Source organism: Nyctibius grandis, chromosome Z, assembly GCF_013368605.1.
Source record: "Nyctibius grandis isolate bNycGra1 chromosome Z, bNycGra1.pri, whole genome shotgun sequence".
Classification (NCBI taxonomy): Eukaryota; Metazoa; Chordata; class Aves; order Nyctibiiformes; family Nyctibiidae; genus Nyctibius; species Nyctibius grandis.
In genome coordinates this window covers 70,490,669-70,779,026 of record NC_090695.1, presented here as the reverse complement: position 1 = coordinate 70,779,026, position 288,358 = coordinate 70,490,669, and the positions used below count along the sequence as shown (strand labels likewise).

Sequence of the window (288,358 nt, the reverse complement as noted above, 5' to 3'; positions counted from 1 at the left end):
GTATCAGCCCCTGCAGATCAGGCTCACACAACCCACTGCAAGCTGGAGTGGCAAAAAAGCAGCTTCATTATCCTAGTTTACATGTAAGAAACCAAAGATCCGGGAAAATAAGGAAAATTACATGAGGGATCTTTGGCAGAGAGTGGATCTGAAATGGGATCAACCAAATTTGGCTAGCATTGGGATGCAACTGTCCACACCTCCCTGTTATTACTGAACAAAAGCAACTACCTTTTTATGACAGTGGACAACTGTCATCTGTACTGGACTGTAGGGCAGCCGCAGGTCTGGACACGAGCTGCCACAATCCAACATGCAGTCAAAGTTTTCCTTCTGCTAATCGGAAATTTAAAACTTCTGGGTAATGCCTCCCAAACTCCTCAGCACAGGGTTATAATGGAAATTTCCCCCAGTTTTCACTACACAATTATTATTGTAGCTCCACAACGTGGAGCTAAATGACCTAAAAGCATGTTAATGCTGCCCTAGGCCACATTAAAGTCATACAACAGCATTTTCCCTGAGTGGGTGTATTCAGCTCATTTAATAAAGATCATGAGTGACTGCACCCCTTTTTTGGCTATGACACAACTCAAGGATAGAGAAGTTTAATAGCATATTAGTCATCTGCCCAGAGGTGAAGTATTTCATAATGAACTGAAAAGCCAGAAAATTGTGTATATGTGTGTGTTTTAATATTACTCTGTTCCTACTAATGAAATTTATGCAAAACATGACAAAAACTGATGAGTATACATCCATAACGTGACTGAAAGACATTGCAGGTTGCGTTAGAGTGAGCTGTTAAATTATTTATTACATGTCAAGTTTGGGTTTTTTTCTTATCATTTCTTTCCTGGTATTTTGAAATTATTCCTGCCGGTTACTATGAAACTATTAGCGTAAAGGTCAAGAAAAACATCACAGGTTTTTGTTTCTGCTGTACCATGTGCCTTGCCCAATGAAGAAGGCAAAAGCAGGGTTATACAAAGAATATCCCAAAGCATCTGTAGGCAGCAAACTTTGATTTTTTTTCATCTTTTAAAAAACGTCATGCAAGATAGAAGTGCGTACAAGTGAGGGGGAAGAAAGGAAGGACATGGTGATTCAGAGGACTGGCAGTGGAATAAAGAATACATGGAAAATGAGGTTTGCTTGCAGGCGTAAGGATGAGTGATGGCATGGCTTAACTGCCTGCTCACCTTTTGAGCCCTGTCTGATACACCCGCTGCCCTGTGGTTTGCCCCACATAAGCCCAACCCTGCCTCTCAGGTCTTGGGCTTGGCTGTGGGTGATGTGGGGGCACCATGACCACTGCTGACTCTGCATTTGGCTGTCCACCTTGCCCACGGACCACCAAGATGACATTGTTGGTGAGTACCAGAAAGCTGGTTTTCCCACTATCTTGGACTTAGCATAGCTGTCTACACTTCTGTGCTGTTAACCTGATGCTGAGGAGAAATGGGAACATGCCTTTTACACCCAGCTGGGACTTGAAATCCGCTCAGGGTCCAGCAAGCCAAGAGGGGCCAGCAGATCCGCAGTCCTGGTGTCTTCATCTGAGAGGAATTCCTCCCTTCCTACCTAAGCATATGTGGCACCACTGCTCCTCAAAAACCTCCAGAAGAACTGGTCTCAAGAGCCCCGTGTGCCTTGTGAGGCCCTAATTTTTCCTGTGGAAACAGCTGCTCATTTTGGGTTTTGCTTGGGGCCCGAGAGACAAGAGATGTCTCCCTTCAGCTGGAATGCGTCCCCTGCCAAAGGATTACTCACAGCACCCAGGTGCCGGCCAGGAGCGAATGGCAGGGTGCTGCCTCGCAGGTCTAGCACTCCTCGTGCAAGTACGGATCTGTGAAAGCCAGCATGTTCTCTGCCGCTGTGAACAGCAATCCCCAAGTTGAGTTGCCAAGCATGCTGGAGACCAAAAATGTCCACCGCTTCACCTAGCCTTCAGCTGAAGGCGTCCGATGCACAGCCAGGGACAAGCTCACAGGATGTCTCTTGTGGCCATCAGTTCCCTGTGACCAGGGAGAGAGAAAAAGGGGGAAAAGAACAAAAGAATCTTCCATTTTTGGCTAAAGTTTTTTAAAACACATTGTGAGTGCCTTGGGCACTAGACAGTAAATTGATGTCTTTAGATTTCATTTGTCTGGATTTCTACTGAATAGTTTTTAATAGGATTTTTAGGTGTATTGTTGCCTGAGAACCTAGTGACTATTGAGCATTTTAAAACCTACAGTGGTTATGAAGTTTTCCTCCAACCATCTTCATGGCAAACTTTGTTCTTCTTGGCAGTGCGCAAATAAGAAGAGGGTAAGACCTAGCCTGGAATAGCCTCTTGTCTGTATTAGTGCATAATGCTTTGTGATGAGCAGCTGCAAATTGTTTTAAGGAAAGAACAGTAAACGCTACAGATCCAAACGAATGTGCAATTATGTACTGCATGCAGCTTTGGACATGCTAAGAACAACGATGTGCTTAGATGCATTACTGGACTGAGATATGATGGTACAAATTATCTCACTACTACAAAATTTGAGATTAATAAATCAGCTCAAGTCATATGTTTGCTGTCTTAAGCACAATACTACCATAATTAATTAAAATGGGTCATATACAAACAAAAAAATACCCTCGCTCTCAGTCACCTCCACAGTATACTTATACATTTTTTAATTGTCCAGAATGCACATTTTGGAAGAACTAGGCTTGGTAAACCCCAAAAAAACCTTTTTAGTTGATTCTGAGATTTTTCAAAACCAGCTCTCCCCATCTTTGTGTGCTTTTGAGTCATGCTTAATGCTAATAATCTTGTAAGGCTGAATGCAAACTTTTTGCTTTTTTCGGGTTTTCAGGTTTACAAAAAAACCTCTTTGCAAAGATGATAGTCTTGGTCCTGGAAATATCTCATGCATGAAATTTCAGATTACTTGAAGTTTTGCTGTCCTTAGAGAGGGCAAAGCAAATTCACTCATGAAGGAGAAAAGAGAATTCTTTGCCTTGTGGAAAATCACCTTTCTGAATGCAGACCTGGACAGAGGTATGCTATAAATTGCTCTTTCCAAAACCAGTGGAAAAATCTGCGACAGTATAAGAAGAAATTATTTCCTTTTCATGTTAGCATGATATTTATGGAATTCTAACCCACCTGTTGCTGTTTTAGACAAGTATATACAGTAAGTTTTACCTAATTGAGGTTTGCTATTCTGATTTTTAATTATTGTTTTGTAGAAACAGTCTCAAAGACAAATCTGTGCAGCATCAAAGCACCGTGCTACAAAGGGCTTGATCCTGTTATGTACTGACTAACATCAGAGATAAATCTTACTGACTTCAAGCAGGATTGATACTAGTCTGTGCTTCTCTAACTACTGCTTACTAATAAAGCAATGTTTATAAATTACGCACTCCTACGTACGTAAACCACTTTCACTTCATGTTATTGATTCTTTTGCAAATCTCTCAGTTGAAGCCAACAGGGAAGCTGGTTGGCAAGATACTAGTAGGAAGCTCAGAGATAAAAGCACAAGCCTCTAAATGTTTTTCTTCAGAACTTAAAGAGTTATTTTCCTTATGTTCCCTAAAACAAACGTGTGGTTCCTAGGGCTTACACTTTGCATGTCAAAACTCAGCTTTCTGTAATATTCCTCCTGATTTATGGTTTTAGGACTGATTCAAATAAACCCTATTTTTCTTTTCAAGCAGACATACAAGTATGTTGTTCCCAATTTTTTCAATCTTGTATTTTTTAATTTGTATTGTGTTGTTTTTGTTCTGTCCCAAAACAGGTCATAATCACGAGGCAGTAAAAATGCCCTCTTTCCTTTTTAAAAAGATTATTTCAATGCCTAAGAAAAAATGTAATCATTGAGAAAGAACTCATCTGTTAGCATAGAAATCTTCAAAAGCCACATGAGATAACTATCATACGTGATAAAAATAATTTATTAAAGAAAGCATATTTCAATTTCAAGCTTCCATAGAATTTCACTGAAAAATTAAATAAGATGGTGATACAGTGGGATACATAAACGCCATTAGGTGTATAGGTCACGTTATATTCACGCACACAGGGTAATGAGAAAGTGTGAACAGGCTCCCCAAGAAAGGCCAAAGATTTTGCAGGAACTTTTGCATCTTACCCCCCCAACAATTTACAAACAGGGGGAAAGAAAAGGACCTAAGCAACCTGTGTAACCCAGATCTGAGACAGTCTCAGACATTATGTACCATCACTTCTTTTATAAAGGATCCCATAGTAACTTGTTACTTCTGAAATTTCTGTTAATATTGCTTAAAATTTAGGTTAAATTTAGTGTCATGTTTTTCAAGCATTACTTAGCTCTCATGAGTCATTCTTACTCATCCAAGCAACCTGTTTTTAGTGTAAAGGGGTGGTAGACTCATACACTGCAATTGTACCTCTTTTGATTTTTTTTTTAAATAAAATGACTAGATCGCTCACCATGTACCTACTTGTTAAGTGAGAGGGAATATGCCTTAAAATGTTATATATTAGAGCGGGAATATGAAGTTCAATCACAGTATTGCATAGCGTTATGGACAATTGTGGGAGATCCGACATACCATTCAGTGATTGCTCAGCAGACCACCTTTACTCCCACACAGGAACACTCTCTTTCCTCACAACAAAGGATGTATAATAATAAATGCTGTACTTCCTATGATATGGGAAAAGGGGAAAATAAGGGAGACCTAGTGTGCAAATTAAAAAACGTGCTAAGTGTGTCAGGAAAGAAGAGGTTGCAATTATTTTTGCAAAGCCTTTGACCTCCCCTATAAGTGCATTCACACATCTGCATTGCTGTGTGTAAGTCTGAATAATCTATGCAGACAAAGAAAGTAATAAATAAAGAAAAAAACCCAACAAAAATACCATCTAAACAAAGTTCTTCCATGATCCAGTGTCCTGAATTCATGATAAGAAGGGGGAAGGACAGAATCATCTGCTTCAGGTATATCAAATTTATAAGGACACTGGCATATGTGGAAGAAGCAAAAGATGATCTGCTCTGGCACTTCACAGAAAAAAAATCCAACAAATTCACACCACAACCAATTACTGGGCAAACAACACAGGCTCCATCCTACAGCTCTTCGGAACAGAAAATGTGGACCAGAATCAGGAAAGAGCCTGGGAGCAGAACTAGACTTCCAAAGACAGGCAGGAACAATCTAATCTTGGATACCACTCCTCCAAACCTGACAGCCTGTGGTGGCTCTGAGGCATGTCGAGCTGCAACTTTACATGCATGGCTGCAGGCAACGTGTACAAGCTGGGAACGGTCATTTCTGTACTAGACACCAGTAAGGAGGGTCTGACGAAGCCCCAGCCTTCCCCTGAAGAGCAGCCTACGTCACTCCGCTCACATTGTGGTTCCCTTTGCAACTCCAAACTCTATGCATCTGTTTGAAGATTTATATGCTACGTTTTTTTCTTTGCAAAGTGCCTCCGAGCACTACGTAAGACCAGAGAACTAATGGGAAGGAAAAGAAATAAAATTAATCTTTCAAAGCTTCAGACACTACTAGATGAGAGGATTCCAAATTGACAAAAAGTGGTTTTGCATCCCACAATGTCCATAGGTCTGTCTCACTTCAAGGAAAAGACACTTATTTTTCGTAGTCATCAACATGTTATTGAGATTTATAGGCCAACCTTCACTTTTGCTATTTTATGTATACTTATATATAAATATATATGTTGGCATGTGCATATTTCTGTGTTTGGTATATACACAGAAGCACAGAAACAAATAGGCTCCCTCTCTTCCCTTTCCCTCTTCACACAAATGCTGATATAATAGCTTGTAAAGAAGTTTCTTACCATAAGTCTATTTTTAGTGCTTTTATTTAAATTAGTATCTAGAAATAAGGTGGACAGCCAGTACCACATATGCATACTGAGAAACCTTTTCAGGGACCTCTGGCCTAAAATCAGTTCAGTTCCCTCTAAAAATGGCCAAATACAGAGGAGCAGAGACTGCAGTGACAAATACACTGAAAGCAAGATAATTTGTATGAAATTTTTATTAGTGTGGAACAGGCTCTCAGCATTACTTCAGCATTGAGTTAGCATGCTAGTTTCTTAGTTTTTACATGCTCATTGAGCATGCCCAGGGAATGTGTGAAACTTTTTGTGTTAGGGAAATCTTTAAGCCTGGTTTTGTTACGTTTGTACTTGAGGGGCTGTGTTCATCAGGTAAAACCTTATGTAATGTTAAGTAGGCAATTCTAGAGTTCAGACTGTGGCTGCACAAATGTTCCTGTCCCAGCTTTACGGTGTTTCCCTGCCATGTCTGAACTTTGCATAACGTCAATATATAATTCATACATATATATATATATACATGCATGCATGCATGCGTGCATGTGCTTGTATAAAGGAGAGGGAACATTCACATCCTCACGATTCCCTGCTCAAGGTGAAATTCAGCCTAAGAGCAATGGTTAGCACACTTGCTCTACTTATTTCCAAAACATTAATATCTTTTTTTGATGACTTACATGAGTCTCAGATGATCACATATTTTTACTGCACTTCTGTACACCGTAATCAACATGCAAAGTGAAAATCATGTGAATTATTGAGGCACTGCACATGTGCAAGTCCTAGTTTTAAGCACTGGATACCTCTGTCAGTTCACATCCTCCCAGTTTCCAGCGTGGACAGGATGTGCAATGATGCCTGGTTTCAAAATGAGCTCTTCAGACCAGTGCCCATTCTATTAAAAGCAACAGGAGTTTTGCCTTTGACAGTGTAACATGCTTCAGATTTATCTCTGACATTAAAAAGAACATGAAAAGTGCAGCTATTTTCTTGTCTCACTGAGCAATTAATATAATCAAGTGGACTGTTTCAAGTCATACCAAAAAAATAATGATTCTATTGCTCTTCAACTGATTTCTTGCCTACCAGTATTTAGGGAAAAGCTTTAATTTTCTACAACATAGCTCATCAAAAACCAAATAAACATTCTGGTATAATTCTGAAATTAAGCCATGAATAGAACAGTGGTTGCACCTTTTGTCTACTCTGACATATTTTATAAGCACTGTAAAAGCAAATATTGTAGCTGTATACAGCTTTTGCACATGCTAATATTTACAGTTGGAAACTGTCATATTTATCTTATTATAGTTTCTCTGAATTATGAGTACAGCATGAAATTTGTAAGAGTGAAAAAGGAAGAAGAGTATAGGCAAAAAGAATCAGCAGTTAATTTATATCAAGTCTAAACAACTAAACTGTGATATTATTGCAATAGTTGACTTTTGTCTACTTCATAGTCTTTTGCTGTTAACACTTGAGTTATCCCTACTCTTTTGGAAGTATCGAGTACCTCCTCTGTCCAAACAACAAGTCCCTCCCAGGCAACAGAATAAAACTCTTTTCACCCACATGTCAAGTGCACAGGTAACCTTGGAGTTAAAGAGGATCGTTGTAACAGTAGTGAGAACATTGTTGGTCTCTCTCCCTGCTCAGTTTGTTCCCCTCCTCAGGGAAACAGGAATCTCGTCAGACTGACCTAATCTATTCATATTACAGAAGAGTTTTCATACAGTAAACATAGCTTTTAGGGTGAGTAAGGAACAGTGTATGCTAAATATTCTGGTACAAATTTTGTAAAAGTACAGTCAAAGTAAATTCAGGCCGCTGAAAGGATGTCCGGATGTCCTCCAGGAATAAGTACAGTGAAGTGAGGGTATAGGAAGACAATTTTTTACAACATTTTTCTTTTCCATCCTATAGTGCACAATAACTAACACAGCAAGTGCATCTAAATGGTGCAATTCAGTAACTCATGTAATCCCCACCCTTTTTTTTTTGAGAGTATGTTCTTTGAAGTGCAAATTGCACTTAGGAAGAGGACATAAAACACCAGGCAGTCCAGTAGTATAATTAAAGGTAATCATATAGAGATTACAGTCCTATGAATCTGTACATCTGTGGACAATCCTCAGTCACCTAAGGATTTACTAATTTCAAGTGGGACTTTTGAATAAGTGAAAACCCATAAGCAAACATTTTCAAAGATCAGGACCTAGAACTACATTCTGTTTATAAGAACTGAAAGGCAGATCCTTTCTTGCTTGTTATACCACAAAAGGGATTTTACTACAAAGTACTTCATAAGATTTAAAGAACACAGAAGCTGGAATACAGATGACATTATTTTTAAAAATTAGATTGCAGTATAAATCACATATAATTCATTTATAAATACTGTATTTCATTCATGCTAATTCACCCATTCATTTTAATACATAAACATGTATGAAATTTGTTTTTTTGGGTTTTGGAAAAAAGAAAATACCAGAATTATGCCCCCTCTTACACATACACTTCATATCTAAATAACATGTCATTTTCTTGTCCTTAATATATTAGATCTGACCCCATGTATGAGTACAAGTTGGGGACAGACCTGTTGGAGAGCAGCGGAGGGGAAAGGGACCTGGGGGTCCTAGTGGACAGCAGGATGACCATGAGCCAGCAACGTGCCCTTGTGGCCAAGAAGGCCAATGGCATCCTGGGGTGGATTAGAAGGGGTGTGGTTAGCAGGTCGAGAGAGGTTCTCCTCCCCCTCTACTCTGCCCTGGTGAGGCCACATCTGGAATATTGTGTCCAGTTCTGGGCCCCTCAGTTCAAGAAGGACAGGGAACTGCTAGAGAGAGTCCAGCGCAGAGCCACGAAGATGATTAAGGGAGTGGAACATCTCCCTTATGAGGAGAGGCTGAGGGAGCTGGGTCTCTTTAGCTTGGAGAAGAGGAGACTGAGGGGTGACCTCATTAGTGTTTATAAATATGTAAAGGGCAAGTGCCATGAGGATGGAGCCAGGCTCTTCTCAGTGACATCCCTTGACAGGACAAGGGGCAATGGGTGCAAGCTGGAACACAGGAGGTTCCACATAAATATGAGGAAAAACTTCTTTACAGTGAGGGTGACCGAACACTGGAACAGGCTGCCCAGAGAGGTTGTGGAGTCTCCTTCTCTGGAGACATTCAAAACCTGCCTGGACGCGTTCCTGTGTGATATGATCTAGGTAATCCTGCTCCGGCAGGAAGATTGGACTAGATGATCTTTCGAGGTCACTTCCAATCCCTAACATTCTGTGATTCTGTGATTCTGTGACCATAAGTAATTTACTACTACAGTCCTGCAAACCAAGCTATGAAATGAGCAATCTTTCCAAACTTTGACACAGGAGGAACTGAAATTGCTGGATATATGGGAGAAAGACATATGCACCTGCTGAAAGAGCAAAGGAATAGATAGGAGATCTCACATGTTTGTACTCAGCATAAATTTTATTTAACATGGCAATTGAAAGGTGGATCTAAGTATCAACCGGAATGCATAATATCCCAATTGTCTAGTGAAGTCTGCCCACATTATTCTCTTAATACTCTGTTTCAGGAAAGAAATCACTCTAAAACCAGTGCTTTAAAAATCACAACTAATGGTACATGAGTCACATTGCTTGGCAGCTTTCAAGTTGTTCTGATTGTTAATGTAATGTAGCTACCTTAGTATGAGGATTTCAGGTCTCGGAAACTCATATCCCTTATCACATGCATTTCTCTAAGCCTGTGAGTAGTCCAATGGGAGCAAATATGATAACTCCCATGCAAAATGTGTGGTTGGATCTGAGGCCAAGAATTACATGTATAAGAGAGGAAAGAGAGGAAATTCCACAATAATGACTGAAGCACAGTCAGAAGGGAAGAGGTGCCAAGGCAACAGCCGCTTCCTGAACCACACACCTGAGCTGCACCATCTAAAGTTATCATGTTTGGTCCCAAGTCCATTACACATAGGATCAAGGGCTGAAGAAAAACACCTCCAAGAAGACAGTGCCAAATTTGCTCCATCACAGGAAGCCAAGGCTATGTTTGCACCCCCAAAAATTAATGCATTGCTTGCATGTTCATAAGATTTCAAAATCATCAAGTGTGTCTCCTTGCTAAAAATTGCAGTGCCAGAAGCCATATGATTGACTCAAAGCAAGAAGCATTTCAAGTGAATCATACATCCAGGCAAGCCCAGACAGGACACTGTTAAGTATCAATTGGCCATCATAATGGTTATCTCTCTTTAGGAACTTCAGTGTCAACAAAAGCCCTGGCAAACACAGACCAATCTCACATGCTGGGCCCAGACCTGTACTCTTTCCTGTGGTAAAATTCCCACAGGTAGCAATGGAAATTTTACCGTAAGATCTGCACAGTTCTGCTCTTCATGTGAAGGTCAGAGCTGAGTCTTCTGTAGAGAACAAATAGCTACGCACATCTTCATACTGCTCTGTGTTGTGTCCTAGCTAGAGAGCCTCCAACAGAGTATCTGGGGAACAGGGCATGAAGAAAGAGGAAAAATGTGGTCTCTCTCTCCCCTGACGCAGTTTATGCATCACCTTATCGACCCTCCTTCCTTGTCACCCCTCTACACCCATGGCCACGTTACTCAACAGAAGTTTTGTCCAATGCTCAACATTTATTTTCTGCCATTCTTAAATGCCAAGTGGGTAATTTACAAAAACGCATCAGGAAAAATGCACTGCTCAGCTCTCAGTGTTCTAGGTGACGGTTCTATGGCCAACCCGGTGGCGATGAGCTCTCTGATATACAATAAGCCAAAACTGATGGACAGCTTGGGCCAGTGCTCCTATTGCGAAGTGTCAGCAATTCAGGCTTATGGGAATATATCAGATGGCTGCCCCTTTCCAGTCATTAACTAAAGCTCTATCCAATTCTCCAATGAGTCCGGCTCTTCCATTAAATTCAGCCATAGGCTCCCTTAAAACATAAGTCAGCTGATGATGAGGTGGTTTCAGGAGCACTAGTAATAAAACTTAACTGGTAACCATGGTGTGGAAAGCCTCTAACGTTAGCTGAAGCTGAGGAGGAGGCATGTTTTTCTGTAGTTCCCACCACTGGATTTCTAACATCATGTTAAATCCAGAAAGCTAGGTAGCCTCCACCTGCAGGATTGTCATACTACTTCAACCAGAACTGAGATATTTCTCTTCTAACTCTGTTTGACTGCCCACTTGGAGGCAGTTGGCCCTACTGAAGGCAGGTATATACAGTGGGACAATGCTTTGCACGTTTGCTATAAACTGCGTAGCATGAGTTATAAGACTTACCCATAGAAACTTCAGAGATCGTCAGGTGGAATATAAAAGCAAAATCTTGCTTTCAAGTAATCATTAAAAGCCTTGTGGCTTTTCTTCCTAAGAGGAGGCATCTCTCTGTTACTTCATTGGCCCAACTATCCTGCTTTTATTGTCAACTGAAAATATTGTTTTGTTCTCCTCCTAAAAATTACCACACGATTGTCTTGGTGCCAAAACCCTCCCATTCTCCACCCCACAGACAGTTGCAGCAGATAGGTGTAGCAATGGCAAAATCCTGCTTTGCTTCTATGAAATTATGTGGATAATGGGATTGTTTTCCATGAAGCTCTTTGGGACATTCATTGCAGAATCTGCTGTCCAAAATCAACAGAAGGAATCCAGACTGTTAATGAAAGTTGTCCGATGTAATCAGTGCATAACCTCTATTTTAATATTTATTAACACTTAAACTCAGTCATAAAATAAAAATAAAATGTATGTTAGCATTTTAAATTAATAAATAATCATAAGTAAAATAAAAGATTGTCCATGACATGAAAGTGGAGTTTTAGGATGAAAAGCCATTGCACCACAAGTATGAACAAAGCCAAGCCCAGTCACAGTGGATCATCAAACTATCAGAAGAACTCTTTTGCTGTGATCATGCGATGACAATGTTTCATCTTGGGCTTCAGTGATTAGCCAATATGCTGGCTTTTGTAGAGTTACTTCAATTAGGAAGATTATATGAATAATTAGGCTGATAATATAAATAATTTTCCATTTTCTGGATGTTTATTTAACAAAAATATAGATATATACAAAGTCATTTCTCCTGGGATTGAACAGAAATTAGCAACAGCAGTAAATTTCAGTCAACAGTGTGCTTAGAAGGCTCTGTATTTGAGAGGACCCTGCATTTGAGAGGAACCTACTCTCAATTGCTTCCTTTGCTGGCTTAGTTAACAAACAATTCCCACCTCCCTGTGTTTTCGCAACTAGTATCAGTTAAATCACTGAAACTACACAACTTGTCCCTGCTGTAACTTTCCAACCACCACTACTCAAGGCTGCATTTAATTACTTCTTCCACTCAGCCTGGCAGAAAGGATGACAAACATAGCTGTTGGCCCAAACCAAGTCTCCAGCTGTCTCTAGTTCACCTTCTGATGGCTGGCAGGCATTGACGCTCTCCAAAGTAACAATTCCATCCCTACAACTGCCTTTTCTTCTACTGAACCTGGCAAAACATCACTAGGTCTAACACTAGAAGTGTAGACATTCAAAACAGGTTCAGGCAGTTACATTTTATAGACTGGGATGAAAAGAAACAATCAGGAGGTATGATATAATTACAGGGTAATAAAACTATGAACATTGTTAATACATTAATTTAATATTTGGCTTTCTCATCTGGGTGTACAAATCCACAGATGTCCAATTGTTTCCATTTTAGGTTGGAAAAATTTTTTTGACTGATGCCCATCAGCAGACATAATTTTTTCATCCGTGACACAGAATAAAAGGTATCAGAAATATTACCAAGAGAAACTCACCTCCCGACGGAGTAAGCAAGAAGTATAAAATAAAAACTCCCATCATATTATAAAAATTTATTTTGCCTGGGTGTCAGAAAAACTACTGGAGGAAAAAAGTTTATATAAAAGTAGGGAGGGCAAAATGTTACTGCTACCATAAAAATTGTTCCCAACATCCAACTTTCTGACTCCTTTCTGAACATCTGTTCTGAAATTCTGAAACCTTTGGAAAACACATTGTTTTGGAAGAGGCCCATAAAAGCATGATTGTCCTGGCTAAAACCTTCTCATGCAGAAAGCAAGGTCTCCTCAGACTACAGAGGGAAGATCATTCTAGCCGTAATTTCCAGAGGTGCAAGAAAGTCACCTAATGACAGTGTGGCTAGTGATTTGCTTTCATCCCTCCTGAAAAGGGCTTGCAGGAAGGGACACTGTGACACAGATCTGTAACTCACGGCAGGAAGGGTTGTGTGGGAGGGAACAGAGCTGAAGGGACATCAGCGGGAAGGATGCAGGACTTGTTCCAGGGAAGGACAGCAGATAAGGGCAAGAAGGAGACCGCAGGAAGCAAGGGTGGTTACACAATTTGGAGAGGCATCAGATGATTGTTCACCAAATTCAGAGCTGGACCAAACCTCGCTGCCAATAGAAAACTCGCAGAGGTTTGCCAGTTGCTGTTTCAATAAAGTGAGAAAACTTAATCCTCTGAGAATACCAGCCATTTTTATATCCAGAATGAGCCTGTGAAACTTGTTTTGATTTGCTTAATTTAAGCTACCTCTCCAAAGCAGCAGCTCTGAGACTCCTTGGGAGCTGGACAGGCTATTGTTCTTCCTTTACTTTTTTTTTTGTACTTCAAAAAGTACAAGAAAAAAATACCTTGTATGAAGAAACACACACCAATAGCATTTAAATGGTTGATTTTGGGTGTCAAAGAGAGATCTTATGTGTCTTTTTCTTGTTACAACAAATGCAAAACTGCCATAAAGCACTCCACCCCTTATTTAAAGTGAGAGTTTCTGAATATGAAAATCACCAGACCAAAAGCTGTTTATGCCGCCTACAGAAGACTGAGATGTTCCAAGTGTGCTCTACATCACTTATCAACAACAATATGCCTGCAATTAACTCATGGTTCTGCTGAAGAACATGCTGAACAAAGCCTCTTGCAGTTTTTTTGGGAAAAAATAAACAAACAAAAAGCCTTCTGCAAAATGATATTAAAACAATTGCATACATACACAGTACTGTAGGGATTTCTGCATATGTCTGTTACAAATAATTTTGAATCACTGATAGGCAGAAGCCTCTGAATGACTGCAAGTAAGATAAAAACAAGTAAGATTTAAAAAGCAGCTAGCCATTAGAGCAAGGACGTTTAGGAATTACCCTGTGAGGTTTAGGGAGGTAATCCCATTTTGTCCAAGTGGGATGGAATGAATGTGCCCTGCTGTGGATCTCACTGTGTCCTCCCATATTCATGTTGCTTTCTGCATAATTGCTGGTGGCGTACAAGTTGAGAACAAAGCACTGTATTTTCAAGATGATCAAATGCCCCTTTGCAGATTATCACTTTGAAAACTCATTATTTAAGAATGGGTCTGATCAGAGGACACATCCTAAATCCCTTCAATGCAGACATCAATCTTTTCACAAGCCATTTTACCTCAGATTTCCTTTGAAGAGGACGCAGTGCTTACTTACTTTTCTAACAACAGTATAATATCAGCTATGGGCAATATTTGAAAAGAATATAAAAAACTGGAAAAAATGAAACAGTTGAAAACGTGCAATTTCTTAGGTAATGGCTATAAAATTCTACCTTGTCAGCTTGCACTTCCAAGTGTTACTATGAACAGGATAACAGTGCCCTTTGCTAAAATGAATTCTCTGAAAAAGATTGTCACAGTTACTTATAAGGATCACAATACTTTTGTACCATTCCACCTTAAAAGAAAAAGTAAACTAATTTTAAAAAACGCTACAGAGAATTCAAGTGAACAACATATTTTTATAGAAATTTCTCTCTGTATATATGTAAAAAATATATATACACATAGATATATAAATTTATATATATATAAAATAAACCCCAGCCTTACCTACAGTGAAAATCTTGCAGCCATATAAGAATGAAGTGAGGTGAAGCCCTTACTCATAATGAGAATCAGATCATAAGAGGAAAGAAGGTGAAATCTGGAAGCTAGTTCCTACTCGAAAAACCACGACTGTGAGGAAGGCTGTAAGTTTCTCTATGAATCAGCCAAACATCTGATCTCTGGGGATAATTAACTGCCTGAAAATAAATGCATCTGGAATCTTTTTGTGGAATAGGAGGTAGGAAAAAAATAGAAGCAATATAAATGACAAAGCTCAGAAGCTGTTTGTAGATAACTGCTGTAAATAATTTCACAATTTCTTGGTAAAAATCAGTGACTATTGAACATAAAGCAAAGAAACTAAAAATTTTAGCAGCAGCCAGTACTTTTTGATCTATACAAGTAAAGGAAAAAGAAATTTCAGAATTACTGGAATGGTAGTATCACATTTTTTATAACAGAAGTGCTGCAAATTAAAATGTTTATATGCTTTTTTAGCACGGGCATAATGACCAGCTGGAGTGCAGGCTTCCTGCAATACACAGATAGCACGGATGTTTCTTTACACACTGACAAACAACAGGAAATACAAATCAAAGCCAAGACACCGTTTCCAACTTGCACAAATGCAGCAAAAATGTAAGCCCAATCAAATTCCCCTAGGCAAATTTGGTGGTCTTGCTCTCCATGCGCTCTGTAAATACAGTATAAATAATGATAACTGTGACACTTCTGTGCAAAAGCAATAGGAAATATGGTCTGAATGAGATGTTTACTTCCCCCACTATGTATACTGTAATACGTGTTTCTGTATTATAACTTTATCTTCTATAGAGAATTTAAAATTGCTTTAATTAACTCAAAATACGATAAATGCTTAGAGATGTTTAGATATTTTAACATCTTTCTAATACACATTACAGGCAGAGGTTAAAAATACTCACAGAAGGAAATAGCCCTTTTATTCCAAGTTGTTTGATTACTTCTAAATAAATTTAAGGGCCAGAGCTGCACCATCCCAATGATGCACTTTCCTCTAAAAACAAAAGCTTGCAGAACTGCGCTGTTATATTTGCCCACTCCAGTCTACAATGTGGATATTCAAATGCAACTCTTAAACTGGGAGGACATTTGCATCCTTTAGAAAAACTAGATTCCTGGCTGTGAAGTGGCTATTCTTTGACTTTGGAACATTCAATGCTGTCTTAAGACACAAAATCAACTGATGCCTGCAATTGCCACATTATTATTTTGCCTTTAATCAGCAAGTCTCTTTGAAAAGTGTTAAAGAAATACAAAAAAAGGATTACAAGGTACTGAATTGTAAACAGTACTTTACATGATTCTGTACAAAGAAAATGAAAATCAGTTCTGACCTGCTGAGAATGTGAATGCTGTGCTCTGGGGTTTGCTCTGGCTGCTAATAGATTTTAAGGGAAAGGCAGTGCCAAACACCGAGCAGCTACATGTCCTTATCATAGAAACATATTACAGCAGACAGCAATCACACAGAAACAGAGCATAAACTAAGCTGTCACAGCTTCCGAAAAACATTACAACAGACGAACCCAAGAAGAAAGAATGCAAAAAAGTACTATGCAGAGGGTAAAAGTACACATGGAGAAAATCAGGCTCTTCCAAGAGGAGATCATGAACCTTTGTCCGGGTGGTAACATAAGAACATTTGTTTCTCATCTCCTCCACCTTCCATCTCCTACTGGTTTCAGCCCCGGTGAATGCATGGATGGATGTAAAGCCCTAGTTATGTGCACAGCATTACATAAAGACTTTCTTTGGGGTGCAAGTGAGCTTTAAATCATTTTCAATTCCCAGCTGTAGGACATTGATAGAAGAAGCTCTGCAGGAGGACGTTTTGGTACGGCACCCCTGAGGACTGGAAGTTTCTCTGAAGTACACTGAGCGCAGAGCAATTATGGGGTGCCACAACAGGTTGCTACGATGCAGGGGTCCCTGCAGCACCACCAGGACAGAGGTTTGAGGTTATCATGTCCTGCAGGACAAGGAGGGTTAAGTTTCACAACCTAGTACCTCCACAGCATCACGGAAGGAGGAGAGGGTGGCACAGAGCTCTGCAGTGGGAAAAATTATTTCGACAGGAACAGGATGAAAGCTAGTGCCAAGGTTTTAGTGCACCAAAAAAGTGTTGAAATTTAACTCAAGAAAACAAACTTGAGGGAAACATGCTGAGCTTGCAGGCAGGCTAAAATAAATTTCTTTGGCACTTTTCCCTTGTGTAGCATAGCTGGAGACTTGTCCCTCTTCAGGAGCAGCTGGCGTTGGGCAGTGGTGCAGGGTGGTAAAGGCATTACGGATTTTTCCTTGTCTGGAGACAGGGCAGTTGCGGCTACTTTCCTGGCCTGCTTATGGGCAGTGCCACCTCCTGAATGCGGACTTGCCCTTGAGGCATAATCTAGTCCTCTTCTCATTAATGAAAAAGTGACTTTCTTTCATCTCTTTTTTAGATTTTTCTTAGATCAAGTAGATGCTTGTTCTCTCCTACTGTAGTACTTCAATCTACAGCTAAGTTTCATTGATGTCTCTGACATTTTGATTACTAGCCTATTAGCTAGATTAAAGGCCCAATAGAGCTGTCTGCTAACAGATGAAATAAAACCTTCCAATCAAGATCTCCAACTGCAGGACTTCAGTATGAACATGCAAAGACCCAGACTCAACTGGATGCAAATGATCTCTGAGTATAACATATTCACCTTCACATACAGAGTCCCCAGGTAAAGCTGTCAGTTAGAGGGGGCAATCCTTAAGAGATGGGAGTGGGGAATAAGGGTTCCCTGCTACAAACTTAAAATTAAGGCAGTGCCTCAGAGCAGGGCTGCCAACCATAGACCTTTCCATTCAAACGCACAGAGCGGAAATGGTGGGTACTGGGGAACATCTTTCTGTGTTTCAGTCCCTCAGAAGCACACAACTTGAGAGGAGCCTCCCTTGGCCCCTGCTGCAAACTCTGAGTAGCCCACCCATTCCTCAGGTACCCCTCATGCATCACTGCCAACTCAGTACTCTGCTGACTGTCACAGGTCCCGCATCAGTGATGATGTTTGCTCTAACGACACCCTACTTCAATTACAGCTAGATTGTGTTTTTATTCCTCATCAAAATGATCATATGTAGGTGGATTTTGAAAGGCCTTGGGTTCCTCTCTGCTTTGAACAAACTCTACTGCCGTACACCAGTGCTCAGAGGCGCTCCCAGAACTGATCATGAAGCCAAAGCCAGTGCAGAGTGATGGGGCCCTCTACAGATGCCCCTGGCAGAACAGCTGGGTTTTATTAGTGCTCTTTCAATAACTCCTTGCACATCTCCCCGCTCCCTTTTTGACTGTTTATATCTTCTGTGGGCTGGGATTCCTTTCTACAATGTCTGCATATACCCTGGGAGAACCAACAGGGGCTTCCACGTATTTCTGCAAAAGAGAGTAATATACATTTTTCTGCTGTATTCTTTTAGAACTAACTTACCATTTTTGTCTCCTAATTTACATACCATCATATCTGTTTGCTTATATAGATGAAAACATCACTGACATCAGGAAGTCTGCATGTGGATCATAACTTCATCTAATTTATGAATTTTCTCTCTTATGGTCCCTTCAGTACTTAGTAACATTATTATTTCCTTTTCTCCCTTTAAAAGGTTTTCATTGATAACGAGACAAAAATGCTGTCATTTCAATGGCAGGGAAAAACAGACATCTGTTCCATTGGGCCTTTTCTTTTAATTTCCCTTAAAATTGCACAGCCGTTGCTGCCTCATATTACCTCAGCTTTTTTTTTTTCCCCATAAGGGCCAGCTATTACTAAATGATGGCAAGGAGCCAAGTTTGAATATGCTTTATATTAATTTTTATTCCTCTCATCTGATTAGCAGCCGTTCTGGAAAGAAACCACAGAGCAATTTTTGCACATGCTGGAATTTTCAGAAGTGTATTTACTGTATGTAATGACTTTTGGAGATTTCTGACTTAACTGAAGAGAGAATTATCTCTTTACATCCAGGGGCACTGGAAATATTGCCTCTCTGATGATCTGCTGTTTAAAAAGAAGTACATGTTATATGTATATCTATATATACACACACAAACCCACAGATGAGATAGATTCCACTCCAAAAGACTCATGGTTCAACCCAAAGAACATCATGGCACATACCCATCATTCTGGAGGTTCTCCCATGTACCTGAAGCTACACCTCATGTAAAGAGACAAGACAGAGCACAGAGGTGACATTAGGTGTTTCATAGGGTCATAGTCTCAGGGATTCCTTATGCCACCAAGACTCCCCAGTCTGTTCTTTCTGAGTCATATGTACCAAAATCAGCCATGTGTAGCTCCCCAGCTGTGAAGGAGCAGCACAAATCCTGATTTGGACCTGGTGAATACATATGAGCTGTCTCCTCAAGAGTGCTCCAAGGCCACTCTCAGGGCCAGATCCACCACCTAGGCAGACAGCAAATCTGTCAGTGCAGCCCCAAATCCAGCCAAGAACTGCTTTTCTTGAGTCCGTCTGGTGTGTGACAGATAGGCTTGTACTGTCAGGAGGTCATCAGGTTCACTTAGGTAGGCTGTCCACAAGTTGCCTTCAAAGCTGCTATGTGGAGAGGAAGATGTGAAAGACTTGCTTGTCTCCAGGCCCCTCGCAATCACCTGAGAGTACCACAATGGCAAAAACTCGTCTTCAGCAGCTGAATCTCTCTGGTAGCAAATATTGTGGGTATTCCTCGTTCTCAGCCAGAACAGTCAGACAACTCTATGTGGAAAAAGCCTGGCAAGCCAGAAATAGACCCCTGCCATCCCTTAAATATCGCTATCAACACCCATTAGCAAACAACATTCAGTAGATGCTGGGGCTCTCTATAAGATTACTTCTGTTATTCTAGGCTTTCTCTTTAATACTTTCAGGCTGTCACATAACTTCTTCATAGTAAAATAAGACTCTTCTGCTCTTCCTACCGTATCCCAGTACAACTCCAATGATAACTAAATGCTAGCTAGAGACAGAGATGTTTTTGATGTGACTCACTTTTCAATGGAATGGAGTTAACAAACCCATTGCCTTTCCACAACTGATATGATCTGACGGGGCAGTTATTGTCTGGCAACATGTAACATATCAACTGCTCCAGTGCAATTGTCTGTGTCCTTTGATAGTCTCAGAAGAGAGAAATTACATAAAAGGAAAAAACAACCCCCTCTCAACTGTGATTACTAGGAATAGATGAGTTTGTCCAAGATGAGAGAGCCAGCATGATTACCAGTCTGAAATCTAATTCTAAAGAACTGATGTGCTTCAAGCCTTTTCCTTCTGTCTCAGGCCATGTTACTCATTGCTGACAAGTCACAGACCCAGTTACTGAAAGGTTTTCAGTATGGTGACTCATATCCATGAAAATTCCTGGCATACAACATCTAATGAGTAAATCCTCAAATGAGCTTGGTCATGGTGTCGCCGAGGGGGAGAGCTGAGAGTCCTGCGGAAGGGTGTGTAAGAGACAAGAAGGTCATGGGTAGCAGCATGTGGACATGGGAAAGAAGGTGAGATTTTACTTAATTCCTTCCCCAGGACATAGGAAAAGCTATGACTTTTCTTGATTTTGCTAGCTAGACCAGCTGTGCAAGTAAAAGCAGTCTAGTGGGAAGCCAGAATCCTGTTGGAGAGTGGGTAGGAAAACCAGCACCTTTACAAAAGACGGGGAGTCTGCAGAAGTGGTCCAAGTATGATAAGCAGCAGACTTATATGGTGTTATGGGATGGGATGATATCATGATATCTTCAGGGGAGAGGTGTCACAATATGGATGCAACAGCTAGATGGCTGTTGACTGCAGGAAGGGGAATCTGGAGTTCCAGGTGATTAAAGGACGGCTTCAAAAAACATACGCCGTACACATATTTGTGAGGCAGGTTGATCAGGAAGGGACCAAGCTGGGAATTTTTCAAGATGCTGCTTTTTTTCATCAAAAAATGACAGTTCATTGGAAACAAATATTTGCAAGGAAAAGGGCAAGTCTGAGCACTGTCTGTTCACACAATTTTCACTCAGCTTTCCAAAACATTTGGTTTAAAAGTTTGTAACTAAAAGTATTTTCTTTAACTTGGAGAAAAACCTATATTGTAAGTAAATCTAAATGGAATTTCTTTAAATTTAAAAATTTTTTATGTGTAAGTAAGTGGTCAAAACCTGTATGAAGATTTTCAGTGCTATCAAAACATCTCGAATGATACAAACCATTATTGGTTTTCAATGTTTATTAGTAAAATAAATCTGTATGTTTAATTTTTGGGAGGAATTATATGCTGTTTAGCTCACCAGCTGTACTCTTGATGCTCTGGTTAGAAAATGTTATGGGGGAGAGGTAGGTCTGTCTATTAAAGGACAGAGACATAAGTATAACTTTTGTATCATTGCAAGTGAAACTATCAGGTTGGAGATCTAGAAGAGAAGCCAGACCCAAGTCATTTAATTTCATCATTACATGTCCACCTCACCTCACAGGCAATATGCATTTAGACACCTCCCCAGCAAAAAAGAAATAAAAATTAAATTAAAATTAAATAAAAATCCAAATGGGATTAAGTGGAGCTTGAAGTGGCCCAATGCAGGCAATTAGGGCTTGGTAAATAAATAGAAATATGGAGCACAATTTTTACCAAGGGAATGGAGGAAGAAGGAGGAGAAAAATCCTAACTTTAAGAAGCATTATCTGAGTCATCATGCGATTAAACTCTGTGGGCTGAGCTTGGGTCTGTTCCACCTGCTTTGCACCAGTTCCAGTGGTACTATACAGTTCAAAACCTACCTCAGCTGCCCATCAAATGATGCCTTTGGCATAAGGAAATCCCCAGGAGTCATTCTTTAAACATTCCCTCCTGGGCCTTTGTGTAAGGGGCAGGGCTAGTGAAAGGGAATGTGGTTTGCGACATCCACAGGGTCCCACTAGTCTTTTGCTTCTGGGGTGGTCCCTTGGGGCCATAGCCAGTGGGCATTAAATTCACTAGCCCATGGCTATTTTAATTTACACTAGCGACTGTTATCAGGTAGCACCAAAATATGGCACATAAATATTACGAACCAGAGACCAACCACAGGAAGAAAGCAAACTGCACTTTGTGCCTGCAGGTAAGATAAGTTCACTGTTCATGAATGCAAAACTAATAGACTGATTCTTTTAAAACAAGTCTCTTCCTTAGATTGCAAGGAGATATACACAAGGAGCTGAGTTTCAACTGAATCCACTTAACTCATGCCGTTGTTATGTAAGTGCAACACTCAGGGAGGGGATGTGAAAGACCAGAGGAGACAGAAAACAAAAAGGAGAAGGCTGATTCAACAGAACCTTTCTTAAAAATAAAGTGATGCTATGCAAAAGCTGGGATGGGTCTTGTTTCTGTAAAAAGTTTGCAACTGCATGAATGATCAATGAAAGGAAAGGAAATAAGGAGGGCAGTTCTGTCTAGCCGGCTTGAGGACTTTCTTGCAAATCCAGATTAACATCCTCTCAAAAGCCTTGAAAGATATGTCAAAAGCTGCACACTAGCGTACAGCATTGTGAAGGTACCTCAAAAACCTGAAGTCCATAGGACATCTTAGAAAGATTGCCAGTAAGCCAGAATGCTCCCTTAAGCCCAAATTTTGCCTAAAGAAAGACCTTCCATTGCCCTTCTCTGCTCACCAACACATACAGCGCAAAACAGTGCAAAAATTCCCAAAGTCCATGGTCCACTGACAGCAAGTACTGAACTGTGCCTTTTAGAAGGAAAACAAAGGACCTTGCTCCACTAGGAGCACAAGGAGTTATTATCCAAATAATAACTGAGAAAGATTATCTGAAAAAAAATGGAGAAATTCTGTAATGAAAGCTGTATTCTAGTCTACATCTTTTGCTAGTAGTGTAACACATAGGTGCCTGCAACTTAATGATCATGACTGCAGTTGGTCAATTTCATAGAATCATTGAATCATAGAATGATTTGGGTTGGAAGGCACCTTAAAGATCATCTAGTTCCAACCTCCCTGCCACAGGCAGAGACACCTTTCCACTAAACCAGGTTGCTCAAAGCCCCATCCAATCTGGCCTTGAACACTGCCAGGTAGGGGGCATCCACAGCTTCTCTGGGCAACCTGTTCCAGTGTCTCACCACCCTTACAGTAAAGAATTTCTTCCTAATATCCAATCTAAATTTACACTATTTCAGTTTAAAACTGCTCCCCCTAGTCCTATCACTACTTGCCCTTGTAAAAAGTCCCTCTCCCGCTTTCCTGTAGGCCCCCTTCACGTACTGGAAGGCTGCTAGAAGGTCTCCCCGGACCCTTCTCTTCTCCAGGCTCAACAGCCCCAACTCTCAAAGCCTGTCTTCATAGGAGAGGTGCTCCAGCCCTCTGATCATCTTCGTGGCCCTCCTCTGGACTCACTCCAACAGCTCCATGTCCTTCTTATGTTGAGGGCCCCAGAGCTAAACGCAGCTGAATTTTGCCCATTTCTCACCAGATATCCCTATTAATTGAGAATTCCTCATTCTAAAATGCTAGACACCACATAAACTGTTTGACATACATCAGTAATCACTCTGAAACTGCATGCTTTTTTCAACTGCTCAATTTATCCTGTCAGTGGCACGAATATCTGCACCAGTTGGCTTAGACAAGGAAATACTAAAAACCTTAACATATTGGAAGGATAAATGTGTGTGCATGTGTATACATACTTTTATGTATATATTCATACATGCACAGACACATACCTGGGAAGATTTCACTGAAGTGTAGTGAGTTTTTAAGATAACTTGGCACTACTGAAAGATTCATGTAAACGAACCTGGAAACTGGTTGTCAAATAATGCAAACCAAGGCAAAGAATACCATATACTATATTAAATACTTTGAGCTTACTGAGTTGCTTGCTTGGACTTGCAGGAGAAACCTGAAAACTGAGATATATACTTGGTATGAAATAGCACTTAGGAGTATGTGCTTTGCCTTCTACTCCAGCATATTTTATAATTTATGTTAATTATGACTTTCAATGATGGGTAATCTTCAAAGAGGTATAGAAAGATCTCTGAGAGAGAGGTTCAATGCAAGGAATAGACTGGGTGCAGTCACAAATCAAGGGGTGGAGTGAGGAAACAACCTTGGATCTGTGGGACAAACACTCAGCAGCATGAGGGGGCTAAACATGGCAGTGAGTCAGAGATAAGGCAGATTTTTCTCCTAGGGGGAAGGGAGGGGAAGATCAAGGACTCCAGTGCAGGGAGGAAATCTGGAAAGAAGAGTTTGTCTGACATGGAGAAGAAGAAAGATTTAGGACATCTACGGGTGGCAGAGCAGGGACATAAAGCCATTGTTGAAACAACTGAAAATTCAGATTTTGTAACCTGCAAGTCTAAGTCATTCTCTGGGAGCTTGTATCCCTCACTGTTGACTGTAGGTAGCGTCTTAGACAACACCTACTTCAAAGTTTCAGTTAGGACCCCAAGGACAACTTGAAAAAACTGAGTTTGCAGCAAATCAGCATATAAAACATAATCAGAAAAAATATTAAAATCTTTCTGTTCTTCATTGGTACAATGTGTCCTAGGCCTGACCACTAGGAAGAGAAAAATGCCATTACAAGTCACTACACAAAGACCGGACATTTTATAACCTTAAACTCTCCATAAGTAGTATAAGCACTGTCCTCTCCTAGTCTCCAACAAACAGATGAGAGTGAACTGCAGAAGTAATGATGATCTTGTAATCAAAAAGAAAAGCCATTGGTTGTTCATGTTCATCTATAGTTTGGTTAAAGAGCAGAACACTGAACCCTATTAAAGGACAGATTTCAACTGGCTGTATGTAGGAATACAAGAGACTGCAAAGCAAACTCCTGTCTGAACATGTATCAGTCTTCCGAAATTATCACGGTGTGTGACAACTATGGCACAGCCCTGTTGTGTTAGCTGATGAAGTTGCATTGCAACAGAAGGAGGACAGAGAAATAAATAGGAGGCCCTGCATATCTTTTGCTCTTAGAAAAGCTGCTTATAGCCTGAGCCTGTGGGAGCTCTTGTTAGTTATCACCTCCTCACCTCCTGTTTCTCCTGCTAAATGTATGAATACTAAGGCAGACAGATGTGAACCAGAAACACTAGGTAAATTCCCTTCTCACACTTTGGAATGGCAATCTGAGATAACCCCATCCCACTTTGCGGAACCTAACTCAGAGCTGAATTTTATTGAGTACTTGTGTTTGAATATTCTTCATCTGTTAAAATGAGATATATTACTGTTTTTAATTCATATATTCAAGCACTATTAGATGACTCATTTGATGAACAATAACATCAAATCACCTGATGTTTAGTTCTTCCTGACTTTCAATGCTCTTGTTATTTTCCATCAATACCAGAAAATCTTCTGTCATGTGGAAATGCTGTCTTTCTATATCCAGGAAATTTGGAGTTCACTGCTGTGATTTGTCTTATTTAGTATAATCAAGAACCCACTCCCGCAAGTTCCTAAGCAAAGGAGTCCTGGGGGTTTTCCATGGGAAAGACAACACACCCATGAGGCTTCCCCGCGAAGAACACTGGACAGCCATCGTGCCTGCTTTGAACTGGCACCACCCCTCGGTTGATTCCTGAGGTATCTCAAATTAATTACTGATGATTTGGAGGAGTTAGGGCAACCTCTGAAATCATAACCTTTGAACTGATACATTCCAAAGTGCAGAAAATAGTACAGTTGTGCAACAGTCTGGATTATCATATAATACAATGCATTTAGAGGTAACCACTTTCTGTTAAATACAACCCTGCAAAAAGGAAGATTCTCCACTTCACTTCTAAAGAACAGGCACAGAAAAAAACAGATTGCACATTAATAGCCCTTGAAGTTCCTTCATACTCTCATTTACCTCATGGAAATGTATTAATTCTGTTATGACTAAAATAAAATGACTGCCAAGGACTAGGGAATCGAAGTCAAATGCATAGATCCATAGCTTTCCTTGAGCAGGTTAGGTAGCATTTGGGAACAGGGATCTTTACTATGATAAGGAACACTACTACTACATTTACTTGGCATGGACATGCAGCAAAACAGCATCGAAAATATTTCTGTCTGGTCATGAAAAATCAGCTTTGTACAAAAGAAGAAATAATTCAGCTGAAGAAATAGAAGAATGGAGATAGCGCTCAGTGAAAGTGACCACTTCAACCCATTTGAACTTAAGAAATAACTTCTGAGCTGTTGTGTTTTCTTGGTACAAATATTCAAGAAAAGCAAATATTAAACTCCAGTGCTGGAATACTAACTATGAGTAAAATACAAGCCTGAGCAGGGTCCAGCATTTCATTTATGCAATATTTTCACTTCCACATACGCCTTCAACAAGCGGGGTAACATATTACATAGGCCTGCTCTGTACAAGGCCAAACTTCAAAGAAAATGCTGAATTCTGTAGTCCATAGGAATATTGTTACCTCAAGGTCCGACCCCCTCCTTTTGCAATTTGCACAACAGCACTTCACCGTGTAAGTCCTTGAGTCAGCAAGGAGAAATAATATCACAGCAAGACGGTGCCCGTTCTGCTTGCAGGCTGCTTGTATGGAAAAAAAATTTTTTGCCTTTATTTTAATAATGAGCACAAATGTTCTGTAAACCAAATCAGCAAATCCTCAGGGAGAGATAATAGTCTGCATAGCGCAAGCAGCTTGCTTCAGGTGTTGCACCGACTAGTTTCTGTTTTTTAAGTCTTAGCATAGCATGGGAAGAATACAAACTGCTCTCAAGCAATGGATATCTGACTTGGTACTAGGTGCAAGGTACCTATTTTTATGGGAAGAGAACAGTCACAAGATGGCTTTATTTTCGTCAAGTTATTCACACTATTACACATGGATAAGAAGCACTAAACAACAAAATCACAAGTATCACAGAATCACAGAATGTTAGGGATTGGAAGGGACCTCGAAAGATCATCTAGTCCAATCCCCCTGCCGGAGCAGGATTACCTAGATCATATCACACAGGAACGCGTCCAGGCAGGTTTTGAATGTCTCCAGAGAAGGAGACTCCACAACCTCTCTGGGCAGCCTGTTCCAGTGTTCAGTCACCCTCACCGTAAAGACGTTTTTCCTCATATTTATGTGGAACCTCCTGTGTTCCAGCTTGCACCCATTGCCCCTTGTCCTGTCAAGGGATGTCACTGAGAAGAGCCTGGCTCCATCCTCATGACACTTGCCCTTTACATATTTATAAACATTAATGAGGTCACCCCTCACTCTCCTCTTCTCCAAGCTAAAGAGACCCAGCTCCCTCAGCCTCTCCTCATAAGGGAGATGTTCCACTCCCTTAATCATCTTCGTGGCTCTGTGCTGGACTCTCTCTAGCAGTTCCCTGTCCTTCTTGAACTGAGGGGCCCAGAACTGGACACAATATTCCAGATGCGGCCTCACCGGGGCAGAGTAGAGGGGGAGGAGAACCTCTCTTGACCTGCTAACCACACCCCTTCTAATCCACCCCAGGATGCCATTGGCCTTCTTGGCCACAAGGGCACACTGCTGGCTCATGGACATCCTGCTGTCCACTAGGACCCCCAGCTCCCTTTCCCCTCCGCTGCTCTCCAACAGGTCTGTCCCCAACTTGTACTCGTACATGGGGTTGTTCTTGCCCAGATGCAGGACTCTACACTTGCCCTTGTTATATTTCATTAAGTTTCTCCCCGCCCAACTCTCCAGCCTGTCTTACTTGTATTTTTTGGAAAGCATATCGCACAACACACAGATTAAAGCTTCATATGTGGGCCTAAGTTTAAACATAATGGAGATACTGTTAAGGTAGGTTTACAACATTAGTTTCAGTGAGATTCATCATATGCTTAAAGTGAAGGGGATACAACAATCTGTGGGTTCTCTGTGACAAACTAGTAATATTTCACTCCAGAGAGTAATTCCTAGGCAATGGTTCCCTGTGTTGGTGAAGCCCTGAATCCAGTGAAGCCAGCAGCAGTTTTGCCCTTGACTTTGGCGAGGTCTTAGTTTCTTGCATGTGCTCAAAATTTAGAGCACAAATATAAAAGCATACACTGGTTTTCACAATAAAAGTATATTTGCACCTCACATGAATTGTTTTCACAAATTCTATGAACTTATCCTTTTTATACATATTTCACATGCATTTCAGTAGAAATTTCTCCCTCCTAATCTGTTAGAAATTGTTTTTTCTTACATTCTTGTTTTTTTTTTCCTTTGAGGCAGCAAAAAAAAATATCAAAATGTTTGTTTCTGTGATTGTTGAACTAGGACAATTAGTTAAGACTTTATATAAAACTGATATCTAATATACACAAATTTCACAATGCCTAAGACAAGTAAAAATCTGTTTGTGGTTTAAAGCGGAATCTGTTTTAAAAGCAAATGTTCTCTCAGATCATTTACAATTCAAATATTGCCACAAATGCATAAAAAACAATGAAGTCAATAATCTAGAAACTGTAGATAAAAATTTAGACTGGGTGTCTAGGTGGTTAAATATCCAAGCTGAGAGAAGTAAATAATTAACTAGAAGCGGTTCTATTATTTTTAGAAGTTAGAAAGGGATATTTCTAACAAAAAAGGGGGGAAATCCAAACCCAGGAACAGAAATGCTCATAAAAAAGGACTGATAAAAAAAGAAAAAGACATCATTCAGATAGGTCTAAGGCTGCTACAGCATACTTGTATATTCAGGGATGACAAAGAGATTTTTATATTCATGCTAAGAAATAACATTTTATTTTTACTTCGAGTGGAAAAGAATATATGTGTAAGAAGTAAGACAAAATATAGACTGCCATCTAGAAAAGAGCACTGCCTATTCCAAAAAGTTCGTGCCTGTGGTGTGGCTCATTTGACATAATCATAGTACAGCTATTTTTCATACACAACGTTATCAACATTAGCAGGCTGAGAGCTGAAAGAACTGAACATCATTCTAAAATTAGGCCCTAATCCAGCAAAGCACTTAAATATGTGCATAACTGTAGGGATAATAGCAGTCCAATTTGCCGCAGCAGCAATATGCAGAGTTATGGACACGGTTAAGGGCTTTGCTGGACACGTTTCTGTCACATACTGAAAAACTTAACATAGGCAAAGAAAATTACTATGCTGTTTATTTCTTTACACAATCTTCCTATGCAGGAACCCTTTGTCAAGAAAAAAAAGTAACTTACTTATAAATAGAAAACAAATCGACCCCTATTTAAAAAGTCAGAAGGGACCCTTTTTAAACCCCAAAGCACTGTGACTTGGCAGGGGAACAGGAGACTACTACCTTTCTGCTCTCTCCCAGCCAAGCACTAAGTTTGCACCCTGTCCTGAAAACTCTGCTCCTTTTTGAGGTAGTCAGTCCTCAGTGAGCTCTTGCTGCTGCACTGCCAAGGCTGCTTACCTGCCAGGAAGACCTAAAGTCTCAGATCGCTACAGCAGTGGCACTTAGTGCATAACACAGCTCTTCATTTGGCTGGGAGGATCTGAAAAGAGTTAGTCTGATTTCATCAAGGACAGGGTTAGCTATCAGATACTTCTATAGTTACTGCCAGCTTGGGTCACACATCAACCAGTGATCCATCATGGACACTCTTCCAGTCCAGAGAATGCTCCCAGGCCTTCCTCACCTGACTCTTCCCAGCATGTTAAGATAGGTCACAAATATGAATCAAAGTACAGTGATGGGATTTTGCTTTCAAAAAAAATCACTAACCAGAGCATGTTATTTTGATCTCAACAAAGAAGTATAACGAAAACATAAAGGTACACCGTGTGGGTAAAAATGTGTTTTAGAGCACACACACATATTGCTCTTGGCGCTAAGCATAATGTCTAAAATTAAGACAAATGTTTACAATTTAAATATGAGTTTAATTTACACTATTTATTTTCTTTTGGATGTAACCTTTGACAGCAAAATCATATCAGTCACTTAAGTTCTCATCATTTTAATGTTAATGTGTATTTAGTTTTCACTTGCCAACAATGAACAGGAGTTCTAAAATACTTGCATTTCACTGCTATGAAAACATATATTAATATTACAGTCATAAATGAAAACCTACATGGCTATTTCACACATGTTCCTTTTCTCTCTCTCTCTTTCCCAACAGAGCCCCCCAGTTCTGCTAAATATTGTCAGATGACAAATTTTGGTTACAAAAACAATGCTAAAGATATCCATTAATAAACAAAGTTTATGTTTAAAAGCACAACTACAACTCAAATGAAGACAACCAATCAGAAAAAGCAACCACTCTACAAAACCTGGGCATTGTATCTCTTTGGCACTGTACCAAAGAGAGTTTTGAGCTTCGATAAATGATTTATACTGTATATGAAACAAAAGTAAAGCATAAGGACACAGAACAAAATATAAGTGTAATGAAGTCTAATTTTAAGGCTTTACTGCCTTGATCTTGCAAACCTTAATTTACCAATGCAGTTCTGCAAGATTTTTAACTCTTCGCATATACACACGTTTCACAGAAGCCAGAGAAATTTCTGCCAGGAGGGCGACTCAAGATAATCACAGACTGCAGAACTTGTTTATATGTTAGCATTTACATCCTGTATATATACGGCATTGAGCTGCTGTTATTCTCTTCATTATAGTTTTGTAACTAACACAACCTGTTACTAAATCTCCAAACTTTGCATTTTAAGGAGATGTAGAATTTCTGTTTTGTAGAGAAGTAGAGAAGGAAAAAGGAGAAGTAGGCAGTTTTTCTTAACACATATCTTGATCTCCTTTATCATGATGGCCCAGTGCCAGCATCTAACAGATCATACACCAGGACAAAGGGAAGTTAATTACTGTGTGTAAACCTTGTTCTTTTTATGACTCATTTGTTCTCAGTGAGGTCTTCCCTATGCCAACTGTTAAAACAGTACAGTCATTGCATTTTTTACAATTAATACAAATTCCGGAGCTCTGCTGCCGTCAAAAATGACAACACCCATCCAATGTTAAAATTTGAATACTTTTTTCCAGTTGTCAGAAGATACAGTTATATTACGTTCAATGCTTGATCCTGCAGTCTCTATTCATACAAGTGTTTTATCTGGTTAATTATTTTGACACAGATACCCTTGAGTCAAAACTGTTGCAATGTAATTGCTTTCTTCAGGGTGACAGAGAGCAGGGGTTCCCAAGCACGGCCTGCACAACTTTTGCAAGCACCTTGGAAAGGTACTTTATAAATCTTTGCCATCCCAAATCACACAGCAGATACATTTTGCTGCCTGCTCCCTAGCGCAATGTCCCATTCCCTATCTGGCCCTTCCTGAAAACAGTTTCGAAATGTCTGCTTTAGGCTCGTCCCCATAATACGAGGAAGACATTCTGAACATCGTAAACCCTTCATGCAAAAGCTACACAGTGAAACGAGTCAACACATAAAGAACAGAAAGGAACCATTGTGCTCTCACTGTATCCAGTGGCAACTTCCCAAATTGCCCTCCCCAAAAAACAAACCCAAGGACAACTGCACCTACAGAAAACCTGTATACCCTAGGATGGTTGGGCTCTTGTTAAAAATAAACAGACTTGCAGTTTTCCAGCAGTGAGAGTTCCTGATTTCATTTTGCCATGGCACTATCTGCTATGGGTCTCTCCGAGGAGATATCACACAGATATCATTTGTCAGAGACTCTCTGGTGCTTCTGATAGAGGAGACGTGACATCCACTGCCAAACCTCTTTGTTTTCTTTTTGTAACACCAATGTTCTGTTTACCTCTCTTTTTTTTTTTTTTCTGATCTCATGTAATTTGCACTGAAAACATTTAATGGTAAAGAGTTTGAAGACATGGAGGAACAATCATGAAAGTAACTGGAAATCATTCTCACAACTGTTTATTTAGTATAAGATGACCAGCTTGTATACCTTTACATATCACATTATCTTACTCCTGTCCTTAAGTTATTATTAAGTGCTTCAAAGACTATAATTTACGTAATTTCCATGCTGCATTTTGTCTGTGATGAAAGACCACAAGGAAGGGAGCAAAGACAATGAGTTTATGAGATCCCATATTTGTAAGATTTTATGCTATTACTGTACAATGGTAATATTTGTAAGAATTTCTACTACTTTTGGCAGCCTAGACCACAGCCTGTAAAGATCTGCAGGTGTAACTTGTTATTTTATATATTAAGTAGCTATATATGAAGAATAAGCGATCATCGAAATAATATACAAATAAGTAAAATATTTTTCTAGAGAAGGTCAGGACATTGTAACTGTCCCAGAAATTAAAGGGACCAAAAGTTTCGTACACAAGCCTCGAATCAGACCAAGAAGAAAACAAACAAAAAATGGTAATGGAGCTATCCTTAGGGCTTAGAAAACACACTTTACCTTCAAGGAAACCCTCTGTGATGCAGCGCAAGTCACTCATCAAGAAAACACTGAGTTGCCAAGGTTGCCGTTCCACATTTTAGAAGGCTATTTGCAACCCAGTTCATTTCACTCACTGGCACAGAGCACACTCCCCACAAGTTACCGAGGGCGGTCACCTGATGAAAAGCTTTAAACCAGATTTATCTCCAAGAAACCATACTGTGGAATCTCACCCTAATGTGCAGTGCTAATGCAGCCTTTTAAGAAATGTTGCTGGACAAAAATTTACAAACATTTCCTTTGATTTTCATTTACAACGATCTCAAATAGGGTTCATGAACATGGATGATGATCTCATGATCGTTCACGATGAAGGAAAACCATTCCTCCGATTTTCCAAACAGGAAGGATGGATGCAAAGAGAGATTAAAAGCATTGCACCAATTTTCAGTGCAGTCTGTGGTAAAACTAAAACACTGAGAAAACCATGAGGAAGTTGAGTATTGGACGAGGGCCAAAGGGCTGAACAGGTCTGACTCCCCCAACAAATTACATTTGAATCAGTGGGACAAATTAAACCAAATGGGACAGAAGAACAGAGGAATCAGAAATACTAGGTTCCCACAGTTTTCATAATAGGCAGACAAGGACAGGAGAAAAAAACCTATTTGTGCCTTTCAGGGCTAGATCTTAATCCTTTAAAGACTCAGTCTTGAGGCACAAACCCACAAGAAAACAGGATTCTTGATTTCTGCCGTTCACGGCCTGATTTTTCTGTGGCCGCTGTACATTTTGGTAGGAAACTCCCAAAAATCTTTATGCTTTGAAAGGACTTGTTCTACAGCTGAACTTGTCAGATACAGTTCTTCCCACATCACAAGCAGCAATGGTGATGTCACACTCTGAGAATCACTGTATTTAGCGTTGAGCACTCACCTTGCTGAGCATGTATTATATCTCTGCTGGTCCTGACTCCCCAGATCTCACATGCCCTATCGAAAATAACTTTTCAGGACCACGATTTTGCTTGGACCGGAACATTGCTGCAGAAACAACCATGTGCCAAATGGTCTTTTATTGTTGAGACCAAAGAGAAAATGACCCAAATATAAAAAAAATGCTACAATACCTGTAATAATAAATATGGACTTTTTCAAAATAAGAAAAAAAAATGTAGAATGAAAGAAAGCAAAAATACCCCAATACAATATGGAAGTTGACTGAAAAATATTAACGCTTCTTCAAAAGTTAGAAGTGCAATTGGCCCACTAATCCCAAGCGAATGGGCACAGCCAGCCTCTTCCAGAGGGCAATTCAGATACCTTATAAGGAGTTTCTTACAAGAAGTCAGTCACCCTCACTGACTACATGCAAATATTCTTCACACAGCAGTCCACAGATGAAAACTTATCTGCAAGTCATGGACATGTAACACACCGAGAGTGGAAATAAAGAGGTTCATAAAGACATCACACGCAAAAGGCAAGCAGTTCTTCCATGGGAGGAGACAGATCCCAATTGCACATCAGCCCTTGTATGGATAATACAAATCTATTTCCACCCTAGTTGCTGAGAGACATCATCCCTCGCTGAATAACTAATTCCCTAATTCCAATCCTGCATTAACCCAAAGAGGCTTTAATCCATGCAGGGCTCAGTTTTAAGCCATGTCTTTAACTGCTCTTTTCAGATCTAGCACTGGCACAACCAGCACACACTTGTGAGGCAACATGTCCTTCGCTGAGGGCAATACCTCCTGAACACAGCCCACCTGCACCCACAGTGGGGCATCTGACTAAGGGATGATTAACAGCCTTAAAAAGTGATAGGCTTCCACTTGAATGTAACAGAGGTTTAAGGCAAACACTTAAGGGCAGTGACAGTATCAAAGTAACCAACTGTATTAATGCATATTAACTTATACATTTCACAACCCTAAATCACAGGAGATAACACTTTGCCCAGGAAACGCCAAATGCTGACTAAATGAGGTGTAAAGGGGTGGGAAATTAATTTCAACTCATTACCTCGAGGGGAGAAGACAAATGATCAGTATGCAAAGTGAAACTATGCCTTTCTGGCTTTGCACCACTTCCTTTGGCAGCATTCTTGCTCCTTTCATACATCTTGATATGGTGTAACTGATTCAGATTAATTCCAACTCAGCTTTCCTAGGACATTCAGTGCGTTTCTATCTGTTGCACGTCTTAGTCAGTTGCCAGGCCTCTCTTTCCAGATCCCGTTTGAACCCCACAATCATCGAATAAGAAAAAGTGTCAAGACTGTGAGAAACGGAGCCATGCAAATTATCCCACGGTAAAAAAGGCAAGTAAATTGGATGACTTTTTCGTGATATGGTCATCCTTTTGGTTGGGTCTGAGGACACCAACGTGCTATAGGTATAAAGACTGTGACTGAGGAAGTGAAGTGTAATTTCTCTGTTATTTCCCTATTGTTGGATATACCATTTAGAACCTTGATTTTTGCAGAAAAATCTCTGGTATCTCAGGTTTTGCTTGACCCCTTTCTCATCTGCTCTGAAGCAGTTAAAATGTCATAATTTTACCGTAAGTTGCTGCACTTGAAGTATTTGCTTCTCAGGTGACTATATGTTTTCCATCTGGCAACACCAAGAATAAATCTATCCTTTTACCTTTGCTTGCAAAGTCAGATGTATAGCTTTCTTTGTAAAGGTGTAAATAATAAAGGTATAAGTAATAAAGTAGCAGAAGTATTTACAGTCAGAAGTCTTTTCATGTCCTTTACATGAGATGACAGTTTTATATTTTTGTATACAGCTATTTTTAATAATATTTTAATTTATAAAATCAGTTTAGAGGGATGAACAACTCAGCCTCCTTTTAGACAGGAAAAGCTGTAGAGAGGCTGTCAGGACAGTTTAAAAGATAAGGTTTTGAGCGTGTACCAAAAAAAAAAGTTCAAAATGGAAGAGCTCAGAATGATGTCTTGTTCAGTGCTGGTATCATATTTCCTCGTTTCACTCCTCTTGCCTCCTAGACTGAGGTTCAACAACCTTATCGCAGCCATGTCATTCAACTCCCTTCCTTCATCCACCCCTGGCCTGGTAATGGTACCACACATCACCTGCTGAGCTTGGGAACACTGAGTTCAAAGCCACACTCACTAATTAGTGATTTGTAGTCAGAATCTTCAATCTACTTCTCACTGAAGGGATTCTTGGTGGCACAAACAAGTTGAATATCATACTGTTGGAGCCCCTGCCTGCACTTTTCTCCTGAGGCAAAGGCCAAAATGGTAGCAAATTTTACTTTAAGAAAATTTGTTCCTGTTGTGTTGGTTTTGGGAAGACAGACCAGCTCCTGGAAACACCTTGCTCATATCACTCTGCATTTGGAATATACAAAGTAGCATGCAATCATATGAGGCACACCAGCAGATCTCAGAGCCCTTCAAAGAGCTGAAAAGCAGAAAAGGCTTTTCTTAAGCAGAAAATGCTCTTCAGCTTTAAGGAGGGTAGATCTACCTCTCGGAGATACTGCAACCCACAAAAATTTGCTTCTTAATAGAAATTAAATATTAAAAAATGGCTTCTTCTCCTTGCCCAGTTAGGATATTACCTTTAAAAACTACATATTTTGCTAATTTATTTCCAAAAATATTCCATTTATAGCTTGCAAAATGAGAAACTTTATAAAGGAGTTATAAATACTGGAAATTACATAAAACCTTCACAGGATGCAAAAGAGCTTTTATAGCTACTGTAGTAAGTCTGTAAAGTATTCAAAGACTGTGGGGGTGATCCCACTATAAGAACTGTGATAAACTACATATCTTGTAAGCTGAAGCTTCTCTCTTTGGGAAAAAAGTATGCAACAGTTTCATTTAAGACCGTGGTTTTGTAAAGAAATAAATTTGCCTTTAGGATTTCTCCTACCACATGAAAACCACTGTAGCCACATGTGGCAAAGTGCTGATCTAGTATAAAGTGATTTTGCTGGTTCAAATTAGTTCAGAAAATTTTGAAGCTTTAATTTTGTATGAAAGGTTGCAGTCAAGATCAAGCGTGGTCAATCTGCACAATTCTAATTTTATATATGGTCAAGTATCATCAATCATGCATAAAGCTGATATACTCACTGTATTGAGTAGCAATCCCACAGAAATGCGGTTTTGTGCCCAAGAATATTTGGATCAACTCTAGAATGATAATGGGTCTACATGCAAAGACCTTGTAACAGGGAGAAAGGCTCATGAGTACTTCCAAAGGCACTGGGCTTGTTTTTGTTTGATTGTGTTTCAACTGGACCTAATGACACATTGACATGAAAGCATCTCTGCTTCCTTACACAGTAGGTTCAGAATTTGTCATTCTTAAGATTACACTTAGATGTAGGTGTAAAAAAATACAACAGTGAGGTGTGCCTGTCAGAACCAGGATATGAGTCATTTCAGCCGACATGTGCAACATTTTCTTCCTACGTAGTAATTATACAAAAGAGAGGAAAAAAAGAAAGGGTAACAGAAAAGCGTGGAAATATATTCCCTTAAGGTTGGGTTTTCCCTTTGTCCATAAACACTTAGACTAACCTCCCTCATCAATTAATTAGAAGAATCACAAAAAGGATTAGAGAGAAGAATCACAGTAAATCAATCACCAGTGAGAGGACAATTTGTTGACTAAGAATTACGTGTCTCCAAAGACCATGGCTCAAAAGTTCTCCCTGTGGATGGCAGGACTCATTCTGCTCAATTTCAAACCTATCTGAACAGATCTATCTGTGGTTCGTACTGGTCTGGTCAGCCAAAATGCAAGCGTGAAAGAGAAACAAAGCTGAGGAATATGTGTATTGCACGTTTTGGGAACTACCAGCATTAATAATGCCACCTCCTTGAAAGACACTCAGATGCCAGGCACCAGAAGGTAAGGGCAACATTTCAGTGATTTTTTTTTTTCAACTGGAGCACTGATGGGCATTCTGCGCAACTCTAAAATATTTACATTGATATTATATGTATTTGCATGTGGGCACTACTGTTGTCTTTATGTGAGTATGTCTGGTGATGGAAAGTTTCTGGGCAGCGCTAGTAAACATTCAGAGATTACAACCATGTTAGGACAAATTGGTTTTTACTTGAGAAAAAAATTAATATACATCACGTTATCACTTTCAGATCCTCTGTGACATAAGAAAACACAATTTCTAATTATCCATTCATTTATCCACTCTTTCAAGCCGTTTGTGGTGGATGTTTCTAAAACACAGTACTCTAGGCCAGTCCACTCTTACTTTACCCTCATGTAAAATCCTGGGTTACTGGCCAATGGGTCCTTATAAACTTTGAATAAGTCAACTAAACAGCAGAGATTTAAAAAAATAACAACAGGCTAATGTGAAAATTGATATTGTTTGAACAGACAGCAAATACTCTTGGTCCTGAATATTTTTTTAATGGATGATAGCAAATTCCTCCTCTTCCCCGTCCATGCCAACTACAGGATGTAAGATCTATCTCCTTTACCTCTTAAACTGGGTTTACATTCAGAGGCCAGGATGCCATCCAGAAAACATCAGATTTGTAAACACATTCAGAATGGTTAAATATATTTTTTCACCCATCATTTCACCCCCTCCCTTTAGTTTAAAGCACACACTAGAAATATTTCTTTTTTTTAGGTAGGATATTAGCTTTTGTGATATGGTCCAATTATACAGTCAGCTTGTAATGTCACTTCTAACACAAGGCTCCTCAGATTTAGAAAACTTTCTTCAGGGATATTCCATACTATGGATGAAATGTGATTCTGGTTACAAATTAAGATAGGTGCTTTTAAGGCACTGTTTGCTGCTGTTGGCCACCTAGGATAAATCCTACTGAATTTAACAATATAAATGACTCACTTGTGCAAATAAATGCCTGTGTGTGTTGTGACGTGTACTTCATGCTCCATTTGCTGATGATGTCTTTGTATATGCACCAGCAGGGACTTTCACAATTTTACTGTTGGCTTTGGAAATTACTCTGGCATTTATCTTTGAAATAATACCAATTTGCAGATTTAAACAAACTATGTATCCTCTGAATCCTTTTTCTAAAAAGAATTAAGTGCTTTACATTAAGCATGAACATTGTTCCATGTCAGCTGGAGTATTCACACGTATGAAGTTAACACTTTCAGAAGCCTTTCCATGGTCAAGGCCTGCTTAATAAAAGAGGAAAAACTGCCTTGTTTTTAAATGAAACTTTAAAATAAACCAACATTAAGAGTCCAGGAGAAACTACCTGGAACACCTGAAGAATGAAAATTTTACCCAAAAAAGTGCCTTTTTTCTGCAACACATACGGTAGAAAAGTTTTCAATACAGCAGTTGATTCCTTTTCTGGAGAAAAAAAAATATGAAAAGAAAAACCGCACAACTGTTCATGTGTGGCATTTTTATAAATTTTTACCTTTAAATTTGGAACAGACTCTTTAGTACACGTAAAGGAAACACATATTGCAGTATGCCACATATTCTGAAAAGCATAACTTCACACTTGTCTTTAGAAAACCTACTAACACTCTAAATATATGAAAGACTGCATTTTTTTCTACAAAAATAACACAAAAGTAATAATATGAAAGAACACAAACATTTTAGAAACTTGCAAAACTGGTTTAAAACTTCAGTAAGTAAAATAGCAAAATCTCTCTCTGCTAATGCAATGCTTTTACTTCAGCTAAGTTACACCCCAATTTATCAGTTTAGCAAATGGTATTTTTCAAAATACTCCAGGCAACTTGAAAAATATTCTTATTCAACATTTTAGATGCAAGTAACCTAATTACAGTAAGTGGTACTACCATAGACCTCTGCTTTACCTTTGAATTTCAGGACAGTATCACCTTCCTCTTTTAAGCTTGAGTTTGTACAATTGCTCATACAGTGTCTGCACAATAGATCTAAGAGCATAATGCCAGCTTTTCTTTGCTTGTTTTAACGGATACACCTATGTGCCACCTGATCTCTTCCTTCAGGCTTTAGTGCTTCTGGCTTCAGTGAAACGGCAGATAGGTTGGGTCACTGTCATTATGCTCCAGATAGCAATAACCAGAAAACCAGTAAGGGTGTAATAAAAGATATATTTAGTGATTCTGTATGACCTATAGTCACCTCCAGTCTCAAGAAAACTTTTCTTATGACAGTCATGTACATAATAACAGCAAGTCAATGCAATAAGGCTTAAGCCAGTTGGAACAGGGGCACCTTGTTACTCTTCATGTCGTTAAAAACACCCTGCAGATGTCTTGTTTGGACCTTAATAAACTTAGTCGTACAGAATGGGCAGATATTGGAAGTAGGTGACAGCCTGCTGAATCGGTCACAATTAATTTTACAAAAGATGTAGAAATCACAGCAGATGTCTGCAATGGAAAGCCATGAGTAGCTGTTCAAAGCAGGCTTAAAACTGGAACTGAGCAATATATGTCAACTACAGCATTCAGATTTTAAAAACAGATAAATAGACTGATCTAGCCAGCATCTATCAGTAGATGATTTTTAGGACTTTTTTTTTTTTTTTGCAGTCCAGGTACTCAACCCTAGGGTAACTCACTGCAGTAACTGCTATTCCAGCGTGTGTGTCAATCATTCTGCAGCTGAAGCTGGGAGAAAACCCCCCTCATCTCCTACAGCTCCACCAAGAATGTGATACTTTCCAAATTTCCTCCAAAGGCAGAATCTTAAAATATTAATAGTAAGAAAAATCTACCTTGAGGACATCACTGCCTCTAAAGTGCTTTTCTCCTGCTGCAGGGTGAAAGGAGAAGCATCCGTACCATAAAGATTATTGCCCATCTAGCATGGAGGGACTTATCAAAGGGAAATGAATAAAATACAAAAGAAAGAAAAGCAGGAGGAGTTGACATCTGCCTTGCAGCAATAGAATTAAAGCCAGATGGGACTTTAATCAGAAGTATCTTGAGAGAGTGTACCAGCAAATTCAGAGAGCAGACTACACCAGGAACTTGCTTCTTCCACTGCTAAAGCAAGAAAATGTTAGTCAGATTACTTGTAGGCAATAGATAGCTTAATCCAGGGCTTGCTGCTAAGAATAAGAAGAAACAAAGCAGAGCCTCATATAACAGTATAAACAGCTAAAAGTTTCAAAAATATCCAAGTTACTATCACATTTGCGCAACAGGCACTACAAACTACAGTTTATTAATTGATTTTAACTCTGTTCCACCGAGCAAACTCAGGCGTAGCCCGTGATCAGACTGGAAGCACTGGGAGGAACCAGAAGAGAAGGGCACCCCAGCACCCATTTAGGATGAGGAGTCTCACTGGTCAGCGGTGTCTTCACAGATGTGTTTTAATAGAAGCATATCACTCACTGATCAGTCTCAGCAGCTCCACAGCTGTCCAAATGCTTTTTATCAGATTGCTAAAATGAGCAGCAATGTTTTGAAAATACTTGGCCACTCAAGTCACTTTCTGAAATACACTTATATGGTACAATATTACTTTTATTCTCTTAGCCATTTAGAACAGAACACTGTGTTTTGTGAGGGCAGAGGAATGACAAATGTTAGTAATCTAGTATCCCAAATAGTTTGACTTTTTCTCTTCAACATGCTTTCAGTAAGAAGGTTCACAAAAGCAAGCCATTAGAATGCCCCTTCTGTACAGAAAAGTGCACTTCTGATGGCCCAGAAACACTTGCCAACTCAGCCAGGGTTCCCACATGATAGGTGACTTTCCATGCTTTTGTTCCAAGTGGACAAGACCCATTTAAGAGGTAGATTTTGAGAAAACCACTGGACTTTTTCCTCAAAAAAAAGTGAGCATTTCTCAGAGGAATCCTCTTTTCAGAAGTGTTGGTGGTCCAAATGTCTGGTCTAGGCTTTCCAAGGAAAAAAAAAAAAAGAAATTTTTGGCCAACTACATCTGCATGCTCAAAATAGTTAAAAACTCCCTGAGTATGGATTAATCATTAGTTAATGTTTTGGAGCAAATATTTCTCTTCAGAAGGACTGAAAAAGCACTGACAGCCCTTTATTCCCTGTGTTGTTCCTCTGAAGGTTTAAGTCCTCCGTTTGACTACAAAGTTTTCTCAGAGTCCAGTTATCTATGACCACACTTTCCCCAGATTTTCTAAGCAGAGAATTTCTTCATTCGTATCCCTCAAGTCCAGAGCAGCTCTGTGTAGAGGTCTAACAAGTTGAGGCACTTAAATTAAATTACAAAATCAATATCACTATTAAAATATCATATTTGACCAACAATTTATCTGACAGCAAAGCACAAAACATGACCAAAAGACTTGGGAAAAGGTCTTTGTACACAAGTACTCTCAAGCGTAATCACAAAGACCTCTATAAACCCAGTTCTGCTTTATGTATCCTTTATAAATCCAATTCTGCTTTACACATGATGCTTAGCAATTAAAGCGATTTTTCACAACATTCATTTGCTGTTTTTTAAGGTTCTTTTCTGTGTTCAGAGAGCTACAAAGGAATTTTGTTGTAAACAGAACAAATCCCACATCTAACTCAAACTAAGGATTAAATAAAAAAAACTTGATGTCAAACAACTCATCAAATTTAACATGATTTTCAGGGAAATCTAGGTGATTTAGACACACTACCCTTAATTTAAAAACACACTGAATGACTTCATTATTTCCAGTGCAAAAGTGTGTCTAAGCAGCTTTGAAAATCTCTCTGTCTAGTGTAATCTGAAAATCACTACTGAGCCATTTTTTTAGGTGCTGCATAAAGGAATTTATTGCTGAGAATTATAATAGAGAGTAAAAGCTAAACCGAACAGCAAAGGCAACCTTACTATCGATACATTAATCTCCATTTCCAGTGTAGGGCTTGTATCATTTCTATAGGACACACAAATGATATGGCACTGACTGTGTATAATTCAAAACATTTATTGAATTTCTAGCCACAAGTAAAAGAAACGAGTAACGCAGGAACCACTGATCTCAGTTCATACTGGCATAAAGTTGACTTGCTTGTCATCCTTGGGTTTGGTAAATAAAGAGAGACCAAAATGTGTCCAAGAGATACTGCATGTATAGATGGGTTTATGTAAGGTATTTCTTTGATTTTAAATTCATCCAGTCAGACCCCGTAAAACATTAAGCATCTCCTGTTGGCCCTAAGCCTTCTTTTGTCCTGCAAAAATTGTTAAGGACTGAAGGTGTGCAACATCCAGCCAAAAAGCAGCTATTATCTTTCAGCATTGGACACCATTTCATGGACTGTGTTATGAAAGCATTTCCCAGGTGTACGTAATATGCTGTGAATAACCGAGAGACGGTGATGAGGACCGCATCTCTGCAGAGTATATTTTCATTTCAACCGGTGGTTAAACTTTATGCATTTCTACAAAGACCCATGAATGCCAGCTCATAACAAAAATATTTGGAAATAACAGACCAACTTTATTAAATTGTGGGCCTGATCCTAATTTTGAAATCCATTGGATTTCATTAAACTTGACAGCAAAGTAACTGCAAATAAAGGCTGCTATATCAAAGCGCCCCAAGACAAAGCCTTTGGTGGGATAACATGCACAAAGCTGAATCAAGCACTCCATAACAAGCCATCCAAGCTGAACCAGGTCTTTCAGAGAAAGAAACGAATCTGGAGATTAAAATAGCATCAAGAGTAAGTCCTTTCTTGTATCACTTGTATTAGTAAGAAAATGCATTACTGCTGCACGTGTGGGAATAAAATAATCCACTTTCTTCAAGTAATTTAAATCACTTAGAAGTGGTATCTACAATACATAAAATATATAGATCCTATTTCTATAGTCTTTATGAGAATATTCCTTATCGTGCACTGACAGCTCTGGAGACTCTATGAATAAGTAGTTGCAGGGGAGAGATACGTAGGACTTAATCTGCTTATCCAATGCAGAAATCTTTCAGACACTACTGATAACATCCTTAAGAATATTTCCTATGGGATATCATATTAACAATGACTTTAAATCTCAGATAAACTTGCCTCTAGAGAAAGCAGGAAGGAAACAGAAAACCACATACTGAAAGTCCCTCTGATAACAAGTTATCAAATATGTGGTGTTTATTATTATGAAGGGCAAACACACCAACAGATGTGCAGATAAATTTTTTCCAGAAGATTCTAAGCGTAAACTTGGTATGTTAAAATAATCATGTCTAAGCAAGCCTTTTCTCATAGCTACCATAAATGAAAGAGTGATTATGTCCTTCAACAGTATTTAAACAACTTGGAACCATATTTGTTACCCTAAAAAGCAAGAAAATATGGGTTATAAAGTAAAAATGGCAGCAAGTTAGGGTAAGGCAAGATCTACAACATTCTTTCTGTAATAAGAAAGCGTGTGCTGTAACCCATATATAATACAAGACTAAGAAGATAAATATATGTATCACTCACTTTATATAATACAGAAGTGAGGACTTAAGTAAGGTAGAAGAGAGAATCTGGTTTATAGAAGAATCATGTTTTATAGAAGATGAGAATCGAACTGAGAGTGGGGACAACTGATACTTGAATAAGTTGCAAATATGTATTTAAAATATTCCACAGGAAAATCTGTCCCCCTGGAAGCATGGAAGACTTTCTTTATTACCTCTAACTGTGTCTGATAGTTCATTATCACCAGAAGAAAGAGACAGTGAACTTTTTTATTAGTTACCTTCAGAAAGGGCTAACTAGAAAGAGAAAAAAATCGTGAGACAACCCCATTCCTCCATACAGAGGAGCGTGAGAGCAGAGCTACACTGTTAAGAGCACGAAGCATGCACAGTGCCACCAACTGAAGTCACCCTAGAGGGCCTGGCTGTGTGTGCTGTTTGGAAGTGTGAGTAACAGCTTGCCTACATGGGGAACCTATTACACAATAAAGTGTGGTGCACTCTGCACATTCTGAATTGTTTCCCTACCAATTTACCCTGGAACAGGTCTCCGCATGGTTTAGCTCAGCCCACCATTACGGTGGGCTTATGTTAGGAAATCGATGAGTGCCCTTGTGGGCAGCTAGTAGGGAAAAACTATTCCGTAGAAGAAGGTCAAAACTAGACCCATGATCCCATTTACTCTAATTTGCAATCTCCGAAGAAAAGACTGAAGAAACTGGCTGCCTTTCTCACATGCAATGTATCGGCTGCTAAATGCAAGAGTCCTCTTCAGCTCCAGACTGCCCCGCTTCACTCCTTTCTCTTGCTTCTTGGCTTTGCACTCCAAAACTTCTTCAAACTTCTTTATATGCCTTTACGATTGCATAAAGAGAAAAGCTTTAATGGTTTTTCTCCCTAGTTGTGAAGGAAACAGTTTCTGATCTTTGTCCATCTGCTCAGAGGTAAGCAGACAACAGGCACGGTGCAAAAAAGCTGGAGTGAGAGGAACCACAGGAATGCCCACTGTGGTCTTTCAGGATCACTCTTAATGAGAATGATTACAGACAAACAATCCATTTCACCACTTCTTTCCCACTTCCATCACTGACTGTCTTCAAATTGCGGGAATGCCTAGAAAACACAGGGAGAGGACCCAGAGGAGCATTGCTCAGGTCTGTAAATCTCCAAAACTACAAAAATCTAATTTTCTTGTTACATTCTGCTTTTTATAGGAAGCTGCAAGCCTAGAAATACATCTAGAAATAAATAATCAGAACTCAACAGCAGACATCAGCAATTTATTGCAACCCCTGATCTTGCTCACAAACGCTTTCACCATCTGCTTATCACAGGAAGTTGTTGATACTTTACAGTAAATTGTAAATTAAGTCATTCTTTTTATTTATTTTCTCTAAACTGCAACTCATTACACCTTAAGTGTTATTGAAAAAGTAAACTATGTTTACTTTTCATTTTGATGTCTAATAATGGGAGATCATGGGACACTTTGAAGATAAAACTGTGAACAAATCAACATGTGGTTAGAAATTTCCAGTGCGCTTTAAAACAAGACAGGGAAGCCAGGCAGAAGGAGGCATACCTGGGTGTTTAGTCATTCCAATCAAAACCAACCAACCAACCAAAAAAAAAGATCATAGGGACCATGGATGAAGAAGAAAAGGTTATTTATAGAATCATAGAATCATTTTGGTTGGAAAGGACCTTTAAGATCATTGAGTCCAAAAGTCAACCTCGCACTGCCAAGCCCACCACTAAACCATGTCCCTAAGCACTATGTCTACTTGTCTTTTAAATCCCTCCAGGGATGGTGACTCCACCACTTCCCTGGGCACCCTGTTCCACTGCTTGACAACCCTTCCAGTGAAGTTTTTCCCAATATCCAATCTAAACCTCCCCTGGTGCAACTTGAGGCCATTTCCTCTTGTCCTATCCCCTGTTACTTGGGAGAAGAGACCAACACTTGCCTCACTACAACCTCCTTTCAGGTAGTTGTAGAGATCAGTATCAGAGCTAGTGGTTGTTTAAAAAGACAAGAAAATGAAGTAAGACAGAAAAAACAGGTTATTTGGAAACCGACAACATGTCACACAAGCCATGAGAAGTTACTAGGATAAAGTTAAGTGCATGTTTGTATATTAATATTGGCTTTCATTCTTTCAGATAATACTTCTGGCTCCTTTTCTTTGAAATAATTTCATCTACATTGTACAGGCTTTCTTATTAAGCAAACTCATGTGCTGTTTCACACCCGCTTTTCTCTATTTATTAATACAAAAGAAACCCTGAGTTTGATTTGTCATCAGAACTACGTTACATTTAAACAATGTTCATGATGGATCAATGTACCTCTAATTGTCCCTGAACACCTACTAAAGCAAGAATGGCAAATAAAGCTACAATACTTCTCAAAATAAAAACTTCACTACTTTAGTTCTGCTTACCTAAGAGAAATTTGAGACTTGGCATGGACTCCTTTCACCTGTATTTAAATTAAAGCAGGTCAGTGGCAGAAATATATAGGATGCAGTCAGACTCCATTGTTTTCTAGAAGGTTCACACAGATTTACTACAACTGGAATAAACCACGAGCATTTTAACAAAGGGTCCTTTTGTTCCTAAAGGTATGACTCGTTGTGGAAGGATTAAACCACCAGATGCCTTCTCCTTCCAAGATTTAAAAAAAAAAAACCAACCCAACACAATTCATAAAGGAAAAAGGTATATTCAATACAACTATCTTGCATTTATAGATAGCATATTCCAATGATCTCTCCAAATGATCTGTCAAGTCCAGCTACTCAGTTCTCATAGCCACTGTGAAACAAAGATAAAACAAAATATTTTCTAGCTTACAAAACATGCCTAAGTGTCCACAACTCACTCATACTGAGCTTGACTACTATTGAATTAGTTTCTTTGTTGTATTGTTACAATGTCACCCACTTTTGTGTCAGACCTGGGCTACCATTTGAAACAGGTCCTGAAAGCAAGGTGGCTGGTGTTTACGCACCAGACCTTCACCCACCGTGTACCTTTGTAAATGGACTCCACAGTGTCACTGTTTAAGGCTGGGCTGGCTATTAAACCGGTGGCAGATGCTCTCTGTTAACCCTCCCAGCCTCAGAAGGGGATGGAAAAGAGAAAAGGGAGAGAGACTTGTAGGTTGGAAAGTTAAAACAGTTTTAATAAACAAGAACAATAAAAGAGAGTATAATAATAATAATAATGGAAATAATTAAATATATACAAATACACACAAAACCAAGGTTGAGCTCCCCCGAAGTCAGTCACATCCCCACCGGCACTGCAGGGCAGGCTCCAGGAAGGCCCAGGCTGGGCCCAGCGACAGACGGGAACTGGATTCAGGGATGCACGGATCGGGATCGGGGGCAGCAGGGAAATGGACAGAGTCTTCTTCAGACACTGGCCATAGCAGAAGAGAGCATGACCCCCGTGATGCCCCCGCTTGATACTGAGAATGACGTGTGTGGGATGGAATACCTTCGTTGGTCAATTTTGGGTCACCTGCCCTGTCCGCTCCTCCCTGCAGGTGCGACCCCCCTTTGGCTCTTCACTCATAATCAGTGAGGAATTTAGCAGTGACCTTGGTTTCTCTAGGAATAAGTACAGCAAGAGCCTTTCTGCATAACATCCCTACCGGTGCCTCAGTGATAACTACAAACTTCGAGCGTTATCAGTCCTGGAAGCAGACACTGTCTGCACAACATGCAGTGAGTTTCAGAAAGTGCAGTTACTTAGAAGAGACTTAGCTGAAAGTAAAAATCACTGAAAGAAAAATTGGTCTGGTTTAGGCCAAACCAGAACACACAGTAAACATATTTTTTTATTTCTTCCACACTGCAGTTGAGAATCCAAAGCTGTATAATGACAGACAGACTACAGACAAAAGTATGTCCAAAAAGAGTATTTCAGAATAAAGCGATACCTCAATCAGTTGAAACAGATCACAGATTTCATAAGGTCTGTTGATCAAGAAAGTGGATACACTTTTACCTAAGTACCAGTGATGCAGGGGCAATCCTGCTATGGCAGGCAGTTCTGCTCTCCTTACACCGCTACAACACTTTAAAAACAAAACCAAAACCATTCAAAGAATAAGAGGTGCAATGTGGCACACTAATAATTATTTCTACCACCAAACTCGAGAGTGGTTACGATCCTACAGATGTAATCACTCCATTCAGTGATACAAATTCTATGAATGTTTATTTTGGCACTCACCTGTGGAAGCTACATTGATAACGAAAAATCGAATTACTTGCTCCCACAATGGGTGTGGACATCATGAGATCAGTAGATGCCTGTTAAAACAGATTGCAAAACACTATTGTCTGTATTTTAGAGTCATGTTGAAGACTATGAGAAAGTGGTAGAAATTTTCATCAATTTTACTGTAAAGTTTAAATCTGGTAGGTTTCATTATGATTGAAATTCTGCTTGACAGGTGTTACCACTACAGAAAAGTAGCCAATTTCAAAAAGTTATGAAGGCAGCGTTTTCAGGAGGGCTCAGGTAGTCTGCAGCTATCCTACATAAAATTATACAGCAGCCTGTCATAGGAAGCAAGCTAACCAGTCAGCTCAATAATATAATTAGTCCATGACATTAGGTCTCATAACCTATATTATTCCATTTACCATCGTTATGGGACAGAGTCCAGTTGGAGGTCTGTGTCTAGCGGAGTCCCGCAAGGGTCGGTACTGGGACCAGTTCTATTCAATATATTCATTAATGACTTGGATGAGGGATTAGAGTGCGTTGTCAGCAAGTTCACTGATGACACAAAACTGGGAGGAGTGGCTGACACAACGGAAGGCTGCGCAGCCATTCAGAGGGACCTGGACAGGCTGGAGAGTTGGGCGGGGAGAAACTTAATGAAATATAACAAGGGCAAGTGTAAAGTCCTGCATCTGGGCAAGAACAACCCCATGTACCAGTACAAGTTGGGGGCAGACCTGTTGGAGAGCAGTGTAGGGGAAAGGGACCTGGGGGTCCTAGTGGACAACAGGATGACCATGAGCCAGCAGTGTGCCCTTGTGGCCAAGAAGGCCAATGGCATCCTGGGGTGGATTAGAAGGGGTGTGGTCAGCAGGTCAAGAGAGGTTCTCCTCCCCCTCTACTCTGCCCTGGTGAGGCCGCATCTGGAATATTGTGTCCAGTTCTGGGCCCCTCAGTTCAAGAAGGACAGGGAACTGCTAGAGAGAGTCCAGCGCAGAGCCACGAAGATGATTAAGGGAGTGGAACATCTCCCTTATGAGGAGAGGCTGAGGGAGCTGGGTCTCTTTAGCTTGGAGAAGAGGAGAGTGAGGGGTGACCTCATTAATGTTTATAAATATGTAAAGGGCAAGTGTCAAGAGCATGGAGCCAGGCTCTTCTCAGTGACATCCCTTGACAGGACAAGGGGCAATGGGTGCAAGCTGGAACACAGGAGGTTCCACTTAAATATGAGGAAAAACTTCTTTACGGTGAGGGTGACTGAACACTGGAACAGGCTGCCCAGAGAGGTTGTGGAGTCTCCTTCTCTGGAGACATTCAAAACCTGCCTGGACGCGTTCCTGTGTGATATGGTCTAGGCAATCCTGCTCCGGCAGGGGGATTGGACTAGATGATCTTTCGAGGTCCCTTCCAATCCCTAACATTCTGTGATTCTGTGATTCTGTTATGTTCAGCTAATTGATTCCATCTCTCAGGGTAATTGTCAAAAGTGCTGTGCCCCACGGACGTAGCTCTATGCCTGACGGGTTCTGAAACTTATTCATTCAGTGCCACGTGGAGGATCTTTGCGACTCAGTTTAATGCACTGTTTCAGCATCTCCACAGTCTCCAAAGGAGACCAAGAATGGTTGTGTTGGACAGGGTCACATCCCTCAAAACGTTTGCATACCAGCGGCAGTAGTAGCACAAAACGCAGCAGACTGCAAATCCTGCTCTCCAAAAGCTGCGTAGATATTCATGCAGTGGCCTGCACTGCACTCCATGCTGCAACAGTGACTTTGCCAGCAGCATCCAGTTAGGAAGCTTATCTCAGGTCTGTCTGTAGAAGCTGCAGTGACCACAGCATAAACACACCCACCAGTCTTTCTACAAATTCCACTTTCACTGAACTAGTTGACAAGCTCAATTTGAAGCAAACCAAACTGCACGCTGAAGTGTACGACAACTGTGCTTGTTATAAGCTAGCAGCTCTCTTAAGGATGCTGGTTGCAGCTGCTTTCTGCATGCATATGCACGCAATGTTCAGGTCCTGTGTTTTTCTTCTAGACTTTTAAAAACAGAGACATAGTTTATTAAGGCAATATCCTCAAAACTTCTGTTGACAGTTTTCCAAACATCTGCTTCCTTTAAGACTACAGAATAATTTAAACAGATACAGCACCCATATTGCCTTATAAATGGAGCCCTCCTTTCCCAGCAAAGTTATATCATTAAAATAAAAAACCTTCCTTCATATATAATGGTGAAAGCTACCCCACTAGAATAAAAAAAAATCTTATTCTGGTCTTTCTTATTACCTTATTCTACAGATTTCTTAAAGGCTCTAATCCAGAAAATACATGTGCATATGGCTAGCTACATGTATGTGTGCAGTCCATTTAAATTAAATGTCTGCTTAGACAATACAATTTTGAAATACAGGATCCACAAAAAGAACCCTACAGTAGCGTGAATAGACACTGCAGCACTAGTTCTGTTCTTGACGATCCAGATACAAGATATTGTTAAGGCATTGAATTAAAAAAAAAATCAGTTTATATGAACTAGATCCTTTCCTGTCTACCTCTATCATTAGCAATTTATTACAGTTGTACTGTCTAATCTCACACCATCCTATAATTCAAAATCCATTCTGTACCAGACAATTCTGTGTAAAGTTACAAAGAGACTCTGGACTGATATTCTGTGCCTTTTTTTGCATAAAGTCTCTCATTTAAAGTCCCATACTAGAATTTAAATCTATAACTGAACCGCTGTAGAGTAATAAAGTCCACAGTCTTGGCAAAAGCCTAGCTTTCTGAACAGACAGAATAAATGCATAGAAATAAATGTATCAGAACTAGCAAAGGTCTACTGCCCCAGATGCCAAACAAAGATTTCAGGACAAGAATCACAAGCATATATAGAGGGAGAACAAAGAAGAGGGAAATAATCTGTTTTCTATTTCATGAAAATAAATGAAAAAAGCTGAACTTGCTTTCTAATTTCTTTTTTTTTTTAAGCATCATGTTTTTGATACCATACTCCTATTGAAGTTATTAAAGACTAGAGAGTGAAAACAAGAAGATAAAATAACTCTCCTGACTCAGTGCCTTTGTAGGGCTTTCAGAAAGTATCTCCTCATTTGGGTGCGAGTTCTCCGACTCTCTGAGCAGCAACAGGGTCTCATCCAATGTTTGTTCTGTTATTCACACCAAATTTTAATAAATATGCTATGAGGAAGTCTATGAGCAAACACAAGCAACTAATGAAGCTGATCCAACATCACCACGGCTTAAGTCTGTGAGGTTACTGCAGGGTTAAATACAGTTGTAGGGCTGATTCTGGTAGCTCAGACTGCCGTGTCTGCACAACAAACTGCTAAGTGAACTTCCTCAGCCTCTGCAAGAAGTCTCATGTTTGCCTGCACAGACCTTAAACTATTTCCAGCCATGGGCTTCTCCCCTTTCTGTACAAACACAGAATACTTTAAATTGGCAGGGACGTTTAGAGACATTTGTTATGACACCCTGCTCAAAGCAGGGCCACCTGAGTTCAGGTTGTTCATGGCCAGGAAGCATGAACCAATCCAAGGAACTCCCCAGCACCAATAATAAAATTTGAACCCCCCAAAGCCAATTGTCCAAATTAAAACCCAGTCTATGAGACCTGAAGCTTCATTTCAGTCAGCAGCACTCCCAAGTTTTTATTCAGCTCTGTCTTATTTCAATGCCCTTATTAAAAAATATATGTGATAAGGTAGGAACCAATCACTTATAAATTCACAGCTATAAGAAGAAAACTTTGAAGGAGGTAAATAAAAGAAAGGGAAATTCTAGCTCAAGCATGCAATCCAAACTGCCTTGTCTTGTCTTTTCTTTTAATACTGGTTGGCTACAGTAATAATACAACAGGCCAAGAGTACTCTAAATTAGATGAGACAATCTGAGCTCTCAAACACCACTGACACCCCAGAGAGAAAGTAAAAGGATAATTCTAAAGCAGTGCAAATGAGGTAAAGTGATCTGATACAACACTACATACCTGAAGAAAAAGATTCTGCTGTATCTTAAAGTGTGAGCATTTTATTCCTTGTAGCAAGAGCTTTGCCTCCATGATCCTTTGCAATGCTGCTAAATCAAACAACAAAAATGGTATCTATGTACTTCATACATATTTTATATATACTTTACATATGGCCTTATATAATTTACAGATATATGGAGATGCTGTTGAGAATAATCCTGTTCACTCATGGACACCAAATTTCGACACTGATGAAAAGGATCTGCTTTAGATGTCACAGTGCAGGGATCTCAGACTATTTTGCTTTTACTTATTCTTACAGACAAGCCTGCCAATAGTTTGAAGCCGTTTTCTCAACCAGACAAGTTCTTTATCCTTTTCATGGTTTTTTTGGTCAATGCTCAGAATATTGAAGATAATTGTTTCAAAAAAAAAAAAATTACTTCCATTTTAAAAAAACTATCCAGGAATCTCTAGTACAAGCATATAGAAAGTTTTCTCCCTTTAATTTCTGTCTGACAGAGTCCGCCTAAGAACTCATGTCTGGGGATTGAACAGCTCATTATTGACTATAGGCCTGGGACCTCACAGAGCTGCTGTGTTTTCTTCATCTAGGGCCAAAAGAAGATGCCTCAGCTCTTTGGAAACGAGTCGTTCTTATCAACAGCAATAAAAAATCTTAGGGGAAAAGGGGAGCTTAACATTAATTGAAATGATGAATTGACTAGTAAACGGTCATGAATTACTTCCAGAAAGCCTAATCTGTATTCAGTCAAATTCAAATGGTTCTTTTGTACTGGCTTCACATGATGACAACCCGAGCACAGTAAAATACCCCTCTCCTACTCCTCTCCCCAGCGCCTAGAGGTATTGTGTATTGAAGACTCTTTCTAACTATTTTTGACTGATTTGCCTCTTACAGGGTGTTGTTCTCCAAAAAGTGTGTTTTAACTATTCCTCAGATGTACCTGATTAGAAACTTTATGTATCTATCTCAACATGTTTTGTCAGATACAATACCGGTATTAGACAGATACAATTTAGACTGAGTTTTCAAAAACAGCCTTATAAACTGAATGTGCAAATGTATAGTAAATTTATAAGGTAAACAACAAATTTAGCACATTCCATTTGCATACTAAATGAGGATTTTGTTTATTATAGTAGCTGCTCTTCAAAGGTCCCTCTCTGTACGAATTTAGTTCGGTCATAGAAAGTAAATAGCAATTTCTAAATGCATTATCATTGAATGCTTGCAGTTTGCACAACCTTTCCATGCCACTGTAAAACACCTCTGCTTCACTAGGAATGGCTAATACCCGACTAGACGGAGAAAATCCTCATCAAAAGATGAGAGTTAACTTGAAGTCTTAAAGGAAGGATTCCAAGGAAACAGATCTAAGCATAAAAACAAATAGGTAGAAATATACAAGACACATTGAAAGTTTAGGGATGAAAAAATTACCACTCCAATCTATGAGAGATTGCTAGAGAAGGAAAATTAACTAATGCTTAATTACCCTTCATGTTCTTAATTTAAATCACACATCCTTTTCTCCTCAGACTGAAAAAGGAGAGCTCTAGAAGCAAACAATAGTTATTCAAACATGGCAGAAAGGCAAAAAAATTCCTCTCCAATACTGCAAAGCATCTCACCTGCTTCTGTGCAACCCACAAAACACAAAGGTAAATGCAACCCTGTGTGTTACTTCTCACGGATGTCCCCTCTCGTTGCTGCTTTGAGGACAGAGTTGAGAAGGAAGCGATAAAATACCAGCTGATCAAACCCTGGGGGTCCCCAGAAGGAAGCACCCCTGCATCCATGCACAACCATTTGACAGATCCAATAGCCATGCCATCATTCTGCTCCCTTCTTTCTACAACATGTGGATTCCATATAAGACAAGCTGCCATTGCATAACTCCATCATCCCAGCAGATCAGTAGCAGCTGTGGTGTAAAGCCTGGCTCCCTTCATTCCTTTCAGACCTTGCTGCTTCCTGTAACACCATCTGCATAAAGCCCCCAAGGAGAGTCAGCCATGAGATGTAAAGAAAGGTGGAGAGCTTTTAGCCTGTCAGACACTGCGTAGGTATGGAGGGAAAAGGGAGACCAACAAAGCATGGTTACTATGCTCAGACCTTTAAAAGCAGACAAAGCCTCACATAAGCAGAGATGGTGATTTTGCTCTGTAAGTGCTTTGGAAACAGGAGAATCTTGCACACTATCCTTCTAGGAAGTCTTTTCCTGACTAAACACAAACAAGGCTTCCCAAATCAGTGGTGCTGACAGGCTGATGAAGCCCATGAAGTTAAACCAAGCGATTTGGCTCAAAATCTAGCATTGCCTTTTTTGCTCAAATCAGAGGAATTCCATAGATGTCTTCCATATTACAGTTTGCATGACACCAGTAGGGGCCTCCTAAAACTGCCTCTGTGTGTGTAACCCACATGGCAATGTGGCTTGAGTAAGGGATGTGTCTTCTAAACCTCAGTTTCACTTCCATACCATATAAAAAATCACTGACCTATCAGTCTCATTCAGTTGTTCTTATCCTGTTGCTCGCCTTCCGTGGTCGTGGAGCGCAGATACAAGTTCACAGCAGCTGTGAAAATTGCTCTATTCACAGCAGGGTCAAACACGACTCACCCCACCTCAAAACTTCTGCCCCTTAAGAGAACAAGACTGGGATCTCTGTTTTAATGCAGAAAAATAGAAAAGACCTTTTCATGACACTATATGTCCTCACTTGAATTAACTGTGTTCTCTGACCCTAAGCTTCCTCATCGGTAAAATGAGGCCATAATACCTACCTACTTAATGACACTTATTGAGCACTTTGTGAGTGCAAAGTACTAAGGCCAGTCAGTAATACAGGTGAAAGAGAAATGCTTGTGATTCCTACCTTCACTCTCTGGGCACTGGAACTTATAGCAACTTAATTTTTCAAATTGCAGAAAACTTATATTGGAAATTCACAAAGACATGGGTAATAGATGGAGCTGTTTGATAATGTCCAGTACTTCACTGTAATAACTATTCATGTCAAGCCCACATGAACAGATACTTACAAGCGTACATATACATATACATGCATCTTTCTTTCATGATATACTGTGCTGTAACATATATATATTCTACATGCAACATACCAAGAATTTATCAAACTATGGTCTGAAAAAATGAGTAAGCACAGAGCTGGGGCTCTTCTAATAAAGTAAGCCTGTGGAAATGGTAACCCACAAGTTCCTCACTGAAGTGTGTGAGGAAGCTAATATATATTCTGGTCTTGCTTTGTGGGAGAATTTCTTTTTTTAGTGGTCAGCCTCATACACACTGTTATTACATTTGATATATCTGCAGTCTCATAATGCTTCTACAGGAGTACAATGAAATATGTATTTATGAGGGTTTTAAACTCTTATTGAAGAACTAGCTGGTAGTTGTGAAGGAAAAACACCTGCCACTCTTGATATGAATAACAGCACAGCTTGTTTTGGCCTCACCAAAGTCCTTCACCTTTTAATGTAAAGCAGGGTAAAACCAATGAGTGCTAAAGACTGCAGCCCTTAGGAGAGGCAAAACACCTAGCGGAGGGCATTAATCAATATGCATATTACCAGAGTAGTATCTATAGGATTTCATCCTGACTTGAAATGACACGGGGTCTCCAGCTCTGCTCTGAACACAGAAGCAGGGGTGAAAAGAGCAGACAAGCAGCCACCCTGCCTGCTGGCCTTGCCCCCAGACGACTAACACTGCCATTTCTCCCCCTAAGCCCAACTGGAAAATGGCTATTTTTTGACCTCACAGAGGTCAAAAGTGCCAGACCAGGTGCTTCTCTCCTCCTTTGGGTCCGCCAGCAATGCCTGCCAGCTACGCTAGAGAGAGATTGCTACCCACTAAGAAAGTGCATGTCCCTCTTTGGCCATGTCTACAGAGGCAGAGCTGGCAGCTGTTCCATCCAGTGGTCTTGCTCACACTGGGGAAAGCACTGATACCTGTTCAGGGCAGCTCAGTGACGCGCTTGAGGGACCAGACAGGTCCATACAAACCGTAGCCTGGTCTGGAATCTGTCCTCTGCTTCAAGCAAGAAGTCATTCAAAGCAAACACAGCATTCATCGGTGCTTGTGCAAAGACTCTAAATTCCAGAATCCACAGGTTGCTAACTAAGCTTGGAGAGCTTTTTTGAGGAATTTATTTCCTACTTTCATTTTAGCAGCTTCTGTTGTTTTAGCCACATGGCTTTCTAGGTCTTGTGATATTTTAAAGCACTAGAAATTTTCTCAGTATCAGGTATCCATTAAAAAAGAAAGGAAAAACTTCACTGCATTTCTTCTGCTGTGCAAAATTTAGCAGTCTCACTATTAATGGTGCTCAGCTATTGACATGAGAACTGACTTACATTTAAAGAGGGGGGTGGAAAGCAGCAGCAAACTCTCTGTGTTTAGTAAGTTCAATGTGAAGCTGTTCAGCTGCATTTTGTATTTAAAAGAAATAAGCAGAATTTACTGAGCCGAGAGAGAACAGTAGAAGTGCTGTTCCACCCTAAACCTATGTGAAATGGTACGTGCAACGTAATGAATTGCTTACATATTAAAGAGACACTGTGGAAAATTGGTTCAATTAGCTGTTCCTCAGGTAAGAGGCTCTTCGGTTTTATTAAAAAGCAACCTTTAAGAAATCACGTGCCACTCCGCAGGCTGGCAGCAGGTTCATTTCAAGTTTTCATTGTTTTAATATTGTTACTGTGATAATTAACCAACTGGAACACTGGTCATTGAGAGGTAGTTGGTATGTGCTAGTCATGCCTTTGTCTTACAGGTGAATGAATTAATTTCACAAAGAATGTCTATTTTACCCAGAAAGGAAGGACAAAAGAGTATCAAAAAGCCACAGCCAAACAAGTATTTTGCCAAAACAGACCATAGGGAGTTGAGCTCTTTCATGCTCTCTGCGTCTTTTTGTGCATTGTAGATTTCCTGATGAAGGTCGGGAGTTTGAATGTTACTCCCTTTCTCTTGAACTCACTTCTCCTTTTTGGTACGTCTGCAGCCTCAGTGGTCTGTGTGAAGGTGGTGAAGAAGGGAGGTGGGATGGGGCAAAGGAAAAGGGCAGGTAAGCTGGTAGACAGGATGCTTCATGCTGTTTCTTATCACTCAAAAAGACCTACTATTGCCTCAAATTGGACAAGCATTTCCACAGAACTCAGGGTTTCAGGTATAGATTTGAGACTTTGTGCATCTTATTAATATCCTGTCTGTACTATGCTTTTTATCGCTTACTGGTCTTCCCAATAAATAGGGAAAAAAAATGAGATCTAAGAAAAAAGTTAATTTCCATAAACCAAGAATTCTAAACGTACAATCTCCTACCCCTTTTTGCTAACCTAAAAATCCTAAGTAATTTTTCCTTTCCCCTTCCAAATCATGGGGTTAGTTTAAAAAAGCTCATACAAGATTAAAGAAACACTGTCTTTTCATTCTGAAGAAAAGTTCTCAGCAATTTTTAGTTCCCAGACATCAGTGCTTTAAAAATCCTTCAATACAGGCACACATTTGGCTAGAAAAATAACAGAATTTTCCCACTAAAAGAAGAAGAAAGATGCTCTTAAAAAAACTAAATGAAAACTCTAAGCTGATAGAAATTTTTGATTCTCTGATAAAACTAATCAAATGTTCCAGACAAACAGACAATTTTAATAAAAAATGTCATTTAATCACATACTGAATTTTCTATCAAATTTTAAGGGGAAGTCAGTCCCTGACCAGAAGGGATAAAACTGGGAGAGATAGCAGTGTCATGGAGCTGCTAAACTTTTTATAAGCTTTCTGTACCATTCTGGGGTGCCTTCTTTTTTTCAAGGGACTGCATAAAATAAGGTCAGAGTAAAAGTTCACTTTTTGTAATATGTTGGTAAAATAACTATTTACAAACTGCCAGAAAAGTGAGTGGAGAAATGTTTCCCACCTCCTCTATGGTTGACTTGCATATGGGACAATAACTAGAATTTATGAATTCTGAGTGAAATCCTTACCTGTACTCTTACATTGTGATGTTGAAGTGAAGGGCCAGAACTGTGTAAAACTCACAGTTTTGCCTGAGAAGACAACATAGTGATGGCTGACCGTGTGAGTGGCTTCCCCTGGACCATCTCAGATCTTGATGCACAGGAGATGGCATGCTGCAGAGGATCCAGGCAACCAAGGGAGAGAGCTGTAATTTAAGATACCATCCCCCTCCCTGTTGTCCTCACTGCCCAGAAGTTTCCAAACTCTACCAGGGAACTTTTCTGTCTTTGAAGGAGGTCAGCATACAGGGAACGCAGCTATCTGAGCTGAGCTGAGCTGTCCCCCTCTCCTGGGCTGCTCTGCTCTGTTGCTGACGAGTGAGGACAGAATCTTCTTTTTGGAGTTCCTTGCCCAGCTGCACCCCTGACTTGTTACACGACTCCAGCTGGCTCACTGAGCACTGTTTCCTACCTGCAAAACACAGGTAATGGGTGACATTTCAAAGAACTGTTTGCTTCGATGGTTATGTCCTTGAGTAAAAACAATAAAAACAGTTTTATGGGTGCGAAAAAGTTGCATTAATACACACTCACCAAACCTGGAGACTGGAATTTAAGTTTTAGAGCTTCAACATTCAACAGAAACAGGCAGAAGGAACTACGTGCAGTATTTCAAGCCACACAATGTGAATCAAGACACAAGCTTCTGTCAGTGGATTTGTAGGTGCTTCTAAAAATAAAGTGGTTTGGACAGTTACAGTTTTAAACATTAGGTGGACATATATGGCATTCAGTTTACTGACATTTGTTGAAATCAAATGCAGATTTTCAGCACAAAAATACAATTATCCTTTTAGTATATTCCTTTTGTTCTTTCTCACTTCATCTACAGTTGTAAGTAGTCTGAAAGCTTGCAGGTTTTGACAGATGGGGAGAAAGACATACAGAACTGAGCGTAGTTTTAGTTTGGGGTTTCATTAAAGATACATCTTAAAAACATTTGAAAGGTGAGAAAGCTGTGCTCTCACAAGCTTCTGAAACAAATCCAGAACAAAAAAAAAGCACTCCTGCTCAATAGAAATGTCAGAATACCTATTTAAAAAAAAATTTAGTTGATGTCTGCAAAGCACTTTATAATCCCTAACACCTTATCATATCCTGTGAATCAACAAGCATGTGTAGCTCCAGTTTTACTAAAAGGTAAGAATTAGGCTTTACTGGACTAGACAGTAATATCACAGTATGCATGGACAACATAAAGTGTAAAATTAATGCACACACTACTTTGTAAACCCATGGAATCTGCAGTCAGCTCCTGGTATATCCTGGTTCACTAAGTATAAACAAAACTGCAGGAAATGATAAGATCAGCTTGATACACCCCATTTTTCAGCCTTGCGTGGTTGTCATTGCTTTTCCATTCTGAATAATCCTATTGATATCTAAAAGGTATGACTACAATTTAATCATTAAAATAATCACAATGCCACTCCTGCTAGGGGCCTGACTCCACAATAAGCTGAGTATACCCAAGTGTTTTTGCAGAAACTAACTACCCTTCAGGTTAGAAGACTGTTTGACATCAGTAAGCACTGCACAACAGTGCTCAGTAGTCAGAAGGGAGCTGGCAAGAAGATGGTCTGGTTTGGTGATCCCTTTCTCCAGCTGTCCTCTTCAGTTGTTCCTACTCTTAATTATTAAAAAAAAAAAAAAATTTACCGAAGGACACCACAGTTGCAGCCCTACGTCTACGACCAGGGTATTTATAGAATACTCCGCTAATGTTACTTCTAAAGCAAGCAGTTGCTGTGTTTCTCTCAAAGTTACACTGCATTAATCGTGATTGGAAGCAGAGGAAGCCTGCTCAACACATGTGAATCTTGCCCACGCCATGGAAAACACCTGAGCAACAGCTCCCACAGCCAGAAATGTCGGCAGTAGCCTCAAACCAGACTGAACTGAGTTGTAATGCAGTGACACAGGTAAAAAGGGATTTTGCATGTGCTGGGAGGTATATCCGAGCCTTACTTGGTCATGGAGTAGATCGGCGAGGGGCTGCTTGTGTAGCATATACTGCTTCCCTCCCTCATCAAGCAGAAGGTGATTAAAACTGGCAGAGCTTTACAGTTGGTAAAAAACCTACGGCCAGTTGTTTTGCAAGGCAAAAAGCAGGGTACTAATGGCTATCCTGAGTCAGCAAACTTTCTTCTGGAAGACTGTAGAGCCATCTCTTACAGAGGGCATTAAGGAAAAGCAGTCCACACGTGGCATAACTGAAAATCCTCTTACCAAGGCACCTGAAGATTTTATCTCATTAGCTGCTCTGTCAGTTTTGTGGGTTTACAATTGCCTTCTTTTAATTTCAAAAGAATGTTTTAAATTGCTGTGAGAACACTGTACAAAAGAGCATAGCCCTATGCAATTAACTGAGCAAAGAAGGAAATATTGAAAATTACTATATACAAAGATTTGATGAGAGTACAAAACAGAACTGGAGTAAAGAAAAATATACTTGCCTAATCACTGCTGTGTAATAGCATTTATTGGAAGTAAGTGTAGTTAAATTTAGAAATTAGCATGATTTTTAATTAGCAGTATCCTTCTCTATGGTGTATGCCTGTATACTTCTTGGAACAAAAGCTCAGAGCTGACTGTCTCATATGGAAATGATACTTTGAAGATCACACTTTAAATATTCTTTTAGCTTTTCTGTATTGCAGCTTCTAGCCCAAATTTTCCAATTCAGACCGCATGTAAAACACCAACGGAGAGAAATCATGAGTAACAGGATACAAAATCCACCTATCTCCCTGCTCCGCTCCACCGGCGTTCACTACCTTTATTCTCAAGCAGCCCAATGGATTACGTAAACAATTGCATCTAACTTTTTTTTTTTTTTTACTTTTAATCTCACATTTTGCTGCTTCTTTTCAGCCATGACAAGGAATTAGGTCCAAAAATTTGGCGGTATTTCCCAACTATATCGGCAGGTCTGATGAGCAACGTTTTTTCCACACATACAAAAACTAAAACATTTGAGTTAAAAAAAAAATCATTAAAATAATTAAGCCTTTACTGCCATAAGCACTGTAGAAAGCAGAAGTGCTGTTGATATCCTGCGTAGGCTGCAATATTTTGCTGGTTGCCCTAAAATAAACTGAAAGTGGCAAGAGCTAATGAACACTCAGCATTGGAGAGATTGCATTTGAGATGCATGTATTTGAAACTGTATATATAGTTATATATAATATAATATATATAGTTATATGTACGTTATATATTATATATGTTATATATAAAAACTTATGTGTTATACGTTATAGTTATATATAATAGTGTATATATATGTTATATATTATACATACGGTTTTATATAACAGTATATATAGAGTATACATATTATTGTGCGCGTGCATGGGTATACCGCCGATATGAACCGTCTGTAAGCGCACACCAGGAAACCTGCGCTCCCGGCTGTCAGCTGCTGTCGCGACAGGCTGCAACACCCGGCCCCAGCGCAGCTCGAGCGGCTGTTGCGTGGCGTCGGCGCACGCCCGCGGTCCCCAGTGACCCCCCAGGCAGGGCCGCTCCTTGCTGGACACCCCCGGGGGACCTGCCGGCAGGTTTGGGAGCGAGGGACAGGTCTGCGGGAGGAAACAGGCTCCCGGTCAGCAGCCGGCTGCCGGGCGGCTCTCGGGGAAGGTGCTTTCAAGGCGAGTCTCCCCCGCGGAGCCCGCTTTGGCCCTGCGGAAGGCTTGGCACCGCGCAGGAGACACACCACCCGGGACGCAGTGCGGCTGCAGAGAAGGGGGCAAACACACCGACAGGACGGACCGAGCGGGGCAGGCGCGGAGGAGAGCGGGGAGAGACCAAGGGGAGGGGGCTCAGAAGGGCCCGGCCGGCCCCTCGCCGCTGGGGCAGAGCCCCCGGCCCAGCACCGCCCGGGCTGCCCGCCGCGCCCCCGCCCCTTCCCGCCTGACGGCTGCGCTTGCCCGCCCCCCCAGCAGGGCGAGGCGTGTCCCGCCGCGGGCGCGGGCAGCGAGCGGGGCCGGTGGCGGCGGCAGATGTGTGGCGGCGGAGACGGCCGCCCGCCGCGCCGCAGGTCGCCCGGCTTCTCCCGCCCGCCGCTGCAGGTACGGACGGGGCCACGCTGCGGGGCCGGGGCGGCCTTTGGGGTGCCCTGAGCGGGCCGCGGTCTGCGCGGAGCCCGCGGCCGTGCCGGGCGGGCCCTGCCTCGCTTTCCGCGGCGAAAGGCGACCCGTGGCGGGCAGCCCTGCCGTCGGGCAGCCCTGTCGGCGAGCGCTTTGGTTTGGAGGGCGAGGAGCGCGGTGTCTCCCGGAGGAGGACCGGTCCCGGCCGGCCGGTGGCCGCCGAGACCCGAGCGCCCCTTGTCAACACCTGTGGCCGGAGGCGAGGCGAACGGGCGTTTCCCTGTCCCGCAGCCTCTTAGGCGGGCGTGGGGAGCCGGCGGGAAGGTCGCCGGCTCGATAACCAGCTTCTCCGGCGGGGTGGAGGTGCGTGGGGAGGGACGCGGGTCTGCCCGGGCCCGCCGGCGGCACTCGGCTCCCTCCCGCCGGGGTCGCCGGCTGCGGGGGCGGTTCCTCTTGTCGGGCGGAGAGTCACCGCACTGAAAGTCACTTTCCTGATAAGGAGTAACTGCGCTAACGTGGAACGGGTGTCGGGTTAGCCGGAGTGTGCGTAAGGAGTGAACGGTAAGGACTGAAGAATAAACTTCTCTTACCCAAGTAATGGGGAAAAGGATGAAGCCATAGCCAGACCCTGCCATGGTTCTCGGGTGTCGTTTAAGGTAAATGTTTTCATAGGCCATCTAGTGCATTTTACAGCTAGCTACTCGTAAAACGTCCTGTTTCATCTCATAGTTACTTAATGTTTAGCCCTGTGGAGATCGCTGAAGTATCTCTTCCTATAGGTACTGTCAAACATACTGCTTTTTACTCGCACGAGGGCTCCTCCATCATATTTAACCGGATCCTTTCATTCTTATGTCTGAAGTTACAGCCGTAATACAAGAAGTTTCTGAAGGCTGTGCTCTTAATAAGCAAAAACTTACAAACACTACAAAATTTTGCGCTTCCCTGCTGTTCTTTCTCTGTGTATGCACTTCTTTTTGTCTATGAGTTACTTTAATAATATTGTTCCAATGTGCTTTTTTTTTTTGCAAGGAAGTAATTATTCTGTGCTAGTATGTTTGAGACATTTCTGATACAGTCTGCTACTGACATCTTCATCAGATGAGATCTCTCATTCAGCAAAACGGTGGTGAACACTGTGGACCTGCAGCCAGTAGTTTGCTGGAATCTGATTTTCATTTTTTATGTTAAGAAGGAACCCCTGAAGGCTATTGCAGTGTAACCTCATAGTCCAACTTCCCTTTGGCAATACCTCAGTTTAAGTCTAATTAGCTTAGTTTTTCAGAAAACTTCTTAAAATAAAACAGCAGCGCTAAGATGGAATTAAGTGTTTGCCCTGCATGTGTACTCAGGGACACATAGTTTTAAGAGGGGATTTATTTACAGCTTATTTCAAGATAGGACTTGTACTAGTGATGAATAAAATACCTTCACAATACATTTCTAAAAAGAAAAGATTTCCGTAACTTCTAACGCCGAGGAGCATCTGAGCCCGTGTTCTGTACGATTAGGTACAAAAAGGAGGAAAAAAATCATACTTCTACACCATCTGATTAGCCAAAGCCTATTCTGAAGAGGCATAATCTTTTAATTCTTCGGTATTTGACATCTTGACTATAAACCACGTATCATGGTTGTGTGTATGGATTTTTTTTAATGCTTCCTGCATCTGGTCTGGGGAGGAGTAAAGAAAAGTTAGATAGGCAGTTATAATTAGCCCAGTTGATGATTGAATCCTTGATTTAAATAAAACTTTGCTTCACAGGGAATGAGTTTTACACCTTTAAAGTCAAGAGTGGATTTTTGCGATCGAGTGAAACAAGGTAAGTGTTGTTTTCAAGACAGTAGTCCACTCCTTGTAGGCAATAGCGTAACAGTATGTAGAAATGGAGAAATCTTTAAGTATCTTTGTAGCTGTAAATGTTGGATACAACTTTTAAGTTAAAAGGAAGTGCGTTAGCACAGTGATCAACCTCAGATTTTGGACTTTGTGCAAGTAGTTGCAGCAGGGGTTTTGTGCTTTTTTTTTGTTTTTTTTTTTTTTTTTTTACCTTTGGAAATCAAACAGGCTGCTTTAAATATTTGCAGCACACTCTGCAGTTACAGAAGAGTTTCTAGCCTGGGAATAGAATCAGGATTTTTGCTTTAAGGTGGTGTGTGTCAGTGTATTGGGATGTTTGGCCGCACAGCAAAGAACTAGCCAGCGTTGTCCTGAGCTGCAGGAAGCAGCCCTGTCCCTGCTGAGTTTTGAGCAGTCTCTTGTCTTGAAGTTTCTCTTTCTTTGTGTTTGAGCAAAATTATTCCAAGAAATGAAGCAAGCTGTCCTCGTTTTGGAGGTTTCTTACAACTCTAGTATCTCATATACGGGACGTTCATTCTAGTATGTGCAATTTTATTTTTTTATTTCTTAAGGCAAGAGTATTGCATGAAGGACTGGTGAACAGAAAGGGCTGGAAGAAATGAAAGAAATAATATTTATGAAAAAAAAAGAAATCCTTGTGTAAATCCTAATTGTTGTCTTAGTTAGAGGTTCCTTTTCTTGTGTTATTTCCATTTATCTCAGCAATCCACATGGCTATCGTTGTGTCTTCTCCGGAAGCCACTAGTTAAACAGTACTGCTTCTTCTCAAAAATCAATAGGGAGGACAGTCAAGTTCTGGCCAGAACAACAAGGCACTGCATCCCCTCCCATGGTGTAAGAAGTAACGTGTCTGGGGGGTGGAAGTGTTACAGGATGGGCAGAATTAAGTAATCTAAGCAAAGTTTTATTCTTGGCAAATCAAAACCCACAATAAAAGTACAGTTCAGTGAAGAATAATACTGTGTGTTTGGTTGTTCTTTGAGGGGGTTGAGGGGAAAAAGGCAAAGGAATCTGCCTTTATAATATAGGTGAATTTAACGTGGGGCTCAGCTCAGAATAGCTCTGGCTGTCTCTTCTGTGACTTGGTCTTCCTTCACTTGTGAGTGGTGCTGCACAGTTGGCAGATGAACAGATGCTGTGAGAACTTTCCATCAGAGGAAAGGTTAGTGGTAGGAGGAATGTCTTTATGGGAAGGAGCTAGGAAAAGCTTGAGAATAGGGCAGATGAGTGAGTTCTTAAGATTTGCCATTTGGTTTTAAGAGAGCCATGATGCTAAAAGATAGGATAGTGCTGTCCTACGGTACAGTCACTAATTCTTCCTTCTCTGGATTTTGTCTTTTGCTTCCTGTTTTCGGTACTAGTAGATGTGTTGATACAAGTTTTAAAATAATGTAAGTAAATCAGATGCCATTCTCTTTTAGAAGAAATTACATCTCTCATCTCTCTGTTGTGACAAAAAAAAAAAAAAAAGAAAAAGAAAAAAAAGAAAATTTACGACTTGTAAAACCAAGAACTCCTGTTAAGAAATATCAGCATTGGTGGCACAGGCGAACTCATTTTCTTCCTGCCCTGGATTTGTATACATGCATTGTAAGCCTGTATGTGTCTTGGCAAGCTTGACATTGCTACAAATTGACTTTTTTTTTTTTCCTCCTATTAGAGTCCCACCTTCATTTGGTGAAATAATTAATCTCTACTTTTTTTTATATCCCTCACTTGATTTATTTAATCAGGTCCTGGATTTATTTAATTTTATCCATAGTGCACCAAAGACCATTTTTTAAATTTCTTCCTAAATGTGCATTTAGTACAAGCATTGTGTGTGATTTCTGAGTGTCTTATAACAAACTAATTAAATTTCACAAGACCTGCAAATCTTGGGTAGATACTAGGGCAAATACAGTCAGATGCCTGCTAGTTCTGGGTATCCTAGCTGGGTTTGAAATCCTTTAGGAGACTGTTTCTGCAGCAAAGCAGAGAGCTTCTCCTCACATCTGTTGGTCTGTCTCAGTGTATTTCATCCTGGCTATTCAGAAAACAAAGTGCTAACAATTAGTAGGCGTTTGGGAAAACTTTGAAAGAAGACAAGTCCCAGCTTCGCATGGGAGATGTAGACTTGAGAAGTAATTCAGTTTGCCATGAGGGCTTTCAATGTCTGTACAGCAAGATCATTCTTTTCCTTTCTCCCACCCTTGTACTTAATTCATATATACCCTGCAACTTCTGCAATACGCAGAGCAAAGTCTGTCCTTTCATGTACCATGCTTACTGATTTCCCGCAACAGTCTTTTGAAAGGACTGTACAAGTTAGAAAACTTTTGAAAAGGTATTATATGAGCATATAGCTAGCAGCTATCGTTAATACAAGTGCAGATTTCTTTCTGAAAGTGAATTAAAAAGCTAAGTTCATATTTGGCAGTAAATAATTATCTGTTGAGGTCGGATCTGGTAAAGTGCTATGCATCAGTCATTTCCACAGACTTGGTTATTATCAAAATGAGCCCCGACATTCAGAGAAATTGAGCCCATACTTGATGCAGTAAAATACAAGAAGCAGTTGTTCTTACAAATAGTATTCACAAATTTTCAAGTTAACCAGGAGATGAAAATCACAGAGGGTAAAGTATGTAAAGACAGCTTTTTAAAATGGAGCAAATGAGCAGCGAACTATTACTCTCTGAATGCATTTTAAAGCTTCTTTGCATAAGCCAACAAACATACGTTAGCACTTAAAATTAGTAAAAAACAGTAAAAAAGAAAAAAAATCAAGCCCATAAGACTGAAGGCTAACGTCAATATTTATACTATTTTAAATAGATGCAACATTGATGGTTACTAGTAAGATGCCTTTTTTCTTGAATGCATGACTACAACACAAAAGGTGTGTTTAGAAATCTGCTGATGGAGATCTTAGGACCACCAAATCCTGGTTTAATTAACTAGTATGATTTAAAAAAAAAAAGCTATTTCTTCCTGTGACTGTGTACATGTATATAACCCAGTTCAACACATGATACAATTCAAGAGAAAATTTCAATCCCTTCTAGGGGTTTTTTAAAAATATAAAATATATGCCTAAAATGACTCTTTTCTAGGTTTCATTCTTTTATATTAGAATTTAAAAATTCAGATAATGGTAACTCCCTTACTTTCTGAAGAACCGAACAAGGACTAAGTCAATGTATTTTTTATAGATTTACTCAAGTAGACCTAAAAAGGTAAGGTAGCTCCATATAGGCAATGGAATGCCACGGGATTATTTTCAAAATCCACTTAGAGGTTAATGTTCCCTGGCAGTAGCTACGTAGACTTTCTCCAATGGGATACTGTTTTAGGAGAATCTTTCTGTTACTGGGTGCAACAAATAAAGCAATTCATTAACTGCACAGGCTTTATGCTAAAACATTATTCTGGCACAATTAGTCATGCTTATATATCTGGAAACCACACAGAGCATAAAAATCTTGTCATGTTTCTGAACAGGAAAGGAAAAAACAAACCAAACAGTTTTATTCCATTACTTTGTTGGTCTTGACATCACTCGCCTCTCAGAGACCAATTGTGCGGGTCTTCTCCAGCAATGACTGACTGCCCAAGGAATTCTCCAGCAGAAACGATCGTTCCCTCTGGAAATTCTTCTATAGTGATGCCTGTTGCATCATAGATAGGATTCAGTGTATATATCCACCAGCCACACTACTGGTGTTCCCCAGAAACAGCCTTCTTCAGAGGCTGCTGGGTTTAACCAGTTGTACAGAGGGATTGGTTCTTTAACCTGTTCTGCGTGAAGAAGAGTAATTCCTATGTGCTATCCAAACAATTTTTATTTGCTAATCATGGTAAACCTTTCCTTTTCCCTATGATTCTGCTTCAGAATTGCCAAGTTATTAAAATATATGTTCCCTTTAAAAACTCCTCATTAAAGAAACAGAAAATACAAGAAAATGCACAATTCCCGCAACAATTTCTGTGTCCCCAGCATATCACCACTGATTCACCTAAACTTCTAATAACCACTCCTATCTTTACTGGCAGTGTCTGAAATGTAGGTTGTGGGATGAATAGGGAGAAAGGCACTGCTGCAGCAGACATTGGACGGCTTTCTATTCAGTGAACTGAAAAGGTCCGAGCTCAAAATTGAAAAACAAAACTTCCATGGATTGGCCTGGAGCAGGATTAAACAAACTTCAAAATCAGAAATCCAGATCAACCCAAGATAATTTGCAAATTTCTTTCCAATAAAGACGTTTTTGACACAGTAGGGAGCTTTACTTAATTGGTGTTTCTTAGACTTACTTGGGAACACACTGCCCACAACAAGCCATTTTAAGAACATTTTAAATTGCAAGAACACATTTGCAAGACACCTGCCCCTGTAAGAAGTTACCCAGGAATAGTAATTAACACCTTTCTTTAAAGTGCAAAAGATTTTTTTTTTTTTCAGAATTTCAGATAGATAGGGTCAGGAACAGTAAAACAAAACAGCAAAGAACACGGAATAATTGCTTTAATAACTAGATTAATTAAAAAGTTGGTTGCGAAATCACTAATGAATAATGATGTGTTTTCAAATCTCTCACTCATTATAAGACAGATAGATGTCTGCACCATCTTTGCATTAATTTGTAACAGGGTGCAGTTCTGGAAGTCCCAGTCTGTGAACTAGAAGAGATGATAACAATCATTTATATGTTTGGTAATACAAATATGTTTCATTAATTTCATGGCTAATATGCAAAGGTAACTTAGTGCATGTTGTATACCTGCCTGAAGACTACATTGCAGTAACTCTCCTGACAACTTCAGTGCTTTCCTACATTCAGGAATCAGCTTCTGGTTTCTGTACTGGGTGGAAAAAGCAGGCTGAGTAATTTGGACAACTGACAGCCTGTAAGCTGCAGAACAAATTTATACCTCATGTTGATGTACCCGATTTATATTTCCAGATCTAGTGGTTCATTTGTTAAACTGGGAAGGAGCAGAAAGTAAATAACTAATGCCACTATATACATCCAGCTCTCTTATAAATGCATTACAGCACAGTCCAAGTGAAACCCACAAGGTAGAAATAACAAAAGGCTTAGACATTCTTAACAAATCACTGTGTTCTGCTTCTTGGCTCTATTTGTTAGGTATCATAACCTATTGATGAGAGAGTGGTTTCGTTACACATTTGATTTATTATTCAGATCCAGCTGAGCCCTTAGTTCAGCAGTGATACATCATGTTGCAGTTAAATGTAATTTTACACACCAAAGTCATTGTTAAATATCTTACCATATCCCACGGCCACATCCTACACCATCACATATGAAGTGGGGTTTTCCTATTTAGGACAGCAGTAGTAACAAAGTTGTTGGATGAACAAGACAATGTGGACAATGTGGGTTACACTTCCATGTTGCTGCAGCACATTTGTATTTTTCCATTGTGCCGTGTGAACTGCTTCATCTTAGTCTATTTGAACAAATAAAGGAATTAGCCAAGGCTGTTTCTTTGCCAATAGAGAATATACAAGCATGTAGTTGGCTGACATTTTCACAAAACAGCATCTGTCCTTTATATCAAACTTTGTTCTGGGCTGAAAGGAAAGATGATTATCTTGCCAAGTAATGGGTAGAGAAGCTATCCATTAGATCACCTTCACTGTGCAAGTATATATACTAGCAGTATACAAGATACTCCTGAAAAAAGATCACAACCGTTTTCATTCTTAAAATACTATTAAAACGAGTCTTCCAGGGACAAAGCTAAATTTAATATGAGCTTATTGAATGCCTTGTTCCTATTTAAAGACTGTAGAATTTCCCATCATCACTGACCTCAATTCTAGCAATTTATTTAAGATATGTTTTATTGCATCTGGCTACACATTAGCTAACTGACTTAATCAGTTCTCATTGGAGAAAGAGAAATATTCAGAGAATCTGAGCTACTTCATGTTTCTTTTCTTTTGTGGCAACCTATTATTTCTCATGACGTACTAATGCCTCACGGAGTGTGCTGGAAGGACAGAATTTGTATGGCGAGTGGAATACTCTTTCCTGATTCTGGTTTCAGTCACATTCTGACTTCCAAACATAAGCATTAGTCTGTCGCTGCTTCCACCCAGTCAGTGGCAAAATCCCATTTACCCAGAAGGCTGAGTTGTCAGCTGCTAAGTAATTTGGATGTTTGGAGTTTTCACATGCAGTAAGGAGGAGAGATGTTCACGTAACACTGATTAGGAATTCAAATGTAGGGTTGAGAAATCTAAGGACCGTGTATTCCAAAATTCTTCCTACTGTATCAACTTTTTAATCCTAAAGACAGGTAAGAAGTTTAACATAATTGTGATAAACATCTTTAGCAGATTTACTGATGGCGATCATCACTGTGTTTAATCTTAAAAAATTACTGACTTAATTTTTTAGAAAAATATTTTCATGCATAGTTTCCTGCTTAGTCATGTGAATTACTTTACTGGTATCTCCTATAAGTTTGTAGTTCAATTTTGGATAACAGGTACGATGACTTTCTAGCTAAACAAAATTAAATATCTGAAAGTGTAGTATCACTTTTAAAAGTTGACATAATGCATGGACTTTATAGATAAGTTGACAAGTTATTTGAGGAGCTGTGGCCACCACCTGCAGTGGAGTTTAAAGCCCATGGCTTTAGTCCAAGTATGTTTTAATGCAAGGGCTTACATTAAAATCACAGGGATTTCTTTTATAAATAAGGACTACAGGTGTATTGGTGTGTCTGTAGCGTCGGATATTTTGGCTGGTTTTATATGACACTATCCAGTTCTAGCTGATGCCATTGAAATTGTTTTTCTTTCCACCTAACTCATAAGCAATGTAGTTCAAAGTTGTTCTTCATGTTGCAGACTTCACCATTGGAACATGCCAAGTGTATTGCTTAATTGAAATATTGATAAAATGTATTTTATTTATATCTACATAAATATGAATGTAAGTGAATGAAGTTAAGCTGAAGTTACACTGTCTTTAAACAAACTCACAGGTCAGTATTCAGACACTTGAGTAAGCGTCAGCTTACTTGTTATCAGGTGAAGTCAGGGGTACTGCCCAGTCAGAGTTCAGTGCTGCCTAGTCAAATGCTCAGACAAATCTATCCAACTCACACACACCTCATTTCCTTGCTTCTGGGACCACCTTTAAGATGGCTGATTCTCCCAGAGGCTTAGGATTCAGCAAAATCGCATGGAGAAACCAGGCCTCCATGGGATGCTTCAATCTGGGATCTTCTAAATAATCTCTCATTTTGAAACTACACATTTTTCAGTATCTAGAGAAAGACAGCTAACAACATTTCTCAAAAGACATAGTTATACTATGTATCTCTGTTATTCCCACAGCCACCCACAAAACGTTATTTTTAAGGAGAGAAATTATAATTTTAAAAAGATTAGTTCAGCTCTTGAAATAATGTCCATTGCAAAGACCACAGGAGCTTAGGGTAATTTTTTTAAAAGTAATTTTGAATTTTTTTTAGCTTCAGCTAAAAAATTTATCAGAGGGATGGATATATTCATGGGGGGGGATGAGAAACAGTCATACCTTAGCCAACTTCCACATGGAGATGTAAAGGTCTACAAAAATTTGCACAATCAATTTTTTTTTCTTTATTTCATAGATGCAAAATCAAGACATAAGTTAAAAAGAAAGGAAAAAAAAAAAGCATATGTAGACCTAATAGGCTCAATTTAAAACCCACAGAAATTAACTGGAATCTTTTCAGCAGGCTTTGTAATCTCGTGTCTTTTGAGACCGTGCAAGAAAATGATGTGGATTAGGCTTTGGAGTAATCTCATAGGTGTTGGGAGCAGGGGAGAGAAAACAGGAATTTTCTAATTTAGACTGAAGAATACCCGTGGAAAACTTAGTATGGAAGAATCATGCAATTGCAGGAAGAGGACAATTCTATTCAGTGAAATCCAATTAGAGCTAATAATGTTTTTTGCTGCATGAAGTGAATAAATATTTCTGGATGAATAGTTTGTAAAATTCTCTATGGCCACGTAATTTGGTGTGATGGAGGAATATGTATGGATCTTTTTAAAGAAATATGACAACATTCAAGTTCTTCCTCAATGAGTATTTTGATCACCTCTGTTTTTCTGTTTCCAGCTGCTGCTTTTTTTTTATTGATGCACTCCCAGCTGAAAACTTTTCATGTGAACTGTGATTGAAGGATCTGCTGGAAAGTGGTTGCCTTCTCATTCCATTCATCTTCTTCCTGGTGCAGAATGTTTCCAGATTTTCAGAAAGCTACCAAACATTTTTTGGGAACCCAGTTCACAGGAGAGCTGTCACGTCTTTGGCCTTGGTCTTCCTACAATTTGGAGCATCTCCTGATTGTTCACCAGTCCTGAGCATGACGACTCAGCAGTGTTGTGTGTGCGTATCTTGGGATGGTCTCCTTGAAATAAAGTATTTATTTCCTTCAAAAATGTGCTTATTCTGCACTTAATGGGAAAAAATACTTTAGCCAATGCAATAAATGAAAATTAATTAAAATGCAATTAAGTCAATTTACGACAGACTCTTATCTTTAGAAATTTCAGGCTATTATTCTGAGGAAATTAGGCATAGTCTCTCTATAATTAGTGAGAAAATATACTGAAATGGATAATGCATGTCAGAGGCTGCCAAAATACTTGTTTTTAAAACAAAGATCTTTCAGGGAATGTCCCAGACTCCCAGTATTATGGAGCTTCAGAATTTGTGTGCAGACCTTTACATTACCAGGCCTGCATAATTAGAGGGATTTAACTGTGCCCATAAGGCTGCCTGCTTTCTCCTGATGCTTTCCCTCAAACACACACTGCTAATGCTGGTGCAGCTACTGGTACTGATAGTGGAAGCCCTATATATTGAAGCTCCAGGCAGCTGCCAGCACTTTAAATATTGGTTGTCTAAACCTGCTCAGAGCAGCTCTATACACAATAAGCAGGTGATGCTGGGGGTTGGAAGGCATCTTTGCATTCTTTACTGCAAGGTTCCCAGTGAATCAATACCAACAATGGTTACGTCTCCCTTCCTTTTTCTCCTCCCAAAAGCTTAGCCTGCAATATTCATATGGAGTTTTTCCTTTGTTTCAAGATCCTTTTACACCTAATGGCTTTGCTTCTGTGCGGTGCTGATTCTTCATCTGATTCAACCACTTTTGCTGTCTCTCTTCCCTGCTCCCCTGTTGCAGCATGTTTGAAAACTGTGAAGAGCAGTCTAAGAGTAGGAGAGTCTTTAATGCATCAAATGAAGTCAGCCTGTAGCCTGTCTGCTTTCTCATAGTCTGATCTAGCCATACTGAAGAGAAGTTGTGTACTGCTACTGAACTTTTTAAGAGAGAGAACAGATGAAGTTGGCAAGTTGTTAAAAATGCACTGTCTGCATCCCCCCATCCCACCTCTGTTTTTATCAGTTACAGTTACACTTTCTACTAATCAGAAAATGGTTCTTTCAACAACTGGTTTGCTTTGTGCTTTTGGTAGCATTTCATGTATCGCCCGGTAGTTAACTTGTTTGTCTTGTTAGCTAGTAGGGTCTGTGGAGAAATCTACAAAATTTACAAAAACCCATTAATTATGTTAAATTATTTACAGCTTCCTTTATTCTTTCACAATAAACTTTGTCTAAAATGAGCTGTGGCAGCAATGGCACTTTATCAGCAGATTGTCAGAATTGCCCTGTCCTGCAAGCTGCTCATGTTAGTTCTGCAAGTTTTACACAGCTCTGCTTTCAGTTTCAGTGGTGGATTTTTCAAATGGGATGTTAACTTCCAGAGGCAACCTGTTACTGCTGCACAAGCACAGCCTTGCCGGTAGTTTGAACTGATTAGATTTTGGTTTATCACAGCATGCCAAATCCAGACTCTTTGGGTTAGTGGCACAGCTAGGATATGCAGCTTTGAAATAATACCTCCCTTGGCCTAAGTCCCGACTAAGCTGCAGTTCATACACTGCCCTCCAAAAACAACAGGCTTTGTTAGGACAGAAGTGATTGTATGAGACATCAGATTGGCAGGTCAGAGAACATCAATGTGAACACACCCTGATCTGGTCTGCTGACACTGCTGTTTAGTTTAGTTCTTGTTTATTATATGTCATGTCAGAGTATAAAAACCCTCTACTGATGTGAGTACACTTACACACAAACATTCTGCAGAATCAGATCCCAAATATAGGCAGTTTTCAATTCAAAAAGGTCTTGGAAAAGTTGTTAGCTTAAGCAAACGCAGAGATATTGCAAAAGATTTAACATAACATTACTCATTTATAAGAGATCTATAAGGTAAAGATAAAGAAAAGTTGTATATGAACATACCTGCTTCAAAGATTTATAACCTAAATTCTAAAGGCAGGAAGATTATCAAACACAAAATAGGCAAGTAAACATATTTTTTTTTTGTATATCCACAGTTTTTATGAAATAAGCATTTTGAACTTAGAAATTACTTCCCATTTTGAAGAATTAAAACTTTTTCCCATCCTGAGGTACAGTAACCTGAACAGAAGATTCTAATGGAATTCACTGATAGTATTTCCAAATGGTAGATTTAAGCGCTTTTCCTTAAACTGGATTTTAAAATAATTCCAAGGGGACTCTTTAAAATGTAGTGTCATTCACATGTCTTCAGCTCTGCACTGTATTCTTACAAGAGAATAACTGGTGGAAAAACAGTCTTTCAATTGTGCAAGACAACGACAGCTTGTATGCTAATTGTAATGTTAATTAAAGACAGAAGTGTTAACAAGGTGTCCTGGTTTGGCCTAAACCAGGCCAATTTTCCTTTCAGTGATTTTTACTTTCAGCTAAGTCTCTTCTAAGTAACTGCACTTTCTGAAACTCACTGCATGTTGTGCAGACAGTGTCTGCTTCCAGGACTGGAGGAAAGCGAGTGTCACTCCAGTCTTCAAAAAGGGCAAGAAGGAGGACCCGGGTAACTATAGACCGGTCAGCCTCACCTCCATCCCCGGAAAGGTGATGGAACAACTTGTCCTTGGTGCTGTCTCTAGGCACATCAAGGATAGGGGGATCATTAGGGGCACTCAGCATGGCTTCACCAAGGGGAAGTCATGCTTAACCAACTTGATAGCCTTTTATGAGGATGTTACCCGGTGGATAGATGATGGTAAAGCTGTGGATGTGGTCTATCTCGATTTCAGTAAAGCGTTTGACACGGTCTCCCACAGCATCCTCGCAGCTAAACTGAGGAAGTGTGGTCTGGATGATCGGGTGGTGAGGTGGATTGTGAACTGGCTGAAGGAAAGAAGCCAGAGAGTGGTGGTCAATGGGACAGAGTCCAGTTGGAGGCCTGTGTCTAGCGGAGTCCCGCAAGGGTCGGTTCTGGGACCAGTTCTATTCAATATATTCATTAATGACTTGGATGAGGGAATAGAGTGCACTGTCAGGAAGTTCGCTGATGACACAAAACTGGGAGGAGTGGCTGACACACGGGAAGGCTGTGCTGCCATCCAGAGAGACCTACACAGGCTGGAGAGTTGGGCGGGGAGAAATTTAATGAAATATAACAAGGGCAAGTGTAGAGTCCTGCATCTGGGCAAGAACAACCCCATGTACCAGTACAAGTTGGGGGCAGACCTGTTGGAGACCAGCGTAGGGGAAAGGGACCTGGGGGTCCTAGTGGACAACAGGATGACCATGAGCCAGCAGTGTGCCCTTGTGGCCAAGAAGGCCAATGGCATCCTGGGGTGGATTAGAAGGGGTGTGGTCAGCAGGTCGAGAGAGGTTCTCCTCCCCCTCTACTCTGCCCTGGTGAGGCCGCATCTGGAATATTGTGTCCAGTTCTGGGCCCCTCAGTTCAAGAAGGACAGGGAACTGCTAGAGAGAGTCCAGCGCAGAGCCACGAAGATGATTAAGGGAGTGGAACATCTCCCTTATGAGGAGAGGCTGAGGGAGCTGGGTCTCTTTAGCTTAGAGAAGAGGAGACTGCGGGGTGACCTCATTAATGTTTATAAATATGTAAAAGGCAAGTGTCATGAGGATGGAGCCAGGCTCTTCTCAGTGACATCCCTTGACAGGACAAGGGGCAATGGGTGCAAGCTGGAACACAGGAGGTTCCACTTAAATATGAGGAAAAACTTCTTTACGGTGAGGGTGACCGAACACTGGAACAGGCTGCCCAGAGAGGTTGTGGAGTCTCCTTCTCTGGAGGCATTCAAAACCCGCCTGGACGCGTTCCTGTGTGATATGATCTAGGCAATCCTGCTCCGGCAGGGGGTTGGACTAGATGGTCTTTCGAGGTCCCTTCCAATCCCTAACATTCTGTGATTCTGTGACTGATAACGCTCGAAGTTTGTGGTTATCGCTGAGGCGCCAGTAGGGATGTTAGGCAGAAAGGCTCTTGCTTATACTTATTCCTAGAGGAACCAAGGTCACTGCTAGATTCCTCACTGCTTATGAGTGAAGAGCTATAGAAGAAGTCACACCTGCAGGGAAGAGCGGACAGGGCAGGTGACCCAAAATTGACCAGTGAAGGTATTCCATCCCATACACGTCATTCTCAGTATAAAGGGGGGGATCATGGAGGGTCTCGCTTCTTCTGCTTGAGGCTTGGGCTGCTTCTGCTGCTTGAGCCTTCGGCCCTTTCTTCTCCCTTCTCACCCTTCTGCTATGGCCAGTGTCCAAGGAGGACTCTGTCCGTTTTCCTGCTGTCCCCGATCCTGATCCGTGCATCCCTGAATCCGGTTCCCGTCCGTTGCTGGGCCCAGCCTGGGCCTTCCCGGAGCCTGCCCTGCAGTGCCGGTGGGGATGTGACCAACATCGGGGGAGCTCGATCTTGGTTTTGTATATATTTGATTATTCCAATATTATTATTATACTCTTTTTCATTATTATAGTTTATTAAAACTGTTTTAACTTTCCAACCCGTAAGTCTCTCTCCCTTTTCCCTTTCCCTTCAGGGGGTGGGTGGAGGGGGAGGGTTAACAGAGAGTGTCTGCCACAGGTTTAATAGCCGGCCCAGCTTTAAACCGTGACACAAGGACAACAAAAGGTGCTCTCTTGTGATATTTTGAAATGTGATAAAGTGCTTAGTTCCATAATGGTGTCTATTCTATTTATGTAATATGGAACAGTGTGCCTTCCTGTCTTCACTCCTCTTTTTGGACAGTTCTGGGTTTTATATTGTTAAGTGACTGATCGTTGGCAGCACAGTAACACCCGAAAGAGGCTACATTGTGCAACCACAGTTTTGAAAGGGTTTACCTGAGCACAGCTTCTTCAAACATTACTTACAAAATGTTATGCTACCAGGGTGCCTGGTGACCACGAATGCACTCATCTTTTGTTAAAGATGTGGTAGCCAATGTAAATAAATAATTTTTCCTTTGCTCTTCTCCTCATCTCCAAAAACCCAGTAGTAATCTGAAAAAAAAAAGGCAACAAACCCAATGCTGATATAACATTAAGGCATCAGGTCTGAATACAGAGTTTGGAAATGAAATTAAAGGTACAGTTGACAATTCCCACAGTTGACAACATCATCTGTTCAGTAACACATATGTTTGGTGTTGTGAATGACTGACCTAATCAATGTGTTCTAGATACAGTTACCAAATATCCTTAAGCTTGTTAGGCTCTTATGTTTCAGTCTTGCCGTTTTGGCTATTCTACAGCACCAGGTACATGGTAATGGAAATATATTCAAATATCTTCCCCCCTGCTGCCCCTTTTTCATTTAAATTAGAAAATCAAACCAACCAAGCCAACCACCAAACAGCAGAATTGTGGCACTGTGGGAAAAGGAACTTGCATGAGACTGTCTCTGGTTTTGTAACAACTACAACTTTCCTCCTGAAAATCTGTCTCCTTGGCAAATCTTCTACTCAGAAAAACCCTCCTGCAAATATTTGTGCAAATGGAAATAGATTACAAGAAGGTGGCGGTTTGATTTCTAAGTATGAGTGAAGCTACTGATATATTTTTATAACACCAAAAGTTTGTGGTTTAAATCTCTTCCTTTGACATCACTTTTTTGTTCAGATGAATCTAGGACAAAGAGACTGACCAAATCCAGAAAATGAGTATTTAAAATAAAAAGTCACTTGAGAATATACTTCTACTATGGTATGTAGGATACACCTCTACATCGACCATCCTTCCTCTTGGATTTTGTTGATGCATTGGTAAGGAAAGTCCTGAATACAATATTGCTTTATGAAAAATAGTTAAGCAAACAGTCTCTGCTCTGCAACTATTATAGGCACAGAATTAAAACCCAGGCCATTTGTCAGGACTTTTTTTTTAGATCTCGTAACCTAAGGGGTAAAAACCAACTCACATTAGAGTTACTGCACACTGTACTGTGAGATTGATATTCAGATGTTTTACATAACAGTGTGAAGCTTCTACCTAAATTTTGGGTTTCTGTTTCAGATTGAACAAATCACAGTAAAAGACGATACAATTCCCACAGATGCCTTTCCAAGAAGTTCCTTTATGCAGAGCTGGAGGGGAGGCAAGATGTTGGCATAGCTGTTGACCTAAAAACCTGCTATGCCAACATATTGTCATCTTTCCTGTCTGTTTGCGGCAGAGACAAGTTCTACATTGTAATGGTCATTTGAAACAGCTTTAGTCCTTGTAGAGAGCTGGAAATGCCATTTCTCTGGCCCCCCCTTTTGAGTCAATGTGGCAAGTGTTTATTAGTTGTATAACTACTGAAGTAGGGACAGAATTTGAAAGTGCTTTTTTTTTGTTACTCGAACGACAGCTTAACTTGCTCTGAAAAAGTTAGTGTAGAGATGCAGTGAGAACGGGGCTGGGGAGGCAGCCAGGGGACAGGACAAGGATTGAATGTTTCAGTGCCTTACCTACGTGTTTGCAGAGAGATTATGAGTTGTCAGTTAGCAGCCTGCATAGCAGTAATTCCGTTTACATATTTTTTCCCTAATTCTGATTATATACTCCTTCCCTACGTACTTTTAGTATTTGTACTTTCTCTTAAGAGCTGTCTAGTAAAGGGTTTTGAGCAATGAGAATACAGTGGTAGTCAAAAACTGAATGAACACCCACTAAAGAAATGTTGTAGCTGCATTTCACTGATCTGTTTCCAGTACTTAAATAATAATAAAAAAACAGTAAAACTTGATCTTGAAGAAGGTCTTATGATTGCTGTACAGGGAACCTCAAGAAAAACGTAAATTACATGAATGATGAAATTGCTACATGTACTTGTTCTACATAACATGTTACTTCACAAAATTAGAGTTTTGCTTAGAGAATCTAAAATTAGACTCTTGATCAGGAGTAGCAGTGCTACTTAAAAAAAACATAATGAAGCAGAACTTGGTTCCAGATTGTATACATTTGCAGCAGTGCTTTTACACTCACAACTCTTCCTGTCACTTAAGTACTGAGTTTGACATGTATATGAAAAAAAAAAAAAGAAAAATCTGTTATGACTAGGTTGTGTCATTGCGAAACCTAACTTTGGGTTAGTATCTGCACCCACCATAACAAAGGATTACAAGTTAAATGTTTCTATTACTTTCAGCTATCTAGTGTTCAATGTTATGTAATCTCTACACTTAAGCTATATATCTACAGTGGGAGGTCATGCAGGTGATCTATGAACTTCTCATTTTAGTATTCTACTGCACTCGTGATCACACACATAGAGCAGTGCACTAAATATAGTTGTAGAAAATTCCATCATTCTTGCAAACATGCAGAATTCTCCTCTCCTGATCCACGCTGAAATTAATCTGGTATATAAATAACAAGGTCTGAAGTCCAAAACACATAACATTACTTTTGTTCTCAAGGCAGGATGCAGACACAACTAAAAATTCAGCTCCCCTCCTGCCCCAAGCCTACCGTGGGTCCACAGAGCAGGTGGCATCTTTCTTGTGGCAAGATAACTTCTTGCTCTCTAACAAGCAGCATCCCATTATTTGTATGCCTAGCCTGTTGTTACCGGACCTTTTATCAGTGCTACTGTTCTAATAATAAAACAAATCCTACTTGGTTTTCTGAAAGGAAAAAATGGTGGGAGGCTAGCTAACCTGTTAGAATGAATTAAACAAAAATAGAGAAACATGTTTGATATAGGAAAACAATGATAATGATCTGGTCTTCATTTTAGTGGCAATCAAGTCTTCAAGTAAGTGCTGTAGAACCAGTGTTGTGTCCAGCACCTCACAAGCAGAGATGACAAAACACTTGTTTCTGCAAAGGAACAACTCTTCTTTCTCAAACTTTAAAAAAGAACTCAAGCCTCTCTATTACTGACTTTTAAATACTGTGTTTTGGCTGGAGCTTAGTGAAATCTGCCAGAGTATCATTGTTCATTACTTGCAAGGGAACAAGTTTAAAGCACATGTACACAATATTCCAGTCCTAAGCAATACTGAATGCTAGCAATGGAAGTGGTTCCGCATTTCTCTTTCTTTGCCTCAGGATCGTCTTACCTCTGAAAATAACAAAATGGATCATACTTTGTACTTAGTGATGCAAGTTTTACTTGCTTATCCAATATCACAAACCTGCTGTCTGCATGTTGTTTTACTTTTTACAGAAATTCTTTCAAATTCAGGTAAAATATACCCTTTTGAAGACTGCATTGTCCTGAATGTAGAAGAGGTTATTTAACAGACAGTGTACACTTCAAACTTCATAAAATTGCACTCCTGCTGTCTTCAATAGATTCAATAGAATTTAGGCTTGGTATTTTATCATCAAAACCAAAAATTCTGATCTTTTTGGTAGGTTTGCTAATGTTTAAAAGCTTAAGCTTTTTAAATTTAAAACACAAATTCATTTTTCCAGCATTCATCAAAAATAAATGCTTCTCTGTTTAGAAAACACTTTTTCTATGCTTTCCACAACAGCTATGGCTTAGAAGAGTAGCATACTAACCCAGCACAGTGCCATTGACTCTTGTCTTAAGCTAGAGTATGAGTATCTGTCCGGTAATTGCAGATTTGCAGGAAATGTGCTTCCTTGCTGATGAGTTTCTAGGTAATACCTTTTACTTTGTTCCTAATAAGCAGTGGCTATAGAATGCAATACAAGTACCAGAAAAGCCCAGTTTTTGAGTAGCCACCTAAATAACAGTCTGTGGGTCTTGCAAAATAAAAGTTTCTGTCTAAAGGGTAGTTTGCAAGTCCTGAGGCAGTTTTGGTCACAATTCTTAAGTGTGACATATAAGCAAAATATTTTTCCTTTCCCTCCTCTCCTCTAAACTTGCAAGATTTTCCAAAGCTATTTGTATTTTTTTCAACATGTTCACTAAACATGTGACACTGCAATGATTTCTTTATTTTCTGTCTCAATTTAGGTGCAGATAGAAGTCTTTAAAACTCATAGCACTGTTTAAGAAAGTAGTTGCTTTTTTCCCTTCCTTCATGTTTATTAAGAAGTTATTTTATGTTTGCATACTAGTATTTCATAGATGTTTCATGGCAGCTCTTTTATTTTGAGCTCTGTTTATGATTGTGTTGCTGAATTGTATAGTCTGTATTATGATAGAGCAATGAGCCTCAGAATAGACTTACAGTGTGGGCAGGCAACCTTCTTTCTTCCCAAAACTGCTCCAGAGTCTTAAGTCTGTTGTGTGTCACCTCATGAACCAACTAAATTAGAACAGGTCTCAAAAAAACCCAATCAAAGCCAAAACCCCAGAAAACTGCAACTCCAAACTTAAAAGGAAAAAATGAATGAAATTCCACTTGAGGCTCCTCAAGTGTTTAGTAACAGGACAAAGAAAGACAGGCAAGCTTTTTCTTTTCAAATTTGGAGTCACATTTTTTTTAAAAAAACACTCCATAAATCAAATACTCTTTTTCTGACCCTCCTCGCAAATAAATGTCACTGTCATAATGCAAACATGTTACTCCTACCTCGTAACTTCAAGATACTAAAAAAGACGATTCCAGGTAAAACAACCCACACAAGACATACTTGGATCTGTACTGACATGCAGACTATAGTTTTCTTATGCTCTTCACTCTGAAAAATAAGGTGTTTCAACAGCAGATCACGAAGAAGTTTTGGTGTGGGTATTGACTGAACTGACTAAAGCCTTAACCAGTTAACTAGACAGAATGCAGCAGCATTCATTACAAAACCCAGCATGTTATAGGATGCTTTTGATGATAATCTGACATTATATAATATTATAAATTCCCAGAGTTTATCAGAAGATGCAACTGTTCAGATATTTATTTTGGTGTGTTAGGCATTTCCTTTTGTCTGCTGCTTTAACTGGATTTTACTCAAGTAAGAAGGGCTTGGAAATCAAAACTTGCATCTTGTGAAGCATTCAGAATATTTTGAGGTGTGCTGGACTGGGCCAAGAAGTTAAAATTTCTTAAACATTCTGAAAAGTTTTGTCTTGGCATTTCTGAAAAAGTGTATTTCAGCTGCACTGAAACTTTGTTTCAGCTCCAACTTTACACAGTGCAGTGTTCTAGTAATATACCTGTAAAGCTTAAACGATACTGAGCCTTGTCTTCAACAAACTACAGAGAAATCAGCATATTCTGTGAAGAGAGAAGAATTACGGCAAAATATTATTTCTGTAGGAATCAACTGTGCTGTAGAAGTAGTATGTCTACTATAGTTACTGTAAATCATATTTACTGTATCATAATAAACATATTCTCAATAAGTGCACTTCAAGTAAAGGATAACTGGTTTACTTGTTTTTACGTGTATAGACTTAAAATTTATGTTAAAGGTGGTCTGGTATGTTCAGAGGAATGATAAATGGTGCAGAAAAGAGCTGAACAAGAACAAAGAAAATGATCCATATCTTTCTTGCCAAATACAAGACTGGGCAGAATTATAAGGAAGGGGAAGGCAAGGGCCTGGGGTGAGATTCTGACCTTGCTGCTGTCAGCATAACTACTGTTCCGTCCTTGTTTAGGATGAAGATACAGCCGTGGAATTAAGTTCGCTGTTAATGGGGTCTGTTTTATAACTTCTCTTTTATGAATGACAATCCTTAAAAATGCTCAGGTACTGTGCTTCACTTATCATCCTAACAGATATTCCTTGTTACTAGTGCTTATATACTCTGCGCCCTCTTTGACACAGCAGTAGAGGGAACTTGGAGGCCCCTTTGCGTTGCCAGAGAAGGAGAGAAATCATCCCAGAGGGAGCTGGGGAATGCAACACACAAGCACTCCACCAGGCAGACCAGTGGGTGACCTTCATTAGTCAGCAAGATTCAACCGCAGTTGGCAAGCTTGGCTCCTGTGATCATGGAAATACACTGTAAATATAGCACAAAGGTTGTCCAAAATAGGAAAATAGCATTGGGGGAAAAAAAAGGAAAAGGTAATTGAAAACTAGTAATACAAAGTATCTTCAGAAATAAGTGGAAGAGGAAGCAAAGAGTCTTTGTATCTCCAGTGATCCCATTATCCTCTGGACTGGGTTTGGCACTTAGAATCTCTGTCTAGATTTCACATGATTACATATTGTGTATAGCACTGATTTTATTCTCCCCTGCTACTTGATAATTGCTACCACAATTGAGACATGCAGAGAGACAAGAAAAAGCACAGAACAAAGGTTTCTGTTCTTTCATACTTCTGTGATAATGGCACAAATAAAAACTAACTGCTTGTTTCAGTCTGTTGGCTTGTCTGAAGAGTTGCTGTCAAAATTGTTCTGGAAGACAAAGGCCTATCCTCATCCACATCAACTGCAAAACTTCTTTTCCAGAGGGAGATGGAAATGTGCCATGTTCTGTCATGGCACACACAGACCTACCGCATAAGTCAAAACAAGAAATGCTCCTTGAACAATACACTGTATTGAAAGCTGTTTGTCAACCATTGTTTGCTTCTTACCTTGCAGATTTTTTCAGTAAAAGACAAAGATTTTGCTCGCCTGCCATAATGTGTGCAACTGGAAGTATAGAAGATGACAAGGTGAAGTTACACCTCAATTAGATAAATCAATTTGAATTTAGGTTGGCTGTTGGTGACAGTTTCTTAAAATGTTCTTTCATAACTAAGTCATTTCTTAGATTGTTTTCAAGAGCATACGTATGCTAATACTTGAAGAATGCTTGGTTTCTGATAGCTCCCTTGACAAATGTTCCCTAGCATTAAGTATTTTGGAGGTACTTAGAAGCAGTTTCATTTATGGTTTCTGCCAGCTCTGTAGAGCATGTCTGATCTTTAGTCATTCAGGGATAAATTCCATTATTTCTGGTAGTTGGTTTTTATACTATTAATTGATTATTATGATTAGTTACCTATTTAAGTTGTGGGAGATCAGTTTTTATATTCACTGCTGCATTTGTGTTCTTTTATTGCTGAAAAGTTTTCCAGTGCTGAAATGCATGCCTAACTGGAGAGTGAGGAAAAGGAAAGTGGACATAATTGAGTAGGAAATGGAATTAAACTGTCTACCTATTGCCATTCAAGGAGGAAAAAGTAGGCTTACTTGGGAAAGACAAGACGACGTTAATAATGGTACTGAAAAAGTAGTCCTGTTTGCTTAAGAACAAGAAGGAACTGGAGGAAAGTTGTCATGTACAGAACGAAAACTACTTCAAAGCTCTTTGCTGCTTTTCCATCACCTGATGAAACTTGCTTATATCTGCTGCTGACCTGTGTGCATGTGTGTATGCAGAAAGGTTTATTGATTGATTCATAGGTAGGTAAGTACATGTGCATGTCCACAGTAGCAATTCTGAAATATCTTGGTAAGGGTCTACTTAATGTATTTTAAAATTAACACAGCACCAATTCATTCTTTAACTTTCCCACCTCAAAATTAGTCTTTCTTGAACCACAATAAACACAAAAAAGCAAAAACACAAACATCTCTTTCATTCCCTTACACAACACAAAAAGGAGTAGCTACAATTACTGTGAATAAGGTCAACATTTCTTACACCCCTGTTTTACAGTCAGGAAACTGGTAAATAAATTCATATGATTCATAAGAAATTATCATTAACAGCATAAAAAGTTACTCATGTCTATCTCTAAATGCCTATTTTTCTTCTCGAAGTGTGCATGTGGACTAATTTTAATGAAGGCAGTACCTCTTCAGGTAATGTACTGGGTTTACTGAAGTAACCATCAGCTGGATGGTTGCTAATCTGGGCTCCTGGCTACTCATTTATGCAGATATCCCATTTTCAGGCATAGTGTACATAATGCAGCAAATTGATGCGATCATTACTCTACCAGTTGCTAAACTATTATCCAACAATATCCCAACAAACACTATGCACACTCCACTGCTACCGTCTTCTGCTGAGTTTATAGAATAGGATGCAAGAATTCATCTGTATATATATATTTAACAGTGCTTGGATGAGCATATTCTCATAATGAGGTCATAAAACAGGTGAAAAGGGAGTAGAAAAGCTCATCCAGAATTTGGGTGGCATGAAAGGTCTCCAGTGCAGTGTTACTTCTGAGCAGGGGTGACTTTGCAAAAGCTTCATCTGGGAGAGCTCTGCAGCTGCTTTATCCAAATATCCAGACCTGCTGTAATGATGTTACAAGATTGCATCCTTTTTTAATACTACTGTTTTTCACTTTAGATGGGGTAAAGAGAGGTTGAAGAAGGATGCAAACAGTAAAGACATAATATCCATAACTTCAGTACTGTTAGGGAAGCTTATTTGAGTAACTGTAGTTTCATGTGTACTGCTTACCGTGATCATGTCTCTTGAGTTCCTGGCATATAGCTCTTCAGGGCAGCATATTTCCCTCTAGCATTTCCATTCCAAAACCGGGACAACCTTATTTCCAAAAGCAGAAGTCTTCACAGGGTAACCAGCACCCTCTTGTGTTCATGGTGCGCAGAGGCCAAATCTTGTGCCGGTAATTCTGGATAACTCTGGAATCTCGTTCACCACTCAGTGCACCTTCCACTGCCCCAAATCTGATGTGACAGCAGGAGCCTAAAGGCTCACACGTGTTCTTCCAATAACTGGCAATTGCCCAGACAGGAAAGCAGTAATTAGCACAGCTATATATACCTCATGTTAATTTGCACTAACACCATCAGAAATCTTTGATCTGAACAACTTTTGCCCCAGTATTTCTTTGGAGCTACCACGACCTTTCCAGGAAGCATGCGAGTTTCTCAAAAAAGTTTTCATCGTGTCTTCAACTGAAGGCAGAAAGCCCTCAATTGGCGCTTCAAACCTCCAACACTTTGTAAATTGCACAAGAAATAGTGCAATAGCAATGAAATGACCTAAGTAGATCCAAAGCGGAACAAATACACAGTTTGGCTAGGGTACAGCACTGGTATCTGGATAAAAGCACAACTGATGCAACTACCAGTTATTTCAAAAATGAAGAGAACTGCCAGCCCCTAAACTGTTCATACGTTAAAGATTTTTTTTCTGTTCAGATTACTTCATACAGAAAATCAGAATTGCATACAGTTTGTAAACAGTTCTTTGTAGAAACTACTCAACAGCTGTAGAGTTTAATAGAGAACGGCATATTTTTGCAGCTTTCGAAATCCTCCTACAGAATTATGTAGCATACACTGTTCTTCTTGCACAGCAGTGATTCTTCAAGCACCCTCCAGTGTGATCACTATTTTCTGTTTAATTCTGTGGGTTTCTCGATGAATGAAGAAGCCAGTCCAAGTATTTTGCACATGAATATAACCATATTTTATCATGTTTGTATTAATGCTTATCTACGTAGATTTTTGTCATCTTTGCTAGCTGAGTCTTGAATAACTTTTCCACATAAGGATATTAGTAAAACTATTTGAATCCAATTTAAATTCACAAGTTATAAAAAGATGTGTAAGAGTTTGTAGTAGGTGAGTTGAATACGTATAAAATATATACTGAAAAATATAAGAAGCAACAATAGTGCTGAATGCACTCATGAAGATATATTTAAAGAAAAAAAAATTACTTCTGGCCACAATAACTAATTCAGCACCAGGGAAAAGACTTCAATGAAATTTCTGGGTCTGGCACTGTGAAAAGTACCACCAAAAGTACTTAAAGCATCTCAAAAAACCCAGCTTTGTCTCCTGAACCACAGCGTTCCTTATGTATATAATGAGGGTGAAATATTACATACTACAACCTGCTAGATCTGCTCAAGTCGGGGTGTGACATATTCCAAATTTCTTTCAGCTAATGTGTATCAGGGATACAGCAATGTATGGGTATGAAGGGATGAGCAGCTGGCAGCCTGCTCTTGCAGCCTAGGCGGGCCACAGCGCACCCAGCTTAGGTGGTCTGTCTTCACATCCACTAGCCTCCATTGGTGCATTATGGAGCACTACCTCTACCGCTAGTGTTTATAACATACCGCCAGGAGAAAAAAAAGTCCCGCTTTTTTTTGGTGTCATACCTAATGCTACAAATAAATGAGCTAATCCATCTTTGATTATGCACTAGAAGAAGACTTAGAATTGCCATCTTTTGCCTACAAAAAGTACCTGGAGTAATGTAACACCCAGGCTGTATTGGTCTGTTGTTCTGGTGAGTTTAGTAATACTTTTTTTAAAAAAATCTGCTGAAATGCAGAAAAATATCCCCCCCTGCTAGACTTTGTAAAGACGACTGTTAATTTCATGAATACAAAGGAGAGGTGAGGTTATAATAAAATTACAGCTTGTACAGCATCCTCCATGGATATGGTACACAAAAAGTTATAATCTCTCATTTGCCTTTATGCTTTTAATTATACTCTTACTTTTAGTTGCATTTGATTTAATACATTAGCCCATTGTGATTAGTCTCATTTCAGTGATCTCTATTGGCAAGGATGTGCCAAGGTCTGAAGTGTTACCTGTTTTATGGATAAATGCAAACAGGCAACAACTGCCAATGTTGTCTTCCAAATTCACAACCAGAATTCAATTATACTTTAAACAACTATGCAGATTAAAGGAGGCTTAATCTTGGCCTGGAAGATACTGAAGCAGACCTTTTAATGCTTAGTTATTGCATTTCTCAATTGACTCTTTGGGGTGGTTTCTTTAATTCCTTATAGATGTTATGAAAAGGCCATAAAAAGAAAAGAAGTGGCAAACCTGTAACGAAGAGTTCTAAAATCGTTACAAATATTCCAAAACTCACTGACTATTCTGAAGGTAAAAAAAAGAAAGCTGAACAAATGCATAACTGCTATACAGATCTTTTTGGGAAAAGCAGATAAATTTCTAGCTGATACAACACAGAAGAGCATACCTGAAAATCGTGTGCCACTAATTCACTCTAAATACTCTGGAAATTCAGTCAGGGAAATGTACTTTGACGAGATCAGTGCAAACAGCCGTGCCAGAATTCCAGCTGCAGAAAGGGAAAATGAGCACAACTAGTGTGACCTCTGTTGTAAGTAAGACTGTGGTGAAGAATGGTAGGGTATAATGTATTTTCATAGAACCATAGAATCAATGGGTTGGAAGGGACGTTTAAAGGTCATCTAGTCCAACCCCCTCTGCAAAGAGCAGGGACATCTTCAATTAGGTCAGACTGTCCCTGAAACACACCCCTGCAGCGGGGTATTTACAAGCCCTCCCACCACAGTGGTGATGTGCTGTGCCTTGGTTCTACCCTGGCAGACCACAAGGTTTGACATGCACCTCACCTACGTGTCCCTCTGCATGCTCTCAGCCCCTTGGTAGGTGCACAGAGCATGAAGTCCCTGTCCAAGAGGGACAGCAGCAGCTGGGCTGTTACAAGCAAATGCTGGGGAGACTGTGCAAGGTGGCTGCTGATATGGTGAGTGCTATGGCCTTGATGCATGTTTTGCAGCAAGGGATGCAGAGCTTCCACCCGCCCCAGCAGCAGCAGGGGCATGTAGGCACCTGGCAAAAAAGGCACTGGGTTTCACTCTCCTGCTGCAGAGGAGCCTCAGCTTCTGGAAACACCAGATGCTGCTGCAGGTGGGAATGAAAGTGGATGGGGGTGAGGGAGGAGCAGGATGATTCTGGTCCTATTCACTCTCTTCCCTTTGATCTTTGATTTGTCAAAGTCTGTCCTATAGGGAGGGCCCAAAGTGGACACAGTACCCAAGTAAGGTCTGACACACACTGAGCAGAGGGGGACAATCCCTCCTCTTGTTCTCTGGACCGAGCCCTATTCACACCACCCTGGGTGCTGCTGGCCCTCATTGCTGCCTGGGCACAAGGCTGTTCCCAGCTCGGCTCACTGCCCATGGCCCCGTCCATGGGTAGTGCCATCACAGCCATGTTGCGGCCTGCCAGGGAGAGGCAGAACAGTTACCCAGAGCCTGGGTAACTGCTCACATCCATGTTCCCCACCTCTCAGGCTGGATCCTGTGTCTGCAGTGGGGAGTTATTTCTCAACATTGAAATTAGTAGCCGAAAGAACGAGAAACACGGTTTATGGAGAAGCGAACACCTGCCTTCATTCCACAGCTGATCTCACAGTCGAGACTAGAGCTTCATTCTCTCCTTCTTGTGAGAAGATGACCTTACACATTTTTGCCTCAGTTTTGCATCAGCACAATCCTTCCTATGTGACACACTTCACTGTAGTGTTTGTGGACCTGATATGCCTGTCCTTTTTTTCATTTCCATGACAGTATCTGTCCCTGACTCTGGGAGGAGTAAGAGCAAAGAAGGTGGTCTGTCCAGAACTGCATCTGTTGGACACTCTGTATCTGCCTCTATTTTGTGGTCACTGCACTCAACCCAGCGCTAGAAAGCAAAAGCATGTGCAGTGAAGTGACTTCTCAGACGTAATAAAACCAGAAGCAAAACCCACCACATTCTGTTTCCAGCCCCACCAGAAATGCCCTTGAGCTAAGTGCATTGGCTCTCAGAGCCTGTGCTTAATGTGCATGTGGAGAGCAGATGGTTAATGTCTGCTGTGAATATTATTTTGTGAATTTTGTCATCAAGCTTCAGGGAAGTCTTCCAGTTGGAAAACACTGCCATAGTATCTTGAGTACTCAAGTCTTTGGCTTTTCACAGATATGTTACAAATATTTGAAATTAAATGAAATTCAATTTAATCATAAGAAGATAAGTTTAGTAGAATAGGTGTAATGGTGGAAGGGGTGCTGTGTTCTGCCTTAGAGTCTGTGAAGTTAGCTATAGGATTGTTAAATTTTAACAGGTAACCATGGAAACCCCACTAGGTAAGTTACTGGACTTCTTGTTTTGTTAGGAGACCGACATGGATGCTAGTGAAATACAATGAACACCTGTAATGCTACTTGGAAATCCCCTTACCCTTCCTATCTTGATTCGGCCAGTAAAGCTAAACTATGATTATAATAAAATTAAAATATTGATGTGATCATGTGATGGAGAGCTAACCAATGATTATAGTAAGATTGGAATATTGATGTGATTGTATGATAGGTGAAACCAATCAATGTAGAGGTTATGTAACAATGACTTGACTGAAAAAGTGTATAAAAAACGCTTAAATTTTGATGCTAAGGTGGACATGCAAGGTGGAGCTATCCCCCGTGTCACCAGCGCTGCAATAAAGGTGTGCCTGCTTCTTAATACTACATTGGTGTTAAGAGGTTTTATTCCCGATTTCGGTGACAGACGCAGTAACACATTAAGGAAAAAGGATCAACAGCCCCAGCCTGTGGTGATCCTCTGTCCATCTCCATACCTGTGCAGCTGTCTATGGGCACTGGTGACTCCTCAAATGAGGGATTTAGAGGGCAAGCAATCATCTCCTTTCCAAATATGTCCATACAGTTAATAAGGAACTCCACCAGCACTTTCACCTGCACACGTAAAACCACTGATTTCAATCCAAGGGGCAGAAAATGCATCAAACAGCCTTTCTGACTCCTGACTCATTCTTATGTGCAGAAAGCTGCAGCCATGTCACTGGAAAAGCTTCTCCACAAGCATTCAAGAGAGAAGACAGCAAGGAACTTCTCAACAGGAATGCTCTAATTGGCCCAGATTGGTGTAGCTGGTTGATAAATTCAGTGTATCTTGTCTTTTACCTCCATCAGCACCTCCAGCGGGAGCTGATTCTCTTTGCTCAGAATATCTGGTCCAATGCAGATGGCAAGACTGCTGGAGTCCATCCTGCTTGTTGATGAGGTTTGCTTGATGTGGTGCAGCAGAGGCAGCAACAACATGAGGATGAGGAGATGGGCTCTAGGCAATTTTTCAGCCACCCTAAGGGAACATGTACCTAAGGTAACACCACTTCAGTGGCTACTACTTCCTTAAAAGCGTGTATTTCATTAAACTTGTAGAAATTACATGTCTTCTAAAGAGAGGAAACCATATGCTTTTTCCATGATTTAGCAGCACTAACATTCAAAAATCACTAATGGCAGCTCAGTAGTGGGTTAACTAAGATCTGCATTGATGTGCTAGCATTACTGAAGCCTATGTCGTTGAAGGGTCAATATGTTGTCAAGAGAAATCACTGCAGGCTTTCCTAAGGCAGATGAAAGCCTGCAGTTGTGTTGTGTAGCTGTCAAGATACTCTAAGACAGCTTTCAAATCTGCTTTTCAGGAAGGAAGCATGGTGGTGTTTGCGAGCTCCTGGTTTCACTCAAGCCCCCTCAAAGAAAGACTTGTTGTCCATGCCCAATTGACAGCAGAGGGACTACCCTCACTAAGACACTGCAACTGCTGGCCACTTCTTAAGAGAATCACTTTGTGGAGCAATCTCAAGTGCCTTAAGGAAGTGTTCTGACTAAATAAATGCTTTTCTGCACCTCTTTCCTCCTAAATCCCACTCCACAGCAGGAACAAACAGCTGTCAGAACCAACAGGATTTTACAGGAAACTGTCAATTTGCAGGGAAGTCCCAGGCCCCTACCAGTGCCTCCACACCAGTGGCACTACCTGCAAAGCTTAGTCCTTCAGTTCTTCCAATCTCTCCTCCCCGCTCAGCTTCTCCAGGGGTCACATCCAGTCCTGATAGAGGTCAGCCAGCAAGAGTTTCAAGGGGATGTTTCAGAATAAGTCCTGCAGTGCCAAGAGCTTCAGATAAAGCTTTGAATGCTCCCTCTGATATCACAGGGAACATCCCAGTGACCCTGGCTTGGAAAAGGAAGGTTGGTTTCTGACAGAGCAGGCAGCTGCCAGGATATGGGCCAAGCAAACTTGTACTAGCCTGCTAACAGGACTCCCTGCTCTTCTTTGTCCTCTGCTCCCCCCTAAATCTCAGTATGCCTCCTGGAGGAGAACACTCAAGAAGAGCATGACGTGAGTTTCCCATGGCATGCCAGAAACCAGGGGCAGAACAAGAGGAACAGAAAAGGAGACAAAGAAAAACACCAAACTTGGAATTGTAAGTCTGAGAAACAGAGTTGGGCTACACTGTGGCTTTAGCGTGAGCTCCCAGCTAGGTCAAAGCCAGTCACTGAAGTGGGACCTGCATCACAGCAGGGAGCTCTTGCAGCCCAAAATCAAAAGAATTCACCTTTGCAATCACTGCCAGCAGGTGCACAGTTTGGCTTTCCTGTTCAACATCCCCTCTAGGGTCTAGGGCCTCCTTCAGCTCCCGGTGTGCTTTCTTGCTGGCAGGTGGTCTGAATATCCCCTCAGCTGATGGTCCTTTCACATCCAATATATCCAGGAGTTCCTGCAGGGAACACGGGACAGGGTGGGAGAATGGGGACTTTGATGAAGATAGGCCCTGTGGCATGTAAACTTCTCAGAGACAGAAGCAAGTTTGGATGGGATCTGCTTTAACTGGCATGGGATCTAGGTGTTGCTCCAGGGAGATCAGCTTGGGAGATGCATCATCTTCCGCCAGCACAGAAGTAATTTTGTGCCAGTGAACTCGCCTCACTGCCATGAAGATATTCTTGCTTCCTTCCTATTGGGAAACAAGGCACAGGTCAAGCCTTCATCTCCAAATCTTTCCCTGTGCCTTCCCATTCAACCTAGCCAGAATGTGTCCCCTGAAGAGACTGCTTAAAAGGGGAAAAAAGCCCATCTTTTGGGAAAATTCTCCATGGGGAAACTGTCCGAGAACCTTGTTAGCCCAAAGACAGTGTTTAGATACGGTTGGTGCTAGCCCATTGCTGAGGACTTTTTTTCTGGAAACACAGAAATCCCTAGAGGTTTCCAGTGCTGGGAAGAGTTCCTTGAAGGTTTTCTGTGAAACCACAAACTATTCACACAAAAGACCAGATCTGCTTCTCTTATTCACAGCTCTGGGTTTTCTCCCCTAGAGGTTTCTTCCAACAGAAGCGGTCTGGGCCAGACCAACCCCTAGACATGTCCTGCCATGTTTAGGCTGCAACCTAACCAGCAGGCCATAGCTGTCAGAAGGGTGTGCTGGGAGAAAAACACCCAAATCACCCACGTCCTGAAGTCCATGGTATCTTTCCTAGGAATGCTGCCTCTCAGGAGAAGCCTGAGGGATGGGTACTCCCTTGCTAGGCTTGCTTGCCTGGATCAGCTGGGACAATGTGCCATCTTCTCCACAGCCACCAGAGGCTGGACAAAGGATGCCCTTCAGCAGCCAGATCCTAACTGCCCTGGCACATCTGCAGCAGTAGAGGTCTGTCAGAGAGCAAAAGGACAGGGCAGCACCTTCCTTCACTTTGTGGTTTCACCTGCTGCAAATGAAAACAAAAACCTGTTTAAAATAAAACCGGTGAGTGCTCTCCTACCCTCCCCTGTGTGCCATGCAGCCCTACGCAGTGCAGCAGGAAAAACAGGGAGCAAACAGTTGAAACTGCAGCTCAGACTCAACGGCGTCTCTGGCTCCTGACAGGGAGTGTGCCATGACACACTGTCCCAGATCTTGCCCTGCCCTGCTGACGCTCTTCTCTGGGGTGTTGACAGCAGCAGAAGCTGTGTGTGCTCAGAGAAACAAGTTCAGCCACTGCTGCCAAGAAGGTTTCCTTGCTCTTGCATGAAATGTCCTCGCTTGGGGTTCCAGACCTCTGTTGCAACACTCCTGGGAGAAGCAAAAGGGCTGGGGTATCTTTAGCCAAACAACAGTCTTAGATATGCCAAAAGCAGCTTCCTCCTTTTACGAAATTAACATTATTACAGTGTTAAGGATGCCAGGAAGGTAATTGGGGTAAGAAACCTTTGTGGGCTTTGTCATACACAGCGTAACTATGGCCATGGCTGTAAATATTGTCTACAGCTCTGTTATCGCATAACTGTGCAGTTAACTTGGGGACAAGGATAAGGTTGCTGTGCAGGTCTGGGGAGTTTTTACAGAGGCACAAGGCCCTGGCTATTAAAAACCAAACTGATTGTTTGGCTATGATTTCCTGAGAGGCACGTAAGGTCTGTAAAAAAATATCACGAATGTAAAGGCTGGAAGTGTGCAACAGGCTAGGAACAGATCTATAACATAAACAAGCACCAGTGATCAAAAATCATGCCCATGATCAAAAATCCAGGAACAGAGGAGGGTTATATTGTCTATGACATGAAACATATGCAGGAAACCGGGACATTTCCCAAACTACAGTTTTAAACAGAGATAGACCTGGATGACCCTTCAGGTAAAGAAGGGGCAGAAAAGAAAACAGAAAGAAAATGGAAGTTTAAAGGGGACCCATCATGCACTTTATTCAGTTGTTTATTGACACAGAGCCCTGGGCTATGCCTTACTAGCGCACAATGCCAAAGGCTTTGATGGCTACTTTATTGCTAGTCAGTTTCTGAAAGAAAAAATGGACGTGCAGTTAATCACCCAAGGTGGTAAACTCATGTGTATACATGTACCCACCTTGCATATATATTTCATAAAGTCTTTAAATTTTTTACTCACAAAACCAAGCAGTCTCCTTCATGCTTTGGGTATTGAGAGCTGCAAAGGTTATTTACTCCATTTTCTCAAAACTGCTGAAAAGGACCACCGAAAGAGAATGTATTTTTACACACTTGTGGGCACATGAGTGTGTCGCTGTGACAAAATGAACTGGGGAGCTTGCAGAGTGCTTAGCCAGGACCAAACTGCCTACACTGTTCGTCCCCAGAGATGTGCTTTTTGGCAGCAACGTAAATGCCGTTGTCTGTATTACAAAGCAGCCTCCAATGGAACGCTATATTGCTGTCATTTTAGTAGCCTCTATCCCTTCATCAACAGAACAAAACAATACCCTCTTGGGTGCCCCAAGGGTTTTTTTGAGAATTTTGACACAAGCTACAGAATATACCTCCAACACCCACACCATGCATCACAGGGACGCCTTGAAAACCAGGGAGACCACTGCCAGCCTGGGCCCTGTAATAATCCACTTACATGGGTGCATCAGAACCTTTCCCAGATCTTTCTTTTGTTCTAGACACCCTGGTGTGGTCTCCCTTTTCAAGCAGAGGCACAGATTCTTTAATTTTACACACACCCCTATATAGGGGTTTGCATCCACCTGTTGGGCTCTGATCCCTGTGCAGAAGTTATGACTGTTGTTCTTTATAAATGCTGACGGCACATCAATGCAGCAAAAAGTGTTCCATGCTGTAAAATATCTCCACCTCTTGGTTTTGAGTGCCCTGTTAAAACACTCTGTGACAGAGGCTTTTACTTCATTATTTGCCAAAAAAATGGTGAAGATTATACTGCTTTAACAGCTTATTTAAAGGTTGGTTTAAAAATTACTTTATTGGCTTGGTCTGTAATTTCTGAGGCTAGTGCTCCCTAATAAAAATTGTTGTAAAAGCCCTGGCTATTTCAGAACCTGTTTTGCCTTGCAGACCAATGGCCCAGGCATGCCTGGATAATATGTCACCATTAAGTTGTATCGCTGTTGTGTTTGGAAGACTACTGCGTGTCCACCAAGTCTGCCTGCCACTGTGCATCCACCTCTGCCACAATCACCTTAATTCTTTTAAAGTGCTTCTTGCTGCCTTGTGTAAGCTGTAAGAGTTCTGGTTTGCAAGCCAGGCTTCTCTTCAAATCAGCAATTCACCTTTTAGCAGCTTCCAAGAGGGCATTTATACCCCCACATCTTCCCACCTCCTCAGGAGCATCATAAATGTCTTTTAACAGAAGTGGTGGTGTAGACACGTCTACTGACATGCCACTACTAGAATCATAGAATCATAGAATTGTTTTGGTTGGAAAGGACCTTTAAGATCATCAAGTGCAACCATTAACCTAACACTGCCAAGCCCACCACTAAACCATGTCCCTAAGCACCATATCTACACGTCTTTTAAAAACCTTCAGGGATGGTGGCTCCACCACTTCCCTGGGCAGCCTGTTCCAATGCTTGACAACCCTTTCGGTGAAGAAATTTTTCCTGATATTCAATCTAAACCTCCCCTGGCACACCTTGAGGCCATTTGCTCTTGTCTTGTTGCTTGTTACCTGGGAGAAGAGACTGACACCCACCTCGCTACAAGACACGTGTACAAAATATAACACTGGACTATAACACAAACACAGAGAAAGTTTATTAACAGAGTGTGAGGGGAGTTGGTTGCCAGTCAGAATTCTCCAGGGGTTTTCCTTTTTTGCCATTGAACACCACTGTCACTTCCATACCCATTCTTTTTCTTTGGCTGCTGCAGGCTTGGACAGGAACACCAGCAGGTCACAGCACACTTCTGACTTCTCCATGCTCAGACTGCCAGACGGAGTTTTTTGAAATGTTTAACAGGGTCATCGACCTTATAGACCTTATAGGAAGCACGTATAGCACCAGCCTGTAGCCTGTCATGGTCTTACAGGTTGCTGTAAGATCCACCAGAACCACCAGGAAAGGGAGCTCCCCACCACCATCTGCCCTCTCTATGCCACACCTTGAAATGTAGTTTGTGGTTCACAGACCACCAGCTGGTACTTTGGGTTGTCTTGGGCTTTTTTGGGAGTCCTGTAGGGTCCTAGCAGCCAATCACAGTGGGCCAGAAGAGGGGAAGGACTTCTGGGACAAAGTCTGGCACTGCATGGTCCTTCTGTTGCTCCCAGTAATGCCTGCAGGGGAGAAAGCATTCCCACCCCATGCAAAAAAGGCAGGTTCTCCAACCTCCCATCCAGTCAATCACTGCATACAAAACAGTATTTGCCATTTACTAGGGAGGAATTAAAAGGGCAATACTTGAACGCTTAATCAGTATTTATGTTTTCATTTCAGATCTGGTTACTGCTGCCACTGCAGACAGACCACGTGGAAGGGCTCCAGGCAGGTCCTGCACCACTTCTGCACAATCTTGCCAAAATCATGGGTACAGCCACTGGCTGCAAGAGGAAGGGCACAAATGAGCATGTCCTCCAACTGGCTATCCAGGGCTGTCAGGCTATTTCCCAGGTACAGACACTGTGTGAGAAGCACCGAGTTCCCCTGGACATGCATGGCCTCATCTTTTAGCTCCTCAACAATTAGTCACCGCCCACCAGCTGTGGCAGAGCAGGGTCCTCAAGCCCCCACTTGCCACGGCATGGGGGCAGCTTGTTGCTTACTCAAGAGTAAACAAAGTGAGACTTAAGGCTGAGCAGCCTTAAATCTCCCATGGCTGCAGGACCACTTCTTCATTTGTGTGTGATTGCTGTGCTCAAACATCATCGCAGCAAGGGCTGTCTGCTCCCCAAGGGAAGGAGAGCTGGGAGCCAAGGTGGATGCTCACACAGGCAGTGCCCTCACTAATGGGGCACAGCTGGGTGCTGGTAACAGGGTCCATCACCAGTCACAGAGAAGGCAAGTGATGAACCAGGTCCAGAATCCATCTGGGGAGTGCAGGCAGAGGAGATGGGACTGGAGACAAGCTACAACTTCCAGACGAGGGGTCCGTACAGGAGACAAGATGCTTAGACCATAGGTCTGAGCTGTCTCCAGGAGACAGGACTGGGGACTGAAGGCCCATGCCTAAGCTGAAATGGGGCTCACACAGATGAGTTGAGGGATTGGGGGTGGGGGTTGTGTGTGTGGAGGCCCCAGGTAAGGCTGCTCATGTCCCTGAGTCGATTTTTGTGCAGCTTCCCTTCCCAGGAAGGGGTGTTGTCACAGCTTGCAGAGATCTAGGTTTAAAGGTGACTTACTGGGGGCTGTAAGATCACAGCTCCTCTAGCCAGGCAAAGTATAGCTGTGTGCTCCAACTTACTTTATATAAAAAAAAATCCAATCCCCAAACTGAATAATCCAGCCTCCCATTCATCACGGTTCAACTAACACACTCATTTAGACGAGAGACAGCTGCTTGCTGATAATTTTATTCCATTACAACACTGCCACCCGTTGTTCATCTGCAGATTTTATTTTGCTCAGCTCCAGGCTGTGGTGGATCCACCACCAGCACAAAGGCTTAAAGCCCCCACTACTTATGTTAAACTGGAACATTACAAGGAATAGCAACTCAGTGGATGCTACATCATGTACTTCCACACCAGTTACAAACAGGTAGAAAGCCTGAAAACATCCACAGAGATGTTGTATCAGTGTTGAATGGTATGTTAACTGTTTTCTCTCGTAACTCAAAGAATGAGGTACTGAAAGAAAGGGGAAAAAAAAACAAACCCCAAACCCAACAAAAAGCCCAGAACCCAAGCAGCAGCAATACCCACCCCAGCAGAAAATGTCATGGGATTTTTCCAGGGAGTGTGAAATGTACTGTGTCCATGCAATGCTATCTCCAAACTCTGAGACTTCTCCTGATGTGAATCTCTATTGTCTTCTCAGTACTTGCCCATCTTCTACCCCAGAGGCTGCCACCCAAAGGCATACATTTTCCTGATGCTGGTTAATGAAGAGCAGCCCCTGTTCTCCCTCCACTAGGAACAAGAAATCTGTGAATTTTGTGGAAACCTCCTGGAGAAGACTTGGCTGCAGATGAGCAATGTAAGTTAATCATCTTTGAGCTTCTGACTAGGTGGTTTCTGGGAAGAGGTTCAGCATGCCCTAGAAGAATGTGGACCAGAAGAAGGTGAACCACACTCTCTGCTAGCAGGTACAACACGAGGGAAGCCCACAGAAAACAGGGAGAAGAAACAAACATCACAATCCATCTGGGCCACTTTGTCCTGCTGCTTGCCTTTCAACTAGCTCATTTGGTTGGCATTAAGACTTGTGACAGAGATGGGTTTTCTGCATGGGTTCCTTGACTTCTAGCACTGTATTTCACAGAATCACAGAATCACAGAATGTTAGGGATTGGAAGGGACCTCGAAAGATCATCTAGTCCGATCCCCCTGCCGGAGCAGGATTGCCTAGACCATATCACACAGGAACGCGTCCAGGCGGGTTTTGAATGTCTCCAGAGAAGGAGACTCCACAACCTCTCTGGGCAGCCTGTTCCAGTGTTCAGTCACCCTCACCGTAAAGAAGTTTTTCCTCAAATTTAAGTGGAACCTCCTGTGTTCCAGCTTGCACCCATTGCCCCTTGTCCTGTCAAGGGATGTCACTGAGAAGAGCCTGGCTCCATCCTCTTGACACTTGCCCTTTACATATTTATAAACATTGATGAGGTCACCCCTCAGTCTCCTCTTCTCTAAGCTAAAGAGACCCAGCTCCCTCAGCCTCTCCTCATAAGGGAGATGTTCCACTCCCTTAATCATCTTCGTGGCTCTGCGCTGGACTCTCTCTAGCAGTTCCCTGTCCTTCTTGAACTGAGGGGCCCAGAACTGGACACAATATTCCAGATGCGGCCTCACCAGGGCAGAGTAGAGGGGGAGGAGAACCTCTCTCGACCTACTAACCACACCCCTTCTAATCCACCCCAGGATGCCATTGGCCTTCTTGGCCACAAGGGCAGATTGCTGGCTCATGGTCATCCTGCTGTCCACTAGGACCCCCAGGTCCCTTTCCCCTACGCTGGTCTCCAACAGGTCTGCCCCCAACTTGTACTGGTACATGGGGTTGTTCTTGCCCAGATGCAGGACTCTACCCTTGCCCTTGTTATATTTCATTAAATTTCTCCCCGCCCAACTCTCCAGCCTGTCCAGATCTCTCTGAATGGCTGCGCAGCCTTCCGTTGTGTCAGCCACTCCTCCCAGTTTGGTGTCATCAGCGAACTTGGTGACAGTGCACTCTAATCCCTCATCCAAGTCATTAATGAATATATTGAATAGAACTGGTCCCAGTACCGACCCTTGCGGGACTCCGCTAGACACAGACCTCCAACTGGACTCTGTCCCATTGACCACCACTCTCTGGCTTCTTTCCTTCAGCAAGTTCACAATCCACCTCACTATCCGATCATCCAGACCACACTTCCCCAGTTTAGCTGCGAGGATGCTGTGGGAGACCGTGTCAAACGCTTTACTGAAATCGAGATAGACCACATCCACAGCTTTACCATCATCTATCCACCGGGTAACATCCTCATAAAAGGCTATCAAGTTGGTTAAGCATGACTTCCCCTTGGTGACGCCATGCTGAGTGCCCCTAATGATCCCCCTATCCTTGATGTGCCTAGAGACAGCACCAAGAACAAGTTGCTCCATCACCTTTCCGGGAATGGAGGTGAGGCTGACCGGTCTATAGTTACCCGGGTCCTCCTTCTTGCCCTTTTTGAAGACTGGAGTGACATTCGCTTTCCTCCAGTCCTCAGGCACCTCTCCCGTTGCCCATGACTTAGCAAAGATGATGGAGAGTGGCCTAGCAATGACTTCCGCCAGCTCCCTCAGCACCCGCGGGTGCATCCCATCAGGGCCCATGGATTTATGGACATCCAGGTTGCTTAATTGGTCCCTGACCAAGCCCTCATCAACCAAGACAGATTCCTCCTCTATCCTGACTTCTTCTGGGGCCTCAGGGGTCCGGGGCTCCTCAGTACAGCCTCCAACAGTATAGACAGAGGCAAAGAAGGCATTCAGTAACTCCGCCTTCTTTTTATCCTCTGTCTCCAGGACCCCCACCTCATTCATCAGTGGGCCTACATTGCCTCTAGTGTTGGCTTTACCTGCAATGTATTTGAAGAAGCCCTTTCTGTTGTCCTTGACCTCTCTTGCAAGGTTTAATTCCAAGGAGGCCTTAGCTTTCCTAGTTGCCTCCCTACATCCTCTGACAACAGACTTATATTCCTCCCAAGTGGCCAGCCCCTCCTTCCATGATCTGTACACCCTCTTCTTCCACTTGAGTTTGCCCAGCAGTTCCCTGTTCAACCATGCAGGTCTCCTGCTACCCTTTCTTGACTTCCTACCTGTTGGGATGCTCTGATCTTGAGCACGGAAGAAGCAGTCCTTGAATGCTAACCAACTATCTTGGGCCCCCTTACCTTCTAGTACCCTGTCCCATGGGATTTCCCCTAGCAATTGCTTGAAAAGGCCAAAGTTGGCCCTCCTGAAGTTCAGGGTTGTGATTCTGCTAGCTATTCTGTTCCTGCCACATGAGATCCTGAACTCTACCATCTCATGGTCACTACAACCAAGGCTGCCCTCAACCTTCACCTCTTCAACCAGACCCTCCTTGTTAGTGAGGATAAGATCCAGCAGCGCTCCTCTCCTAGTTGGCTCATCCACCATTTGCATCAGAAAGTTATCATCAACGCACTGGAGGAACCTCCTGGACTGAGGATGGCTGGCTGAGTAGGCCTCCCAGCAAATATCAGGGTAGTTGAAATCCCCCACAACAACCAGGCCCTGTAATTGCGAGACTGCTCTCAGCTGCCTGTAGAAGGCCTCATCACCCTCCTCATCCTGATCCGGTGGCCTGTAATAGACACCCACAACAGTATCACCCCTGCCAGCCTGCCCCTTAATTCGCACCCACAAACTCTCAACTCGCTCCTGATCCGCCCCTGGACAGAACTCAATACATTCTAGCTGCTCACTCACATAAAGAGCAACTCCACCACCTCTCCTTAGCGGCCTGTCTTTCCTGAACAGGACATAGCCATCCATGACCACATTCCAGTCATGCGAGGCGTCCCACCAAGTCTCTGTAACTGCCACTAGATCATAGCCCCCCGACCGAACACGGATTTCTAACTCCTCCTGTTTATTCCCCATGCTGCGTGCATTGGTGTACAGGCATTTCAGGGAGCGAGCTGGGCACACCGATTTCACCCCAGGGGGATGGGAGGCCTCCTGGTCTACCTCAACACTAGAGCGTTGCCCCAGTGGTGCAAGCCCAGCTACTACCCCATCCCCCTTCGAATCTAGTTTAAAGCTCTCCGAATGAGCCCTGCTAATTCCTGTCCCAGAACCCTTTTGCCCCTACGACATAAACCTTTCCCATGTATCACTGTCACACCTGTTGTCCTATAAAACCAGCCATTATCAAAGAACCCAAAGCCCTGCCTGTAGCACCAGTCTCGTAGCCAGGCGTTAATAGAGAGAATCCTACTGTTCCATCCCACTTCATCACCTGAAAATGGAAGGAGGGAGGAGAAAACAACTTGTGCTCCAGACTCTTTCACCAACCGTCCTAGGGCCTTGTAGTCTTTCTTCATCCCCCTCAGACTACGGGATGCAGCTTTTTTTTTATTTCCTTCAGGCAGATTTAGAGATCAGTAATAAATAACACCACCTTGAATTAACACTTTTTTACTATGTTTTTTTCATGATGTCTCTTTGCGTTTCAGTCCTTGTGTGCACAGTAGTTGAGAAGAGGTGTAATGCATTTAGCCAGACCTAGGTGCCTGGGACCTGCCAAAAGCCCCAGATGCTGATGATGAGCCCAGGCCCACAGCAGCGATCCCCTGGGCAGTTGCCCCAGCAGAGGCTGCTGGTCAACCCACTGTGCAGAAAGAAAAGACCTGCCGGCCAGTCTGTCAGGAGTAGTTTTCTCTTCACATCTCTTTCCAGGGGGAAGGTCAAATCAAAAAGAAAATTATGATCTTGAAATGGAATTGCCAGCAGGCAAGCAGATTTACCATGCTTGAGTCCTAATGGGCTGACACTTGAGGCAGCTGGGGTTTTTTTTACTTCGTACTCAGTAAACACATTATTTTTGAACCATAGGATTGAGTCCAAATTTTCTTACAGCCCTCTCTGCTGTCTGAACCCTAGATGAACCCTCGAAAGTTGTGGTGCTTGTTTTGGACACTCAGCTAAGTGGGGTGTAGGGCCCACCTTGGAAGTGTTAGCATGTTCCCTGGCCCCCTCACTGGTGTCGACTAAGACAGCCTTGCTTTCTGTTCTCACAGGTGCCCCAATCCAGCCACAGGGCTCTTAGATTTTCTCCAGACTCTAGAGACAGCAGAGGCACAGGATAGTCAAAGAAGGGTTTATTCCTGAATAATCTTTCCACGACAGGTCAGAACCATGGCAATAGTCATTTGGTCTCTCCACAAGCTGCTCTGGGAGGCTGCCTGCCTTTCTGCTGTCTGCAAAACTGTCCTCCTGTTTCATCCAGCAATCTGTTGAGGAACGTGTCCTTGATGTTGATCTCGTCATTGACCTTGTACTCTGGATCAAAGCCCACTGACAACTGGGTAGGAGCTGCTCTGCCCCCTCTCTCTTTCTTTTTGGTGGGTAAAAAAAGTGATACCTGCAGAATCCAGACCCTTTGCAAAGAAGATGTGAAGCTGAGACTGCTATGAGGACACGTTATGTTCCTGTTGAGATGCATGGTCCTCAGCTGTGTGGTAGGATCCAGCTCTCCCACTTGGGCAAAGAGAACCTGTCCTGGTGCATGAGGCTATTGCTCCCCAGGGCATTTCCCTGTGTTGAACTGCATGGTTCAGTTTGAACCATTGTCCAGGTCATTAACCAAGGTGTTAAACGGTATTAACACCAGTGTTGCCCCTGGGATACTTCACTGACAACTGTCCTTCAGCTGTCCATCTCCCACAGCACCTATGGGTGCATCCTGCAGGGGCTGTGGGGGCTGGGACCATCAGGGTCTGCCCCCAGGGTGACAGGGCAGAGCCTCACAGACAGAACCCATCCCACCCCCCAGAGAGGGAGCAGGGCAGGCCAGGGGGCAACAGGCACCTCCCCCAGGTTGGGGATGGGCAAAGGCCAGGCTGGCACATCAGCCCACAGGGCCCAAGGCTGAGCAGGACAAGGCTGTAGGGAGCTGGAGACCCTCACCCTATGGCATCAGTGGGGCAGAGGCCGAGGGCCCCAGGCAGGGCTGAATTGGCATCCTGGGCAATGGGCAGGGAATGGCCCTTGAGACCCATGGTTGCCCTCAAGGACATTACAACCTCCTGTTTGAAGGACACTGGAGACCCTCCAGAGATATAGGCACTCCCCTGCTTCTAAAACACCGTGACAGTGTGTGTCCAAATCCCTCAAAAGGAAAGGTGAAATGAAGAGATCTTTTAAATGAAAAATGGTGTCATCACATGCCATTGATTTTAGGAGTGAAAAATATGCAAATGCCAGCTCCATCCTGATTGTTACAGCACAGGTTTCCCTCCTCACCTTCTTTTTTCAGTCTGTGCAACAGAAATAACTGTAATGTTGTGTAAGTGGTCATGAGCATAATCAAAGTGCTAAAAGCCCTCGGGCTGTTGCACACACTCTTGCAGAGAGTATTCTCATAATGACAGCATTGTGCAAGTGAACCATAAATCCCAGTTTCCTTAAGTTAGGTTTTAGATTTATAATTTTGTTCTTTATTTAAACTGTATATATAATCTTGAGCACTATGATCAGGCAAAACAAGAACTATAAAATCAACACACAAGCTGAATCATTCTTGATTTTAGTCCAGTATTTTATGTTTCAGTCCAATTTTGTGTAAATAAACTGTCAGTAAAAATGTTAACGTGTTGAGATGATCCACACGGGATGCAGTTCATTGAGATAACAGTGGTACCTGGGGGTGGACTCAGTGCTGAGGGGACCACCGAAGAGACAGCCTACGTGCTCCATGCCTCAAATCACCCAGCACCTCTGTATAAGTCTTTTTTATTGTAGGGGTGAGGGGGGGAACCAAACTCAGATGCTACAAAAATTATTTAATGATTCTACAAGGAATCAAGAGTAAGTGCCTCTACAGTGTCTCTGGGCAATACCATAAAGACATCCAGAAGCACAGCTAGCAATTTGCAAAACCTAACACACGCCTCCACCCCTGTGAATGCACTATCACACCTCTCCCCCGCAGGCCAGCACCCACCCACCAGCACAAAAATTGCAGTCACAGCTGGTCGCCACCTCTGCCTGGAAAATCCCACTGCTCCATCCCTCCCCGCTTCATATCCCTTTCTCTTTGCAAAGTCCTCCCTGAACAGCACTCCCACCATTTGCACCATGGATCCTGCCCTACTTTAACATTCCCCTCCTGCCCCCCCTGCAACATACACAGCCCCCCAGATCAGTACTACCTCGCCCATGCACAGTATCCCCCAGCCCTGCGACCCCATCTGCTCCAGCAGCCTTCACACTGTCAAAATGTTTCCAGCTGCTGTTTATTTTCTCTTTCTCTGGGCTAGGAAGAGCTCATCCCTGTTCTGGGAAATAATAATAATAGTAATAATAATAACACCAACAATAATAATAACAACAACGACCAACAACAACTACAACAACAATAGTAATAATAATATAGTAGTAATGATAATAAAATGAACAGTGGCATGTCCCTTTTTGCAGTCAGTTTTTCTGTACTTGTTTCAGTCAGGCTTGCTCATGTGCTCGTACTCTTCAGGAGTAAAGCAAGTGCCTTACAGAAATCTCTTTTTTCTCACAAGTCTCTCCGTTTCTCATCTAACTTTGTGCCGTCTTCAGCACAAAGTAGGAAGCCTGTTTGGAGGAGTGCTTCTCCCCCATGTCTGCCTTGGTCCATGCAGCCCCTCATCTCCCTGCTGGTAGAAATAAGAGCTGACTCTGGCACGGACACCCAAAGATGAATTGTGACCCAGGGAGAGGCAAGAAGTTCCTTCAGTGGTCACTCTTTTATGGGAATAAAACGCAAAGCAGCAAAGATCATCCAGGCCACAGTGGTTGCCCCCCCTGCATTGCCTCCCCAGCCCAGTCCCTGCAGCTGGATGAACCCTGCCCTCTCCCAAGGGAGAACCTGAGGTCCAAAGTGTCTGCGCTCGTCCCAGTCCATCTGGGCACCCGTGGGGCAGGGAGCAGCCATCGGCCGAGCCAGCACCAGAAGACATGAACCTCAGTTTCCAGGCCTGTCCTGACCTGGCTGACAGCCTAGCTAAAGCATGCTGTGATGTAGGTGGTTGTAGTAATTTTGGAGTAACCCTCAGCCTCTCCCTCTGAGTGCTGAGGATTCCCATGCGTGAAATTAAAACTTCTTCCAAAACACTGTGATCAGAACAGTGACTTTATTAACAGAGATAAACAAAGGATTAAAACGTGTTATGAGTTTGCTGAAACATACAGTGTACCTGTGGAGGACAGACATATTTATATACATCAGTTCATCGTAGAAACGCGAGCAATTTGGTCTAGGTGATGAGGATATCCCCTGGTAGTTTGCAATGGATCCAAACAGCTTTCTCTCCGTGGTGGCTCCGGTAAAGCAACCGGTTTCCCCCCAGCCCCGCCCCAGCCAGGCTAGTGCCGGACCCCTGAACACCACCGGCATCTCATGCGGGACTTTCTACAGCACAGGATGAGTACAGCTGGACTCAGCCTGAAACCAGAGGTGCAGGTGAAACCCCACTGCTGGCTGCGCACCGCTCCCTCTGGGCTGTGCCGAGTTGGGCCCTCTCAGCTGTGGAGCAAGAAAAAGGGGGTCAAGGTGCTTTGAACACATCTGCCCCCCCAAACCCTCACAACCACCCAGTGTATCCCCTTGCCCCAGCCCCTCCGGCCGGCAGCGGGTGGGTGTTCCCCTCCTGGGGAAGGAGCCAGGCACCTCGAGGCACGGCACGGGGCCAGCCCCGCTCCCGGCCACGGCTCGGCACGACACTGCAGCTGCCGGTACCGGCACCTCTACTCGGCAAGGCACGGGCTGGGTTTTTCCTGGACGGACGAAATCAAAGGGGGAAGGAGGGGAGGGAGGGGAAGGGGCGGGGGAGGAGAGAAATAAGACAGCTCCACGGATGTCGGATGTCACGGACGGCGTTCCACAGGCGACGCGGGGGCTTCTCGCTGCGTTCCTCGGACGGACGAGCCGCGGGAAGCCGCCGCCGGCGCCCCGGGCCGGCACGTCGGGGCGGGGAGACGTCGGTGCCTGCGCTGCCGGCGGCTTGTCCCGGCGCGCCCCCGCTTACAGGCACTTGAGGAGGAAGGAATTGCACGAAGTCCTCCGGGGGCAGTCGCAGAGCTTCCCGATGCGGGCCCCCTTCCTTACGGCGCACTGCTCCCCGGCGTCGCACTGCGGACAGCGGCGGGCGGTGAGGGGAGCACTGCCGTTGGCCCCGTCCCGTCCCGCCCCGTCCCGCCCCGCCGGGGCACTCACCATGGGCACCTGCCCGAACTTCTTCTCGTAGTGCGGGACCCGCTTGCTCTTCAGCTTCTCCAGCACCTCCTGCAGCGCCTCGATCTGCCGAGAGACCCCACAGCCCCCGTCAGGCCGCGCCCGCCCGGGCGGCGCCCCCCGCCCCGGTCCCAGCTCCCCCCCCCACCCCGCCCCACCAGCTCCTTCTCTCGGGAGGCGCCGCCGCCGCCGGGGGTGCCCAGGTCGCGGTCGCGGCGCGGCGGGGACGGCCCCTGCGCGCGGGCCGCCAGCAGCAGCGCGGCCGCCACGGCGCAGAGCGCCAGCGCCCGGCAGCTCTCCATGGTGCTGCCGCCCGGCCGCCGCCGCCGCCGCCGCCGCCTTTATAGTGCCGCGCCCGCTCCGCCGTGCGTCAGCGCCCCCCGCCGCCGCGCCGCGCCCCGGCTCCGCACGGCTCGGCAGGGCCCGGCGCCCCCCCCACCTCCCACAGCAGCTGTCCCCCGGCACGGCTCGCCCTCTGTCCAGCCAGGCTCGGCACACACAGCGGAGCCACCTCTGAGAGGGATGGAGGAGAAAGCGGCCCGCTCGCCCACCCGCCGGCCCGTACACCCTGTGTCTTGCCCACGGCGAAGGGCCGGATCGCTCCCGTGTTGTGTGAGAAGAGTGGGAGGCTCTTCCCTCATCTGTGAGGGTCGGGAAGGAGAGGGGAGAGGAAGGCCCATGGACACCCAGAGAAGTGAGTAGAGGTTGGGCCATCAGGGAGACCAGGCTTGGAAGTCAACGCAGGGATCTGGGAGAAGGGGGAGTTAGTAACCCATGGGCTAAGGAGAAGCACGGTGTGATGGTGCGATGGGAGGAAGAGCCAGGATGGCAGGATTAACCTGAAGGAGCCGGGGAAGGGGGGAGGAAGATAAAGATGGTGAGCAACCAGCTGATGAGGATGAGATACTTGAATGAGAACAGGTGGGACTGCCAACATGGTGGGAAGGCTCAGGGCCACGGAGAGCAAGGTAAGAAGCAGCATCAAAAGGCCCAGGATAAATAATTGCTGGTACTTGGAGCAGAACTATGAAAAGATGCTTGAGGCCAAATATCATTACTGGACAGGTGCTCTGCATCATCCATCCTGTGTGTGAAATGAGGCCACCTCCTTTTGGGGAGAGAAAAAGCACAGTCACCAAAAGGACACCTAGCATCAGTGCACTCATGTCCGTTCAGACCTTCCTACTGATGCTTGGCTCTGCAAGCTCAGTGGCCTCGGGTTCATCAACACCGTGGCTGAACAGCTCCCTGGCAGGCCCAAACCTGCCCAAGCCTCATGGTCATAGCAGGGCCACGAGGAAAACAGGAGCACCTTCCCCCACTAAGAAAAGCAGTGGTGTGCCAAGGAGAGCATGCAAGAAGAGAGGCAGATCTCAGCCCTCTCCAGGCTCACGCCTCTGGGCCAAGGCTGAGGCAAAATGGGGGAGCTGAGCAGCAGCTTTGCTGGCATGAGACATTTGGCCCTCTGGCATGATGGTTGTGGGGACAAGCAGGCAGCGAGCAGGGTCTGCCTGCAAGGAGGCTCCACTCCCAGCTCCCAGCTCTGCAATGGCATGGGGATGTTCCTGTCCTCCAGCCAGAGGCAGCAGGAGCTGCGCTGGGTCTCCCTAGATGGAGAACGGATCATCTGGAGAAGGAGGAATTTAGAAAGCCTCGTTAACAAAACTCTCCTAGCTGGTTGTTTGTAGAGGAGCTAGGAACAGTCTGAAAAGGCAAAGCAATGTGAGCAAAAAAAAAAAGTTGTTTAAAGAAAATTAAACCAGCCGAGGGATATATTTTTCCAAACAAGAAGGCAGTGTTTAAAGGGACCAAGAGGAGTGTGGCTCAACAAGTAATTTTCAACAGCACCATTTTGTCTGAGGCAATAAAAAGGCTCTGATCTCTGACTGTCATGTTGCTTGCCTTCAGAGCTGCGTGTTCACCTCTTGCTGCTACCTCCTCCCACACGCTCCTATTGATCATCACATCCAGCAAAGGTCTCATTTGTAATTGCTGTCTGGAGTAGAAATCCTCTGTGTGTTTGCACGAATCCTCCAGTCTCCATTTGCCACAGGGAAGGCTAAGATGTAAGGCACCAGGCTGGTGGTGAACCGCTCACAGCGAGTCCTACATCCCAGGTTGGAGCAAAAATGCAGCTACGTGGAGTACTGGGAATGATGGGCTTGGCAAAGCAAAGTTTCTTAGAGCAGAGAAATAACACAGGCTAAGAAAAACACCAACACCTCATATGGAGAGGCAGATATATGGCCTATTCAGCTTTGAAAGCAGCGTCTGTGAAGCCTGACCAAAAATTCAAGCCATATTTTATAGTATGAGGATTACTCATGCAGTGTTGAAAACACCACAGAGATGCTCAGGAAATATCACTGTTTTCTTTTCAACTTGCACTTACAGCAAAAACCTGAATTTGTTTGCTCCCCCAGTAAAATTATTGTTGAACATGGAGGCAATTACAAATTTCTATTTCCAAAAGTTGTTGTATCTGTCTGGCTACAGACACACACAGAACTGTACGTTTCTGTGCCTGTGACTGTCTGTATCACACTGTCTCTGCAAACATCACTGTGCCCTGCTCCCTATTCCGCTGTTCTTGTAGAATTTGTCTCCAGCACTAGGGGGTAAAAAAAGTCCCTAGAACACAGGATGGCTGAATATTAAATAAGAGTGCCAGAAGCTACCAAGGAGCAGAACAGGGTCAAGGTGTAAAAATGCAAAATCACTGTTTACAGCTACAAAAAGGCAGGTACTTTTTGACAGCATCAGTAGTCATTGATAAGACAACCGGCTATGAAATTAGGGGAGTCTGTCGCACTACAGAGCTCAGCTCCAGGTAATATACATGAAATGCTGTCAGACCTCAGAGTTGGATAGCTCTGTTGTAGCTATGCATTAATTCAATCTTCTCAAAGTTAACTTACTTTCTTCATATGATTGTCGCTGCAGATGAGGTACAAACAGGAGACAGACAATGTGCATTAACATCTGTATATCATATGGATAATTTCTGAAGTTGTACATGTTATATGCTTTTCATAATCACAGTCTTCCATCATGATCAATTAATTGAACGTAATTCTAAAAGCGGGAAAATAATGGAGGTTTCTGTTGACGCTGGTGTCAAAATAATGGAGTACCCATTGAGCAGTTCTGATGCATTTATGTATTCTAGTTTTGGCTTGACGTAGACACAGAGCTGGATGGATTTTATGACTACTAGACCATAGAGATTAGTGTGAAGCATTTGTTCAAGTGCTCTACTGAATCAGAGCCATGAAAGTGGACATCTGGCTTCAAGTGGATGCTTTAAGGCTTTGCTGAAAAGCAGTGGGCTTTTATAAGTGCTTTGTTGAATTGCCTTAATTTATAAACCTCAGTTTGAAAAAAAAAGTTAATATAATATACAATCATTGGTTTCCTGAATCAAGACATTTCTTTGGCTGAAATCTGGAACAGCGAGGAAAAATCTAAGATAAATTAGGGTTCTGCCACATTTGAAGCAATAATAGAGTCCAGAGGCATGCTTGAAAGATAACATCTGTTTCAGCAGGAGATACCAATTCATCTTGATGAGTAACAGATTGGAAAAATGCCTTCTACATAAAAGCTGGGTTCTCACAAGAACAGCACATACACAAATGCCAACACTGAGGCTACCAACTCCCCACTAAACTAACCCCTGAATGGGTGGAACAGGTGTGGGAACAGGCACCCAGTGGCTTCTCAGAAATTACATTTATAGCCTCTCCATTTCTGCAGGCAGAGCTATTGCAGAGGCTGTGCACTAGTCACATCTCCTTTCAGCCTTGGAAGCAGGCATGCAAGCCTCACAATGATTGCATACCAGAGGCTCTGCCCTTGGCGTTTGTTATATGAACGGCCACCAGTTTTGGTTGGTGACCACATTGTAGCTCCCAGTGGTTCCCAGCACCTTCCTAGTTGCCATGAGAATAAAAAGGAAAATGGCAATGGGTAGGTTGTCATGATCCATCCTGAACCCACCATCTCAGCCCAGGTAATTTGAGAAGCACCCTTGGTTACTATCCCTAGGGAGCCCCTAGGGAGATAACGAGCAGCTTAGCCCACCTCATTCACAGCTTTCCACTCCCTTCTACAGAGGCAGCTGAAAACACCCTCAAGGTCCCAGTGTCGGCCCTTTTAAACTCCTTGTACTCAAATGTTGACCTCTGTCAAATAGGCTGTGTCCAGCTATCAGAGACCTGGAAATAGGTAACTTCTTGGCCTTGCCACTGCTCTGAGGCAGCATACAGCTGAGACAAGCGATCCCCAAGGCGAGACCAGATGGGAGCAGAAAGGTCCCCTGGAAGCCTAGAGCACTGACTTTGAGGTCCTGGTCTACTACATCTTGTGCGCTTGATATGGCAGAGCCATTTCCCTTGTTCTTCAACTTCCATCTGAAAAATCAGTGTCATCCTAAGTATCATCCTTTCCAGTAAGTAAAGAGATTAATGGTTGTGAGCTGCTCCAATACTACAGTGAATAGGTGACACATACCAGAGACGGGTAGGACAAAACTCAGAATGGTCACCCACAGCTCTTACATTGCTTCTGCCGTCAGGAATCTTACGCCTTTGCGGTGGCGGCTGCATTTTTTCAGGTTTATTTAACATTTCCTTTCATTAAACATCCAAAAGAGATCCTACTGGTACAGCAATGGCAATGGGAAGTGAGAATGACTATGTAATGTAGTCCATGTTAAATAAACCTAAATAAAAGGTAGCTGCCACTGCAGTGGTGTGAGATTCCTGACAGCAGAGGCAATGTTAAGAGCTGTGGGTGACTATTTTGAGACAGCATAAATATATCTACCAACATCACCAGATGTGGTACAAGCATGGGGTCCAACTCCTCACTCCTGGTGGGTCCACAGAGAACAAGGTTTTGCAGCAAACCTCTGGGTGGCATGAAGCCACCTCTGCCATCAGAGTGCCCTCACACACAACGTGCATTGCGTACAGTCAGTGCCTACGTAGGAAGCACGGCGCGTTAAACCTGCAAAAGCTTTTCCAGAATAGTCTGCTATGCAGTGGGGGAGTGATAATTGCTAGCGACTCCTTGAATCGTTCATCTGCACTGAAGGTCCTGCTCTGTCACCTCCCCTAACCAGAACATGCTGACAGGACGCTAAGTCCGTGCTGATGGCTTTAATTTGTTTAACAAGTTTCCAAATATAAGTACTATTAAGGCAGAACATTCTTACTTATTCAGAGACATGTTTTGACTTGGCTTGCACACATATTTAGAGGAAGAAATTTTGATAACTAAATAACTGTCCTTTCAGGTGTAACAAGTGATAGGCAGTTATTACCAGAGGCATGAATCCTCCCAAACATATCTACTTCCATTATCTGCATCCCAGGATTATCTTGTTACTGTCTCCAACTCAGAATGGTTTCATTACCAGTCTCATTGAAAGAATATATTAAAAGCAAAAATATTACTCCAAAATGACCAGTACTCCTTAGAGCTTTGGGAGTAACAGTCTGGGGAAAGTGAACCCCATAATTTAGAGCAGAAAGACAACAGGTGCCTGAACTGATTACTCAGCTGTAGTAGGAGAAAATACGGAGTGTTTCTTTTTATTGGAAATCATTTAACAGCAATCATTTCAGGGTCTGAAACCTTTGTTCTCCCTGGCTGTATTTTATATACCCATATTTAAAAGCAGGGTATTTTTGAAGGCATTTCAGAAGTCCAGCAACCATAAATGTCACTGTACTTACATGATAAAGAAATCCTGGGGCCATGCCCAACATGTTTACAAATTTGCATAGGGAGACAAGAACCAGAATCAGTGTACAAAGAACAGCTCTGTGACTAGCTGCCATTTACCACAGTATTTTAAACTCCTGCTCTCTGCCCAATATATTTTTAATACACTAAGAACATGCATGTGAGCACAACACTGAGATTACACATGTGCAGACCTATCAAAGTAATCTTTCTTGTGGCGCACAACAGATCAGGTTTTGGATAGCTTTCTTAGTAAAATGAGAGAGAAAACTGGTCTTTTAATGCAACATAGAGGCGTACCAGAGATCCCACAGCTCAACATATGCTGGGCCGTCTGTATTCTACATTGAAAATCCCCATTCCAAAGAATTATTTCATTTTCACCTCTGCATCTGCTTGGGACACAAATGAGAGGCCTAGCCACCAGCAGACCTTCCTTCCGCCTCCTGGGTCCAAGGGGAACTCCTCTGCCACACAAGTCAAGGAAGACTACAGTTAGGATGTTATCCAAGATGATTACTCCTGTTAGCAATCCTTCTTCTCCCCACAGGCCAGCACAGGATAGGACCTTCATCCATGTACATCAACTCTTCTTGGATTTCATTATCAGTCAAGAATACTTCTGCCAGTGGTTATCTGGGAACCTGCAGGGCAAAGCTTGATAAAATCACCTTCCTAGTCCCAGCTAGTGCAGTACTTGCTTCCTTATTCTAGGCACACTACATGTCAAGCATTTAGTTTTTACAAGGTGCAATATTTCTAAAGAGAACAAATGAAATGACAGACAATGAATTATTGAAAAACATTACACTGCAGCAAACTACAATAAATACGATTAAGCAAAGTGCTGCAGCATCTCAATAGCCCTAAAGTCAGTGGGATTCAGGCATGGGCTCTGGGTGATGCATTGATCCACATGGGGAGAACACTGTCTTCGTGAAACTACCATTGCCAGAAGGATCACACAGCAAGATGCTGAAACACCTTTGCAGCCAACCCATCCTCAGAAGTGGTCTCAGCAACCTGCAGCCCCCACAGACATTAGCATACACTCTCCAGCTCTTCCAGAAAACACTACGCACCGATCACATTCTCTTGTTGTTTTGACTTCAGGGAAGTGTAGAGAATCACAGAATCACAGAATGTTAGGGATTGGAAGGGACCTCGAAAGACCATCTAGTCCAATCCCCCTGCCGGAGCAGGATTACCTAGACCATATCACACAGGAACGCGTCCAGGCGGGTTTTGAATGTCTCCAGAGAAGGAGACTCCACAACCTCTCTGGGCAATGTTTTTTGGATGAAAGCCAGAGAAAGGCCAAAATACCAACAACTGCATGAAATCTATAATTTCATGCTACGTTGAACTCCATGGCTGCCCTTACAGCACTGCTCTTTTGCAAAAATTATTTACTAGCAAATGTGGACTTTTTTTTGTTGGATTGCAAAAATACTGTACATTTATTGGAGACATACAAAGAAGAATTAAAAGAAATAAAGGAGCTGATAAGCACCAAATATGTAGCTTATTTTTCAGGTTTATTTATATAAGACGGTATCAATGGTTTCTTGTCAAACATTAAACATCATGCTAGAAGTTGCAGTTTATTCATGCAATGCAGTGTTACACATGACTGTGATCTCAAATCACTATCAAAACACTGAAGCACTGTGTGATGATTACTCAGTGAAAATAAATAATGACAACATTTCCATTAAAAACAGCATTGTACAAATCTTTATTTTTTAATCACCTCAACATTGTAGTTAGTTTGCTCTCCAGCTCTGATTAAAATATACAAAGGTAATTCTGATGAGTGCATGTTTAAGTTTACATCCTGAAAACCCCAAATTCTGTCTTCTTCATAGGTGCATTTAACGCTGCACTGAGACTGAGGCCCAAAACCAGTCTTGTGTCAGCTGGATCAATAATTCCGTCATCCCATAATCTAGGAAGAAAAAAAAAACCTCAAGCAATAATAATTAAAGGAACTTAACATATACAGCAGATAGATCTTCAAGCACATGAAACTAGAAATAGTTATACTAAAAAGAGTGGATTAAAGAGCTAAATTATACTTGAAGCCATGCAGTTAATTCACCTTAACCATCAATGCAATAGACTGGTGTGTATTACTCTGTGGAATTTGTCTTCTAGAACAAAGTGTAAATTTTGGATAAATGAAGAACATCATGTCTACATATTTTGAATGAGATTCTTCATACTTATTTTTAGTATGAAGTCATCACCTTAGAGAAAAGAGACCCTCTTTGTTTTTTTAGTATTCACATGGAAAATGACCTTTGGTCAACAACCTATCTTCTTCTATTAAGAATGCTTGTATTTTAAGGACTATGTCACATCATTATTTACGTTATTCAGGTTAGGTTCAGCTGCCAGATGAGGACATGTGTTTATTCTTTCGTCATTAAGAGCCAGAGTAAATGTCAAGTATTTCCAGTATTTGTTGTGTTTATTTTTTCTGAAGTCCATTTCTAAACAACTCTTAAGATAATACCTTCCTTAACCCAGCCCTGAAGGCAATTAAATTATGAATGAGCAATTACCAAATTCACAAGTCTCCAAAATCAAACACACTTGTAAATAGTCTCTTTGGTATTATCCAAAACCTAAAGTACTTGTGGCATCAGTTGTCAATGACAGCTCCATCCTACCCAAAATAAAATCCATGTCAAAACCTCCAGCAGGCCACGAAACTGTAAATATTGTATAACTACTACCTCCCCAGCAAGATATTTAAACAAGATAACTACACTGCTCACTGCAACTCAGTCTCGTTTAAACAAACATACATTTTAATCAGGGTCTGCAAAACATCCGCACAGTGTCTTTGGTTAAGACAGTAATGCTCCTCCTCCATCCCATCTTTCCCTAGGAAGATGTATTTTGCATTCTTTTTTGAACTTGCTTCAGTGTTGGCTAATGTTTAATTCTTTGTCTGTGGAAAATTTAAGAATACAAGACAGGGTCACGAACAGGGAACTAAGACTGACTCTACCAAGAGAAAGCACAGCCATCCCTTTCGAACACAAGTTTCCAGCTGCAAATTTCCTATTGTTTGAGGATTTATTGAAAAAATCTATTTGACAGGGAACTATGTATTTTGCACTCTACTCTCAATACTAAACGTGCCAACCTCACCCCCAAAAGAAAGAGGACTGCAAACTGTACATAAATACATGCTGGTAAGTTCAAGGCAGCAGCAGACACTTCTGAGCGTTTTCCATCTTTGCTTTATTTCACCATTTGCTGTGACAGTAATATTCATCCAATCAGATAAAAATACTAAGAGACTGACAATGTATGCTTTTTTATTTTACAATGAATAAATTTATCTATCCTAGGATGCACAAAGTGGTATTGTAATAAAGGACACCTGTAACAATATGAGGCACAAGGGTTCAGATTCAGCTTAGAATTCTGTTCTCCAACTAGCAGAGAGAGAAGAAAAAAGATACCCAACTCAGAATAAACGTTCTACTGTAAACATACCTTATCATGGTTCATGCCCCCTAAATGGGGCACAACAGCAAAGCTAAAGTACAAAAGGAGAAAGGGATTTGGAGAAGGGAAGACTTTGCTGTTAACTGGGCAAAATTATGCCGTTTCTTTTTTGGGACTGAAAACAAAAGCTTGATTAAAGAAATAATACACCATGGTAGCTGCGGCACTGACCTGGCTGACAGGTCTCAACCAGCTCAGAAAGTCATCTGGCAAAAAAAGAGAACTTCTTTCAAAGGAAAAAAAAATATGCTATAAACCCGAACTACAAATATAGGGAAACCGTACTCTATCTAATCAGTTCTCATTTTAGGATTCTCAGTCAGTATCTCCTTTGTAGTGGGCTAGTAAGCTGTGCATTGGAATATTCTAACAGCCACACTTGCATCTGCACAGAATTGGTACTAACAGCAGATTCTATTGCAGAAGACACACAAGAATCGTCTGTATCATATTCTGGATAAAGTGCATGGCACAAGCTCTTACAGTCTGGTTCCTGTGAGTAACTCCTTTCCTAACTGTAGCTTTAAATTTTAAGTAATAACTCATTAAAATATTTTGGCATATTTTAACAATACTCCATTGAAAAAAGACTCAGAGTAAGTGCTTGTTACCATACAGCAAAAACAACTAGATGCTTTTTTGTTCAAAATAACCAAAAGACAAATTATAACTAGGTTTTACTGAGACTTAAGAGTTGTTTGAATTATCTTGTTTTTCCCCAAGATAGTAGTTATACCTGTTCATATAATCTAGCATGACAGAACAGCCAAGACAGAATATTTCCTATGCTTTCAACGTCATGAAGTATGCATTACCAAAGTTTAAAGCATATGCTTTTATTTCCTTCTTCTTGTATTTTAGATCTTGATTTGGTTTTGATTAATATAGTAAGATTAATCTGCCAAAGGATGAAGATGATCCGTATTAACAGTGAAAAGCAAAGCAGTTTTGTGAGGTTAAATCAACCACAATCCCTTTGTTTTCTTAGGACTGTGAAAAAAAAACAACCTGTCAGAACAATCTCAAATATAGTAATTTCTATTTTGAAGCAAATTTGTTTTTTTTGACTGTGACAGGTTTGTTTGCTCTGTATATAAATTCTTTTAAATTAACACTTGCAATTAACTTTTTATTTATGAAACACATTGAAACTGAATGAAGGAATTCATTCTTCTTAAAAGGGTTTAATAAATCTGCTAAGAGCTGGGGAGGGCAGGGATGAACGGAATCAAAAAGAATCACCAACTTAACACGGTACTTTCCAAGCTGTAACTTCACAGTGACTACCACTGTAATAAACACTTCCAAACACGAAGAACATTTTAATGACAGACTTGTTTTTTTGTAACAACACAATTAATTTATATTGACAACCACAAAGATGTTATGTTGCATGGAAGTCAAGCTGCTTTCATATGGTCACCCCTGGCTTCTGCTTCTCTTTGTTCGAAGAAAACTACATTCTCTACTGAGATGTAACATTAATAATTAAACTACCTATTAAAACCCCATTGCTAGAACATGAGTCATAACTACATTCATAAAATATTTGTAACCGAGACACTGTGAGTAAAAGTACTTCCCCAAAAGTAAAATGCTGATGTAATTTGTTAAGATGCAAACCACTGAAATCCTTTTAGACACCTTTAAGCAGATTAATATAGCTCATTAAAAAGGGAGCTGCCTAATGACTCCCGTTAATTAAGACTGCTCACTGTGAAAGGTTCTAATCAAGTAATTGATTAAACTTTGATTAGAAAATACAACTGCAGGGAACAGTATTTACATCCTGTACATATAACAAGTTATAATTTATAAGCAAAATTATATAAGCAGAGTAAATAGGGAAATTTGCTTGCATTTTAAGATCATTAGGGCATTTTCCTTCCCTCTCATTATTACTGCTAAAAGCTTGATTCAAAGCCTAATGAAGTCAGCGGGAAGGGTCACATCAATCTCCATGGACATTAGTGGTGAGGCAGACTGGTCCCCATATCTTAGCAAGAGGACAGCGTGAGGGAGCCTCCAAACTGGCTGCACCTGAGCAGCAAAACAGACAGCCGTCTTTCTGCCCACCTATCATTCTTTCCTCTCAGTAATGCAAAGCTGTTTGCTGGAGTTTTCTTCTTGTTCTTTTTGGTGGAGGGATCTTGTTAGCATCTGACAAAACCAAGGCTGTCCAGATTCAGTTTCAATATAGCACCCTGACATTTCGTTGACGGTCAACTGTTTTTTTTTTTACCACGCTTGGGAGCAGGCAGGAAACATCCTTTAGAGCAAAGGGAACAGGTTACTTCTTCTCCCTGACCTATGGCAAATGCTTGCCAATAAGTAGCTGCTGATGTTGGCTGACAAATGGGTTGCCTCCAAGGTACAACGTGGCTAAATCCCTCCCTCAGGTACATTACTTGCTGCAAAAACTGTAAGCCTACTTCATCGCATTGTTTCTGCTTGTGCAGCCTACTCCACAGTAGTGAAAACTTTGGAGCTATCAGTCTGAGACTGTGCTTAGCAATTAGCAATAAATGAAGAAACAAGGTACACACGTGACAATATCATCAGGAAGCATGAAATCAGGGCAGAAAACATAAGAATATCTACCGATATACCCAATTATCTCTACAAGACAGCAGAGAGCAATTAAGAGCTCCTAGACAATGCAGACTGTACCTATGTGGACTGAAGAGAGAGAGAAACCAGCCTGAACCATCTTGACCTGAGCCAGTTGCACACTGTTCTCACAAGCACTCCTCTGTGAAAAGAGGCATTTCACTTCCAGCAAGATGAACCTCAGTGGGATTTCAGCTCTGATATTTGACTTCATGTCTCAGCTGGGCTTGAGTGCAGCATCACATGAACCCAATCACATCCAACCCAGACCCACCCTAGTTCTCAGCCAGCTCACATCTGTGCACCTTAGGTTTCCCTTCCAAGCTACAGGCACAAGAAGTACATAACTATCCCGCTTTTTTGAAATGAAGGACAGGGCACCCAGCATTAAGAGCACTTCCTAACACCTAGGCTAGGCAAACTTAGCCTGTTTACTGAGGTGCCTTCTGGATTTGCAACCTAACTTCACAAAATGGCCAGATATTCTGGAAATATAAACTGGTAAAAATTTGCTCAGTAGAGCAAAAAGTAAAAGTTGCTCAGTAGAGAGCACAAAGCTGGTGTTAAATACTCAAGTTTCATGTCTAAAAATCACCGGACATTATGAAAAATTTAGAATCTGACTTTTTAAAATTCTAACCTTAATCCTACACGTAAAACTACTTTCTTGCAGATTAGTAACTTACTGTTTGTTGTAAATACTGACAATGGTCTGTTGGTTTTTGGGAGAGGACAAATTTTTATATCACTAATATATTGAATACAAGGAATGTTAAATAAATCCAATTATTTTCAATCATGAGTACAAAGAGACTATGACTGTGTTTCCAGTGAACATTTTAAAAAAAAAACAAATGTAAAAAAAAAAAAAATCAAACCATTCATCTTCTTGATGTTAGGGATTATTTTTAAATACAGACAGTTTGACTCATTTTTTTAATGTTATTATGTCAGTGGAAAATTCTTCTCCTTAAAATCCAGTTATAAAAGATGACATGTGTTTTCATTTTTCCTTCTTGCCTCAGGGCACAAGGTTTTGTAACATAGGTACCAGGCTTGATCTTTAAGGGATACTAAAAGAGATAGCACAAAAGTTTTTAACAGCTGACACCAACTCTCAGTTTGGGGAAAATCCTATGAAATTTAAATAGATTAAACAGATTTAAAAAAAAAAAAATCAAAACCAGTGTGCCAACAGAAAGTCCATGTCAATAACAATTCAGGGTTTCACAAAAGTACCCTCACTGATTATATGTAAATACCCCAATAAACTGTAACTTACTAGCAGTGGGGGTTGTACCCATGCATAAAACCTCAAGAAGTTGAGAATATCTATGACTCTCTCCAACACTACCACATAGACCTCTGCCAGAAGCAGAGACCAAACAGTGATGAGACTAAAACCCTCCCTAAACCCGTGACCCACATGCTATATGACTGTGCCACTGAAATTTGCTTAGATGACACCACAAATCCTGTGCTACATATCCAACTGAGAATACTTATCACATCACAGCGCCAGCCAGGGCAAAATGGCAAGAGCTTCCATTCGATGCAGACACTCATTTGATTAAACATTAAAATGAGTATGGATCCCCCAGGTACGACTATTTCAGTTAAGTTCATGCCACTACCCCAACAGAAAATAGAGTAAAAGGTACCATTAATTTTACATCCTCCTTCAGCTATTACAATTCATAAAGGAGCTCACTGATGCTATGCTGCTGCTGTTGCAGCTGTATCAAATTTGTCATACATGAGATTAAGCAGGTATCAAGTTAGACAAAAAGGCCCCCAAACTCCTTCTCTTATTGGCATCTCTATGACATTGACAGAGTATCTCGCACCCATTTCTGCCCATGATGTCCACATTAAAATTTATCATATCCCAACCACTCTGTACTCAGTTTGTTTCCAGACTTCCCAGCTTCCAGGTAAGAAAACCATCAATAATTCTAATTCAGCTACACAAAAACATACATATAGCAGACTCCACAGCTATATGAGACTAATACTCTTTCTGCAAAATGATAAGCCATAGAGGCACTGCAAAGCACTGTTATTATACGCCACCCTCTATCATCATTAGCAGCTGAGAGCCTGTGGAACATTTGCTTTTGGATACCACAAGCAAAAGAAATGTGCAGGAAGATTAGTACAGACAGGATGAAACTAATGTAGAGTAACAACCAGAGGCCAATAAAGTCTCCCAGCTAATTTCCAGAGGTAACACTCCAAGATGCCACCTTGCTTCATTAGCCTAACTAGTTCCTGGGCATTTACTAACATTCCATTAACCTGAGCACAAAATGCTGCAAAGGATTTCTCAACAAACATGAATATGCTGCACTTGTCAGCTAATGCCCTATACAAACTGCTATCATCCAATACAGTCACCTACCAAGATCATGACCCGAGATTTGTAAATAGCTTCAGGTCTTCCTGAAAGTTCTCCTTTACCACTGGCCTCTTCTACTTGCAGAATCCCACTAAAATGAATTCTTCCTAACATACATGGAGCCAGCCATGCATTACACTGTTCAACGGGCTTTAGAAAGGTGACCAGGTACTGCACTGGGGAGAATGATATAAAACTTACCCAGAATAAAATACATAGAATATAAACTCCATGTTACCCTATCATTACTTACAGAACCAGAAGGGTAAGTCCTGCAAGTGCATGCCCTCTTCTGAAACAGTACATACTACAAAGCCTGAGAGACAAGACAGACAAAACATTGATTTGAAGCTTGTTGTGTTGTACTCCTGCACATCAAACACAATCTTTGTTCCAGATTGCTCTGTTCTGCTGTTCTTCAACACCAAGATTAAGATGTTATTGTTATTGTCCTGTGTATTGTACTGTGATTACTTTAAAGTCATTTATATGTTACCTTGCACTGGAATAATACGGGTTTCCTTCCTCCTCAAACCTCCTAATGATTGGCTCCTTCAAAGCTGCTTCATCTGCCTCAGACAACTAAAAAACCAGGCAAATAAACAAACACAGATATTCTTCAATATTTTCTTTCACAATGACAGCAGAGCTTTATATGCAGCATCAAACTTGAAGAAACTGCCTAAATGATCTCCCCAAAGGTCTTCCCCTTTTTACCAACAATTATCAATTTAGCATATTTCACAACGAAATTAAAATACCACTTTTCAAAACGGGTGGGTGGGAAAAGGAGAGTAAAAATATACTTAACTGAGTATAAGAATAATTGGGGAATAGCATCTGAAAAATTACTGAAGCTGCTGTACTGAACAGACCCTGTTCCGAGTTGCCTTTGGCAAGATTTTTTAATAAAACAAGTCTGTGCTATTCTAGCACTGGACTTCTCTATGAGCCAGAGTGGTCACCACTGTAATTCAGAAAATTTTCAAGTTTCTAACACATTTTACTGACATTAACTACAATTATTAGTCTTCTCAAACCTCCTTCTGTGTATCATCGCGTCCAACTTAGACCTTTGGGAAATTAAGACAGAGAGAGTTGAGGGTGGATATATTCTATCCACAGAAAGCCCAAGTAAAGTGCAGAAGAAAGAACCACTGAGATAATATGTACATAGCGCTTCATTATTCTGAATAACTACATGATAAATACAAGCAATTTTAAGACATCACAATAAAATCACTTCTTATGGGACCAATGCACCAGTACAAACATAAACCATGTAATTTAAAAAACACATCAGAAAAAAAGTGTACAGAGAAACTAGAAAAGATTACTAAACAAAATACCACTATTTTTCAATTAAAATGTTGAAATGAGTCAAAACCTTTTCCAAACCTCTACAGACCTCTGCTGTAGTAAGTTTCATAATTCTCAATCACTGAATAATTTGAAGATCAGCTTTCTACAAAACTGCCTACTTCAAAAATAATTGGAAAGGTACTTTGTTCTCACATATTCCTCCTCATACTCCCAAACCAGGGAGGATCTCTGGCTGCTCATCCTGGGCAGAACTAATAATCTGGTGCACAACATACAAAAAGACTATGATATGAGAAATACTCCGCTTTTTAAGCAAAGACAAGAAATGTCATGAATGATCTTCACATTTACAAGGTGTCAAAAATAACATTTCCCAAATGCTTCATGTTCGTCAGCGCACTAGGTGGCACTGGGAGAACGATAGCTCATTGGTGTCTCACTCTGCAACATCCTTTCCTAGCTCATAAAGTGAGCAACTCCAGTGAAAGAATAAATTATAATAACATTATTGCAAATGAAAGAAGAAAGATGTACCTGCTTTCCCTCTCTTGCTTTTTGGTCCTTAGCTATTGTAGCTAGAACAGTTGCAGCTTGTTCCCCTCCCATCACCGATATGCGAGCATTTGGCCACACATAAAGAAATCTTGGACTGAAAAAATACATATTAAACATTAAAATAAGACATTGCCTTATTTCCTAGTGAAGAACTAATTCTCACTCAGTTAAGAATTCATTTTTATGCATGACAATCTTAGGGCGTCTTGGTTTTTAAAGAATGCAAATTAATGTACTTCAAGGCTTGCAGCATTATGTTTGAAAATGCGAAAATTCTGCTCATTTCCTATATTCAAGCACCTTAAAAATTTATTTCTCTCTTTCTTGAGTCTCCTCTTCTCACCCTGCCCATAGAATTTTTCTCTTTAAAAATATCACCAACAACTTCAATAGTATCAGGGACCTTGTAAAATGAAAAAAACCATTTATGTGAGTCATGTCCAAAGGGTCAAAAAAATAAATCCTTAGGGGTTCTGCAAACACTACTCATAGAAGCAGGCTCATTAAAGTGAACAAAGATTTTTTACACACGCTGGTACTCTTCATATGAACGCAGCCTAAAGGACTAGCTCATACTGCATAATGATTGTTTAGGACTGTACAATTTTTCCTCCAACAGCTAAAATGGGAGAAAAGCATGTTAGCACATTTACATGTTAGAAGATCTCCTCCATCACCTAATTCAAGGTTAATCACGAGCCTATCAATCTCTACAGGTTTGTTAGGTTGTTATTTACTTATGACCGTATTCACTCAGAACTGTTTTGTTTTCCAAATAGCACAACTTCTGCCAAGAGTTTAGACAGCTTTTTCAGAACAGTATTTCAAGGTTATGGTCTCTTAACTCAGTCTCATCTTCTGTCATAATTTGAAGTAACACTTACCTATATGCCCTTCCACACATCCCATAGTTTCCAGCTCCATAAGAACCACCGATAATCACTGTTATTTTAGGTACACTGGCACAAGCTACAGCAGTTACCATCTTGGCACCATCTTTTGCTATCCCTCCGGCTTCATATTCTCTACCAACCATGAAACCTAAAGAATTACAACATGAAAAAAAAGGCTCAGTAACTTTGTATTACTATACTGTGCTGTATGTCATACTATGTGCTTTATAGCACATCCAAAAAAAAACAAAGAACAAATCGTAAGGCAAGGCCTTCACCATCTGCTGACAGGCTGACTTCAGAACAGGCTGGAGATGTAGGTACAACAAAGCACACAAGATGCTGTCTAAAAGTCATAGCCTCAACAGTTAACAGCAAAGCCTACAACATAGTGAAACTTCAAAATATTGAGCTTATTCACCTGTAATATTCTGCAAAAACACAAGGGGAATATTTCTCTGGCAACACAACTGGATAAAATGTGTACCCTGTGGAGAGGAAAGAAAAAATAAAAAAAAGTAAGCCATTAAAAGTTGGATCAGTGAAGCTATCACTCCACCACTCTGAAGTCTGTGACAAGTCTCCTTCCACTGAAGTCCATGGGAGTATTTGCATCATGAAGTGCTGTACTACTTCTGTTTCATCCAAAGTCAACTGCAAAACACGCATTCACTCTAGCAGAAGCAAGAAAATGCCAAAAATGTGTGAGTCTAAGGGTAAAGCAGAAATAATATCCTTAAAAACCATTACTGCTGATACTGAAAAGCTCTACTGTTTTGACTCAGCCAATATGTAGCTAAACTACAGAGAGCTTCACTGTGTGGCATCTGACATTAAGTTTTGTAAGACTGTGTCAGGTAAATTAAGACAGCCACTCAGAAAAATGGACCTCCTCATTTCCTGTACAAAAGAAAATTATTTCTCTGAAATTGGGAAAGGCCCACATACACTATTTGCTCATGGCCCCGCCAACTGCTGTAACACTCTTTCCTTTTTCTCAAGGAAGATGCCCTTTCCCCATTTTTGAGGAAAAGACCATTTTCCTAGCAAAGATACAAACAGTAGATTCAAAGGTCCTGTTTCAACTAGAAATAATCTAAATCAATAAAGTTCCTCAGGTTATTTACACACTGCTGGTAAAAAAAAAAACAAAAAGGCACGTAGCACAGCAACTGAAAAAACCTCTAACCACTTCACAATACGAAACCAGCAAAATTTATGAAAAGAAAACAAAGAGAAAAAAAATCATAAAGCATAATCTTCAGCCAGCTTTTTCAGAGAAGCACTCGAAAAACATAGTGATGACGTGTCACAAATCATTAAAAAATGGAAAAGAAAAAAAAAGGAATACTGTAAGATTACGATGCTTACAGAAGCAACATCATTGACAAAGGTCTCTCTAGAAGTGAAACAAGTGAAACTCGACCATCTCCCTCTTACAGCATTGATATGCCAGCAGAGGAAGATTCCTTATAATATTTTATTGGTAGGAAAAAAGTTGCAGCACTAAATTATCAGAAAAAATACTGAAATTACTAGAAATACTGAAAGAGTTATTTTCAACTTGGAGATAACTATGTTAAAACAATGCTAGCCGAAAACAATGTCACTTACTGCAGTGCTCCAAATCAAATATATTCCTTCAGTATGTGAAACTTAATTTCGTGCATTATTTTATTACAGCAATAAATCAAGTAAAATTACTTCCTTTCTCCAAATCTCTCATCAAGGCTTCCTTTTTCCTATAGATTTTCAATACTGATTTCCTCACCATTAGTTTGAGAAGCCTGCTAGAACAAAACTATCATATATAATTGCTGTTACAAAAAAAATCAACTGACAGTAGTTTCTGGAAAAAAATAAAGAACTAAATCAAACAACACAGAACTAGTAAAGTAATCACTCTGCCATACCCAGAAACTCTTTATCATCACCAGTCCCCGAAGCCCAATCTGTAAAGCACTGTTAACTGTAATGCAATCACCATTTTCCATCAAAGATGCCCTTTAATTCACAAAACAGGTATTGTAGTTCACAGATTTATGAGACTGCACATGTTTTCACCCATTAGGCTAAGCCAGGAGCTGCTGCAGGAAAAGTATGATAATTAAATCTGGTAAACCAATGAACTGAGTACTGGAATCCAGGTTTGAAATTTTCCAGTTATTACAAAAATAATGGCATGATTTATTGTAGTACTTCACAGTTTAGAGGTTAGGAATTACAACTAATAGGGTATTTTATGCAATCAGCATGGACTTTTCCTGTAATAGCTGTAAGTTTCAGGACATACTACTTCAACTGTGTTGTAGTCACACAAATTCAAATGCTGTTTATCTAACTATGTTTTCTTATTGACCTATCAACTTCATATCAGAAAAATCTACAGAACACTGTTTCTAAAATATGGTCATTTATTTTTACAGCTTATTAAGCTAGTTCATGTTTACATGAAAAATGTGGAGCCAGTCCACTTTCATTATTAAAAAAAAGTTCCTCATTTCAAGAGCAAGTTGTCCACCAGAAGTTTTGTTTCTCAATGGCAAAGAAGCTAATAATCTATTTATTTACCTTTTTTGCTGACTCTGAGAAAAGAACTCCATTGTTTCCAATAATTCCTACTGGATAACCAAATATCCTTGCAAATCCTGAAGGAGAAAGGTAAATTTTTGCATATATTTATTTTAACATAGTATATAAAGGTAACACTTTCTCTTGGTAAAGGAAACTGCTATTCTTTTGAATAAAAACGTTATCAAAAAATCAATGGGTGAGCCAAACAGAATGAATTCAACTACAAAACCAGTGGGAACATATACAGAATAATTATATTTCTAAATACCTGTAATTAAAGTATCCCCATACAAGGCTTTGAATTCATCAAATTTACTTCCATCTACAATTCTAGCAATGACCTTAAGAAAAAAACAGAAAAATAAAATTAAATTCCTAATCCTTCATAGTTTTTAATTTGTTTAGAAAGAAAGACCATGCTATGCTAACACATAACTTAAAACAAATGCTTTCCATATAAAGAACATCAGGCAGCCCACCATATAAACAGTCTGGATGGCAGGCAAAGCCCATTTCCTTTTTACAGTGTGATTTATCTACATGTTTATAAAAAATGGAATTTCAAGATTACGAATATTCTAATCGAACAGTTTAAATTATATAGGAACAAAGTTTTCCTGACTACTTAAATTTCAAAAAAACCCTGCTACCTCTGGTTGTATTAATCAATAGGCTCAGATTTATAAAGAGAAAAACGTATACAGCCACGAGTCACTTTCTTAAGAGACAAGTTTATTTTCAGCTTTGCTTAAGTTTGTGACATACAAAAATAATGAAGATCTGTCTGAATTTTCTCCAAGATGCAAAGGAGCCATTTTATACAAATATAGATCTATTGCTAGCATGACATTTGCCAAAAGGTATTTATTTCAACTTTAAAAGAACATAAATCCCAGCTATTACAATTTTTGAGAGTGTAGTGTAAGTGAGACTCAATAAAAGCCTTCATCTTTTTTCCCTTAATGCAAAGCAAGTCCTAGTAATTTCTGTCAAAGTATTTTAAGAAAGGTACATCCTAAGACTCCTCCTAAAATAAATACTTGGTTGATAGTGAAAAAGGCTCTGAATATGGGATCTATGCAAAATATGAGAAAGGATGTGGTCTCTGATGAAGGTACTGAGGCAAATAATTACACTAGGCCTACAGCAGAGTACAACAGTCTCCATATGTGGTTGGAAAAGCACTGAATTGTTTGGGGTGCTTATACTCCATAAATTTTAAAATACTTGATCTTTACTTTCACAGGATTAACAGAAAAAGAAGGCTATCACCTCACTTGGCAAGTCTATAGAATGCTTTGCCAATGCAAAGTTCCCTATTTTGTCAGCTTCTTCAGAACGTTAGCAGTCTCGCATCCTTGCTCATCCTTCTTAAAAGTATAAACAAAAAGCACTACATTTTCAGTATGTCATTGCCATTGCAATAGATCCACTGGACAAAAATATAAAAAAAAGTTAAAAGATTTTATGACATTTAAATATTTGCTGTATACCCCAAAACAGACTTCTGTAGACAAACTATGATTATATAAAGAGTGATTTCCTGCAAGAAAAAGCAAGAAAACCGACTGCATGCATGTATGGGCATGTGGATCTTGCATTTATATTCCTACCTCTCTGACATCAAAGTTTCTTTTTAGCTGGTCGCCAACTATTCCATATATTTCATCAGCAGGAAATAAAGGCTCTTCTGATGGTTCTGTAGTCACCTGTAGAAATTTAACAAAACAATTTACACAACAAAGGAATTATTAGTCCACATCACGACTTAAAAAACCAAACAACAATTAATTTGCCAACTGCTTTAGCACAGTCTTCTCTTCACCAGCCACATCAAAATGCCTGTACTGGCTTGTCCTAATTTTGCATAAAGATCAAGTTTCTTAAAGTGAAGGTTGATAACACTTCCTCACTTACTGTTACCTACTCCTGCATATATCTCCATACGTGCTCCACTTCTTCCACGTTACCAAAAATAAAGCATGTCCTCCCATTTGCTTACTTTCGGCTTGTGCCCTATTAGGCAGGTTATATTCTGAAAAACTGATGAAGATTTTTGCCACGCAACTGAATACAACATCTTGCCTTCCTTCAGCTGCTGAGCTTTATTCTTCAATTCACTCTCTTGCACCTCCTGCCAAGTAAGTTAAGGCAATTCCTCCTCCATATGCTATCCATCCTGTTTTCCACAAGGAATTTTTAAATCAATACAATACAATGACATGATTTAGGTCTATCCCCTCAGTTTTATAACTTTCATTAATAATCACAGAAAATGTGTATTCAAAAAGATGCTTTAGTAGGTATCTAATTTTAAGTCCATGGGAATGATCATATGGGCTTAAAATTAAATTAAGCACCTCACAAGACTGGGTTAATCTTAAAGTGCAATTCTGTGATTCTGAAGCACCGTTCTAGTTGCTTCGTTCTTGTGTGTAAACCCAGTGATTTTATTTGGAATAATGCAGCAGGAATGTAATTGCAGAACTGAAACATCAGAGAAATCTTTAAGGACAAGAACCGTAACTTCCATTTTCAAAGTGTCTGAAGTCAGAGACAAAAAACGTGTTGTATAAATCAGGTGAAGAAAAGCATTCCTAATATAAACAATGCAGTGTTTCCAGATTCTATACACTTACGTCTACTTTCTTTTGGAGATTTAAACTTCTTACAGCTTTCCTTGCTAGATGAAGTGCATGACTGTCATCCAAAGCATAATGATCTGTCACACCAGATTTTCTGTATATAAACAATAGCAATATGAAGACTTAAAAAAAACCTGACAATGAAAATTTGAGGTTTTAAAAGCTTTTAAGACTTCAAAAGTTTTCTATTTATCTTTAAAATATAGATACTACAACACAGTTCTCCGTGTTTTGTTATGAAATTACTTTCAAAATAAAACCCATGCCTAAACTTTTATTTGAAACAGTACATTCAAGTCATCAGACATGACATAAAATAGCAACTCTAGGAAGTAAAAAATCTAAATGACAATATAAAAGATGACAAACATTGTTCAAATGGAAATTAAAATTCATTTGAAATTATAAAGAAAACATATGTTTACAGAAATGTTATGAACTGCCCTTAAAAATAACTCTATTCACTTCAGTAAATTGAAGTAAAAATGAAGCTTTTATTGTACAATAGTACCTAACTTTACTGTTTTCATTTTAGAACAAGAAAGTGTGTAGAGTTGTTTTGATAACAAGTATTATCTTACAAAAAACACAAGCCATGTGTAGTTTGTAGTAAGCTCTAAGTGACAGTAAGAAAGACACAATCTGCAAAATATATTACCTTTCTCCATGTGTATTATTCTATTAACACTCTGTATTAAATAGTATAGAAAAGTCCATATTATGCGTGATACTGCAGTACATTAGACACGTATTTTAAAGTAGTAAATGAAGGAAAGAAGATCATAACTAGAGTAACATAAGGTAATTATGCTACTCTAACAATAAAATGATTCATCAGCACCAGATAAGGATACAGAAAATCTTAATTTTCAAAATCTAAATACAGTTTTAAAAATATATAAATACAAATTAATAACATAAAATAAAATACACTCTACTAAAGTCTAAAGGATGGAAGAAGTTAAGTCTGGGAAAATATTTCTTTAAACCTGCAGTGAAGATCTGCCCCTCCAAGATCCTCTGCTGATACCTCTTCACCTGTTGCTGCTTTAACCTACCACAAGAAAAGGAAAACAAGCTTCAGAGTTAACACTTGTCTTGCATTCATGTTTATACTGGCTTAGTTTTAGCAATAAGAGATCTTTGCAAAATGCTTCTTAATTAATAATATTTCCTCAGTTACTCTCCCTCAGAGCATTTAAAAAGTGACAACACAGAATCTTGTCAAAATTACTCGATTTCTCTGATTTTGGATCCTTATTCTAACATTAATGTGTAGTTTTTATTGAGAAAGATTCTCCACTTATTGTTGTATTTATTGCTGTGTCCATTATTAGTGTGAGTATACTTACACACCCTTTATATTTATGAACATGCATTTTCACAAAAAATGGTTTAGCACTTAGCAAGCAATTTCAAACGTGATGCTTTCCTGCACTGTTTCAAACAAACGATACCTCAGTTGAAGCTTAGCATTCTTTGACTTTGCTTTTTTTCACAAACTCTTCTTCTGTCAAATTTAACTTTTTAAAATATTAAACATAAAACAATCATTTGCAGTTTTTATTTTCCATTAAACACACAACAATTTTTAAAAAAGCATATTAATGGCATAAAATTGTTTAGATCAAGTATGATGTCTCCATAAAAATACTGGGAATGTGCAAGCTAAATCCTAGATCTGTCAAATCTTAGAACTGACAGGATAATTCGAGAGTGAGTGAACTTCTTAGAAAAAAACAGTATCATTACTGCATGGTAAAAAAAACCTTCTTGATGCATTTCCACTCTACTGTAACTGCTTTGAAAAGGATTCCTTGCAAGCTGGTGAAACCATTATTCATCATGCATGGAGAGTAGAGAGGTAGCATAAGAGACATGGGAAGGGAAAACTATCACCACTTCCAGAACAGATTTCAGTCCAAGTTTCGTGCCTAAAACCAAAGCACACTAAATACATAAATATATACATACACACACACACACTCTTCCAAACTGTCAAGTTTGTAAAATTAAGTATATATTTCCTCACTAGTAGGATTTTTGCTCTTAAATTTGAATTGCTACCCATGTAATATGAAGGTGTGTCATTCTGACACTAACTTATGAAAAGTTTCTGTCAGAGACATAATTAACTCGAGTCTTCATTAAACAACAAATAGGAGAACATACTTTTAAGAGAAATTAGGAAAAAAGTCTTCACTGAAAGGGTTGTCAAGCATTGGAACAGGCTGCCCAGGGAAGGGCTTGAGTCACCATCCCTGGCGGTATTTAAAAGATGAGTAGATGTGGTGCTTAGGGACATGGTTTAGTGGTGGACTTGGCAGTGTTAGGTTAACGGTTGGGCTTGGTCTTAAGGGTCTTTTCCAACCTAAATGATTCTATGATTCTATTCTATGAGTCTATGAAATAATTCTACACATCTCTCTTCATGCATGTAACACAGTATGCAGTCAGAACATATTGTGATTCTGTGACTACTGCAGAACTTTGAACAAATCTGAACAGAGCACTGATTTCTATTAGCGCAGAAATCTAGACACTCAGTTGAATCACCTTTACAAAAATGTATTTTTTCCTCTTCCACAGAAGTGAAGTTTTCCTTCTCCAAATCACAGAACTGGAGTTGTGGAGTCTGTCAGTCACCCTGGGAGATTGTCTAGTTTAACTGCCCTGCTCAAAGCAGGGTCAACCAGACACGGTTGCTCATGACCGCGTACAGCTGAGTTTTGAATATGTCCAAGGACAGAGACTCCACAAGCGCTCTGGACAACTTGGTTAAGCAAGACCACTCTTGCGGTAAAAGTGTTTTCCTACATCTAAATAGAATTTCCTGTATTTCAGTTTGTGCCCTGTAGCCTCCTGATCTGTCACTGGGAACCAATGGTGAGTCTGGCTGTACTATCTCTACTCCCCCCTGCAACATATTCATACACATGGACAGACTTCCCCTGAGACATCTCATCAGCAGGCTGAGAAGTCTCATCTCTCTCAGCCTCTCCTCATATCACAGATGCTCCAGTCCCTTCATCATCTTCATGGACCTTCACTGACTCACTCGAGTACACCCATGTCTTTCTTGGTCTGTAAAGCCCAGAGCTGGACCTAGCAACCCAAATGAGTCTTAAGAGGGCTGAGTAGATGGGAAAGATCACCATCCTTGACTTGCTGGAAATGCACTCCCTAAAGCATGCCCATGATGTTGCTGACTGCCTTTGCTGCAAGGGCACATTGCTGGCTCATGTTCAACTTGGTGTCCACTGCAACCTACAGTGCCTTTTCTGCCAAGCATCTTCCCAACTCGTTGGTCCCCAGCCTGTTCTGGTGCCCAGGATTATTCCTTCCAAGCAGCATTTGCCTGCTGTGTTTAACTTCCAAAGTTCCATTCAGCCCCCTTCTCCAGCCTGTTGAGGTCCCTCTGAAAGGGAGCACGATCATCTGCTTTATTTACCACTCATCACAGGTTTTTATCATCTGCAAATTTGCTGATGGTGAACTTTGGACCATTGTCCAGGTCATCAATGAAGATGTTAAACATCTTATTGGTCCCAGTACTGACCTCCAGGGTACATCACTAGTCACTGACCTCCAGCTGAGCCCAGCAGTTCAGCCAGTTCTGAGACCACCTCACTGATCATTTACTCAGTCCATTCTTCATCAGTTTGTTGTCAGTGTTATGGAAGACAGTGTCAAAAGCCTTGTCAAAATCAACATAAACAATATCCGCCGCCCTCTCTGCTTCCACTGAGCCAGTCATCTCAGCATAGAGGGCTATGAGCTTGGTCAGGCCTGATTTCCCCATTGTAAATCCATGCTGACTACTTGCAGTTACCTTCTTGTCCATAGCGTTTTTGGAAAAAGCTTCCAGGATTATTTGCTCCATCACCTTCCTAGGTACTGCAGTGAAATAGAGCATTCTACAAACCATAGTTTAAATAGCACTAACTTTCTTAAAGTTCACTAAATTCTAAGAAACCCCAAATAGATCCTTGACAAGATTTGCGGGGATTTGCAAAGAAAACCCTGTTCGAGCTACTTCAGCTAACAATCATCAGGAGAAATGAACACAAACTTTAGATAAAATGTGCATTTCCCACAGTAGATCAGGCTGACGTGTGGAGTCCCCAGTGCATAAATACACACAAATCTGACAAACTTATCCCTTTTTACCTAACTTCACCACTGAGCACAGAAAGTAGCAGATTTTCCCTGGAGAAGTTTCTGGAATGGGACGGAGAAGCCAACAGGTCAACACGCCATCCTGATCTACTAAGCAGTATTGCCAAGGGTGGGGCTATAGATTCCTCAGCTTGGGGGAGTGCAGAAGACTGGCCCTAGATATTACTACGACTCTGACACTTCTCCTCTTACTATTGAGATCTATCTGTTCATGATGTCATTACTCCTCATCTTTCTCAAAAGAAGGCCGAGGAAACTTGCTCTTCATAGACTCTGGACTGTACCTGCAATTCACTTTTTTGTGCCGTACACATCCCAAGACTAATTATAACTAACATCAGGGATTTTCTTTTGCATCCTTAGGATGTTTTGTTTTAGACAGGTGAGCAATAAAATCCAATCCAATTTTCTTCATATAGGAAAGATTTTGGGGAACACAGCATACACAATAATGGCTACAATATCTGCTACAACATGGAATGGAAGTTTCTATGGGAGTCTGAAGTAATTTTGATGCTTAGAGAAAGGCAGGCAAAATATTTTCAGTGAGTATATGAAAAGCTCTACCAAACAGAAAAGCTGACAGGTAGTGATATTAAAGTTTGATCTATACGCACAAAGATAAGGATCATTACATCTGCAGGTTGCTAAGGAACAAATTAAATTGGAGGACAGTTGTGAAATCTTCCTCCGTAAGCGGTGAAAAGTTTTCATCCTTTCTAACTTCACAACATCCTGCAGTCACCGACTTGCCTAGCCAAGTCTTCCCTTAGAGACCTGACTCAGGCCACCCTTTTTCAGCTGCCTATGCTGGCAAAAGTCTCCTGCACTACATCTCAGTGATACACATGTATGATCTAAATTCCCCTGTGATGCTAAACTATTACCATCCTCTTAGAACAAGAGAGTCTGGTTCCCTTTTTTCCAGGTTCCTAGGCAGCTTCCTGGGTAGTACTGGGTATTGGCTGTCTTATTTTGTACCTGCTTAATGCTGGAACTTGAAAGAAACTGGCTTTGAGTAAGCTCTCCAGGACACATTAGTGCACCTAAGGGGTCTCCCAGGGTCTGATGAACCTGTCCAGCTCTAGCATAGCTCCAGTCAGAATCACTCAAGGTACACAGCACTCCCCAGCACTTTTACCAATGGAAATACCATGTCAGAAGAGCTGAGTTTGCTCTGGTCTTTTCAGATTCGCTAGGCAAGCTTCTGCAACAAATTACTCTGAATATAAGCAAGCCCCAGAGGCAGTACTGCCACTTTATATGCCACTGTCTCCACGCTAATGAACTGTGCTGGACCTAGAAAGGGTTTGTACTTAGACAGCTCAGGTGTTCCTGCAGCCAGGGTAGTTATTTGTAATGCACTAACCAAGCTAATAACAGTCGGATGTAAAAGTTCATTTCCCTCATCATACTAATTTCCTTAACTCAAGAGAAAAATGCATGAATCACCCAATGTTACTCACTCAACTAATATTATTCTCAACTAATATCTTCATTCACATTTATGCCACTTTTCACCAAGAAACTCCTAATATCAAAATCACAGTGATAAATTTACAGAAAATTGCTTAATTTTGAGGGAGGATTTGTCTTTGTTCACCTATAAACAACAAGCTGAAAGAGACATACAAGATAAAAAGAAACACAGACCTAGGCAAGACATTTGAAATAACTACTGCCTAAAAAATTCCAACAGACAAAGAAATTCTAGAATTCTAAATTCAAATAAGCAGTAAATGAATTAGCATTAAATGACATAGTTGCTATTAATGTATTTCACCTGCTTTTGCTGATTACTTTGTTCTTCTTGTCAACTTGGAAAGCCTCCACTGAAATAATACAATACTTCAAGCTAAATACGTTGTTTTATTCTGGTAGACAACACAGTATCCTTCTACTTACAGATGTGTATGTGACCCCACTGCTTTTGATATGCCAGTTACATTTGAATTTATTTAAGAAGTTCTGGAACAGTAATTAGCATTTACCAGCATAAATGATAAGACTTTTTTTCTTTCCAAGCTGCACAAGCAGTTAAAATCCATCTATATGTTGAACTTTGGAAGAAAAAAAAGGGTACAAAATGCTAAATCCACTTTCAGCATCAAGATGACACAGTGGGCAAAAAAACACCCTAAAGTAAACCAAAGAATGAAATGCAAAAGCATACTGTGGAAATGACAGCAGTGCTATACAAGTAAACACTAAATGACATCACAGGTAAGTTCTTCATGCTTTTAAGGAAATTAACACAATCATGTCTTAGGAACTGGTCAACAAAAACTCTGTCAGTGGTTGTCTTCCCATAGTTTATGGGACCTGCTACATTTTCCCAGTATCTTAAGCGGTGGAAAGAAGTGACTTCCAGCAGACTCCCCCTCCTCCGTTACTACCGGAATTGAGTGGAGCAGTATCTTCATTAACAATGCTGTTACAAAGTGGTTTCTCCATTTAGGCCTGCTCACGTTGGAAGGACTCTGAGAGACATTTGACTTGCACTTGGCTTTGTCACAGGACGCATGCCTAAAAGTTCCCAAAAGACTATAACCAAAACAGAGCCAATGTGCTGCCTCAGACCAGTTTGTTCAAGGAGACAAGTATTTTGACTATTTCAAAAAAGCAAGTTTATCCAGTGTCTCCATTTCGCCCACACCCAGGGCTAAACAATAACCAGTTGTTCTATCACCCAAGACCCCTTCCCAGCTGAGAAAGGGAATTGGGAAAAGGAGGGAGACTCATGGGCTGAAATTTAAACAGATTTAATAAAACAAACCCAATATCAATACTAATACAAAAGACACAAAGTCCAGAGAGTGGTGGCAAGTCCCTCCAAGGATCACAAATGTTGAGAAGAGAGGAGAAATAGAAAGAGGGAAAAGAGAGCAGAGCAAAAGAGCCCCCCTCCCCAGCAAGCTTCCCCATTTATAGTGAACCTAACATTAATGTTACAGCATACACCTGTGGGCCAGACGGGGTCAGCTGCCCTGGCTTTCCCTGCTAATGGCCTTGATCACCATACCACAGCTGGCCACAAACTGAAACAAAGTGTAACAGAAAACTGATTCTATAAATTCTATCCCTGCAAAACCAGGACATCCAGTCAGACTTCACTGAGATTAGAATAGTTGTGCTGGGTGCTGCCTTACCTGTTAGCTCTAGTACTAACATAACATTTAGTACTAGAAATTCCTTTCTTCTCATAGAGACTATGTTGAGTAAAATAATCTTTGTTAGCAAAGGTTATTATTTGTATCGGTATAAAACTGAGCTTACACTAGAACATACAGCTGTTTTTAAAAAAATAAACTCCACTCAAGCACTCCCTTTCCTGCTGGAGCCAAGCTACAGTAATTTTAAAGCTGTCTTATGCTGCAATATTTTGCACAGTCACAAATTCCACCATGAGTTCCACAATAAAGCAATTTTTAATTCACCTGAGTTCTTCTGGTCAGTTTCCTTAGAAATAATTTCCTTACTAAGAAAGTAAGGGAACAATGACAAATTCTGTCATAAGTGCATCTCCTTTGTCTGTAAACTGACATAAAATATACCAGATCAGTCCTGCTTCTGAAGTTCTCTGATCTTGACTCTGAGATATAATATACATGCTTGTAATTTTTTTTTTTTTATTTCAAGTCAAACCTAGAGACTACGTAATTGAATACAGAAAGCATTTTTATCATTTAAAACGTGTACGGCAATCTAAAAGCAGTACTATAAAAACACCTTAAAGTCTGATTTACATATACACCTCTAACAGATAGAAAAAAATTCATTTAGGATATAAACATCCAGATATACTTAAAAATGCAAACTAATCTACAGAATATCTGGAAATACCTCACCAAGAAAGGTCTCAATAGTTTAAGCTGTACAATTGTCATTAGCACAAGTTTTTTGGGGGTTATGTTACTAGAAACTTCTGTGCCCTTACCAGTGGTGGCCCTCCCAAGAATATTGTTCCCTGTTTGCCAACAATAATACTTTCATCAGCCATCGCAGGTACATATGCTCCTCCCGCTGTACAGGATCCCATTACTACTGCTATCTATTGGGAAAAAAAAAAACAAACACAAGTTAATAAATTGCCCAACCCTTAAAAATAGCATATGCTACTATTATATATTGTACCAATTTTAATACACATTCTGGGACAGCACCGCAAGATTATTTTTGCGTGACAGAGCAAACTCTTTATTTATGTTTTAGCTTTTCTCGCTAAGTGAAGTTTCTCAGTTCACTTCTTCAGAGAGGCTCCTCCAAGGACCCTTTCAAAACAGTTTGTAAAGCAGTAGAAATGGAATACTTATATGGAAAAGGCAGACAATAAGAAAGTCACTGTCTAATCTAACACTTCACAGCCACAAAAAAAATTAAAACATAATGTTATTTTGTGTTAACTTTGTTTGGAAATACTACTAAAGCGACATCAAGTAGTGTTCCTGTTAAATGATACTTTAATGTTTCCTCTTAAAAGAAAATAGCACACAGAAATAAAAGTTTCAAATCACATTACCTAATCTAAAGCAGGAGTAGATGAACTATGCCAACCTGCTATCATCAAATCAAACAGCTCTTTCAACAAATGGTTTTCAGTATCTTAAACTATATTCAGAGTCACATGATTAATCTGCAGTACTTCTGTTGTGCATTTAAGGAAATACCTCCAGGTAAATACAAAGATAACATAAGCCCCTAGAAATGGGAGAAACCTGGGAAAAAGTTAATTTAATTTTTTCCCCAGGATCTGTGTTTTTTTCCTACGCTTAGTTTTACCATGCTCATGACAAAAAATGTGCCTGCATTTAATTTTTATCTCAGGTGTTACTTTTTCCAATCATAAACTGGAATAGGTATATATCAGAAAAAATAAAATTTACTTGTCAAATAGCACAAGCTCAAATTCCTAACTAATGGGCTACTTCCTGACTTCATTCTTTGAATTACTGCATAGGAAATTACTTAAGAGCGCAATAAAAATCAACAGTTCTGAAATCACATACAGTATTTCATACCCACTGATGAGCTCCCCATTGTGTCCGTGCAGCATGTGAGTGTGAGAGAGCTTAGCAAGTGGCTAATGAGAAGCTAATTACAGCTTTCTGACTCACAGTCATATAGACATCAATGCAACTGAAAGCTGCAGTAGGAGTATAATAAATTAGTCACAGGTAAAAATGGAGAGGGAAATTAAAAGCATCATAGGCAACTGGAGGGGAAAAAAAAAAAGCAAGCACTTTAAGGGCAAAACTGAAAAGGGCTGACGAACTGATGAAACAGGCCTTCAGGCAGGCCACAACGAAGAACAGCAGGTAGGAAACTTAACAACATCCAGACTCTCATGTCAGAAGGATTAACCAGAATGGAAAACAGAGGGAACACAGTTTCCTAACACCATTTCCTAATGAAACATCCTCTCAGACAGGGAAGATGATTCTAGCTACCATAGTCTGTTAGCACAGAATCAATAGCAGAAAGCACTTCAGTAAATCATTTTCCCCAGTCTTCTATAAATATTTTAAGGAAGTTAAACTTTCATCAGTGTCATATCAATAAAATTAAACTTTCATCAGTGTCATACGAAACTGAAATGTGTTTTATTAAAAGGCAAATCTTTCCTGCGCTGGGTTTTTATTGTACAGGGATACAATGCTACTCTTAATGCAACTCTATACGGTAATGGAAATAAAAACAAATTCAACTTTATATGGAACTTTACAAACAGGTTAAAGTTGTTTCAAGATATCCAGGAAAACACCACCATGACTTTAGAGCCAGGCATTTCTAGAAAGGTCCTGCCTAACGTCAGTAATTTCAGCCTTGCAAACTGGGTTTACATATTTATTTTCGACATAACGTATAAAAATCACTCCTCCTGTATCAATGATTGGAATCTCTAGGAAAAACAAGGTTTATCAAAACTTCTCCTAAAAAGATAATTCAGCAAAACAGCCCTGTGACTGTTTCCTTTGACACCTGCTGTTCCACAAAAATGCTGGGACCAATTTTATTCACATGTATAAATCTGAAGTACAACCTAGACCTATCAGTGACTCCGCAGGATGGCCAGCCTGTAAACTGTTTTTTTTCCTAAATATTTTTCTTCTAACTAAACAGTGCTTTTCTGTGGAGACCTAGCTAATCACTGCAATTGCTCCACTTTTATTGTTGCAAGGAAAAGAACTGCAGAAGTTATATTATGAAAGAGATTTAGTGTATCATTGAAATCTTAAGCCTTGGACTTCTCTGGAGGCAATGGATTTCAGGATTCTTTGGTAGAGGAAAGCATGGTTGAAGATTGGAAGTCTGACTTGCTTTCAAAATGTGCCAAAAAGGTACCAAGGTAACAAATGTAGTTTCCTCAGAAATCAAGCAAAGCCAGTGTCTGCCATGGAAGGAGGAGTCAGACGGAAACTGTATCCTTGACCAGTGCATCTGCTTCACACTGAAAGGAAGTATTAGCTTCTACCTCCTCCTTTTGGACTAGGAGATTCAAACAAGCACAGCTTCTCACAGAGAATAAATGAAAATGGCTCCAGTCCAACCATGCCTCTCAATGACAGATGTTGGTAAGAATGAAGAAAATAAAAGTCCTGTTTCCACTTTACATTAATGATGAGTTCAACAGTTAAGTATGTCAAAACAATACGGTGGTGAAACACTTCCATGACAGTACTCAGATGAAACAGCAAGTTAGATAATCATTTACTCTGTTTGACATTCCAACACCTATTTCGAAGCCTAATGTTCTAAAACAATTTTTCTTCTACGGTGGAATATCCTGAAAAATTTCCTTCATCTTCTTTCATCCAGCCAATATAAAGTGATAGGTATTGAACTAACAAGTACACCTAGGAGAAGGCTCTTGAAATTAAGATAATTCAGTGAAAACACCAGCTCACTGCTTAGCAGTTGAAAAAAATGAAAGCTGTTAGGAAGTGCTGGCAAAGGAATAGAAAAAAAGAACAGTATATATTATTATGCTATTTTATAGTCATCATTAGTTGACACATTGAGTAGTGCAGTCCGGCTCCTTCATCTCAAAAAAAGATATAATGGGACCTGGGAAAAGGTTTAGAGCAGATAAACTTGGACCATCAAAGGTATGGAACACTTTCCACAGGAAGAACAGCTAAGTAAGCTTGAATTCTTTGGCCTGCAAAGGGGAGTAAGAGGCAGGCGTATGAGAGGGCTATATAACCATATGAAGAGGCTGGGAGTTGACTGACTAGACAGCAACTCTGTAGGAATAACCTGGTCGTATGCTTTCCTGGAGCATTCCTTTATTTGGATGAGGTTATCTTCAAAGACCACGGACGACTCCACTCCCCCTTGCAGCCTGTCACAGGTTCCTGCTGACACTTCCCTTAACAAGCCCAAGACTACCCTCCTGAAGTCCAGGGTCTTTATCCTGCTGCCTGCCTTCCTCACCTCCATTGGGACCTTATACTCTGCCCTCCGCTTTCACTGCAGCCAAGGCTGCCATCAGCAATCACATCCTCAAACAGTTCTACATTCTTCACAAGTAATAGATCCAGAAGTGCACCTCCCCTAGCACTCCACCTGCATCAAAAAGCTGACCCAAATGCACTCCTGAAATACCCATGACACAAAAACACTTCTAAATCCAGGAACTGTGACTAGCAGTAATTCTACGCATCATTAATACATTAGAAAATAACCTCATTGTTAGGGCAGTTTTATCAAACAGCCCATCAGTGTATAAAATGGACATATAAATATATGCATACCTCTGTTCGTAGAAAGTATGTCTCATTTACTAGCCATCATCAAAGGGATCCTCACCTTTACAGTGTGAATGCAGAATAATCAACTGTTCCAAGAGATTTCCTAGTGCTTCCTCACATGGCCCTACATACCTTGTTGCCAAGCCCTTTCTTCTCCCACTCCAAGATAGAAGCAGACAGGTCATGTCATTAACACTAAGGCCAAAAAAGCAGACAGCTTCTTTAAAACTATAATGACTTTTTGTGGACAGTTACTGTGTTTACAGTGCCTCCAATCCCCAGACCAGGCCATGAGGTCAGCACAACACAGTGCTGTCAAAAACAAAGCATGGGTGCAAGCCTTGCAACCACATAAAAGCAGCAAGCATAAAAACTAATTAGTACATTTCATTCTTAAGTAAAAGCAAATTACCTGTGGAATTCCTTGTGAGGACATGACTGCTTGATTATAGAAAATACGGCCAAAATGATCTCGATCTGGAAATACTTCTGCTTGCCGAGGTAAATTTGCTCCTCCTGAATCAACTAGAGTGAATAAAAATACATTAATATGTCTTTGAACAGTGTCACATACTTAAGTCATTGGTAAAGTATCTGCACTTTACTTAAAATATACAGCAATTACTATCACTAACATTATATGTATTTCCATGAATATAGGTATATTAGGATATTCTTCTTGGAAAAAAGAAAAATAGTAACAGCACCCCCCTCCCCAAAATAACATCCATCCCAATCGTTCTAATGGAAAATAAACTCTGATGTGCTTAAGAGATGCAATCGTACCTCCCTATACAAACTCCTAAACTCATCTTACTGCAAAACATTTAAACTAAGAACACTTTCAATGTACAATTTTAACTCAATTATTCTATTGCAATTCTGTCACAAGTTCCAGAAAAGGGCGAGATTAACCACCACTGAGTTCAAGAGGTATAGCATGTGTACTTTCCTACCCTGACTATACAGACACAACGAAGACCTTACACTATCTTTAGGAACCTTCATTTATTATGTGTCCTTGCCTCATGATATGCCCTCCAGCTTACACGTCTCCAACTGTAGCTACCTCTCCACTCCCAAATACCGAAAACACATCGTGTCATAAGACTCCAAAGGAGGACAGAAGACTAGAAGGAAATGCATAGGGAAGCCAAGCACCTCTGAGAACCGTGGCTCCTGGTAATTAATCTTTACCTATGAGCAACAGTCCTTATGCACATTCTCATGTTGCATGACTGCAGCCAGTAATGCCCTACATGCAGCTTTACCATGAAGCAGGGTTTTGATTCTTTCTGCCGCCCTTGCAGAACTGCTCTCCCAAATCAGCATCAACTCTGGCAGCTAGACAAACTCCAAACTGGTCAACATACCAGTGTTGTGAAATGGGCCATCCCTGAACACAAAAGAAAACGCCCACACCAGTGACTGACTCAGTGACAAATGGCACCAGCTGATCACATCACAGAATTAACACCTAGGTGGCTACCACTGACGGAAAAGGTGGTTGAAATGGCTTAAAAATGACACGGTCAGCAAAGTGCTGACTGCCTACAAAGCACTCCCACAACTGAAATGAACTGAAACAAGCTCAGGTACACAAATTGCAAAGGTAAAATAATTGACCAGGTTTGAGTGATGAGCAGTATATATACAGGGACTATACACCTCAAAGGCAGAATAAAAAAATTAAACTTTTGTTTCAAAGGCATATCTATGTCCCACAGTTCCTCATTCCGTAAGATCTTAAAACAGTAGAATCACACACAAGTGCTGATAACTCACTAAAAAAATAAGAGTTGTCCGAACAGATAGACTCTGCTGGTAATTCAGACAAAAAAATCATATAGTTGTTTTGCAAACAGCAAAATTAAATTTCTACTGTTTTCTTATGACTAAGATAAAATTTAGCCCTCCCCTTGCCTCCAAGACTCTTTCCACTGCAGTATGACAATCCCACAAAGTCCCCACTCACACTGTCCCTGTACCCACCCCACCAATACTTTCAAGTTCATATTTCTCTTAATCCTTCTTCAGTATTCTTTGCACGTTTGGTCTACCATCGAGGTAAGAAATTACAGAGACTTCTGCCAGCCAGGACCTACATTTATGTTGACTATTTAACTAGCACAAGCATCCCAACTGGCAAGCCAATCAATGCCTCTCAGCTGCTATGTAAGCTGCTAAGCCAAGCAGAACAGACAAGGACTAACCCACCCTATTTTTTAAATGGAGACAGTAGAAGGGTCTTTCTCCTTTGATGCTGACTTACCCAAAATCCACATGAATACACAGTCTCTTAAATCTATCTGTCACATTTGTCTGAAATTGGCTAATGGGCTCTGAATAAATTAAATTAGGAAGGGTTCTGAATAAATCAAATTAGGAATTAAGACTGAAAGACACACATTGGCAGAAGCTCTTGTATTTGTACAAAACCAGGCTAAGAAAATACTACCTGTAATATACTAAAGACATTTGGTACTCTGATCTTAATCTTTAATAAAAGTACACATAAGTAAAACTTACGTGAAGGTTTGGCTAAATACTGATTTCATAGACTAAACTCAAAATGTAAAATAATATACAACGAAATTTCTGCTTCCATAAAAGTCATCCCAAATTGTAAAAATATGTTGATCGAAACTATTATTGACACTTTTGGCACTGAGACTTTTTTTCTTTGGTATGTTCTCTCACACAGCTACACACTCCAAGAAAAGGCAAAGTAATTTTTTTTTTTAAACTATAATTTGAATTAAGACTGGATGAGACTATAGGATGGATTGCTCAAGCATGACAGAAGGGAAAGGAATAAGAAAGAAGTGATACAGTGGCACAGTTATATCTGTATCTTATGAACCCAGCCCTACAGCAGTGCAGAAGATAGTGCGGAGAAGCTATGGGTACCCTCCGGTTAAGATCTGACACCAATCTGTAGAGGTAACAGTACTGATGAAAATACATTTCAATATGTGTGTCTAAAATACATACCTGGTTAGTCAAACCTGGGGACACATCAGTCTCACCAACATTTATTTAAAGAAGTAGTGTCTTATCTAGAGATCCTGAGCTGTCCTTAACAAAGGGCATTTGTTATTTCCGCCATGGGACTTACCCAAATACAGGCAAGGGAGATGATTTTGCATTGCAATTTCTTGAGCACGTAGATGTTTCTTAACAGTGATGGGATAGTAGGTTCCACCTTTGACAGTTGCATCATTAGCAACAATCAGGCATTCCACCCTAAAAATAAAACAAGTTTATGAGAGAGAAACATATCTCTACTGAATAAGTACGTTTGTTGGTTAAGAACTGCAATATGTCAAGGATCCTCAAAGCCTTGATGCTCAAAAAGAGCCCTCCTCATCTGCATTCCCTCAAACACACATTGTAAAAGCAGTCTCTGAGCTATGATGTCCTGTTTCACAATCCCTTAACTCCCTAAAATAATGCCGTATAACATCATATTCAACTTCAACAATAGTCTTGGAGGTACTTCTAGTGAGCAAAACTAATTCTTAGCCTAGAACACCGCCCTATTTTTTGAAAATTGCCTTACTGATGCACTAATCTCTCTCTTTCACCGGACATGAGAAACTCTATGTGTGTTCTGCTTTAACAGGGGACACACGAACTAAAAAAAAATATAAAATCACTCCCTTTTAGCTAAGACTGAACAAACTAAGATACCAACTTTGTTGATGTTTTGGGTGTCAGAAACAAAATGCTAAAAATGCTAATAGCTTAATACTGGAAACTAAACAAAATTATACCCTTCCTTTTCATATCATCAATAATGCAGATCACTGGTATCTCTCACCCAGATACTCGTCCAATGCCTGTGATAATACCTCCTGCTGGTACATCTTCATTACCATACAACTGGTAACCTGCAAACTGGGAGAACTCCAAGAACGGAGACCTGAAAAATGACAAACATAACGCAAATTTAAGAAAGAACTGGCCATATTTGCCACTGAATCTCACTTAAAAGTTTAAATTTTTAAAAATGAGATTTTTTTTAAAGAGATGAGTATTTCAAAGAACACTTCTGTAAAATTGCAACTGTGTCATTTGCCAGCAGTTGTGGAAACTAAAGAGAAAACAAGTGTGTCGCAGTACTTACTCGCAAAAGAGAACCTGAAGTGTTTTTAAAAAAAGGAAGTACCTACCCAGGATCAATAAGCCTGTCAATTCTCTCTCTAGGTAACAGCTTTCCTCTTGATGTGTGAAGTTTACGAGCTTTTTCTCCACCTCCTGTGATACAACAGTAAATTGTTAAGATTTCCTACGGACATAGACAGATAAATCACCACTTATATTAAAACTTAGAATGGAAGCACTGAGGAGTTCCCAGTTTTTAAAGCATGGACCTTAATAATGAATTTAATAAATAATGGTTTTCACTTCAAGCAGATTTAAAGTATTGATAAAAATGCTTGCTTTTCGGAATCCATTCCATTCTCCCCCTCATTTTTTATAGTTAGTCTTGAGGTAAATACTTTAATCAACACAGTTGTCTGAAACTTCCCCCCACTGCTTGGCAATGAACAGCAGAAAAAAGCACAGCAGTAAGAACTACAAAAAACACTATTCCCCAAAACTGGTTCAAAATACCTATGCTGAATCCAATCTTGAAAGACCCAACACAATCTGGCTTCATTTCCTTAGATCACTCTGAAACTGTAAGCACAGTTCAGACACACAGCATTTAATATCAAGTTTATCTTTGCTTCATTTCAACCCTTTACTCGAAGTCATCCTAAATCATATCTTGCTCTCTAGAGCTTTATGTCACTCAATACTTAAGATTTGTTGACACACCTCAGCCTCTCTATAAACAACAGCTTACACAAACATTGCCTACGTAGACAGATCACTGATCCACCTCATCACTCTAAAATTGTCTCCCCTGTCTAAAATAAAAAAGGTGCTATTTCGCTAACATTTCTCCTGAGACTTCAAGATTTCTTTGTCACCTAAGCATCACTGAAACAGAGCTTTTAAGCCTACCTTTCAAGCCCTTTCTCTTACCTCCTTCCTTGATTGCTATGCACTTAACCTCCTACCTGTTAGGTATGCCAGAAAGCCCACAATTTATTTTTGAGTCAGTCTGTTCATTAGGTCTGTATATCCAGCCTAAGTCTAAAGTTTGAAAATTCCTTCTGTACAAGTTTCTTAAGATACAATCTCTCATATCCACCCACAGAGCTAACACTCTCATCCAAGTTCTCAACATCCCACATCATGATAACTACAACATTTTCTCTGACCTCCATCTTGCCTTTCTCATTTACACCCAGAGTGACGCTGCAAAAACAATTTTCCATCCTGTGACTTTTGTCATCTCTGTGCACTCCCCCTCCTCACACTCTAACCGTAAATGCTTGCCCTCTGGGCCCTGTAGCCATTCTAGTGAACTTTTCTCTTCCAAGATCAAGATGTTTGCTCTACCTTATGCTACCCTCCATTGTGCAGACTGTGAGAAGCAGCATCCCTGACAATGAAACAAACTTCAAGGCATTTAATTTCATAGAATCATAGAATGGTTTGGGTTGGAATCACTTCTTTAATTTCTCCTTTACAGTAATGTCTACAAAAACTTCACTGTGACTGCAGATGTGCTATGATTGCTGCCAGTCACGGAGACTAAAAGTATCTCAGTTGCTTCTTGTGCTTGTCATCAGAAATCCATCTGTTGTAAATTATCATAGCCTGTAAATTCTTTGGGGCAGGGATCATCTTCCTTTTGCACAGGACTTCCTTTTGAGGACTACTCAGTAGAATGGGATAAGGGTTCACAAAAGCCCTACTCACTGAATAACAGATAAAGAATGAAGCATGCATTACAAAGACGTCAAGCAAAAGCTCATCCTCTGAAAGACAGCTCTTACAAAGAAAAAGATGTTGCACTTATCCTTCAAAAGTATTCAACATAAGTACCTAATTCTTCTCGTATACTTAAATGACAGGCAAAGCAATTGCAACTGATGTCACTCAAAACGGTGTATTAACATCTTGGTAGAGCTCCCTGAGATGAAGAAAAGATCACAGAATCACAGAATCAGTCAGGTTGGAAGAGACCTCAGGGATCATCGAGTCCAACCATTGCCCTGACACCACCATGTCAACTAGACCATGGCACTAAGTGCCATGTCCAGTCTTCTCTTAAACACATCCAGAGATGGTGACTCCACCACCTCCCTGGGCAGCCCATTCCAATGGCTAATAACCCTTTCTGAAAAGAAATTCTTCCTAATGTCCAACCTGAACCTCTCCTGGCGAAGCTTGAGGCTGTGTCCTCTTGTCCTATCGCTAGCTGCCCAGGAGAAGAGGCCGACTCCCACTTCACTACAACCTCCCTTCAGGGAGTTGTAGACTGCAATAAGGTCACCTCTGAGCCTCCTCTTCTCCAGGCTAAACAACCCCAGCTCCCTCAGCCGTTCCTCGTAGGTCAGACCCTCCAGACCCTTCACCAGCTTGGTCGCCCTCCTCTGGACTCGCTCCAACACCTCAACATCTTTCTTGAAGTGCGGGGCCCAGATGCGGCCTCACCAGTGCCGAGTACAGAGGGACGATCACTTCCCTAAACCAGCTGGCTACACTATTCCTAATAGAGGCCAGGATGCCCTTGGCCTTCTTGGCCACCTGGGCACACTGCTGGCTCATGTTTAGCCGGCTGTCGATCAGCACCCCCAGGTCTCTTTCTGCCGGGCCGCTTTCTAACCACTCTTCCCCCAGCCTGTAGAGCTGCATGGGGTTGTTGTGGCCAAAGTGTAAGACCCGGCACTTGTTCTTGTTGAACCTCATGCCGTTGGTCTCGGCCCATCTATCTAACCTGTCCAGATCCCTCTGTAGGGCCTTCCTACCCTCCAGCAGATCGACACTCCCACCCAGCTTGGTGTCATCTGCAAATTTGCTGAGGGTGCACTCAATCCCTACGTCTAGATCATCTATAAAGATATTGAACAGCACCAGCCCCAGAACTGAGCCCTGAGGAACACTGCTAGTGACCGGCCGCCAGTTGGACTTTGCCCCATTTGCCACCACTCTCTGGGCTCGGCCATCCAGCCAGTTTTTAACCCATCAAAGAGTCCACCCATCCAAGCCCCGGGCAGCCAGTTTGTCTAGGAGGATGCTGTGGGAGACAGTGTCAAATGCCTCACTGAAGTCTAGATAGACTACATCCACAGCCCTGCCCTCATCTACTAAGTGGGTCACTTGGTCATAGAAGGAGACCAGGTTGGTCGACCAGGACCTGCCTTTCATGAATCCATGTTGACTGGCCCCGATGCCCCGATTGTCCTGCATGTGCTGTGTAATGGCACTCAGGATGATCTGTTCCATCACCTTGCCTGGCACCAAGGTCAGGCTGACAGGCCTATAGTTCCCTGGATCGTCCTTCGGGCCCTTCTTGTAGATGGGCGTTACATTTGCTAATTTCCAGTCAGCTGGAACTTCTCCAGTTAACCAGGACTGCCGGTAGATAATCGAGAGTGGTTTGTCAAGTTCATTTGCCAGTTCCTTCATTACTCTGGGGTGAATCCCATCCGGGCCCATAGCCTTGTGGGTGTCCAACTGGCACAGCAGGTCACTAACCGTGACAAAGGCATTGAGCACCTCTGCCTTTTCCTCATCCCCTGACACTACACTACCCTCCTCATTCAGCAAGTGGTGGAGGCTCTCCTTGACCCTCCTTTTGCTGTTGATGTATTTGTAAAAGCTTTTTTTGTTGTCTTTGACTGTAGCAGCCAAATCGAGCTCTAATTGAGCTTTGGCCCTTCTAATCTTCTCCCTACACGACCTGGCCATGTTCTTGGCCCAGATGAGGGCCATGTTCTTGTCCTGTTACCATGTAATGGGCAAGAACAGGAAAACAGGCAGCAGTGAAGAAGGCCATGATCATTAGTTCATGAGCCACATAGGGAATTGCTGAACAGTCTCTACACCCATAAAAGACAGAGGTAGTCCACGGGTTTCAGCATCACCTCAGAAAATCATAGAATCACAGAATGGTTTCAGTTGGAAGGGACCTTAAAGATCATCTAGTTCCAACCCCCCTGCCACACTAAGCACAAAATAACTGTGCTCCATTCCAAAGCTGTAGAAGAAATTGCTTTATAGAAGAAACTGTACATGAAGAGACAAATAGTATCATGATGGATACAACAAGCGGAGAATTAAAGCTGCATGCTCAATCTCTGGCAGCACAGTTAAGCATTTATAAACCAGTTTCATCTTATCGTCCTCGTTAATTATAGTCAACTGTAATTAATTCAGGTAGTCTTACAAGTCAAGAAGATGAAACACAGATTTCAATCTTTTAAACTATTACAGACTTGCTTTTGTTTGCCAGCACAACTACAGCCAGGGTCTTTGAAAATCCTCTTTGCACATGAAGAGACTAACATGCAACTCGAACAGAAGGACAGTCAAACCAATTTGTTACAAAAGCAGGCAGCAGTAGATGAAGCAATGAAGCAGGTGAAGTGGAAAGCGTATCAGTAAAGGCCTTTTATTAATAATCCTATCTATTTAAAAAATATTTATATTAGAAACACGCATTCCATTGATAGTACTAAGATCTTAACTAATTAAAAATTAACTGACTAAATATCCAGTTTTCACTATCTACTTGCTTACTTTTTGCCTCTCTAGCAATGAAATTAATCTTTTGTTTGACTAAATCAGCCTTGCTTTCATTTTTGCCTGCTTCCAGTAATTTCTGGATTTGCTTGCATTAGCATATTGCTCTGATATTCAACTGGCAAACAAAAAAATGTGTTAACACACTAGATACTGTGGTAAACAAAGAAGTGCTAATGGCATGGACATTTTTCTTCGCTAGCCTGAATTACTTAAAAAACCAAACCCTACATTTTGAACCAAGTTAGCTTGGATGTAAACCTTTTAAGATTTTCAACTGACAGAGGATGTTCAATCCAGACTTCCAACAGATGAGCTAAAATTTCAGTATGACTACTATAATCCAGCAAATATATAATCTCTAAACGAAATGATTAATGAATGTACAGCCATAAGGGGGGAAAAAACCCAAAGAACAAAACCAGTTTTTGGAACAAATTAAAGAAGCGTTCTAAAACCTAGACTACCATACTTACCTAATCTGATTTTTTCTGCTTGCTTTTGGAGTTCGGTTACCAGTGCTTTCATTCGTTCATAGTTTTCCTAAGTAGGGAACAAAACAGCATTTTAAGTTTAAGCAAGAGTGAGAGTATTATTTTTTAATAAACAAACAAAGAAAGTACAAGATTTATCTTGCAAATTTCATTTTACCTTATTAAATACTGGCTCTGGATTGTCTTTAAAATAATGTTTCTACCTGTGTGTTGGCTTTCCTCAAGCATCCCAAAACATTTAATAAACCTGCTTCACAAAAATTCTCGAGTGCATTAGGATTGTAAAAGACTAGTTCACATTTAATGAACAAAAATAGCACCAGTCATTACAGAGCTGAAGTGCTATTTTTCAGGTTTGGTTAATTTTTTGTTACAGGTTTGTTTGATTTTTTGATTTAATTTTGTAGAAAACATCACAAGGATTCAAATTAAGTGCTGCTATGTCTCTTGTACCAAAAGATGAATGACAGACCAACAGAATTTGGTAAACACTCTTTACATTCTTCTTGTTCAGGCAGAAGGTAAAGATAAAATAAAGCTTTTAAAAAACAAAAAATCTGATCTTCTTGCCCATATCCCTCTTAGAAAAACAAAGACTCTTAGTTTTGAATATAAGTGATCCAGTACTGAGCTCACCATTTCTATAAGAATTATTGAAAACTCTGTGTGCTCGTTACAGCAGTTTTTTACCATTTCTTAGGAATTAAAAGGTATTAGTCAAACTTAATTTGTTTTTTTTTCAGACAGATTACAATCTGTGTTACCTCTTCGAAAAGTGTAACTGCAATAAAGAAACATAACTGCTGCATAAAAAAATCATACTGTCTTGTCTAATTCTCGTTTAGAAAATATTAAAGAGTCCACTTTGACAGAAAAAACACTCAAAATTAAAGTTTCCCCTAGAAGCAACAAGTGTTGCAGTTAAGTTTGCTCAGCCCTGTCTCAGTCACTGAAAGGCACCAACACGCAAAGCAGGCAGAAAATAAAAACACATACGCAGGCACCTCACACTCAAACTGTTTCAGCTGCATGGCAAGACTTTCAAAAGAACACACGTCCCCTGCTTTGTAATTGCTACAAATAGATTAAAAATACTTTACTGAAAGATAAAAACCTATCAGGTGAAAACAGGTCTTAGCAATTTTATCAGCTTGCATACACAGTTAACACATAAGATCGGCATTTAGAGGTTGTCCAGCAAGACTAACGTGACATACTGAAACACTAAGTCCAACTCCTGTGCCTCTGCTGGCTCTTGGGAAGGATTCCCCACGTTCTAACGAAGTGCCATCTGTGATACGGCTCACAGCCTGCACCTGTACGAATTTTGCACCACCCAATCGCTAGCCAACACCTATCTCAGGACACCAGCCTCGGTTAACGAAACCTCCCTCATGTGTGGTACCATCCCACACCTACTGAGGACACAGGAGGTCACCAGACTTCTGCACCTCCTCCCTCCCTGGTAAGGCTGTATGAGTATGTCCACCACATTATTCCCCTTCCAGTTTTCAGAAATAGTTCTTTTCATACTTTAATCCTCCCTCTCCCTGCCCCACCCACAGCACAGCTACAACACCTACCTCTACAACTGTTTTTCTTCTTCCTAGCCTGTGAAATCATGCTGCAATGACCTACTGGCAGTTTTACTACAGTCACAGAATCCCAATAAACAAGAACAAAACAAGCCACCTCTTGTTAATTTGTCTCCATCGCTCCTAGGACAGACTATGGACAGTAACTGCAGCCACACAACTACATGCAGCACTGAAGAAAACAAAACCTGCTTTTAATCCTTTCCAAAAGACTCTGTTTAAAAGTTAACTTTTTTCCCCCGTGAAAAATCTGTAAAACAGCCATTTTCATTCCATACTTTTAAAAATCTGCAGTTGTCACAACATCCAGTTTTGTTGAGTGTTCAGCTTGTCCAGCTGGCTCATTTCACAGCATTACATATAAAGCATTCTTCCTGTTACCCCTTGTTAAGTCAGCCTGTTTTCTCTAAGTACACTCACCTTTTGCACTCATTACTGAGCTTAAAAACTCACCTTTAACACAGCAAAAAATGGCAGAGGAAATTAAAAGGGGCACAGCAATCACAATCATTGGCTTGTTTATTAGCTCCTGAATTAATAACTCACTGTAGCTACTTTAGCTACTCTGCATGAAAAATTGTGAAAAGACTTTTTAGATCATCTATAAAAAATGTTGTATTCAAATGTTCGAGTTGCTTAAATTCACTTAATTTCTACCCTTATCTTTCATGCCTATAACCAGAACACATCATTATACTTTACAAAGGAAAAGTAAAGACGCATTGAAAGCTTACTGTAGGTTTTGAACACACAGAGAAAAGGCTCCTCTCAGAACCAAACATGCTAGTTCCACTATATATTTGTGGGCTCTTCATTAATTAATGACAAAAAGGCCAGTGAAGTGATGCAAATTCTTTCTGGAAAGTGGCCCTTGCACCAGTAAGTACTATAAAATTCTGCTGTTAATATGAGGTCTTCTACAAACTTTAAAGCAAAATCAAGAGGCAAAACCTCCAGACTAATCCTGCAGTTACTGCACAAGCTAACTGAATTACTGCTACGCAAACAAAGCAGCTGTAAGAGCTAATCCTTGCAATCTTTACATAGATTTTCCTTTATTTTCCAGAAATTAGACATACTGATTTTTCAATTACATTTTTACCTGTCTGGTTTGCAAGACAGTTTACATTATGAAGGCCAGCCTTTCTAGCTGGATTCAGAGCCAGAAAGGCAAACATTAGCTAAAGAAGGCAAGACCTTCATCATGTAGCATTATGCCTTCATATGTTTGCACTGTTACTCTTTGTATTGCTTTTATTTCAGATGGTTAAGTGCCTCACAGCAGGCACCTCAGCTCTTTGTGTCTGTAAAGCACTACATGCATTTACAGTGCTCTATAAATTATTTATACCAAATACTAACACTATTAGCTATTTTACTGGTTCAGCGACATACTAGATGTATCCAAATAAGTGGTTCGTCTACGCAGAGCTAGGCAAACTTTTCCTGTCTTGACATCCCATTGGAAACTGCTGCCAAAATACATGAACATTTAAAAAAAAGTAAAAAATGTGTTCTACAAAAGTTACCAAGTCTGGCTTTTCTTTTGAGATCGAAAGCCACACACACATAAATGCAAATCCCATGACAACTCAGCTGAGTAAACACACTTATTAAAATACTACTCTTTTCTTTTTGGTATGCAAAATATTAACATACACATACATATACACACATACATGTACACACTTTGCATACACAAGCTTTGTATCTGTGTACACATATACACATACTGAAATTTCACAGAAGTTCCAGTTACCTAACTTCTGTCCCAACATTGTTTCTGCAGAACCACAGAACCAAAGGAAATATTTCAGTAAGAATACACGTTGTTGCTCCACTTGCTGTTTGATATTTTACTTGGAACAAATTTGAAAACAAATGCATGCTATCCTACCAGTTTTGATCCACACCCAAAACTGTATTTTTCTAACTGTAAACACGATTTTTATCTTGAATATGATGAGGTTAATAATGCCTTATTAGAACAATTTGCAGTAGAAGTACTGTTCTCTTTGTAAAGACGACTACAATTCCACCTCTCCCTCCTCCTCTGCAAAAGACAATTCTTTCTGTTGGTGTCCTGTTTTCTGAAGGCATGCCCATGACTGTGTAAAACTATTCTATCTGTCTTCAATTCAAGAATCAATTTGCAGACACGAGAATTTCCAACTTTGGAATCATCAGCCACCACCTTCAACCGCCCACAAACTGCCCGTGTCCCTTAGTACCATACCGACCTGCTCTTCAACACCGAAGATGCAGTGAGAGTTGGCATTGATTAAAAAAGTGTAAAAAAAATCCACGATGAGGCAGACATGGTACAAACCCACGCTCTTTTTATACGGTACCTTTACACACAGCCTGAATGAAACAAACAGAACTTGGTATTCAGAAAATGTGAACGGGGGAGCAGCACCGTGAAACCGGGCCTGCCTGCAGGGTGACCTCGCGCTGTGCACAGAAGCGCATGTTTACCATGTACCAGCGCGCTAATTGTCCACTGTAATACCAGCTATTAAACGGCCACGGCCGCACTTCCACTCAGATCCCGCCTCCCCCCGTCCTGTCCCTGTTCTTCCGCGGACGGTCGCGGGCAGAGCACGCCCGGCCCACGGCGCACACGGACCCTGAGCCCCCGCAGCCCCGGCGCCGCTGGCAGGCCGCGCCTCACGGCCGGGGCCTTCCCTAAACACCCGCCAGGTTTGACAGAACCAAGACGAGGAAGCGGAGGGCGGCCGAGCCACCGCCTCCGGGCAGGCCGGGACCGGCCGCGCCCCGGCCCGCTCCCAGCCGTCCGCCGGCTCTCAGGGGCGGGTAAGGCCCGCGGGTCGCCCGGGGCTCGGCACCGCTGCCCGCTCCCAGCCCCCGCCGCACGGGGAGACAGCCTGCGGCCCACGGAGCGGAGGGAGCCGGACCCGCGCGGCCCGGCCTACCTGGTAGAGCGCGGAGCCCGCGTCGGGGGGCGAGCCTACCGCCGCCACGGCCTCGCCGAGGTAGGCGCGGGCAGGCGGCGCGGCTGCCGCGCTGCGCAGCAGCTGCCGTGGGCCCAGCAGCCGCCGGGGGCCCAGCAGCATGGCGGCCGAGCCGTTCCGAGCTGGCAGTACCAGGCCCGCCGCTGCCACTCCCCCCGCCGCAGCCAATGGGCAGAGCGGGGACCCTGGCGGCGCGGCCGGGCCGAGCGGCCGCGTCCTGGGAATCGGTGCGGCGCCCCCCGGGCTCGCCAGCCCCACGCCGTGGCCCCGGCCCCCGCCCCTGCGGCAATGTTACTTTGAGAATTAAACTCGGTAAAAGGCCAAAGCCTTCCCCTTTAAAAACTGCGACTGATATTCTAAGAAAGGGAAACAGGTAATATAAAATAATTTATTAACATTATTTATATACAGAACATGACTACTTTCTTTGGAACAGAAAGCTTATATGCAATGATACAGGGTGTGAGAGAATAAGCAGCAAAGCAGTCCTATGCCATGTTAAACTAATAGGGATTGAGCTTTCACCCATCTTTTCTTACGTCCTTCACCCTTATAAAACGTTCATACACAAAACAGGACACAAAGTTGTCTTTACTCAAATTAAATTTGTTCTTTAAAAAAAAAAACCCCTCTAACAAAGTGCATGTGATTTACTGCAGGGGGAAAAATGTGTAGCCCCAATGAACAAGGTAGATAAGGCACCTTAAAATCTTAGTAATGAAATAGTTGGGTTTTTTTTTTTCCTTGTAATACAAATGCAAGCGAAAATGTCCACAACTAAACGCAGAATGGTTATCACCTCTGAAAGTACTTTGGGCAATTACTTCATAGCCTTTCTGCACAAACCTATTTTTAGGCTCTATAGGTGCAAATGATTTTAAGCATGCCACATGTATCAGGAACTAAACACTTGCATACATAAAATAATATCTACAAGATATACAATATGTGGAGCTTTTTGTATAGATGAATCTATTTCATAACGTTTACAGTAAGATAATACTTAGATAAACATTTCAAGTTAAATGGATTAGGCAAAGCCCAAGATACTGTCTGAACAGGAACTGTTGTTGGTAGTGGGCTTCTGAGGTTTTTTGAGGGCACAGGGGAGTTGAGAGTACGCTTTCAAGTAAGTTACTTTAAACTCGGACTGTTAGTCCCTTTTCCATCCTCTCAAGAAGATCCTGCTGCTAGTGAGATTTGACTGACAAGAGGCCTGATAACGTAGCAATTTTCAGTAATGGTCGCTTTTCTGTTTATTTTTCCTTATTGACAAAATTTTAAAGGCTCCTTCAGAAGCCTTGCCAATGACTTCTGAAAAGGCAAAGAGTCTCAAACTTCATCAAGTATTTAAAAATTAACTAGATACATGAAAATATTTGCCAGTAAATGATTATCCAGTACAAAGCTGAAGATAGGTTCTTAACAGTATCATTTAAACATCAGTTTCACTTTCATAATAAATAATTTGTTTTGGAAAAGTACCTGCTGGTATTAAGCAACTGGAGAAAAATTTAGACTACTTAAATCTACACACTAATTTTTGTGTAATAAGGAGTTTCAGAATAAATATTTAATCTTTCAGTGACCACCTGACTTTGAGACTGCATGAACCTTGTTACCCCATCAAGACAATCATCTTGATGAGGCAAGTAAAACTTCAGACTAAAATCTAAAGCTACACCAGGATTTTATAGCAAGTTACAGTACAAGCAGACATGCACCATGAGGAAAACCATTCAACTGCTTCAGAGTAGCAAATCCTCAAAGCAACCACATCATATAGTCATGTTTTAAATCCAGTCTCTTTCTGCTAGTTTGCACAAGGGAAAACAAGTCAGCAGAGATTCAAACACCTACATGTAAAACCAAGGAAAAGAAGTGGTATCTATCCCCTTGTTTTCAAATTTAGAAGGAAATCAGCATTTATACTAGGAAACATTAACCTCTTCCTCCCACTACAATAGAACACTTGCGAAGATTAACATTGTGTAGCATCTTTTAGTAAATTGTGTTTTTCTGGTTATTCTCAATACATTTTTAAGGAAGTAAAGCCATTTGGCTTTTCAGGTTAGGATCTTCTAGTTTATGCAATTAAAAACTCTTACAAAAATACATAATTTGGAGATGCTAATAAAAATATCTGCAGCACTGAACATATCTATGTATTTACTACACTACTTCCAGTATTTGCATTCTGGTCTACAGAGATTACACTATACATTAAAAGGTTCATTCTCCTTCTAACATACTAACATAAAATACTTCACAAAAAGAAGTAAACTTGTATAACCAGTACCACAAGCTTTAGCATTAAAATTCAAAGGGATACTTGTCACAAGATTAAGCATTTTTTCATTGCACTTTTCTCAAAGATAGTCACGCACCCATGATGAGCATCTAAACAAATGAAACTATAAGCCAGCTGCCGCTGGTCTGATCCAACGACATCAATGTAGTGGTTTAGATTGTGTCAACATTTTAAAAGCATCCAGGTCACTTCAGAAGGAACTGGTCTCATCTTTATGGAATGTATTAACAACAGCTTGGCTAACAGTAAGTGTGCCATAATGAACATCAGAACAAATAATAACTTTTTAAAAATACTCCCTTCTTGTGGTATTATACTCTCAGATCCCAGGCTTTTATAAAGCAAATTTGCTATTCTGAATCATCCACTTCCATAAAGATGTCACTGAAAAAATACTCAGAGATTCTGGTTGGCTCTTTTTCCTTCTCTTCATCTTCAGCACAAAGGGGTGGCTTCTCAGATGGGTCATTACATGGAACCTAATAGAAAAAGAAAAGGCTGCTTTTAACAGTCTTGATCTGTTTGTGTGTGTGTGTGTGTGTGTGTGTGTATGTAGATGTGTATATAGATATATGCATTTGAACTTCCAATTTAGATAGGAAGCTTAGACAAAAAATTCAGAGTTTACTGAAAACAGAAAACAAGTAGATGTATGTGCAGAGCAAAAACCAACTTGGTTCCCTCACAAGTTTCCTAGACACATACAAGTCAGGATTTATTCACTGGAGCACATCTCTCCATGCCCACCTACCCACTCCTGAAACAGCTAATTCACTGTTCTTCACATCTCAAAAATGCAAGGACATTCAAAAGTAAACACATACCGTAACTGCAGTATGAGCAGCTACATTCTCATGTTCCACAGACAATGATGTGCTTGTAGAGGGAAGGGAACAAGATTCCCTGCGATGCTTAATGGATGGAGTGGGTTTTTTTAGACTTCGCTTCGGAGTGACAATCCGAGGGTTTTGGATTTTCTGTCTTTCCCCTTTGGTATCTTCTGCAGATTCAGAACTCCTTTTTTTGCAAATTAAAGATAAAAATCCCAACGGTTTTCGTCCACCCCTGTTCAAAACAAATACAGTCAGGATGTCATAGGATTGCTCCATAAAAGGAAGATGTAAACAGTATTACAGGAGTCCAACTCATTACACTGGAAACAAATACACACCTCTGAGATATATGAACATTCTAAGAAAAAAAACAAAGTCATTCTGAGAAAGGCTTTTGTATTACTGATATTCTGGCACAAGAGTTTTTCGAAGAGTTACAGAGACTCTTGACAATCTCCAACCCCAAGCACAGGAACCTACTATCTGCTACTAAACCAGAGCCTGTAACAGGCTACCAGATCTTCAGAAAGAGATTCCAAGAGGAATGGAGACATAGTCCTAAAGAATGAACAGAAAAGAGCATCCTTCATGTAATCAATGGAAAAAGAAACCTGATTCCCAAGGATGGAGCCACAGCAGACTATCTTAAACACCAGAAAGAAGACTATCTGCTGCAGGGTTTCAACCTATTAATCACATCATACCTAGTAACAGTGAACTTATGGAAGTCACAGTGATGAGGGAGGTATAGAGTATCAACTTTTCACGTTGTTAAGAGTTAGCAACTTACAAAGTAAACTTTAAGGCAAGGATTCTGATGTCAATGCATCATTGCCCAGCTGCTGTGGATGTCCCAGGTACAACCAACCAGTTTCATTACTCACACAAGCATAATGAAAAAGTAAATGACAGGATCAGAAGAAACCACTGTAGCACCACAATCAAAATCAGTGAGCGTAAAAGCAATAGAGAGCAGGAACTCAAACACTTAAACAAACATTGTAGAAAGGTATATTAAAAAAATCCACAGTCAGATGGATAGAGGAATATCCTCTGCGCTGTCAAGGTTGAAACTCCTTTGGGGAAATGACACATCTTAAGTTAATCCTAAAAATCCAGTGTGATGAGCACTATACCAGTAACAAATCTTATTGGCAGAAGGACAAAAATCGAAACAAGTGGATGGGTGTATATATCACAACATTACACTGAGCTAAGGAAAACAACAATTATTCTAAATCCATATCATAGCCAACGGATGTCTGCCTCACAAGAGGCATCTATCAGTGTCTAAATAGACATACCAGACGTCAGTAGTGTCCCTTGGGCAATCTGCTCATTTAATGAATAAAATAATTCAAATTTCAAAGCAGACAGTTTGATCCTTTCTAATTTGCTGGAAACGACAGATACTATAACTCTTAGCCAGGTAGGTCACAAACAATAGTACTGCCCTTCTTGTAATACTAAGTGGAAAAAGGATATAAAAACCTCAATATGGAAACAGCCTTTTTTACAGAAAAGGCTGACAAAACATTATTGCATAAATACCTGAGTAATGGAGTTTTTGAAGATGGTGCTAGGCTTCCAGTATGTTCCAACTGTGCAGATTCATGCACATCCCCCTGCTTTCCTTGTCCACTTATTTCTGCTTTTCTGTTAGAGGTTAATCTAGACGTCGCCTCCTCTTCCTGTTTGGATGCTGAATTCTCAAGTGGTGCTTTCCCTGTGTTCTCCAAAGTCTCAGGCTGGCTTCTCTCAGCCAGCAGTGACACAGACTCAGACATCACTACAGAGGTAAGTACTTTTTCCTTTGCCGAAGCCTCTGTTTTTTGAAAAGGGTTCTCTGTAAAAGGAGTTGAGAGTCATTCAAGGACTTCAGTTACTTAACTTCAGTGATAACACAACAGCCCAAAAGACACATGTGATGTTAATCATTACAACAGAAGGGATGAATTTTTTTCAGGTTTTTTGTTGTTTTGAAGTCACTGCTAAAAATTAAAAGTTCACATTCTACTTTTAAAGTCTGTAAGATCTTACAGATGTTATGGGGCAAAGCTGGAAAGGCTGGCAGAGGTACGGTTTCATAGCACACACTCCCCCTCCTCCTTTACAGCACACTGCAAGTCAAGTCATCTAGCTGTTAAAGCTTCCACAATTTCCATTTAAAGTCTTTTCCAGGGCCAAAAAGTAGTTCTCCAAACCTTTCATAAGCTCAGATCACTGAAGATTGCGTTGTTAGCAATTCTGCTTCCCTGCTCATTCTTCAGAGGCAGATTAAGCTTTCAAACAATTAGATTGTGCATATATTTTTTAAAAGACAAATACAAAATAAAATGAAAATAAATTATTTTGGCATGATATCGTTAAAATATCTTTGGTTATTAACACTCTCCAACTGGTGGAAATATTTGCTTAAGAGAAGATATCATGTTTAGTCCAAAAAACCTCCCAAGTGTCACAAACAGACTAAGGTTTTTAGAACCATTATTAACAGCCAGTTATATAATCCAACACATCTAGTTAATAGCAGAAAACATGGAATGGTGGTATTGGGGTATTCCCAGGAAAATTTGTTTCTACTTTTATATTAGATAACCTCAGACAGGACTATTTAGTACAATGACAACCAGTATTAAACTGTGATGTATTATCCATTTACATTAATTATACTTTGTTTTACAAGTTTAAGTTTACCTACCAGAAGCTATCATTGGAGCATCTGTGGATTTAATTGAATAACCCTGTATTTAAAAAATAAAAAAGAAGTTATTTCTCTATTTCTTTCAATATAGAAGAGACAATGAAAGTCGATAAAGTCATATCATGTGTCTGTACAGTTCTAAGAAAAGGAGTGATACAGAAGACTACATCTTCAGTACAGTATCATTCACCACTTAACTCATTTCCTGAGCAGGCTTTTCAAGGTGTTGTTATGACAAATGACTCAAGACAAGGATGTCAAGATGAGAGGTCAAAAAAGGAAGAGGATTGTTATCCAGTCCTTCCTAGAAAAGCTCTCTGAATCATGTGGGGAATTGTCATCCATTCCCTCACCCAGACACACTACCCAATCTTAGCCTACTCACAAAAATTACTGGTAGTCACTGCCACAAGCTTGGTCATATTCTAAAAGCACAGATAGAAGCTGGAAACACGCTGGCCAGTTTTTATTTGCAGCTTGTTCTTTTAAACTAATACCTGCTACGTTAAAAAAAAGGTAGAAACATCTCTAACAACTTCTTCATGTAACAGACACCAGGAGGAATCACAACACCATTCATTGAACCTAGACACTCTGCCAGTCATCCAATATATATGCACAGTTTCCCCTCCTGCAATGTCATTGTCAGAAAGGCTGTAGTGAATGAACCAAATAAAACATTACTACCAGTCTGCCTACTAGGAAGCGTAATAAACAAATGTGAGAGCCTACAGATTCTCCAAAAAATTAATACTAAATCAACAGCCCGCAAACTGTTGTAGAGTTCAAAATAAAAATCTGTGGGTGTTGATTTTCTCTTTAAGTTGTACAGGCAGTACATTTTTAAGCAAGTGATACCGTTTAACAATAAACATAATTAAAATGCTCTATTGTATGTTATGCATCTATACTATGCATAAAGACTCACTCACCAAATTACCACCTCACCTTATAAGTGGTTTCCAAGTTACCTTCCACTACAACAGTAGACAGAGTTTTCTTGGCAGGAGGAAAATAATTCTCTTCAAGCTCAGCAGCTGTCCTTTTTTGAGTTGTCTGCAAATTTGGAATGGGCTCTACTGACACGCTCTCTAGTTGTTTGATTTCCACACTGCTTTTTAAAGGTGCAGCAAATCCATCAGCTGCAGTTGTCAAGGATCCAATCCTGTTTATACATAAAGTCATTACTGTGATTGTACAAGAAGCCAAAATTTACCTTGTAATACATTTCTGTATGGAAGTTACACATGGATCTACTGTGATACTCTTTCTTGCTTAATGTCACTATTAACTTCAAATGTACTGTTTACTACCAAGAAACATTTTGCTGTGCTATCTTTAGTTAGAGAATTGAGTTTTTCTAGGCATAATTGAACCTAGTTACTTTAGGAGCCGTTCTATTTGAACTCCACTTGATATTTTCATAAAATGTAAAACTATGACAACTGATTAACTGCCCTAGAAAATCCTAAAATACAGTATTATTTATAATGCACAGGTGAATCTTCATCCCCACACCTCCATACCCTTCCACATACACCACCCCAGTGTGATCTCAAAAGACAGCACGACATCTAGCGAAGCAGCAGAGACTATGGAAATAGGGTAAAGTGGTAACGGAACAGAAGATGTACCCTAACTCTGCCTGTCAGCAATTCTGTCTATCATCAGTAGTTCCACAGGAGTTAGAATTCTTACATTGTGTAGCCAAAATTAATTTTGTAGCCAAAATTCACTCCAAGGCCTACCCTTTCAATAACTAAGGGAATGACATTAACATCTGGTGTCACAGGGCAAGGTCCTCCACAATGACGTGGAATCGCATCACACCTCTAGTTATAATATGAGGACTTACATTAATATAGTAATAGGGCTTTTTTACAACACTTTCTATTCTTCAGAATGTCTTTTTGCTTTGATGTTGGGTTTTTTCCTCCCAAACTGACCAGGACACTTAGTTCAACTGTAACGCTGAAATAACAATTTTGTTACATTGCATTAAGGAGTACTACTTGTAAAAAAAATTTAAACCCTTTGTATCGCAGTACTGCAAACCAGTTATTATTCTGTTGAATAACTCCTTTGTTTGCTTTTTCGGCTCTTCTGCCTTTTGAACATGGCACAAACTCAAGAGAATGATATCTGAATTTGTGTCCACTCTTTATCATGTTCTCCAGAAGACCATCTATACTAAAAATCTGGAAGAGCAATTAATAAACAGCTACTTTACAAAACTGTTAAAGTACTGTAAAAATGTGAACATGTTTAGATTTTTCATTTCAATTAGTTTTCATTCTAAGTATCCATGGCAGAATAGACTGAGGCTGGACAAATGACTTCTACTGAAAAGGAAGACTTGCTTTAAAGGATAAATCAGAATTAAGGTTGACACTAAAATCGCCGCTAACTAAAATACTAACTTTAAACCACTGATGAGATCTTTCTCAAATCTGATTAGAGCCCTTTTCACTTTCTTAATTCTCTAACCAGTCTGCCAAAATTATTTCCTCTCGCATTTCTTCTTTTGAGAAGTTGTAATCTGTAATGCACATTCAGGGAACAATCAAGGTTCACAAAAAGTGTTTCACTTTGCTCAAAAATGAAGCATTTACCTCTCCACTTCAGTCACACTTGTTTCACTTGCATTTACTGGGCTGATAAGTATTGGGGCTGGTAGTAACGGTTCTGAAGTTTGTTCCAGCAAAGCAGATGCAAACTCCTTTGAATCAGCTGGGATTTCCACCAAAGTTAAAATGAATGTCTGTTCCTCCTCTGGACATCTGTGATCATCGTTCACTACTGTATTTTTTTCAGGGAAATAAATAAGAAAAATCTATTATTCAAGTCTGAAATTACACTGTTCTCTTCACGCCCTCTCTACCTTGAGTAATTAAATTTTAGGCACTCATTTCTCCAGGGAAAATGGCACTGTCAATATCTTTGAGATAATATGCTTCCTTACTTCTTAGATAAGATACACATTGTCACCCCCCTGGAGCCTATTCACTGCAGTGGAGTCCTGATTACCACTCAGAATGAAGAATATTAAAAATTCCTAGTAGGGATGGAGCTTTTAAAATGGGTGTTCTAGCATTAAAGAACAATTTGCACTTTAATTAAACTTGTGTAATGGTGATCAAATAGCCCTGTCTTTAATTGCAACTGTCATATATTAAGAGTTTAAATGGCAGGAGTCTGCTGTTTTGATGGCAAACACAAGGATTTTTGCCCTCACTGCAGACTTGCAGAAGAGGACCCAAGAAGTACAGTCTTGTATCTAATAAATGAAAAATACAAATAATTTAGTCAATAAATGGACATTAACAGATAACTGCCAATTGCAATCCATTAGAATGAGTTTAAGGAGACAACACTTGTAAAGTTTTCAAAAGATAGAAAACAGCAGTGCTGCTCCATCACTTAGGACAGCTCTCATTCTTGATGATTTAAAGCTGCTGTTATTCCAAGCTCAACTCACTTTGCTTCTTCATCTAATTAAAGATGATTTAAGACATTCCGTCCCTAGATCCTTGCAATAACAGAGCGTAACAACAGATGTCTAATAAGAAGTATTAGCCTTATCTTTTGCACATGCTCAGAAGTTACAACTTTGGACTGCAGTTTCCATGTAAAGCAAGTATTCTGGGCTTCTGACGCAGTAATTTTCCCATACGTTAAACAACTATTGGTTCCAAACCACCTCCATTTCAATTTTTTTTAGGCAAAAGCAGCCATCACCTTCATACCTTTCATCACATCTAATCAGTTAGGACTTAATTTGCTGACTCACTACAGGTAAGAGGGAAGTCTGGTTGTCTTCTTCCCTTTTCTTCCCCTCTTCTCCTTTCTCCCCACTCCACACTTGCACAGTCCAGCCCTCCTACTCGCACAACTTTGACACTGACATTCAATTGACAACTTCATGAGCCACTATAGCTCACTACGCCAGTGGAAAACTACACAGGTTCTCTCCCTCTGTCAGGTTCAATTTTTGACAGATAAGCGAGTCAGAGGCTCATAAAGGGCTCTAACAAGTCCTAAACCTAACACAAGGTAAGCAGCAGGAGCTCACAGCAGGGAGGAGAGAGAAAGAAGTTTCCCTGCCACTGCTATTTAAAATTAATAAAGTGACATTCAAAAAGTTTCCAAGTCTAGTTTGTTAATGAAATGTAATAAGAGGCTAGGGAGGGGAATGGCACTGTGCTGTGAGTCATTTTTCTTAATGAAATAGATTGATTAATCATGTAAATGAAAACATTTTAATTTTTTTTTATTAATCTTTGCCTAACTGAAAGATACACAAGTGCGAGCTTTTGCTAACTCAGAATATTAGCACATTATACCTGAAGTCGCTTCTGGGCTGCTTACACATTGTTGTTGAGAATCCTGAACACAAGCTTCCTTCTAGAAATAACACATTTGAAATAAAGCAAGTTAATAAATCTGAGAAACAACTCTAGAAAACAGGAAAGAAACAAAGCATGTCAAATGCTGAAGAGCCAAAAAAATCTAATGACATCATCATCATTGCATTTTGTCAGCTTTTACTTCTAGTTATTCTATATTGAAGGATATTAGCCTGACAAGGACAAGAAACACTTGAGCAATATAAAATTTATATGCAGCTCATTATCTGTATTGATGGTTTGTCAAAATAAATTTATACTTCCTACAGCACAACCCTTGTCAGAGATGACTCATATAATAAATTGCTCAATGGCATTAAGAACACCAATTCTCCCAACCATTACAAAACCACTGAGTGCCAGAGAAAAACACCAGGCTCTGCAACTCATCTATCCCTTCCATTTTATGGCATGTACCTTTGCTAAAAACACGACTACTCCACTGCAAGCTGCCTCTTCTCACACTCTCTGCCAGTCCTGTAAGAGCCAAATCATTTTTGTACCTTGTTCTAACACGAGATCAGCCTTGACACATCAACAGGTTGCAATGGCAAAACAGGCTACTACCCATCAGCTGTTCCACTGTAACTGCATGTACATTGATCTCAGGCAATACTAGAAAACCTGAGAATGAACCTTTCGCTCATGAAGAAAAAAGATACTTCTCATTTATACTAGAACAGGGATATACAAACTACTGCAAAGAAATGGATGTGAAAGACATACTGTTTGTCCATGATAATATACATGTAAAACTCTTAACTGGGTTTTGAAAGAAATGGGAAAGAGCACAGCAAAGGATGAAGTTCATAGAATGATTTGGGTTGGAAGGGACCTAAAAGGGGACACCTTCCACTAGACCAGGTTGCTCAGAGCCTCATCCAACCTGGCCTTGAACACTGCCAGGGAGGGGGCATCCACAACTTCTCTGGGCAACCTGTGCCAGTGTCTCACCACCCTCACAGGAAAGAATTTCTTCCTCGTATCTAATCTAAATCTACCCTCTTTCAGTTTAAAACCATTCCCCCTTGTCCTATCACTACTTGCCCTTGTAAAAAGCCCCTCTCCCACTTTCCTGTAGGACCCTTCAGATACTGGAAGGCTGCTAGAAGGTCTCCTTCTCTTCTCCAGGCTGAAGAGCCTCAACTCTCCCAGCCTGTCTTCATAGGAGAGGTGCTCCAGCCCTCTGATCATCTTTGTTGCACTCCTCTGAACTCATTCCAACAGCTTCATGTCCTTCTTATGTTGGGGGACCCAGAGCTGGACGCAGTGCTCCAGGTGAGGCCTCACGAGAGGAAAGCAGAGGGGCAGAATCACCTCCCTTGGCCTGCTGGCCACGCTGCTTTTGATGCAGCCCAGGATGCGGCTGACCTTCTGGGCTGCAAGCGTACATTGCCAGCTCATGTTGAGCTTCTCAAAGTTTGTTTCAAACAAAGCAAATGAAGGTGACAATGAAGATGCTGCATCTGGCAGTGACATTTTCACTTAATTTTAATTTAAACAAATATAACAGTTAAGAGGCCAGATTGAATGAATACATGAGTCCTAGGTAACTACTTCCACCAAATCTCTAAAAAAATCACTCAAAATTTTGCTAATATATTTTTCACATTGCTGAAATGCTACAAACCGAGGCTACAAAGATTAAGTTTTGTCTGAAAGATTAAGTTTGGTTATGCCTTTGCAAAATGAAAAGTTTCTTTCACCAGCTGAAATATGAGGTCGTTAAAATAGGTGAGTACATTTGCACTGAAAACCTCTTCCTTTACAGAATTTCAGAAACTGGGCACTTCTAGACTGTAATTAAATTAAGTTCTGTACCTGAGTAAAGTTGATTGTGCATATATTGTGCTCAGAAGGACAAGGAATTTGCTCAAGAAGTCCATCCACAGAACTTTGATTTGGATAATCTTCTAGTCCAAGGTGAGATTTTTCAGGTTTTGGTGATGCAGTTACAGGTCTTAAATCTCCTGAATTTCCACAAGCATCTCTCATCTCTTTTTCTGTTCTGTAAGGTATATATCTAGTTAATTTGAAACCAATTGAAGATTCTCTGTGCACGGGGAAAATTCCATACAATTATTTATTTAATATGAAGCTTATGTAGTTATAGAGAAATAGGGCACCTGTTTAAAAACTACGTCATTCTACTAAACAAAATGCATAATCTTCAAACAAGTCTACATAAAGTATTTCACGAAAAAGCCTCCCTAACACCACTAATTGAGACTTTTCTACTAAAAGCATGACCAAGCAGGAAGCCTTAGAAGCTCATAAACATTTCCAAATTGATCACCTTCATAACATTTCTGTTCAGACTCAGTTTCATAGGAGACAATTAAGCAGCAAGGTGATTACTAAGTTCTGAAACAGCAAACATAAGTTAATGTTTTACTACCAAAAGCTGTAGGACAACATGTAGGAGAGAAAAACCTTAAAAACCGAAGTCTAAACTGTACACTTGTGTGCATAAACACACACAGTATCTGTAAGCACAGTTTCCATCACAGTCGCATACTACACATGCACTTCAGCTGCATATTTTAAGAGACTTTAGGAATAAAGTCATTATTAACTGATGATTCTTCCTACCTCTCAGTTTTGTCTACTTGTTTGGTAAGTTCCATACTTCTAGTTCCAAAATCACGAAGAACTGAAGAATCACCTGCAGCTAGTATGACCTGTTCTAGTTCCACCTTCTGTATTTCCACAGTACCTCTCAGGGTTGTAGACTCTAAGATATACAAGAATAAAAATGAAAATATTTTGTGTGTGTGTGATGTGTATAAATATGCCTGTTATTTTTACATATTAAGCTTTTGTATATTAAAATGTATATATATGTAGACATGTATATATAAACACACTACAAAATTATTAACAATTTTGCTGTATATGTACACGTCATATAAATGAAACATAATACACATATCTCATCTTGCCCAGAGAGGTTGTGGAGTCTCCTTCTCTGGAGACATTCAAAACCCGCCTGGACGCGTTCCTGTGTGATATGGTCTAGGCAATCCTGCTCCGGCAGGGGGATTGGACTAGATGATCTTTCGAGGTCCCTTCCAATCCCTAACATTCTGTGATTCTGTGATTTGGTATGGTGTGCATTTTGCCACTAATATGAAAATAATTAAGAGTCTGAAGACCACCCTTTTTTGTAACTGCTTTAAGAAAACCAAAACAATTGTCTATATCTCCCCTTTTGTTTTTATAGAAGGGAAAGACAGTAATAATAGAAAAAAGTACACTGTATTGTACTGTATTTCTGTAATCAGCAGTCCTGTAATTTAAGGGCTTTCCAGGTAATTTAAGACCTGCACAGAAAAAACTGATATTCAGATTTCATTTAATTTTATACTGAAAGGTATACTTATGTATAAAACTATACCATAAATGGATGCCCTACATTACAGTGATGATGCATCATCTGTGAACATGACAGAAAGTAAAGACGACTTTCAGCTGAGTTTTATTTCATAAAGCGATGTGAATCCATCAGAAGAAACCATTTTCGCAACCCTAGGATAAGAAACAGGCTTACCAACTTGCTCTAGTTGTTCCACAGGTACATCTGTATTAAGTGACTTCTGAATTATGTTTTCACTGGACCTCAATACTCCAAAGTCTGGCTCAGGCTTCAGGAGCCTGTCTCTTGTCAGTCTCATACTATTCACTGTAGGCAAAGAGTTATCACTGCAAGTAAAAAGGAAAAATGCCATCAATATAGTTCTTAATTTTTGACAGTTGTGAGATGAAATTAATATTTCCAGCAAAGATCACTGTGCAGAGAAGAGATAAGAGAGATGGAATAGATGAGACAATGAAGAGCTGAAATACAGGCTGCAGCTGGCAGAGGAGACAGAAGACTATTTGGCAGAACAAAAATTAAAGATCATCTGGGAATCAGAACAGGCAGGTATACTGCAAACTAGGATGTTCCCTACCTACAGAAATAAGTGAATAATAGAAATATTTAAAATACTAAAAAACATAATGCACTAAAAAACATAATGCACTAAAAAACATAATGCACTAAAAAACATAATGCACTAAAAAACATAATGCACTAAAAAACATAATGCACTAAAAAACATAATGCACTAAAAAACATAATGCACTAAAAAACATAATGCACTAAAAAACATAATGCACTAAAAAACATAATGCACTAAAAAACATAATGCACTAAAAAACATAATGCACTAAAAAACATAATGCACTAAAAAACATAATGCACTAAAAAACATAATGCACTAAAAAACATAATGCACTAAAAAACATAATGCACTAAAAAACATAATGCACTAAAAAACATAATGCACTAAAAAACATAATGCACTAAAAAACATAATGCACTAAAAAACATAATGCACTAAAAAACATAATGCACTAAAAAACATAATGCACTAAAAAACATAATGCACTAAAAAACATAATGCACTAAAAAACATAATGCACTAAAAAACATAATGCACTAAAAAACATAATGCACTAAAAAACATAATGCACTAAAAAACATAATGCACTAAAAAACATAATGCACTAAAAAACATAATGCACTAAAAAACATAATGCACTAAAAAACATAATGCACTAAAAAACATAATGCACTAAAAAACATAATGCACTAAAAAACATAATGCACTAAAAAACATAATGCACTAAAAAACATAATGCACTAAAAAACATAGAAGAACCACTGGTTCCTTGATATCTCTTTGCTCGAAGTCTTTGATCTACATCCCAGAGCAGCAGTGACAGTTAAGCAATTTGCCTCGGCCTGATCAGCTGTAAAGTACTTTTGGAAAATGAGCTTGGTAATTAACAGTGATCCATATCAACTAAGTTCAAATATTCTTTTCTCCCCCACCAGGCTAAGCTTAACTTCAGGAGTGAAGAACAAGTTCTATATCCCCAAAATTATATACCAACATCTCAAAGTTGTAAGAAAGAGACAAGAGGGGTTTTCCAGATTACATACCAAATTACATAAACTGAGAAATCTTTGCTAAAGCAAGACTGCTTGCAATTCAATAAAAATGCCAGAAAGAACCTAGCAGAAGTAAGCAGTGTCAGAGGATCTCTCTTCTTAAAGAAAATGAAGTAGTGATTTAACCTGGTATCAGTAGCATTTTTCTCAGAATATTCTTCAACACCTATTCTTGTGCCAGTGCTTTGATCCTCTACATTAATGTTGCTTCCATCCTGAGAAGGGACCAATTCCTTGGTAGAAGTGTCTGAAGAAAGTGAATACTGACTAGGAGTTCTATTTTGTTCAGAGTAAGCATGGGTTACAAGGCTACTGGCCATGTCCAACTCATCTTGAGCAGGTAACACATGTGTCCATTCTGGTTAGAACAATAAACAGAATAGAAAAGCATAATTTAAAAGACTCAGGTTTGGCATGTACATAAAGCTATTTTGTAGATGTTCAACTTCAAACCTCATTTAACAACATCTGCATTCTCCAAAGATGTAAATTCAAATCCCAGCTAAATGGAGTCATAAAATCACACTTTTGATATAAGAATGTAAAAAGTAACACTCAACCAATGAAAGCAGATAATAAATCCTAAATAAAAGTCTACAAAAAACTAGACTAAACCCAGGTAATTTCAGGTTGTAGCTAGTTAGGCAGAAAAAGCTATGCTTCAGGTTAAAGGCCTGAAAAGAATATTGATAATTACAGTCATATAAGCCCGATTCCTTTCTTTTGTCCAATTTATGTCACCAGATTAATTCAAACATGTCCTTCCTAAAACAGGTCTCAGGAACATCTTTCTAGCACAGTAATGCAGTGGGCAGTATCCAGTAAAGTGACATAATTTTTCCAGCCAGCCTGCATTACCTAGTGTCACTATGCATTACAATTCAGTAAGACTTAAAATATAAAAGACTCTGCTCTGGACCTCCTGCTATGCAGCAGCATGTGGAAAAGGTTTGCAGCCACTGCTCCATCCCTCCTTAGGTGTACCCAGAAAGTACAACCATGACTTTGTCCCATAAATCAGATCATACCTTCAGTGCTCGTTTTTAACTGGAACATTGGATCACCCATTGCAAGTAAAGTCATGGCAGCTTCAGTGCTTCCATCATTAAGTCCTGCAAAGTTGTTCACACACGTTAAATGTCACAAGCACATTAACCAGAAATCCACTTACCCATATTCAAAAAGCATTTGACACTATCAACAATACAGTGAAGTACATATTTTCTAAATTGTTGTCATTCATGGATCAAGATGCTTGTTGACAGACAGCAATTCTCATCCACTAAATTCAAACTATTGTAAAAACACTGAGAAGCAACATTATTCCCTTTAACAGTGTACTGGGTACAGGTGGCAAGGCATGGGCAGGAGGGGGGCTGCCCTGGACACAGCCGGTTCCAACTGACTCACCGCAGGACACAGCTGAGTCTATCAGCCAAGACAGTGGCACCTTTGGGAAACATATTTAAGAAAGGGGAAAATGCTGCACAGCAGTGAAGAGTAAGGGGAAAAAGCATCAGAAATAACCCTGCAAACACCAAGGCTGGTAAGGAAGGAGAGGGAACAGGAGGTGCTCCATGCATGGGAGCAGATATTTCCCTGCAACCTGTGGAGGAGATGCTGGTGGAGTGCATAGACGTTCCCTGAAGCAACTGCACCCTGTAGAGGACCCATGGTGGAGCAAACTTATCCTGAAGGACTGTACCCTATAGGAAGGACTCCACAGTGGAGCAGGGGAAGAGCGTGAGGAAGAAGAAGCAGCAGAGATGAAATGTTAGGAACTGACTGCAACTCCCATTCCCTGTCCCCCTGTACCACTTGGGCAGAGGAGGCAGAAAAGTGGGAAATGAAGGTGTGAAGTTGAGCCGAAGAAGTCAGGGAGGGAAAAGTGTTTTAGTTTTTGTCATTGTTTCTCTCCATCCTACTCTATTTTGTTTGGCAATAGATTAAATTATTTTTCCTCAAGTTGAGTCTGCTTTGATAAGTGATCTCCTTGTCTTTATCTCAGCCCAGGAACTCTTCCATTTCATTTTCTCCCCTCATCCTGTTGAGGAGGAGAAGTGGGTGGGCACCTCACAGCCGGCCAAGGTCAGCCCGCCACAAATAGAAAAGAAAGAGGTAACAGTTTAATCACAGAAATATACAACCTATAGTGTTGATCTCAGTTTAGACTCCCGATTCCTAATCTATATCCAGAATACATTCCTTTGCCTATCACTGGTCATATCCAACGAAACACTTCCATCCTTCAAAGCTACTGTACTGAAATAAATCAAAAGAAAAAAAGTAGGCTTCCCTTCCTTCAACTAAGACAGTAGCCCACTCAATTTCCAGTGCTTCCTATGAAGACATATTGAGAATATATTTATACTGAAAAGTGAAAGCTATTGTAAAAATTAATAGATCCATAAGAGTTTGTAACATATCTCACACGGAAAGAATATTTGCTTCTGGAAGACTGTGATCACAGTCTGTCACACATGCTATTTTAGCAGTTTAGGATATTAGAGACCACAGAGATGACAAAGCTATGAATCCGCCCACTCTTTGCATCACTCAGTCAAGCAAGCTGCAAGTAAGTACTTGCAAAGTTTCCTCTTCTCCTGGTACAATGCGAGAATAGCGGGACTTGATGATCTTGAAGGTCTTTTCCAACAAAAACGATTCTATGATTACAGCTAACCACAGCATGGGAAAGTGATAGACGGGATACACAAAAGGCACATTCTGACCCTGGGAAACAGAACCTTGTAATGCTTCGTCCCTCTGCTTGATAGAGAACAGTAAGAAAGAAATCTCCTCCAAAACATAGAAGCATCCAGTATCTCTTACACAGGTATTTTCTAAGATATATAAACCTCCAAACTTCCAGCAAGAATAACTACATATTGGTAGCAAGTTAACGGGAAAGATATGAACAAGATTGTTTCATATCTACCTTTGTCCACTTCTGGATTTCCATGTACTGTTGTTTCCTTAAATAAAAAGAAAAACAATATAAAAGTTCTATATAAAATGAGTCCACAATTTTAATTTAATGCTTACAGGTAAATTCTCTGCCCATAGGTTACTCTAGCTTTGAAAGGGTGTTTTAAAGGCTAACAATATTTACTTACAAAGGGACACAGCTATGGGAAAACTCTTATCTGTGTGGGACAGGTAAGCGTCTATTAACCTATACTGTTATAAGCAGACATGACAACCAGACACTGTCCACATAGCTTTGTATGTGCTACAAAACAAACAAACAAAAAAACATTCTTACAGCTGTTGAGGTGCTTACTTTTTCCTCTCTTTTTACCACTTGCTGGACAGATGCATGAGAGAGACTTTGAACATCAGTAGCCACCTGCACATCTGGTATATTCAAAGATATTTCCAGCTGTAAAAATAATTTTAAAAGTATTTCAGTTTGTCAGTCCCAAAAGAAAATCTGTCAAATGCAAATTCTTATAAACCACATACACTTACAGATCTTGAACATTTAGTGAGATCCTTCCCAAAAATCAAGTCTACATACCTTCCGATTTAAGAAGGCAGCAGTTGTATGAACTGGAGGCAGAACTGGTAGTGCTGCTTGTAGCTAACTGGAAGCATCAGACAACCTAAGACCTTGTTTCTAGTTGCTTATTACTTCATCAAACTCAGTTATGTGGCGAGACCTTTCATGGTGGCTGTTTACCTCAAATGGGTTTTGTTAATTTTCACACTTTTTCTGCTTTTTAAGTCTTCAGGAAGAAAAAACAGTTCAGCCTTTTTCCAAAGTAAGACTAGGGAATACACACACCCATAGACACACACTCCCCCACCATTTTACCTATATTTTTTTTTCCTTCTTCTTTAACACTATCTTTTCACTGAGAACTTCAGACATTTGACATTTTCAGAAATGAGGACTTGAAATTTGGCGGAAAGGTTACAGTATTTCCAGTGATGTTCTTATGAAAAACACTGCTCAATCTGAGTAGCTTTCAAAGGCTTGTATTTCTACAGATACTTTCCACTGATCTGTTTAAATTTGACACCAGCTGAGTTCTCAGGTATCTAACCATATCCCTTACTAGTACTCATGGCTCCTCCTGTGTGTTACACCAGGAAACCTGATCATCGCCCCCACACGTAATATGTTCCATATCTTTGAAATCAAGAGATTCAGCAAAACTTTCTGTGCAACAACTTTGCTGTCCATTATTGTTCTAGAGTCTCCCTTGGCATTTTGACTGAGCTTTAAATTCTCTTGCTGTATTACCCAGAGAAAGAAACAGTGTGATTAATTCAGGAGACAAAAAAGCAGGATTTCAATGGGAGAAGAGAGGAAGATGACTAGTAGTAGTAAGCAAAAAGAATTGGAGTGCATGGAAAGAAGCAGTGATGAAGATCTGAGGCATGAATGGAACAGGGTGTATAAACAGATTTGGAATGAAGTGAAAAGAAAGAAAATAAAAGAGCTGTGAAGACATATCACTGAGATAAGACAGGCTAGAAGGGACAAAAAAAAAAGTGAAGAAGTCACATTGATAGGGGGAAAAAATAGAAAAATATCTAAACCTTTGAGCACAACCCCTTTCAAGGCCTTAAACAGAGTCCCAAACCTCCACAGTTCCCTGATGACAAAAAAGTATGCCATTTCCTCTCTAGTGACTGGTTGTACTAGATACCAAGTCTGGCTACAGTCTTAGACTAGAATAAAATTCGAGACTGTAAGAGTACAATGAAAACACAGGTCTGCACTCTAAGCTTAAAGTTTCCAACTCTACAAATGGTCCCTGGAAGAGTCAAAACATATAGCTTTTGAAAAAAGTTGACAAAGATGTAGATGCTCTCACTGACAGCAGCAGGGACTGAGGCCCATGGATCTGCCCATGCCAGACATAGCAGGAACATCCCTGAATGGACTGCAGCCCATAGAGGACCCACACTGAAGCATTGGCAAGGAGTGGAGTCCATTGCAATGTCAAACTCTACAGCCTGAACCAGAGGGACAAGGGCTGGAGATGTTAATGGATATACATTTAAACTTTTTTTAGCCTATTATCTGAGTTGGATGCTACAGTAAGCACTATAGCAAGAACAACATGAATTAAGGGAAAACAAGCCTCACAAGAAACCAGGCAAGTGCAGTGGTGACCAACCTGAGCTGGCTTTGGTACTCAAAAACTCAACACAACATGCCACCTCTCCTGAGCAGCCACATGATATATGGAGCCTAAGGCATGGACTAAATAACTCAAAGGACATTTGATGGACATTTTAAGGGGATGGCCCACAGACCAAGGAAGGATATCCATGTATGTATATCAAAGGATAAGAAGAGAAGTTGTGGTTAATAAGGATGTACTGGATTGTGTAGGACCTGAGCATGACACAAATGATACGAAAAAAAAGGGTCAAGATTATAGAATCACAGAATGGTTTGGGTTGGAAAAGACCTTAAAGATCATCTAGTTCCAACCTCCCTGCCACGGGCATGGCTGGAATGAAGTTCATTTTCTTCATAGCAGCCCACATGCTGCTGTTTTGGATTTCTGACTACCACAGTATTGATAACACGCCAGTGTCTTTGCTATTGCTGAACAGTGCTTGCACAATGTCAAAGCTTTTGTGCTCCTACTCTTTGCCCCAGCAAATAGGCTGGTGGTGGGAAAGAGGTCAGGGGAGCACACAGCTGGGACAGCTGACCCAAACCGAACAAAGGGATATTCCACATCATATATGATATCGTGCTCAGCAATAAAAGCTCAGGGGAAGGAGAAGGAAGAGGAGGGCATTTGTGGTTATGGTGTTTGTCTTCCAGAGTAACTCTTACAGAGGCTCAGGCCATGCTTTCCAGGAAGTGGCCTGCCGATGGGAAGTAGTGAATAAATTCCTTATTTTGCTTTACTTTCACATGCAGCTTTTGCTTTACCTGTTGAACTGCCTTTATATCAATCTGTAAGTCTTCTTACCTTCCTTCTTTCTCCTTGTCCCATGGGAGAGGGGAGTGAGCAAGCAGCTGTGTGTGTGTGCCTGGCTGCTGGTCAGCATCTGCCCACCACACAGTTAAAAGTTTCTTGGCAAGGGGGACACCACGTACAGAAACATTTCCCTTATTCCCTAACATTCAAATGTAAAATTGAAATCCTTCATTTGTTCCATCTTGGGCCTCAAAACACATAGTAAGCATGGCAGTCTGTGCCTACATTCAATCCCAATAAACAAACCGGTGAGCACCCTGCAGAGCTCTATACAGTTTGTAAACATAACTGGACCTTAGACTGATGTAGTATTTTGTTCAAAACTATGTACATGTGCCAAGTAACAACACTGCTACTCTCAACGCCTTTCTTAACGAGTTAAACTAAACTGGAATAAAACCCAATACTCAGAGATGCAATTAGAAAAGCTGTTTCAACAATGAAAACAAAAGTACATATGCAGAACCCAGCTACATGATACCTCCTCCATGGTTTCCTCTATCTGAACAGGAACAGGTTTTGGAGATCGAAGACCTATAGGAACAAACACTGGAGCTTTGTTTACTTCCTCTGGTGCAAAGCATTCATCTTCATCATCAGGCTCAAAGTCATCTGCCTCCTCTTCCTCCTCCTCCTCTTGAGAAGCCCGGAGGGTCACCAAGGTTATCTTTGAACTTATGTGCTCCTTTCCAGATTTCTTTCTATGTGTAGATTTCAAACTTTTGCCTCTAGTTACACTCAGTTTAACTTCTTGCCTTCGATTCCCTTTCTCACTGCAATCAGCCTCACATTCAGAGGCAGAAGAAGCAGCAGTTCTTAGCTCCAAGACATGTTTTGGCAGCACCATCCGTTTTGATGGCCTTCTGGACTGCCTTCTAAAGTACAGAACAAAAGCATGTTTAAAAACCAATGAAGTCCAAGACATTCCAGAAAAAGTGGTACCACAAATCAAAACAAACTCGATGAATAAAAGCAGATCATTGTGATCTATTTACTTCCTAACGTATAGTGACAAAAGTGCATCCACATGTCATTTAATCAGAAATCCTAATTTCTTCATGTATGCACAAAGTATTGATTGTAAACATGTATTAAGCAGTTTCAGAGTGTTGGAAAGCTGCACAATTAAATTTACAAGCTATGGAACTCTTTGATTAGAAAAGGATGAATTAATTTTCATTTTGACAGATGTGAGAGTCACATGCTTTTTATGTCATGGGAATATTTCCAGTTCTCTTTGCTAAAGCTATACTAGGAGCCCCAAACTATGATACTTTAGTTGATCAAACTAATGTCTAGAAACTAGAACTGTTAGATGATAACTAGTTATCTGCTGCAGTTTCTCAGACAGCAATCTCTTCAATAATCAGCTGCTTACTGTTTCCCTCCTCAAAATGATGGGCATGACCACTTTGGGTACCAGAAGTAATTTCAAACTTCCCCCTAAAAACATCCTCCTTGGTAAACTGGTGGGGAGGGGAAAGAAATAGCAGTAAAGGATGCTTCCAGCACAGAGTTTCTATTTAGGTTAACCCCACAATACCTGTGCCCCCAATATGGGTACTTTAAAGTCCTCCTGTTTAAGATCAGGAATTCCTGTTGAAACTAAACGGTGGACCCTGGGATGGGTCAATGGGAATGCTGGCTCTGTTTGTGTTATGAGAGTGCAGGCAGGGTAAGAGACATAGGGATATCTGCATGCATCTGGTAGAGTTCAGATGAAAGACACAAGGACTGGCATCCTGCATGCACTCACATAACACACTGCAGAACTATAGCTAATAATTACATTTTTAAAGCAAAAGCCAAAACCTATCAGTTGATCTTAAAAGCAAAAATCAGTTGTTTTACCTTGCGAGATTGTCTGGATTTTTTTCCTGAGAGATAGAAAGCTGAGAATCATCTTCTTGTTCTACTTGACTCTCACACTCTGATGAGATCTCTGGAGACTGGAGTCTACTATCCTGACTGATTCTTTTGCAAGATGGTTCTTCAACAAAGTCAGTAAAATTGTGTTTTCTTGTAGCCTCTGAGAAGGATGCAGCTTCCATTATGTTACTAGATTTCTGCTGAACAGGGGAGACAATTATTACCGTATTAAGTGCCAAATATTTTTACCTAGTTTTCATGACAAAAAGATTTAAAGAACTAAGTTTGAGGTTCTTGAAAACATGCCAACTGTCATCTCTGATAGCTTAGTACATTTTCCCCCATTTTTAAAAATTTTGGACTCTATAGCAGAAGTGTCATTAGATGGTATTATCTATGATGCCTGAGTTCCCAGTGCTACTGCTAGTTCACAGAATCACAGAATGTTAGGGATTGGAAGGGACCTTGAAAGATCATCTAGTCCAATCCCCCTGCCGGAGCAGGATTACTAGACCATATCACACAGGAACGCGTCCAGGCGGGTTTTGAATGTCTCCAGAGAAGGAGACTCCACAACCTCTCTGGGCAGCCTGTTCCAGTGTTCAGTCACCCTCACCGTAAAGACGTTTTTCCTCATATTTATGTGGAACCTCCTGTGTTCCAGCTTGCACCCGTTGCCCCTTGTCCTGTCAAGGGATGTCACTGAGAAGAGCCTGGCTCCATCCTCATGACACTTGCCCTTTACATATTTATAGACATTAATGAGGTCACCCCTCAGTCTCCTGTTCTCTAAGCTAAAGAGACCCAGCTCCCTCAGCCTCTCCTCATAAGGGAGATGTTCCACCCCCTTAATCATCTTCGTGGCTCTGCACTGGACTCTCTCTAGCAGTTCCCTAGTTGATAGACCAAGGCCATGCTCAACTTATCAAGAGCAGCAACTCTTCAGAAGCTGAAAGATGACTCATTTTCTAAAACCACCTATTAAATTAAAGAACAATTTGAGGGAAGAAAAAAATGTTTTTTTCGGCCCTGGAAACAAACTAGCAAAAAAACCCTACCATTAGTTTACAGAACAGCATTTAAATATTATTCAAAATACACACACAGAAACATATCCCAGAACATAAACATCAGCAAGTGCAGTTCTGTCAATTATTACTTGGCTAAAATAATATGTTAACTGAAAGATTTTAGTGATCCATCTAGAAAATAAGGAACAACAGATAAACTTGATTCAGGTATCACAACTTTAAACAGAGAATGAACTCGTCTGGGCTAGGTTAGGCCTACTGAGTGAATTTAAGCAGAAGGTCTGAACTTTGTTCACATACATTTCAACTTATAAGTATACTTATATGAATTCTACGTAGTATCTGATGTTAGATAACTGCCTTAATTTCCATTGTTAAATGAATAACAGACATGAAATTAACTGATAACAGTGTTAGCATGTATTTATGATAATGCAGACTTCTGACCATAAACACTGTAGATCTTAAGACAACTGTGTACATTAAATATTTCCACAGTTTTTAGATTGTAAATCCATTTATTTAGCATTATTTCCAACACTGAGTTTAAAAAAAAAAAAATCATATGAATCTTTCCCAGCCATATACTGGATTTCTGTGCCATCTACGGTTCTAAGAACTTAAACACAAAAAATGAGGTATAAATTGGCTCAAAACACATGATCAACACTTACTGTTGATACACCTGTTTGTTCTAACATCAAACACTCTTCTGCATTTCTGTTCTCACTGTTGTCCTCTTCTCTGTTTTCACCTTCTTCAGGATAATCTGTTTTTCTAGTAACTCTTGTTAGGTTTGGCCTTGGGTGCCAGTGAGGTTCTCTCACTTGATGCAAAGGTTTTGTATCACTCTGTTTACTTTCTTCTCCAGAACTTAATTTATCATTGGACCTACAAAAATATTTTTCAGCTTTTACTTCTCACGAACTACAAAATACACTGTACAAGCTTGGCTTACTATTAAGTATTTAGTACTTCCAGCTAGAAATGAACTTAAGTGTTCTGCATTTTTGGGGTTTTTTTGTTTGTTTTTTTTTTTTAAACTTCACCAACTAAACAAATAAACTTAAAGGAACAAAAAAAACTGTGAAAATAATTTTTGCCTTTCTGCAGTACTGGACCCTTCTGATTACTTTTGGAAAAGTCTTTTGGAAGGAAAACAACATTAAGGAGTCACACAGAGGAGAAAGTTTAAGCTATACCACCACAGGTCCCCAAAATTAAGCAACTGTAGGATCATTACATTCGTTAATTCCAGTGCTCAAGGTACTGCTGCTTTGAACAGGATTAAATTCTTACATCTGTTCAAGCACATTCAGATCAGTAAGACAGAAATTTTGGCCTTTTAAACTCATGTCTCAGGAAAGGGCAAAAAGAAGGATCCAGGGAACTACAGGCCAGTCAGCCTCACCTCAGCCCCTGGCAAAGTAATGGAAAAACTAATCCTGGAAACCACTTCCAGACACATGAAAACCAAGAAGGTGACTTGGAGTAGTCAGCATGGATTCACAATGGGGAAGTCATGCTTGACCAACTCAATAACCCTTTACGATGAAATGACTGGCTTGACGGATGAAGGGAGAGCAGTAGATAGTGTTAGAAGCCTTACTGAAGTCAAGGTAGACACTGTCTCCCCTAACATCCTCATAGGGAAGCTAATGAAGTATGGGCTGGATGAGCAGACAAGGAGGTGCACTGAAAACTGGTTGAATGGCCAGGCTCAGAGGTGGGTGATCAGTAGCATAAAGTCTAGTTGGAGGCCAGTAACTAGGGGCGTACCCTGTGGGTGAATACTGTCTCCAATCCTGTTCATCATCATTAATGATCCAGATGATGGGGCAGAGTGTACCCACAGCAAGTTTACAGATGACGCAGAACTGGGAGGAGTGGCTGATACACCAGAGGATCATGCTGCCAACCAGAAGGACCTGGACAGGCTGGAGAAATGGGCTGACACAAACCTCATGAACTTCAGCAAGGGGAAGTGCAAAGTTCTGTACCTGGGGAGGAACAACCCCAGGCACGAGTGTATGCTGGGGGCCACCCAGATGGAAAGAAGCTTTGCAGAAAAGGACCTGTGCATCCTGGTGGACACAAAGATGAACACGAGCCGGCAATGCGCCCTTGCAGCAAAGAAAGCTAATGGTATCCTTGGCTGCATTAGAAGTGTTGCCAGCAGGTTGAGGGAGGCGATCCTTCCCCCCTATTCAGCGCTGGTGAGGTCACACCTGGAGGACTATAGTGGAGCACCCCAAACTGGTCACAACAGACATGGGCAGACTGGATAGAGTACAGCAAAGGGCTATCAAAGGTGAAGGGACAGAAGCATCTCTCCTACAATGAAAGGTTGAAAAGAATGGCGATAATTCAGCCTGGAGAAAGAGAAGGCTTGGTGGGAGTGGGTGGGCAAATCTCATTAACGTATATAAATATCTGAAGGGAAGCTGTAAAGATGCATGGAGCTTGGCTCTTTCCAACAGCGCTCAGTGACAGGACCAGAGGCAGTGGGCACGAAATGAAACACGGAAGGTTCCTTCTGAACATCAGGAAATACTATTTCACTGTGAGGGTGACCAAGCACTGGCACAGGTTATCCAGAGAGACTGTGAAGTCTCCATCCTTGGCAATATTCAAAAGCTATTTGGATATGGTATTGGGCAACCAGCTCTAGGTGGTGCTGCTTGAGCAGGGGGGTTGGACCAGATGACCTCCAGAGGACCCTTCCAACCTCAACCATTCTGTGAAATTCCACCATCACAGAAGCCAACAAGACCGTAGGGTAAGGCTCTGTCTTGTTAGCACAAAGGCTCTGGGATATGATTTCAAGGTAAATTATGGAAGAGATTTTAAGCAGAGGCTCAGAGACAGACTGGAACCAGAAGCTAATTCTAGAAAACAGCAAAAGTAAATTGATTTGAGGTTGCTCTGTATTAGTCAAGATTGAGCAAAAGGTAGCTTATAACATAACCCAGAACTGTTAAACATAAATAGCACTATCTGCCTCATATTGCACATACATAAAAAGCATCCCCTCTACCAAAGAGCCAGGATGCTGCACATCATTGCATGAACTTCTCCTTTTGGAAAGAAAAAGCGAAGAGACTCAGAACACATCTTAGACAGCAAGCTCATTTTATGTTACTCTACCTACCACTTCTCAATTTTAAGTGAGTGCAAATGGAACTGCTCAGTCTTCCTTGCAACTGTCCACATTCATAGTGCACTGTACCCTAAGAACGTATTACTGAGAAATTCAGACAGTTAAACTCTTGATTACTTACTTCCATTCTTACCTGCAAAATACCTTCTGAAAAGGAAAATAGCTTTGAGAAAAATTCTGTTAAAAAACCTCTTCTACTACCTACGGATGCCACCTAGTGACCTTCACAGCATGTAGCATATAATAATTAGTACAGCTCAGAGCCTACACTTCAAAAAGAAAGTGCTGTATGAAAATGGACAAATACACAAAGTTTTTAGAGAGCTTTTTATCTTGTCAACTAGGAACTTTACCTTTCTATGGTATCCTGAATGCTTCCTAGAGCATCTGTAGATAGATGTTCTTGTTCTCCCTTGCTGTGGCAGTTAGGTGATTTTTTAGAGGAACAGTGTGTTTCTGACTTCATACTTTTTCGTTTTATGTCTAGATTGTCATTCTTGGCCAAATTCCCCACAGACAACAATACTTCCATGTCATCCTTAGATTTGAGGAGAAAAAAAATCCACAACAATATTAGCACAAAATACATCACCTGTAAAATAAAGCATTGCAAGTTACCATTAAGACATTAACCTGAGACAAAACTTTGCTTAAGAACTTTCAAGTAGTTTATGGCACACATCATTGTTCCTTGTTCCTTTAGAGAAGGTATTTATCTAATAAAACCAGATACTATAACCAATATAGTTTTTCATGAGCAACCACCAAGGTGTTTAGAAGAAACTCAGCAACAGAAATACAGCATGCAGGTAACTATTCATGTATCATGAACATGACTGAAATTTCAAAGTTTAAGTCTTTAGATTTGTTAACATAAGTCTGTATATTATCAACGTGTCATTAACAGAATTTTAGAAGACCACCTCATATTAGGGTGCAATTATTAAACAAGAATGTAAATCTTTACTAGTCCAAAATTAATTTACACATTTAAAACAGCTTATTTAGATGTCATAAAAACAGCTGGTGCAGAACCAAGCATCAGAAGGTACAGCCAGAAATATCTGAACAGAATTCTCACTTCTGAGGTAAGAGGTTCCTCAGTTTTCTCTGCCACAGGCACATTCTTTCCTTTATTTGCTTCTTCCTCAACTGGACCAGCAGGTTTTTGTGCCACTGGAGATTCTTTTCTGCTATATGCTCTTTCTAGGTTTGGTCTAGTTCTTGGAGATCCACTTCTTATGAATTGTCCTGTTTTCAGAGCACCCAGCTTGCCTTCTTGGGAAGTGGATTTTTCAGCACTAGTGAATTTGAAGCAAACAAACAAAAAAGAAACCCAAAAAATTATGTCACATGACTTTGTTTGGGAGGGGAGAAAAAGCAATTGTGAATTCATTAAGTTTTGAATCAACAGTTATACAAGAGGGCTAGAGACTGCTGTACTGTTTTCTTTAAAATAAAGAAAATTATCTTTTCAAAGATATATTTCTCATTTTGGGCATTTATGGTTAACATGTGAGCAGCAATAACAAGATTTCTTTGTCAAGGCATTTTTAACATCAAGAAAAAAGTTGTGTTGCTAACCATACCAACAAAGTATCTGCAGTCTAATACATGCTTAAGGTCTTATTTTAACAAAAAGAGCAGTAAAATAGAAGAGCACACTGGGATCAATGAAAGACAGATCTCTGACATTTTGCAAAATTTGTATCTGTTACATGTATGATCACCGTATATGCAAATACAAACCAAATAAAAGAAAAGCTTGGTCAGAAAGAGCTATGACCTCATACAAATCAAGTATGTACCAGATAAATAATGACAAGTAGCTCAGCTCAACTAAAAATGTGCTCTGAAAACATGGAAAGAAGCTGCCTGTAGGCAATGAAAATTAAACATTGGGGAAAGACAGGTGACAAGGACAAAAGAATTGACACTTGCAAAGGTGTCTCATTATGCCCCAAATGAAAGCTTTTCAAATCCAATTTTGCTAAACTCTAACCTTACCTGCTTTGTTCACACAATATGTTTTCAGAAATACAGGGCACCTGAGGCACCTCTTGCTGTTCCTGTTCCTCTTTGCTCAATACATCTGCTTGACACAATGCAGCTTCATTTTCACCCTTTAATTTGCAATAAAAAAGCATGAAGAGAATCAAACAAGTTTTTAAAACAGATGTGTACTTTATAAAAAAAAATATAAACTACTCATCTCTATGCTATTTTCCCAATCTGAATCAAGAAAAGAATCAAATTATATTTATTGAGCGTAATCTGCAGGTAATCTGAGCACATAATTCAATTTATAGGCAAGCAGGAACAGAAGCCTTCTCAGTCCTGGGCTACCTAGAGTTAGGCTTTTAAATACTATATGCACCCAAGCATTATGGGTAACACTTTTCTGTTTAGCATTCAATCAACTCTCTATTACATGGAGCACTAAGGAAACAATACACTTTGGCAAACGGAAAAACCTTTGAAAATGGGACACTGCAGAGCACAGCACAGACACACCCAAGCTGCTATAACATAACCTCAGGTTCAGAAAGGCTTATTAGTTTTATGTCTGTATTTGCTCCACTGGTTCCACAAAGAAGCCACTCAAACACATCCCTCAGCACTCCAGGTCTATGACAGTTTCTTAGTACAGAGGAGCATCAGACCTGCTGTGGTTCTACAGATTTGCACAGCACAGAGCAGATATACGTGCATGGTCCACAGGAACAGGTCTAGAACAGCCAAAGCTGAACTGCAAGCAACTATCTCACCTAGGTGTAAGCTGACACTGTGGCACTGAGAGGGAGATTACAGATGCAGAGCACTCATGCTCCTGCCTGGGAATGCAGCACACAGTACTCCAAGTTAGCTCTACACAGGTTCAAGAACAAAACCAGCTATAACCACTCCAAAAAATGAGTCGCTCTTACAAAGCTAACCTATGTTTGAGATCTAAGGCAAGTCTACACAGCCATGCCTACATCCATGACATGATTCATGAGCAACCCACAAAATCATTACAGAGTTCATCATACTATAATGGCTTTTGAGGATTTCAATACCTTTTACAGTGCCTAGTAAAGTGTCTGTGGGGATACACAGTGTAAGTGAATGACTCAATTTACCTATGTAAAGTAGAGGAGTGTCAGGCACTGTAGCAGTGAAGCCAGTCAAAACTTAGCAAATTAATAAGACTTTTTTTTTTTAAAAAACAGAAAAATAGCTATACTCTGCCCTCTATACTAGATTCCTCAACACAGACTTGATTCATCCAAACAGGAAAGATACAATGAGCAAAAAAGCTAACTTTTATGTATTGCAATATAAAACACATTTTTATTCTAGAGTTTACCTTAAACACGCATAATCGTTTTTTCTATCATGCAATCCAATCAAAATCAGATCCTCATTTTCCAGAAGACATTAATAGTACAAGTTGTAGACTTCACTGATTTCATACCTGCAATACCTCAACATACCAGGGTTTGGGGTTTTTTCATCTAGTATGGTGTCTCAGCTTCCGGGAATGCAACTTAAATGTTCCAATTTAACTTCATATAATAGAACATGCAACTTGGAACCATACTTTTGAAGGCAAAGTGCTTACTCTTATTAGACTTACGATGACAGTATTGGCAGACTCATCTTTTGGCAATACCAACTGCTCTAATTCAGGCTTTCTCTCCCTCTCATTTTCTGATATTTGTAATTCCTTCTTTCCAACAGCTCTTCCCAAGTTTGGTTTGTACTTCTGGAATCTGCTCCGCACTAACTGGACAGGTTGAAGAGGTGTTTGTTTACTTTCTTCTTCAGTGGTATTTTTGCTATCAATGCTAAGTCAGACAGAAAAAAAAAATCCAAAAGTTAATACAAAAGCACGTCGTTAACAAACACAGGTTCATTATATTTACATATAAAAACAACTGAGTTTTTAAAGGAAACCATGTAAACGTAAAGTTGTGCTGAGTTTAAGTTACAAACACAAAACTTTATTTCAGCAAAAATTTCAAAGCACTGGTCTCCTACTTCCACAACAGAATTAACTAACTCACTGGAGGCATTAACTTACTGTCTGCTTATTACTATAAAGTCAAAGCAATTTTCACATGGTTTCTCTGATAAGCAAACTAGTATTCCTCTGCTTACGTGACATGAATCTAGTGTTTCAGATGATGACACAGTTGTAAAATGAATGCTCATTAATTTAATGCTTAGCATAGAAGTAACTGGAATTTTAGTATCACTAGTGTCAAAACTATGAGAACTGAGATTTCATTCAGTATTTTTATTAGATTTTCTTTGCCAGTTAGCCATCCATTGGCACAATGATTTCCTTTTAAAATACTTTCATTGTAACAGTCAAGAAATAAAAGTAGCTAGTCTCTTACCCTGAATTAGTAGTTGAGGTGTCATCTCGGTTAGTTTCAGGGAGACAAAACTTGAGTTCACCACCCTCTGATCTTGAAAGTGTATTTGAAGACTTACAAGCTGGCCTCTCAGAAATTTCCTGAGAGCCAAGTGATTCCTTCCCTAAGGACAGCAATGGTTGCAGGACTTCATATTCTCCTGCTTTCTGAAAAAAGTAAACACAAGAACCAGAAAAAGTCATGACACTAAACCAAAAGGAGACCTTACGATGTCCATGAAGTTCAGTACTAATCACCCTCTGAAGTGTTTTCTGCAAAAACCCCTCTGTAACTGCTCATTCCTAGTCTTTCCAGGACAAACATGCATTTATTTCTTTTAAATAAAGTAGCCTGGAATCTAGATTTCTTCTTGCTATCTTCTATTAATACTTTTCTTTCTTCACTGTCAACTCTACAAGGCCACCTCAGGTCAGAAAGACATCTGGACACATAACAAGAGATACAGAATAGATGTAATCTTTTTCTCCTCACATACAACCAAGTGGAAAGTACAGGAGTTTTAAGGTAGAAAATTTCAGCTTTTGAAAAATTGTTTCAAAAAAGATCAACTTCATATTTTTTAAATCATCAGTATTTCATTTCACAAACCCAAAAGCTCAAACATAACTAAAGAAAAAAAAAAAGGTCTTACATCTGTATCAGGAAGGATGCTACATTCACTGTCACACTGTGTCAAACTTTCTTCCTTGTTGGTATCTCTCTGCGATACAGCTTTATCATTTACATCCAGTACTTCCTTTCTACTAGTTGTTGTTCTTAGATTTGGCTTTGGTGTCTGGAATCGACTCCTCAGTAGCTGAACTGATGATACAACAGTTTTCTCCTTGCCCTTCTGAGGACCAGACTCCCTACAAAAACAAACAGAAGAACAATCAAAGGCATGGGACAACAGTGGTTCTCCAAGTCATGCATGACATACTTGTATGTAGCTCTCTTCAATACAGTAGCCACGTATTAAAATCCTTGGCTTTCTTACAGCAACAACAAAGTTACTGACATTGTGAAAAAAGGTCCAATAAAAGCACATCAAACATCACCAAAAACCTGTGTATCCTATAAATAGGTGAGCAAAGGTAAGTTAGAAAAAAGATGCCATTTCAGAACAACTGCAACTTCCAGTAATACTTTGAGAGGAATACAAACATTTCACAAACCCCTTTGTCCAATCATGCTTAAAACTATTCAGTAGATTTACAGCACAGTTTGGTTTGGTTTTTTTTTTTCCCCAGGGACACTTTAATATGAAACCAAACCCTACACTCAAAGATTTACATAAGCATATAGGGATGCAGTGTTAGGACCAACACAGAAAAGATAACCACAGGAACTGAGCATCAGCAAAATGTATTTATTTGAAAACTGAGCTCACAGTCTAAAGATCAAATTAAGACCCAACAGCATATAAATTTAGTGCTTTTGAGGTCTTGGGGCTTTGTTTAAGTCTAATATTGTCTAGATTAAACATCACATTACAGATACAAAACTTGCTTTTAATGCTGGGGTTGAATGTAAAAGTGTAGAATACCTAGAGATATTGATGGTTTTGAACCATCTCTTCTCTCCATTTAAAACATAACCTTACCCTGTATTGAAATGTGAAAACTGTTTCAAAACATCTGACAATCCCTTTTCAGTTTCATAGCTTTCGGCTTCTGAGGACTTTTCTTGGGAACACCGCCTTGTATGTATTGAGTTCATCTCAGAATCTGTAGAAACAATCCCTTCTAACATCACATTGCATGGCCGAGTGTCTTCATGAACTGTCACATCCTAAAAGGAATAAAATTTTGCTCTATTAAAGATGAAAGATTTGCTTGAACTCTGTTTTAGAAGAGCAAGGGGAAACGAAAAAGGTTATTTTAGTATCTCTTAAAAAAATCACTTAAAAAGGTTTCTCTTGCTTCCTGTGTGTCCAACTAACATCAGTAGATACTTTAAAAGTAAAGATGTTATTTTTCTATATACTTTCTATCTGAAGTGGTCTCTTTTCCAAGAGACCTTTTTTCTCTGCACTTCTCTTTTTATCTGGTATCACAAATAACACAACAAAGTGAGATATAATCCATCTATCCATGGAAAACAGAACCCAAGTTCAAACATGAGGAAATTTTATGACAATTCAGTTTATTCTGAAAGAATAAACAAAGCGTGCAAAGGCTACGCTTACAAATGATGTGGTATGCACCTAGAATGTTGTTACTATAGGGTTCTACTTAGGACCCAGCAAAACAGTGTGCCTAAGCAACTGCTCAAGAAACTTACATTTTTGAGGCATGGATAATTGTTTTCATCCCTATGGTGTATCACACCTTTTTCTACTTCTCCACCTTCAGTTTTCTTCTCTTCAGTATCTTTTTCATCTGTCAGGTCTTTCTGCCTTGAAACAGTTCTTCCTAGATTTGGTTTCGGTCTCTGCACTCTGCCTCTCTTTAGAGGCGTTGGTTTCAGCACACTCTGTCTGCTGTCTTCTTGTAAACCAACTCTTTCATTAGACCTGCAAAAATACATAAGATCCATAAGTACATACCACATCTGAAAGTGGGAGCAGTCTTGAAGGTGTTTTTTTTTTGTTGTTTTTGTATTTGATTTTTTTTTAAACAGTTATTAACATAGACTTATCTAAAATGGAGCTATGTGTTACTAACTTCATGAAACAATAAATTAAGAAGTGTATCTGATAGACACTGGAAAAAGTATCTGACAAGTCCAAACTTATGTTTGCCCTGTTCTTTTTCTTTTCCCACTGGAGACAGGATAGCACACTAGATAGACCTTTTTCTGACCCATAATGGCTCTTCTTGTATTTCTATCTGGTCTAGAAGCAGATGGACCTAATTTAATGAAGCGTTAAAAATCAGAAACATTCAGAAAATACATAAATAACTTCACAATCTTACTAACATAAAAATATCAGATGCCCATTATTACAATTATCAAATGTTTCTTCTATGCCTTTTTACCCTGAGCACCAAGTTACATAGCATGTTAATGAAAGAAGTAACTGCTGAAGTATTTTTCTGCCAGATTATCAAATCCAGTTTACCTCCCTCCATCCTCTTCTCCCCCTTTAAAAACAAAAGTTTGCGGTTTTTTTTGTTGCTGCTGTTGCTTTGTTTTTTTCTTCTTTTTTGGCGGGGAGAGGATGAGGGTGGCTTTTTTGTTGTATTACATATCTCCTGTAAAACACATTCCTCCTTTTACACTACAGCTGCCATTTCTCCACTGAAGAGAAATACAGCACTTCTTAATTAACACGTGCATTAAATTGCCCACATGCTGGAATTTTTTCCTCTAATACCAGACACCTAACATTTAACTACACTTTAAGAACAAACACTTATTCCTATTGTTTAAGTACTTAACCACTGAAACTGATGCATTTCAATATTAAAGCTAGTGCAGAAGGCTTGTTTTAGTTTTCAAGGGACTAGCTTTTCAGGTTTTTTTTGTGTTTATCATGAATGACATCTCATTTAAAAGCACTGCTTTAAAACCAAAAATGTTTAACCTATTTATTTCATGCATTAAGAAAGATTCCTATTCTTCCTTTAATTTCTATCTCATTGCAGAAGTTTCTTCAGAAACTCCTATAATTACCAGACTATGCAATACCACCAGAAGTGAAAGGGACGTCAAATTCCTGGACAGCAGCACATATCTTCTCATTTTTTACATACTTACTGAGACACTGTTTCCAGGACTTTATCATCTTTTCCTGCAGCTTCTTCACTGGTAGCATCAGACCTATTACTTTGGTCAGTATTCTGAATAGAAATAGAACATAAAGACATTAACTGTCTTACATTTATAAAGTACAGCATTACCTAACAGACCAGGTAACTGTCCATAACAGGATACAAAATGGATTCTTACGATAGACACAGACAATTACAGGGTACATTACACATAGTCAGAAAGGTGCAGTAAAAACTAGATCAAACAACTAAAGCTGTATTCGCTGCAGGACATGAAAGACCATTGGCATCTACGGTTTGTGTGACAAGCTCCCAGCTTAGCTGAGGCCAGGCCTTTAAGCAGTATCACACTGTCACTGAAAGTTAAGTGGCTGATTCCTGGTCGTATTGAGGGAAAAAAAAAAGAAAAAAAAAGATAACATTGCTGTTGCATCTAGCAGCTTTTTAGCTAACATATGATCTCCAGTTACCTTAGTCTATTTAAATACCTTTTCGGTTTCCCCCTTAGGCTGTGGATGGGACATTTTATCACTTTGTGCATCTTTTTCAGGCTCTTCTTTCCTTCCAGACGCTCTGGTAACATTAGGCTTAAATCTCTGTCGACGTCCTCTAACTATTGCCTTTGCAATTACAGTTCTTTCAGGTTCTCTGCACAAAGGATCCACAAGAGTCACATTTACTCCATAATATTCAAACCTACGTAACATTCAATGACTTGCACAGCTTTCTTTACTGAATTAGGTTGTCTTCAGAATGATTTGCATAAATTTATGCAAGTTTCTTCACATAAGAACCAAACTTACAGAGTGTGTAAACTCAATTTATCTACCTATTAAAAAGATATGAAGTTATCACACAGGGGAGGAACCTACCTAGACTGCGTATCATAGCTTCTCCCGCAAGTGTCAGAAGCGGAGCCATTAGCTGGCAACTGAGGGTGGAAGGCAGGCAAAGCCATAGTTATCACTTCCCCGCTTTGCCCCTCCCAAATTCCAAGAATAGTTGGTACTTCATAAAGTAATGGTTTCCTCAACTTCCTAGAAAAGCAGCACATACCTTCTACTATAGTACCACTTGATCATCCAAGAAAATGCCAAAGTCAAATTTAAGATTTATATTAAAACTTTACAATTAATGTTGTCTTCTTATAGTGACACTACATATACTAAATATAACAATTACAGTCAGTTAATTCCAGGAGACTGGAAAAGGGATCTCAATACTTACTCAGATTTAGTACCCAAATCCATGTTCTCTACTTCTACAGCTTCATTTCCGTTTCTTCTACTGTCTTCCTCAGAGCACTGGAATTGAGGCAAGGCATAGAATAGAAATAGAATAGACACTCTTGGACAAGTGTGCAGATACCTCAGAACCAGTTCTCAGAATACTGCTTATTAGACTGTAGCTGGTCCACAGTATCAGCATTGATCAAAACAGATACAACATCAAGAGCAAAGCATATTAAGCAACATTCCTCCTTCTGACCTTTTCTTCTGCATTCACAAGGTTTGGAGAGGAAGTCTCAGCCTCCATTTTCTCTTGGGTTGCTGCTTCTCTCCTTCCTGATGATCTCACTAAATTGGGTTTAAGTCTTTGCAAGCGTCCTCTGTCTGATGGCTTTTCAGTTTTCCTTAAGATATAAAAAGAGACAGTATATATTATTACCAAAGAGCAACTTAAATTCTTACATGGCCCGAGATGTGCTTCAAGAGCACCACAGACTGCATGGGCAATGCAGCAGGACAATAAACTGAAAAAAATTATACTACATTTTTCTGATACTAGAAGATACTCTACTACTTAATGCAAAGAATGTCAAATAAACCTTAACAACATTGCTGCCTTTCAGTGGAATCTATTTAAAAATATTTGAAGGAAGCATTCCTTGCTGTTAAATAGATAGGAATACCTCTTCTCCAAGGGATTCACATTGATGTCAGCGTGAACAGGTTTGCTAATTTCAATAGAAACAATAGAAATCTGCTCCAAAGTAGAGCAGATTTGCTTTACATACAAAATTTTGCATGTGCCTCTCCCATCCCTTCATCCCCCTTCAAAGCTATCTCACTCACAGAACTGTGAACTGCTGTTTTCAAACACCTTGTCCTACTACCAACATCCATACATTATTGAAGAATGGGGTACGTACATTGGTCTCTGTGTCCTTAACCATTGCCATAGCGTGTCCTGGGATTCACATGCTGTTTGACAGAGCCCTACAGCTTATCAATAATCTTCAGTGGGAACTACTACCTTTTCTTATATTCTTCCTAAGACAGGACAAATAAAGTTTTGACAGTCTTTACCATAAGACTGAGCTGCCCTTCAATAAGGGAAAGACAGAAGCATGAAAAATGAGTTAGCATTAACTAGTAGCCCATCCCTGAATCACCTTTAAAAAATTATATCATGGAATAAGAAGTCGCTGATCACACAAAAAATGGAAACTTTAGGCACAGACTTGTTTAAACACCACTGCTCAGTTACAGCAATAAGTGTAAGAAATAGTCTTCTAGAGAGGTGTGTCTCAACTTAAGAGTCTTGCACTGAGTTCCAGAGCGCAACAGTTTCCAATTCGGAAGGTATGAATACAGCATACACATGATGTGTACAGCTAATAAGCTCTGATAGACAACAGTGAATTTCAAAGAATACAGTGAGGCCCTTTTATTAACAAAAAAAAACAAAAACAAAAAAACAACTTTCACAACCAGCTTTCACCCACAAAATGGCAGACTTCTTCAGAGAAATCTCTCATTCTTGCTGACTGTAGAGGGGCTAGCTTTTTCCTAAGCTTAGTTAACCCTTTCTCCTCATTCCCACGTAACATTTTAAATTTCAGACAAAGCATTGCTCCTCAGTGATCAAAATTTCTATCAAATAACTTAATTGAATATGGCAGAAAAGTTATCACGACCTACCGTCCAGTCCAACCTATTATGGTCAATCAGAATTATATCCAAATTAAGTAAATGCAGGTTTAGCTCAAGTACCACTGCAAGGTAAAGTAATTCTACTTACATGATTTCAGACTGAGAATCACTTTCTGATGGACTCTGCTCTTCATCTGGTCTATGTAAGTCATGTATGTCTTTCTTCTGAGTAAGGAAAAAAAATGTTGTAGAAAAGAAATTATAAACATAGAAGAACTCTTTGCTATAACGTAAAGAAAAGCAGAAACAAGAACAAGATTCACAGAATGGCTGAAGTTGGAAGGGACCTCCAAAGGTAATCTGGTCCAACCCCCCTGCTCAAGCAGCACCACCTATTGCCCAATACCATGTCCAAACAGCTTTTGAATATTGCCAAGGATAGAGATTTCACAGTCTCTCTGGGTAACCTGTGCCAGTGCCCAGTCACCTTCACAGTGAAATAGTATTTCCTGATGTTCAGAAGGAACCTTCTGTGTTTCATTTTGCACCCACTGCCTCTGGTCCTGTCGCTGGGCACCACTGGTAAGAGCCTGGCTCTGTACTCTTTGCAGTCCACCTTCAGGTTTTTTTCTAGATATTGAAGAGATCCCCCTGAGCTTTCTCTTTCTCCAGGCTAAATTGTCCCCTCTCTTTCAGCCTTTCATCATAGGCTTCAGTCCCTTCACCATCTTCAAGGCCCTTTGATGGGCTATGTCCAGAATGTCCATGTCTCTCATACTGTGGAGCTTAGAACTGGTCACAGAACTCCAGGTGTGGCCTCACCAGCGCTGTATAGGGGGGAAAGATCACCTCCCTCAACACCTGTCCTAATACCACCCAGGATACCGTTAGCCTTTTTTGCAGCCAGGGCACACTGCTGGCTCATGTTCATCTTTGTGTTTACCAGGACCTTTTTGGCCAAGCTGCTTTCCATCTGGGTGGCCCCCAACATACACTGATGCTTTGGGTTGTTCCTCCTCAAGTGCAGGACTTTGCACTTCCCCTTGTTGAAGTTCATGAGGTTCCCATTAGCCTGTTTCTTTGTCTTTTAATTGGATGAAGTTGCTAACTGACTCCTTAGGCAGTATCAGCTATCATTACTTTACCGGTCTAGTATTTAAATCATTTTCCTAGAGACCACTGACCATCCCTCAGAAAGTGAAAAGCAAATTGACAACATAGAAATCTAATCACAATTACAGCAAAGATTTTATGGAAGCTATTTAGAGGATTAAGGTAAAAGCCTACTGCAAAAAACAATCATTTCTCTACTTTATTTACCTCCTCCAGAATATTAATGGAATCATGTTTCACATCACTGGGCGGCTGAGTATTTCTAGTTTTAGGTCAGTGATTTATGTTCATATATTTTTGAAGTAAATTAACCACAGCAGGCAAAGATAATTAGAACTGACATAAAAGGTCTTTAGAAATTAAGTTTGAGAGATTATTATGCCTTTTTCTCATGTCAAACAGCCATAATTGATCAGCCAGAGAGCTTAGCTACTCAGGCTACTGACACTACTATAACAGGCTGGTGTATAAAGCACATTGCCCTGTTCAGTTCATTTGTTTTTATAAACATTAGTCCAACTAATATCAGGAGATTGTATTGCTGTAACATTTCCAAACACAGGCATTCAGTTTTTGCGAAGATCTTAAGTAGCTGATTTTCCATTACGATGACGACATTATTTTAGGTAACAGAATCTAAAATAAAGGCCAAAGCACAAATAATTTCCCTGTGACATTAGGGAAACACTAACACTTAGAATTTCCTAATCTCTCACCACAAACTTTAGCCATAAGATCATTCTTCATCTTAGAAAGCACAAGAGAAAGTAACTCATTCCCCCTCAGCACAAGTCTTTAAACAGTATGATATTAAGTTCCAAAAATTACAATGATGCAAGGATAGAAGGATGATCAGAGGAATGGAACTTTCTCTATATGAGGAGAAATGTAAGATTAGGACTCTTCAGCTTGAAAACAATATTGTTGGAGAGGGGAACAAGTGGCATTATAAAGAAGAAGAGAAGATGAACAGGAACATTACAATGGAAGTACAGTGCACATTAAATGACCAGGCATCAGGCTTAAAACAATCCAAAGAATACACTTTGGATGCTCATCGTGCTCAAATTAATTTCCAACATTGCGTTAGTAAGCATATGCCAGCAAAATCTTGCTCCAGGGTTTTACTGTTGACATTGTACTGCTTCACTTCTGAATAATTAAAGTGTTCAGCTGTTTAGTCTAGGAGATGAGCCAGGCATGCACAGTATATTCTCTGAATAAATCCAGTATAACAGACAACCCATTAAAGCCAGCCAAATTTTGGTGATGTTCTCAAGCTTGTTGCCTTTTTTTTCCACCTAGTGGTAAAAACATCACAAAACCAAGCAAAAAATGGCTTTGATTTAAAAAAAACACACAGAATCACAGAATCACAGAATCACAGAATCACAGAATCACAGAATCACAGAATCACAGAATCACAGAATCACAGAATCACAGAATCACAGAATCACAGAATCACAGAATCACAGAATCACAGAATCACAGAATCACAGAATCACAGAATCACAGAATCACAGAATCACAGAATCACAGAATCACAGAATGTTAGGGATTGGAAGGGACCTCGAAAGATCATCTAGTCCAATCCCTCTGCCGGAGCAGGATTACCTAGATCATGTCACACAGGAACACATCCAGGCGGGTTTTGAATGTCTCCAGAGCTCCTTCTCCTATCGGGGCAGCCTGTTCCAGTGTTCAGTTACCCTCACCGTAAAGAAGTTTTTCCTCATATTTATGTGGAACCTCCTGTGTTCCAGCTTGCACCCATTGCCCCTTGTCCTGTCAAGGGATGTCACTGAGAAGAGCCTGGCTCCATCCTCATGACACTTGCCCTTTACATATTTATAAACATTAATGAGGTCACCCCTCAGTCTCCTCTTCTCCAAGCTAAAGAGACCCAGCTCCCTCAGCCTCTCCTCATAAGGGAGATGTTCCACTCCCTTAATCATCTTCGTGGCTCTGCGCTGGACTCTCTCTAGCAGTTCCCTGTCCTTCTTGAACTGAGGGGCCCAGAACTGGACACAATACTCCAGATGCGGCCTCACCAGGGCAGAGTAGAGGCGGAGGAGAACCTCTCTTGACCTGCTAACCACACCCCTTCTAATACACCCCAGGATGCCATTGGCCTTCTTGGCCACAAGGGCACACTGCTGGCTCATGGACATCCTGTTGTCCACTAGGACCCCCAGGTCCCTTTCCCCTACGCTGGTCTCCAACAGCTCTGCCCCCAACTTGTACTGGTACATGGGGTTGTTCTTGCCCAGATGCAGGACTCTACACTTGCCCTTGTTATATTTCATTCAATTTCTCCCTGCCCAACTCTCCAGCCTGTCCAGGTCTCTCTGAATGGCTGCGCAGCCTTCCCGTGTGTCAGCTACTCCTCCCAGTTTTGTGTCATCAGCGAACTTGCTGACAGTGCACTCTATTCCCTCATCCAAGTCATTAATGAATATATTGAATAGAACTGGTCCCAGTACCGACCCTTGCGGGACTCCGCTAGACACAGGCCTCCAACTGGACTCTGTCCCATTGACCACCACTCTCTGGCTTCTTTCCTTCAGCCAGTTCACAATCCACCTCACCACCCGATCATCCAGATCACACTTCCTAAGTTTAGCTGTGAGGATGCTGTGGGAGACCATGTCAAACGCTTTACTGAAATCGAGATAGACCACATCCACAGCTTTACCATCATCTATCCACCGGGTTACGTCCTCATAAAAGGCTATCAAGTTGGTTAAGCATGACTTCCCCTTGGTGAAGCCATGCTGAGTGCCCCTAATGATCCCCCTGTCCTTGATGTGCCTAGAGACAGCACCAAGGACAAGTTGTTCCATCACCTTTCCGGGGATGGAGGTGGGGCTGACCGGTCTATAGTTACCCGGGTCCTCCTTCTTGCCCTTTTTGAAGACTGGAGTGACATTCGCTTTCCTCCAGTCCTCAGGCACCTCTCCCGTTGCCCACGACTTAGCAAAGATGATGGAGAGTGGCCTAGCAATGACTTCCGCCAGCTCCCTCAGCACCCGCGGGTGCATCCCATCAGGGCCCATGGATTTATGGACATCCAGATTGCTTAATTGGTCCCTGACCCAGCCCTCATCTACCAAGACAGATTCCTCCTCTATCCTGACTTCTTCTGGGGCCTCAGGAGTCCGGGGCTCCTCAGGACAGCCTCCAGCAGTATAGACAGAGGCAAAGAAGGCATTCAGTAACTCCGCCTTCTTTTTATCCTCTGTCTCCAGGACCCCCACCTCATTCATCAGTGGGCCTACATTGCCTCTAGTGTTGGTTTTACCTGCAATGTATTTGAAGAAGCCCTTTCTGTTGTCCTTGACCTCTCTTGCAAGGTTTAATTCCAAGGAGGCCTTAGCTTTCCTAGTTGCCTCCCTACATCCTCTGACAACAGACTTATATTCCTCCCAAGTGGCCAGCCCCTCCTTCCATGATCTCTACACCCTCTTCTTCCACTTGAGTTTGCCCAGCAGTTCCCTGTTTAACCATGCAGGTCTCCTGGTACCCTTCCTTGACTTCCTACCTGCTGGGATGCTCTGATCTTGAGCTCGGAAGAAGCAGTCCTTGAATGCTAACCAACTATCTTGGGCCCCCTTACCTTCTAGTACCCTGTCCCATGGGATTTCCCCTAGCAATTGCTTGAAAAGGCCAACGTTGGCCCTCCTGAAGTCCAGGGTTGTGATTCTGCTAGCTATTCTGTTCCTGCCACATGAGATCCTGAACCCTACCATCTCATGGTCACTACAACCAAGGCTGCCCTCAACCTTCACCTCTTCAACCAGACCCTCCTTGTTAGTGAGGATAAGATCCAGCAGCGCTCCTCTCCTAGTTGGCTCATCCACCATTTGCATCAGAAAGTTATCATCAACGCACTGGAGGAACCTCCTGGACTGAGGATGGCTGGCTGAGTAGGCCTCCCAGCAAATATCAGGGTAGTTGAAATCCCCCACAACAACCAGGCCCTGTAATTGCGAGACTGCTCTCAGCTGCCTGTAGAAGGCCTCATCACCCTCCTCATCCTGATCCGGTGGCCTGTAATAGACACCCACAACAGTATCACCCCTGCCAGCCTGCCCCTTAATTCGCACCCACAAACTCTCAACTCGCTCCTGATCCGCCCCTGGACAGAACTCAATACATTCTAGCTGCTCACTCACATAAAGAGCAACTCCACCACCTCTCCTTAGTGGCCTGTCTTTCCTGAACAGGACATAGCCATCCATGACCACATTCCAGTCATGCAAGGCATCCCACCAAGTCTCTGTAATTGCCACTAGATCATAACCCCCGACCAAACATGGATTTCTAACTCCTCTTGTTTATTCCCCATGCTGCGTGCATTGGTGTACTGGTAAAGAGGAAAATCTTTAGAAGTGAGAACTATATAAAAAATAAAATTACCTTTGTTTCTCTAGTTTCTTCAGATTGGCTTTCTTTGCTTCTAATCTTTGAAAATGGTAGCTCTGAAATCTGACTTTCCTGTGATGTATCATCTCTAATATCTAGAGTTCTCAGTTTAGCTGATTCTGTTTCTAGTATATCATGACTGCTATCTTCAAAGCTGAAATCAATAAAAGCACACAAAAACATTACATTAGTGTATTTTAATAAAAAAAGCTATTATTGTTTACAGATAGATCAAGTTGCACAGAAAAATTATGCAATGTTGACATTAAATAACTACATGTATTTCAGAGAATCTGACAAGTTTTAGTGATATTTGCAGGATATGAGCTTTAAAATAACTTTTGTACTTTTGCAATGCTATTACAAGATGTTAAAATCTAGTCTAGAATATTCTAAACTAGATAGTTTTTTAAAACAGACTTTACTAATATAAACACTGTATGCAGAAGCTTTTTTTTCCCTGATTTTCTTTGTTCAGTTCAAAGACAAATACTGTTCCGTCATATGCTTCCAATGAGGTATTAAATCACATAAAAGTTTCTGAGATTCTGCATGAAATAATAAACAATTACAATACAGCTAAATACAACAATTAACACACAAAATTCTGAAGTAGCACTAAGGGCTTCATAATGACTTTTTATATTTACCACTTTCTTATACAATAAATTTAATAAAACAAATATTCACTTTCTTTCTAGTAAAAGAATGCCCAAAACTGAAACCAAAAGCTTGCATCCCACCCAGGTTCTGCACAAATGAAGTCAAAGCAACTTTCCCTTGCCGCAAGAACCATCTTATTAAAAACAAATATAAATTCCAAGTGTATAGCAACACTATGTAGCAACATTATCAAGCAGTGCTTTGAGAGAAATATTAGAAGCCAGAATAAGCCAATAGTCTTCATGAACACCCTAAAAAAAGTCAAAGCAGTTTTGGATGGTATTTCAGCATTAATGTAAATTAATTTTGCAAGGGCAAAATTCTCTGCCATCAAGGCAGAGAATATATTGAGTGTGTAAATTATAAACAGCTTACTAAAACCCAGGACAGTCCTCAGAAACCTGATCCTTCTGTGCCAGTTAACATGATGGTAGGCATGAATAAATAAAACCAACATTAACACTTTAAACTATTTTTTATTTTGCCTAAGCTTTCCAGTGTAAACTGTACCTGCATAAATTCACTTCACTTTCTGTCTCCATTATATCATCCACTGGTAAACAGGACTCTGATCTCTCTTCCTCTGTAACAGCTGTCTCATCTTGTTTTCCTTCAATACCACTATCCAGTTCTTCTCTACAGGTAGTATGACCATCATTGTTTGCATCACATACCACTTCTGCAAATTAATAAGAATTAAATCAATTTGGACATTCTGGCAACATCTTAGAATTCCAGTTCTCACATCCCAGCTACAGTGAAGCAAGAATTAATTTAAGACAAAAAATCCCAGCACCAAATGCATGAGTATTAAGATTTAAGAGAAATGTTCTCAGCTAAAATAAAATATGTTTACATTTAGTATGAAAGCTGATTTTGAAAGGCATTGTTCCACAACCTCCCAAGGCAGATCAGCAATATAAAATCAAAACCGAAGTTCTCATTCTTAAGTTTGCAATGTCTCTATATAAAATTTATATTTGAACATTTGAAAGTGAGCATTTTTGCCTCTTACTTTTCTTAGAGGATTTCCCTTCTTCAGCAATTTTTGAAGGGGCAGCCATTTCTTCTGGAAGATTCTCCACTTCCTGTTCCAGGTCATCTTTTCTCTTCTTCTTCCTCTTCTTTTTTGCTAATGCTGGCTCTAATGCAACCTGTTCTTCCTGTTCAGAAATGTCCAAAGATTCCTCATTTTCTTTCTCAGCCATCACAGCATCTGCTTCTGTTTCTGCATCAGAAATTCTGGCTTCCTGACGATCATCTTCATCATTAGCATCTTCTGCGCTGGCAGCTTTTGCTATTGAGACAATATGGTTCCTGGTTAATAGACTGGTGGAGTATTAGGAGCCATAAACTGCAAAGATAATTCCACTAGCAACATCTTCTGAATTCATACATCACTGCCAATATACTGCCAGGCATATGAGCATGACCATGAGAAGTCAGTCACTGACTTAACAGAAAAGCTTTAGCACAGATTAACTTCAACACTAAATGCAAAACACATTCTGTACATGGGATAACACTTCACCAGGGCAAAGTCAACATAGGATGAAAAGCAAATTTAGTAAATGTTCTTGTTCCTGTACTTTTTAGCAGGTTACACAGTCACTTTCAGATCAAAGAAAAATAGGCATTGCTGTTCCTGAAGAGAGTTATCATACCTCTGCAGAAAGAGGTGATGGTGGTTGCCATGAAAAGTAATTTTGATCAACAAAAGTATTGTAGTTGATCATTCTTATTTACATAAGAAAGCTGAATTATTATTTAGCTAATAATTCACAAGTTCTTTTCTGGGTTTAATGAGTTTCTGAAATTCTCCTCCCTCCTCTTTTCAGGACATTTTGTCTTGATCTTGTATTTATGCAGAACATCAACCACCAAGAACCTTTCCCTGTCCTTTTTATTATTCTTATACAAACTTGTTCCCCTGTAATTAAGAAATGCAAAACGCAAAAGAAGTAGAAAAAGCATTCCCACATTGCTTTACACATAAAGCACCTTTAACCTACCATGAAAGTCTATGAACAGCATTTCAGTATGTAGCTGTAAGTCCTAATAAGTGGGACATTTTAGTTAATCAAGTCTGAAATCAAGGCTATAGAAAAGCAGCAACTATCTCAATTTTAAGAATTAAACAGTGATGTTGCTTCCTAGCTAGCATCCCCTTTAAAAAGGTTGTTCACTTGTTTGTTCCACAATACCACTTATAAGAAAATGAGTTCTTGTGGAACAAACAAGTGAACAACTCCACAGAATTAGCAGGCAATTTATGAAATGGTGTCAGTGTACTGTTTTTAATTTAAGCACATCCACAAGAGGTCCTTTCACAGGTGCTGAGGTAATAAGACACCATATGGTGATCAATATAATTAAACATAATCTTTATCCTTTATTTTGAACAGACCAGAAAACTAGAAAAAAACTTTTACAAGACTTCCTGAAAAGAATCACACCCTTCAGACTTAGGGAGTCAAACTATAATTAAAGGAGAAAGAGAATTCTTAAAAGAAAAGGGTTTAAAATGTAAGAAAAATTTAAATTAAAAGTCAGAAAAGAGCTTGACAAAAATATGGTTTGGGCCCAAGGATTTTAAGACTGAATTCGTTTGCAACTCATGGAGATACTTATCAACTGTTAAAAGAGAATATCCCATTTAGAATATCAGTGCTTCAGACTATGAAAGATCATTAATCTCAGTATGGTCTCACATTTCTGCCCAGAGAAAATACACCTCAGGAAACCAGCTACTACCAATTATCACCATGCCGCACATCAGTAAACTACATCTGAAAAATTTATGCTATGAAGCCAAGATTCTCTTGCCCTGTCTGGAACAGGGAAGGAAAAGATTCCCTACATGATTTTTCCTCGGCTAGCAACACATTACTGACCACTGCTCTGTAATGCTAACTCAAGCATTCTTTTGAAGTACCTTTCGGCTTCTTCCGAGGCTTTGATGGCTTCTTTTCCTTTGGCTTCTGGCTTTTAACAGTCTTTTGCTTCCTCTTTTGCTCATCTGACAAGACCTTTTCAAGCAGCTGGGCAAAGAATTCAAAATCAAAGGGCCGCTTTTCTTCTATCAAATTAAAGCAAAGAAATAGAAAAAAAAAAAAAAATCGAAGTTGATAATTTTTCCAAGTTTCTGCTTTGTAAAATAATCAGTGGTACATTTTACACTAAAAAACAAAGGTTATATAAATTTAAACAGAGAATTCTTTTGGAAAATACTTTCTGTATCACTTGAGCAGAGACTAGAGATGACATATATATGGATTATGGTAGCTTGGTTTTAAAAAACAAATAGTAAAAAGGTTACAGTACTTAGTAGTTCAGAAAATTTAAGAAGTGACAAATACACAAATTGTACCATAGTATCAATCTATTAACATGCTGCTCTAGGACTTACGTAGCTCATTCAAATAATGAACAAATCCTTTAAGGATTCTCAAAGCAGTTTACAGTAACTGTGTTAGAAATTCCCATGAATCAGAATAATCTTCAAATGAATATATATAGGAAAGAATAGGAAATACTAATCTCATCAGACATAGAGCAAAAGCAGAAATTAAACCTAAAGATCTTTACTGTGAACAATGCCTGCTATAAAAACCTAAGATTCCCCAGCTTCTGAACTCACCTATAAGCAAAAACTTTTTCTTATAATTAATTCAAGCAAAGCAAAGCAGAAAAGTTACCATGAAAAAAGATGACTACCATTTAATGACTCATTGTAGGGTGGGATACGTTTACTTACTGAAAGCTTTGTCTATCCTCCATCCATTAGCTTTTTCCTCACGTTTGAACTTGTTCTAAAAGCAAAGGTATATTTGTCTTTTTCAGTAAGCAAGAAATGCAACAATATATTGTACAAGATAGCAGATAAAGATAAGCCTTCCTCAATGCAACAGAATTTTCTACCAGCTAAAGCTGTTAAAACTTACAAGCACAGTCAGAGAACACAAGTTTGTACTTAATTTTTAAATACAAAATCTGTCACCAATAGATACCACCAGTCATAATTTTTTTATTATTTTCAACATTTTTGTCCTTATTTCCAATCTAAGCAGGGTTTGAAAAATCAAAGATTTTCCCAGCTGGATACCACAAAAGAGACAGCATACACGACTCTCACCAAATATCCACTTACGCTTATCAGCATTCTTCAGTTAAAATAAAAGCGAGACAAACTGTGTCTAGGTATGGTAGATTTACTAGATATGTTGATCAAAATTCAACCCAGCATATGAATGTTTCAGATACTTAGTACCTCTTGGAAACAGGTATTTAAAAAAGCATTGCTACAGAGCCAACTAGCATCAAAATTATCAATATTAATAGAGGAAGCACAGGAACAGCGAATGAGAAACAGAAAAGTGAACACAGACATTTAATTGCTTTATTGACTGCTTTAATTTTTACCTTAATTTCTGCTCTGGCTCTATGAGGAAATAGCCGTCCAATCAGGGAGAAGTCTGTTCCTACCATACTGATAGCTAAAAAGAACATGTCTGTTTCTGGATGGGACAAGAAATAAAAATAAAAAAATAAAAAGATACACACACTTAAGTATTTAGTTAACCATCCTTCTTGCTATCTAAAATAAAAACACCTTTCAAACTTAATGCAACGAGATAGGTAACTTTAAGGTTTTCTACTGTGGCTGCAAGTTCAGCTAAGCTGGAGTATGTGTGTTATTTCGCCTAAGTACCTCTAATAACACTTGCTGAATGAACCACTAACAAAAAGAACTGTCTAATCTATTACAAAACCACAGAATGTGAAATACGTTTCATAAAGCTAGTAAATCAAAGCTAACCAACTCCAAATTGTCAATGTTCATTTTTATTATGAAGACAACCACAAACAGAAATCAGAAAAAAGCATGTGTAAAAATACTATCTCCGTTATTATTTAACAGGAAAGAGTGCACTCCAAAAGCAGCACAGTGAATTCTGAAGCTAATTTTTCCATCTACGGTTGTAAGAAAACATTTCCAATTGTAAAAAGTCTTGCCCAGTGCTGTCAGCCTGGAGACAATAATCAATTCAGAGCAGGCATAATGAAAAACCAACGCACCCTCTCGTAAGAACACAGCTGTCCATGTGCATTGAAATCAGCCCACATAGAGATGTCTTATATAATTTATTCCTGGCCATGCTGGAAGAACCAAGTAAAGAAGCTGTTAAGAACTGCTAACTGTTCCATATAGAGCTCAAATACCTGGACACCAGAATCCAAAATTATGCTTTTGATAAGGCAGACTAGCATTTCCACAGCACCTAAATGTCCATGACATAAAAAATTCATGGGTAGCCTGCAAATCATACGGCACTGGATTTTTTAAACATGCCAATTTTCACATCAGAGCTTTGCTTGTAAGTTTGTAGGGTTGAGACTACATCACATGTAACTAGATCCACTTGCTCCACTGGAAATAAAAATTGAGTACAAAACACAGATGGAAAACTAAGACTTGTCTGCAGACCCAAAACTTGAAAACAAAAATACTCACCTTTATTTGACCATGGCTTTGTGTAAAAGCTTTTCCTGAAGCTAGAATATGTAGTTGTAGAGCCACGCTCAAAGATGGGATCATTTTCTTCTACAACACATGGACCTTTTGTTCTTAAAACTTCTACAGTTAAACTGGAAAAGCAAACACACAAAGAGACTTATCTGAAAATATCTCTAACAAGACATATAGTCGATGTTTATAAGCCAGCTGTTCAGACTTTTCCTGCCACAAGTCAGAGTTTGTACTATGTAATCAGGTTTAATAATTACATTAATATCTATTTTAGCAGGAGAATGCAGCAAGAAATCATTATCCTACCCAGCCTGTGCAACAAAGTTTGCTTTTCTCTTTTTCTAAGATACCATACAGACATAATTAAATATCTTAAAAAAAAAATTGTCTTTTTAATATTAAAGAAAATTATTTTGCAAAACCACAAGAGCCTCACCATATCCTTTTAGAATACTTTCAACTTTTTACTTGGCCTAAATCTCACACTAATAATACATTTAGGGAACTCGGGAATTTGATAATGTAATGCTTTAAAAAAGCCATATTCTAAGCAAAGTTACTGGGAAACACTGACAGCTGAATAAAGCAGCAATATGCAAGATGCAAAGCTGGAACAAATCATACTGACAAGTGAATAACAGCAAGCAGACAAATACAACTGTGAGAAATAAAGAAGTTAACTAAATAGAAGACATTTGGAAGTTTGATAAATATTCAGTATTCATTTACTGTAATAAAATACATCACCTTCCTCTGTCTCTTTCTCCAAAGAGATTTCTCATAGAAAAAGTTTGCCACTACCAAGATGCAGACAACTGCTGCTCGTATTTTGCCACATATTTGCACCATTTCCTAAGTTAGGATAGCTTCACTCTTAACACATAAATACACTCACGTTTGTCCCCGTCTAAAGCAACTCTTCTCTATTCACAAACTAAGCAGCAGTGTAGTACATATTGTCCATGAGTCAGGCATAGAATTTGTTACCTTTCTTCATCCAGAATAATTGAACCATCTTCTGCTACTTTTACACGAGGAACTAGAAGTGGACCGTCCTGACTCTCCTCCCCATTCTCTGCTTCTTCCTCCTCATCTTCCTCTTCATGATCAGGACTACTTTTCTCTTCCTGTCTACAATTTTAAGAGACCAAGCAAAAATATTACTTTTGTTAAGTGTTTTGAATTGCTGCTCTGTATGCCAGACATTCAATAATTTAATGAACCACCCAGCAATGCAACCCACCAGTATGTTAGTCAATGCACAAACTCCGGAATCTGCTTTCCATTCTATTATAAAATGGACAAATCCAAAAACATAATATTGAAAGCAAAATGCTCTTTAACCACCCTCCCCTCCAAAATTACAATTCATTATAAATACAGGCTGTGATATGGAAACAGTGAAAAACAAAAAAAAAAAAAAGACTGACACTGTTTGTTAGTATTACCACAAAAACATGGTTTTTGCCAGCATCAGAAAACTTTTTGACTGTAAGTACTTCCATCACCAAGACTTACTCTTTTATTTGACCCAGTGCAGAATCTTTTTCTGTTCTCTTTTCTTCTGCCAATGAAGACCTAGAATTTTATAAAAAGCTCGAGATGAATGTTTGTACAGATACATTTCTGCTTCATTCCACAAAACCTGCTTTTAGTGGATATCGGACAAAGAAACACAAAGGTTTTTTTCAATTCTTTGTACCACATCTAGACTTGAGTCTAACTGAACAACTACCACTGCTTAATGAATTTTGCTTTTTTTTGTATGAGCAAGTACAAAAAAAAAGATATTTCAAGAGTAATCCATTGTGAGGGTACAGGGCATATGACAGCATCTGGTTCATTACCTGCTTAAGGACTACTCAGTGTAAAAGAAAAAATAACAAGGAAAGTGATAAATAAATAAAACACACATGAACGCAAACATTAGCAGGTGAGAACAGACAACAGCAGAAAACTCATCTGCTGCTGAGAGGAAGAACAGGACTTGGATAGCTGTATTTATGTTTATATGACTGGTTTTGGTAGTTGCAGGAAAAAGGCCCTGCTCTGGCTGTGGTAGTCTGTGCAGCCAGCTGCGTTAGCATTGCCTCTGTATGTGCACCTCTGGGATGCTCACTCAGCCTTGCTACTGGCAAACCCTGCAAAGGGAGCAGTAGCTGCTACATCTGTCCAGCTGCAATGGAGAGACCTCGTGGGTCTTGCAGTGCGTTTTGCACGTCAGCACCCAGGAAGGAGAAATGTTTAGCTTCTTGCAGTCTACTAGATTTGGCAGGCAGTCATAACTAAAAATTTAACAGAAGCTAGTTAAAAAAAAAAAGAAAAATATTTGCTATTATTCTGCATTAGTACAGAGATAAATCAACCCTTGGGACAGGTTCATGTTTTTATATTTCAACAAGTACACTAATCTCCATTCCCATTTCTGCCTGAAGATTGAGTAGATGTGAAAACATCTAGAAGCTTTTGTTACCATTGCATTACCATTGCAACAATACTGCATTGGTACTTATACTCCAGATTTAAGAATTCTCCTTTTCACAATTATTAAGATTGCTAGGAAAATGACTTAACCTAAGGAGAGAAAAAAAGAGTCATACTTACTTCATAGGATTGTTTTCTGGCAGATAGTATATCAAGTCTCTCATGGTCATTTTAGAACGATCTGGTGGAGAACGTCCTTCAATTATTGGAGGCCTGTGTTTCAACTGTTTCCATACCAAAAGAGAAAGAACTTAAATTCACCCTCGAAGTACTTCATATTTCACAAATTAATATTTTTCTTTGTTTATGAAGTACCCCATTTGGGGATTTTTGTTGTTTCCCTCCCCTGCCCCCAATAACGGAAATAAGTTTACCTTAAAAGTGTCCCTTTGTCAGAGAGGATGCCACAGACCCTTAAGTGACTTACCCTCTCAGAGAAATTCAATACTTGGCACAAATAAAAGTGAAAAATTATTCAAAAAACACAGAACTCAGTCAACAATCAAGTTGAAAAGATATGAGAAACCCCAAATCCCAAGCTTCTTACAGCACACTTCCCCATTGCATTACCAAATGTGAAACTTTTAAAATTGGAATGTTGACTATTATATAATAGCAGGTCTCACGTCAAAAAGGGTGGTTTGTGGGTCTAATCAAATGAAAAGATACACAACTTCTCTTGAAGGCTGTATTATGAGGAACACAGTGCTACTACTGCTTATAAACAGGCTAAACCCATACAGAGTTATGAGATATCACAGACTATTAGCAGTAAGTGGCCGACGATCATTAGAAAACACTATTGCAAACAGATAATGTATGTCAGGTGAATCACGTGTCTTTGCCTTTCATAGATCAGCACTGCTCAACACAGGCCTACCATCCGCTCTTTCTTCAGCTCTTCCTTAAGCATTTCTCTTAACTTCCGAGCTTTGAGGATCCTTTCACGGTCAGAACACATTCGTTTCTCTTTTACAGGAGTAGGTTTTGTAGGAAGCATTTCCTCCTGTGCTCCTGATCTTTCCTGTGTTGGTCTCTCCTTGAGTGGGGAGAGTACATTCTTCTGCAAGGTATCATCATTTTTTTGAGCAGCTACACCTATAGTTTGCTCTTTGATCACCGATTTTTTTAGTGGGGAAAACTGTGGCACTTGTGGCACAGGTGTTCTCTTTTCAGGCAGCATGGGAGACTTTAAAGAGCTTTCAACACTACTCTTTTCTGATGCAGCAGAATCCTGAAGTGAAGCACTGCCATCAGGAGCCTGTGATGCTTGCCTCTGCTGTTTTGTTGTAGAACGTTGAGCAGATGAAGGTCCAGCTCTGGGTTTGACAAGATTGGGCATGGTGGAGATCCATTTTCTTCTCTGCGTAGGCATCTCTGCAGGTTTGCTAGCTTCTCCAGCATCAATTGAGCTATCAGCCTTGTCATTGCTGGAAAATTTAAAAAAGTATTCTGAAATACTTTACAGTGACAGATTTATAGCTCTTACTTTCAAGATATGTTTATGTGCCCATCAGTATAAACATAGTGCTACAGAAAAATAGTTACATACAAGAAGCCACACTAGAACCAACCTGTAGCTGGTACTTCCTCATAAACCAATCAGCTATAAGAACTGGTATATTATTTTCTAATATCAATTAATAGTAATTAATTTTACTGTTACAAGCTAGGTGACCAATAACGCTAACCTCACACACTCCTCCCCACGCCCCGCCCCTTTATTGGAAGGCTCTCTACTTTCAGCTGAGAATTCCAAACATCATAATACAATAAAGCTTTATAAAAAATAGCCCACATAGCATAGGTGACATATTAAAAACATTTTAATAAAGCTATATGCAACAAGTAGCTTGATGATTTTTATTACAATCAATCTGAACACTCCTCTTACACGTTTGCAAGTAGAAGATATGTGAACTGTGAACTCCAAAAAAAACCTCAGCAGCAAAACTGGCTGCTGTTATTCTAGTGCTCACACTTAACATATCACAAGTAGCCTTTTAGATGCAACAACTTTTAGCTTCCCTGGAAAGCTTTCTATTTAAGTATTTTTTCCATCCCTTACAGAGAAATAATTTTCAAAGTGCAAGCAAAATTGCCAACCATTATGATCTTCCTCACTGCAGACTCCTCCAGTGTTTGGCTCCTTGGCTGTTGCTCACAGTAAGACTGCAGGAGAATTACAACTGAGTCATAAAGAGTTTTTTTAATTTTACATTGGAACAATGCCTTGTTTCTGTACATAAAGACAACCACACCCGTGATTCACTTAGCCATCTTCAAAAACAGTCAGAAGCAAATGCCTTTGAAGGAATATAAGAAAAGCATAAATATACAATGAAACTTTTCCAAATCCTCTCCAGCTACTGTGACTCAGGCAAATGCTACAGATGATGGCTTTGTATTTAACAGCCTCAGCAGACTTCTCTGAATCAACTTGTCCCACAGTGAGTTCGCATACATTTTTAGTACACAGAACATCCCTCAGCAAGGAGTTCAGCAGCCTTACTACATGGTGCCTCCCTGTGTTTTGAATGAGATCCTTGCAAGTTCCATTCAACGTCTTCTGGTTTTTGTACAGAAAGAGACAGTGGAAAATTATTCTTTGTTCATCTTCTCCATACCACTTGTGTTTTGTTGAGTTTTTAAATCAGAGGGCCACACCAGATTTCTGAACTGGTAAATACAATTTGTCAGAAACTGTATTTTAAAAAATAAAAATCTTATGCTTAGAGGATTTTCACTTCCCTGATAATCAACAAAACCCATTCAGCATTTAGAAAATGAAACAATGGAAAGTAACTGACACTACAGATACAGGTTTGAGAAGCTACGAAGGAATGCCTAAGGTTGGAAGAATAAATACGCAAGATATTTTCACATTTGCTTTTACTTTTCTTGCAGACCACACAACAAACACATTGTGCTGTATGTCACCAGTTACTGCACTCAGGAAATCAAATTGTGTGACTTCCCTCAAATCCACTCTTCCTGAATCTTCAGAGACACCCAGGCATCTTTAAAATGCATCGTCTAGAGAGACAGTTCTCCAAGAAGCAAATACTGCCTACACGGCAATAAATCCCTAGGCCTGCTCTCTCCTATTTGGTTGCTATATGCCTTCAAAAGCAATCAAAAACTTTAAAAAACAGCTATTCACTGGAATTTAGGGTGACCAAACAAGGGCAAGAAGGGAGGAGCTCTCACCTGTGCCTTTTCTACTTACTCCAAGGTCTAAAAGTTCACCCGAGAGTCTCCCAGAAGTTTTATGTTGGATACTACCTTCTCCCTCCAGCTGAGCTGTGGAACCCACTGCAGCACTCCAGTGGTCCATGTGCCTCTTCTTACAGGTGCATCATTTTCTAAACCTGCACTTCTCCAAAGAAGCTCTTTCCTAGCCACATCCCACACCTTTCACTGCACTAGCAAACTGAAGAGGTTTGTACACTACATTCAATGTGAACAGCTTCCACTACAGTCTTAAGTTTCTTATAACTGCTCTACTTTTTCTTTAAAACAGCAGGATGTGGTTTTGTGGGTTTGTACACTTAGATATTTTCCACATTTATTGCGGAAAATATTTTATAAGCCTGTTACTTATATGGCAAAGGTCTATTTTTCAAGCCACATGAATAGATCCCTTAGAATATTCTCCCTTTCAGAATGACATTGGTGTCTAGTTTTGAACCTTACAATCAGATTACACTGAAGCACCCACTAAATTACAAACACAAAAATCTTTAATAAATCTGCTGAATCAGCAATGGTACCACATAATTGAAAAATAGCTACTACATCTTCATTTAAGAAAAAAAGTACTGGGTAACAAAAGATCCGGTAATCTGATCTCTGTAACACATAAATTTTATAAATAAAATTTGAAAGAAAAACATCATTACAGCAGAATGCAAAACAAGCTTAAGTATAAAAGATGTCAGATACAAGTTGAATAAAAGGCAGCATGAGTTTATGAAAGCCATGCCATGCCAGCTAGTCCGATACCTGAATTTGTAGTTGCAGGAAACAGAAGACTGTAAGAAGACCTTGTATTATGTCATAAAGGACAAGTTTCAACAGAAAGAACAGAGGCATTCATGCAAGATGCAAAACCATCTAGTTAAGAGAAGTGATAAGGCTGTTCTGAAGACCAATTATCAGACTGGGGAAATGTCCTGAAGAACTGGTCCGTACTCCTTTTGGTTGGGATAGAATTAATTTTCTTCACAGCAGCTCATAGGGTGCTATGTTTCAGGTTTGTGACCAAAACAGTGTTGATAGCACAGCTGCATTTCAGCTATTGCTAAGTCGTGCTTAGACAGAGTCGAGGTCTTTTCTGCTTCTCACACCACCCCAACAGCAAGCAGGCTGAGGGCGCACAAGAAGCTGGGAGGGGACACAGTCAGGACAGCTGGTCCCAACTGACCAAAGCAATGTTCCATACCATACGGCATCTGCTCAGCAATAAAAGCTGGGGGAAGAAGGAAGAAAGGAGTACATTCAGAATGATGGCATTTGTCTTCCCAAGTAACCACCACACGCGTGAAGCCCTGCTTTCCTCCAGATGGCTGAACGCCTGCTTGCCAATGGGAAGCAGTGAATGAATTCCCGATTTTGCTTTGCTTGCATGTACAGCGTTTGCTTTACCTATTAAACTGTCTTTAGCTCAATCCATGAGTTTTCTCATTTTTGCCCTTCCGATTCTCTGCCCATACAACCTGGGTGATACCAGACAGTTTAGTAAAAGTAGGCCTCAGAAGGCCCCCTTTGTTTAATCTTTAAACAGCACCAATTTTCCTTTCAGTGAATTTTACTTCCAGCTAAATAACGGCACTTTCTGAAGCTAACTGCATGTTGTGTAGACAGTCTCTGCTTCTAGGACTGATAACACTCGAAGTTATAGTTATCACTGAGGTACCGGTGGGAATGGTATGCAGAAAGGCTCTTGCTTCTGCTTATTCATAGTGAATCCACGGTCTCAACTAAATTCCTCACTAATTACGAGTGAAGGGCCAAAAGATAAACAAGCTTGTGAACAACACCCTTCTTGTGTCTTAATGACTTGATTCACAGCTCTGGCCTACAACTCTGGTGCCAGAAGAGATAAATCCTATAAGGACCAGAACAGCATCTTTTCCTTGGAGCAACCTGCATGTGTCAGCATAAGGGCATCATCACACTTGTGCAGAAGCGGGGTCATACAGCGGACAGCATCACTATGGGGGGATTACGACCACTAGAGACCACCAGAGACCCCTTCCCCAATTTAGTACGCATGCTCAAAGACAGTTTTGCAATATATTAGCATATACATAAGGTTTTTTAGAATAGGCAGGCTTTTCTTGGGAATTGCAAGAATATTCATTTTTCTATAACGTATATAATGAATGTGCTTTTGTCCCTCAGTGTGCATGCTATGAGGATAGATCCCCAATGCACCCTGCACTGCAATAAACCAGTGTTGGCCTTCTAAACTATCATTTGGTTTGGAGAGTTTTCTTAGTTATTATTTTCCATTAACTTGGCGGGGAGCAAGCAAGCAGCTGTGTGGGCCTTAACTGCCAGCCAGAGTTAACCCACAACAGGGAGGTCCTGAAGGACTGGTCCTAAGGCCAACCTTACTATGCATTTCCATTGCAACAAAAAGCACTTAAAAAATTAAACAATCAAAAAGGAAAAAGTCAGAAAGATCTCCTTTCCTGGTGCATGAAGAAGTGAATACAAACCAGAAAGTGCTGGAAGAATGCAAAATCAAAGTCATTCAGTAGTGGAGTGCAATGAATTTTTGCTGTACACAGCAAACTGGAGCTCCTTGCTGCTGCAGTGCCAGAAAAACTGAGTATTGGACCACACTAGGCCCCTCCTCTGCAGTCCTGACTTATGTATTATTTCAAGCACCTGCAGTGCAACCGCAGTAAAGAAACGCAGGTTTTGCTTAGGTTGCAAATGCGTCAAACACCCAGAAGTCGTCGTCGGATTACCGCGTACACAACTGCCACCAGGCACCGACCGGAGGGCGGTGCAGCGTCTCTATTTCAGAAGGTCCTCGAGACGACACAACTCCAAACCAAAGCAGGGACAACCAGGAGGTGACAGGCCGTGACAACAAGCGCTACTGGAGAGCCTGCCACCAACTACATCCCCAGGTCCTTCTGAAGGGCGGCGGGGGGGTGTCCCCCCACTCCCTCAGGCCCACCCCGCTCCCGGGGATCCACGGCCAGGCGGGGGCAGCTGGTCGGGCAAGGCCCCACCGGGGAGTCTCGCGGGGGACTCGGAAGGCCGACCACCCTCCCCACACCCTGGGCTACCGCGAGGCTTCGGTGCGACTCACCTCTCGATCCGCCGCGCGGCCGGCGGAGGCTCGGCCGCCGCTCCCGCCGCGGCCTCTGCTCTGGCAGCCGCCGGGGAGCCCGAGCCCTGAGGCTCCGGGTCCGCTGCGCCACCGGTACCCCTGCCCCCGGGTCGTACGTTGGGCCGCACGTTGAGGCGGGCCCGGCGGAACATGGTGCGGGCGGCTGGCTCCGGGCGCTCGGCCTCAGCGGCGCCTGATAAGGCCGCGAGCTCAGCGGCCCTCACGGCATGTCACCCGTCTCCCCGCCCGGTGCGGCCAGTGACGTCATCAGCGCGGGCAGCAGGAAGGGGAGGGGCGACAGGGGGCACCGCCCGCGCCGCGGGGGGAGGTGGCATCGGAAACGAGCGACGGCCGAGCCCACGGGTTGTGCTTAACAGCGGCTCCAAGGCTGTTTTTTTCCTTAATGCAGACATCTCGTAAGCAGATTTGCAGGCGTTGGTTGCGACCGCTATGATCAACCTTATAACCAAACAGAGGAGGTTCCTGCGTTCCTGTGGGAGGGCTTGGGCGGTATTAAAGCATCCTCGGGTGGGGGAAGTGCGCTTTTGCTTTCAGTGTGCAAAGCTGGAAGAGCCAATTAGTGCCCAAAAAAAGCAGCAAAGTGTGTGTTTTGGGGTTTTTAAGCATTCTTTGGTGATTTTAACCGGCAACAATCTGTAGTGATTTCTTTTTCCATTTGCTTGTTGATCAAAGGCCGTGTACCCTTACACAAGGGTGTTTCGAAAACTATTATTTTCCTTCATTCGCATAAATATAGACTCCTCCGAAATCTTCCATGCCTGACCAGAGCTCAGTCAGCTTGTTGTATTGCTGCTGTGACTCATTCCGACACGGAGCATAACAGAATCATAGAATCGTTTTGGTTGGAAAACACCTTTAAGATCATCAAGTCCAACTGTTAACCCAGCACTGCCAAGTCCACCACTAAACTATGTCCCTAAGCACCACATCTACACGTCTTTTAAATCCCTCCAGGGATGGTGACTCCACCACTTCCCTGGGCAGCCTGTTCCAAGGCTTGACAACCCTTTCGGTGAAGAAATTTTTCCTGATATCCAATCTAAACCTCCCCTGGCACAACTTGAGGCAGTTTCCTCCTCTTCTATCATTTGTTACTTGGGAGAAGAGACCAACACCCGCTACAACCTCCATTCAGGTAGTCGTAGAGAGCGATTAAGGTCTCCCCTCTGTTATAGAAGCTCGTGATAAATCGGGAAAGCCAATTTATATTAATCATAAGAAAGTTTATTAACATGAATTTAGCAAGCGATAAATGAGCAAAAACAGCGCTGGGCGGCCGGGGAGTCACCGCTCCACCAACGGCGCGCACCGAATCACAAAGAAGACACCAATTTATTGGATAAAACATACATATTCATTAAGATGAGTAAGGGTTGTTACAATTAGTTTCTGGGAATGGGTGTAATTATGTTAATTATTTCCAGGAACCCTCATTATTCGTAAATTTCCTCCTGTTTGTGTTGATAGTTCCTCTTGTCGGTGTTTGCCGTTAGTCGGTTGTGTTGATAATTCCTTATCTAGTTACAGCTCAGCATATGTTATTTAAACCTACTATCTCTACCTAACAGGATGGTCATCTAGGACCACATTTTTCTTATTACACGAATCATCCCATTTATGCCCCCCCAGTCCTTTGTTCCTGCATACGTGGCCTCCAGAATCCTCTGCGTTGTTGTTAGGTGGTCGTTATCGGTCTCCTGGTTGTTATTGGTCTCCTGGTGGTCATTGGAATGAAGGTCGAAGTCTTCCTCAGGTGTCCTGGAGTGGACCTGGTAATTTAGTTAGTTTGCGCAAACCAACCCCCTCCCTTGAGTTGCTTAGTCATAGGGATTCCAACAAGCATATGACAGTTTCCTTGATTAAACAGTTTTTAGGACTGCTTAGTAAGCATATAGATAAGGCAGCAGTTGTTTCTGTATATGGCATTAGTCAGCAAGCAAGTGAGCAGATGTTTACTTATCAGGATGTTTGCGGAGCAGATGTTTACTTATCAGTATGTTTGTGGTTTCTCTTAGCTAGGTTACAGTGAAGCCCTCTACACTCACATACGATTTTATGAACAAAGTTAACCCGTTTATTACACCCTCAGCCTCCTTTTCTCCAGACTGAACAACCCCAGTTCCCTCAGCCGCTCCTCATGAGACTTGTTCTCTAGACCCTTCCCCAGCTTGGTCGCCCTCCTCTGGACTCGCTCCAACACCTCAACATCTTTCTTGAAGTGCGGGGCCCACAACTGGACACAGTACTCAAGGTGCGGCCTCACCAGTGCCGAGTAGAGAGGGACGATCACTTCCCTAGACCGGCTGGCTACACTATTCCTAATAGAGGCCAGGATGCCATTGGCCTTCTTGGCCACCTGGGCACACTGCTGGCTCATGTTCAGCCGGCCATTGACCAACACCCCCAGGTCCTTTTCCGCCAGGCAGCTTTGCAGCCACTCTGCCCCCAGCCTGTAGCGGTGCGTGGGGCTGTCACCTTGCCTCCTCTCGCCACTTCGCGGCAGCTCGGTTCCCCTACACCTCGCTCTCAGGAACATTGCCCTTCCCACGGCCACGCTGCGGGTCGCAGCGCCCGGCCCGACCGCCACCCCCGGCGCCAGCGGCCCCGCGCCCCGCGTCGCGCTCCCCAGCGGCGGAGGGAGGGGAAGGGACGCTCCGTCCCCGCCCCCGCCCCTCAATGGACGCCGCGCCTCACGTCGGCCCCGCCCCCCAGCCGCGCGCCGGCAGCACACAGCTCGCTGATTGGACCAGACCATTAGGCGGTGGTACCGACCCCGCGCGCCGCAATGACGACAGGGGCCAGCGAGGTTTTATAAGGGACGTGAGCGGCGAGCGGCGAGGCAGAAGTTTCTGGTAGCCGGAGGGGAGCGTCGGGTTGTTGGCGGCGGCGGTGCTGCGCGGCGCGGCCTGAGCGTCTCGCCATGACCCGTGAGTGCCGGCGGGCCTCAGGAGGGCTGCTCTGGGGCCCTGTCGGGGAGCAGAGGGCCCGGTGAGCCTTGGGCCGCTCCACCGGAACGGCGGCGGGCCGGTGGGCTCCAGGCCAGCGGAGAAGTGCGGCCTGGGCGCGACGCCGAGGGCAGCCCGGCGGTCGATCCGGGGGCCGGGGGTTGGCCGCGGTGTGGGGCCGCTGTCGGGTCTTGGTCCTTGTGGACATGGCGTCCCCGTGGCGAGTGCGTGGGCCGCTGGGGCTGAGGCTCCCCACAGCCTGCCGCCATCGTGGGCTTGGAGCTGAAACATCATCACCCCCTCCCCGGGCGTAGCTGGTTCGAGGAGGAAGAGATGGTGATCTGCTGGAACAACAGTAACGCTCGGTTGCAGTCCGGGCTACCGTCCAGTCTGTAAATAAAGAGCTTTTATATCCCTGCCGAATACTTAACACTATGTTGCTTAAACGGTGGTTGTTAAGGCTGTCGTTGAAAGGGCAACCGGACTTGCTAATCATCACCTTATTCAGAGGTAACGTTGGTGTATCTACTCTAAAATGGTGGAGAACTGTGAACCAAGCCTAGAATACTCCGGCTCACCAGACTGGTGTGGTTGCTGTTTTGGCTTCTGTGTATTATACTTGACTATACAGAAACTGCTTGTGTTTAATTGAGGAGGTGCTTTTACATTCGCATTTAAAAATATGTAGCTTTGAAGCCACTGTACTGCTGTAAGTGCAGATGACAACCTGGATCATAAACAGGTGGTGCACAGATCATCTCTTGAATGTGAGGAAGAGGCAGGTTTATGGCTTTCGTTGGTATTTTTTTTCCTTGTTCTGCATGATTCTGAAATAAACATAGCTTAAGGTTAAAAAGAGGTACAGTATCCCACACCTGAGCATAGCAGAATCATAACATTTCAGTTTAGGATTACCTAGTTTAATACAGTATATGAAATACTAGAGGTGTAGAAGTTGTGGTGTGCTACCATACAGTCTAGTCTTAGCTTTAGTACATGTTTCCAGAGTTCAGTGCTTTTTTATCAGTCAGACCTGGACTAGATCCTGTGATTTCAAATGGTCATATAGAATAAGAATGGATTGCTCATTAACAACTACTTACCATGCCTCTGAGCTTATAAATTCATTATACTTGTTGCACTGCCAAATTTCAGGGTACCTGAAAACTGAATAAATTTGTGAAGATGGTGATGACTAGATGAATTGGAGTTTTTTTTTGTCACTCGCCTTCCATTGTTGCTTTGTGCTTGCATCAGACTGATCAGTTTACTTTTGCATTCTGTTTTTGGGACATGGTGGCAGGCACTTTTCTTCTTCTAATTTAAGTTGTGACATGTGATTAGATCCTTTGCTGCTCAGAAAGAATGCCAGTGATGATGACCTCAGTAGCCAATCCTTACTGCCATTCTCTTTGACCTCCTCACAGCAGAGATCATTACTGCTTGTTCCAGCACTATTCAGAGGTCTTTTGCTTATCTTTCTCTTCAAGAATAGCTGGATCTTGGAAGAGCAGGGACAGGCTGAACTAAGGCATGTCTTGCAGTGGCAGGCAAGGGGGGGGATGCTCAAGCATAGGTATAAGCAGAAAGGGTGTACTGGCATTTATGTGGCAGTTTGTGCTTGACTTTCACATTACAGGAAGCTGAATTGTCTTCTGTCAGGGTGGGACCACACTTCATGGAAGTTTTAGGTTGATGTTACACAGTGTAGAAGACAGCACTGTCTCCCTTGGGTTACGCATTCAGCATCCCAGGTGAAGTACCTGGGGCCAAACAGTCCTTGGCAATGTTTACGAGGAAGCAGGAATGGTACAAGCGAGTTTCTTTTCAAATCATTGTTTGGCTCTGTATGCCTTGTGTGCGTACTGTATTGCTCTACTTTGCTACCTGCTCCCTTTTTGCTGTGCAGAAACGGCAGCCACGCTTTTCAGTGATGCCATTCAGTTTGGTTCTTAAGTTTACAGTCTTGCCATGTGTGGGGAATAACTCTGCAGACTCCCTGCACAATGTTTGCTGGAAAGGAAGGAAGTACATCAGGTTAAGGGTGGAAGATAAGTACTATGTGAATTATGACTATAGCAGAATTCCTGCCTGTCTCTCTTCATGATGAAAGAAGATACTTCATTTCTTTAAGCACCACAGAAGAGCTGTTTCATTGCTGCTAACTTGCTTATATGACATTCATGCCTCCTGAGCACCACAAAACTGAAGAACCATTTATAGCCTGGAATGTATCATCTGCTTATGAGTCATCAAGTGCTAATCAACACCAGTACTGCCAGAGATAAATAGCTGTTTTACTTCAGTTTCTGAACAAATAGTGGCCCTTCTTCTATATGGACTTTGGGGACAGGATCTCACTGAATGCTAGTGAGGAGGATGAAGCAGGAGTTCTCTTAGCTTTTTCAAAAGGTAGTACTTGTTGTCCCGTCACAGATGAAGTATATCTTCCAAGGCAGGAGCAGCCCTCAGGAAGCAGCAGTCATAATACGCTGTTTTCATTTGGGCTTCTGGCACCTCTTGCCAGACAGTACACGTACTGGTGTGAAGAACGCACAGAACCCCTGCTTCTGCAGGGTTGCTGTGGTCTATTTGTTGACATGGCAGGTACCTTTATCAGCTCAGAAATGGAGTGAGTACAAAGCTGTGGATCGTATAAACAGGTTGCTGTTTAAAATTGACCTGGTCCTAAACTGCTTCCTGAAATTACAGCCACCTGAAGATCAGAGGGATCTGTGTCTTTGAGATTGAAAGACAGCATAGATAGTCTTAAGACAGGAGAGAGACTGAAAAGAGGCACAACAGAAATTATGGGGAGATGGAGCTTTGATTTTTGAGCATGGAAAAATGTGATCATGTTTGTTCAACAGCACAAGTGATTATGGCTAGTGTATCTGGAACACTTTGAGTCCAAAAGAAAGAGGGCAAGGAGAATACCAAGCAAGTGAATCAGCTCTGGCAGGTTAGAGCAGACTAGAACTGCCATAAGGAGGTGGATACTAAGGAAAGATTGTCAGCTAATGCAGAAGAATTTGTGGCTGTGACTGTTGCCTGGAAGACGCTGAGTGTTTAGATGGAGAACTGCATCTGCTCTGAGCAGCAGTTGCGTTGTGCGGGTTTTGATGTCATGTCCTCAGGAACGTTGTCTGATCAAAAAGATGGCACACCTAACTTGGCAGCAGCTCAGGGGGTTGGTAGTCCTGGGACTACTAGTCCTTGGTAGCTGGCTGTCCTGTGAAGAGGTGTCCACTGGCAACAGTGATGTGGTTTTGTGTCTTTACATGTATATGATGTTACTCTTCTCGTGTTTGTTGAAAGTGAGACTAAGCACTTGCTAAGGCCATGCTTAAGTGCTGTGCTTGATTTCAAATAAAAAATCTGTTGAGGTCACTTCTTTAATAGTATTTGAGTGTAATTAATTGAATGGACTAACAGTCCATCACAAGCAAAGTAGGTAGAACAACTATAACTGTGCCCTTGCTGTGAAGTTAGGGGAATGCCTACATAGAGACACTCATAAAATGAGGAAGATGATTGAAAAATACAGATGTTGGTTTACAATGAAATCTAAAAAGCATGCATGGGAAAGAAAGCAATGAACAGAAGCCCATAATAGTGCATGGAAGGAACCTTCCTGAATGCTTGTTTTGCTAATTCCTTCAATAGCATGAAGACTCTCACATGTGAACAGCATTAGGGTTGTCTGCCCTGTGCAGGGACATATGCACACACCTGTTTTGGGAAAGTGGTAAGTCATTTTATTCTGAACAAGGTGCCTTGATGAGGAGCTAGAATTTTGGTTGTGTGTTAACTTCAGCTTTGTCAGCCCCACTTCTTTTGCAAGGGGCTCTGTGGTATGTGGTAGGTAAACAAAATCTTGGGCTGAAGCTCCAAAGCTGCTGTAGCCTTATACTGCATACACGTCAGCTGCCTTGGAGCAAAAATGAATTAAACCTACATACAGCTGCTTGTGTACTGTGTGTTCTCTGCTCTCGTGGTTCCCAGAGTAAGGCAACTTCAGCATTTGATACGCTAGCTGAGATTCTGGCGTATAAGTGCCTATGAATTTAGTGTTAAGTAGTTCTGGGGACTTTACCATAAGGTAAAGCCAAAGTTCCCCTATGTATTAACGATACTGGTTATCTTCTAAGTGGCATCTGCAGAAGTGTATTCCTTCTACGAATAGGTGTAACGGCCTAACTGCTACTACTGGGTATCAGCAAGACTTAAAAAAGTTCATGGTGCTTGACCGTGGGATGTGATGGGATCTGTCAGTGATTTTGTATGACAGCACTACAGACTGAAAGCAGATGGATGTTTCTGGATTCCAAATACTTACATCCATTTGCTGTTTGATTTCTTAAAGGGCCTTGGGACGAGTTTGAGGAAGTTTATAAACTCTCTCAGGCTGCCCTTATTTTACTGCTGTTTGTCCTGGTTATGCTGGGATAGAATCATAGAATCAATTTTCGGTTCAGAAAAGCTGCGTTTTTGAGAAGACTGCAGCACCTGATACGGTGGGAACAAAGGTGGTAAGACATTTTGTTTTAGTTCGTGGCCAGCCGTGGTATGTGGGTTTCCACGGTGATCAGGGCCATTCGCAGTTTGGAGTTAGCCGGGTGCTAAAGCTTGAAGGGGCGGAAGCCGGGGCAGCTGGCCCAGGCTGGCCAACAGCAGTATTCCATACATAAATGTCACGTTCTCTGTCAATTGGGAAGTTTGCTGGGGATGGCCTCTCTTCTCAGAGGTCACCATCCCTGGAGGGTCTTGCCCGTCGTTCTGCTCCTGAGGCCTGCTCTCCCCTTCGTTCTGACCGTCGTGCTGTCGCTGGAGCCGTGGTGCTCGCAGTGTTCGACGTCTGGCATTCACGGCTGGGAGCGCACAGCTCGTGACCACTGTAAGGGCTCAGTATAACTCTGTGTGTTCTATATTAGCATTAGTATTGATACTGGCTTTCTTATTAAGTCTGTTTCCATTTGAACCCATGGGTCTCCTTTCCTTTTCCCAGTTCCCATTCTTGGCTGGGGAGGGGTCATTGGGTGATAGAGCAGCTGGTTGTTGTTTAGCCCTGGATGTGGGCTAAATGGAGACGCTGTTCTTTCAGTCTAAAATTAGTTTGTAAGATATATTGGATGCTGGAATCTGTTTGAGATAGTGAGGATGGCTCCTCTTTGGATGAGTTACTGTCGGCACTTTGCCTGGGCTATTGCTGGGATGGTCTGCCTTCAGTCTTCTGTGGGAAACTGCATTTCATTTCTGGAAGGAATGTTGGAATGGATTTTGGTGATCTCTTGGACATAACCTGTAGAAATGTAAATGTGAGAACTAATAGGCTTTCATGCCTCCCGTTGTGCTCTGGAGAGGGAGACTGTGATGGAACATACTGACAACTACAGAAGATACTGCCATACCAATGCTACAGATTGAGCCAAATCTTACCACCTTTATAATAGACTTCTACACAGGCAAACTGTGTGTAAAAAGTGGTAGTATCTGTATAAACTGTATATTATCTTACAGGTGGAAACCAGCGTGAACTTGCCCGCCAAAAGAACCTGAAGAAGACTCAGGAGATCCACAAGGGGAAAAGGAAAGAGGATAGCTTGTCTGCTTCTCAGAGAAAACAGAGGTAAGATCTAGTACAGCTGAGTGAAATGATTGGGCAAAATAGGAGGGGAAAATGGGTCAGAAAGAATCCAGTGTCTTAGCTGAAACACCATTTAAGTACTTTGCCTTGATTCACAGTCCATTCACTACCAGAGCATAAGCTGTGGATGTGGGTTTTACTGTATCTGCTGTTAAACAGATTTATTTTTGGTAAGACCTGTAAAGCTTTTATTTCTTTTGAGCAGCTTTTTGCCTGGTGCAAACAGGAAAAGATTGTGTAATACTTTTCTTGAAGATGTTTGATCTATTGTGTCCTTCTAAAACTAGGATTATCTAAGGTCTACTAAACGAGTAACTTGTCCACCTCATGGGGTACTGTACTGGAAAAAACACTATAATAGAAACAGTGTGCTCATGGCTAACTGAGAAGTTTTACACTAATCTTTTTGCCTTCTTGAAATGGAGGTTGCTAAAGGGCAGAAACAAGCTGGAGGAGACCCTACTTAGAAAAATAGTGAGCCAGTATCTGAAATCCAACTTTTTTTCTTCACAGAGACTCTGAAATTATGCAGCAAAAACAAAAAGCGGCTAATGAAAGGAAGTCTCTGCAGGCAGGAGCAAAATGAGCTGCGTATATGGAGAAGATGGAGTGCACCAATGAAGCAGAAGGGCTTAGAAGATCATGAAAGTGTGCGGCCATTAAATGATCAAACGTCTATCTTGCAGAGTTGTTCAGCTAGCATTAGTTTAGAGTATTTTCTGGTTAGCATAGGCTTCGTTGTCTGGAGTGCTATTTCAAAACTGACTACATTCTTCTGCATGCGTAGGAATAAAAGTTCTAAGCAATAGCTTTACTCCAGCTTTTGCTGCATTTGTTGGTTTCGCTTAATGGTTCCAGTTAACAGTGAACTACTGAATCTACAGTTAGACCAGATTTTCTTGTCTTAATTCTCTAAGTACAGCTTCATTCAGAATGGAACACACTTGTGAAATGTGTTTACAGAGGTCGGAACTGTAAATCTCACCTTAAATTATTTTTACAATAAAATGTTGCATGAAATACTGTCTAATCTGAAATGGTTATGCTTGATAATCAGTTTATTACCAAGAACACAAGAGATATAATTGTGGAGAAATGCAATATAAGTATGTAAGTATAATAATACAAGTATAAATAAAGTTTATAAGAAATGCATATTATAAGCAATATAACATGCAGTGGTAAGTCTGCACTATAGAAAAAGATGCCTATCAAGTTGCAGACTTCATTGGTGTACTGATACTAATGTAAGAGAAGCTGCAGGCTTGAAGTTAATGAGTTGCAGATGGAAGCAGATCTTGGAATTGCTGCGTCACTAAAATGATTTAAAATTGCTGCTTAAACTAGCCTCAGGAATAAAACTTAGTGTGAGAAAACACGGTGCTCGCTTTACAGACATGCTTTTGAGCATGCCAAGTACTGACTGAGGTGAAACTGGTTTAAATCTCTGAAGGAGCTCTGAAGCCTTTGCCTGTATAGGTACCAGTGGATCTAAGCGTGTTTATTGCGAGCAGGCCCCAGGCACAGCTCGAGCAGAGTCTGAGGGAAAACGCAGCTGGCTTGGGCAATACAGCACTGCCGTGTGTGAGAAACGAAGTGGATTCTTCCGTGCGCTCCGAGCTGTCTCGGTCTGGGCTCCCGCTCACGAGTTTGCCAGGCTTTTCGAGGGGGATTGCACGGCGTGAGCCCTGCGCCCCCAGGCTAAGCTCAGCCAAACCCCTTCCCGGCCCGGCAGCGCACCCTGACCGACGCGGGCTGCCGAAACGCGCACCGAGCGCCTGGCCAGCGGCCTGGCGGCGGCTCCGGTCTGGCGCTGTCAGCTACGGTAACCAGCGCGGCGGAGGGGATGAGCTCGGCGGGAGAGCAGGGCGCGTGCCGGTGACCCGAGGGACGGGCTACGGCCGACATGCTCTGCCGCTGGCCCCGCCGGGCCCCGCCCCTCGCGGCCGGACGCTGGGGCCTGCCGCTACCGGCGCCGGGGCGGGGCCGCGGCGCGCCGGAAGTGGCGATAGGGCGCGTGCGTATCAGGCGGCCGCGCGGGGCCGGGGCAGGCAATGGCAGACCGGGTGCTGTTCCGGCGAGGGACCGGGCAGGTGGGACCCGGCCAGGGCCGGGGCCGGGGCCGGGCGGGTCGGGTCGGGGGTGGCGGGAGCGGGGCTTCGGAGTGGCGGTAAAGCGGTGTGTGGCCTCCGCAGAGCGATGACTCGGACGTGTGGGACGACACGGCCCTTATCAAGGCGTACGACAAGGCGGTGGCCTCTTTCAAGGTAAGGGGGGCGGCTCCGGCGTAGATGGACCCTGGGCTGAGGCCGCTGGACTGCCTGTGACTGTTTTCCTCCTTTCTTTTCCCGCAGAATGCTTTAAAGAACGGAGAGTGTTCGGAGTCTTCGGACAAACAGGAGCAACGCCTGGGTATGAAGAGAAAAAACAATAAAAAGAACAGAAATAGAAAGAAGAGCAACACAGTGCCTTTGAAACAGGTCACCTCACCTGCCAATGCTAGTGATGCTCGTACTGCATGTTGTGCTTCTCTGTGGTACTCAAAAGTAGCTTTTTCATCACCTTGAGAGTTATGTTCTAGGGTGGGAGGATGATAATGTTATAAACTGTATAGGTTACGTTGAGCAATTTCACTAAATACAAAGGAAAAACTTTCTGTGTGGGAGTCATCTTTCTCATGGTTGGGACAAAAAGTAGTTTAGAAAAAGGGATCTTTCTCTCTGATCATTGGTGTAGGTATTTACTTGCCTCTTTTGCTTCTCTTGCAGTGGAAAGTTGGTGACAGCTGTAATGCTGTTTGGTCTGAGGATGGTAATGTGTACCCGGCAACTATTGCCTCCATCAATCAGAAGAGAGGCACGTGTGTTGTTACTTACATGGGATATGGAAATCAGGAGGAGCAGAACCTGTCTGATCTACTTCCTCCAGCCAGCGATGAAACAGTAAATGGGATGGGCAGTTCTGGGGAGGTGAGGGACACCTTTTGGTTCTTCTGAAAAGGAAAGTGGGAGAACCAACTCTTTCAGTATTTCTGGTACCACTGCGGTGTTCAGAGTGAGAATTGATACCCGATTCCATTGTGAATGGACACAAGCTGATGGAGGGAGTGAAAGTGTCCCCTTACTACTTGAACTCAGCGTGGAAGATAGGGAGGGGACAACAAGAAATTCACAAGTGAAAGATAACATAGCTAAAATGGTGAGCAGATAAGATTATGAGGTTATAAGATCTTTCCTGAGTAGGACTGGGAGGGCTGAGAGAAGGAAGGATGTGGATAGGGCTTTCCAAGCTTTTTCCACACTAAAATTGCTTGCTGTAAACTCCTGTTTAGTGTATCATAAAAATGTCTTGGTCTTCTAGAATGAAAATGAGACTCCGTATTCAACAGATGAAAGTGAAAAATCTTCCCAGTCACCTCAAAACAAAAACAACTGCACAAAAGCAAGATTCTCCCCTCAAAACCTACATTTTCCTACACCACCAGCAGCCCCAGGTCTGGGAAGGGTAAGCTTAGCCTTTTCTGAAATAATTCATATACCACTGTTAAGCCTGGTGGCTACATTCTTAGACAGTGTATTGATGATATTTATCATTGTCTAGAAACCAATTAACAGCATTTTGAGAACGGATATACAGATATGCATGTTAGAGCCTGTTGGTATGTTATTTTATAATCATCTGGCCACAGTGTAGCCCTTTTGCAGTGCTGCTATATAGAGTGGAAAGCCTTCTCCCTAGCCAACACTTGCTTTGCAACTGCCATATAACTTAAAAGAGGGATGTTGTTCCCTGGACTGTGGTAGTGCTGTTAATGATAGCACTGTTGATGTTTTAAGAAGATGGCACTTCTTCTCACCAATTGATATGTTTCACTATGCAAGACACTGAAGGCAGCAGAAGTGATGTCCAGATGTCGTAGCAGCTTTCAGCTGTAGCTTCCCTATTGAATTATGAGGGCTGGGGTATTGATACACTCTTCAGTTTTCCTGTTGTGTAGGAGTCTAAATCACAGTGCAGTTGAACGCAGCACTGTGTTTTCTAAATATTACTGTTTGTGCAAGGTCTCTTTATAAGGTTTTCTTAGATATTTTTTCTTTCATATCAATAGATTTGTATCTAAGCTCATTTTAAAGACATTCACAAGCATAACGGAATTTAGTCAGCGTGTGCCCCCCACCCCACAGGAGCAGAGAAATTATCTGTTTGCCTGTAAGCAATATTAGATATGTTTCTTCATGTGAGAGTGCAACCACTGACTTCTATTTAGAAAAAGCTTTTTAAGTGCTTGTATTAACTAGAACCCTGTTTCAGCACTGTGTACCTGACTGACACAGGTAATGTAAGTTTTACTTTTCCAGTCATGGAATTGTCCACAGAAATAGCTACTGTGTGGTGGTGGTGTTGCAGCTTCATTAAATTGCTGTGATGTGTTGCCTTTAGTTTAAGGTTTGTGAATTGCTTCAAATAATTCTCTTAAATAAAATCCTAATGCCTGAAATGTCTTTTTAATTTGCACTTTAAAATTTTTTCAATGTAGTCTGGATCAAAATTCAGGACACCTCCATCGTTTTTATCTTGCTGTCCCCCACCCTTCCCAGCAGGACCACCGGTAAGTGATAGGAAAGTGAGGAAGAACGTGTCAGAGATGAGTGTTGGTGATCTCAAGTTTTCTAACTGAATGTGCTCACCACCTGTGTTTATAGAACACATTTCTGTGTTAGAGTCTGTATCTTCCAGGTATTTGATAACGCATTCAGTTACGAATATTACAAGAATCCAATGCACAAGGTCTGATCTGCACTCATTTTTGTGATAGTGAAGCTGTTGGATCAAGAGAAAAATTATTTGAAGAAGCTACACCTTCTGTTTGGTTAACAGCATTTCACTGATGCAGACAAATATTTTCCCCTAATAAAACTTTGTGTACAGTCAAGTTACAGGAATCCTATTTCCCCCAGGCTTTGGAAATTACATGATTTCAGAAAATATCATCTTAATTTGATTCCTTTTCAGAGAGTGCATTGAGGATATGTTTCTATTTTTCAGGTTTATATTTTGACATTTTAGAATTGGTTGCTATCTAGCTTGGGATATACCCTATTGAAACATAGACATTTCCTTTGTGATTTCTTAGTTGGTTCCTCCTCCACCACCTATGAGGCCAGACTCTCCTGAGGCCGATGAAGCATTGGGGAACATGTTGATAGCCTGGTACATGAGTGGTTATCACACTGGATATTACCTGGTACGTGCCACTTCTGTCTTGAAATGTCTTTGTAATTTTGCTTTTGTGTTGCTGCTGCTTTTCAGCAAGAAGTTAGACAGGGAAGGCTGTGTTTTAGATCTTTTGTTCTAATTTACAATAGCTAAATTTAAGGGTATTTTGTGTTGTATAAAAGTATTCTTTTCCTTGAGTAGGAGTCACATGAGACAGCATATATGTACAGTCAATGTTGTTTTAGTTCTTTGTCCCACTGGAGGGGTTGCATTAGGTACTTTTATAGCCATACTGAAACAAGCAGTTATTTGTACACAGGTAGGGTAAATCTGAATATGTTTGTTATTCAGTAATCTTCTATGTATTTTCTTTGTGTATGAGTGGTAGTATCACATTTAGGATCAGATTTGGCATTTTTACAGAGAATATTCATCAGTAATTGATTCAGGTGATTGTGAAGGTCCAGCAGGATCTGTCAGCACAGTTGTGAAAAATCTGTGACATGGAGTATTGATTTCTATTTTCCTTAGTTAACTTATGAAGAAAGAAAATTACAAGAGGAATTAAACTCTTTGCATTGGGGAAGTTAGAAAGGGTGGATTTGGTGCCATAGGGTATCTTCAAAAGACTGTTTTTGGAATTTCTTGTTTCAGATTATATATAATTGGGGATTGCTTTAATCTACTTTTAATTGAACAAGAAATAAAGATTTGAAATTACTCTGTAGAGCCACTGATTATAAAGAAGACATGTATTTTGGCTTTTGTCCTGTTTAAAGTGTCCTCATTTCCCCAAAGAGTTAAAAGCTAGTCTTGATTTGTAAAGGAGTAAAAAACAATTGTCCGAAACAGGTTTTTTTCTGCAACTAAAGCTTTTACTTCCATTTTAGTAAAAACAAGATTTTACTAAATTGTATCCTGTAGGGTTTAAAACAAAGTCGAATGGAAGCAGCACTGGAGAGAGAAATGCATGAAAAATAACTGAACATCCATCATTGTTTTGAAGGACGGTAAGTATTGTAATTTTGTGCTAAATGAAGATACAGTGTTGCTTGACAAATTTATTTGAAACTACAGTTCATTTTACAAGCTCCTAACAAGTTTTGAATTCTGTGCAGAAACTGCGAGCTTTGGGACTTCTGTCCAGTGTCATGGCTCATTGCTTCAGTGCCTGTGCTTTTATTTGAAATATTTTGGTTAGAACTCTCCAGTATATTGTTCAGTTCCTTATAGAACAAAACTATATTCTCTTGGGGACTTGCTTTACTGATTTTCTGTGACAACATGTAATTTCTGTGCAGTTAAGTAATTCTTATTTGTTTGTTTGTTTAACAACAAAAAGCTCTTGTATACACTAATTTTTCCTTCTATTTTAAAGCCAGGTACAAATTTTTTCCACCGAGAGGTGTATATGACTTACACACTGATGGTTGATGGTGAAGATCAGGATTTTATGAAGACAATTAATCTTAACATTGTCTTAACATTGAGCTGCCACTGATAACAAGTAAACAAATAACTTGAGAGCAGTAGTTATATGTGCATTGAAATGAGCTATTTCTTAAAGACCTCTAGTCAAATGTATTTAGAAATCACTGCAGCAATAAAATATTTTTTACTTCCCTGAAACAATTGGTCTTTTTACCACGATAGATTTGTGGTCTTTTTACCACAGGATAGATTTAAGTCATTTAAATGAAATCTACCATGTGGGGTTAGCTCTCATTTTAACACCTCTTGTATTCCTCAGACTTTTTATCTGAATGAGAACACCAGAACTAGCAATTACAGTATATTCTTTTACGAGACAGCTATGGCAGCCATGTATGTTACAGTGGCAGTGGCCTGGAAAACTGTATACCATCATATTAGAAGAGAGATCTTGTGGGTCTGATTAGAATCCTGAATATGGCAGCTGGATTCAGAAAGGCTTGTTTTTTGTTTCAAATGCTTGTCAATAAAGTTCTACTTTTCAAACTTTGAATTTAGGGGTGTGGTTTGTTTTGCGGTGGTTTTATTTTTAGCTTCTGTAGACATTTGTCTGTTGGATGAATGGCTGAAATACACCAGGAAGTTTTGCTGTTGTGGCCTTTTTCTGAGTACCATTACTAAAAGCAAATTAGAAAAAGCAGACAGTAGAAAGGTAATGGTGAGTATGGACTTGACTTAGATTTCAGCCCTTACAGTCTTAACTCTTGTAGAATAGAAGCTGCAGCCAGAAAACTAGAGAGTAATTTAGCTAATGCCAGTGGTTTACTTTTCAGGGAAACTAGCCAAATACAGGCCTAAACTTCACTGCATTCGGTTCCTTTTCCTACTGTGGCTGAGTGTCAGAAAAATCAGTTTTCCCACAAATAATTGAGCAAAAAGAGAAAGACATAATCTTAGCTTCCCTAAGCCACGTTGAAGGTTTTTTCTTAATTGTCTAGTTGAAGTAAATTCAGATTGCTTGCAGTAATGCAAAGCTTCTAAATCAGCTGTTCAGCAACTGTTCATTGCTAAAGAAGAGGCACAACTGCCATCTGCCTCAATCAGCTAGTCCTGTGTTACTATCTGGCATTATCAGTTTTTAACACTAGTAAAATCTAGCATCCAATATTATTTTTAGTGCAGTCCTGACCATAAATGGTTTTATGATTTTTACTTCATGAGTGATTCATGTAATTGATTTCATTGCAGGCAAAACAACTGAATAAAAATAATTTATTTTAAATAGGCTTTAAGCAAAATTTTACATTTTTCTTTGGAAGATACCAGTTAGGTACAATCTATAACCATATTTGCAAAGCAAGTCAGGTTTTTAGAGTTACATTAATCCTGTCTTCTATTCCTTGATTCTGTTACATTAACCTAATGCTGCTGTAGAAGGGACTGGCATGTTTCATCCTGGTAAAAATTTTGCAATATATGCTTATTTGTAATGCAGGCATATAATTCATAATACAAGAAGGAAGAGGGAAAAAAAACAAACCCTAACACTTTCAAACTTTTCTAGTCTTGAAAAATTGGTGAAAGTGGCAAGACCCATTACTAAAGTAATTTTAAACTCCTAGACTGGAGGTGCTGCTCCTTCATATGAAACTCTTTGAGGTCCTTTGCGTCAAGGGGCCAACCTACCATTACTATTGTCACCAGCCAAGGCAAGTGAGTAGCACAGTGGACAAAAGCTGGCACTGTTGATGCACTGGCTTTGATCTGATGTGTGAACATACAGCTAAGGTCCAGCTCTTTTAAAGCAGGCATGTTATTAAGCATCCTAAAGCTTCTCCAGTTTCTGTAACTTTGTGATTTACTAACAGTGAGAGCTTTTCAAGCTTCTGGAAACCTCCACAGTTTGCAACCTTTGCTGCAAAAATAAAGAGACATCAGTAAGGATTTAAAGATGCTCAAAACCCCTATGAAACATGAATGAAAATACAGTGAAGCTGAGGTATTGTACATTTAAAATAAAACAAAGTTGTTGCTATTAGATTGAAAATAGTAGAACTATGAACTCATTTAAGCATTTTAATACCTTGGACTGAGGAGACTGATAAAATAGAGGACATTTTAGCAGGCTCTCCTGGTTTGGCCTAAACCAGGCCAATTTTCCTTTCAGTGATTTTTCCTTTCAGCTAAGTCTCTTCTAAGTAACTGCACTTTCTGAAACTCACTGCATGTTGTGCAGACAGTGTCTGCTTCCAGGACTGATAACGCTCCAAGTTTGTAGTTATCGTTGAGGTGCCAGTAGGGATGTTATGCAGAAAGGCTCTTGCTGTACTTATTCCTAGAGGAACCAAGGTCACTGCTGAATTCCTCACTGCTTACGAATGAAGAGCCACAGGGGGGGTCGCACCTGCAGGGAGAAGCGGACAGGGCAGGTGACCCAAAATTGACCAGCGAAGGTCTTCCATCCCATACACGTCATTCTCAGTATAAAGGCGGGGATGACGAGGGTCTCGGACCTTCCCCTTCCCCTTCTTCCTTCTGCCTGCTGTTTTTGTGTGCTTCTGCCTGCTTGGGCTGCTTCTGCTGCTTCGGGCTGCTTCTGCGGCTTGAGCCATTGGCCAGTGCCCAAGGAGGACTCTGTCCGTTTTCCTGCTGCCCCCGATCCCGATCCGTGCATCCCTGAATCCAGTTCCCGTCCGCCGCTGGGCCCAGTCTGGGCCTTCCCGGAGCCTGCCCTGCAGTGCCGGTGGGGACGTGACCGACATCGGGGGAGCTCGATCTTGGTTTTGTATAGATTTGTATATATTTGATTATTCCAATATTATTATTATACCCTTTTCATTATTATAGTTTATTAAAACTGTTTTAACTTTCCAACCTGGAAGTCTCTCTCCCTTTTCCCTTTCCCTTCGGGTGGGATAGGGTTAACAGATAGTGTCTGCCACAGGTTTAAGAGCCGTCCCAGCTTTAAACCATGACACAGGCACATTAATGCCTAGTAGAATAAGATACCAGTGTGGTTATGAGTGTTTGAATACCACTCTTGCAGAGCAATTATACAGATATGCAGCATATTTATTGCCAAAAAAACCCCACAGTAATCGGTTACCTCAAATGAAGCAGTACCATTTTATGCTTTGCATATTCAACAGAAGTACAATGGACCCCAGAAATGCTCACTGGCTCTTCCTGCACTTCAGTAAGAGATGACACCGGAGAGCTCCTTTTCCAAAGAATTTCAGGCAAGACAGGGTATACTTATGCCATAGCCTGGGGAACTAGGACTTCCTGCCAGAAGCAGCCCCAGTCACTTTCAGTAAAATGGGGATATACATGTTGGTGAATACAAAGAATGAAGAAACATCTTCATTAATAAACTGGCAACTATGACTTTTGTTGTTGCCTCCACCGTTTCAGTACCATGAGTTTTAAAACTATAATTATGCTTTCAGAGCTCTAAAATGTGCTTCTAGGGCCTTCAAAAATTACAAAACTCCTCGATCTGATACATATATCCCAAATAATTGGGGCATTTCTGGGTGGCAGTAATAGCCATTTTCAGATTAACAGAAGGCTGCTAAAGTAAGTGTCTGGGCAGTACCACTATAGCAAATTTACTTTTGAGTTATCAACTCTGTGCTTGCAGATCAGTACTGTTCTGCAGCAACTCAGTGCAAACTCATTGTCTATGAACCCTTCCTCCAGAAATCCACACACGTATCAACAAAACCACTCCCTTCAAATGGCCATAGTATTTGGAAATAGGAAGCATCAGAAGCAAAAGATAGTGGAAGGTTATCCCAATTTAGTTTCTTTTGTATCTAAAAGCATGTACATATAAAATGTACTACGCAGCTGATACACGTTTGCAATTTTCCAAAACATGAATAAAAAAAATCATACCATACTGTCACAAAATAATTTAGTTTTCTTATATGCCTCATCTGCACAGAAGCGACTTTCGCCTGCTAAAGGGACTGGTTTATATTCACAGATTACAAAAGCAAGCGGTAGCTGACAGATTCTCTTTGTTGTCCCTGTATATGGACAACCCATAAATCCTAACTCAGTCCTTTCTTCTATGAAAATTTTGTCTAAGTGCCAAATCCAGAAAACCATTAACAATCTTCTCAAATTAAAATGTAAATTCAACACCACCATCCTTTCAAGTGAGGCTACACGGTACTTACTTACCAGCTCCTACAGAGTGTAGGGTTGCTTTCTCTTCAGGATTTGCTTTACAGGGAGTTTGCTAGGAGAAAAATAAATCCAGTTATACTCCCTTAAATATTTATTAGTTAGTTCAAACTGAGTTCCTTAGGTACCAGCAAGCACCAGCAGCTACAAGGGCAGTTTACAACAGATGCAGTACTAGCTCCATATTTTTCAACACTAGCAAAATTCTTTTACCCCTCCCAGAAGCAGGACCTCAGCCATAATGCCCCTCTATCTTTACCTCTCTCTCTCTCCCTCCCCTGGAAGGTTCTTCCATCCCAGGGTTTTGCTGCCCCCCTACCCAGGATACGAGGCCCAGCTCTGATATGACACTGATGCATAACCTTCACACAGGCTGCCGAGAGAAAGCCGTGAGACAGTCTGCAGAGATGGAGGGAAGGTCCCACTACAGGCAGAGGGTGCAGGGTGAGACTGGGCAGCTGATGGCCGCAGGACTCTGCCACGTGCCTGCCTAGCAGAGACCCTTCCTTTGCCTGAGCCGGGTGGCAAGCACACCAACGCTCAGCCTCAGAGCTCGTAACATCCCATCTGTCTTTTGCACAAGTTAGCAAATAAATAATCGCTTTGTACTTCTCAGTTGTGTATATCCTCAAGGCATGAACAAACCGACCCAAGAGAGGAGCTGTGATATCTCCCACAGTAACACGTCCTGCACAAAACCTCTCTGCTAGCTTCCTGCAGTCCCACAAATTGGGACTCAGCTTTCTCCCTCCCTCCGTGACAGCCCTGCGGTTCCCGTGGCCATGCCTGGCGCCCCTGGCTGGGGTATGTTGCTAGTGAAAGAGCAGCCCAGGAGCCGTTGCACACGTTACAGTTTGCCAGCAAAGGATGATTGCTGTTAATTACTGAAAAGATGATTGTCCATAGCTGCCCTGCAGAGATGCTTTCTCCACAGCTTGGGTTGACGCCTGCAGGCAGCCAGCCACTCTTTGGGGGTACGTGTTTGAACGCCGCAGGTACCTGAGCCACATGGCTCAGAAGCACCTTTGCAGAGGCAGAGGGAAGCTGCTGCTGCCTGCACCACGCCGATGCAGGTCACATACCTCCTACCCGTTCAGCAACCTCTGAAATGTGATGCATTCAAAAGGTTGTTCGGGATGAAGAACTGCAATAAGCTGCCTTTGCTGCTCCTTCAGCATCCACACATGCAGAGGCTCCTTGTAACTGGAACTACCATTTAAAATTGCAAAGCACAAAACCTGCCTCACTAACAGCAAATACTGCAGACAAGCGCAAACGTGTGCAGACTGTAATGTTGATGGGCTCTCTGGTTGCTCTTCCAGTGACTTTCCAAGTACTTCCGAGCAGTTGGAACTAGAATGGTGTTTTCAAAACATACAGCAGTTAGCACAATGCATTGCTTCAATTGCTTACATTTGGCAGAAAGATGGAACTATTTCACAGACATTCCTTTTGTTTGGAAATGCTTGCTGTATTTCTACATTTAAACATTAATTTTAAAACGGGTTTTCTCAGAGGCGTAACATCCTATACACTCAAGAAACATATAGTTATTTATGTACATTTAAAGCAGTATCACCTAGGTATCAGGACTATTTTGAACCTCTATCCCACCTGCACTGGTAAGTGGATCTTTTACTTAATCCTGTGTTTACACAGCTAACAATCTTGGTTCAAACCTGCATAGAAAAACCTGGCTTTAGCAACAGCAATGGCTTCCACATGGGCTTCTGCTGGCCAAGTTTTAAAAGGACTTGAGATGTTTGAGGCATAGGGGTTTCTTATGAAAGATCTTACATATATTATATTTTTTCTGCTGAAAGTTAAGTCCCCCCCAAAAAGATGAAGCCATACAAGAAGAGCTGGCAGGGTAGGGTTCACCTAACCTGACTTGAGCCATGCAGAAGTGCTTAGTTTAGTGTACTCACCTACAATCTTCCTAATAATGAATAAATACGTATAGCTGCCACAAGGAGTTAATTCATCCTTCTGCCTTCGAGTAGGATAAATGCCAATTAGAGGTATGTCGCTTTTCATCAACGGATTACCTAGGTACTGCCTAGGCAAGCAGCTTGGATGCACACATCAAAATAAACTTACACGAAACAAATTCCACCTAGAGTGCACAGGGTTAATTACATATGCAATTATATACAGCTTTTGCGTTGTTGGGATTTTTTTTAGGAGAAAGAGGGTGGAAATCAGGATGAAGGCCTAACTTGCCTATCTTGAAGTCCCAGAAACCACCTCCTTGGGGTGTATTCCACGACAAAGGAAGATTAAAATAGATTATAAGATTACCACCACTCCAACAAATCCACTGTAGGTTTCAATGTACTTTTTAATTTCCTCACTTCAGTTCTTCCTTTGAAGGAATTCAGACCTATAAAAACCCCCAAAACATTATTCCTAAGAATTTACTCAAGTTAAAATTCTGGAAGCAGTGTTTCAGTTATTAAGAGGTGCATACTCAGGATTTTTCACAAAAGAAAGACAATGAAACAAAGGTAAACTTTTTCGTGCCATCAGCATTGTTCATGCAACATAGTGACTATCTGAGATAATAATCAGCTGGCTTTTGCTCAATGAAAAGGCCATGGGAGATCTCTAGATAGTATGTAGAACAGTATATATAGAATAATTATAAGGTTCGGGGTAGCAGACTTACACTGTTCAGTTCTCAGAAATAAAGATCTGCTGAAATCAATTGTCTGAATATAACAACCTTGAAGACAAAAATCTGGGGGGAGGTTTGTTTGCTTTCCAGTGTCGTTGCTGAGGAAAAAAAAAAGAGGTATTGAAACAAATCAACCCTTTTTTACATAAAGAAATATTTCTAGGACAGTCAGTCAACTTACTCAGGAAACCATTTAGCATGTTCTCTCCAAGGTTCATCACCATCTTCCCAATTTCCCAGACACCACCACAAGCGAAACATGGCACTGTACCTTTCTTGCCTGTATGCAGAGAGTTACAGGTCTGAGATAATCACACATTTGTGTGTTTTACTTGCTCACACTGTAGCCCTGTAACCACGAGTATACCAGTGCATATCGTTGGTCTAAAATTTGTAGCCAAAGGAAGCCTTTTTCTTAGATGATAGCAACTGAAACTAAAAAGGTTTACAAAACTGCTTAGATTTCCATTTAATTTCAGTTGGGTCAGTCTGGGTCTAAACTTGGTGCAGATCCAAAAGTGAAAATACAAGGTAGATCTTTCCATCAAAACAACACTTCAGAAATATCTGAAAAATTGTACAGGCTTGATAGAATAAACTTGTCCTTTTTGTTGGCTATTTTTAAAATTTTGCATTCTAGCAAGTAAGTTTATTTGTAAAAGCTAAATAAATGCATAATTCTAGAAACCAATGGAATAAGATGGGAAAACTAGAATTTCTGTCCCTAAGTTAACATATTTATCATCAGCATAAACATGATGGAAGAAGCAAAAGTCAGTCAAATGCTGTAATGCCAGTATATAAAATATTCAGGGAAAATTGAGTAAACTGTGCTAGAAGGAAAAGCAGTATCAGATCTTCATGACATCTTAGAACAAAATCAAACTAACCAACAAAGAGCAAAGATTTTCTGCAGACTGTAATTTCAGGCCTCTATTGGAATAATACAGTTCTTGGTCCGTGTTATCAGCCAACCAACCAGAATGACAAAACTGAATACATAATGCTCAAAGAAACGAGAGAGGCGCTGTGGGCAAGGAATATGATTGCACCCAGTGACTGCAGTTACCCCCCCAAGGGGACTGCACAGATAGCACGTTCACATGCAAAGTAGAGATGACTTTTTTTTTAAGAGGCTATCAGGCATAATCTCATGGGGCAGGTGGTTAGCAAGTCTACAAGGTGATGTGACTTGGTATCGAGAAATGCACTGGGAAGAGCTCGAAGTCTCAAAGTGTAAGTGTCACTGTGTAACCATGATTGTAATTTACTTAGATGCCACAACCCCCACAGAAACAGGGAACCTACTAAAGCTGCGCTAAACTTCAAAAACAGGAACTAGGTAAAGGTAAGGATGCTGAAATGGCTCACTAAACAAAACCAACGAACCAACAAAAAAAAAAAAAAAACAAACTAAAAACCCCCAACAACTCTCTTACAGGCATTTGAGAGTTTCCTGAAAGATGTTTTACTGGAGGTACACCACCACCATGTGCTATTTATTAGAAAAGACTTATGAGAAGTTACAGAAAAGGAGTATGCCTGATAGGAAAATAAAACAGATTACAAGAATTAAGAAGGTATCATTCAAATAGCTGAAACTTTTGATCAAAGAAAACAGAAGGCTCAAAAGCTCTGGCAGATGAAGTGTGAAAATTAAATCAGGCAGGCTGAAAAAAAAAAGGTACAAGAGTAACAAGCTAAAGGAATCTAAACCTTCTTCCAGATAGCAGGAACAAAAAGCCAGTGAAGAGAGCTGGTAGAGCCAACTGCTAACCCAGCTGTAAAAGAACCATTCAAAGGGGACAATGCAATTGCAGAGGACTTGAAGTGACATTGTCTGCAATATTTGCATTAATGTTCACTGCAGAAGAATATAGGGAGATTCCTGTTGTCTAAACCAGGGGGGGGTCATACAGCAGAAGGTGGATCCAAAATCAAAGCAGTTATGCAATAGGTTATGGCTGAGTGGGGAAAATATAATGCCGATCTTTAAAAAGCAGTCTGCACCTTTGGGGAAGAGACATCAGATCTGTAAGTCTGGCATCTGTTATAGACAAATAAGCAGAAAAAAGTATAATTATGCCACTGTACAAACCCATGATTAATCCACATCTTAAATAGTGCATGTGATTGAGGTCCCCTCAACTGAAAAAATGCTGTATTAGAACAGGAAAAGGTGCAGGGAATGGCAGCAAGGATGATCAAAAATACGGAACTCCCTCCACTTGAGGAACGGTTGAGTTGCCTATGTTCTTCAGCCTTGAAAATAAAGCATTTTTGGGGGATACAATACATCGCAAAATGATTAGCAGCATGAAAAAAAAAAGTTATACCCATTCAAGTATAGTAAGTAGACTTGCACCATTTTATAAATCAAACCAGAAATCCCTCCAAGCATTGCTTCCAATTACCTGTAAAGAAAAACCCAGCTCTGGCAAGCAAATCAGGATTTGTTCCTCTGGCGTAGAACGGCCACTTGTCAAAGGACTGCAGTCTCGCGTTCTTCATGCTGTACCTGTAGGCATGCTCTGCTGGGTTCTTCTCCAACTTCTGAACACATATGTCGTACTTTGAAATATTACCCACCTCTTTGCCCAGGACTAATTCAAGTGGGACAAAATTTCTTGCGCTATTTGTACAGGGTACATCTAACCTTCATGGTAAATAAAACTAATCCACAGCAAAAAACACTGTACACTGGAAGTGTGTGATAAAATTCAGCAGCTGCCATTTCTGTCAAAGACCGTGATGAATGAGATGTATAGGACAAGAAGGACTTCAACCCATTGTGTTCATTTCTCATGGTAGGATTATAACTCTTCTGCAGCTGTTCATGGACTTCTCGGAATTCTGCCTCCGTGTCTTTGGCAAACTTGTGAAAACCAAAGGTTGCATGCAGGAAATAAGCTTGCAATGCAGAAGGATTCAGCTCATGTATTTCATCATCATTCATCTCCACTGTAGGGTCCTCTTTGGCAGACACTTTTGGAAAAGACAAGGAAGATTACTAAATTATATCCTGAAGCCTTTACAACCAAAATGGAGGGAAAGAAGAGACATAAACAGGTGAGATTTGAGCAAGATGACACATGCAAGTGGCAGATCCAAAGAGCTTCACCCCTTAGCTTAAAAACCTAGAATGGCCTCAGCAAACCAACATGCCTCTTATCATCTCAATTCTTCCACCTCAAAGCCATGACTGTTGCAAGCACATTTTGAATTTCTCCTGAAGTTAGGAAAAAAACAGGTGGCAAAACATACAATGCCAATTGGAAGACAGGAAGTAGAAGTGAGAAAGAGAAAAAAAAAACAAAGCAAGCAATTGTTTTATTGCAGTATTTTTAAACTTCAACTGTTTTCAATGTAAGCAGTGACTAACAGGAATTGCATAATCCTTCACGAAAAGGAACTGGGATTTCATAACGACAAAATGAAATTAATCTGGCAATGAAATTTATTGCTAAACTCTTACTGTCAATACTTCTCTCCAATAAAGTGGCTTTATTATATGTTTAGTATTTACACTAGTCATCTCAATTATAGCCTATCTTGTAGAAGTAGTAACTTTTTGTTATTAGTACTGTGGTAAGACAACCGTAGGAAATATTTTGCTATGTGACAGTTCAGAATGCAGCAAACATGTCTACAGTCCAGCAGTCAAATTCTGCTCCCCCCACCTCCAAAGAGCTTTGCTTTGTTTTCTCAAATAATCAAGGGATCTTAAGAGATTGACAATATTTACCGAACAAGTTCATCCTTAATAAAGTGATTCTAAATCCAGAATCTCCAACCTGTTTTTTTCACTCATTTTCTTTGGTTACAAAAAAATCACATTCCCCTCTCACAGGAAAATGTGTGCTAAACAATTTAAGTGCTTCCAAACCCCAAGGCAAAAAAAGTGCTATAAAAGTTGTAAAAGTCTACAAGTGCAATTATATTTTGAAAAATTACTTTCATGAATTGCATGATGGGCACCACATTTATTTTTCCTAAATATGAAAACATGATTCTCATTCAATTTGATGACTTTCAAAATAAAATTCATCTACTCTCATTCCTTCAGCTGGGAGTCTGCACAATCCAGTAATGCTTCAGAGTTAGTACTTCATGGCATTTTCTCATCCATAAGCTACATCACAATCTAGAATTAAACCTATTCCTCATATTGCGTGAGACAGACCAGATGCCATTTAAGTTCTTCAGGAGTTGTGGCTGTTATGCAAAACTAAAAGCAGACATTTCTTTTACTCATATTTTAATTAATATATTTTCAGCACATCCAGTCTTGGAAATTAGTTACGATTGTTAATACAGATGGTAAATTTTATTCCTGCAAGGAAAGTATAAAGTGGAAGGAAAGCAAGGGCACTCACCTTTCCGAAATCCCGTTCACTCCACACAGCAGTGTGCTCTCTAGTCTCACGGCGCCTTTCAGCCTCAAACTTCTTGCCACAGTTCCATCCTCAACCCCAGCACAGGATGTTTTCGTCCTTTTCTCTTCCCTCAACTCTTATGTCCAAACTGTATTATGCAACATCTTCAGGAAATACAAGAATTTCTCACAGGCCTGCTAATAACCTGATTGACTAATCTTGTAGCAGATCCAGTAAATAAGAAAATAGAAGAACAAGAATTAAGCAGGTGGTAGCTTCCCACAAGCAAAGGAAACTCGAGATCCAGTGAATCCCAGTGAAAGTGTACAGATGAAGGAAGCATTTCCTCCATGCTGCTTTAAATAAAAAGCTACAGCTGAAATTCTTTACACAATAGAAAAATGTTGCCCCGATAGCGATTTTTCAGGACCTAGTTTGAACTGCTCTTCCTATCTGATGAGAAGGACGGAAAAGAACCAGCCAAATTATTACTCAGACCACAAGCACATAATGGAGTACATGGCCACAACTTCTATACAGCTGCAACTTCCAAGTATGTTATTTTGGTATCTAGCATGACAAAAAGCTAGAACAGATTTAAAGTGTTTTGACAAAACCTTCTTTTTCCATTAGGAAATGCTGACTGTGAAGATGAAAATATTATCAGAAAACATCGTATCAAGACGCTGTCACCATTATCAGAATATCTAAGAGCCAGATGCTTAGAGCATTCCTTTGGCTTGGAATGGCCTCCTAGATCACAGCAAAACCCATGAATATGTCCTTTTTCTGCTAGTTTTTAAGACACCCTTACAGTAACAGGCACTGCAATCACCTGATAGCACAAAGAGTTTGTGGGGATTGTTTGACTCGGCACAAAATGAAACACAGATGCTGAAACAGCCATTTTTCTGCCAACCCCGCAGAATTACTGCACTCTAGCCAGCCTGCAGGCATAAATAGTAGAAAAAGCACAAAAGGAGCTATGTTAACAGTTGAGAATTTGCATATTTAAAGGACTCGAAATGAAAACTGCCTGTGAAAACTGAAAAGTAGCATGTATTATTTCTATGTGGTGAGCATGAAAAACAGGGAACTAACTTAAGATAGGGGTTTGCTTTCTTTGTTTGCACTTCTAAGATTCAGTGGTTAGGTTAGATTATTGCTGTTCCTAATCTGACAACACAGCTCACAATTTTAAAAGCTAAGTCAGATACATCAGCAACTGAGTTACTCTGGATGTATTACAAATGTCAAAAGATGGCTTCAGAAAACCAGTTGTGACACACTGCTTTAGACACTGCACCATCACAACCTCCTCTTACTGAGGTGTAGCATGTTACTCTCACAAGTTCAAATTGCAATCATACTTTGAACAGACACTGTAAAATGGCAAAGAGTGTCTTGCATTTTCCTCCATTGCCATTCTTCAATGTTCAGATAAGGAGACATGCTGCTTCCTTCTCTCCCACCTTACAGTCTTTTGCTCTGGTGGTTTAGCCAAGGAAAGAAGATGACTTGCAGTTCTGGCAATTCATTCTAGCCTCAGAATCAGAATAGCATCACTGTCTTCAATACTTTGACCATCAAACAATAGTTCATATGAAGTCAGGTCTTACACCTTTGCAAATTCATTGCCTTTCAGTAACCTTACACACCTACAAGAAAGTGAAACTTAAACCACACAGCCACAGACATTGCAGTAATAGAATTCAGTAGTTTTGAGCTGCGCCATTAAAAGCTAAAACGTGTTTTCAGCACATTTAGAACAGCCGTATTTGAGTTGCCTTACTGAAGGCCAAGGTGAATAGCCACAATACTTGAGATCAACATTTGAATGTCCCCCAACTAACCGCTCAAAAACATCTTTGTTAAATTCTTACCAAAAAATATTTTGATCTATAGAACTCCATCATCCACTACAAACAAGAGCTTATAACAATCGATATATAAAAATATTTTCAGGGCTTCTTTTTTGAACAAATAATGAAACAAAGGTGAATCACCACATTATCATACAAAACAATTTTATCACTTTCACATTTACAGATATACATGTTACCCACAATAACATTCAGATAAAGCCAGAGCTTTTCAGACAAGAACAAAGAAAATAAATCAGATACTGTTAATATATCATTAAATTATGTGTAACAAAATCATTAACACATTAGGTAAAAATTAACAGTTTGCTCCCAAGCCAGTGTTCATCCTTCTGTAATCACCTAGGTCCCTCTTCTTTTGAGGTGCCTCAGTGAAAGCTATGGCTGAATAAACAAAACAGATTTATGCAAGAATGACAGATATGACAATTTCTAAAAATACATGATGTCATACAGATACAGGAGCAGGGTGCTCATGAATACAGCCAGGACAGCAGTGCAGAGAATCGTGAACAAACAAATCGCATTCCACACAAAATGCATTCTGACACACTTTACATATGTAAACCTGTGTGGAAAAGACAGAAAAACAAGTCAAATTAGAAAAAAATTGTCACCATCATAGCACTACAGTAGGGCAACACTTGTGTCATCAAAACAGCGTAAATAGACTATACATCAGAGAAACCAAATGGAATTAGAAGTTTCTAAGAGCAAGTATGTCCAAAGGGCTGAGCTCAAGTCACTGTAGATGCTACCAAATGGCTAAGAGTGGAAGCTTATTTATACAGATCTATAGGAAATCCCTTTCCACAGTTTTGCAGACTTTGCAGTCTAAAAGGCATGACAGTGTAACAGAGAACTCTAGTTAACCATGAAATAAACTTCCACAAATATTTTTCTGGTCTTTAGAAGGCTATACTAAAGGATCATCTCTACTTCTGACACCCCCCAATGCAAATTCCAATTAAGTCTGACATACTTACATTTTGATCTTTCATTTCTCCCTGGCAGCCTTGACAACACCTGAAAGCAAAATTGTGCATTTTAACTGAAAAAAAAGCCAAGACTGCATAAAACAATGTTTAACAAACATCTCATACATAGTAACAATTCATGGCAATTTTTTCAGCTATTCAACTGAACACACAGGATAACTGTTAATGGGAACTACAAATATTTCTTACTGCCAGAGGTGCCCAAAATTGCCCAAACATTCAAGTGTCTCCAGCAGCAAAGAAGCTGCTGCCAGCTATTCTTACTTCCGTGACAAAAAAAATACAGGGTCCACAAGTACACTCATCATCACAAATATGGTTTGCATACCGTTCACCCTGATATTCTTCCAGGGGAACTTCCTGAAAGGCATCCAAAGGAAACAAGTGATGGTAAGACCGAGCCAGGTGAGGTGCAGACACTAATGTAAGACCTGCAAATAGAGAGACAGCCACATTATTAAAAGAGAGGACTTACTTTACCTTGCTGAAATGAAACTCACGCTGATATGAAAACCTTGACGTGAAACTAGGACAAGGTGATCCGAAACTAGAATTATTTAATCCTCCTGTCAAACGCACACATCTTTATAATACCTATCACGTTTTAGTCATATGCCTGTAGAAACTAACAGGAGGACACAATATTAATACTGTAAAAAATGCTGATCCTCCCTCCTGCCCTCATTAAAGTGGGGGCGGGTAGGCGCCATTGGTTGCACAGTCCATTAACATTTGCAAGACCCAAGGGCTTCCATTTACAACTGCACAGCCTTTCATGTGTCACTGTGCAGCCTGACCTTGGGTTCAACTTTGAAACCTTTCACCCGCATACGCCTGGAAGTGAGGGGGTACTTCTGTCTGGTTACTCCAAAGCACTCTTTATCTTCATGGCCTTGTACTGAGGAGTCTGAAACACTGGTGTGTCTGTTAAATCAGGATTCTTGAGGAAATCATTACCATTCATTTGTGAATTGCCCTTCTTCCCACCTCAGCTGTACAGCTTTTAGTTTATGATATTATACTAGGGAATATGATACAGCTTTTCTGTCACAGATGTAGTCCTGAAAGTCCCTTGTACACAACTGACATCCCAGGACACAGGAATACAGGCTTCTTAAAGCAGAGCTGGCTTTTAATTCCTAAGTATAGTTGAATTTTTCTCTTACCACTAACTCATAATTCATCTGCTTACCTTTTCTTGCTACTCACCACAGATTTTGCATTCCACAGGAAGTTCACAGTATTTGGCTCTGCACTGGGGACAGAAATATCCACCCAGTGTAAGACCAGGCTCACTGTTGTTTTCCAATTGCCTACAGCAGAGAGAGACACTTTAATACAGAAGAGAGAACACCATAATACTACATCAACTACAAATACTACATAGTTCTCACAACAAATAGTTTAAAAAGTTTCAGTAGCTTCCATGCAACAGTTCCACGTGTATCAGTGTCAGAACGCAATTGATAGGTAACATATCAGTAACCACATCTTCCCACAGAAATAGAAAAAAGACCAAATTTTCCCACATAAAGGAGCCAATATATCTTTAAAAAATAATGTTATAAAAGATAACAGCATTAGTATTTCTACTATTCAATATTCTGTATTGATTTTAAGATGCACATTAGTACTTACTCCTTCAAACAGCAGACACTGTTTCCTTTTGAAAATTCAGACTCCCCTATCAACCCTGAAAACTATGACTCCTTCCATTGAGAAGAGCACTGGTACACTAATCAAGTGAGATCTCTATTTTAAACTTCCCTTTAAAGTCACATTAATAAATAGATACAAAATAATTTATTCCAGATAATACCCTTCATCCTCATCTTTATAGTGATAAAAATACCTGAATCAAGAAATGCAAGTAAAATTGGCAGTAATTACTTTAATACCTTGTAGCACCCTTGTGTTCTAATCACTGCACAACACAACTAAAAGCCATTTACTACCTTCAAAAGATGTTAAATGTAAATTTTAAAAAGCATACTTAACAGAGGTAACTATGGCTACATACTGGATGTGCAAATGGAAATAAAATTTCTACTGAGAAGTCACAAGACATTAGTTACTTTTTTTAATGTTATTTTGCAATATTTTCACTAACAAGCAGATCTTCTAAATATGACTAATTATTATTGAATACTAATCAGCTCGTTGAATTCTAATCAACTCTACTTACGCCATGCTAAAGGATGGCTTTGCGTCTTGATCAGATAGAGAAGCAATAGTATGCTGAGGAAAACCTGAAGAGAAAAACATCCCATATTACCAATTTTAAACATGCAAGTAATCTTTCAGTTTCTTACTTCAACTGAGAAGTTCAAAGATTATTCTAAACATTAAGGCCCATCTCTATTTTTGTTTGTTTGTTATTACAGGAGAAGTAATACACTCTTACTAGGTATTAAATTCTTCCTGAGGTCTCTACCTACTTCCACCAACAAATCCCTCACTGTACTTCCCCCAACTGAAAAAAATCTTTTCATAGCCTTCATATTAACTGAAGCTCACTAGAAGCCCATTTTTGATGAACAGCTAAAAAGAAAATGATGTGCACTGGTAGGAAAGCAGATAAAGCACTACATGAATGTTCACTTGAACAATGGTTTCTAATTAAGGGGAAAATATTTTTATATGCAGACACCAAGCGTATATTCACCTTCCAAGTACAGTATATGACAGATAAGACTATAGCACTTTACGGAGGCTCTAACAGAAACCATTCTTTCTACCATTTATTTTTTACAGCTCATGTCAAGTGGGAAGTTAATTTTTCTGACTGCTGCTCAGGCTTTACCTGTAACAAGTAAATCTCTTCAGTATTTAAATCTACACATAAAAATACATACATTCTTATCTGTGAAAATGGGTGCATGAAAGTGAGAAATCAATACTCTAATTCGTGGCATTAGAGTTCCTGTTCTGGTTTAACTCCAGGCTTAAATTTATTGACAAATACATCAGGAGAAGAAAAGGTACCCAATCTGTTTGTTGAAAGACCACCACAACAGTGTTCCTAACAAACACGTATGACATGGCCAAATAGATGGCTTTTACAGTCAATTAAGCTTGTAGTAGTTGCCTTCTGCAGGGAAAAAATCAGAGGGAGAAACAAAATAGTTTTTCATCCTTAATTTCTAAGTATTACATTTATACCAATTACTGTACAAGCAATATCATTCCACTTTATTGTTTCCAACTGCAGTTGAGTAATTAGACTTATTTAATTCTTAACTTTATTTTAAAGCTGACTGCTTTGCAGGAACAACATCAAGGAAACTGATATCTATTCAGCAAAATAAAAGTTAAAATAAAAAAAAAAATTGTGCAATGTCTTTATTATGCTTTTATTTATATGGCTTTAACACAGAAGATGAAAAACTATATCCTACCCATTCGAATAAGGGAGCACTCAGAACTTGAACTGGCAGGTGGAGGACTAACATGATGCATCAGCAGTTCCTTATAATGACTTTCATCTAAAATAACATGGTATGTTCCTGTCATGAAGAAAGAAATGCCGTACTCTCAGATTACGAGCACATAAGAATACAAACATATTCTCCAAATGACAGAAAACAACTTAAGTAAAAAAATAATTTATCCACCTGTTCCTCAAAAAGTCCTGTTAATGCTACTGAAAATGACAGGTTTTAAAATTAATAACACCAGAATGTTTAATTAGATACGAAGGCCCATAGCTTTTTCTCCAACATTACACTGTAGTAATGATATTGTGTTACCACTGCAGTAATTCATATCAACATGTTACATTACTTAAGTTCCACATCACACAGCTTTATATGTGGAACATTAGGTTTTAAAAACTATGTATCTTTTCTCTCTAGAGATGCAGCTACGAGGTGATAATAATTTCAATAAATAGGGTACAGTTTGTACATCTAGGTAACCCTTAAATTTTCTGCCAGCGTAACAGAATATTCATCCTTAAATATCAAAATGTGTTAATGACTATATGACAAATTACTTAATTTCGATTTTAAATTTGTATTAGTAGTATAACTACTGAACTTCAGATACATACCACCGGTTTCTCGGGCAAGTACTGTACAAACTCGAACTTCAGCACTTAGGCCGATGACAGATACTCTGATCTTAACTGCTTTTAAACACTTCAAATGGAAAAAGAAAGCACACTCAAATTCATACGCAGAACAGAAAACAGTAAAAAGGTTCAAAGTTTTAAATGAAAAATAATTGGCGATGACACTGCAACTGTCTGGGTTTAGTCTAATAGCTTGGATGTTCAATGTAGTAGTCAAACTTCACTTCTGTACCTTAATTAGATCATAGATGTTGGCTGGATCACATGTTGTCAGACTGCTGAAGACTACCAAAACCTCTCTGCTTGTATGTCCTGGCATGTGCCTAAAGAAAGTATATAGTTAATTTACTTCTGTACACTAAACTGCTTGTATGCTAGTTTCCAAGGACTTCAACGTACTGAAGTCAGAAGATGACATGATATGAAGTCCCCTACAAATTATAAAAGACTGTGGTAAGATCCTTCTCTGAGCACCAGAATTTCACCTTACAAAAGCCAGACCTTTCCAGTATCTAAAATACAGTATTTGATTGTGTAGCTGTTATCTGATTGTTGGCTCTAATGCTCAGGTTAACCCTGTACCTTAACTGTAATCTCATAGTTAAAATTCACCTTCAAATTAGCAATATTGCAGTAAGTCTTCCCGACTTCTTCAAATAAAAATCTCTTATCAGTTTATAGGTATAAATCCATTACTTTTAACTACTGTCTTTTAGTCCTTGACGGAAAACTCTCTTCCAAGTAGTTATTAAAATAATTTTTTACGACATTGACTACTAGTTTTGTTCTCTGAGTGCTTCCAGCTATAACTGTTTGTTAAAATAGTCTTCCACAAATGTTTATCCCATCTCAATACCTCACATAGCAAAAAAGTTTTTTAAATCTATCCTACCCATAAATTTACCTTTGTAAAGGACACCAAAACTCCCACCAGATTATTGTGATTCAGTGCTGTTTCTTTTCTTGTTCTCTTATCACTAACCCCTAACTCTGCCCTCCCTCATACCTTAGCCCTCCAGTAAAAAAATAAACTGCAGGGTCTTTCATCATCATATTCATACACAACATAAAATCACCTAATTCTTTTTAAAATATCGTTGCTTTTTATAAGCAGCACACCTCTAAGTAGAAGCATCTTTTGTTAGAAAATTAACTTCTGCACTACTAGCGTACTTAAATCCTTGACAGTTTGTATTGTAAGAGGACATAAAGCTGCCTTTTAAAGACTCGGGTCAGCACAATGCAAGACGCTACTTGTACAAAATACTGTCTCTGCCCCTCCAAAAACTCACAATCAGCATTATACCAATTATGGAAAACAAAGAAAAAAAAAAAACTTCATGTATGTACTAACTTCAAAGTTTGCATGGCCAAATTTAGGGAATTATATAGAGATGGCTCTCCACTGCAGTTCATATCCACTGCTTTCTTCAGAGCAGTTATGTGCTTTTTTGAGTTTCCTGTAAGTGAAAAAAAACAAGTCGCCTGAAATAAGGTAAAAGAATTGAAATAAACTACATATTTCATGAAGTGTACTTGTACAACAACCATTTTCAAACTGTGACTTGTAGCTCTATGTTTCTCCTTAGAAATCGACCTCTTGATCAGAATGTAGAAAACAATAAAATGATATATTAACAGAAAGACATTTACTCTACAGGCACTCAACTGTTAGAAACCTTAAGATGTCAAAAAGAATAAAATCACTGTTGCGTATCATTAAGTGCTTAACATGAGCGTGAAGTGTCTCACAAAGTGTTGCAGCAGAAACAGAGTTTAGTTTCCTCTGTTATCCTCAAAGTACTGTTCAAGGATTGATTGATCCCCACATTCCTCGATAAAGTCACTCCAGTTTTACAGGTGAATGAAGAGCATAAATTAAGACTTCATCTCTGAAGCCACATGGATTGCTACTGACAGAAGGCAGGAACCAAAGAAACCTTGCTTCTTGACACCTGATCAGATCTCACAGAACACACTGATGTCATAAAATACAAAATCAATAAACAGGAAGAGAAATTAAGTACAGGGGAAACAAAACATTTTAGTTGCAGTCTGTGTAAGACTTGATCATGAACAGGCATGCGACAATTCTAGATCAAAACACATCAAAATAAAGACTCTGGTTTCAGATAACTTGCAATAACGTCTCTTTTAAATTAAAAAATGTTATGTTAATGCTACTTCACTTCAAGCACTGTCATCCAGGTAGAACTTACAACATCAGCACAAGATATGAAAACATGTCCAATTAAAAAAAAAAAATACTACCTTCCTACCTGAAAGTTCTGTCATTTTTTCAGCTCTTTTACTCTTGGTTACAATTAAGCCAATCTGGAGCAGGGAAAAAAAAGGCAAAACTTTTCTTAGCAAGTTTATAAGTAAGTCGATTTACATTTTTGCTATATTTTGCCTGATACTTCTTTATGGATCAGAAAGACTTGACTATACAAGTTTTCTTGTAAGTGTAACAACAGAAGGACAACACTATGCATCAGTTAACACATGTTCCTGTATCTCTTGTGCTTTTGCCACAAGGGACAAAAATAAATCTAAAATTCTAAATGCCTGAAAAAAAAATATAATCAAGTCTTCTGTGTTAAAATTTATGTTTAGGAAAAAGAGAACAGATGGATTCTTATTTTCATTAGGTCAGGCAGGAACAAGAATTTCCCCAGACTGATGAGGAAAGGATGGGAAGGAACAATGTCAACTGAAAACAGTTTACTAGATAGTGTTAAAACTAACTTTAAAAATAGTTTTCAGTTACTTGCATGGTTTTACGTACCTGACTAATAGGATTCTGGTCAAAATACTCTTCAACAAAATATTCCAATAGCTACAAAGAAAAGTTAAGACTGTTAAAAACTAAATACAGTTTTATTCCACATGCATCGAGCAGGTGGTATTTGCAAAACATCCAGTATCACTAAAAAAAAAAAAAAAAGTTGGGGAAAAGAAAAGAGGGAATGAGCCCTTCCTTTCCATTCTCCTTTCACTCTCACCCTTCCATCCTTCTCCTTACTGCCATGTTACCAATGCAATGTAAGTTTCAGAAACTAGCCACCCCTCATTTTGTTAACTCCATATGTTAAAGTTCTAGATTACTGTTTGTTCAAATGGAGGTTTATGATACACCAAAATCACTAATCCATACAAAATCATCAAAACCCAGGATTTCAATGCTTAGCATTGCTAAAGAAGACCATACAGGACAAGATGTATGGTTCAAGTCCTCCACAGTCTGAAGCAGCAATCCAATTTAACTCCTGTCTAGCATCCATTCAAACCAGAATTCATCAAACCACAACTATAAGAAAAAAAAAATTCTACTTGTGTAATGAAAGCATGTTTGTCTTCTTTCATCCCTTATTACAGGCAACACTTCAGCTTAATTTCCACGTACTTTTCATAATGTGTCTTTCCATAATATGTCGTTACAAAGTGTTTTTACTGTACAGAAGTAGTCATGCAAGGCAAACTAATGTCACACAGATTCTACTATTCAAAAAACAGGAAAATTACAGACTAGCAACAGAAACAAGGGAAAAAAAGTAGGGATGAGAGAAGAGATGAGGCTATGAACGTAATCTGGTCACAGGAGACTGACATTCTTTCAAATGCAAAATGGAAATGGTTTACAGAAAAACAGTGGATTAATAAGAGAAAACTTTTGAGTAGAGAAATACCTTCAACGTGCAAGTAAGTCTGTTGGGTTTTAAATCTTGGTCCTCCATCGTTCTCGATCCATCAACAACCACGTAAAGGTGACGCATCTGCATTTTCATCATTAAGTGATAATCACTCACAGAACAGATATTTAAATTAACTGTTCATTATTTCATTTACTTAAAAAAGCAACTACTCCCTCTCTCAAACAGGAAAAATTCAGTATACTGAGCTATGCAATCAACAGCAACTGAAAAAGTAATACATTTTTTCCACTTTTCCCTCAAAATAAAAAAAAGGACTATCTTGAAAAAGGCACTGTTCTCTTCCTCTCACCATAAGCTACAAAACATGCAGTTTGCACCTTCACCCCTTCTTCAGAAGAGCTGTGTTGTATAAAGCAATGTTGTTATTTACCACTCATTTAAATTATGCTAATTTTTCACATGAAGAAAATCGACAGTGCAAGTGTGTGTGATCTGACTGCTGTTGCAGAAGATACGCTGATACAGCGAACATGCCAAACCTCCACCTCTGAATACTCATGCTTCACATCCCGCACTGCCAATATACAAAGAATGTTAAAAAAAAAAAAAACTCTGGTGGAAAACGCAAGCTTTGGTCTCAGGCACGTTAAGTCAGCAAAAGTGTATTACAGATCAGGCATACCACCTCTATTCAAGTAGTTTTGGACTCACGACAGAAGACATCAACATACCATTCCAAGTCGAACTTGTCCATGGTGTTCATAGAGTCTAATAAAACACAAAAGGATTTAAGTAAGACGCAAACGAATGAATCGTTCCTAAAACAAAAGTTCAGAACACATCCAATACTAGACTTCTGGCAAATATGAAGCAATAACAAACCACAGACACTTATTTAGACTGAAAAGAAGACAATTCCATTACAAAGAGATTTCATGCCTCTCAGAAAACAAAAGCTTTCTTACTACCAGGTTTAATGGAACGTTAAAATTTCATCCAAATTTGAATGTTAACATAATCTGAAATAAAACACATCTAGATTTTATCTAGCAATTTTTCTGACAATTTGAAACACAGGTCTGGTGTCATGATACCAAAATCCAGCTTGAAGCATGATTTGTATGTTAAAAACTGTTTTGAAGTATCTTCTCTAAGCAGTGCAAAGGGCAATTGCAGTGCTTCGCACCATGTTTCACCAGATCAAGACCCCACCTCTTTACCTGGCATACGTCTGAGGGATCTTGCTTGTATACAGTCAGTCTTAAGATTAAAGACAAAAATAAATTTTACTATTTTTTGGCACAATTAACAAGGCAGGCAAGAAGCATGCATCTGGAGCTCTGCAGGTGTAAGGACACAAAAATATATTGCAGGCATGCCGATATGCTTACTCAACCTAGAGGATCCAGTTTCAGAATGATTCAGTCCTTGTAACTGACCAAACCAGTACTGTTAGCAGGCTTGTGGCAAAACATAGTACCTTTTTCTCTTCGCCTTGAAAAGAATGTCCTCGATGGTCGCTTTCAGGGATCCGGACTCATCTTCTTTAAGAATTTCCCTAGGCAAAACAGATTGCTACTGAGCAGAAGGGAGATTTTTCTCGTTTTTCACCGACAAGAAGGTGAGGAGGGAAAAGGAAAGCCTACCACGTTCTTTCGTAGCCTCCTTCCCAGCGCTTGGTCCGCTCGGGTTCCTCATCCATCCCCGCGGCTTCGCTCTGCTGCTGCGAGGAGCAGCGGCGGCTGCGCTCCTGACTGCACCGAAAGACGTCGGCCCCGGCCGGCGAGGCGCAACTCCCGTCTGACGGGAAGCCCCGTTACAGTGCGGCACGGCGGGTGAACGGGGCCGTGAGAAGGGACCGGCCCCAGGCGAGCCGCCGGCCACCGGCAGGGATGAGAGGAACCGGACCCGCGCTCCGCCCGCGCCTGCCGTCAGGCCCGGCCTCCCCACCTCGCCGACCCGGAAACGCCAGCGCCCGCCACGGTGCGCCGCCAACCCCTCCCAGCTGCCGCCCGCGCCGCGGAGCGATCGTTCCGGGGAGGAGGGGCGGCACTCGCCGGCAGCCCGGGGCCTGACGTCCCCTCGCAGGAGCGACCGAGGCCAGGCCCGGTGGCAGTCACCGGTAATGCCGGGTTTAACTCGCCCTGAGCTTCAAAATGCTCCGGGGCCGCTCGTGCCCGGCGGGACACGGACCCTAGCGGGAGGCGGGAGCGAGGCTGTCCTCAGAGCGGCTCCTCCTCGCAAACCGAGGAGAGTATTGCTGCTGCTGCAATTAAATACAGGTTACTTTTCAACACATCAAAATACTCCAATTAAATTATTAAAAGGATGGTAACGTAGCTAGAACGCGTCGTGGATACAGCACTAGTATGTGCTCCACATGGAGCCCGTGGTGGGTTTCTGTCAGGTCAAACCAGCGCTCACCCATCTCACAGGGACCGCTGAGCAAGACAAAGGCAATCCCTGGGTTTACACGGTATTTCTGTAATTAACTGGAGTACTTTCAGTAATTAACAGAAGAATCCAGGAGCCTAGAAAAAGACCATTATTTACATATACTGTAGCATTGAATTTTAATGCATAATTATGCTCATCAGTGACTTCATGAAAATAACCGCCTTGCACCGCTTTAACTCTGTTCTAAAACACAGAACTTGGAATTCATTCATTGCTGCAAAGTTCAGGGTATATTTTCTGTGATTTTAATGTGCTCACAGGAGCAAACTGAGTAGTGGAGTACTACAAGTTTTTGCAAACACAGAGAATAATCTCACCGTATTCAGAATCACCCCTTTGAGGCTGGGTTCTTGTTTCTCTGCTATAGCTTTCTTTGAGGATTTCCTTTAATAAACCATCACTACAAAGCTGTGAACACTTAACTGGCAATGGCTTTTGAAAAGCGGGTCTGGATGCTTCGTGTTCCGTTGAGTGAGTGTGCTAATTGCTCTGACCAAAGAAATGTAGTTTTTCACTAAATGTTGTGTACATTCCATTTTTCAGATATCTTTAAATTTACTGTTTGCCTCCTTTGCAAGCATACCATTGATTTTTAAAGGTGGCCAGAAAGATACTAGAAGGACTCTAGTTCATATCCAGCAGCTCTTGTCATTACTGATTACAGCAGAGAGATTTTGAAATATTGATTAATGTAGTAGAGCAGCGCCTGGCCAAGATACTGGTCTGGATGAGTTCTAACCATACATGCCAATGCAACTTCGAAAAAGTTTGGTTTTGGCCTATAAAATAGCACAAGTCTAGACTAGAAGATGTTGAAATGTAGGGACTGCTTAGAGATGAAAACTACCTAAAGCTACAGTTTTTCCTTTTCATTGCTTTTCAAAATAGAGCAACGGGCTATTTTGTCTGCACAGACAAAACTGACTAGACGCTAAAAGAAAGCATCAAGAACAAAATCAGTCACAGTTTTAACACGCAGTAGATCACCTCTGTTGGGATCTGGCGATGCCCATCTTGCCATTTAATCCCTAAAAACTGGATCTCCCGGGCAGGTCCCTTGACCTTACCTCTTTTTATGACAAAAACAGCTTTCAGAAGAATTTGGATTATTGTCTCCCTTTTCTCAAAAACTTCTGCTGCTGTGTCACCCTGTACAATGACACCATCAATGTACTGCAAATGTTCTGGAGCTCCTCCCTTTTCCAGTGCACTCTGGATCGGTCCATAGGGACCAGTAGGGCTGTGCTTCCACCCGTGGGGCAGTCGATTCCAAGTGTACTGGATACCTCTCCAGATAAAAGCAAACCGTGGCCTGCACTTTGGTTCCAAGGAAATTGAGAAAAACACATTAGCAATGCCTATGGTGGCGTACCACTTGGCTGCCTTTGACTCCAGCTCATGTTGAAGTCCTAGTGTGTCTGGCAACATTTTTTCAAATATGCTCTCATTTTTCTCAGTCAGTTTTTCCACAGCCAAGACGCAGGCCTGCGCTGGGGAAGAAAGACTGTCTTCATAGTGCCTCATTTTGTTAGCCACCTCACCCACCGTGTGTGTGTCTTCATTTCCTCCCCAAATCAATACTGTCAATGTGTGGGCATATGTTGATGGGGCACTCTGCACAAAGCTCTGCCACATAGGTTGGTTGCATTGCACTTCATGAGGATCTACAATTGTCTGTGGGTCACTATAAACCATCTCTAGCACAGCTAATTCTCTCAGGTGCTGAATACCCTTTTCCATAGTGGTCCATTTGTTTGGGTGACACGGACTATAGTCCTTAAAGGGATACCTGCTCTTTACAGCTGACAGAAGTGGCCTCCAGAGGCTCAGAATGTTTGTCTTGTTCCCAAGCACCTTATCAATACCCCCGTGTCTGGTCGGGGATCCCAACTGCCTGGCTTCTCTACCCTCCAAGTCCATGCCATCTGCCCCATTAGCCCAGCATCGGAGCAAACAGGTAGTTTGTGGCTCGCCTTCATGACAGCTAAAATCTTTTCTTATATTTCGCAGCTCCTTCTGGGATAAGGAGTGGATGGTTACCTCTGATTCTGACTCTTCCCCCTGGGATGGCTGTGCTTGAGAAGGACCCTCATCTCCATTGTCATCTTTCGCTACACAAACTGATTTCTTTTGGTATTTCTTCCTGCACACAGGGGTGACTGATACCAGCATGGGTTGGTTCTCTGGTCCATCTGCCATGCTTTCCAACAGGGTTGGAGTAGCCATAGAGCACCTGCATCTGCACTGAGCACCACTGGCAGATGGGAGTAGAATCACTGTGTCAGACACAGGGGCTGATGTAGCTGTGGTGCCCATTGTCAAGGTTAAAGTAACTGTTGTGCTCGTTGTTGGAGTTGGAGTGACTGCAGTATCTGTTGTCAGAGTTGGTATGGCTACAGTGCCCGTTGTTGGAGTGGCCACAGTGCCCATTGTTGGAGTTTGATGCAGTGGCCGTTGTGGGGGCTGCAGCAGCTGCGGTGCATGTTGCTGCGGTTTGAATAGATCCAGTGGCCGTTGTGAGGACTGCAGTGGCTGTGGTACGTGCTGCCAGGGTTTGAGGGGATGCTGTGGTTGTCTTGGGGGGTGTAGCGGCTGCAGTGTGTGTTGCCGGGGTTTGAGTAGATGCAGTGGCCATCGGAGGAGTTACAGCAGCTGCGGTGCACGTTGCCGTGGCAGCACACATTGTAGGAGATGAGATGGCTACATAACACCTACACCTGCACTGATATTTAATTTTATACCTGAAACACATTCAGGAAAATTGATAATAGGAACATGCCATTTAGATAGTCCCAACCACATCCAAAATTCCCAAAATCTGTCGGAATCAGCTTGGCAGAAAAGGAAAAGTACAATTTCCTGTGGGGTTCCCACGGGACAATGGTGGGAACGAGGTACTGAACGAGCTATGTCCAGGCATGTCCAGGGGGTGGTAATGGGGTGGTGATGAACTAGCCAATCATAATACAGAACAAGGGCCTTAGCTATGAGACCAACAAGCTATGGGGGAAGTTGAGGACCTTGGCTATGAGAAAAATAAGATATGGGGAAGCTGAAAAATAAGAAAGAATGCAGCACCTGCAAGATATAACTTTTTAGCATAAGCCAATCAGAACTAATATAGAGGCGTGTGAACAAAGCATACTAACCAATCATAATAGAAATGACATGTACACAGAGTGTGTACAAAAATAGAATAGTATAAATGTACCCTCAGATATGCGAATAAACGAGATCTGCTTAACGATCATATTGGTCTGCATGCATTTACTCCGTGCCCTCTCAACAATTTCCCAAAGTAAAATTGAAAGTGTAATTGTTAACAAAGTTAGCTAAAGGGCACCCAGGGTAAGCAGATGAAGTTGCTGCTACAGATTTGCAGTTAAAGCTGCCCATCATTGTGTCATAGAGATAAGAGGTCGGAATAGTAACGGCCCAGTTTATCATGGCATAGATCGGTATCAAACCCCATAGCAAAATAATGCATTTTGGCCAGTGCCCACTGATAAACTCCACATAAACATTAACAAGGAAAAAGCAGTAACACAGCACATACAGCAGGTAAGGCAGCATTACAATACTAAACCCTGAAAAAAACTCTATAGAGACATAACACTTTGCTCAAAAACGACATGATGTGATCTGTCTGTTTTGATTTCCAGCCCCTTGAGACTCTCAAAAGAAGAAATCTGATACTCTCTTGACTAAGCTCTCCAGGTCTCCTCCTGCCAGAGACGGGATTTGAACTTATCAGAGCACCCTGTCAGAGCCCGTCTCGAGCCCTGCACTGGGTGCCAATATATCTGTCATGGTTTAAAGCTGGGCTGGCTATTAAACCGATGGCAGATGCTCTCTGTTAACCCTTTCAGCCCCCAGAAGGGGATGGAAAAGAGAAGAGGGAGAGAGACTTGCAGGTTGGAAAGTTAAAACAGTTTTAATAAACAAGAACAATGAAAAAGAGTATTATAATAATACTTATATATATAATTAATAATAATTATAATAATGGAAATAAGTAAATATATACAAATACATACAAAACCAAGATCGAGCTCCCCTGATGTCGGTCACGTCCCCACCAGCACTGCAGGGCAGGCTCCGGGAAGGCCCAGGCTGGGCCCAGTGACAGACGGGAACTGGATTCAGGGACGCACGGATCGGGATCGGGGACAGCAGGAAAACAGACAGAGTCCTCTTCGGACACTGGCCGTAGCAGAAGGGGCGAGACCCTCATGATCCCCCCCTTTATACTGAGAATGACGTGTATGGGATGGAAGACCTTCGCTGGTCAATTTTGGGTCACCTGCCCTGTCCGCTCCTCCCTGCAGGTGTGACTTCTTCTACAGCTCTTCACTTGTAAGCAGTGAGGAATTTAGCAGTGACCCTGGTTCCTCTAGGAATAAGTATAAGCAAGAGCCTTTCTGCACAACATCCCTACCGGTGCCTCAGTGATAACTACAAACTTGGAGCGTTATCAGTCCTGGAAGCAGACACTGTCTGCACAACATGCAGTGAGTTTCAGAAAGTGCAGTTACTTAGAAGAGACTTAGCTGAAAGGGAAAATCATTGAAAGGAAAATTGGTTCTGTTCTAGTCCAAACCAGGACACATGGTGACAAATTGTTGCCACAGGATGGACTGGCCTTTGTGAGAATGAGGCAGCAGGGAAAAAACAGAAATACAAGAGTACAAGGGAACAGAGGGACAGATTTGTTAGAACAAACTCACTAATAGAAGAACAGGATCAGAATGATGAAACATTCAAAACTACCAAGATCTGAAATCTGCTGTGAAAAAGAAAAAAATTATTTACATGTAATTTTTGTCTATCTCCAGAACAGAATACTACACACAGTGGTAGAAAAGGAAAATTACTGTAACTACTCAGTTACAGGCAGAGGGGAAGAAACCAAATGACATCTCCAGAGTGCACATAATTTAGGAATAGTAGGTAATAAGCAATCTTTCAGGATGAAAGAATACATCATAGCCATTTTACATGTTCTGGTAATTCCACAAGGTCTTTATCTATATTTAAAGAGGATTACAGTGCAGGTTCTAGAACTGTACAAATGTCTGAAATTATTTATTTTGTTAGAGTGAAAATTACATGTAGTTTTAAAAGCTTGCAAATGCTTGCCTTCCCACAACACAAAGGAAAAGAAAATGCAGTTACGCAAAAGTGTACTCTTTCATGTGCAGAAAGAGTTTGAGAGCTTTTCAGATTAACATCGAAATACAAGAAGAGCTAACAAACTAGTTTCAGGTATTTTGATGTTACATGATTATGTTTTGCTTTACCTAAAATAATTCCGAGCAGCACTGATCCATCTCATGTCATCAAGAGTTTCCATTTCATAAGCATCACAGTGAGGATTAGCTCAATAAAGCTAGAGACAGTTTTAGCCCATTTCTCTGCAGAGCAATCATAACTTTACTGGGTACAGTGGAAGTGTGCCAAGACTGGGTTTGACCTCTTGAATTACAGGAAAGTTGCTGAGCATCCGTTTCTAAGGGGTGTCACTCTGCATCCAAGTAAGACAATGTATGAGGAAGAAAACATTTAAACAGTAGTAACATTTCCTTAAATAGGAGTGGAGAAAAACTTACTGCTTCTGTATCCTTCAGCCTGTTGTATTTATCAGGAGCAATTTATAAATATAGGGGAAACAGAGAAGAAATTAATTAGCTTTCAATTAAACCACACCTGGGAAAAATCAAAGATATTTTGAAGGAAAGCAATGAAAACCACTGAAGGTGGGAAAAGGGGAATTCTTTAGTTTAAGAAGTCAAGATTTGCTTCTAGGAGCTGAAATAAAGTTGCCATTTGATCTACTCCCATCAGATCACATGCCATCCTTTTTTAAGAGAAGGAAAATGTGCAATTTATAAAATGTCTAAATGGAAAAATGGCTGCAAGCTGACAATTTTAATAAAAGAAGAGAGAAATGGGACTTCTTTCAGAACGGGGATATGTGTTACTGTCACGGCCAAGAATTTCAATGCTGGACAGGAATGCAGGATATACAATCACTTTGTAGATTATGATTGTCCAAATGCTTCAAATCCCACCACAATTTTGAGTTTAATAAACTAAATACTGGATAGCAGCTTCTACAATTCCAAATCAACTAAGTTTTTCTTTGCCGTGAGTATTTTTAGTTGATACGGTGTCATGAAAGTTAGTGCACCCTACTGTGTGACACAAACTTTTGGTTACATTTGTAGGCGCTGTTTTATCTGCTCTGAAAAAATGTACAGATTAGTAAAGAGTATGCAGATGTTGCCACAGTTATCTTGATCAAGGCTATCCAGTTGTCATCAAGACAAAAATTACATTTAGATTACAATCACAGATTACAGATTACATTGGCAATTACAGAGACTTGGTGGGACGCCTCGCATGACTGGAATGTGGTCATGGATGGCTATGTCCTGTTCAGGAAAGACAGGCCACTAAGGAGAGGTGGTGGAGTTGCTCTTTATGTGAGTGAGCAGCTAGAATGTATTGAGTTCTGTCCAGGGGCGGATCAGGAGCGAGTTGAGAGTTTGTGGGTGCGAATTAAGGGGCAGGCTGGCAGGGGTGATACTGTTGTGGGTGTCTATTACAGGCCACCGGATCAGGATGAGGAGGGTGATGAGGCCTTCTACAGGCAGCTGAGAGCAGTCTCGCAATTACAGGGCCTGGTTGTTGTGGGGGATTTCAACTACCCTGATATTTGCTGGGAGGCCTACTCAGCCAGCCATCCTCAGTCCAGACGATTCCTCCAGTGCGTTGATGATAACTTTCTGATGCAAATGGTGGATGAGCCAACTAGGAGAGGAGCGCTGCTGGATCTTATCCTCACTAACAAGGAGGGTCTGGTTGAAGAGGTGAAGGTTGAGGGCAGCCTTGGTTGTAGCGACCATGAGATGGTAGAGTTCAGGATCTCATGTGGCAGGAACAGAATAGCTAGCAGAATCACAACCCTGAACTTCAGGAGGGCCAACTTTGGCCTTTTCAAGCAATTGCTAGGAGAAATCCCATGGGACAGGGTACTAGAAGGTAAGGGGGCCCAAGATAGTTGGTTAACGTTCAAGGACTGCTTCTTCCGAGCTCAAGATCAGAGCATCCCAACAGGTAGGAAGTCAAGGAAGGGCACCAGGAGACCTGCATGGTTGAACAGGGAACTGCTGGGCAAACTCAAGTGGAAGAAGAAGGTGTACAGATCGTGGAAGGAGGGGCTGGCCACTTGGGAGGAATATAAGTCTGTTGTCAGAGGATGTAGGGAGGCAACTAGGAAAGCTAAGGCCTCCTTGGAATTAAACCTTGCAAGAGAGGTCAAGGACAACAGAAAGGGCTTCTTCAAATACATTGCAGGTAAAGCCAACACTAGAGGCAATGTAGGCCCACTGATGAATGAGGTGGGGGTCCTGGAGACAGAGGATAAAAAGAAGGCGGAGTTACTGAATGCCTTCTTTGCCTCTGTCTATACTGTTGGAGGCTGTCCTGAGGAGCCCTGGACCCCTGCGGCCTCAGAAGAAGTCAGGATAGAGGAGGAATCTGTCTTGGTTGATGAGGGCTGGGTCAGGGACCAATTAAGCAACCTGGACGTCCATAAATCCATGGGCCCTGATGGGATGCACCCGCGGGTGCTGAGGGAGCTGGCGGAAGTCATTGCTAGGCCACTCTCCATCATCTTTGCTAAGTCGTGGGCAACGGGAGAGGTGCCTGAGGACTGGAGGAAAGCGAATGTCACTCCAGTCTTCAAAAAGGGCAGGAAGGAGGACCCGGGTAACTATAGACCGGTCAGCCTCACCTCCATCCCTGGAAAGGTGATGGAGCAACTTGTTCTTGGTGCTGTCTCTAGGCACATCAAGGATAGGGGGATCATTAGGGGCACTCAGCATGGCTTCACCAACGGGAAGTCTTGCTCAACCAACTTGATAGCCTTTTATGAGGACATAACCCGGTGGATAGATGATGGTAAAGCTGTGGATGTGGTCTATCTCGATTTCAGTAAAGCGTTTGACACAGTCTCCCACAGCATCCTCGCAGCTAAACTGGGGAAGTGTGGTCTGGATGATCGGGTAGTGAGGTGGATTGTAAACTGGCTGAAGGAAAGAAGCCAGAGAGTAGTGGTCAGCGGGACAGAGTCCAGTTGGAGGTCTGTGTCTAGCGGAGTCCCGCAAGGGTCGGTTCTGGGACCAGTTCTATTCAATATATTCATTAATGACTTGGATGAGGGATTAGAGTGCGCTGTCAGCAAGTTCGCTGATGACACAAAACTGGGAGGAGTGGCTGAGATGCCGGAAGGCTGCGCAGCCATTCAGAGAGACCTAGACAAGCTGGAGAGTTGGGCGGGGAGAAATTTAATGAAATATAACAAGGGCAAGTGTAGAGTCCTGCATCTGGGCAAGAACAACCCCATGTACCAGTACAAGTTGGGGACAGACCTGTTGGAGACCAGCGTAGGGGAAAGGGACCTGGGGGTCCTAGTGGACAACAGGATGACCATGAGCCAGCAGTGTGCCCTTGTGGCCAAGAAGGCCAATGGCATCCTGGGCTGTATTAGAAGGGGTGTGGTCAGCAGGTCGAGAGAGGTTCTCCTCCCCCTCTACTCTGCCCTGGTGAGGCCGCATCTGGAATATTGTGTCCAGTTCTGGGCCCCTCAGTTCAAGAAGGACAGGGAACTGCTAGAGAGAGTCCAGCGCAGAGCCACGAAGATGATTAAGGGAGTGGAACATCTCCCTTATGAGGAGAGGCTGAGGGAGCTGGGTCTCTTTAGCTTAGAGAACAGGAGACTGAGGGGTGACCTCATTAATGTTTATAAATATGTAAAGGGCAAGTGTCAAGAGGATGGAGCCAGGCTCTTCTCAGTGACATCCCTTGACAGGACAAGGGGCAATGGGTGCAAGCTGGAGCACAGGAGGTTCCACTTAAATTTGAGGAAAAACTTCTTTACTGTAAGGGTGACTGAACACTGGAACAGGCTGCCCAGAGAGGTTGTGGAGTCTCCTTCTCTGGAGACATTCAAAACCCGCCTGGACGCGTTCCTGTGTGATATGGTCTAGGCAATCCTGCCCCGGCAGGGGGATTGGACTAGATGATCTTTCGAGGTCCCTTCCAATCCCTAACATTCTGTGATTCTGTGATTCTGTGAAAAAAAAAAAGCCCTTTCTTTGTTTCAAGTCCAGTTTAAAAACTATTATATTTCTGGAAACTGTAGGTCTCTTGGACATTCCCCTTGGTTTATCTGCGGAGCCAGGCAGGCATGTTCTAAGAGGAAGACTGAAGGATAAAAGTTCTTGTTACATACACTCAGTGTCTGAGGACAGGCTGTGATTGAAAGTGGATGCTGTATGCTCATTGATGTAGGGCAATATTACTTGGCAAGTTTCAAATAAATGCTTAACTACCTTCTGCAAAACCCCAGTCACATGAGTAAGACCATGTAGCAGACTGTTTACCTGTACATGCAACAATGTAGATGCGGAGTTGAGACTAGAGAGACTGCATAGAGACCTAGGTGATAATTATCTAGTAAGTTTAGTTTTGTCTGAAGTATACCTTCTACTCTTTCAGGACATCAAGAGACCACTTTCCCTGGTAGTTCTGATTGTAACTGGCATTTGACTGACTTCAACTTCCAGCCATTAATTCTTATTTCATTAATCTCAATTTCTCCAAGAGATAAAAATGTTTCTCAGACTAATATTTTTCCTTTGGCACATTCAGAGCACTGTTGACAAGTCCTTTTTCAGTCCTCCATTCATAGGTTAGAACAAAACCATCTCACCAATTGTAGGCACTGAAAGCGCCTGCTTAGCAGCGCTGAGGTCTGTGACAGATCCAGGAGTGAGTAATTAATTTACTGTAATGGTCGCAGTGTGTTGCCCTGCTGGACTTGCTAAGCTGGAAGGTATATACCTTCTCCTGGGGCTCCATGCTCAGAGTACCCCCCTGCCAGGCCCTGCACTAGCTGGCAGAAGGGAGTATTCCTACCTGTCTTCTCTGTCCAGCTTTTGGAAAATCCCCTTAGCCACACCTGTGGCACCTTGCTGGGAAACGTGGAGCATCCACACACAGCTGTCTCTGCTTGGTTTATTTCCTTGTTCAAGCCACAGGCATGGCGTCTCCCAACCCATTTCTTGGAAACTTTGCAGGAAAGGAGAATCAGGATGGTTCTGCAGAGGCTATGCAGGCACTGTTTGAGGGGCCAGGAGCCAGTTTCTTAGAGACCAAAACGCAGATCACTGTCAAAGGGAGCCTGGAGCTGGGTCTCAGTGTCCTACGGGAGGAAGACCTATTAAGGGTGCAGACTGTGAATCTTCCAAAGAAAACTTGAGTCAGCTTCTTGTTAGCTTCTTGTTAGCACTTTATAAACATCAGTTGATCCTTAAACTTGGATTAATCTTCTTCTCCTTGTATTGATGCGATGCCCAGACCTCCCACTGAGAAAAAATGAGAAACCTGAGTGTACAGTGTGAGGTCATTTAGATTGCAGAGATTTGGACAAGGACTTCTCTTACAAAGAAAAGTTTAACAAGTATACAGCACAATACGTATAAAACACTCGGCCCAGCTCCTTTATAAGGTAGCGAGGTTTCCTCTGAAAAGAATAGAAACCTGAACCAGAGAGAGAGGCACCTGGAAGAGAGGGAACAAGGGATAGCACGGTCATCTGATTTCAGACTGCTGAAAATATTGAGACACCTTCCACATAGATGAGACTGAAGGCTTTGAAATGAAGAGGTGCCAAGTTTTCAGATTCCCTCAGTGTTCCCACAGTGTCCTGTGTTATTTACTCCATCCACTAAAACTCTTGGAATTAAGTGGCTGATAAAATTGGAATGTCAGCTTTATAAAAACGGAAGTGGGTTTGTTGCCATCAGGATTGCAGTGTGAATGATAAGGGCTCAAAAATCAGAAGGAATATAACTGCCAGAGCAAGCCACATTAATGCATTTCCAGTACTGAAGAACAGAGGTGGTACTACCATCACTGTTCTAAATAGGAAACAGCTTTCCTGATGTCTTGCCTTTAAATTAAGGCAAATGGTGAAAACTGTCTTTTAAAGAGAAAAACGATCGCTAACAAAAATTCTAAATAACCTTAATCAGAGCACCTTTTTCTAAAAAAAATGCCTTTATAAGCAATAGAATAACATGGCTACACTGGTGGGTTTTTTTTTCAAATTAAAATGTATTTCAGAACAGACAAATTACAGTTGTAAAAAACCGTACAAAGAAACTATCAATGCTTCTAACAATTTTAGTAAGTAAAAAAAGTAAACAAAGACGTGAAAAAAGATACAAAGAGAAAATTTACTGGCTTATGAAAACATTTGCATATACAAACTTATCCCCAAGATAAAATGTATACTGAATTTATGCAGATATGCTCGGGAAAGCATGTCTATTGAAACACTTTACCTGGCCTTATAAAGGATACTAATAATTTGTACTTTGAATGAGAATGAATTTTGCTGTACTTACTCTCTGAATGCCAAGTTCGCAAACAGCTGCTGCCTAGACAAAAAGTCCTGTTACCTGCTAATAAAGTGTTTTGCCTTTAAACCCATGGATTCCTACTAAGATGAACCAGAAAAGGCATGCAGAGCATACTGGCCTATAGGAACACTAACATGAGTCTCATCCTGTACCTCTATTCTTTTAAGGCCACGTATAAATTTGTTGCACCACCTCTAAAGAGGGAAATTAAAAAAACCACAAAACCTAACAAAAAAGTCCCAACACAACACCCCCGCCCCAGTATACTATGGTTGCTTGAACAGGAAGTTATTTTGCATCTCTTGTTTCATGAAATTCCAGATAATTTCTGACATACAGCAGAGCATTTGGAAACACAGTACAGAAAGTCTTATCAAACCTATTTTCGACTTGCCAAAATTATTCAGTATGATTAAGCACTCCACCAAACCCCAGCCAGAAAGAACAGCTCAACTCTTTCTGATATCATTAAGATGTCACCTATAATTAACATCTGAAATTGTTAATGGCATTTCTGTGCAAACTTTTGACATGGTCTTTAGAACTGCTTTCTCTGGTGGGCTTTGCAAGTTTGCATATACAGTATTTTCAAATAAAGTATTCATATTTAAGAGGCCAGGCTGTGTACTGTCTAATAAAAGCAGAATGTTAGCACAGGTTTTCTAAACTTATCTGAGAACTTCATTACATTGACGTAAAATTGGATCTGCATACAAAACCTACCAGTAACGTACAACATCTAAATAAGTGACAAAGTGATTAAGGAATCCCCATAGTTGTACTGTTCTGAGAGTAAATAAATAGTTTAAAATATGTATATCGATTTAAAAAATAGAAAATAGCATCCACAAAGTGAAGGCACAGCTAAGTTTCTACATTCCAATTCATAACTTTATCATAGTCCTGAATTCGTTGTTTTATGTGAGAAAGCTTATTCTTCAGGTATTCACAACGCTCCTTTTTCTCCAGAAATGCAGGATCCTGCCAAAAATACAAAAACCTTTTTATTAATATATTACACTTTCAGACTCTTCCAAGAACAGCCTATTATCAGTTTTGTTCTTGATTAAGGACAGTATAAAAATATTCTCCAAAATCACACTCTTTTTCCCCAGCCACAATTTCTTATTTCCTGCTTCCCCTTCCTCCACAGAAGGCTGGAAAAAGAGGTTCTGCTTTTATATCCTGTAGTTACGTAGTACACAGAGCAGTTTTTAAACAGAAATCTGCAAATATAAATGACATCCTACTACATAATTTACATTTTATAGGTGTGTTGTTGTATGTCTAATAAATCCCTCCCCCTCAAAAAGCAATGAGGTTTAACTAACACGGACACAAAATTTGCATTCCATGAAAAAAAAAAAAAAAGGCATTTGTGATGTATTTAATGTTTTTTATGGAACACGGGTACGCATTTACTGCCTGCATTTTAAAATGATGAAGTGAAACTTCTTGGATTACACTGAAAATTACCTTTTGAGAGTCTAAGTTCCACGCCACAAAGAAAATACAAAACTTATTTTCAAGGGTAAGACTATGGTTTCTGTTGTTAACTTAATCAGTTGGCTGTGTCAGTCAGTGAATATAAATGAACTGGATCTCCAAAAATAACCAGTATTCTGAATGCAGAATGCTAAGAGATGAGACATACTCTCAGAAGATGAAAATGCTTAACTGTTGGGCTGGGGTTTTTTTCCCCACATCTAACTAATGGAATTATTATTCTCAAAACAGATTGTTGGCATGAGTGGAGTGAGTTGTGTTCTAACTTTGCCAAAGTTTTAAAAGATAAAATATACAAAGCCTTGTAGTAGCTACAGATACCCTGTGCAAATTGTAGCTAGTGTCAGATGTGTTGGCTATTTACACTCTTTTTGCTATTGATTAGATTCACTAGCAATGTAAAGCTGAAAACACTCACATTTTTCTTCTTCTTGTATTCTTGCAGAACTTTTGATATCCTTTCTTGTTCCTAAATGGGGAGACCACACATTTTTAAACACTTTTAGTGTGCTCCATATCTTCATGTAAATTCTACAAAATACTTGTCAGAAGCAAAATTCTCATTGGATCAATCCATTCTAGTTGTAACATCTTAGTTGTAAATCTTGTACTTGAGAAATAGTGAAAGTACATGAACTGTAACTCACTGAAATTTGAAAATTACTAGCATGAGAAAAAAAACAAAAACAGAAAAACATGTATACAACTTAATTGCAACTTGGTATCCTTGACTGATGACCAAACAAGAAATAAGATATTTGGGGAAACTTTCTCTCCTACCAAGTCACTGCCAGCATTACGAGACATTGTGCCCTAAACAACAGTCAGAAACTGCCTAATACCACACCTGTTTTCCATGCGTCCATTTCACAGGTACTTACATATATGCTTTCAGGATGGTGAGGAAGCTGTCTCATCAATGCATCCAGTTCATCAAACTTTTTTAATACAGCATGAACTTCCACAGACAGTTCTTTATACTCAGCAAACTGATCATTGAACACTGCTTTGTACCGGTCTCTCATTTCATTTGTTTGAATTGCTGGGTATTTCCTTAAAAAAAAAAAAAAAAAAAAAAAAGGTTTTTCAAGGACTAGTTTTAGAGATAGGACTTCAACAAACACATGGACCCTTCATCTTGATAGTGTATTTCTGTATTGTTTGCTAATCTCATAACCTGCTGAAATTTGCATGTATACAAAGCACTGAAATCACAGAATGACAGAATGGTTGAGGTTAGAAGGGATCTCTGGAGATCATCTAGTCCAACCCTCCTGCTCAAGCAGGGCCACCTAGACCAGGTTGTCCAGGACTATGTCCTGATGGCTTTTGAATATCTCCAAGGATGGAGACTCCATAATCTCCCTGGGCAACCTGTGCTAACCCTGACAGTGAAAAAGATTGTCCTAATATTCAGGTGGAACTTCCCGTGTTTCAGTTTGTGCCCTAGTCTATGGCAAACAGTATAAAAACTAATTTATGATCTCATACTTCACCATGGAAAGGCCTACCCTTTAAAAGGGAGTATGTTACAGATTTAGAAAGTACAAGAGTAGTCAAATTTCAGGGGCTAAAAAGTAATTTCCCATGTATTTTATTTTTTTGTAAATTGTCTGTGTGGTGGTCTTCTGTTCCTTTGGCAGTTATTGTACTTGACAGATTGTAACATTCTGCTTTAACGTTTGTGGTTTGTGTGGGTTTTTTTAAATTTAAGATTATTTATATTATGGGTTCTATGCCATTGATACCAGCCCCCATCCTCTCTATTTTTAGCATTATCTTAATAAAGAATTGTAAGTTCCCATAGCACATACATGGCAGAGAAACCATGAGCGTATATATGAGAAATGCTGAGTGAAAAACATTATTCAAGTATTCGCCATTAAGTTTGTTCATCAAAGTCAAGTCACTTACGCTAAGTAGTCTGGCATCACTATAGGTTTAGGAATGTGGCCTGCAGGTATATGACCATTAAGTAGTTCCGGTTTTCTTTCCACTGATTTAAGCTGCCTGTAAGTGACCTCTTGTCTTGGTCTGTCATCATTTTCATACTGTTTTAGAAGAAAAAAAAATGGTTCTTAATGAAGTCAGTTTTACTTCAAATGCAATATACACAAACCATAAAATACCCAACTCATTTGAAGACAGAAATACAAGTATTGAGCAGCCCTAGAAGCAAATCATAGATATTTCTTATAACCCTTATTGTCATTAAAAAATAAGAGTTACAGTAATGTTTCTCACACAGAATGCATATTCAGTTTGTCCTAACAGTGGTTCTAGTGACAGATAAATACTTCTTGGAGCTTCAAAATATTTGTATTGTATAACTTAAAAAAATAATTTAAGGACATTTCCTTGGATATCCATCTAATTTGTGAATGAACAAGAATCACTCAGTTCTCTGGAGTTCCCTTTTCCCCTAGTTTCCTATTGCCAATTTATCCCTTGATCCAGAAATAAAAGCACGTGGAGTCTTGTTGGAACACATAAAAAAGGATCCTGATCCACTACTGAAGCAACAGAGAAAACAGTGGTAGGAAATTCACAGTATCTAATAGGAGACATTTAAGACTGAAATAAATACACCATAAATTCTCTGGGAACCATCAACATCTGCTGTTAAGATCCTGTACGATCTTTGTAGTGTATGCAACTGCCTCTTTGTGCAGCAAGAAGCACTAAAATTTCTAATACTTCAAAACTGGCAAGGAGGTCTTTGGAGCAGTCTCAGAGACACAGGAACAAGCTCAACTCACGGAGCACCTACCACTGTGCTTCCACAGGCATTCCTCCAAATTAAGCTGACAGCCAGGAGGAAAGAGAGTCTCTAAGACCTACAACACATCAGATGACCTGCTGTTATAGCCAAGTGTGCAATAAATGCTACAGAACATGACACCATGAAAGAGGATAAGAGCACATACAGAGGCAGTCATCACATTTGCTATTCACAGTAAATTTTATGACCTAGCCTAACTAGTAGTAGCTTCTTTACAAGCTTCTGCTGAATATTCTAGGTAGAAGAATGTTGTCCAGACTATGTTAAAGAATTAAACCTCATCTCTGCCAAGCCAAATAAGTAAATCGATAGGTCAATCAAAATATTCACAAGAATAAGAAATTGGAAATATCAGTAAACAGAACAATAAATTCCCTTTTCCTACCTTATTTTCTGGAAAAGAGGACTGTGTTTTCGTCTATCAAAAAATGGAAAGAACTAAGTTTTATTTTCAGCAAAAATAGTATGTAAAAGCACAGACTCTCAAAATCTAAACATTTTCAAAATCACACTGTACAGAGAATTGTGTTTAGGTTTGAAGAAATTTAGCATAAGGAATATTTTCAGATCAGTTGATCTAAAGACTGTTTAAGAACGGTGGAATGAAAACAACCACCCAAAACCCAGAACAACAACAGGCTCTCCCAGAGTATAGCTGTAAGGAAATACTCCATCCGCTTCCCAGTCTCCTTTATTATTTCACATTCCAGCCCGTATTAACTCACCAACACTCTGCAGCCTAATTCATTGCCTAGAAAACACAACAGTGCACTAACAGGTAGCTCAGCCAGCAGCTATTTTGCACAGCACCCTCCAGAGCCTAACCTATATTATAAAAGTATTCCTTTAGAAATATTAAGTAACCGGAATAAAAGAACCTGGATAGTAACTGTGAGGGAAGAGTGACTGAACACCTTCTGTATAATTCCAGCAGTCCCCTCATCCTTGCAGGACATAATAAAGTTGGTTAAAAAATATTTTATCAAAGAGCTGCAATGTACTTTTCAAAAGAGGAGTCTCAGTTTTATGTAAGATGGTAGAATGGAAACCAGTGTTTCCAATGAAAATCAGACTGTAGTCACAAAGCAGAGGAAATGCAACTTTAAACTCATGCTCTCCTACTGTAGTCACCTCAGGGCTGACCCCTCCTTAAGTTAGGCTTACGTAGGCTTCACATATGCTAACTTTTATGCTATATTAAATTTTATTAATTTTTAAAAGGTTTTTTTGGTGGTGTTTTCATGTGAAAGAGGTTTTACACAAATGACTTTGAATTCTTTAGCTGACAGTGGTAAGTCTCTACTATTACAGTTTATCATTAACCAGGCAAATATTGAATGCTTCTAGTAAAGCCAAGGTCAGCAGCAATGCAAAATGCTTGATGTGAAAAAGATGAAGTTGATTAAAATCTTGCCAACTCTGCTATTACTATTATTTTCCAATACCTATCGTTAAGGAAAACAGAAAAGACATAAAAGAAGTAGCTTGGAGTTTTGCTTGCAAACTAAAAATAAGTATTTCATGTTCTTACGGTCATTCACACTAGCACTTTCTGTGCTGAAAGCGCAGCCTTCAAATAAATGCTAGGTGGCTTTAAGCCTAACCCTACTGAACAGCTGAACAAGCACATTGTTCATTTCTTCCTTTGTTTGGAAAATACACACCAGGAAGTAGTTCATCAGCTGACACAGGAACAGAGCTGAGTATTAGGAAGAGAATAGAGCCAGCTCTTCAAAAAAAAAAAAAAAAGTCCAAGAATTTGGATCAGACATCTTAAGAACACCTTTCATTTGGCTATCTTAAATATTGTTAAGACTGGTGACAGTTCATCCTCAAAGGACCTGCTGCTGAGAAGACACCTGATACGACTCCATCTAGAGCATGGAAAGGTCTTAGAGCTGCTCCCCATCACACCATACCCAGTAGATACAAAATGGTAACTAATGACTTACCTCCTGTTCCATTAACTCCCTGTGTCTCCTGGCTCCTTCATGCCTCCATAACTTTAGAGAAACCACCGCACTAATTAGATAGATGATCACCGTGACAAACAAGAAGATGATTGCTGCCGTCTGACCTCCCTCTACACGGCAAAAAGACGCATTTATCGGTGTCTTAAACAACTGGTAATAGCAGAGCCCACCTCGGTTGGTATCGTTCACGTACACTATGGCAGCTGACATGTACAGAAGAAACAAGGCCACGTTAATTCCGAACTCAGTCAGCGGCCACCAGTTGGAATCGAGGAGGATAGTCCGGTAGTACATGGACATGCCCAGCACCAGCAGCACTATCGTGACTATCCAGGCCATTCCTGCCACCACCAGGATGAACGGCGTTTTGGGTCCGCTGTAGGAGTAGCCCCCGTAGGCGCTGCCAGCCCCGTAGCCGTAGGGCTGCGAGTACCCGAACATGTTGTACCACTCGTTATCCTTGTGCACGTAGGCCGTGACGCAGGCGAAGACAGCGGCGCCCAACAGCAGCTCGGCCACGCAGAGGATCCTGAGCAGGCCGGCCCAGGACTTCATGTAGGCGTACCGCTGGTTGTAGGCCTCCACCCGCTCGCTGTACGTCTGGCCGGTGGCAGCGCGGTGCTCCAGCGACCCGAAGGGGTCCCCGGGCAGCATGGCTTCGGCTTCCTTCCGCGAGTTGTAGCTCCCTCCCGATCCTCCGTAAGGATCCTTGTAGGAGCCGGGCAACGACTTGGGCTCCGGCTGCAGAGGGGCCGGGGAGGGCGGCGGCGAGCATTCGACGCCGTCCGAGATGTACCTGATGTCGGAGGCCGTGCTGTCCCAGCTGGAGCCGTTGTTGCGTCTCCCTTTGAAGAAGTTCTTCCACGAGTCCGGGATGAACCGCCGGACCGGCTTGAGCTCGGCCGGCCCGCTCGGGCTGGGGCTGCCCTCCCCGGGATAGGCGTCGGGGCCGAAGGGGGGCTGCAGGGGCAGCGGGGGCGGCGGCAGCGGGGCGGCGGAGCCCGGCTGCGCGTCCCGGGGGAGCGGGGAGATTGTCCCGGCCCCACGGGACGGCAGAGACCTGCCGCGCCGCCAGCCCTCCCAGCCGGCGCTCCTCGACATGGCTGGCGCTCGGCCCGGCGTCAGGCGGTGCCCGGCCCCGCTCGGCCGCCTCTCATTCACCCGACGGGAGGAAGCTGCCGCGGAGCTCCAAGGGCGGCCGGCACCGAACGGAGGAAAAGGGACGATCCCGCCGGAAAGTGCGTGGGGGGGCCTGGCCCGGGAGCACCGGCCCTCCGCTCCGCGCCCGGCCGCCCTCGGCACCCGCACCTGCGCCGCCCCGCCCAGGTGGCCTCACCTGCGGCGGCCGAGCGGCCTTCGCCCGCGGAGGCGGGAGCTTCCGGCCGGCGGGGAGCGGCGGGCCTGCCCCGGCCGGGCTGGTCGGCCGGGGCGCGGCCCGGCGGCGCGGAGCACCGGAGGCCCGCGGTGTCGGTAAGCGCGGTGACCGGTCAGAGGGGCTGGCCTGGAGCCATCCGGTTACAGGGACAATGCAGCATCGAACAGTCTGTTCGGAGACAGGCAAAGCACTTTTCTCGTGTCGGTGATCCCACACGGGGCTGTTCTGTCCCCCAGCACAACTGCAGCTGAAGGAGAAAACCGGCATCGTGCACCATTGACTTCTACGGAATGCAAAGGACATGAGGGCTTCTGCTTGATTGTCAGATTTACACCCCCTCCCCCCCGATAAATTCAGGACGTGTTTTCAAAAATGGAGTCCATAATAATCTGTCATACAGTGTATTCAATTTATATTTTTAAATATTTTATTTATATCTTATTTCTATTTTGTGTTCACATAAAATACCTGTGGCAGAGCACAAACCAGCATTAATACAGCAAGAGTTTTATTTACGTCGTCAGTATGGGATATCAAACTTTTTACATATATGCTACGGTCTCTTTTTTCAGAAGGTTCAAACTTCCAAACAGCAATTTTTTTGGAAGGTATAAATTTTAATAAAACGTTCAGATGCTGACAACTTAAAAAATGTGGGCTCCGGAAACATGCTGTACAAATGAAAAGTAAATAAAAATGTGTTAAAGAGCGACACGACCTATCTATAGTCTCTTTCCAACTCTATTAGTATTCATTTATTGTCACCTCTTTTTTATAAATATGGCTAACTCTTATGGCTCAGAACAGGCAGGGAATGGCTTGTGATTTAGTGTTCAGCTCAGGTCTGATCCTGCAAAGTTAAGGGGAAACTGAGGAAACTTGTCTTCATGCTGACTTGGCCTTCTAGCCCACCTCTGTAGCTGAAGGAGAACTTTTGTGCTGAAGCATATTAATCTATTCTGGTGAGGTAGTGGTTGATATGTTGTTATATGCAGTCACCATCCTATTCCTCTATCTTTAATTCATCTTGCTCTGTGATGGCATGAGCTGCAGCAGGTAGAGGCTGACTGCAAGGCAGTTTGTTTCCACTGCATTGACTGGAAGTGAGATGGAGTCCATCCCATTCATCCACATTCGTTCTGCTTTTTTCCATCTGTACAGACATCTCTGTAGCATTCACATCAGCAAGGTGCCCTTCATAACTAACAAATGAGTCTGGCATGCCAGGATCTGTATCAGTATGTGTTTTAAACTTTAACCTGCAAAATTATCATAGCGATGGTAAGTTACTGTGGAAAAAAAACCCACGTTACCTGCACTCTCAGCGCAGAAACTGCAGTAGAAAAGACTGCCCACACACAAATCTCCCCCCTTTACTGATGCTCAACACCTTGCATATTTCCTGGCAGTAATAACATCTATTTGCCACCATTAATTCAAGCCATACACATTCTTTTCTTGCATTACTACCGTCAGTATTATGTTTTATGTCTCTGTGCACATCTTCCAGTTATAGGTATTTGTGTCCAGAACTCAACACTACATAACCTACATGAGAACCCACAGAATATATGGAAGTTCCTCTCAGATAAGGCTTGAAATGATACAAAAGGTTTACCAGTATTTAAATGTATGCTGCAGACAAAATTAATGGCATAAGGAAGTCTACAATTAATTTGTAAAGCTATAAACATTTTGGCTTAGCATAGTGTGGTGGGTTGACCTTGGCTGGCAATTTTATTCTCAATTAAATCATTTTGTTTGCAAATTAGTTTTTATCCAGATTGTGCACTGGACAAATAGACCAATGCCTAAGTCCGAGAACTAGTATTTGATACAATGGAAGAGAAAGATAAACAAGGGTTAAAAATAAGATAGTAGTTAAAATGTTGCTACTAACATAGTAATTCTAAGTAGATTTGAACTGAAAAAAGTTTTAATAGTGAAAATACAAAATTATAAGGCTGCAAGAGAAGGAAAATATCACATTACAGATGTACATGAAAGACGTTTCTGTATGAAAAGATTATTTTCCTTAATTTATTATGAAATAAGGTTCTTTTAAAGAAAGTACATGTCAAGTTTGCCTCCCAAAATGTCTTTTCAGTGGTAGCTTCCCAGCTTCTTGGATAAAAGTGATCTGAGCTGAGAAAAATAGTCAACAGTATCATATTGGGTATGCACATAGAATTAAAGACACTGGAAAAATAAATGATTCATATGTTTAGTTAAGTGATGCTGTATATATTTGCATTATTTTGGATACCAAATAAGTTTATATATATTTGAAGTGTTTATCACATTACCATAACATATTTACAGGTTGCCTCGGCAGAATAATAAATCCCTACTGTCTGTCAATTGTGTATTTATTATGTACAGTTATTATTACATAGCCTGCAAAATTAATTAATCTGGATGATAAAGCCTCAGTTAAGACATGCAGCCTTTTATTAGAAGTAATTAGCATAGCACAGGTGACCCAGCTGGCTGAACAGTGATTTTTGGATTACATACACAGTAACCACTTGCTACTGGATTGCCTCATGTGACAAATTTTTTTAAATGCACTGCAAACTTTGGTTTTGTTTGTCTGGGAAAGGCTTTTCAAAGCCTTCTGAGTCTGTTGATGTTACTTTAAAGGGATCAGTAAACAATGAAGATCTATAGTCTACAGGATTTCCAAAAGGCTTCTCACCAAGTCCCCTAATGGCTTTTAAAAGAAACCTTAAGCCTTAAAAGAAGCCTTAAGCCTAAAAGAAAGACTTAATAGTAAAGTCTGATAAATAATTAACAGATGGGAATGGGGGAGGGGAGTATGAGTTAATAGTTAACTCCTGCAACGGGCGAAAGTTGCCGATACAGTTCTGCAGAGATCAGTGCTAGGACCTGGGCTACCCAGTACATTCCTAAATGTAACCCTGTGAAAAAAGGGAGGGGGCAGAGTGAGACTAGCAACTTTGCTGATGATGCTAAGTTAGACAGGCTCTAGTAAGGATGTGGACTGTCAGAACTGTGCCAGGACTTTATGAGACTGAATGACAGGGCAATAACATGGTGAAATGTAATGTACACAGATACCTGAAATCCATGCAGTAAAAAAAAGGAAGGATTTAAAATACTGCAACATGAAGTCCTGACTTATGTATTTATAAAGCACCACATATGCCTCACTTCTGGCAAGACAGATAGTTGTTTAATTCGTTTAGTTAAATAAGATTTAAGGGTGTTCTTGGTGTTGTTTCAAACCTAAGAGGAGAGCTTGAATCTTGGGTATGTGACTAGAGGCTTATTTATGTACCAGCTATATGTATACACCATATGTGTTTTTTTTAGTTAGGCAAAAAGATAAATAGTATTGACATTTTAGGTTACAACAATGTGTCATTATGTTTACTGATTAAAAAAAAAATCTAAGTGCAAGAGTTACACTGATCTTACCTTGGTTTCTCATTGGGTTTGCTGACACAGCAACATAAGGCAATAGCACCATCTGAAGACACTCTGGTGGTAAACAGAAGCCTGAAAAGAGATTTTGCAGCAAGACAATTTTCTTGATACTATAAGAGCTGAGGGGGAACCAAAACACGAGTGAAAAACCTGCTAAACCATAATTAATGTATATATTCTGTACCAAAAAAATCAGCATGATGACTTTAATAACAACTGCACACAACCTGCTGAAGAATGAGGTCAGAGAAGAAATAAGCAGTTGGAGTTAACCTATACAGATCATAAAAATGTTGAATTCCTTCAGTTTTGCCTTCACTGGATATTAAAGGTTCCTGACAATTTTTATCCTTCTATTATAGCTTTCACCACCAGTGCAGGCAAACATATTTTTTTTGCTAGACTCTGCAAGGGTATTGATTCAAATGTAAAAAATTGCCAAGAACTTTGGTATCTCATGAACAAGCTGTTTCTGTTAAACATGTAAAGCACAACAGCAGTAATTTGTTAAACTTACATAACAGTTTAAAGTAGTTTAAACTGCACAAGCTTAAACTTACTTTAGGAATACTTCGCAGTATTTCAACACTAATTTTGTCTCCATGAACGTGGGATTAAGACTATCCCAGAAGTATGGAGAGAGACTAACATGGACACAGAGAACAGACTTTGTCAGCGGCCCCTTAAGTTATTTTTCCGTAAAAGGAACAATGCAAATGTACCTCTTCAAGCAAGTGGTTTTTTAGAGGTAGCTTACAGTTAAATAAGATATTTGACAAGTTTAGCATTGCGTGCAAATCTCATCTGTACTGCTCACTTCTCTAAGAAATCTAAGTGTAATACCTTCCTCAAAACATCAAGCATTTAACTTCTTACTGATAAGGAACCCTTGGGGCTCATATAGAGGCCAGAACTCCATTCCTCCTTGGCAGTGGGCAAAGCCTGGGATGCCTTTGCATGTATTGCCCCTCGAGTAGCCACAGATGCGTGGTATTTTTCCGTGCCAAGCTGTGACTAAGACAGACAGAAATCAGGCATTGTATGAACTCAGGGTCTCTGTGCAGTGTGCCTCTTCTGAAGCAAACCACGCTCTGTAACTGCAGTGACACGACGTACCCAGAAGATATTCAGGTTGCTGTGGAAAGCAACTGAACGAAAAAGCTAGCTCAAAGGCTTTAGGGAAAAAGCATATGGTCTCTGACACTTTTTTAGCATAAATTTGCTCTACTTAAGAATACTTTGTGGAATATTTTACGAACACTATGACCCGCTATAATAAAATGCTGACAGAAGTTGGACAAAAGCTGTACACAAATGGCCTGCATCTCTCCTACTTTTGATATATTTTAGCATTCATTAACAATTCACTGTTACCTATACTATATTAGACGTTTGAAGCGATACAGCTTGTAAGACAATAATTGCCTTCTACTCTTCATGAACACTCAGAGAAAAAACTAGAAGTTCAGTTTCAGAGTATAAAAAAAAGCATATAAGCATGAAAAATGGCATTTGCATTCCTAGGTGCCATTCCTACAAAGGACACCAGCAGTACTCAAAAATCTACATAGTTCTGGTGAAGGTATAGATTAAACACACTTGCAGATATATGTGATTATTCCACAATAACTTCTTTAAAAAAAACAACGAGCAAGCAAGCAAACAAACAAACAAAAAAGAAATAAATTTTTAAAAAATCAGTTCAGGTTTTACCTGTTGTAAAAGGAAAAACATCCTGTAAAAGTTAGGATACTTTTAGATGGTTAGGGAACTGGCGCTCATGACCTGCAAAGTAAATTTACAGAACCTGAGTGTACAGAATGTTGAATTCGCAATAGTGGGAAAGTGGAAAGTATTTTGGAGAGGTGGAAAGGGAGACAGGGTAGCAAAGAGAGGTGGAAGAGCCTTTCAGTTCAGAAAGGAGTCCGCACATATCTCTCTTTGAGGAAAGCAAGGAGTTGAGAGAAAAAGGAGGGAGGAAAAGGCAGCAGAAGGAATCACACCCATATACACAAATAAGGGAAGCAGCAGCTGAGAGGCTGCAGGCCTGTTTTGTAACCTTTGGGAATATGAGGAATACAGAACATAACCAAACAACTGTATATAATTCTGCACGAAAAGCAAATCTTGCTTTTTTACAAGGCAACAAATGTGGTGGCTATCTACCTAGCTTTGTGTGTGCGACAGCTCATGAACCTGGTGCAACTAGAGTTATCTAATTTTATTACAGGTCTTTAATGAAGCATATGTTATTCACCTAATAGATGTAGAGAGCTGTAATCTCAGTTACTACAAACTTTTATTAGTGTTTTTATACTGTTATTAATGTCCAAACATGAATTATAAGCCACCTTAAGCCTTACTTTAGCAAATCTAACTATTAGCAGTGGATGTTCTTTTCACATTGAGAAGGAAGAATGACTCAAAGCCATCTTACTTTTGCAGAAAATTATTTTCCCCAGAACATGGAAAAGACAGATGGCAGCATCTTTGCCACCTCGTATCTCCCATTCTTCTGAGGTATCAAATCTGCTTTCCGTTCTTACTTTAGATACTGCTGCTGCTTCACATTTGAGATGGCAGCTCCCTTTCTTCCTTGACCAAAAGTCAGTCCCCAATGAGCAGTCTATACAGAAAAGCAACAATTCAATCAGGATAAAGAACATGATTTTTTTTAAAGTTCTCTATGTATTACACTGCTACTGATAATGTACTAAATTAAAAAAAAAACATAACAGATATCTAATATTGGATTGGTATTAGCTAATTTTGAGCTTACATGTAACAGACATAACCCCTCTACATATTCATCGTCAAAAAATATTATTCCTGCTCCAGACCAATACATCAAAAATGTTTTGCACAGCTCACTTTGCTGAGTTACAACTGTGAACAGAATACCTTTACAGCAGAACTGGTTGAAATGTCATTCAACTTTCACCAGAAGCATAGGCCTTTACTTTTCATAGAAGAAAATTGCAGACTGTTTATTGCACGTCTTATACCACCTGAAAAACCTTGCAAAGCACATCCAGAGAGGTTCTTCCATGAGCACAAGTCTTTTCTTTATTCTGCAAGGAAAAGAAATAGTTTGCAACATCCAAAGTAATAGGAAAAAGTAGGAAAGGGAGAATTTGAAAATTACTCTGCACTTTAATTACAGAGTGAAAAAATGGTTGAGGCTGGAAGGGACTTCTGGACGTCATCTAGTCAAACCCATCTGCTCAAGCAGGGTCACCTACAGCTGGTTGCCCAGGACCATGTCCAGATGGCTTTTGAACATCTCCAAGGATGGAGACTCGACCACCTCTCTGGGCAACCTGTGCCAGTGCTTGGTCACCTTCACAGTGACAAAGTGTTTCCTGATGTTCAGAGGGAACCTCCTGTGTTTCAGTTTGTGCCCATTGTCTTTGGTGCTGTCACTGGGCACCACTGGAAAGAGCCTGTCTCTGTCTTCTCTACATCCACCCTTCACGTATTTATGTACATTGATAAGATCCCCCTGAACCTGCTCTTCTCCAGGCTGGACAGTCCCAGCTCTCTCAGCCTTTCCTCACAGGAGAGATGCACCAGTCCCTTCATCATCTTGGTGGCCTTTTGTTGGACTCTCTCCAGTATGTCCATGTCTCTTGTGTACTGGGGAGCCCAGAACTGGACCCAACATTCCAGGCGTGGCGTCACAGTGCTGAGCAGAGGGGAAGGATCAACTCCCTGGACATGCTGGCGTCCCTTTCCTAATTCAGCCCAGGATACCATTAGCTTTTTTTGCTGCAGGGGCACATTGCTGGCTCATACTCAACTTGGTGTCCACCAGGACCACCAGGTCCTTTTTTGCAAAGCTGCTTTCCAGCTCGATCACCCCCCAGCATACACTGGTGCCTGGGGTTGTTCCTCTCCAGATTCAGGACTTTGCACTTCCCCTTGTTGAACTTCATGAGGTTCCTGTCAGCCCAATTCTCCAGCATGTCCAGGTCCCTCTGGATGGCAGCACGACCCTCTGATATAACATCCACTCCTCCCAGTTTCGTGTCATCTGAAGACTTGATGAGGGTACACTGCCCCATCAACCAGATCATTATTGGAGGTGTTCAACAGGACTGACCCCTGGGCTACACTGCTAGTTACTGGCCTCCAAATAGACTTCATACTACTGATCATTATGCTCTGGGCCTGGCCATTCAGCCAGTTTTCAATCCACCTCACTGTCTCCTCATCCATCCCATACATCAGCAGCTTCTCTGTGGGCATGTTATAGGACACAGTGTACAATACCCACTGCTCTCCCCTCATCTACCAGGCCAGTCATTTCATTGTAGAAGCTCATCAAGTTGGTTAAGCATGACTTCCACTTGGTGAAGCCATGCTGACTACTCTTAATAGCTTTCTTGTTGTTGATGTGCCTGGAAATGGTTTCCAGGATTAGTTGCTCCATCACCTTCCCAGGGATCGAGGTGAGGCTGACTGGCCTATAATTCCCTGGATGCTTCTTGCCCTTCTTGAAGATAGGAGTGATATTTGCTTTTCTTCAGTCCTTGGGCACTTCCCATAGTTGCCATGGTTGATCTAAGATTGTTGAGAGTGGTCTCACAGTGAAATCTGCCAGCTCCCTCAGCACTTGTGAGTGCATCCCATCAGGGCCCACGGACGTCCAGTTTGCTTAAGTATTCTCTGACCTGATCCTCTTCCACCAATGCCAAATCCCTTCTAACCTCAACCATGCTGTGATTCTATGATCTCTCCAAAAAGCCAGAGAGGCTTTCTAAGTCATAAGAGTACTACATGCAGAGAAGTAAGCAGATGACGATCATGTAGCAAAGGCCATAGCAAAAGAAGATCAAGAAGCAGAGGCAGCGATCGTTATTATAGAAGAGACAATAAGCAAAGTAAATACTGGTGGGGTTCTGCTTTTTATACGTATAAGATGGTTGAAGATGGCTATGAGTCCTCCTGCAGGAGGAGGGTTCAGTCTGATGTTCACAGTTTATGGCAATCTACTAGTCCAGAATACAGGATAAAATCCTTTACTGAATGGAGAGGTCTGTAGAGACAGAGGGGACCCCGCAGTAGATGCTACAGCTCTGACAAAAGATGCAGGTCAGGAAGCTGATGAAGCAACAGATCAAGGACCACTTCTGGAGGGACGAACAAAATGAAAAGTGAAAAGCCTGGTGGAAAAGGAAATGCAAAACCTGCCACCTGGAGAGTGCAGCTGAGAGCACACAAGTCTATTGAGAGAAAATGACCCCGAGAAAATACCATAATTCAGTGACTGCTACAGAGGTGAACACAACCTTTCAGGCTATCTAGCAAGTAGTGAAACAAAGCGTGAGAAAAAGAAAAAAAGGATGAGGAGTCCAAGTGTGGAGATAGTCTGTGAAGGAAAAGTGATGGACACAATGAGGCCTCCTAACAGGAAAAAGCAAAAGAAGAAACATCACATGAGTAGCTCAGCACATTTCTTTATTTAGTGCCATTTTGCAGTTACTGCACCAGAAATCATCCATTCCAACTTTGTTCCTTCTGGGAAACCGAGTGTTCCTGATCACCCAGAGCTATTTTTCCTGTGAACTGCCAGGAGATGGCAAAACACTCCCCAGCATTGCCTCCAAGCCTGGGCAGTGCCTCCAGTGCCTTGGCAGCACTGCCGGCCGGATCAGCGGCTTCAGGAAAGAAGAAACTGGCAGAATTTCTCTCCCCCTTGGGTCCGGGGGTGCCTCTCCAACACCCTCCAGAGACCAAGAGCTGCTCATTGTCACTGATCCCTGGAATTCCAAGGCAGAGCATCTGGAGTATTAGGTATACCTCCAAACCAGAAAAACAACAGCAATTTCCATCAAAATAATAAAAAAGGCAAAGTGAATCTACGATTCACTGTGTTAATGCCCTTTTAATGGATGTGGCAAAAAGGTACCAAATCCTGCAAATTGTTGAACAGATGATTAATGAATGCAAAGCCATGGATAAACATATGCTTTAATAAAAGTTCAAAATCTGTTCCCCAAATGAGTTGAAGTATACATATATGGGAAGTGGGGATCAGACCAAAAGCAGTGAAAGGATTCAGGTTGGTTTAAATTCAGGTTGGTGCCTGGAGTAAGCCTACCTGCTTAGGTCTTCCTAAGTAGATCTTCCATGGGGTCTGTGACAAGGAAAGTGCATTAAGGAAGAAAGAACTTGCCTCTGATCAAGATTTTTATTTAATTCACCAACAGAGACATGCAATGTCATGTAAGTATGTTGAGAAAAATAAAATGAGGGAAAAGTGGATTGTTTAGGGTAGCACACCAGCATCAAAAATTTTGTCATCAAGCTGCCACAATTCAAGTAGTATTTAAGAAGTCACAGTTATCAACTACAGACTTACCTTTTTAAAACAGTTATTTAGTGGTAAATCAGTGCAAAAATTAAAGGATTTATGACAGCTAGTAAATTATTCTACATTGGTTGTTTGCAATAGATGAATGTGTCTGTGAACTGTAGATGCTATTTTGGAAATTTTTGATTGAACTTATTCAATCCAGAATGGCCTATCCATTGACAGGTCCACTGGAACCTGGGGCTCCTCCTTTGTTCTGATAAACCAATACAAACTTTAACAAAGCAGAAAGTGGTTTGCTGGTAGACATTATCAGACAAACTGATAGAGTTGGAAAAATTAGACCCCCTTTTGAGTGCTCAAGCCTTGAAATCTGAAGAAGGGCTTGAGTGCCTTAAAGTTTGGACAGTTCTTCCTATCGTATCAGTTATTTAATAAAACATATTACTTCTTTCAGCAACCCACGTACTGTCCTTTTCCTTAAACAATCATGTTTGTAATAATGTATCATGCTGACAAAGACACAAGGCAAAAATGTAACTCAATAATAATCCAACAGTTAATTTTACAAATAAGATTATCTGTTACATCTTAGATGTTTACTCAGGAAGTTACATCAAGAGAAGTGTGAGTTCACCAAGGACAAAACTGTGACTCTAATCCCATCAACTGGCACTTATAAACTGAAATTCAAAAGGCTGTTTTCTACATCATTTTAGTGCTTCCTGTTTATAAACATCTCAAGAGGCTTAAAACTTTCTTTTCTTCCCTGGCAATTTGCTACACTTCCACACTGTACCCAGGGCCTGCTTATAATTTGTTTGTTGCTAATTTGAAACATCTGCTTTGAAGAGGAATGCATACAAGCTACACAGATACAGTAGAAAACCTCAATATCTGACTTACCAGCTATGACACCAATGAAAGACAGATGAACAGTTCTTGCTTCGTCTCACAGCCCCTGTGCGTACGTAGACATGCATGCACATACACACACAAACCAATAAATTTGCACAATGGTAGAAGTCTATTTTTTCTTGGCAAGACTGGAACAGATTTAGTTTTTGCGGAACAGCAGCACCACCATGCAACACACGTATGTAGTACTCTATAGGGTTATACGCTGCATATTAATGCTGCACTTAACAGAGATACTGCGCAGCTGCTGGGATTTGCGGTGGTCACAGGAGCCACGGATCCCCTTCCCGAATCATTATGTTCACAGTTACTTCAGCTTTACCCTGTTTCATTTGCACTCACACTTGAAACGCAGACAGTTCATCCAGTGATCAATAAGCTCTCAAGTCCCCAGCCCAGGACAGTGGTCTCCAAATCTGATCATTCTGGTTTGTTTTGGAAGAACTGCTCCTGTCATTACAGGTACCCTGCTGATGTACTAATTCTTAACACAGTAACAAATGCATCAGGAGTTAGGTTAATCTGTCTTCCTTGCTGGGGCTGAGGAGAAATACAGAAGAAATGCAACCCTTATGGGTCATCAATGAGATGATGCCATAGGATTTTTGAAGTTTAAGAAACAACGCCAACATAGGCTCCAAGCAATAGATAGGAAGACTGTATAGAGAGCTGTAACAAAAGAAAAAAACAGCAATAAAAGTTGGTAAATCCATGTCAATATCACTTGGGGAGACAATGATTTTGTCCAAGATCTGAAACAAAGTCCTTTATTATTATAATCCACTCTTTTTGAGTTGTATTTGTTTGGTAAAGGGGGTAGGTGCACAGGTTATATTCTCTTCAATTCCTTCGGTGTTAGGTGAGAATAGGGAAAGGACTATGAAAGTACAACAGATTAATATGAGGCTAAGAGACTGGTGCCGTAGGTGGGATTTTGGGTTCTTTGACCACGGGGTGGCTTTCATGGCACCGGGCCTGCTTATGCCGGATGGGGAATACCAGAGTCAGAAGGGTAAAAGGGTTATGGTCCAGAAGTTGGCAGGGCTCATCAAGAGGTCTTTAAACTAGGTTCGATGCAGGAGGGGGATAAGACCAGGGCAACCGCAAATGAACCTAGGGGTGACAGGCCTGCGTCGGGGGCAAGGCCGCTAGCCCAGCTGAAGTGCATTTACACCAATGCACGCAGTATGGGCAACAAACAGGAAGAGCTAGAAGCCACTATACAGCAGGAAGGTTATGATGTGGTTGCCATCACAGAAACGTGGTGGGATGACTCTCATGACTGGAGTGCTGCTATGGATGGCTATAAGCTCTTTAAGAGGGACAGCGAAGCAGGAGAGGTGGTGGGGTAGCGTTGTATGTTAGGGAGTGCTTGGACTGTGTCGAAATTGAGGAAGATGGTGAGGATGACAAGGTTAAATGTTTATGGGTGAAGATCAGGGGGAAGGTCGGCAGGGCGGACATTATGGTGGGAGTCTGTTATAGACCACCCAACCAGGATGAGCAGGCGGATGAGGCGTTTTACAAGCGGCTGTCAGAAGCCGCCCGGTCGCCAGCCCTTGTACTTGTGGGCGCCTTCAACTTGCCAGATGTCTGCTGGAAATACAACATGGCAGAGAGGAAGCAATCTAGGATGTTCCTCGAATGTGTGGAGGGCTACTTCCTCATGCAAGTGGTAAATGAGCCCACTAGAGGAGGGGCCCTGCTTGACCTGTTGTTCGTGAACAGAGAAGGACTAGTGGGAGATGTGAGGGTCGGTGGCTGTCTTGGGAATAGTGACCATGAAATGTTAGAGTTTTCGATAGTGGGGAAAGTAAGGAGGGGCAAGAGCAGAACTTCTGCCTTAGATTTCCGGCGGGCTGACTTTAGCCTGTTTAAGAGGCTGGTGGACCGAGTCCCTTGGGAGTCGGTCCTGAAGGGCAAAGGAGTCCAGGAAGGCTGGACATGCTTCAAAAGGGAATTGCTAAATATTCAGGAGCAGGCTGTCCCAGTCTGTAGGAAGGCAAGCCGTCAGGGAAAAAGACCAGCCTGGTTAAACAAGGAACTTAGGCTAGAACTTAAGAAAAAAAAGAGAGCCTACTTGCTCTGGAAGAAGGGTCGGGTAACTTGGGAGGTCTATAGGGACGTTGCTAGGTCGCGTAGGGAGAAGATTAGAAGGGCCAAAGCTCAATTAGAGCTTGATTTGACTGCTACAGTCAAAGATAACAAAGAAGCTTCTATAAATACATTAACAGCAAAAGGAGGGTCAAGGAGAGCCTCCACCACTTGCTGAATGAGGAGGGTAGTGTAGTGTCAGGGGACGAGGAAAAGGCAGAGGTGCTCAGTGCCTTCTTTGCCTCGGTCTTTAATGACAAGACCGGTTGTCCTCAGGAGACTCAGCCCCCAGAGCCTGAAGTTAGGGACGGGGGGCTGTGTGAACCCCCCGTAAACCAGGAGGAGACGGTTAGTGACCTGCTGTGCCAGTTGGACACCCACAAGGTGTCCATCTATAAGAAAGCCTGGAAGGATGATCCAGGGAACTATAGGCCTGTCAGCCTGACCTCGGTGCCAGGCAAGGTGATGGAACAGATCATCCTGAGTGCCATTACACGGCACACGCAGGACAATTGGGGCATCGGGGCCAGCCACCATGGATTCATGAAAGGCAGGTCCTGGTCGACCAACCTGGTCTCCTTCTATGACCAAGTGACCCGCTTAGTAGATGAGGGCAGGGCTGTGGATGTAGTCTATCTAGACTTCAGTAAGGCATTCGACACTGTCTCCCACAGCATCCTCCTGGACAAACTGGCTGCCCGGGGCTTGGATGGGTAGACTCTTTGATGGGTTAAAAACTGGCTGGATGGCCGAGCCCAGAGAGTGGTGGCAAATGGGGCAAAGTCCAACTGGCGGCCGGTCACTAGCGGTGTTCCTCAGGGCTCAGTTCTGGGGCCAGTGCTGTTCAATAACTTTATAGATGATCTAGACATAGGGGTTGAATGCACCCTCAGCAAATTTGTAGATGACACCAAGCTGGGTGGGAGTGTCGATCTGCTGGAGGGTAGGAAGGCCCTACAGAGGGATCTGGACAGGTTAGATAGATGGGCCGAGACCAACGGCATGAGGTTCAACAAGAACAAGTGCCGGGTCTTACACTTTGGCCTCAACAACCCCATGCAGCGCTACAGGCTGGGGGAAGAGTGGTTAGAAAGCGGCCTGGCGGAAAGAGACCTGGGGGTGCTGATCGACAGCTGGCTAAACATGAGCCAGCAGTGTGCCCAGGTGGCCAAGAAGGCCAATGGCATCCTGGCCTCTATTAGGAATAGTGTAGCCAGCCGGTCTAGGGGAGTGATCGTCCCTCTCTACTCGGCACTGGTGAGGCCGCACCTTGAGTACTGTGTCCAGTTGTGGGCCCCGCACTTCAAGAAAGATGTTGAGGTGTTGGAGCGAGTCCAGAGGAGGGCGACCAAGCTGGGGAAGGGTCTGGAGGGTCAGGAACGGCTGAGGGAGCTGGGGTTGTTTAGCCTGGAGAAGAGGAGGCTCCGAGGTGACCTTATTGCAGTCTACAACTACCTGAAGGGAGGTTGTAGTGAAGTGGGAGTCGGCCTCTTCTCCTGGGCAACTAGCGATAGGACAAAAGGACACAGCCTCAAGCTTCGCCAGGGGAGGTTCAGGTTGGACATCAGGAAGAATTTCTTCTCAGAAAGGGTCATTAGCCATTGTAACGGGATGCCCAGGGAGGTGGTGGGGTCACCATCTCTGGAGGTGTTTAAGAAAACCCTGGACATGGCACTTAGTGCCATGGTCTAGTTGGCATGGTGGTGTCAAGGCAATGGTTGGACTCGATGATCCCAGAGGTCTCTTCCAGCCTGGTTGATTCTGTGATTCTCTCCTGATTGAGCAGGTGCTTCAGCCCCCTGGGCAGACTCGTGGCCGTCCACTGAGCTTACTTCAGTTTGATGTCTCTCCTGTGCTGGCAGACCTAACTTCCCCCAATACACTAGCTGTGCTCCTTTTAATTCAGTCCATGATATTGCTGGACGCCTTTTCTGCCAGAGCAGACTGCTGCCTAGCATTCAGCTTGCTGCCTGTAAACCCACCCCTCCCCAGGCCCTTCTTGGCAGATAGGGACTAGTATTCCCCATCTGGAATATGGGATGTATTCATTATCAACCTGTCAGAATCTCCAGAGGAGAGCTCTAGGTAAATTCTAGCTGCTAATGACAAGAAGAAATAAGGTGAAAGAAAACGTGGTTCCTTGGACACTTAAGTTACAGAACCATTCATTACCACTTTCTCTTTTACCAGGAAAATCTGCTGATTGACAGGGAACAGAATTTGAAGCTGACAGACTTTGGACTTTGTGCAAAGCCAAAGGTAAGAGTATCGGTTGCTTTCACGGAGTAGAGCTAATTCCGCTGCTGCACACACATACAAATGGCATGTTTGACTTCAGAGTGCAGTGCAGAGACTTGCCCAAAGACCCTAAATTTAAGCTGTTTGCATAGTTGTCGTCCAATCAGTAGTCACTTGGTAGGGCCTTAACTGTGCCAGAGAGCAGTTAACTGCATGTTATGACCAGACTGTTAAGATTGTTTTCTCCTCTTACACTTCATCTTTTATCAGAATCCAAAGCAGAGATCATCCTGCATGTAAAGCACCTGCTGTCACGTGTAAAGGCCTCTAAGATAAAGCTGATTCTCATGGGCATTTTTCCCTAATAAGTTGTATGTACACATAAGGTATATGTCTTTTTTCAAAACGTACGTATGTGGAGATTGTGGATCGGATCAAATAGTCTACTCCAGTTACGTTTCCAAACCCTCTGGTGCCATATGCTTGTACTGAGTTGTTTCCTGAGTTTAAAATTATTTTCCGGGAGCCCTTTCTATTTGTCTGCTTAACACGTGAGGTGGGTGCTGTTAAGAAGCAATTTAATGAGAAGGAGTTCTCCCTGATCCAAAGGGAGTTACTTGTCCTCAGATAGTTTTCCTTGACTCAAGTTAGAGCATCTTGCAGGCAGTCAAGGCTATTAGACCATCATCTTGGTGGTATAACGTCATCTTATTCTGATCTGCTTAGAACAAAGCCCAGGCAAAGTAATAACCCGGTTTTTATAAGGAAGTCTCTTTAGTGGTTCTTCATGAAGTTATTGCATTAAATATTGGTATAAATAACCAGCTAGCCTCATGCCCACTAGCTCTTGGATGCCTTCTTCCCAAATTTCATCTCTCTTCTCTTCACAGCCGCAAAGAAAAGTACTCTTATCATAGAATCCTAGAATGGTT

At 40.9% G+C, this 288,358-nt stretch overlaps 7 protein-coding genes and 1 long non-coding RNA gene across 15 annotated transcripts; 2 read left to right on the top strand and 6 right to left on the bottom strand.

Annotated features, from left to right (window-relative positions):
- Positions 1-106,752: 106,752 nt before the first annotated feature.
- CARTPT (CART prepropeptide) lies at positions 106,753-107,264 on the bottom strand. Its single transcript, XM_068423786.1, has 3 exons — positions 107,121-107,264; positions 106,945-107,028; positions 106,753-106,860 (listed from the first exon to the last, which is right to left on the bottom strand). The coding sequence occupies exons 1-3, from the start codon at positions 107,262-107,264 to the stop codon at positions 106,753-106,755; spliced, it is 336 nt and encodes a 111-aa protein (XP_068279887.1).
- A 7,157-nt stretch (positions 107,265-114,421) lies between these two features.
- On the bottom strand, positions 114,422-154,988 carry MCCC2 (methylcrotonyl-CoA carboxylase subunit 2). Of its 3 annotated transcripts, none has more exons than XM_068422524.1 (17): positions 154,841-154,988; positions 150,292-150,358; positions 145,342-145,426; positions 144,990-145,091; positions 144,285-144,412; positions 141,579-141,691; positions 137,353-137,466; positions 130,226-130,290; positions 129,231-129,330; positions 128,205-128,300; positions 126,860-126,932; positions 126,589-126,665; positions 124,439-124,505; positions 124,009-124,165; positions 123,104-123,218; positions 121,743-121,828; positions 114,422-114,661 (listed from the first exon to the last, which is right to left on the bottom strand). In XM_068422524.1, exons 1-17 carry the CDS (start codon positions 154,979-154,981, stop codon positions 114,544-114,546), a joined length of 1,704 nt encoding a protein of 567 aa, XP_068278625.1. In that variant the 5' UTR covers positions 154,982-154,988; the 3' UTR covers positions 114,422-114,543. The 3 variants fall into 3 exon arrangements, with proteins under 3 accessions (XP_068278625.1, XP_068278627.1, XP_068278626.1); XM_068422525.1 differs by lacking the exon at positions 114,422-114,661 and adding an exon at positions 115,581-115,672; XM_068422526.1 differs by lacking the exon at positions 121,743-121,828 and having other exon boundaries at positions 114,555-114,661.
- A 306-nt stretch (positions 154,989-155,294) lies between these two features.
- BDP1 (B double prime 1, subunit of RNA polymerase III transcription initiation factor IIIB) lies at positions 155,295-213,945 on the bottom strand. 4 transcript variants are annotated; one of them, XM_068423326.1, is made up of 42 exons: positions 213,688-213,945; positions 208,237-208,786; positions 207,477-207,580; positions 206,391-206,450; positions 205,860-206,003; positions 204,858-204,991; positions 203,765-203,859; positions 203,100-203,154; positions 202,278-202,421; positions 200,358-200,639; positions 199,853-200,021; positions 198,674-198,833; positions 193,290-193,366; positions 191,754-191,898; positions 191,493-191,569; positions 190,754-190,913; positions 190,252-190,334; positions 188,833-189,064; positions 188,153-188,340; positions 187,202-187,418; positions 186,532-186,716; positions 185,751-185,976; positions 184,154-184,269; positions 183,228-183,447; positions 182,500-182,684; positions 179,661-179,877; positions 177,938-178,155; positions 176,568-176,961; positions 173,416-173,514; positions 173,071-173,107; positions 171,161-171,244; positions 170,259-170,490; positions 168,684-168,835; positions 167,726-167,867; positions 166,955-167,141; positions 165,071-165,131; positions 163,340-163,526; positions 161,676-161,892; positions 160,725-160,767; positions 159,575-159,869; positions 158,015-158,255; positions 155,295-157,669 (listed from the first exon to the last, which is right to left on the bottom strand). In XM_068423326.1, the coding sequence occupies exons 1-42, from the start codon at positions 213,858-213,860 to the stop codon at positions 157,541-157,543; spliced, it is 7,116 nt and encodes a 2,371-aa protein (XP_068279427.1). In that variant the 5' UTR covers positions 213,861-213,945; the 3' UTR covers positions 155,295-157,540. The 4 variants fall into 4 exon arrangements, with proteins under 4 accessions (XP_068279427.1, XP_068279429.1, XP_068279428.1 ...); XM_068423328.1 differs by having other exon boundaries at positions 163,340-163,523; XM_068423327.1 differs by having other exon boundaries at positions 177,938-178,152.
- A 2,605-nt stretch (positions 213,946-216,550) lies between these two features.
- Positions 216,551-223,341, top strand: SERF1B (small EDRK-rich factor 1B). Its single transcript, XM_068423282.1, has 3 exons — positions 216,551-216,656; positions 222,195-222,303; positions 222,835-223,341. Exons 1-3 carry the CDS (start codon positions 216,650-216,652, stop codon positions 222,905-222,907), a joined length of 189 nt encoding a protein of 62 aa, XP_068279383.1. The 5' UTR covers positions 216,551-216,649; the 3' UTR covers positions 222,908-223,341.
- Positions 223,342-224,338: 997 nt separating this feature from the next.
- On the top strand, positions 224,339-229,522 carry SMN2 (survival of motor neuron 2, centromeric). 3 transcript variants are annotated; one of them, XM_068423218.1, is made up of 9 exons: positions 224,339-224,414; positions 224,517-224,588; positions 224,676-224,801; positions 225,090-225,263; positions 225,682-225,825; positions 226,859-226,930; positions 227,456-227,566; positions 228,463-228,548; positions 228,917-229,522. In XM_068423218.1, exons 1-8 carry the CDS (start codon positions 224,376-224,378, stop codon positions 228,517-228,519), a joined length of 795 nt encoding a protein of 264 aa, XP_068279319.1. In that variant the 5' UTR covers positions 224,339-224,375; the 3' UTR covers positions 228,520-228,548; positions 228,917-229,522. The 3 variants fall into 3 exon arrangements, with proteins under 3 accessions (XP_068279319.1, XP_068279318.1, XP_068279317.1); XM_068423217.1 differs by having other exon boundaries at positions 225,090-225,290; positions 228,921-229,522; XM_068423216.1 differs by having other exon boundaries at positions 225,090-225,290.
- Positions 229,523-230,260: 738 nt separating this feature from the next.
- On the bottom strand, positions 230,261-240,623 carry LOC137676568 (uncharacterized). The gene is made up of 6 exons (XR_011050100.1): positions 240,217-240,623; positions 238,255-238,825; positions 236,022-236,120; positions 235,832-235,938; positions 233,161-233,218; positions 230,261-231,373 (listed from the first exon to the last, which is right to left on the bottom strand). It is a non-coding gene; the product is annotated as an uncharacterized lncRNA (long non-coding RNA).
- A 406-nt stretch (positions 240,624-241,029) lies between these two features.
- Positions 241,030-252,766, bottom strand: GTF2H2 (general transcription factor IIH subunit 2). Its single transcript, XM_068422474.1, has 15 exons — positions 252,472-252,766; positions 252,306-252,383; positions 251,557-251,593; positions 250,859-250,945; positions 249,958-250,008; positions 249,449-249,503; positions 248,524-248,629; positions 247,402-247,492; positions 247,149-247,236; positions 246,496-246,603; positions 245,283-245,346; positions 244,307-244,410; positions 243,426-243,528; positions 243,086-243,125; positions 241,030-242,667 (listed from the first exon to the last, which is right to left on the bottom strand). Exons 1-15 carry the CDS (start codon positions 252,525-252,527, stop codon positions 242,548-242,550), a joined length of 1,188 nt encoding a protein of 395 aa, XP_068278575.1. The 5' UTR covers positions 252,528-252,766; the 3' UTR covers positions 241,030-242,547.
- Positions 252,767-264,596: 11,830 nt separating this feature from the next.
- On the bottom strand, positions 264,597-272,136 carry MARVELD2 (MARVEL domain containing 2). The gene is made up of 6 exons (XM_068423224.1): positions 271,015-272,136; positions 269,448-269,480; positions 268,195-268,331; positions 267,162-267,333; positions 266,699-266,749; positions 264,597-265,755 (listed from the first exon to the last, which is right to left on the bottom strand). The coding sequence occupies exons 1-6, from the start codon at positions 272,134-272,136 to the stop codon at positions 265,639-265,641; spliced, it is 1,632 nt and encodes a 543-aa protein (XP_068279325.1). The 3' UTR covers positions 264,597-265,638.
- Positions 272,137-288,358: the final 16,222 nt, after the last annotated feature.

Bases quoted from the DNA above. Each gene is read 5' to 3' on its own strand.
- CARTPT (XM_068423786.1), bottom strand. From the start codon at position 107,264: ATGGAGAGCTGCCGGGCGCTGGCGCTCTGCGCCGTGGCGGCCGCGCTG. The intron at 107,029-107,120 runs GTGGGGCGGGGT...GTCTCTCGGCAG, and splicing joins CCTCCCGAGAGAAGGAGCTG to ATCGAGGCGCTGCAGGAGGT. The intron at 106,861-106,944 runs GTGAGTGCCCCG...CGCTGTCCGCAG, and splicing joins AGTTCGGGCAGGTGCCCATG to TGCGACGCCGGGGAGCAGTG.
- SERF1B (XM_068423282.1), top strand. The intron at 222,304-222,834 runs GTAAGATCTAGT...TTTTCTTCACAG, and splicing joins GCTTCTCAGAGAAAACAGAG to AGACTCTGAAATTATGCAGC.
- SMN2 (XM_068423217.1), top strand. From the start codon at position 224,376: ATGGCAGACCGGGTGCTGTTCCGGCGAGGGACCGGGCAG. The intron at 225,291-225,681 runs GTGAGGGACACC...TTGGTCTTCTAG, and splicing joins GGATGGGCAGTTCTGGGGAG to AATGAAAATGAGACTCCGTA. The intron at 227,567-228,462 runs GTACGTGCCACT...TGTATCCTGTAG, and splicing joins ATCACACTGGATATTACCTG to GGTTTAAAACAAAGTCGAAT.
- GTF2H2 (XM_068422474.1), bottom strand. From the start codon at position 252,527: ATGGATGAGGAACCCGAGCGGACCAAGCGCTGGGAAGGAGGCTACGAA. The intron at 252,384-252,471 runs GTAGGCTTTCCT...TGTTTTGCCTAG, and splicing joins GGAGGCTACGAAAGAACGTG to GGAAATTCTTAAAGAAGATG. The intron at 249,504-249,957 runs GTACGTAAAACC...TCCCTGCTCCAG, and splicing joins ACCAGAATCCTATTAGTCAG to ATTGGCTTAATTGTAACCAA.
- MARVELD2 (XM_068423224.1), bottom strand. From the start codon at position 272,136: ATGTCGAGGAGCGCCGGCTGGGAGGGCTGGCGGCGCGGCAGGTCTCTG. The intron at 269,481-271,014 runs GTAAGTCATTAG...ATTTTTTGATAG, and splicing joins GGGAGTTAATGGAACAGGAG to ACGAAAACACAGTCCTCTTT. The intron at 265,756-266,698 runs GTGAGTGTTTTC...TATTTTTGGCAG, and splicing joins AATACAAGAAGAAGAAAAAT to GATCCTGCATTTCTGGAGAA.
- MCCC2 (XM_068422524.1), bottom strand. From the start codon at position 154,981: ATGCTGCTGGGCCCCCGGCGGCTGCTGGGCCCACGGCAGCTGCTGCGC. The intron at 141,692-144,284 runs GTAAGTCCCATG...TATTCACTCTAG, and splicing joins TCTCCCTTGCCTGTATTTGG to TTGATTCAGGAGGAGCAAAT. The intron at 124,506-126,588 runs GTAAATAAATAG...TCCTCTCCACAG, and splicing joins TCTCAGAGTCAGCAAAAAAG to GGTACACATTTTATCCAGTT.
- BDP1 (XM_068423326.1), bottom strand. From the start codon at position 213,860: ATGTTCCGCCGGGCCCGCCTCAACGTGCGGCCCAACGTACGACCCGGG. The intron at 188,341-188,832 runs GTAAGTTTCTTG...TATTCCTTTTAG, and splicing joins ATTATCCATGCCTCAAAAAT to GATGTGACAGTTCATGAAGA. The intron at 185,977-186,531 runs GTAAGAGACTAG...TGTCTGACTTAG, and splicing joins ACCTCAACTACTAATTCAGG to CATTGATAGCAAAAATACCA.